The 288,358-nt window shown below is 47.1% G+C and overlaps 2 protein-coding genes and 1 long non-coding RNA gene across 5 annotated transcripts in view; 2 read left to right on the top strand and 1 right to left on the bottom strand.

Annotated features, from left to right (window-relative positions):
• The window catches only part of TMEM8B (transmembrane protein 8B), a 707,705-nt gene extending 707,048 nt beyond the window's left edge, over positions 1 to 657 (bottom strand). Inside the window, exon 1 of the mRNA XM_085640668.1 lies at positions 480 to 657. Coding sequence (XP_085496794.1) covers positions 480 to 558 — 79 coding nt within the window. The 5' untranslated portion in view covers positions 559 to 657. The remainder of the gene's footprint in view (positions 1 to 479) is intronic.
• The window catches only part of LOC146863683 (uncharacterized), a 140,182-nt gene extending 56,254 nt beyond the window's left edge, over positions 1 to 83,928 (top strand). Inside the window, exons 2-3 of the long non-coding RNA XR_014976556.1 lie at positions 82,211 to 82,302; positions 83,806 to 83,928. This is a non-coding gene — a long non-coding RNA (uncharacterized LOC146863683). The remainder of the gene's footprint in view (positions 1 to 82,210; positions 82,303 to 83,805) is intronic.
• A 44,860-nt stretch (positions 83,929 to 128,788) lies between these two features.
• LOC146863682 (avidin-like) lies at positions 128,789 to 252,611 on the top strand. 3 transcript variants are annotated; one of them, XM_085627816.1, is made up of 3 exons: positions 128,789 to 128,915; positions 178,512 to 178,632; positions 252,252 to 252,611. In XM_085627816.1, the coding sequence occupies exons 1-3, from the start codon at positions 128,813 to 128,815 to the stop codon at positions 252,283 to 252,285; spliced, it is 258 nt and encodes an 85-aa protein (XP_085483942.1). In that variant the 5' UTR covers positions 128,789 to 128,812; the 3' UTR covers positions 252,286 to 252,611. The 3 variants fall into 3 exon arrangements, with proteins under 3 accessions (XP_085483942.1, XP_085483940.1, XP_085483943.1); XM_085627814.1 differs by lacking the exon at positions 252,252 to 252,611 and adding an exon at positions 231,410 to 231,650; XM_085627817.1 differs by lacking the exon at positions 252,252 to 252,611 and adding an exon at positions 187,710 to 188,104.
• The last annotated feature ends 35,747 nt before the right edge of the window (positions 252,612 to 288,358 follow it).

The following is a 288,358-nucleotide window of genomic DNA, read 5'->3' as shown; positions in this document are numbered from 1 at the left end:
CTCTCTTCACTACCATGGACAGCGCTCTCTTCACTACCATGGACAGCGCTCGCTCACTACCTTGGACGGCGCGTTTTTCAACAGCAGGGCAGAGCTTCAACAGGCAGAGCTTCGCTTACCACAACCGATAGCGCTCCGTTTAAAACCTTTGTCAGCGCACTAGCCACACCACCACAGACAGCACTACATTCACTACCATAGACAGCGCTCGTTTCACTACCATGGACAGCGCTATATTCACACCATGAACATCATTCTCCAGCAGCACAGGCAGCGGTGTCTTCAGCACCACGGACAGCGCTCTCCAGCAGCACAGGCAGCGGTGTCTTCAGCACCATGGAAAACGCTCTCCAGCAGCACATATAGCGCTCTCTTCACACTGAGGCGCACCCCAGCCCCACGCACTCCACCCTGCCTGCCGCCCCCAGTCTCCTGGCTACAAGACTCCCACCCCACCCTGGTCTCCGTCACTCACTCACCAGCCAGGCAGAGGCCCCCCAGCAGCAGCAACAGCCGTCCGAGGCGGTGTGCGCAGCCCCGCTGGCACGGCCCCCACATCCTTCCCCACAGCCGGCCCGCAGCTCTGGCTCACTTGGGCTTCCGCATCCTCAGATATAGGAGCCGCAGCATCAGCAGCAGCATCCCGGCACCGCTGGGCGTGACGTCACGCGGCCTCCCCCTCCCTGCCAGCACCCAACCCCCCAACACACGGCCTGACGGGCCATTGGATGCAATGGGCGGCTGCCTGAGCCCCACCCTGCCAGCACCCAGCCCCCCAACACTCGGCCTGAAGGGCCATTGGCTGAAAGGGGGCCGGCTGCCTCAGCCAAGGACCAACGCCTGAGCCCCTGGCCGCCCCGCCCCGCCCCGCCCCTGCCCAGAGGGAGGCACTGACTGCTTCCGCCTCCTCCATGCTCGAGTAGTGTCCAGTAACAACACAGGGGGGGAGGAGGGCGGGAGTCAGTGCCGGGTCACTGGAGCAAGGCCCGGAGCATCCTTGGGAGGCGAGGACTGCTGGCATCTGCGGCCGGGCCAAGCACTTATCACACAGTCAAGAGACACCCACAGGGAGCGCAGACATGTCACACTCTCAAGAGACACCCATAGACAGCTCGAGTATCTGCCAGAGCGACTCAGCAGACATCCACAGACAGCGCAGGCATGTCACACAGATTCATCAGACATCCACAGTCTGCGCAAGCGTCTGCCAGACAGACTCGTCGGACATCCATAGACAGCTTAACCACCGGCCGCACACGCAAGAGACACCCACAGACAGCTAAGACATCTGGCAGATACTCAAGAGATACCGATAGACAGCTCAAGCACCAGCCTCACACCCAAGAGACACCAACAGGCAGATCAAACATCTGCCATACAGACTCATCAGACATCCATAGACAGCTCAAGCACCTGCCACACAGTCAAGAGACACCCAAAGGCAGCTCAAGCATCTGCCATACAGACTCATCAGACATCCATAGACAGCTCAAGCACCTGCCATACAGACTCATCAGACATCCATAGATAGCCTAACCACCGGCCGCACACGCAAGAGGCACCCACAGACAGCTAAGACATCAGTCAGATACTCAAGAGATACCCACAGACAGCTCAGACATCTGCCATACAGACTTATCAGACATCCATAGACAGCTCAAGCACCTGCCACACAGTCAAGAGACACCCACAGGCAGCTTAAGCATCTGCCACACAGACTCATCAGACACCCACAGGCAGCTTAAACATCTGCGATACATACTCATCAGACATCCATAGACAGCTCAAGCATCTGCCAGACAGTCAAGAGACATTCTCAGGCAGTGTAAATATGTCACACACTCAAAATACACCCGCAGACAGTGCAGACATGTCACACACTCAAGAGACACCAACAGACAGCCCAGACATCTGCCAGGCACCCCAGAGACACCCACAGACAGCTCAGACATCTGGCACAGACAGCACAGACATGTCACACACTCAATAGACACCCACAGAGAGCACAGGCATGTCACACTCTCAAGAGACACCCATAGACAGCACAGGCATGTCACACAGACACATCAGACACCCACAGACTGCTCAAGCATCTGCCAGACAGACTCATCAGACATCTATAGACAGCTCAAGCACCAACCACACACCCAAGAGACACCCACAGGCAGCTCAAACATCTGCCATACAGACTCATTAAACATCCATAGGCAGCTCAAACACCTGTCACACAGCCAAGAGACCCCCACAGACATCTGTCATACAGACTCATCAGACAGCCAAAGACAACTCAGACATCTGGCAGACAGACTCATCAGATGTCCATAGACAGCTCAAGCACCTGTCACACACTCAAGAGACACCCACAGACAGCGCAGACATGTCACACACTCAAGAGACACCCACAGACAGCCCAGACATCTGCCAGACAGACTCAGGAGCCACCCATAGACAGTTAAAGCAACCCATGAAGAAGGTCAAAGTAGGTCACGGTCTGGCCGAGCAAGGAACAGAGGACTAGCCACAGCAAGGGGAGTCAGGGCAGGCCTGGAGCAACCAGGGGACCCCAAGAAAATCAGTGTTGTCCCTCAAACGGATCCACAGGTCAAAGGCACAGGAGTCGTGAGGGGACCTCTAGCAGTTTCACAAAGTATCAGCTTGCAGGGCACAGAGTGTGAGGAGGCTGGTGTCCTTTGTAGGAAATGTGCACAGATGTTGAAGCTATCGATATTTCAATGCACAAAGTTGGGGAACACCAACAAGCATATGCACTTGCAAATGTACATGGTGCACAGGGATTCGGGTTATGCGGTCCCCAAGAGGGATACTGGCCTCAAAATCAGTGAGAGGGCAGCCCAACCTCAAGGAACATAGGAACCCACCTCCTGTGTTGCTGGAGCCCTCAAAGTCTGCAGGAGCTCAGGATCAGCAGACTGGTCAGTTGCATTATGGTGCCTGCAAATGCAGGGGAGTGACTCCGTCACCCCATGGGAGATACTTCAGTTGTCCTTGATGCCCCACAGGTCCTGCACAGAGCCTGTATGGTGCACAGGCACAGAAGATGCTTTGGACGGAGAGGCAGATGAAGTCGGGCTCAGTCGAAGTCCAGAGTGAACAGACGATCAAAGGTCAGTGGTTTCTTGATCAGACTCTTGTCCACATTGAATCTAGGGCCCTACAGCCAGATAAGCCCTTTTTTACCCACGGGAGAGGGTTGGACAAATTCACGGAACCCTCCCAGGGGAGGGTCTGGGCAGTGGGGAGGCTACACCCATGTCATTTGTGCAGTTTCGCGCCAGAGCAGGAGACATCGGCTCCCAGAACTGGTTTGAGCTAGACTATGCACAGGGACACCAAATGGGCCCTTCGTGCAGGCTTTCAGGTACTTTGGAAGTGCACCCACCCAGCCCCAATACACTAAATCCTGTCTGGGAGGTGATCACACCTCCCTGTGACAGGATGCCTATCGTCCTGCTTCCCCTGCTCGAGCTTGGCTCAGCAGCAGGAGGGCTGAAATGAGTCTCTGGTCGGCAGCAACCCTTTTGGGCTGCCCGGGACTAGAAGGCTGGTACTGGAAAGACCAATGACCCCACAAAACTCACTTCTGAAGGGTGAAATCATACCTCCCACACTGGTTACCGGTGTGGAGATATGATTCCGAGGTGTTTGATACCAAACACGATGGGGCATATTCTCAAGAACGTTTGATAACCATCGCAAAAGTTACTTAACGCAACCTACAACATCACAGTCTACCGCGGGAAATTTAAGCCGTGTTAACCAAGTATTCACAAAACGGCGGTACCATGCAATAGTCACCAGATAACACACCAAATGGGCATGTTAAAATCAATGCCACACCGCAAAAATACGAAACACGAATGCCTAAAAAGCTGCGTTGAGGCCAAGCACGATACAAAAAGCTGCGAAAACCAGCCACAGGCCTGCAAATCCCACGCATCTGGTGGGAAAATGCACTATAAAAGCAGATCAAGAAAAACACACCAGAAACAATCCAAAGTGCGCAGCACCATGGATGCACCCTGACCCAGCGCAGAGGCCAACGCAAACCCCACAAGCCCCACAGACCACCAGCAAGGTACAACGGGGTCGGGAATCCCAGGGAGAAGAGGGAGAGGAAGACGGGGTGTAGTCCACAGCAAAATCAGATCAGCGTCATGGAGATTGTGAGAAGTTGGCCTGGTATATGCCGTCCACTAGTTATAGTGGGCACCCTGTACCAGTCCAAACAACCCCTTATGGTGATAGGTTAAAGACAACCTTTATTGAAAGCTCTCCTAGTGGTAGCTATGGAGAGCAGCCTTCAGGCTGTCTTGAAGGAATTTAAAGCAGCTTGTTTTACCAGTCTATAATCTCCTGAGTGCCTAAATGAAAGATAACCACACCAGGTATGTATATAAAATATATGTATTTATTTCTAAACGCACCCTCCTAGACTCTTTATGAGACTAGAGGTCAAAACACATAAGCTACACTTCAAATATCACAGTAATAAGCACAAATACACGTCAGGCCCTTGGGGCGAGCCAAACCATATACTAAACTAGTGGTATAAGAACCACGACTTAACTAGACACAAGGCCTAGAGCCTGTAGAATCGCTGGGACCCCAAGGAACCACCCAAGGTAGTGACACACGGGACCCACGGGGGCAGTGTGCAGAGTGTAAACATAGCCTCGAGCTTCCATTAGCTTCTATGGGCGAAGCCGCGGTTAGATTTTTAAAGATTAGGGACACTTAGAATTGAGTCAGGACCGAACACTTTTGGACTTAGGAAGTTCTAGGGCTAACACCCACGGGAGCACCGGAGTACTCGAGTTACCTCACCCAGGGAAACCGGGTGCATAGGTGTCTTTTGGTGTCGGGTCGCATCATCAATTTCAATGGGAGCTGGCGAAGAAGGGCTGCTGCCGGGAAGATGCGAAGTATCTGAAGAGATCCAAGCCTGGATCGAAGATAAGAAGAACCTGAAAGCAGAGGGGACAGAGTCTGGGTCACTAGCCAGTGACCAGGAAGGCGATAGGCAGATGCCCACCGATGTCGGGTGATTTCAGGTGAAGAAGGTGAAGCTTGACTCTTCAGCCACGAGGACCAGGAGGCGTTGAGGATGACCAGGAGCTCCATTTAAGCTGTCCCACAAAGGATGTCGAGTACTGCAGCACCAGTGTCCAGATTGGACACAACAAGCCTTGGCAACAGCAACCGATGCAGATTCAAGAAAGATGCTGTGGTGCAGACCAGCAAGGTCTGTGGGACTCACACTTGGTAGGGAGTCAGGGCACGTCTGGATCAATCAGGGAAGCCCAAGGAAATTCAAAGTTACCCCCTCAAGGACCCACCAGTCAACAGACCAGGGATCGCGAAGGGACCTCATGACGAAACAAAAAATGGCAGTCCACCGGTCACTCGGAGTGACCAGGCTCACAATCTTTGGTGGATTCAGTGCTCGAAGTAGGGGCTACAAGTCAGCCCAAGCACAACTTCAGGAGACATCAAGAAGTTAATGCTGTGTGTCTCAGCTTTTCTGGGGACTCGAGACGGCCCGTGAGATGTCTGCAAATCCTCTTCCTGGGCTGCAGATACTTTGGAGTCCGGCGGGAGCTTCAGAAATACAGACTGGCAAATTGCTTCATTGGTGCCTAACAAGCAGGGGAGTCACTCCTTGACCCCAAGGGAGATATCTTCAGTCCTCTAGTCTTGAGTAGAGCATCGAAGTTCCAGGATTCAGCTTCAGAGTTTCATGCAGGGATATCTAAAGTTCTGGTTACAGAAGTTCCTTACTTATACCTAAGGAAGGGGTTGGACTAGCTCTGGGGACCCACCTATGGGAGGGTTCGGAAAGAGGGGTGGCTACACCCATTTCCTTTGTCCATTTTCGCGCCAGAGCAGAGGCTGGAAGCCCCTGAACTAGTTTGAGATGGACTATGCACAAGGACACCAAATGTGCCCCGAGTGCAGGACTTTTTTTTTTTAATTATTACATTTATTTTTCGTACTTTTGGGTCCTTCTTCGACCCCCTGACAAACACTAGGGGGTCTGCAACTCTCTTCGTTGCCCCCGTTTCACGTTCCCCACCTTTGTTTCTCAGTGCGAGAGACAGAAAATGGCGGCCGACACTTCATGATTTTGACCGATTCGAATGTTTACAGTCATGTAACCACCAATCAGAATTGAGCTCGCGCACGGCACCGCACGCGTACGGTAAGCGCACGGAGCGCGCTTACAGATATATATATTGATTTAAATGCTATTTTCTCAGGACCTACTGAACAGATTTACACCAAACCTACAAAAGGCACTTCCTTGACCTGAGGACTACCTCTCTGCCAAATTTCAAGTAATTCTGTTCAGCCATTCGGCTGTAGCTGTATCTAAAGGTCCTATGGAAAAATGCATGGGGAAAACACGTTTTGGGACCCCCCTTTTTTCTCAGCCCCCGCTTGACGAATCCCCCGAGACTTTCAGGGTAGGAGCGTAGCGTAGCGCCCCATTAGTTTTGAAAATTTCGCGAAGATTCGTCGACCGGCGCCAAAGTTATTCCAAATAGAATGTTGCGGATTTCCTATGGAAACAGGGTCCTAACTATAACTATCTACTGGCGACCGCCAGTAGATAATATATATATATAGATGATTATATCAATGATGGAATATTGTCTGTACAACAACATCTTTATGTTTAATAACTTACTGTACCAGCAAATTCAGGGTGTAGCGATGGGTTCCAGCTTCTCCCCCAGCTACGCATGTCTTCACATGGGTTGGTGGGAGGAGCTGGTACTCAAAACTGAACACAGGTACATTGTTGAAAGCCATATCATCAAATGGCTTCGCTATATTGATGATCTTTTTGTTATCTGGTGGGGTACCAAAGAACAAGCCTCCAATTTTGTGACTGCTATTAATCACAATCTTTTGAATTTAAAATTTACTGCCACAATCAGTGAAATTGAGGTTGACTTTCTAGACACTCAAATCTATATTCATGACAATGTATTAGAGACACGCCTTCACAGAAAAAAGACAGCTGGCAATTCCACCTTGCATGCCCAGAGCTCTCACCCTAAACACTTGATTAATAGCATACCTTACGGTGAGATGCTTCGTTTAAGACGCATATGTAGCAATGAGGTGGATTTACACAAAGCCCAATTGGAGAGCAAAAAGAGATTCCTCGCACGAGGATATGCCCCCAATATTGTCTCACAGGCGATTTCCAAATCCATGAGTTGCTCTCGGGACAGCCTCCTAAAAGACAAACAGACACCCCCAGCTTCCCTTTCCATGTCTGCCACCTGCCCTGTAGCCCCAGAATTTCGTTTGATTTTAGGTTACAGTCGCCAACACAAAGCCATTCAAAAGATAGTACAAAACAACTGGCCACTGGTACTCAACTATCCAGTAATAGGACCCTTGCTGCCGCAACGTGTGTCCATTACGTACAGCAAAGCACCATCCATGAGGGATAGCTTAGTCACCACCAACCCTGAAATTATTGAGAGTACTACATGGCTACAGACTCATAAGGGCTTTTTTAAATGTAAAACGTGCAAAGCATGTACTCATGGTAAAAACACCAAGACCTACACCACCCCATTTTGTGACAAAGAGTATAAAATACAAAAATTACTCACATGTAAAACCGAATATGCTATTTATGTTCTTACGTGCCCTTGTGACCTAAGATATATAGGAAGCACTAAACTTCAGGTTCACAAAAGAGTTTTACAACATCTAAGAGCAATAACTCATCAAGACAACACATATCCGGTAGCTCGGCATTTTAAAGAATTCCATCAATCAGATATTAAATACTTGAGCTATTATGTGATTGATAGTATACCCCCTAGCAGACGGGGTGGTGACAGGGACCAGAAATTGAGACAACTGGAGACTAGATATATTATTCAGCTTGACACCAAGTCACCAGGGGGTTTCAATGCCACGGAAGATCTTTACACATGTCTTTAACTATGATAAGGATATTTTATATAACTCAATTGGTGTATGATATTCTTTCTTAGTGCTTGACCTAATCATTTTCATGGTGCTTCGATTTAGATGCAGTTAATCAATGTATATTTGTATATTATTCAATTATGGTCAAATATCTGGTCCAGGAACTGTTTTAGGAGAGGTAGATCAGGGATGTAAAGATTTTATGTATTTATTTATTCATATTTATGACTATTTATTATTAAGATATATATATTTATTGTCAAATAGAAGATTGTTTACAATTGCTGTTTTGCACATATTTATACATATTTTATACATATTTTATCTTTTGCTAACCATTTGCACCTCCCATCGCCTTATCCTTCTAACTCTGTTTCTTCAAGAGACATCGTCTTTTGTTGACACCAGGCATTTTATTCACACCTTTTGATACTACAAATTTGCACACTTTTAATTGTCTCTCGAGGTCATCTGTGTTTGTTGCTGCTATAATTATGTCCTAGATCAATATACATGTTTGGAGGTGATTCTGTCCTGTCCTCCCGCATATTCCAAATCTCGTCATTCATGCCAACGGATTATCATTGATTTCCACTCTCTAGTCCGTTAATGCATCTTGGCATCCTCCCTTTCTGGCACTTTGCACTTTCGCACCTTACTCACTTTGCCAACTTATGTACGGGCTAACTCAGTTACTTTCACTTGGAGTTTAGCATAACTTACCTTAACTATTAGATTCGCACTTTTTTGCACATTGTGAGCAATTTCTTTTCATCAATTTTGTTATTTTTATTATTATTATTTTTGTCCCCCTCTATTGTTTTTGGCACTTTCCATTCCACACGTAAGCCCATCCACTTTCTAAAGCCCACGTCGTAATGCCTGCAAATTTCCAATTCCAACTAGGTATCCAATTGTTATACTGCCTTCTATACCTTTTGTAAATCACAGTATTTTATGTATATGCATTTGTATACTATCTATATTAGGCATTTTATTAGATTATGTGAGTAATTTCCCGCATTTAAATTTTCTTAAAGCCAGCTATACCTGTCTGGTTGCAGATAATACGTATTTTACAAGTATTCATGAGCAACAGAAGGTTTGACATCAAAATGTGTATTTTATTTACATATTAGCCGTAAGTTGGTTTTGAGGCTCGATTTTGGCAATTTCACTGTTTCTATTTCCATGGCTTTCAAATCATGTGATGTGGCTACGTAATTGTATTTGCACTTTAAATAACTTTCATGGATTGACTCCGACATGTCATGTGAACAAGGCTTTGACGAGCTGAAACGCGTCATGGCGAAGAAGGAGTAAACAAACTAATTGAGCACTTACTTTGGGTCTGTGTCCTGTTTTGTTCGGCGGAGTATTGTCACCGATTTGGAATTGAAGTAATATATATATATATATATATTATCTACTGGCGGTCGCCAGTAGATAGTTATAGTTAGGACCACGTTTCCATAGGAAAACCTCAACATTCTATTTTGAATAACTTTGGCGCCGGTCGACGAATCCTCGCGAATTTCTCAAAATAGGTGGGGCGCTACGCTCCGCTCCTACCCTGAAAGTCTCGGGGGGATTCGTCAAGCGGGGGCTGAGATAAAAGGGGGGTCCCAAAACGCGTTTTTCCCATGCATTTTTCCATAGGACCTTTAGAACGAGCTACAGCCCGAACGGCTGAACAGAATTACTCAAAATTTGTCAGAGAGGTAGTCCCTAGGTCAAGGAAGTGCCTTTTGTAGGTTTGGTGTAAATCTGTTCAGTAGATTCTGAGAAAATAGCCTTTAAATCAATATATATATCTGAGCCAGCTTACGGTACGCTTACCGTACGCTTACGGTAAGCGTACGGTGGCGTGCGCGAGCGCGATTCTGATTGGCTCTTAGATCTTAGTAAACATTAGAATCGGCCGAAACCAGGAAGCGGCGGCCGCCATTTTGTCTCTCGCACTGAGAGTGATTTTAAAAATATCAAGCCCAAAAACATGTAAAGGGGCTATTTTGACAACTCCCTCCCACATAGTCATGTTGAGGGAGTCCCCAAACATCCCCCAAGTGCAAAAACGGTTTTATTTTTTTTTCGGCAATTTCGCGGGGTACGCTTACCGTACGCTTACGGTAAGCGTACGGTAAAAAAATAAAAATAAAAAAAACACTATCCACACTTACCCCACCCCCTGTGCTTTTGGTGGCCGAAGGCCACCAAATGTACAGGGCTTATGTTAAGGGCAAAAAACACTATCCACACTTACCCCACCCCCTGTGCTTTTGGTGGCCGAAGGCCACCAAATGTACAGGGCTTATTATAAGGGAAAAAAACTTAGCATTTAAAAAACCGTACTAATTCACTGAAAAAACCATAGGTTTCACACACGTTATAGTTAGGAATTAGCATTTAAAAAACCTTGCAAATTCACTGAAAAAACCATAGGTTTCACACATGTTATAGTTAGCGGAAATTTTACTGATAAAAAACCTGTGAAATTGCCCCGTTATAGTTAGCGCAGGCAACTATAACTCACGCAACTGCAATCTTCTGCTGATGACATATGTGTCTTTATGAAAAAAAAATATTTGTAATATATGTATAGCTAAAAATGTATGGAAGAAGACATGGGCAAATAAGTGTCTAAATACAGTATTAGCATCAGCAGAGGATTGCGGTCGCGTGAGTTATAGTTGCCTGCGCTAACTATAACGGGGCAATTTCACAGGTTTTTTATCAGTACAATTTCCGCTAACTATAACATGTGTGAAACCTATGGTTTTTTCAGTGAATATATATATATATATATATATATATATATATATATACAGACACATATAAACCTATAAGTCACTCCTATGGCAGGCCTTGACAATCCTGAAGGCAGAGTGCTTGGTTTTGTGTGAGAGGGTGCCCAAGCATGAGCTGAGCCCCTCTGCAGCTTTCGGAAATCCTTACTTATAGCTGTTCTGTGATACAGCCATACCATATACTCTTAAGTGCATTATAACCTCGAGGTAAATGCTAACTTTGGAATGGCTGCATCAAATCATGTCGTGTTTGGTGTCAAACACATTGGAATACTACCCCCCCCCACCAATTCTGGTGGCGGGGGTTGCATTCCACCCGTCTAGAGGGAGAGACATGTTCACACTGGCGAACCCGGTAGGACTTTCCTGAGCCCTGGCATCACAAAATGGATGCCTCTGCCACAGACATGGGTCTGGCCTCCTGCTGCTGACCGAAACTCCTCAGGGGAGGCCTGGACAATAGGTTTCCTGTCGAGGAGAGGTGCCACCACCTCCCGAGACAGGCAGATGTGTATTGTGGCTGGGCGGGAGCACTGTCTGGTGCTTTGAAGTCCTGCACTGGGAGTTCACTTGGTGTCCCTGTGCATAGTCCAGTTCAAACCGGTCGCAGGGGCTACCTGCTCCTGCACTGGGCGAAACTGGACAAAGGAAATGGGTGTAACCACCCCTCTTTCCAAGCCCACCCATAGGTGGGGCCTTAGAGCTAGTCCACCCCCTAAACCCATGGCTATTGTGGGTGACGTGGAACCATGAACCCTGGACACCGTGATCTTTTGCAGCAACACTATCTTCCTGGACATCCTCGAAGTTGTACTTTGGGCTCCGAGTAGCCCCAGCCTTGAGTACCTCCTGTACTGAAGATAGGTGGCTTCCACTCCACGTGTGACCCGTGGACCAGCTTCAAGTGCAACCACTTGAGGCTCCTTTGCGATCACTAGCCCATTGGCTAGCAGGTCCCCTCGAAGGCAACTCCTTTTCTGCTTGGGCTTTCCTGGTTGCTCCAGACGGGCCCTGATTTACCCTTGCTGGGTGAGTCCCTCAGACCTTGCTGGTCTGCACCGCAGTCCTTTCTCTGAATTCCAGTGACTTGCCGTTGCCAAGGCTTGTTGGGTCTAATCTGGTCGCCGACACCGCAGCACTCGACAAACTCTGTGGGATAGCTCGAATCCGGCTTGTGGACTTTGTCGATGCCTCCTGGATCTCGTGGCTGAAGAGTCAAGACACCCATCAACTCACCTGAAGCACCCGACATCTGTGGGCATTGGTCCATCCTGCCCTCGGTCACTGGCAAGTGACCCAGACTCTGTCCCCTCTGCTTTCAGGTTCCTTCCATCCTAGATCCGGGTTTGGATCTCTTTGGACACTTCTCCTCTTCACGGCAGCAGCAGTTCTTTGCAGGTTTCTTTTGAAATCGATGACGCGACCAGACACCAAAAGACACCTATTCACCCGGCTTCCCTGTGTGAGGTAACTCGAGTAATCCAGTGCTCCCGTGGGAGCTGGCCCTAGAACTTCTTAAGACCAAAAGGGTTTGGTCCTGACTCGATTAGAAGTTTCCCTAATCTTTAAATTTCCAACCGCGACATTGCCCATAGGAGATAACGGAAACCCGCGGTTGCGTTCTCACACTGCATACAGTCCCCGTGGGTCCCCTGTGTAACTACCTTGGGTGGTTCCTTGGGGTCCCAGCTATTCTACTGGCTATAGGCCTAGTGTCTATTCCAGTCGTGGTTCTTATACCACTTTTTTGGTATATGGTTTGGTACGCCCCTAGGGCCCAAACGTGTATTTGTGCTATTACTGATGATTGCTATCTTGTAACTTAAGTACTTCGAACTCCAGTCTCATAAAGAGACTATAGGGGTGTGTGTTAACCTAAATACATATATTTTAAATATATACCTGGCGTGGTTGTCCTTTCATTTGATCATTCAATATATTATAGACTGGTAAAATAAGCTGCTCTACATTCCTTCAAGACTTAGCCTGAAGGCTGCTCTCCATAGCTACCACTAGGATAGCTTTCAATAAAGGTTGTCTTTAACCTATCACCATAAGGGGTTGTTTGGACTGATACAAGGTGCCCACTAGAACAAGTGGACAGCATATATCCGGCCACCTTCTCACAGGGAGGAACAATCTTATTCAAGTTTCTATGATCATAAGACCTCCCCCTATCACTAGGGGTGTTGCTGCCACCATGGGACTCTAGTCCCAACTTTTTCCTAGCTCTGTAGAGCTCTAGGGCCTCCTTATTTAGGGCTACCTGCCTTTTTCTGATTTCCAGCTGAGCTTCCTCATACTTAAGTATTATATGTACCTAGCGTACCTTTAGTGGTTTTCAGTTAGTCACTCAATTGAGATTATCTGGTAAAACAATAGCAAGCTGGAATCCCACACGCTGCACACCAATGTGAGAAGTTGGCCTGGTATATGCTGTCCACTAGTTATAGTGGGCACCCTGTATCAGTCCAAAGACCCCCTTATTGGTTATAGGTTAAAGACAACCTTTATTGAAAGCTATCCTAGTGGTAGCTATGGAGAGCAGTCTTCAGGCTAAGTCTTGAAGGAATATAATGCAGCTTGTTTGACCGAAATGAAAGATAACCACACCAGATATATATATATATATATATATATATATATATATATATATATATATATATATATATATATATATATATATATATATATATAAAATATATGTATTTATTTCTAAACACACCCTCCTAGACTCTTTTTGAGACTAGAGGTCAAAACATATAAGTTACACTTCAAATATCACGGTAATAAGCACAAATACACGTCAGGCCCTAAGGGTGAGCCAAACCATATACTAAAATAGTGGTATAAGAACCACGACTTAACTAGACACTAGGCCTAGAGCCTGTAGAATTGCTGGGACCCCAAGCAACCACCCAAGGTAGTGACACAGGGGATACACTGGGGCCGTGTGCAGTGTGTGAACACAGCCGCGAGCTCCCGTTAGCTTCTATGGGGAGAGTCACGGTTAGATTTTTAAAGATTAGGGACACTTAGAATTGAGTCAGGACCAAACCCTTTTGGACTTAGGAAGTTCTAGGGCTAACATCCACAGGAGCACTGGAGTACTCGTGTTACCTCACCCAGGGAAGCCGGGTGCATAGGTGTCTTTTGGTGTCGGGTTGCATCGTCGATTTCAATGGGAGCTGGCGAAGAAGTGCTGCTGCCGGGAAGACACGAAGTGTCCAAAGAGATCCAAGCCTGCATCGAAGATGAGAAGAACCTGAAAGCAGAGGGGACAGAGTCTGGGTCACTAGCCAGTGACCAGGAAGGCGATAGGCAGATGCCCACCGATGTCGGGTGATTTCAGGTGAAGAAGGTGAAGCTTGACTCTTCAGCCACGAGGACCAGGAGGTGTCAAGGACAACCAGGAGCTGGATTCGAGCTGTCCCACAAAGGATGTTGAGTGCTGCAGCATTGGTGCCCAAATTGGACACAACAAGCCTTGGCAACAGCAACCCACACAGAAACGGGAAAGATGCTTTGGTGCAGACCAGCAAAGTCTGTGGGACTCACCACTTGGTAGGGAGTCAGGGCACGTCTGGAGCAACCAGGGAAGCCCAAGGAAATTCAAAGTGACCCCCTCAGGGACCCACCAGTCAGCAGACCAGGGATCGCGAAGGGACCTTGAGATGAAACACAAAATGGCAGCCCACGGGTCATTCGGAGTGACCAGGCCAACAATCTTTGGTGGATTTAATGCCCGAGGTAGGGGCTACAGGTCAACCCAAGCACAACTTCAGGAGCCGTCGAGAAGTCAATGCACTTGCAGAAGTGCAAGGTGACCAGGAGTTCCGGTTCCTCACTAGTCACGAGGGCTGCAGGTCTCAGCTTTGCTGGGGACTTAGGTCAGCCTGTGAGATGTCTGGAAATCCTCTTCCTGGGCTGCAAATACTTCGAAGTCCGGTGGGAGCTTTGGAAATGCAGACCGGCAAATTGCTTCTTTGGTGCCTGCAAAGCAGGGGAGTCACTCCTTGACCCCATGGGTGATTTTTGCAGTCCTCTAGTCTTGAGTAGAGCGTCAAAGTTCCAGGATTCAGCTTCAGAGTTTCGTCCAGGGATATCTAAAGTTCTGGTTACAGAGGTTCCTTACTTATACCTAAGGAAGGGGTTGGACTAGCTCAGGGTATCCACCTATGGGAGGGTTTGGAAACAGGGGTGGCTACACCCATTTCCTTTGTCCAGTTTCACGCCAGAGGAGGGGCTGGAAGCCCCTGAACCGGTTTGAGCTGGACTATGCACAGGGACACAAAAGAACCCCCAGTGCAGGACTTCAAAGCACTCAGAGAGTGCTCCCACCCAGCCCCAACACACATAAGCCTGTCTGGGAGGTGGTTACACCTCCCTGTGATAGGAAACCTATTTTCCAGGCCTCCCATGCCGGAGTTTCAGTCAGCAGCAGGAGGCCAGACCCGTGTCTGTGGCTGCAGCATCCATTTTGTGATGTCAGGGCTCTATTAAGTTTCTACCGGGTATACCAGTGCTGTCATGTCTCTCCCTCTAGAAGGGTGGGATCATACTCCCACACCAGTTACTGGTGTGGGGGTATGATTCCAAGGTGTTTGACAACAAACACAACATGTTTCCATGCAGCCAGTCCAAAGTTAGCATTTACCGTTTGGTTATAATGCACTTAAGAGTATATGGTCAGGCTACACTACAAACAGCATCAGAGAAGGGTCTCCGAACGCTGCAGAGGGGCTCTGCTCATGCAGGGGCACCCTCTCACATAAGAACCAAGCACTCTGCCTTCAGGATTGATAAGGCCTGTCATAGGAGTGACTTATAGGTTTATATGTGTGTATATATATAGTGATACAGGTAACCTATATCACAGTAAGGGGTGCATGCGCCACCTTACCCAGGCTGCAGTAGCAGACGTGTGGTGTCATTTTGGGTTGCATAATACATGCTTCAGCCCCTGGTAGGCCTCTGGGGTACCTATGCCCTGTACCATATACTAGGGACTCACAAGGGTACCTCAGGGTCCAATCTGTGGTGTACCTAAAGTAAAGGGAATCAATTTAGAGAGGAAGCAGCGAGGATGGGGCCCTGAATAGCAGGATCCCAGCCAGACTAAAGTCGAAAAATAGTGAAACACCAGCAAAAAGTGGGGGTAAACATGTGAAGCAGATCCTACCCTCCAACAGAGGTGACAGAACACTACCATCAACTGACCCACAAGTAGACCACTTGGAATGCAGTCGGAGTGCTGAGGAGGCCAATCGACGAGGCCAAGAGGCGCTGGCATGATGTGACAACCTAAATCAGGCACAAACCCGCTGCAAACAGGAAGGCTGCAATGGCGACAGGAGGTGGCAGTCCTGTGCCACAGGAGGAGCTGGAGGAAAGCTGGGTCACAGTATTCAGTGTGGAGATGGTTCAAGGAGTAGGGAGCACGGACACAGCCCGAGAGGATCGGACACAACATCAACAGAGTGAGTAACGACCAGGGACTGGGGGAACGGGGAGAGATGGGAACAATTGCACACGTGCCCAATGAGGAGTAGCACACTGCACACCCACAATTACCTGGGATCATGTCCCTCATCCCCTTGGCACACTGCAGGACACACATATAGCAAGAACAGCACACCCACATTGACAACAACGTGGTACAATGCGCAAAACCGACACTGCAGAACAGAGGACACAACTGGCTCCGCACATGCACAGAAACATGCCTACTACATCTGACAGAGCAGGAAACTGTGCAATGGAAAAGTACGCTGTTAGAATCCGGGTTCTCTGGTTGGCACAGGTAGGTACTTGTGTCAAGCAGGGAACCTTTCCTCTAGTCAGGGTAAGGGGTTACACTCCAACAATAACCCCTGCTCACCCTCTAGGTAGCTTGGCGCGAGCAGACAAGGCCTATCTCAGAGCGTTTAGGTGAAGCATTTGTGAACACACACACAGTAACTCAGTGACAACCCCACAAATGGACTCCACACTGGGATATATAAAAAATAGTACTTTATATATATAGATTAGGTTTAGCACAAGATCAGATAACGTTTAAACGGCCCACAATACTTATTAGAAAAAGAGTTCTTAGGTATAACGTAGTTTTACAGTTCTGTGCGCTTCGTTCCTTTCCGTACGCTTCGTACGCGGTAAAAAACTGCTTGGGAACGGGTCTCACATGCACTGTAGGCGCTTCGGGACGAAGAAAACACCCTACGGGCGAACAGGCACAGTGCCTTTATCTTCTGGTGAGTTCGTCACGGATGCTGCGCTGACATCAAGCGTGATGTACGGTGCGTTGTCCTCCTGGTGCGGTGCGTACTAAGGTACGTTGGACCTTGGGTGTGTAGGGCTTCAGGGGACGGTGCGTAGGTACGGTGCTTTCAATGTTCGTCACGGCGTTCGCGCCGTACCATGAGATCGGCAATCTTGATTTGAAGTGCTGGACACAAGTGAACAGTACGCTCCGCTCAGGGGAGACGTACGCAACTATCGTACGCACCGCAGCCTTCCCAAAGCAGGGGAAAGGAGCGTACGCTGGGCAGTACGGTTCGTAGGGGATGGGAGCAAGTACGGATCGCAATCCTTCCATTACGGTGCGAGCTATGGCTCGTAGGGGCCTGTTAGTTGCATTGCTCAGGCTGGACGATACCTTCCTTTGCGGTGCGAGCTAAGGCTTGTAGAGGGGCCTTAGTCACTTTGTTCGGGCCGGACAGCTTGTTGAAGGCTTCCAGGGGAGGTACGCTTCGATCGTCGAGGCGTACACAGCAGTTCGCTTCAGGATTATGGGGAACACGGTTGGTTTTCCAGTGCGCTCTCACAGCGGTGAAGTCCACTGGTCCTGGGACTTTGTTCAGGGGGCAAGCTCACTCACAAGCCCTTGGAGATCTTCAGCACAAGTCAAATAAAAGTTTCTTTGGTCTTTTCTTCCTCTTCTTCAGCAGCAAGGCAACCACTGCAGGCCAATCCCCCAGGTCAGGGACAGTACTCCTCCATGCAGCTTTCCCGGTTCCTTTTCGTCGGACAGAGGTTTCTTCTTGGCAGGACAGGATCTAATTTCTTAGGAGCAGGGCTCCTACATTTATACACCATTTTTTTTGTTCTTGCAGGCCAGGGGGGCCCTTGCCTAGTTCGGTCCGGTTTCTGAGCACTTTGTTGACATGATGCAGGCTTCTTCTTTCAGAGTCATCAGACGCTCCACAGGGGGTGGAGCCAGCATTGTGGTGGCAGGGCACAGCCCTATTCAGAGTCCAGGTGTACTCCTCCACCCATCTATATGTCAATATCTCTATTCACCACCAGGCTACCTAGCCCTGCCCCTGTGGGATTCCCCAGCCCTGTCACTCACACAAGCCAGACAGCAGATACACATCAGCGCAGAGGCGGGCTGAAATGGTTAGGCAAGCAAAGGCCATCTTTTTAAAAGTGGTGTTTGCAAACACAGAATATTAAAATAAACCTTGCTAACAGATGTATTTTATTATTCTGAGTTTAGGCATACTAAACTCGATTTTCTACCATGTTCCCTGGGTCTGTTAGGATCATAGGATGTAACAATTCTAACAGCCCATTCTGGTCTATGCGAACAGGGTAGCCTTACAATAGTGAAAAACGAAAATGGCTATAATTCACTATTAGGACATGCCACACACATCAGGGCTTGTCCTACAATATGCTTACAATGCACCCTGCCCTTGGGCCTACCATAGGGGTGACTAACATGAAGTTAAGGGAAGGTTTAGGGACTGGCAAGTGGGTGCACTTGCCCAGTCAGCATGACAGTACCAGACGGCACGCAGGTTCTGCAGTGGCAGATCTTAGACACACTTTACCAGGCCGCTTCTGTGGGTCGCACAACCAGTGCTGCAAGCCTACCAGCGGCATTTGTAATTACAAGCCCTGGGCACTCCTGGTGCACTTTACTGGGGTCTGACAGTAAACCAAATAAGCCAATCATGGAATCCAACCAACGTATACATTTTAAATAGGGAGCACATGCACTGTGGCACTGGTTGGCAGTGGCACAGTGCTCTGAGCAGCTAACACCAGCAAAACACATGAGGCACAGCGACAAAAAGTGGAAGGGAGACTCACGCCAAGGTGCCAGGTCGGACACAGCCCGAGAGGATCGGACACAACATCAACAGAGTGAGTAACGACCAGGGACTGGGGGGACGGGGAGAGATGGGAACAATGGCACACATGCCCAACGAGGAGTAGCACACTGCACACCCACAATTACCCGGGATCATGTCCCTGATCCCCTTGGCACAATGCAGCACACACATATAGTAAGAACAGCACACCCACATTGACAACAACGTGGTACAATGCGCAAAACCGACACTGCAGAACAGAGGATACAACTGGCTCTGCACACGCACAGAAAAATGCCTATTACATCTGACAGAGCAGTAAACTGTGCAATGGAAAAGTACGCGTACAACCTCACATCCGTCATGTAGTCCAAATATACACTGTCCTGCAGCAGTACTCAGCACCTCCCAAACAGTCACAATGTACATTGTCAAACAGTCTGCATGTAAACCAGAACAATGCGCCAACATACATGTCATCACAATGTCAACATGTATCTCCCCTTCACATTGCAGAGGGGCATATGACACCTCCAGCAGAGCACCGAAGACCACACATCAGTGATGCCGGAGAGGACCACCACACCACGACACTGACACACTACAAGCCCATGGACATCCCACACAACTCACCACCAGGACCCGGGCAGCCAAGCTACTCAGAGGAGAACACAGAGCCTGCAACAGACCTCAAAGCAGGAAGCACCCGCAAGCACAGCTGGCTCACAACACTTCACCCACCCACCCATGGCACCCCAATGCCATGTGTCAGCACGCCTAAAGGAGGTGGCCGAACAGGTGTGGGTGGGGTGTGAATCCATGGAAGGTGAACTAGATCACATACGTTGGTGACTATTATCCTTCAGGGACCACCTACACCCCACAAAGGAGACCCACACTGCCATAGACACATGCAGATGCACATTCACAGTACAGAACCACGCCCAGGGTCACGCAAATAGCAGCCACACACCCATGTTGGCTCTGCGTACGACAGCCCAGGCCACTCCCCTTATGAATTGAGTGGGTGACGACAAAGCTACATGTCGAAGCTCTAACCCTCTGCTTGCGTTGATATTTCTGCATTTGCAATCCCCACACAATGCAATGTCATAGGGCCCAAGACCCTCATGCATACAACAAGACCACAGGGACACACACATATATCATGTTGAACTGGCTACGGGCATTTGCGCCCGGCCCCTTTATTGGCAGGGCCACATGTACTGTGATGCCTGTGCTGGATGTGTGTGGGGTAAGTGTAAGCCAGCACACACGGAATGCTTGGTGCTGGCAACCACTTGAACAGTGGACACCAGTGCAACAGAAACTGAAAACACCTGCAGAACAGAGTGAACTGCTGCGCAACATGGAGGGAGCCGGAGAAGGTCCAGTGGACACCCAACATGCAAACAGAAGTGCCCGTGAGTTGCAGTGCACTGTGGTTGGGACACTAGAGATGAGCGCGCTCATGTGAATAAAACATCTCGGTTTGTGTCCCTTCGCTATATTCCTGATGCAGATGCAGTGGGGAGTGTTAGACCTGCATCATCTTCCTCATCAACATCCCAGGTCTCCCACACTGCTTGAGATGACATTGTTGCGCAACCACTCCACAGCACAAAACTCAATCAGTAATGGACGATGGCTTGCGGTGCACTGAGTTAGTGGAACCTGGAGTGCTGAGCAGGGTTTCAAGCCAATGATGGCATCCACAACAGGTGTGAGCAACTCCGTAAGTCTGTCAGGACCACTGTTTCAACTCGGGTAGATGGCAGTTGGTGGTGGTCCTTGCGGTGGTGGCTTGTGTCTCCAGTGGTGATGCGAAGTCCAGGCCGGTCAGGACTCGATTTAATGTGTGGGCTGCAGTTGAGGCCGGAGGCTGCGGACAGCGCAGGGCCACAGACACATGGCATTGATGACCCCAAGGCCATCGCCTCAGAGGCCATCCAATATTTTGGAAGAATGTGTCCCGGACCTGACCAGAACAGAGTTAGTGGCCCCGGATGCATTGCGGCCAACACAAGCACCCAGCCATGGGACGGTGACTTGGGATGCCGTCAGATGGGCCATGCGACCTGAGCGGGTCCTCATCAATGTCCGAGGTATATGTTGCGGAGGGTTGCGGGGGACAGTGGAAGCTCTCCTCCAGGGCATGATACAGAGGGTGGAAGCTGCCCGGAAGCAGCAAATAGAGGAGTCGTTTTCACCACAAAGTCAGTATCACCGACATGATGGCGACGGCAACCTCAAGTCCATGGACTCAGTCGCCATCATAGTCCAACCAGAAAGTGCCCATTGGTCTCGGGGAACAGACTTAGTGGCACCGAGGCTGAAAGGGGTTGCAGTCTGCGATGAGGCCTGTACAATGACATCAAGTCAGCCATAAATAAATAAAGGCTGAATTCAAAATTCTGTGTGACCTACTCGACCGCAGTGGAGGCCAGAGGCAGTCAAATGTCAAATGTCAAATATTTTTGTAAAGCGCACAATTCACCAAAGGTCTCAGGGCGCTAGCAACCAAGACAAAGAAACCGGAAAGCGACTGAGAATGCTCATGTATCAACATTTATTGGGAGAAAAGCCAAGTCTTCAACTTTCTACGAAAGAGTAGATGGTCCGTTATAGAGAGCAGATCCAATGGAAGTTTATTCCAAAGCAAAGGAGCTAAGTATGAGAAAGATCGACCTCCATTAACGACTGTCCGAATGCAAGGTTGGACAAGAAAAAATCTGGAGGCAGTGGTCAGCAAGGGCCAGACGCGTTTCAGCAAGCCCCTCCTGGAACTCTAACACATGACGTTGAGATGACATTTGGGGGTGACTTGTGGTTGACGGAGGCAAAAGCACCAGAGCTGAGAGGGTGTTCAATCAGCGATGATGATGTGTCCTGCCTGGTACGTACTGCAGTGGATTGGCGTGAGGCCTGCTGCACCGCAGTGTAGGCCGATGGCGTAGTCATCAAGAGCCCACAGCCACTTGTCGTTGGGATGCTATGCACATGGTTGCTGCCACCTGTCCGAAGGGAGTACAGTGAAGTAGAATCTTCCTTATTGTGCGTACACGGACAATGCATGATCAATACTCTGTTCCAAATGTGTGACCTACTTGTACATGGTGTAGGCCGGTAGCAGTTTTCAGCAGGGGACAACAGACATGTGTTGTGAGCATGCCATGCACAGAGTTGGTGGCACCACGTAGAAGGGAGTACATTGATGTAAAATCTGCAATGAACATAGGTACTCTGCCATTGTGTAATCAAGACTCAGTTCCAAATGTGTGACCTACTTGACCGTAGTGTAGGCCGGAAGCAGCAGTAGAGTACGTCAACGAGAAAGGACTAAAGCGGGCCTGTGTGGTGGAGTCCGTGATGGTCTGAGGAGGCTGCCAAGGTCGTGGTCCTCAGGCTTGGAGCTTGCACTGGCACGTGGTGGGCCCTCCTTGACACACGCCGGTGTCGGCAGGTGATCAGTGTGGCTTGGCTGCACAGGGGAGGGCCTGACGGGTTCGTGGCCAGCGGGCCGGGGTATAGCAGGTGCATAGGATCACAGGCAAATCCGCTCACGAGGACGGCATCGGCCTTGTAGCGGGGTGGGATGCGCCGCCCTGGCAGAGACGTTGGGCATTCCGGAAGAGGACCACGCCCAGGGCTACCTGCTTTTTATTCACACCCCTACGTTGGCCTGGCGTAAGCCGGGCCATCCCACTCCGCACACGCTCACGGGGGGGGGGAAGTAACAGGTAACATTTCCGCGAACTCCCCCACTGGCTGGGGTGACGTGGTTGCGTCCACTGTCCACTACACTCCATATACCAGCGGTGTATGTCGCCATGGATATGGGTGTGTTCTGCATACTGCGGTCTGTCCAGCACATCTCAGCCACTCTTGGCATTGTGTGCTTTTCCAATCATGGTTCTCCTGCCTCCTTCACACATGCCTGGTTCCCACCTCTCCCCTCATTCCGCTATTGTGTGGCTGAGGTGTCATGCCGTTGAAGGCTCATGTTCACGGCTTGCCCAGGTTACCATAGTAAGTTGTTCTGTCTTGTCTGGTGGTTGGGTATATTGTTTTGCATGTTGTATTTGATTTTGTGACTTGTGAATTGCCAGAGCTGTGAGTTGCATGGTTGTGGAGTTGAGGTGTGTGGGGTGTTCATTTGGGTCTTGCCAAGGGGCTGTGCATTTCCCTTTGTGTCATCCTGGGAGCATGGGTTGAAGTTGGACTGTAAGAGGGTGATGGAATCATGCACACTGGCTGGGTTTTTGGCGACGACATTGGTGGAGATTCCACGGTGTCCGTATGTTGCCTGCACATTGATGTGAGACGTGTGCTTTCTGTTGCGGTGATTGTGTGCTGTGTCACCAGGGGGTACAGGTATGACATGTGTGCTGTGGATTCCCCCAACACACGTGTGTATCCAACTATGGCGTATGGTCCTTGCTTGGTCTCCAGCGGATCCTGCGCATTGTGTTGGACGTATAGGACTGGGGTACCAGACTGATGGTGATGTCCAGGACAGGTGTGAGGGACTTGGATGTGGCTGGCTGTAAAACTCCTCCGGCTCTGGCTGGTGTTGGTTGGGGGGTGCCAGAGGCCAACAGGTGCAGCACAGCCAGCAGCTTTGTGTGGGCTGGGATGTTGGTTGTCCGCTGTGTTGGTGCCATCAGCCTGTTGGGCACTGATGGTCAGGATGCATAGGATGGTTGTCCTTTTGGGCCTGTAGTGGGCAATGACATTGTCAGGTGTTGTGTCTGTGAGGCTGGTGCATTTCCTGGTGGTCCACTGTCTTTGTCTGCGCTGCCTCTCTTGTGGTCCGGGGGGGCTTTTGAGGATTGGGCTCCTGGGGGTGGTGGCTGTGGGTGTTGTGGCCCTCTTGGGTGTCCGACACGCATTTTCAGTGGCTCCATGGCATCTGTTGTTCTTCAGGTGTGGCTCTGGCATGGGCTAGCTTTTGTGGTGCAGGCTGTGGTCCGACTTTGCACCAGGTCTGAGCAGGTGTTCGTTTCCTGGTGCTAACGCGCCTTATTGCATGTTTTGTGTTCTTATTGCCGATGTGGCTGGTCGTTGTGAATGTTGTGGTGTGGTGTTGTTTCAGCTTTTTGCTTAGGAATGCCTACTCTGCATCTCAATAGCGATAGTTGCCGGGGTCATCTGTGGCGATGTTTTTTGAGGATGCTGTCGCAGGAAAACTGGTGTTAACTTGGCGATAGCTCCTTGAGAATATGGCCCAATATGTTTTGTTTTAGCTGTTTTCAAGATAGCATTTACCGTGATGTTATAATGCACCTCTACTTATATATCATCTGTGGCGATGTTTTTTGAGGATGATGTCGCAGGAAAACTGGTGTTATGGGCTGTTAACACCAGCCTGTGAATGGGGTGGTAAGTTTATCACAAATTTGGCTGCGTTAAGGTGCTGAGAACTCGGCGATAGCTCCCTGAGAATATAGCCCGATATGTTTTGTTTCAGCCGTTTTTGGTTTTTGAGATAGCATTTACCGCGAGGTTATAATGCACCTCTACCTATATGTCTGGCTGTGTCACAGACAACCCAGGAGAATGGTCTCCGAAGGCTGCAGAGTGGCTCTGCTCATGCAGGGGCATCCTCTCATGTAAAACCCATCACCCTGCCTTCAAGATTGTCAAGGTCTGCTATAGGGGTGACTTATAAGTTTTAAGTGTAGTGACCTATAGATATAGTAAACCTATATCTAATGTAAGTGGTGCAAGCACTAGCTTACACAGGCTGCAATGCTAGACCTGTAGTTCCATTTTGCATGTCCTCTCATGGGTGGCATAATACATGCTTCAGCCCATGGGAGGCCTCTGGAGTCCCTATGCCCTGGGTACATGTGTACCATATACTAGGGACTTATAAGGGTACCCCAGTATCCAATCTTGAGTGTACCTAAGTACATTTCATTACATTTTAGAGAGAAAGCAGATAGACGGGGGTCCTGATTAGCAAGATACCAGTCAGACTAGTCAAAAACAGTGCAACATCAAGCAAAAAGTGGGGGTAACCATAAGAAGCAGATCCTACTTTCCCACAATCTGTCACACAAACATCTATTTTTGACGCACAGAGACATCGAAGAAGAGCTCAAGCATCTCGCACACAGACTCAATTCAATTCAATAATCTTTATGAGATTTCTACTGAGGAAATCACAAAAGCAGATACAAAAAACAAATAATATTTACAAGACTAAGAAAATCATGCATTAACACAGATACGTATGCAGTTCTCTTTAAAAGGTTATAAATCTTCAGCTACAACTCAGAAATGATCTGTTTCTGCAGCACATAGACATCGATGAAGAGCTCAAGTATCTGTCACACAGACTCAACAGACATCCATAGACAGTTCAAGCATCTGTCACACAGACTCCCAAGACATCCATAGACAGTTCAAGCATCTGTTACACAGAATCAACAAACCTCCATAGACAGCTCAACCATCCGTCACACAGACTCATCAGACATCCAAAGACAGTTCAAGCATCTGTCACACAGACTCAACAGACACCCATAGACAACTCAAGAATCTCTCACACAGACTCACCAGACATCCATAGACAGTTCAAGCATCTGCCATACAGAATCAACAGACCTCCATAGACAGTTCAAGCATCTGTCACACAGACTCAACAGATGGCCATTGACAACTCAAGCCTCTCTCACGCAGACTCACCAGATATCCATAGATAGTTCAAGCATCTGTCACACAGACTCAACAGACCTCCATAGACAGCTCAAGCATCCGTCACACAGACTCACCAGACATTCATAGACAGTTCAAGCATATGTCACACAGACTCACCAAACATCCAGAGACAGCTGAAGCATGTGTCTCACAGACTCAAGAAACATCCATAGACAGCTCAAGCATCTCTCACACAGACTCACCAAACATCCATAGACAGTTCAAGCATATGTCACACAGACTCATCAGACATCCATTGACAGCTCAAGCATCTCTCACACAGACTCAACAGACATCCATAGATGGCTCAATCATCTGTCACACAGACTCAAGAGCCAGACATAGAAAGCTCAAGCATCTGTCAGACAGACTCAACAGACAGATCAATCATCGGTCAGACAGACTCAACAGACACCAATAGACAGCTCAAGCATCCATCACACAGACTCAAGAGCTATACATAGAAAGCTCAACCATCTGTCAGACAGATTCAACAGGTATCCATTGACAGCTCAAGCATCTGTCACACAGACACCCACAGACAGATCAATCATCGGTCAGACAGACTCAACAGAAACCCACAGACAGTTCAAGCATCTGTCACACAGACTCTACAGACACCCATAGACAGCTCAAGCAACTGTCACACAGACACCCAGAAACAGCTCAAGCATCTCTCAAATAGACTCACCAGACATCCATAGACAGTTCAAGCATATGTCACACAGACTCAACAGACATCCATCGACAGCTCAAGCATCCGTCACACAGACTCACCAGACATCCAGACACAGTTCAAACATCTGTTTCACACACTAAACAGACATACATAGAAAGCTGAAGCATCCATCACACAGACTTAACAAACTTCCATTGACAGCTCAAACATCTCTCACACAGAATCACCAGACATCCATAGATGGCTCAAGCGTCTGTCACATAGACTCAAGAGCTATACATCGAAAGTTGATGCATCTTTCACACAGACTCAACAGAAACCAATGAACAGCTCAATAATCTGTCACACAGACTCAAGAGCTATACATAGAAAGCTCAACCATCTGTCAGACAGACTCAACAGGCATCCATAGACAGCTCAAGCATCTGTCACACAGACACCCACAGACAGATCAATCATCTGTCAGACAGACTCAACAAAAACCGATAGACAGTTCAAGCATCTGTCCACAGACTCTACAAACACCCATAGACAGCTAAATCATCTGTCACACAGACTCACCAGACATCCATAGATAGTTCAAGCATATGTCACACAGACTCAACAGACATCCATAGAAAGCTCAAGAATCTGTCACACAGACTCACCAGACATCCATAGACAGTTCAAGCATATGTCACACAGACTCAACAGACATCCATAGAAAGCTCAAGCATCTGTCACACAGACTCACCAGACATCCATAGACAGTTCAAGCATATGTCACACAGACTCAACAGACATCCATAGAAAGCTCAAGCATCTGTCACACAGACTCACCAGACATCCATAGACAGTTCAAGCATATGTCACACAGACTCAACAGACATCCATAGAAAGCTCAAGCCTCCGTCACACAGACTCACCTGACATCCATAAACAGTTAAAGCATCTGTCACAGAGACTCAACAAATATCCATTGACAAAAACGCATCTTTCACACAGACACAATAGACATCCATAGACAACTCAAGCCTCTTTTAAACAGACTCAAGAACCATACATAGGAAGCTCAACCATCTGCCAGACAGACTCAACAGGCCTCCATAGACAGCTCAAACATCTGTCACACAGATTCAACAGATATCCATAGACAGCTCAAACATCTGTCACACAGACACCCACAGGCAGCTCAAGCATCTGTCATACAGACTCAACAGACAACAATAGACAGCTCAAGCATCCGTCACACAGACTAAAATGAAACAAATAGACAGCCAAGCATCTGTCACACAGACTCAACAGACACCTACCTTTGTAACACATCTGGGTCTTCATTACAAGTGAAACAGACATCCATACTTGCAACAAGGATGTCTATAACACAGACACAGCCGACAAATCCACATGCCACTGTCTCGGCTACAAAGACTCTGGGTACAATCGCATCTGCAACTCACGGTCAATAGACATCTTTCTGTTTATTGTGCACCAGACATATTTATTTACAACACAGCTTCAACAGATGTCTACATCTGTTACAAACACTTAGCAATCACCGTTATCTGAAAGAAAGTCTCAACAGACATTTATACCATGTAGGGTCACCTTCATGTATAACCGAGCCTCAGAAGATATTCATACCTACAGCACACACTCAATAGACAGCCATGTATGTGACAAATGTGCAAGACACATACATCAGGAATATACACAGACATCTTGGGAGTTTCTAGATTTTTATCCGAGGAAATAAGCAATATACTCACACAAAATTAGCAAACCAGTCACTTGTTATTCAAACCACAGTTCAATGAGAACCCTTGTTCATACCCTAAGTTAAAATGGCACACAGCCACAGGCTTTGCACTAGGAAAATTAGAGTTATGTATTTACACTGCATCAAAACAATATTATAGTCAAGAAACACAACAATAAAGTTCTCCAGCCAAGTTAGTCAAACAAATACTTAAAACAAGACAATATTTGGAAATTAGATAAAGGGATCAAGATATGTGACATTTAAAAAACACATGAGCAATAAATGCCCAAAGGAACAATCGGAATGTAAAAGGCATTGTTACTGTATGTGCATAAACAAACTTGGCCACTGGAGGCCACTCTTGCACCAAGGACAAAGAGCAGCTACACCACTGTTCTGCTTTACAGAGATCCTGAGGGCAGTGCATGGCCAGTAACCCTTTAGTCTCCTGCACTCATATGCCTCCAATTGTCCTACTGGACAATTCTATTACTCCCAAGTAGCGTCTTGGCCATGGTCTCCACAGTCATATATTGGATGCAGCTCAGCTACTCCATCTAGCCAGGCTTCGTGCATAGGTCTCAGTCCCACATGCATTGCTGATTCTTCTCCCAGTGTGCCATTTCTCTGCCCTCATGTCCCTGAGTCTACAAAAGCCCTTCCAGTCTGACCCTTGAGAAACTCTTCAAATGCTCCAGTACAAGGGGAAGCAGGGTCTGAGGTCCCAATCCTGCACCAGGCAGACAGCAAGCTTATGTCCTCTCGTTGCTGGTGTTGTCTGTTCCCTTCTTAATCCAGTCGTGGGTTGGAGAGCTGTCAGTGAGAGTGAGAAGTTTGTCTTATTGTGGTGACTAGATAGGCTTGGAAACTACTTCTGATCTGATCTCAGGAACATTGTCATGCCCAAGCCGGACTAGGTTTGAGCACTTACTGTTGTTTTAAGGTAAAAAATACCAGGAAATAGCATGTGGAGCTCAGAGTCATCGTCCAGAGAGATGCTTAATTTGAGCCGGTGGTTTCTGGTGCTCAGCCCTGGAACTTCAACTCAACATCGGTACCTATGACAGTCCACCATGTGGTGGCGCTGCTGCCTAAGTTTGGGATGAGAACAACACAGTGTTTAATATTTCATTATTAATTAAAATTTAGCAATACCTACCGCCCACACCATTCTTATAGTTTTTAGTTGCCCGGAATAGTCTAAATTATCACAGTTGTTGGAATGTGATGGTTAGCAGTTGTGCTGGTACCGCCTTTGGTGCTGCAGGCAGGGACAATGGGTGATGCAAGGTGCAGTCGCACCCTGAGAAGGCCCCTGGAACTTATTTTTTTTAACAAATTTCTCACTGAGCCAGCGGCTATTATTTTCAGATGAGGGAACTTTAAAATATCCCTTGTTGGTTCTGAGGCATTTGTCTCTCTGCTGCTGGCACATACATGTTAGATTGCTCCAAACCACTATGAAAGTACTTCCTCACACCGGTGCTCTGTTTACTCTTAATGTGTTACATGTCCAGCTGGGGCCTGGCCTGTGTCATGCCATCTGCTACTTCTGTCCATACCCAGCCCCCCACATTCAGAGGTAAGTGGAACCGATGACCTGTGATGAATTCCTCCCTACCTTCTGGTTAGCAGGCCAAGCCTATAGTTCACTCAAAAAGAAAGGTATTCCACTCTTCATCAAAGCACTCATTCCTGTCACTGTAGGAGGCTTAGTGTGACTAAAACTGAATTATTTACCTTCGAGACACCAGGCAGACATAACAAGTGTTAATAAACTAATATTTGCCTCCAATTTAGCAAACATCTATGTTTATCTCTGAATTAGATTTTTGCTAAATAGTCTAAGGCTGCTCAGATGGAGTTAGTGGATATCTCCTAAGGTGACTTGCGGAAATTATGTCTTTTATTCACAGGTAGACTTTTACCATAGAAAGGGCCATTTTAGCATAGACAGTGAAAAGACCTTGCATAGAAATAAGAATTCAAATTATAGTCATGTGTTGGACATGGCCTCCTTAGGGGAAATTTGCCCAAAACCTTTGTCTTTTTTTTTCTAAGGGCCTCATGTAGGTAAATAAATTTTACCGTTTCTTAAATACCGAGCCGTACCGAATCGGTAAATTAGAATCGGTAAGTTACATGTAGGTAAAAATTCGGTAACAGTTACCGATTCGGTAACATTCGGTAATCACGATTCGGAATTCACCGAATCGGTAAATACCGAGGTGGTATTTACCGAATCGTAAAATACCGAGGTGGTATTTACCGAATCGGAAAATACCGAGGTGGTATTTACCGAATCGGAAAATACCGAATCGGTATGTACGGATTCGGTAAATAAAATCACATGACTTGACGAAACAGCTAATCCCGTGCAACCACAGCCCACCCAACCAGGAAGTGGCCACACCCAGGCAGGTGTACATAATTAGCCGACCCTGGAGAGTCTTGGAGTGCAGAGGAGAGGCAGGGAGCAGGTGCCTGTGCGAGCGGGAAAACGAACATCATGTCCAGCCAGAGAACACAGAGAGACGGAGGGGAAAGGAGGAGGAAGCTGAAATTTAGCCCCAAGGAACTCCAGGTGCTGGTGGAGGAGGTGGTGAAGCAGCACCAGAAGCTGTTCGGAAGGCAATCCCTGCAAGTGCCTGAGGCGGAAAAGCGCAACATATGGCTGGCCATCCAGGCCCAGGTGAATGCAGTGGGAGTGACCCACAGGGACATAGAGGTCCTAAAGAAGCGCTGGTATGACCTGAGGATTGTAACCAAGAGGAAGATGGGCGACATCCAGAAGGAGGCCAGCCAGACTGGAGGTGGAACCAACAGGGCACCTGCCCTCACCGAACTGGAGGAGCTGGTGGGGGCCACAATCGAGCAAGAGAGCGTCGTGGGTCTTGGGGACGCCGACAGCTCTGCCAGAGCCGCCACACAACAAGGTAAGACGAAAGCACAGCAATGTAGCACCCCCTATCCCTATCCCACATCCCCCATTGTGAAACGAGAATCACACTGCAGTCCACACGTGTCAGTGCAGACAGGCAATGCATTCCGGGAGATGTAGTCAGGGAAACACTAACCATGATGTAAATGTTACAGGGCAACAAGGCATGTCACGCACTCGAGGCACAAGGAGACAGAGGACATTTTGGAATGTGAAATGATTTATTGTGACGCTTTCAATGCAGCCCTTCGGGGACACTGAGCCAATGTTGTATTTCTGTCCACAGATGTGACATCATGCAAGACAGGGCATGCTGCAGGAGAGACGGCACACCGGCCACAAATAACACCTCTAGCCAGCACAAGTACAGACCAGGGAGCAGGCCCACTGGCACCCGCACCACCAACACAGGCAGCCTCGCCGCAGCCAGAGCCAGCATCACCTCGCCCAGAGCCAGCATCACCTCACCAAGAGCCAGCATCGCCACTCATGTTTGAGTCACCGGCCACATCTCCGCTTGCAGGTGTGAGAATGATGAGGCGTCCAGCAGCCAGGCTACGAGCCTTAGACACCTCGTCAGACGACAGCATGGGCCCTGACGAACTCACCATGTCCCAGGAAGGGAGCCATGCCACTGTGCCCCACACCTCACAGGCAGCACAGACGGGAGCAAGAGGGCGCCGCAGGTCGCGTGTCCAGAGTCCACCAGCACCCATTGACGGCCATGGTGTCTTCTTGGGTCTCGAGGGCCAAATGTTGAAGCAACAGCGCCTGCAAACAAAGGCAGTCATGTCAGTCCAGAGGCACATGCGGGTGATGAAAACCACATTAGTCACCATGGACAATAACATCAGCGGCATGGCTGCGGGCATTCGGGACATGTCCCAGTCAATCCAGCAGTTGTGCAGCAAATTAGATGCTGACATCGAAGCACGGCGCCGGGAACGCCAGAGAAGGGACACTACCAACAGGGCACTCAACCGTCTGGCAACGGCGACTTCTCTACTGTGCCGGCGCTCTGTGACGATGCAGGAGGGCCTAACACAGTGCTGCAGCGACCTGTCTCGGGGGATGGTGCAGGTGACAAGTGCACTAGGGGTGCTATTGACTAGTCAGGCGTCGACAACTGCTGCAGGGGATGCTGCGGAGAGCATCGACACCAGCAGCAGGAGCAGCATCACACCCCCCGTCCCAGAAGCACGCAGGAGCAGCAGGCGGCTTGGGGTTGGCTCTCGTGAGGATGCACAGGCCGTGCCATCCACCACTGCAGCGCGTATGCGCAAACATTGATGTAGCCCTGCTTAGCCACTTCCCATTGGGTGACGTAACCCTGGACTTACTTCTTGTATAGATGGGATATTGCCAGATTGGCTTGTTCATGTGTTCATGGCGTGGTGCCACATTAAAACTACGTCATGACTTCTCACAACTGGCTGTGTCCCCTTACTTACTCAGAAATAGTTGCATGTGATCTCTGCCCGTCTCTCTCTCCCATCGATTGCAGTTGGCACTCTAGCTGCGTTGCCCTGTGGCTGTCCTGACTCATCCTCGTTGTCCTCAAAATATGTTAGTTCCACATCTGTCCCTTTTTTCGTGGCAAGGTTGTGCAGCATTGCACAAGTGGCAATAATCTTCCAGCAGGTGATGGGTTTGTACTGGCGTGCGCCTCCGCTCTTGTGGAGGCAGCGGAACCTGCTCTTCAGTAGTCCAAACGTGCGCTCCACCACATTGCGTGTTGTTTTGTGTGCCACGTTGTATCGTCTCTCACTCTGGGTTGCTGGGTGTAGGTAGGGAGTGAGGATGAATGACCGGCATGCATATGCACTGTCGCCTAGATGAGTACACGGGTGACATCAGTAACATGCCTCTATACACTATGATTTGCAGGTTGCAAGGGGCGTCACTGTTACTTACCTAGCAGGTATCCCTCTCCGAATTCTCCGGCACTCAGTCGTGTGTAGATCCCACTATTCTGGAAGATGTAAGAGTCGTGGGTGCTTCCAGGAAACTTTGCAACAATATCTGTGATGATGTTCCCTGCATCACAGATCACCTGCACATTGATGGAGTGGGTGGACTTCCTGTTCCTGTAGATGTGCTCTGTGTCAGCTGGTGGACAGATTGGGATGTGTGTACCATCAATACAGCCGATGACATGGGGGAACTGTGCCATGTGATAAAAGTCTGTTTTTGTTTTCTGCAGTGCAGCCTGTGTGTTGGGGAAGCTGATGTAGTGGTGCATTCTCTGCATCATGGCATCCAGGAACTTCCTGAAGAAACGTGACAGGCAACTCTGGGATACCCCACCCACCGCAGCTATCACCACCTGATAACTGCCGGATGCCAGCAGATGTAGGCTGCAGAGCACCTGCACATGTGGGGGTATGGCGTGCGCCCTTCTTATTGGCTGGTCTAGGAGTGGGTGAAGGTCCCTGATTAAGTCCATGATGGTTTCGGGGTGTAGCCTGTACCTCTCATGTATCTCTGCATCAGTCAGCTGGAATAGTGTGATGCGCTGTCTGTAGATGCGTTCCTCCCGTCGCCAAACCCTCAGTCCTGCTGCCTGTAGACGTAGGCGCCTTGCAATGACATACATAGCGGCCATGTTGTCCACGCTGTTGCATTTTGGGATTGCTAATATGCACTGTTGATGGTTACCACCTGCTTTCAATCCGTGTTAATTACCGACTCTTATTTACCGATTTTCTTGGATTTCTTAATTACCGAGTGCTCCTACATGTCATTTTAATTTTTAGCGCTTCATATTTACCACTTCATATTTACCGATTCGTTAAGTATGTATTCGGTAAATCTGATTCGGTATTTTAGAATTCGGTAAATATGATTCGGTATTTACCACCTCATATTTACCGAAAGGTGGTTTTTGGACTCCTACATCTCACTTGTCTGAATACCGGTCGGTAACGGCATATTTACCGAAAATCGGCCGTTACCGACCGGTATTTGGCTACCTACATGAGGCCCTAAGTCTTTTCTGACTTTCTCTGTATAATCTAAGAAAAATGGACACCGCCCCCCCTGTACGGCAGAGGGAAGGTGACTGCACCTGCCTGCATTGGGCTGGAGGTGAATATACAATGGGGTTTAGGTGATGTTCCACTGTGCAACCTGTAAACGGGTACACTACATACCTGGGGAAGGTACAGCATTGGCTAGTAGTGGGACATAGCACTGAGGTTGCCACCCACCAGGTAGCCATCAACCATATCTCAGGTCTGCCATGGCAGGCCTGTAGGACGCCATAGAGCTCCTGCCTAGGTTGGCATCACTTACACCTCAGCCAACCCTGAGTGGGTCATCCCATACCATGAGAGCAACCCCCCAGGGAAGCCCTGACAGGCATCAATGGGTGGTGGTGGGCTGAAGTCCAGGCGGGCACATATGGATGTTCCCTGCCCATGTAGCGAGGACCCCCCGCCCCCAAATGGGGCTTCCTCTGCCGTAAGAGAGCGTCTACCCAGGAATACTCTGGGGGTGTTGCCGATTCTCTGGAGTAGCCTCAGGGCCCTGCACACGTCCTCATCGTCAAGGCCATGTGGAAGTGTGTTCACCTCCCTACACAGATTAGGAAGAGGCACTGAGATGCTGTTCCGCAACATTGGCTAGTCTGCCAACACAAACCGGGGCATGCGCGCCCCTGCACCAAAGGTAAGCCAAGTGCCTGGTTTGTCCTTGTCGCACGAATGTGTGCGCACGCTTCCTATCTATGTTAGGAAGTGGCTCTGATTCCATGTTCTGAAACATGGGCCATCTGTCATTGCAAAACAGTGGTCTCTATCGTGAGTAAACTCAGGAGCAGCTTGCCATTATAGGCCACTGTGAGTCCCCACAGGCACACATGTTAGTTAAACCCATGTCCAGTCTGTTGTGCAGACTCAGGCGGGAGCACTTGCACCACTGGAGATGGGAACTATGTGTTCGTCCTGCCATTGGAGCTTGGTGCACGCAATGGTGCACGTGCGCCCAGGTAGGGAGGAATACCTATGTGTGTTTTCACTCCCTATGAGGCTTGCTCTTCCCATAGGTTAATATGGGGAATTGGATGGCATTACTTTGGACTGCAATAGTGGATTGTAGTGGGGCAGCCTCATGATGTTTCCTATCATTGGATTTGCAGCGACAACCCCTTGCCAGTGGTAAAGGTGGCTTTGTCATAATTGGCCTAGAAATGCCATTACCCGAAAGTGGGCATTTCTTTGTTCTAAAGCTCTTCATGTGCCTTGGTGCCTGGCTCCAGTACACACTGGAGTTGGGAAGCACATCTGGGCATCACCCAGCGACAGCTATAAAACACTGGGCATGCATTCTGGAACCAACAGACCTCTGCCATTTGTGGCCCTGGCTGGATAGATTGGAGGAAGAGGTTTTGACACTTGGCATCTGGGGCCAGATCATGGCCCCACTAAAGATTAAGATCTGCATTCCATGCCTCATGGCAGACAGGACTAACATTTAGGGGAGACATCTGTGGTTCAAAGGGAGATCCTTTGAATCACCCCCAACTTCAAAGGCACATTTCAGTATAACTACTGGTGCCCGGCTTCAGCACGTGATGAGATACACTTGTGGAGACGTGGGACCAGAGAACCTGGAACAATGTGGTGCACATTGCCAGAGGAATCTGCTGTGCACAAGGAGGATTACTGCCATTGAAAGGGGCTGCGCGCCTTTCTTGAATAGTGACCAGCCTGGGATGACTACCTGCCGCTGTGTTGCTACCAGAAGTGTGCTCTCAAAGGGGCTTGGTGAGCTTGCCCCATGTGCTTTTGGAGGTCTCTGGGACATCAAAGATCTCCAACACCATCTATCTGTGACGGGAAGCAGCATTCACAATGCTGCCATTACATCGCGATCCTTCACAACGCGGTCGTAAAGGACCACATTGTTAGAACACGATGCCTTTTCAACGCAAGTCATTAGATCAATTTGCTGTGGGGGCGCTCTAAGCTAAGGAATACTATAATTTACTATTCCAACACCTTCCCTACTGTTGCGCAGGCTGGACTTGGAATAGTAAATTATACTATCCAGCGTGTTCCCTACAGCAAGTCGATCTAATGACTTGCGCTGTAAAGGTAACGTGTTCTAACAATGCGGTCAATATAACGACCACGTTGTAAAGGAACGCGATGTAATAACATGCGCTATACCATGGTCTATTCATTTGTGACACCTGAAGTGCTGTGCCCTCTCAAGTGCCCACATCATCTACTGGATTCCAATTGGTAGTGCAGCATTGATGTGTAACTAAGAAGTGTGCCTGGAGACCGGATTGTCTTGTTAGGCTCCACAAAGCCTGGCATGCACCTAAGGTGAGTGAGCCCCGCATCGTGGGGACCTTGGCACACATAAGTGACTTGTTGGTGTTGGGCAGATGCACAGGTAGCCAGACCCAGTGTGTCCGACTTCATTAAGCGTGTTGCATCTCTCTTGTGCGACACACCAACTACATGCTTATTGCGTTCGGTGTTCGAATGACAAGTTGCGACCCTTGGATTTGGGGGCATAACTGTAGTAGTGCTTCATTCTACCTCGCGAGACATTGATAAACTTGCATCTGTGTGTGTGTCCAGAGTTGTCTGTTGTGACCAATACTGACTTGCACTGGACATTGTGACTCATTTCCAGGTAGGTACGGAATTTGAAATTCTTTGTTGTGTGTGACCAGAACAGTCTCGTGCGACCCATATCATCGCGCAACCAACATTGTGCCAGGACTGCCTGAGTGAGACTCCGATTGATGAGTACCTGACGGAGGGCCATTTCCTTCCAAGAGGCCCCTGCTTCATTCTCTATCCATCGACTTTCCCTTACTTGGCCGTCAGCAAGGTGGACCAACTACCCTCACCTCACCTGGCCTTCCACAATGACACTGTGTTGCTAGGTAATATTGCCTAGTTCAGGCCTGGGTGGTGAGAGTGACTGACTGGACTGGAGGAACACTTTCAAGAACGATCAGAAGCAGGTCAAGAGACTATGTGACACCCCTCTGCTTCGCAGAACTGGGTGGTGCTGGAAGGCCCTTGGGAAATCCTTTGGTGTGACCGTCTATTGCCCTTGGCCCATGTCTGCTCTACATCCTGTGGGTAAACTTCTTGAGTGGCTGTCAAACCCTGTTTGCCAATTGCCTCCTAACTGACCTTGCTGCCTAACCCCACCTGGCACTAGGCCATGTGCGGCCTAGTGCCGGGAGGGGCGTGGATGAGATGAGGTGTCTTCAATCCAGGGATGAAGGATAGTCGGGTGAGTTGGAGGCCAGAGGGAGGCTTGGGAGCCACGGGGTCTTCATTTGTAACCTATTGACCTGCTGGGTATCAGTTGCACCACATTAAGGGTACTGAGTACGTATGTGTGACTCAGGGTGCACCCTCTAACTGTGTGGTATTGAATTATAGGAATTGCTAGGGTGGGTCTGGGGTGGACAGCATTTTGCACCGCATAAGGGTGCTGGTGGGGTGTAGATTACAAATGACGGCATTGAGCAAAGATCGTAAATAACTAAAACCATCCTGGTATGAACAAGGGGGAATTTTCCTCAGGATGGGCCTAATAAAACGTACCCTTAAGTCTTTATATAAAGTGCAAAACAGCGAAAGGTGCATTGTGCTTTGTGCTGCTAAGTTATTACAAGGACAGGGAGTCAGTCTCTCACACCATCTCACCTGGATATGAAAAGCCACACGAAAGTGCAATGTGCAGAGACGGAACCTCGTCAGAAGGAAGCGGGAATGTGTATGGGTGCTAAAAGATAGATACAATTGTTGAAGATTTGGCAACCCATGGGATGGGGTCTCATCATCCAGGTTAGATGGAACCTCATTATAATAGGCATTTTTAATCATTGATTTGATATTAGATGATATGCCATCAGGATTTTCAATATAACTTCCTAGGCCAATCTTACCTAAAGCATTATTGACATAGCAAAGCCAGGGAATGGACAATACATTTTCTAAATTTAAACAATCCCTTATTATCGCTCTGGTAAATGATAATTCTTCCGATGACCACTCTTTCCCCCATAATATCAGGAGCGTAATTTTAACTCTATCTTCAACAAAATCCAATCCCAGCTCAGAATGACAAAATTTTGTAGGAGCGCTAATGGGAACCATCAGCAAAATTTGCAATTGACTGGTTTTTTGGCTTCCCCATATTCCTGTCCCATAAGTTTTAACTGATCGACATTTTGATTTATATAAAATTAGAATTTCTGCCACTGGCTTATGTCCCAATCTGCACGCAAAGCAAAACAAGCCCTCTATAATTCTTCTGGTCTGTTGAGCCCTCATCGCATTCGAGTTGTCCCAGTTTAATTTGTTATTAAAAACATTCCCTAAATATGTAAAAGAAGGGACCTTTTCAATGGTTCTCCCGTTTACCACAAACTTCGTAGTTTTTGTATTTTTCGGGCCACAGACCATAATAAAAGACTTATTAAAATTGACCTTAAGATTCAAATCCGTCATAACATCAGTAAAAGCGATCAGGGCTTTCTGAAGACTATTGTCCGTATAGGTCAGCAATACGGTGTCGTCCGCGTATGATAACAAGGGAACCGGGTTTCCTCCTACAGTCGGATAGTCCAAGTGCTGCTCTATTAGGAATTTCCCCACCCCATTTGTATATAAAAGGAATAAAAAGGGGGCCGAAATGCATCCCTGTCGTACGCCCTCTGTGGATACGATGGACCTCGATTTTTCTCCTCCTGGTCCATAGCGTATAGAAACAGAAGTAGATGAATGCATCCTACGTAAAAGGGTAATAAGTGCCTCCTCAAATCCCATGTTTTCCATGAGTAGCCACAGCTTCCCCCTATTAACTGTGTCAAATGCACTGGATAAGTCCATGAAGGCCAAGTGGATCGATCCTCTCTTGGCCTTCATGTACTTACCCATGACTAAGGACAAATTGAGGCATTGTTCGTTCGTACCCATCCCCTTTCGGATGCCGTATTGTGAATGGGATATCAGGCCAGACTCCTTAGCCCAGAGCTCAAAACGGGCAAGAATTACCCTCTTCAAGACTTTGCATGTTGCGTCAATTAGGCAAATAGGCCTGTAGCAAGTGGGATCATTCCTACTGCCCTTCTTATATATTGGGACCACCACGGCTTCTTTCCATGAGTCAGGGATGCGGCTCATTATTACTGATTTGAAAACGTTTGCCAGCAACGGTGCCCATATTAGGGGATTACCTTTGAACCTATCTAGAGGGACACCGTCTGGCCCTAGGGCTTTTGCAGAAATGCCCTTCAGCAGAGCAGTTTCAACCTCACCAACCGTAATGGACAAACTCAGTTGATTCGCAGCTGCGAAGTTAACAGCTATGTCTTCTTTTTGATCATGCAATGATACACCCTTGGGATTAAATATCTTTGAAAAATGAACTACCCATGCGTCTTCAGTTATTAACGATTCCATGTTCCTAACCTCATTTGTAAAAAGGGGGCGAGTTATGACTTCCCAGAAGCCTCTGGAACCCTTGTGGGCACCAGCTCGCTCCAGGTCATCCCAAGCAAAGCTTCTTAACTCTTCTTTTCTCTTCCCAATTACTAGTTTATAAGTTTGTCTTGCTTTCCTAATTAAATCGCCAGCACGGGGGACCATGTGAAGGGCTTTTTTTAGGTATTTTTGGGCCTTAGAGCACGCGGCATTAAACCATTTTACATCCTGTGGTTCTTTTCTCTTCATAGAACTAGTCAAATTACTAGCCACTTCTCTATAAATGTCTTCAAAGCTCTGTATGACCTCCTCCGAGCTGGAAACGTCGGAGAGACATGTTATAACCATATCAATATTAAATCGTACGATATTCTCTTCAAATTCAACAGGGTTTATTTTACTCCATTTTAATCTCACCCCCTGGTTAGTGCTATAATTTAAGGGGAGATCATCACAGGTATCTTTTAATACCTTTATTTGCAAACTGACGACAAGGGGGGTATGATCGCTAGTGGGGTTGGGTTCCTCTGCAAAATTATTCACCAGCTGGGAGAATTTCCTATAAATCAATATAAAGTCGATAGTACTTGCCCTACCCCCACCCTGGAATGTTGGGTACTGTTTCGGTGGAGTACAGACCAGAGTATTGACAAAATATAAGTCATTAGTTACGATGATATCATTTAAAGCTTCACCCTGCACAGTATGTTTAAAGTGTGGGAGTGGTTGGTTTTCAATATCTAGCACCCCACAAACCATATGCGAGCTACACTGACATAAGGTGCAATTGAAATCCCCCAACCAAATTATACCAACAGGAAAACATTTAACTAAGGCCTTGTTTATTTCCTCTTTTAAATTAATAATGACCCCACGGTCATTAAAATCAAAAATGTTGTAATACCAATTGATTAGTAAAATTGGGACATCAGTTAGGTTTGAGATCAAAATATTCTGAAACCAAGGGGAGTCCATAATACTCTCGATCTTTATCATTCCGTATTTTACAGAGATTAGAGTAGCTAGACCACCCTTTGCCCTCCCTGCAGCAGATGGAATTGCCTGGGCATTAGGTGAACTGAAACCAGCAATGACCACCTCATCCCTACTCCAAGTTTCTTGGAGGCAAATAATATCAAGCATCTTAACATATGATAGCCAAGCCTCATCTGAAGTTCTCGTTCTAATGCCCGCAATGTTCCATAAGGCCACTCTTAGGACGTGTACATTTTGGGTGGGTATATCTATTTCTCCCACACCAGAGTCAACATCAGGATATTTTAATAACAAAGTACTCGTTTCCCCATTGTGCTTCTCACAAACTTCAGGTAAGGGATGCTCAAAACTATCTACCTGATCAATTACATAGGAACAGTCCGCCAAGCCATTAAGGGGATCGGAAGCTATCCTAGGGTTACTATTTATAATTTCCAGTTTCTGCGGGCCACTAATGCTAAAGACCAGTCAGTCTATATCTCAAAGGTCGCTCAATGGCTCATATCTATTTGGGTGATACCATGGGGGGTGCATAGGATGTTGGTTAATTTGTCTTAGTCTCACCCTTTCTGTATCAGACCCCAGGTCTCTCAGTGGCTGATAAAAAAAACCAATGGCAAAATGGAGTCTCCCTTTCGGCACAGGGACCAGGTGTTAGATCTTTCTAATATGGATTTAACTAGTCCTGGGGATCTAAAGGATAAAACAACGCAGTCTCCTTGGAATTTCTTGGTGGATTCACCAACCCACCCAATCCGACGTACCATTTTAAAATCTGTGAACAGTGAGTCATCCATCCCCATCTTCTCCCTCAGGAAATAAAGTGATTTCTTCCTCAATGAAAACCAGTGCTCAAAAGCGCCTGGAACAATAGAGGAACATTAGCTAATATTACCGTATAGGGGGTGGCTTCAGGAGGCAAATGGAGATTTTTAGGTACACCCTCAAAAGATTTTTGCTTTTCTCCTATTAAGCTTGGGATATGATATTGTTCACTCCCTAACTGGTTTGCACTTTGGGCATTTACTACTCGAGCATTAGTGGGGGCTAAATGCCTTTCGTATGAAGCGTCCTCCACTGCTGTGACAGCCCCTCCCCCGTACATGACAGACTGTTCTGATTATTGACAGTATTAGCAGTTGTAATTTTGTGCGTATTTCTATTAATAACATTAATCTCCCCCCTATTACAAGTAGTCATGGTCATGTTACTGTTTGTCATAGTTCTTTCAAGGCCCAACAATCTAGTTTCAATAGCCGACAACTTTTGAATCAGCGGGTCCAGAAGTGCCGTTACCGTAGTTTCAAACTTTTTCCAGTAATCAATCTCTATGGAAGATGGCCCCCCTGGAACAGCCTCAGCGTTGGCTATATTTGACTCTTTGATAAGCTCCTTGTCCGTGGATTTATTCTTCCGAAGCTTAGTTGGCGGTAGATGTTGTTTACCCACAACTTGGCTGTGAGAAGTTGGCCTGATGTATGATGTCACTAGTTCTAGTGTACACCTTATATCAGTCCAAACAACCCTTATGGTGATTGGTTGTAAAGTCAACCTTTTAGACCAGCTATCCTAGTGGTAGCATGGACAAGAGCAGTCTTAGGCTAAACTCTGAATGGCATGTGAAGCCAGCTGTGATACCATCTATAATCCCTTGAATACCAAATGAAAGGACACCACAACAGATATATATATAAAATAAAGTGTATTTATTCTAGTCAAACCCTCAGCACTCTTTATGAGATTAGAGGTAAGTACAACACAGTCTTATTTAAGCATACATTAAGTCACACAGGTAAGTAATACAGTTAGGCCCTAGGGGCCACGCAAACCATATACTAAGTAAGTGGTATAAGGACCACTGTCACGGAAATAGGATAGGCCTAGGCCTAGGGAATCGCTGGGGCTACACTACACTAGCAACAGTTAGGAAGTGGGAGGCCCACGGGATTCAGGTGCAGAGTGGAAACACTCACGCGTAATGCGTAAAAGTCAATAGAATCACTAGCAGTTAGAAATAAGCAGTTTTAGGACCCTTCTGGTATATCTAGAAAGTCGAGACTCGGAAACTAGACCCTAGGATAGTCACTACCCTTGTGAGCACCGAAGTACCCAAGTTACCTAGCCCACGGACTGCGGGTGCATAGGTGTGAACTTGCATCGGGTTTCGTCGTGGACTTCTATGGATGCCTGAAGGAAAGTTGCTGACAGGCAGTCAGTGAAGAGTGTCCGGTGGATCCCAAGGCTGGGATCAAGAAGAGAGGAGACCTGCAAACAGAAGGGACAGAGTCAAGGTCACTAGCCAGTGACCACGTGGAACCAGGCGATGTCGTGAAGATTGCAGGTGAAGGTGAAGCTTGTCGTTGCAGTCACGAGGACCAGGGAACGTCGAGGACGACCAGGACCAGGAGGCGAAGTTGGACTAGGACTCACCAAGCCTTGGCAAGCGGAACCCACGAAGAACGGAGGACTTGTTTCTGGTGCAGACCAGGAAGGTCTGGGGTGCTTCCCTTTTGCAAGGAAGCGGGAGCCAGTCTGGAGGAGCCAAACCAGCAGTGAAGATTTCTGGATGCGTCGTCACAAAGGCCACTAGCCAACGGGCAAGCAACCGGACAGGCGCGGCAAGCAGGAAAATGCAGAAGGGCCCCACGCAGGACTCATGGAGTGTGGGGGGCTGATCTTCGGTGCAGATGGTGCTTGGGGTTGGGGCTTCTCAATCCTCGGTGCACAACTTTGAGGGTACCTCAGAAGCTGCGCTGGAAGATACTCGCCACTTTTCCCAGGTAGCCGGTCCCACGTCTCTCGTCGCCTCCACGGATCTCAGCTCGGCTGTGGATGTGGATCAGGGTCGGAGAAGTCTGGAAGTCAAGACTCTGGTCGGGCTCTGCAGTCGGTCCCTCGTAGAACTGGAGCAAAGCAAAGGGTAGTCTCTTGATGGTGCCTGTTTGCACAGGGTAGCCACTCCTTGGCCACAAGGGAGATTCTTCAGTCTTCTTCTTTCGTCGAATGTTGAAGGTCCAGAGTTTCTGTTCAAGTTGCAGGTTCAGGATAATCTAATCTCCTGGGGCCCAGCTACCACTCTTATACTAATCTGGGGGGCTGGGTTGCCTGCTAGGTCACGCCTTATGGGTGGGCCCTGGGAGGGGGGTGGTTACACCCCCTTCCCTTTGTCCAGTTTCGCGCCAGGACTGGGGCTGGAGAGCCCCAGCACCGGTTTGAACTGGACTATGCACGGGACACCTTGTGTGCCCCAGGCATGTCTCATTCTATTCATCCCTCCCTGCCCCAATACACTAAGGCCTGTCTGGGGTGGTGCTCGCACCTCCCAAGGCAGGAAACCTATTTTCCAAGCCTCCCTTGCCGGGATCACTCCCAGCAGCAGGAGGTCAGACTCGTGTCTGTGGCAGCAGCATCCATTTTGTGATGCTGGGGCTCTGGTTAACTTTAACCGGGTAAGTAGGTTACAACATGTCTTCTCCCTCTAGAAGGAAGGGATAATATCCTCATCCCCAGAAATGGGATGGGGGTATTATTCCAAAGTGTTAGACACCTCACACGACATGTTTTGATAAAGCCAAACCATAGTTACCATAACCGTTTAAGATTATAAGGCACTTTAAGAGTATATGGTAGGCTATATCATAGAACAGCTATAAGGACATGGTTCCGAAAGCTGCAGACAGGCTCAGCTCATGCTAGAGCCCCATCTCACATGTTACCAAGCACTCTGCCTCCAGGATTGTTAAGGCCTGCCATAGGAGTGGCTGATAGGTACATATGTGTCTATATGTAAGGTAGGTATAGGAATACTACACCTAAGCAAGGGGTGATTACACGAACTTGCCCCAGCTGAGTGATCAGCCAGTTGTGTCATAATGGAAGGCCAGGGGTGGCATAATACATGCTGCAGCCCCTGGTAGGCCTAGGGTACACCTATGCCCTGGGTACCTAAGGTACACTGTACAGGGGCCAATAAGGTGATCCTATCCAAATGGGTTTATGCACCTAAAGTACATAGTATCAATTTAGAGAGAGAACAGCAGGGCTGTGGGTCTGATTAGCAGGCCCACAGCCACATCTAAGTCGAAAACCAGTAAAGCAAAAGCAAAAAGTGGGGGTGAACATAGAAAGCAGACCCTACTCTCCTACATTGGCCTTTTCTCTTCTTTGAGGGTGGCGCAGAGCTATTCACATGGTTCGTTTTAGATTTGGCTTTTTGAGCCCGGGTAACCACATTAGGCTTGGTTGGAGAGCTAGAAATATCAACGTTCTTCCATGTTTTATGGGTTTCTATGATCTCAGTGTCTTGGTCTATTGAGACTAAACTATTGCTTTGGGTTACAGGTGCCTCCAGGGTTAAACATGAGATGGGGGCAATAAAAGCAGTAGAGGCGTGGCCCGTAGTGTCAGATCTATTATCAATATTTTTTGCAGGTTCAAGAGAAAGTCTCCGCTCAGTTAATTCAATTTGGTGCATCAATACCGCCTCAGCCCCTAATAAAAATGCGTCCAATGTCCCCGCAACCCCCGATCCATTCCCAGGCCTGAACCTACTCATAGCTTAATACCTTTCAGTAACCGGGAGTCCGCTGTCCACAGGCGAAGATATATGTTAGTGGTATGGCCCAGCCCAGCCTCGATCAGTCTCGGACGGGCTCAGACGGGCCCGCCCTTGGTCCAGGCTTCATCCAGGCGCTGGTGCGTGCGTCTCACGTTGCGGTAGTCGGTGTGCGCTTATCTGACGCTTCCTGGTGCTGATGGGTGACGTGACGGCTGTGCGCGGCTGAAGGCAGGTTGGTGGCTGTACTCCCCCTGGACCAGAACAAGCACAACTGGCGTAGGCAGGTATTGCCGCAAGAAACAGGAACCTGCGCTGCGGGAGTTGGTGTGCGCTTATCTGGCGCTTCCTGGCGCTGATAGGTGACTTGGCGGCCGTGTGCGGCCGGAGGCAGGCTGGTGGATGTAGTCCCCCCGGACCAGAACAAGCACAACTTGCGTAGGCAGGTATTGCCGCAAGAAACAGGAACCCACGCTGCGGGAGTCGGTGTGCACTTATCTGGTGCTTTCTGGCACTAATAGGTTATGACCTACCAGCAGGTAGGTCGCCCCCCAACCGCCACACGGTCCTCCTGTGACGCTGCCCCACTAGTGCTGTCGCCGCTGCATGCTGCCTGAGTAAGTCCTTCTGTGCCCCCTGCTCACAGTTGTCTGCCCTCGTTCTCTGTGCCCTTGTGCCCCCTCTCCCCCGTTTTTGCATTTCTGTGCCCCCTGCTCACAGTTGTCTGCCTTCGTTTTTCTGTGCCCTTGTGCCCCCTCTCCCCCGTTTTTGCATTTCTGTGCCCCCTGCTCACAGTTGTCTGCCTTTGTTCTCTGTGGCTTTGTGCCACCTCTCCCCTGTTTTTTAATTTCTGTGCCCCCTGCTCACAGTTGTCTGCCTTCGTTCTCTGTGCCCTTGTGCCCCCTCTCCCCCGTTTTTGCATTTCTGTGCCCCCTGCTCACAGTTGTCTGCCTTCGGTCTCTGTGCCCTTGTGCCCCCTCTCCCCCGTTTTTTCATTTCTGTGCCCCCTGCTCACAGTTGTCTGCCTTCGTTCTCTGTGCCCTTGTGCCCCCTCTCCCCCGTGTTTGCATTTCTGTGCCCCCTGTTTCCGCTTTGTCTTCCATTGGTGTGCCTCTCTGCCCCCCTTCCCCGTTTTCCCTCCGTGCCACCTTTCCCGCCGCTGCGTCCCTGCGGCCCGCCCCCCGCTGTCCCATTCGCCACCCCGCTCCCGCCTCCCAGCTGCTCCTCCCTCCCACAGCCCCTCATATGGAGGCCGCGCCCGTCCACGCCTGGACCACGCCCAGCGCCAGAACCCCTGGCCCTCGCCGCACCCAGAGTACCAGACTGAGATACAACACTGCCGCCCTCAACGCACTCAACACCGGACGACAACCCGCCTGCTACCAAGCCACCCCGAAGCAAACCCACGGACCCTTCACCTGCCAAGTCTGCAAATTCACCTGCCTTCGAACCTGCCCCCCGCCCACCAAACACAGCAGCAACAACAACCACCTCAAGTGCATCCTCCTCAACACCCGCTCCATCCACAAACACGCCGTCGAACTCTGGGACCTCCTCGACACAACAGCTCCAGACGTCGCCTTCCTCACGGAAACCTGGATGAACGCTTCCTCGGCCCCCGACATCGCCATAGCCATACCGGACGGATACAAAATCACCCGGAAGGACCGCGTCAACCAAACCGGAGGAGGAATCGCCATCATCTACAGGAACACCATCAACATCACTACCTACATCGAAGACACACTCTCCGCCGCCGAACACCTACACTTCCAGATTCACACCGACCCCAAGACCACCCTTAGAGGAACACTCATCTACAGAAACCCGGGCCCGCGCACACAATTCAATGAAACCATCGTCGACTTCATCAGCCCGCACGCCCTAGCCTCACCAGAATACATCCTCCTAGGGGACCTGAACTTCCACCTGGAGAAAAACAGCGACAACAACACCTTCACCCTGCTCGACAACCTCGCCAACTTCGGACTCAAACAACTGGTGAACACCCCCACCCACCTCGCCGGCCACACGCTCGACCCCATCTTCTCCGCCAGCAACCACGTCTCCTTCAGCCACTCCACCGTACTACACTGGACCGACCACAGATGCATCCACTTCACCTTCAATAAGAATACATCCCACCACCGCTCGCAACAGATCCCCCGCAGATGCTGGAGCAAAATCACCACAGACCAGCTCCTCTCATCGCTAAGCCAGAACCCGCCAGCCGACACAGCTGACACCAACGAAGCAGCCCACAACCTCGCACAGTGGATCACCAACTGCACAGACGACCTCGCCCCACTGAAGAACCCCCCAAGCAAGACCGGCTACAGGAAAACCTCATGGTTCACAGACGCCCTCAAAGATTCAAAGAAATCCTGCCGAACCCTCGAAAAAACCTGGTGCCACGAACGGACAACAGAAAACATGACAGCCCTCAAGAACGCCGCGCGCAAACACCACCAGCTGATCCGCACCACCAAAAGGTCATCTTTCAAAAAACGGCTAGACAGCAACACCCACAACAGCAAGGAACTTTTCAGCATCGTCAAAGAGCTCTCCAACCCCAGCGCCAGCAACAACGACATCATACCGACACAAGACCTCCTCAGCTCCCTCGCCACGTTCTTCCACCACAAGATCACAGATATACACGACAGCTTCGGACGCCAGACTCTGCCTCCAGTCACCGAACCAACGACCCCGACCACCACCCTCCGCGCCTGGACCCCCATCAGCACTGAAGACACCACTCACGTCATGAACACTATCCACTCCGGCTCCCCCTCGGATCCATGCCCCCATCAAATCTTCAACAAAGCCGACATCCTCATCGCACCCCACCTTCGGAACGTCATTAACAACTCCTTCACGTCAGCCACCTTCCCTGAGAGCTGGAAACACGCAGAAATCAACGCCCTTCTGAAGAAACCCACAGCGGACCCCAAAGACCTCAAAAACTTCCGCCCCATCTCTCTTCTTCCCTTCCCGGCGAAAGTCATCGAGAAGACCGTCAATAAAGAGCTGACTGCATTCCTCAAGACAAACAACCCGCTCGACCCGTCCCAGTCCGGATTTCGAGCCAACCACAGCACCAAGACGGCCCTCATCGCAGCCACCGACGACATCAGGACCATGATGGACAACGGAGAAACAACCGCTCTCATCCTCCTGGACCTCTCGGCAGCCTTTGATACTGTATGCCATCGCACCCGAATAACCCGCCTCTTCAACACTGGGATCCAAGGAAAGTCCCTGGACTGAATTACCTTGTTCCTCTCACACAGAACCCAGAGAGTCCGCCTCCCTCCCTTCCGCTCAGCTTCCACCGAGATCATCTGCGGCGTACCCCAAGGCTCCTCGCTCAGCCCAACCCTCTTCAATATCTACATGAGGCCCCTCGCCGCCATCGCACGCAAACACAACATCAATGTCATCTCCTATGCCGACGACACCCAGCTAATACTCTCTCTCACCAAAGACCCAGCCACCGCCAAAACCAACCTCCAAGAAGGAATGAAAGATGTAGCAGAATGGATGAAGCTCAGCCGCCTGAAGCTGAACTCAGACAAGACGGAGCTCCTCATCCTCGGACAATCCCCTTCCGCCTGGGACGACTCCTGGTGGCTCGCAGCGCTGGGCTCCGCGCCGACACCCTCGGACCACGCCCGCAACCTGGGATTCATCCTGGACTCCTCCCTCACGATGACCAAGCAAGTCAACGCCGTCTCGTCCTCTTGCTTCAACACCCTGCGCATGCTCCGAAAGATCGTCAGATGGATCACCACCGAAACCAGAAAGACCGTCACCCAGGCCCTCGTCACCAGCCGACTGGACTACGGAAACGCCCTATACGCTGGAACCACCGCCAAACTCCAGAAACGACTACAACGCATACAGAACACCTCCGCACGACTCATCCTCGACATCCCTCGCCACAACCACATATCCGCCCACCTGAGAAACCTGCACTGGCTCCCCGTCAGCAAGAGGATCACGTTCAGGCACCTCAGCCACGCACACAAGGCACTCCACAAGATGGGCCCCGAATACCTCAACAACCACCTCTCATTCTACACTCCCACCCGCCAGCTCCGCTCCGCCAGCCTCGCCCTCGCCACCGTCCCACGGATTCACAGAACCACCACCGGAGGAAGATCGTTTTCCTACCTGGCAGCCAAAACATGGAACACCCTCCCTGCACACCTGCGACTGACCGAGGACCATCTCACATTCAGGAAACACCTCAAGACCTGGCTATTCGAGCAGTAGCAGCACCCCCCCCCCCCCCACACAGCGCCTTGAGACGCTCACAGGTGAGTAGCGCGCTCTATAAATGGACTGATTAATTGATTGAGTGACGGCTGTGCGCGGCCGAAGGCAGGCTGGTGGCTGTAGTCCCCCTGGACGAGAACAAGCACAACTGGCGTAGGCAGGTATTGCCGCAAGAAACAGGACTAAGGACTAAGGGCCTGTCTTCTGAAGAGCTGAAGGACAAAAGGGAAGAACGGACACTGAAATTAAGCGTTGTCAGACAGGACAAGGCGCAGATCCTCACCCTTGCTAAATTCGTTAAGAACAAGTCCTTTCCAGATTGGAAGCCAAGCAAGCCCTGGCTGAAAGAAGCCAGCCATGGAAGAGAAAAAGATGGCCCATGAGCTAATACTCAAAGAATTGAACATTAGTACCTGACAAATAGGGTCCAATTGTGTCATAGGTTTCCTTTGGGGTCCACTTAGTTTGCTCGTATTTTAGTTTGCTTGAACATTTATGTTGCTTTGCTTGCACACATTTTGCTTGGTACATTTATTTTTGCACCGCAAAATTATTTTAGAAAAGCACTGCATGTGTTTTTCCTATTGCCTCAGACTGTCTGAACATCTTGTACAAGGTCAAACAACAGTGTTCCCGGTCATTTTGTGATTGGTTAGCAAACGTAGCTTAACACTTAGACACAAAAATACATTCATATCTGCTGTTTTTAAGAAGACACGTTGTAACATATACACATATAAACAGAGAGAAGACATTCTAGCAGAGCAAAGGTCCCTAAGATAGAGAGGTCCACTGCCTGAGATGTAGAACACCTACCTAAGCATGGCAGGTACGGGGTTTGCCACTACAGCCGGACATCTATAATATCACACTGTGCTTCCATAGTGGGCGCAGGCTGAGCTAGAGAAACATTTCACCATGGCAGGGCTTCTTATTGTTATAGTTTACCTGCAATGGTTCTCACTCTGGTGGGATGCATCTGTTTCCTATTTGCAGCGCAGGTCTTTCATAATAGAGCATGATAGGTTTCAATAAATATTGTAAATTGTTCTTGTGTCTTTTTTGTTTATTATGGACATGCATGAGTGAGAAAATGAAACGTCGCCAATCTCTTACCACTGCTCTCTGAGGGGACTTGAGTGTCGTGCTCTGGGGTGCTAACTCACCTGTTACTCTGGGATGATTAGGAGGGCAAGTAGAGCACTATGAGCTAGTCTGTAATGGATCAAACAGTTATGGATCTCGCACTCCATGACTAATCTCGAATTTGAATAAATGTTGTCCACTGGGAGTTCAATTTGATGGGAGTGCAGTGAGGTATCGTCCTCAGAACCCAGGACGTAACACTTGAAGTAAAACTGTTGCAATGGTGAAGCGTCAAAATGCAACATAAATCATCCCGATGCATTTTGGGAGCGTATTCAATGCCCTTCGTCAGGGGATGCATTCACTATTGAGGAACTGAAAGTTTCTACATGAATGATGTGGACAATTCATGAATTTAAGAAATAACCACATTGACCTATGAAGAATAAATAATTTCAATTGAAATATTATGGTTGAATTTTGATTACAATAACATAAAGTGAATCCGATTAGAAACAGGCAGTGCACTTGAAGGACGCTTCCCAGTGGGGCAGCGCAACAGTTTTACTTTTAGACTGGAATGGGGCAAATAGGTACTGATATCGTATGGTGACTCAGTCCCTAAACTGATGTTCTGTGGTCCCAGGCATAGTTCTGTGTACACAGAATCTCTGTAAAAGCTTCTTTGATAACGTCTTCAGAGTGGGGCTCTGTGGGAAGTGTGTTTTTTTTAATAATATAGCAATGAGGGAAAAACTCTCAAAACTGAGTATATTCACATGCCGTAGACATCCATGGATTCTTCCGCCTGCCCCTGGATGCACCAGACACAAAGGAAAAGAGAAAACACTTGCTGGGCTGCAAGTGTCAAACTGAAGTTTAAGTTTGTTAAATAACGCCTAAGGCCTTTTAGTGCATAAGAAAGCACAAAAGTGTGTGATAATCATGGAATTATTGCACACTATGCAACTCTGATAAATGAATGTGCGGAATACTACCATAAAGTCATTCTGTTGCTTATAATGGTAAATCATATAAACACACAGAGCAATAACGAGACAACAACAAGCAAATGTTCTTGATTGAAAATCCATTCTATTCAGATAAGGGGGTTTAATTAACTGACAAACTCTATCAGTAAAGTGAAACAATAAGGGGATGATACAGGAAGGTACTTACAAAAACTGACCGAGAGACATGGGGACATATTCTCAAGGACTTATTGCTGAGTTATAAGTACTTTATTGCAGCTAAAGTGGTGATAAATGTATCACCCTGTTCACAAGCAGATGCTAACAGCTGATATCACCAGTTTACTTGCGATAGCAGCCACAAAAAACAACGCCACAGATGACCCCGGCAACTAACGCTAATGATATGCAGAGCAGGTGTTCCCGTGCAAAAACCGGCGACAACATCACTCCGCAACTTTCTCAATGACCAGCCAGATTGTCGATAAGATCGGAAAACAGGCGAAAAGACGCGTTAACCGCAGGGATTTAACACCTGCTCTTACCTGGTGTAAAGTCGGACGACAACCTGCACCAGAAAAGGGACCCTTCCCCCAGACAAAGATATGTTACATCGTTACGAAATAATGAACAAAACAATTCACCTGATGCCGCACATGTACAACAATCAACATTCATATGTGGACAGGAAAAGTAGAATCATTCAATCACCTTTGAATTACCAAACAAATTATTTTATTCAAATTAAACTCAAAGCAATTATTTGGAACAGTCATGTCGGGTCCTCTCTGGACAATCTGTAAGTCACTGACTGCAAGACAAAATTCAAGATAAGAAGGTGTGTCATGCGCACATCAAACGACAGAGAGAAAGAGAGAGCAAGAGAGAGAGAGAGAGAAAGAGAGAGAGAGAGAGTAAAAGAGAAAGCGAGAAAGAGAGAGAAAGAGAGAGAGAGAGAGATAGAAGAGAGAGAGAGGAAGAGAGAGAGGGAGAGAGTGAAAGGAAAAGAGTGAGAGAGAAAGTGAGTGCTGACACGTGGAGCCAGGCCTCACTGCTCACTTGCTGCCACCAGTGGGTCTCCAACCACATGCCGGTATACACTGCAGTCCACCAGGTCACTTATCTGAATCAGAGTCCAAATTCATGAATGGCAGAGTAGAAATAATTGCACACGCCAACATCGCTTGCCCTTCCCTGCGCACACACGCTGCTGCACCCCAGCCCCTCCTGACACCCAGCGGTGATTGCCTGCCCCTGCGCACCCAAGCCTCACTGCTCACCTTCCGCCTCCGGCGTGTCTCCAAGAGGGCTCACCACGTGTCTGTGCATGCTCCAAGCCCAGGGTCCGCGACCTTGGCAGCCTCTAAATCATGCAGCCCTGCACCGCGGGCCACCAGGTCACACACTTGATTCTGGGTCTTGATTTCACAATGACAGAGATCATATCAGTGCACACGGCATCATCTCAGGCTGCACACAAGCTCAGCTCTTTAGGTGCCACTAACTCTGTGTCCCGCGAGGCAACGCCACGCGGCAGTAGGCGCGCGCTGCCTGCTAGCTCAGGCCTACTCTGTGCTCCAGCAGGGCTCAAACTAATCCTTACCAGTCCGGACCGCCAGGACGGCGCATCATCGCAGGCTGCACACTCACTCAGTACCTAAGGTGCCCCTACCTCAGGGCATTGAAAGTCAACGTCCCGTGGCGGTAGGTCTGTGCCGGCCGCAGTGTGTCCGGTGCCACCAAGCATGTGCAACGCATGTCATGGCCCCTCTATGATTGAGTATCGTGGTGCGGACGCCATCATGTGATGTTACCTCCAGCATTGGTGGATGTGAGGTGGTAGGGCCCGAGGCCCTCATGCACGAATCAGAACCATACGGATTCACCCAAGGAGAGAGTAGAAATGGCGCCGAGCACGTGCGCCAGGCCCTTTTTATTGGAAGGGTCACATGTCCTGTGATGACTGCGCTGGATGGGTGTGGTGTGGGTGTAAACCAGCCATGAGGGAGTGGTGGTGGCATGCTGACAACTAGATCTGTGATCATCAGATCACAACATGGAAGACCTGGGACATGTAGCTTTGTCGTCACCCCCTGTAAGCGTAAGTGGAGTGGGCTGGGCCGGCGTATGCCAGTCCAGTGTAGGGGTGTGATCAATGACCCCGGGGCTCTGGGCCTGGTTACGTTCTGGCCTGGACAAGAAAGTAACTAATGCGTGTGTCCCTGTTGTAGTGTCGGTGCCACCCGGTAATGTTGCACCCTGTGAATCAATTCCCATAACATGAGCAACATGGACATGAGGGGGAATCATTGACCCTACATTCATCCATACTTCCACACTCGAATGTTCATAGACATGCCACATATGCGTGAAAAGGAATGTTTAATGTACATTCAGTGGAGTGTTGTAGCTGGAGCAGTACAGGGCCATGCAATCCCCATTTTACATCATTGGCCCGTGGAAGAACAGCCAGAGTGCTTCAGGGAATGACAAGTGCATCGGAAGTGGAAAAGTTCAGTCCACAGTCTGATAGCTGTGTCATTGGCAACCAAACAGAATATGGCAGTCCTTGTCGGGTCCAAAGTGAGTGTCGCAGAGTGTATCGGGGGACAGTGGAAGGTGATGATGCAGAGGGCAGAACCAAGCTGAAACAGGCCATATGGCAGAGATGAATGCTACTGCGTCCTTCTGACCACTGAGGCACAATCATCCGCATCTTCGTCCTCTGCTGTTTCATGTGCCTCACATGTGGGTGGTCGTGTTCTGTCTCCAGCACTGTGTGCCAGTGACACTTCAGGGGCCGGAGGTGGGATGTCTGCCGCACTGTGTGGCACTGACACTTCAGGGGGCGGAGATGTGGATGGAGTGGTAGCAGCAGCATTCATCCGCACCATGCCTTGTGGCAGCAATGCCATGAGGAGGGTCTGCGGGGCATTGAGGAACCCAGATACCTCTTGCTGGTGTGCAGCCGTGGCAGCCGCTTTTTCCACCTGCACCCATTCCATGGTCTCCATGAGCCTCCACATGAGTCCCAACTCCGGCTGACATCGCTGGAGCCACTCTGCCTAGACAGTTGTTCTTGTCTCCGAGTCAGGACTCCAGCGATGTCAGTCATGGATCGATGGAGAGCATGGAGCGAACTGTGGGTGTCCGTTAGGGACTGTGAGAGGTCCCTGATGGGACTTAGACACCCATGTATGGCATCTAGTTTGGCTGCCATGAGGTCGAGCCCCACCCACAGCTGATCAGCCAGCTTCACCTGGCATCCCAACACACGGCGTTGGAAGGCCATGTGTTCTTCGTGGGGGTCCTGGGGGTAGCCGTGGTGGTGGGTGCTGCCTGCTGTGTGGTCTGTGCAGGGGGTGGGGGCTCCTTGATGCAGCTGGGCTGCCCTGCTCCTGGAGGTGTGTTGACGTAGCTGTCAATGAACTCTCGGAGGGCGTCGGAGTCGAAGGTGTGGTGGTCCTCTTCGTCATCAGTGAAGAGAGGTTCGGGCTGCTCTGCAGGAGGTGTTGGTTTTCCCTCTGCAATGTGAAGGGGAGAGGCAGTTTAACATTGTGTTCACATGTATGTTGGCGCATTGTACATGTTCACATACAGACTGCATGACATGGTACATTGTGACTGTTTGGGAGGAGCTGCCTATTTGATGCGGGACAGTGGACATTTGTACTACATCACAGAGGTGTGTTTGTACTTGGACATTATCAACTCACATTTCCCTGCTATGCCAAATGTGATTGGCCAGTTTCTACACACAAGCAGCACCAGTTGTGTCCTCTGTTCTGTTGTGAACGTGTTGCGGTTTGTACCACATTGTTGTCAATGTTGGTGTGCTCTGCATGTTATGTGTGTGTGCTGCATTTGGGGGGGTTAGCCCCTGCAGCTCTGATTTTGCTGCCCCTTATCCCTTTCATGTAGTGTGCCTTTGACTTCTGTGCTTGTACAGTGCTGAGATGATGCATACTTGGGTACATTGGTCTCTTGGTGGGAGTTGGGGGTCTGGGGCATGGTTTGTCCGCAGATGTGTTGTAGACATCAGGGGTTGTTTGTGCACGTGGATGTGTCAGGGTGTGACCTGCTCCTTTACGGATGTGGTCCACACTCAGCCACCTCAGTGTCGTGGCGTGCAGCATTTCATGGTATATTGACTGCAGCAATGCTATTCGTCATGCAGTCTCACTAGCATTGTCAGTGGTGCTCACAGACAAGCCTCTTTGCTGGGTTTAACACATGTGCATGGGTTGGTTGTGAAATTAGTGGTATGTGGGAAGGGCCCTGTTGGAGCCGGCCTCGTGGCGTGGTCCTGTTCCCCCTCGCTAAGCCGCACGAGGTCCCATGCACCTAGGGGCTCCTCCATTTTGGATTTCACGTGACTCTACGTAACCAGCTACATGACCCCGCTCCACCCGGCCTCGGTCCCAGCGAGGCCCGACATCGGGGCGCCAACCCCCGGCCAAGGGGATACCACGTGAACACCTCCCCACTCCCGGTGGAGGGCAGTATCGATGGGACCCCCAACCATCCTTCCACACCTAGGTGCGATCGCCCCACAGCTCTCTTGGGCCTGGCGCCTCTCCTGCTGGGCGTCTGGCCGCTCCCGACCCGGCCTCTCCGCCCCCCCCGGGCGCAAGGGTCCGGACATCAAAGGGCTCCAGACCTATATCTGGGGCGACCCGGCAACAAGACGGCAGTTGTATCCCGGAGTCAAGAGCCCTGCTGATCGGATCGCGGCTGACCCTACGGAGAAAGACTCATCCAGAAACCACACTCTGAGCCCTGCTGACGACGTCGCGGCTCCATCGTGCTTAAAAGACCTTCACGAACCTTTGGGGCCCTGCTGATGCTGTCGCGGCCCGACCTTGTTGAACTTACCATCAGAGCCCAGCTGACCTCGTCGCGGCTCGACCGAAGCAGACCTACCACCGGAGCCCTGCTGACTGTGTCGCGGCTCGACCCAAGCGGAACTACCACCCGAGCCCTGCAGACACCGTCGCGGCTCCCCACGTCCGAGCTGCTTTGAGACCAGCACGCAAGGTCTGGCGCAGAGCCTCCCCGTACCAGGCTGGTACTAAGACTGTCCCGCTACCCTACCCCCACAAAGACATTGAGACTCTTCTGGATCACTCGACCCCCCTGTAAATATATTGAATGTGCTACTATTGATAAAGTACCAAGATAAGCAACTGATACGGAGTCCTGTGTAGTGGTGTTACTGGGCCTAGTACGATCACAGGAGAAGGACCTCTCCTCTGAGGCTTCTCGGCGGCGCTCGGCTATAACTTTGCGGTAGGAAGGTGCCCCGGAGTAGTCCCCCCGACTCCCCGGTGGTCCTCCCTCCAACATTTGGTGGCCAGCGACGGGATCCGAGCCAGACGCAATCGTACAGGCAAGTAACTCACCCACTACCTAACCAGACGGAAAGAAGGGAACCATGAACGGCCAAGAAGCAACCGTGGCCGCAACCTTCCAGCCGGAAAGGCTGGAAGAATACACCCACAAAGAACTGAAACAATTCTGCAAGGACAAAGGGATCCCAACCACAGGATTGGGCACCAAGGAAGAAATGCAGAAAGCCCTGAAAACCTGGCCAGAATCCGAGACCACTCCACCCCGAGCCGAAGGGACCTCGGCCCGGGACGGAAACCTGCCACCGACCATAACCCCGACAGATGGGGGGCGAAGCATCCCGGAAGCCGGCCTATCCCACGAAGAAATGCAAGAACGGGAGAGGGTCCGGACACACGAAATGGACCTCGCCCGACTCCGGCTGGACGGTGAACTCCTGCTGGCGGAGAAGAAACTAGCCTTGGAGCAACTACGGCTGCAGGAGGAAATCGAAGAAAAGAAACGGCATCGAGAACTAGAAGAGAAACGGCTAACCCTCGAGCACGAGAGGGGCCTCAAGGAACTCGAACTGAAATCCAAAACGGGGGAGACCAGCACCCCCGGGGCCCGGGGCGCTCTGCCCCTGACCGAGCCAAAGGTTCATATCCCCAAGGATGTCGTCAAGGAATACTACAAAAACGACGACATCCAGCAGTGGTTCCGAGCCTACGAGGTAGCCATGACCTCCCATCGGGTACCCCGGAAGGATTGGGGTGCCGGCCTATGGGGGAGGTTCCTCAGCGAGGGCCGGGATACCCTGCTGCAACTCCCCGACGCGGTGATGACATCATACGACCACATGAAAGAAGCCCTACTCACACGCTACGGACTATCAGTCGAGATGTACCGGCAGCGCTTCCGGGACTGCAAGAAGCTCCCGGGTACCACATGGGTCGAATACGTGGACTTCTTCAGCCGGGCCTTTGAAGGGTGGATAAAAGGGAGCAAGGTCACCTCGTACAACGAACTGTTCGACCTCATTGTCTGGGAGCACCTCGCCAACAACTGCTTTGTGGAACTAAGGCAACACCTCCTGGACCGAGCCCCGGAAGCTCGCCGCCGAAGCCGACCGATGGGTCAACACCCGGGTCCCCCGGAACCCCGTGGGGGACTACCAACGGAGTACCACGGGACCTCCTCGCCAGCGGGGCGGAGGAGGGGGGTCCCACCGCAGTCGAGAATTCCCGGCCGGGCCGCCCAGAAGCCCGCCACGAGGCCAAGCCACCAACCACACGTCCCCGACCCTGGTCCGAAGGGGGACCCCCATCGCCAGGCCTGGACCCCGACCAACAGTGACCTGCTTCGGTTGCCAACAGACAGGCCACTATGCGAGCGACCCGGCCTGCCCCGTGAACCGACGGAACGGGACCGCTGGGCCCCCTCCCCGACAAATAGCCGCCGCAGCCCTGGGGGAAGGAGAGGAAGAGGAGGAAAACCGCGAGGACGGGTCCCCCGAGTGGGAACCAGCTGCCATGTCACTCGTATGCCTGGGCTCCCGAGAAATGGTGCCCCGAGCTGCCATCCCAAGCAACACCCAGAAATACCAGCAGTGGGTCACCATCAATGGACAACGGGCCGAAGCCCTCCGGGACACTGGGGCCAATGTGACCGCTGTCCGCTGCCACCTGGTGACCCCCGAACAAATCCTGCCGCATGTCCTATGCCCTGTCCGGACCGTGGACAACACCGAAAGCATGTGCCGGATGGCCAGGATCCCCTTCGAGTGGGGAGGAGTGTCAGGCACTCTAAAAGTAACTGTCCGCGACGACGCCCCAGTGGACTGCCTCCTGGGGAACGACCTAGAGAGCTCCCCCTGGGCCCAGGTGGAGCGCCGAGAGCATCTGGGGATGCTAGGGCTGCCCGAGTGGGCCTGCGCCACCACCCGGTCCATGACCGCCCAACCTGCCGCTGCCACGGCCCCCGACGAGCCTACGGCTCAAGAACTGCCACCCTCCTCCGGCACGGAAGAACCTGACGATGAGGCCAGGCCATCCGAACTTTCCCCCGACGAGTCCGCCTCCCTCAGCGAGATGCCCGAGCTGGCCCAGTGGCGCCACGACGGGGGCCCCACCCGCGAACAATTCCAGCAAGAGCAGAAGGCCTGCCCGTCCCTCGAGGGGGCCCGACAGCAAGCGGCCGCCCAGGCCTCGGGGGACCCCACGGGAACCCACTGGATCTATTGGGACAATGACTTATTGTATAGCGAGCAGAAAGTCGCCGAACTGGGAGCCGGCCGGGTGTTGGTGGTTCCCCTCCGATTCCGAGAGTTCCTCCTGAACCTGGCGCATGACGTGCCCCTCGCCGGACACCTCGGGTGAGACAAAACTTACAGCCGCCTAGTGACCCATTTCTATTGGCCTCGAATGCGGAGAGACGTGGACCACCACTGCCGGTCCTGCCAGACCTGCCAGGCTAGCGGGAAGACTGGGGGTCGAGTCAATGCCCCCCTCCAACCGTTTCCAGCTGTCCACACCCCGTTCGAACGAGTAGGGATCGACATCGTGGGGCCCCTCGACCCCCGAACCGCCCTGGGACACCGCTTCATCCTGGTACTGGTCGACCACGCCACCCGATACCCCGAGGCCATCCCACTCTGTACGGTGACAGCTCCAGTGGTGGGCCGGGCCCTGATGGGCATCTTCTCCAGGGTGGGGTTCCCCCGAGAAGTGGTGAGCGACAGGGGTACAAACTTTATTTCGAAGTACATGAGATCCCTCTGGCAACAATGTGGGGTCACCTACAAATTCACCACCCCTTACTACCCCCAGGGGAACGGACTGGTCGAGCGGTTCAACAGAACCCTGAAGGGGATGATCAAGGGCCTGGAAGAGCCCCTGAGGAGGAGATGGGACGTCCTGCTGCCCTGCCTCCTGTTCGCCTATCGAGAGGTACCACAGAAATCCCTGGGCTTCAGCCCCTTCGAACTGTTATATGGGCACCCCGTCCGAGGGCCCCTCAGCCTGGTCAAGGAGGGCTGGGAGGCGAACGTCCAAGATGCCCCCCCCGACGTCTACCGGTACCTCCTGACCCTGCGGAACCCGACTCGGAAGTTCCGGGCCCTGGCAGAAGCCAACCTCGAAGCCAGCCAAGAAGACATGAAACGCTGGTATGACGAAAATGCCTCGACCATCGAGTTCGAGCCGGGCCAGCAAGTCTGGGTCATGTCGCCCGTGGACCCCTGCGCCCTGCAGGACAAGTGGACCGGGCCCTTCAAGGAGGTTGAGAGGAAGAGCCCCGTCACCTACCTGGTCGACATGGAGTCCCCGAGGAACCCCCTCCGGGTCCTACACGCCAACCGGCTCAAGCCCCACTTTGCCCGAACCGAACTAAGCCTGCTGCTGGCTACCGACGATGGGGGCGAAAGCGACTCCGAGCCCCTACCAGACCTCCTGGGGTCCTCGGGCCAAGACGGCTCCGTGGAGGGCGTCCACCTCTCTGCCACCCTGACCCCAGAACAGCGCCATGACTGCCGGAAGCTGCTGCAACCCTTCGCTGCCCTCTTCTCTCTCATGCCCGGGGTGACCCCCTGGTGCGTCCACGACGTGGACACCGGGGACAGCCCCCCTGTGCGACACCGCGCCTACAGAGTACCCGACCGAGTCCGAGCCTGCATACAGACCGAGGTCTCCAAGATGCTCGCCCTCGGAGTCATCGAGCCATCCGACAGTCCGTGGGCCAGCCCTGTGGTCTTGGTGCCGAAGGCTGCCGCCCTCGGCACCCCCCCGGAACTCAGGGGGGCCTACTTGCTGTTTGTAGGTGTGCTGCAGTGTGCCAAGGGGATCAGAGACATGCTCCAGGGTCATTGAGGGTGTGCACTATGCTATACTTAATTGTGCATGTGTGCCATTGTGCCCATCTCCCCCGTCCCCCCAGTCCCTGGTCGTGACTGTGGCTGTTGTGTCCGGTCATGTTGAGCAGTGTCCGGTCCCACAACTCCTGCCACTATCTCCCCACTGATGACTGTGGACACCATTTCCTCCATCTCGTCCAGCTCTTCTTGTGGGGCTGGACTGCCACCTCCAGTCTGCATTGCTGCCTTGTGGTTGTTGGCGAGTTTCTACTTGGTTTTACCCTTCACATCATTCTAGCGCCTCGTGACCTCTTCTATTGTCCTTTTCAGCACTCCGACTGCATTCACCTTGTCCCCGATGGACTGCCTGTCGCTGGTTATCGCTGCTTTTTGTATCGCGATTGGCCACATCGCAACTTTTTTCACGTTCGTGTTTCAAGTTTTGTCAGCGGTGTATTAGTTTTAACGCAGTCATTTGACGCATTATCGTGAGACTATCGCATGGTGCCGCCAGGTTGAGAATACAACGTTAACACAGTGTTATTTTCCCACGATACACTGCGATATGCAAAGTTGCATTAAGCTAATTTTGTCATAATTAACACACGTTCTTGAGAATATCCCCCATGGTTTTTTATTGAGGTAGGCAAAATTGAGCATTATCCCTAGGTGCGGGAATTCATCAAAAATGGATTCTGTGATACCTATTATAATTCCTAAAACCATTGCTAATCTTACTTTCCTCTTTGACAATCTCCTTTCATGCTTGGTGATCCCACCACTCCTCAGTTTAGAGATGAACTTGATTTCAATTAAGGAAAAAAGGGGTTCTGCTATTCTTACGTTTGTAAATGTCATTGTGGCTCTTACTGGGAGGATTGCTAAACTTTTCACTGTGTTACTTCTGTGATGCATATTTGTAATGAGTTACTTGCTGGCTTCAGTACAAATAATGACCTTTTTTTAGGGATTACTAGTCCCAGAAACCATCCTTTCGGCCAGCTCTAGTCTCTGGATGCTCCGGATAGGGCTACGGTGATCTGTGTCCGTCTGCTCATCTTCCAGGTTTGGGAAGAAGGACCTCTCTTGCAGACTTTCAGTCTCGTTTCTGCACCTTGAACAGCTTCATCAGCTCCAAGAGATAGCGAGGTCCAAGCTCAGAGTCCCACACACACATCAGTAGCCCAGGATATTCCCAGGCTCACTGCTAACGCCTCTTGTCTCTTCTTTGGGGGCGGAGGTCATAGAAGTGAGTTTGGGGAGTGCAGTTAACTGAGAGTCCCAACCAGCGAGATCAAGAGAATGGGGCGTTGTTGAGCAGAGGATTAAAACTCGGAATTCATAAGGAAGGCTGAAGGCCTCGTGAACTCCTCACAAAGACGTCATACAGAACTCCTTCATCAAATAGTTAATCTTTAATGCTGATATGTAATGTACCAGTTTTTCATATTGTGGTCAATATAATCCCTATAATGCATCAAAGCGTATCCAACCATTCCCGTTCTATAATAATAATACATACATATTTGTAAAGCGCGAGCATATCACCCCTCAAGGGTTTCAAGGAGCTGGGGGCCGTCGTGGAGATTAAGCGAGCTATTGCCCAGAGTCACATGGTGCTGAGCTGAGCTGCGGCGTGCCGGGGACTGAACCGTGAGCTCCGCACTCCAGAGTCAGCCGTTCTCAGGAACGGTGCATAGATGATCAGTGCCACTGCCAAAACATATCACTAGCAGCGCCCCTCACACCCACACAAAACATCCCATTTGTTGCTACCAGTCTCATGAGATAGATGCCTTATCCCTTCTTATGAAAGCGCGTGTCCCATCAGCTCTACAAAAGGATGGCATTCCTCTGCTTTTCTCAGTTTATCCTAACTCCTTTTTCCCAGTTTATCAAATGTGCTAAATTGTTCCTTCTACTGATACAGAATAAGACAAGCGCACTGACAGAGCGCCCCCCGGAGGACCGATCCCAGCGGCCCAGTGTAATGCTCCACTGGAAAACCATCGGCCTCTCCACACTCGTACACACACCGAGCGGGAGCAGACGACATGTCTATGCGTCAGCTTTGCTCTCCCTCCCACGACAGCCATGAAACACTATTTCACCTCCTCCCGCCATGCACATGTCTCACCACCCCTAATGCGATACCAGATAGTGACACCACTTCAGCCCTTCATACTTTCCAATGACCTGCTGCAACAGAGTAGATTACACAGGTAGCACTTGACTGTCACACGTCTTTGCAACAACTCTGAAGCAACCAACATGACTTCAGTCCCAGCTCCAAAGGTTCACGCAAGCCTCCCCTCCAGCCGTGTCCTCTCCGATGCAATGAACAATAGATGACATCACTACCACAGGCTTCTTTATAAAGACTCGGGACACATTTACGAGGTCCTAGCAGCACTTTTACACCGCCGGAGCAGCACTTTTTTGACAGTCTGGAGGCGCAATGTGCCACAGCATATTTACAAGGCCACGCAAAGCCACTTTACGTGGCTTTTCATGGCCTTTCAAATATTGCCCCTTTCATCCAGAACACTGCGTGACAGGGGTGTTCCATGGGTGTTGCTGCGGGTGTTCCCATGTAGCATCCATGGAATCTGAAGCATTCCCAGATTTACGAAGAATCGCAGATTCCTAAGAGGAGTGGCACAAAGCAGATTAACTGGAAACAGCTGAATGACTCTTCCGTCCAACGAATCCCTGTCTCTTCGCCTGCGGTGTCCAGCTTCATCTGTATCAACAGATGACCCGCCCTGAAAAACAGAAGAGACAAACCATGAAGAAACGACCTTCCAACCTCAGACGTTTCCATTGACCAGCATCACAAGTATACAGCAGGCAATGGCCCCGCCTCCTCCCCACCTCGTTTCCAGTGTGCTCATCTGCTCATCTATCACTTCCTGCTGCCAATGACCAAACCGGAAGCTGCTCTCGATGGGTGGTGACGCTCATCGCCTCCTCTACCTTGGAGGACCTCCTTGCTTTCACCGCAGGATCTTAAGACTTTCTGAGCATCTGAAATGTGTTCGATCTGCTATGGACTACTGCTGAGGCCTAGGACTCTAGGGTCTAAGGCTAACATCAACCAGTGTGAGTCCCTATCATGGCCAAGGTTTTGCAGTAGAGTTATAACCCTTCAGAGGTGACTGCCATGAGGTTTGGTGATGTGGCCAGGGATACTGGGAGCACCGTTTTGAGGTGTGAAAGAATATCTACAAACAGAAACTGAGAGACATGTCAGCCATCATCTGAACTGTCCAGGCAAACCAATCATTCAGAAGCAAACTTCACCCACCCTCGAAGGGCGTTTGGGTGAGTGCCTCGAGCCCTCAAGGCATATGGTCTGAGGAGGCTTCACTCTGCCGAGCATCCCTTGGTTCTCTACCCCGCACTGGCCATGTTAGAAAGTTTGACGATGAGGGAGACATACTTGGAAGTGTATCTCCCCCCCTCACAACCAGTGAAAGCCAGAGTTCCTGCGCCTCATAGTTATTACGCGAATTTGCTCGAAAGATGGATTGAATTCAGGAAGAGACACTCTGAGTCAATGAGGAGGATGCAAACTCTTAAAAGCCTTCACCTCGATGGACCCTTGCCTGGTCTCCCTGCCTGGACTCCCTGCCTGGACTCCCAGCCTGGACTCCCTGCCTGTACTCCCAGCCTGGGCTCCCTGCCTGGGCTCCCTGTCTGGGCTCCCTGCCTGGGCTCCCTGCCTGGGCTCCCTGCCTGGGCTCCCTGCCTGGACTCCCTGCCTGCGCTCCCTGCCTGGACTCCCTGACTGGACTCCCAGCCTGGACTCCCTGCCTGGGCTCCCTGCCTGGACTCCCTGCCTGGGCTCCCTGCCTGGACCCCCTGCCTGGACCCCCTGCCTGGGCTCCCTGCCTGGGCTCCCTGCCTGGGCTCCCTGCCTGGACTCCCTGCCTGGGCTCCCTGCCTGGACTCCCTGCCTGGACTCCCAGCCTGGACTCCCTGCCTGGGCTCCCTGCCTGGACTCCCTGCCTGGGCTCCCTGCCTGGACTCCCTGCCTGGACTCCCAGCCTGGGCTCCCTGCCTGGATAGCTCTACAGCCGTGTGCTGCTCTGTTCTCCACTCTCTGAGGTGTTGTTCAGTCACCTGCAAGTTTTGCCTCTGCCTTGCACAACAATCAGGGAAGGTGTATTTGCCGCTGACCGCGGCCCCCGCAGGGGGCCACTCGGCGGTCGGCGCCTTAGTTGCCCCGGGGCCCCGGTCACCCCTCCCCACTCCCTCCCTTCGGGGGGGGCAGGGACACAGACTGGAGCCCCCCTCCGTGTCAGGGCCGGAAGTGACGCGCAATGCGCGTCACTCCCGGGCCCAGGTGTGAGGGGGAGGCTATTTAGCCTTCCCCCACCCTCACTGGCGACCTCTTTTGTCACCCACCTCGCCTTTTTCGGTCACAGTCTCTGGCTCCTTCGTTCGTCGTCCTCGCCGCTGCGATCCCGGCCCTACTACCACCATCTCGAACAACGGTGAGTCTTGCTCTAGCCTTCCCGCCCCGGCCCCGTCCCTGGGCAGTACCAGGTCGCCGGGGCCCTGTGGCCCGGATGGCCACGGGCGGGGAGGGCGCAAGTTGGGCCAAGAGGGCTCAGGGCCGCAGACACCAGCAAACATGAAACCTTCCCAGCTTCATGCGAAAGGGGCCCCGTGATAATGTGATGCAGTGTCGTAGAAACGATCGTTTGTGCTATAAAAATGTAGAATGAGCGGCGCTCCCTGGGGAAGGTTATTGCCCCCTTCCCAACGGCTACGAGGTCGGGAGGGGGGCGTGTGTAGTGGGCGCCCCCCCCCCCTTACGTTGTTGTGTGGGCCAAGGGGTAGCCGTGGCTACCTGATAGTTGGGGGCGGATCTAGGGTAATCCGTTCCGGCCCGCGGGATCGCGTCCGGATTGCAGGGGAGGAGAGTTGGCCTAACCGCTAGGGCGTTCGACCTCGAACCTGGGGAACTGGGTTCGAGTCTCGGCAATGACGTTGGAACAGCCTTTGATTCTGTGCAAATTACTTAATTTGCCCGGGCCTAACAAAAATGTATGTGCTGTCATTCTATTGTATTCCGAATGACGCGCCTAGTGCCTGCATGGGGTAGGAAAACAGGGCACTCAGGTAAAGCGCTCCAATACCTGTGGGCCGATGGCGCGCTACATACATATGGCAACAGGTAATCGTGCCTGCCCATATATGCGTGTCACGATGCCAGTGCAGGCATTGCTCGCGGGTTGTTGCTCCAAGAAACTCGAGCTCACAAGATTGCCTTGGGAGCGAAGCGCCCAGTGCCTACACGGGAGAGAAAATGCGGCACTCATGTGAAGGGCATCAATACCTTAACCTCAATCTCCAATAACTGCGGCCTTTTTTCCCGCTGCATAACGGATGCAGGCATGCCGATCTCAATCGGCTTGGTGCGTTTGAATCCTGGGCCCGCGTCCGCATTCTGTGATTAGGGGCGAATCCCGTGCCTAATATTGATTTAATGACGGTGCTGCGCGCTACAATGTCTTCGGGTCGCGCGGCTGCTCGATAACGAATAAAGGCTTAGAGAGCAAACCTTTAGAAAGGCCGTGGCTCATGTCCTCAATCAGGGGGGCGGGGTCTTCGAGTCTCGGGCCCGCGTCCGCATCGTGCCTTGCAGGAGAGCGATTGTGGTCTGACGGTTGGTTTTTCGACTTTGGGGCAGGAACCAAGGTTCGAGCCTAGTGGTCGACTCCACATCCTGTGCTTCTGGGTGAATGAATAAGGTAACCGATGCTCCTGTAAAGCACCGTCATACCTTCGCGCAGTACAAACCTGCATTAAATAAATATTTTGAGTTCCTGCCGATTTTGGTGCTGGTAACCAGGGTTCAATCATTCTCGGGTCGCGTCAACATCCTGTGTTCCGGCCAAATCATTTAAGTTCCCCATGCCTAAATGCGTAATGTAAATACGGTGCTCGTGTAAAGCGCTCCAATACATTTGGATCGAGTTCGCGCTATAAATAGGCAACAATCTTCACAACCTTTCAAAGAGGTGCAGCTCCCATCTTTTCGATCGGTCGTCGTCGGGTCTCCAGATTGCGGTGAGTCTTGCTGCACCCACTCCGCCCTGGCCCTGTCCCTGGGCAGTACCAGATCGACAGGGCCCTGTGGCGCGGTGGGCCACGGGCGGAGGGGGCGCAAGATTAGGGCGAGAGTGGCGACTTTAAAGGGCAGTGACGCGGTCCGCCGGCCGAATTTATCGGTGTACCGAGGGACATAGCCCCGATTGGTAGAGCTCCTGATGGGGCGCTGCCGACATTGGTAATAGGAAACGAGGTTCGAAGCATCGGCGTCGGCAAAACATCCCGTGATTCTGGGCAATTCACTTAATCTCCCCGTGCCCAACAAGAAACAAGCATTTACGCGCGTTTAAACTATTCACGGCCCCGATGTGTAACTTTAGACGGTGATTATGACATTCGAGCACCTGTGTGGCCCGGTGATCAAAGGCATATCATTTGGTTTGATTTACGCGCCTAGTGCCTGGTTGTGTAATGTAATTAGGGCACTCAGGTAAAGCGCTCAAATACCTTCGGGGCGATGGCGCGCTGCATAATATGCAACAGGTTGCTCCTGACACTCGCTCACGCAAGATGGTACTTGGGAGCGAAGCGCCCAGTGCTTAGATTTAGAAGTTTAAATACGGCACTCATGTGAAGCGCAGCACCACCTTCGGTCGAGCTCGCGCAATTATGTTGATCAATCGAGATCGGTGACGGGGCGGCCGGGGTCCAACAGGAATTGGGGGCTGCCTAGAGTGCATAATCACAGAGTTTTGGACTTGTCATGTAAGCGCTCCGATACACTTTTTGCTATGCAGCCGGCGCTCTTGCAAGCGCTTCAATGCGTTCGGGTGGAGCTCGCGTGATCTGGGGCATTCAAGCATGTTAATATTGTACTGCGAGACTTAAGTAAGGCGCCACAATACCTCGTGTCGATTTCGCGTTCGAACGCGATTGAGGTACTGAGTTACCAGTGCCCTGGGTAGGGTCAATACGATGCTCATGCGCGTGCAAAGTAAATTAATGGGGGTTCGACAGCAAAGAAGCCGCACACCCTGCGCCGTGGGAGCCGTTACGAGATTAGCGTCGGTTCACGGCCCTAATACACCAGCACTGCAAGGCTGGGAGCTGCCTGGGTCCCCGCTGATCACGGGCGGTGCAACACCTGTGGCGCTCCCTGGTTAAGGTTATCTCCCCCCCCTCCCGCTGCAGTTGGGGGTGGGGGGGCATGCAGTGGGCTGCGGCAGGCGCAATGGACCTGGCGCGGGGATCGTTTAGTATGGTACGAATCTTGTAAGCTCCCCGTGCTTGAATGTGTAATGTAATAAGGTTCTCAGGTAAAGCGCTCCAACACCTTCAGGTCGCGTTCGCGCCATATAATTATGCAACATGTATTGCTGGCTTCCTATAAGGCAGATAAATGATACAAGTGCATGCATTGTTCACATACGCGATTACGGGCATTAATAAACCCCCCGCACGTCAATGGATAATCTGGTGCGGTAATCGCATGATCTGGTTCGGGGAGATGGTAATATGGTATGAATGTCTTAAGCACCCCCTGCGTGTAGATGTAATGTAAATACGGTGCTCATGTAAAGTGCTCCATTGCCTTCCGGTCGAGTTCGCGCTATATAAATATTCATCATGTAATTGCAGGCTTCCTATACGGCAGATACATGATACCAGTACATGCACTGTCCACATCACGCGATTACGGGTATTACGATTCCCCCCCCCGCACCTCAAGGGTTAATCTGGTGCGGTGCTCGCGTGACCTGCCACGGGGATCGTGTTATGGGTACTTATCTCCTACGCTCCCCGTGCTGGTTTGTGTAATGTAGATACGGTGCTCATATAAAGCGCTCCAATACCTTTGGCGTCGAGTTCGCGCTATACAAATATGCAACATGTATGTGCTGGCTTCCTATAAGGCAGATACTTGATACAAGTGCAGGCATTGTTCACAAGATTTTGCTCCAATACCTTCCGGTCGAGTTCACGCTAGATAAATATGCAACATGCAGTGGCTGGCTTCCTATAATGCAGACACATGATTCAAGTGCATGTATTATTCACAAGAATTTGCTCGTGCCCACATTCGCGCGCATTAGGTGATTCCGGGCATTACGACGACTCCTGCACATGAAGGGTATTTGGTCGGTGCTTGTGTCTAGCGCTCTAATAATTTTGCGCGCATTACGGCTTGAGCTAATCACTAATCGACCGTGCCCTAATAGGTATGTAAATACGGGGCTCATGTACTGCACTCCCAACACCTTCGGGCGGGTCACGCTGTGACTCTGGACAGATAATTATTATCCACGTGCCTGATGATGTATGTATATTGGTGCTCATGAATGGCGCACCATTACCTTCGGATCGAGTTCGCGCTGTGGTTGTGACTCCGGGCAAATCACTGATCACCCCATGCCCAGATATGCATACGTGCTGCTGGGCCTGGTCCACCTGGACCGCCGAGGGTCGCGAATATGCACGTGTGCGGCCGGGCCTGGTCTACCTGGCCCCCCCCCCGAGGGTCGCGACTCATGATCACACTTCCGTGCCCGAATATGTATGTAGATACGGGGCGCATGGACTGCGCTCCATATACCGTCGGCCGAGTCGCGCTGTGACTGCGGGCAGGTCACTTAATCTCTCCGTGCCCGATTATGTATGTAAATACGGTGCTCATGAACTGCGCGCCTATACCTTCGGATCGAGTTCGCGCTGGGTTTGTGACGCTGGGTAAATCAATTAATATCGCCGTGCCCGAATATGTATGCGAGCTGCTGGACCTGGTAGGCCCGGGTTCCCGAGGGTCGCGGACCTGGCGGCTCATGATCTCACTCCCGTGCCCGAATATGTGTGTAAATATGTTACTCATGCATAGCGTTGCCATACCTTCGGGTCGAGTTCACGCGACATAAAGGTGCTAATTACAGCAAGGGTCGCGCACTCCGATCCTGACCACACGTGACCACGTGTCGCTCGTCTCCAACCTTTTGCTTACGGCCTCGCCCTCCCAGGTGCATCAGTCCTTGGGCTGGGCGGACCAGTGTGGGGATAGTCCTAACGTAGAACTGTCATTGCCATGTTAGTAACAGTTAAACACGGGTCGCTGCCGACAGTCTAAAAGAGGTATGCTTAAGCCCGCAACTCGGCCCCCGCCAACATGCTTATGTGGGCCGCCTTCAACGGTCACTGATATGGGGAACTCACACATATCTAACTGTAATCTAGACACCCGGGTGGGTGCCTAGTCGGGCAGGGCAACGCAACCGATATAGAATGGTAGTTATTATCTAATGCTAAAGGAAGTCTGGATTGAGCCACTAGATGGGTTAGATATGGGTGCAGCTCAGTGCCCCAATCGCATTGAATACGGGGACGCACTGACATAGCGGCAAAAGAATAAGTGGTCACCACATAGCGCATCACTAGGGCCTAAATCACGGCACAAGGTTACCGGGATTGTCCAAGTGGTTGCGGGTGCGCCGCTCGCGAGCGGATTGCAACCCGTGGTTACCTCTGTCTCAAATCGACCGATAGTTCATGGTTAAGCCGATTGGCCTGCAGAACACTGAGCTGGGCACCATAACCAAGAGTTAGGCCTGCAGGAGGAGTAGCTGAAGGAACCATATAGGAATAGGTCCAGATGTACTTGGGGGGCATTCCCCTGCAACCAAAGACAGATTTCGGGTTGCAGCACCGTGCCCTGGGAGCACACGCGTTGCCCTAACTCTGAGGCCCTCCCAGAAGGGAGCCGGGTAGCAAAACAAGTGAATAGGCTCCTTAGGTGGTCCTCTGGCCTTCAGCTGGGCGTAATCACCATCAATTGGAGATAGGCCCAGGTAAAATTGGGCTTTCCATAATGCTTGGAGGACCGTTGCGGTTGGTGGCACTCCCCACCGGAATCACTGGTCGCGTACTGCAGCTGCAGGAGACTGGGATCCTGGTTTACGGACACTTTTCCCGCGCTATGGGTGCTGCTGTCCCAATAACTGGGGTGTCAGCGGGGCAAACACAAGGGGACATTATGACAGCGCGCAATGCTTAAGCCAAACAGATTCCCGAAGCTGGTATGGCTAAGGGATCATCACTGAGGGATCCGTAGGGGCATAATTCCTATAAGGTATAAGGGATGGTGGGCAGGGGCAAGAGTCGCCCCTTGCCCATGGTCACGCGCTGGCAGTTAGGTGCACCCCCGTGCCCCAGGTTAACTATCTGAGGGGACTGTACAAATGTTAAGTAAAACCCTTCTCGTCATAATAGTCAAAGCGGGCAGGCCCAGGATTGTGAATAGGTGTAACCTTCCCGCTGGGGGGCGAATAGTTATTGCACATCTTCACAGGCCCCTTTATTTCAACAGACCCTATCCGATTAGGATAGCGTCTAGGGATTGGGGACATAGATGGGGCCATCTACAACTCCAGGAGCTACAGCTCACTTGTAAGTCTTGGGCCTGTGGATATAAGGGATCTCACAGGGTTTGAGTCCTGCTAGCGCTGTCACACTGTCTTGAGGTGGCAGAATTTCAAACTCTTCTTTCTGCTAGGATGGTTCCCTTCCAGCTAGTTGCAGGAAGCCCTAGATAGGAGAGGTTGCAGGTAAGACTATAGCAGGTGGTGGGGGGCCCTGGCTGCGACGGTGAGCCGCCTCCAGGGCTGTGGCGGAGTTACAGGGCGATCTGGAAGCAGGCCGGTACAAAGAGTACCTCTGCGCGGCACCACGTGGTGCCTGAGCCAAAACGAGGAGCCTCCAGAGAGGTCCCGGAAGCCGGTCGGCGCCCTGCTAGTCCTGCGGGCGGTTGTGGGCCTGAACAACCGGGGGCTTGCTATGCGACGCTCCGCCCCGAGAGGGGGGGGCGTGAGTAGATTTACCAACGGCACGTGATCGTAGAAAGAATCACTTGGGGGGCAGCACTTGCGGGCTTCGCTCCCGCGCTGCCCGGCTCATCAGGCGGGCAGGTGAAGTAGATGGTCGCCTGCCCTTGGATCGCCCGTAAGATAACCCACCCATTACATATACTGGAATTATGTAATAAACCTGCAGCATTTGTTACCCACTTACAACTGTTTCTTGTGTTTCATTGGGTAACCTAATTTGGGGAAGGGGGGAAAGCGGGGTGCCCCTGGGGGTACTATGCCGCTGACCGCGGCCCCCGCAGGGGGCCACTCGGTGGTCGGCGCCTTAGTGGCCCCGGGGCCCCGGTCACCCCTCCCCACTCCCTCCCTTCGGGAGGGGCAGGGACACAGACTGGAGCCCCCCTCTGTGTCAGGGCCGGAAGTGACGCGCAATGCGTGTCACTCCCGGGCCCAGGTGTGAGGGGGAGGCTATTTAGCCTTCCCCCACCCTCACTGGCGACCTCTTTTGTCGCCCACCTCGCCTTTTCCCTCCCTACCGCTTACCCGGCGTAGGCGTGGTTGGGGGGGGGGGTTTCTGAGCGTTGTAATGTTTTCCTTTTTCGTTGCAGGCGGAGACAGGGCGATCTGGAAGCAGGCCGGTACAAAGAGTACCTCTGAGCGGCACCACGTGGTGCCTGAGCCAAAACGAGGAGCCTCCAGAGAGGTCCCGGAAGCCGGTCGGCGCCCCGCTAGTCCTGCGGGCGGTTGTGGGCCTGAACAACCGGGGGCTTGCTATGCGACGCTCCGCCCCGAGAGGGGGGGCGTGAGTAGATTTACCAACGGCACGTGATCGTAGAAAGAATCACTTGGGGGGCAGCACTTGCGGGCTTCGCTCCCGCGCTGCCCGGCTCATCAGGCGGGCAGGTGAAGTAGATGGTCGCCTGCCCTTGGATCGCCCGTAAAATAACCCACCCATTACATATACTGGAATTATGTAATAAACCTGCAGCATTTGTTACCCACTTACAACTGTTTCTTGTGTTTCATTGGGTAACCTAATTTGGGGAAGGAGGGAAAGCGGGGTGCCCCTGGGGGTACTATGATTTCTCAAACTTTCATTCATTCTGCTCCTAATCAGGAAAGTAACCATAGAAATCGCTGCTTTCCCAGGCTCCGCGAGAGGCGATCCCTCGAACCTGCTCCTCAGCCAATGGCAGCGTCCTGGGCACTCCGCCTCACACGCTACAGGTCAGTACGAAACACGCGAAGGATTCTGGGTTATTCCGTGCAGTTAAGACCGTGTCAGCTGCGGGAGCTGTGCGGTGACTCACGCGTGTTCATTCCCAAACCTGTGGGTGGCCCTGCTGATGATGTGCGCAGTGACAAATGGACCCAAGAGGCTCCGAGCACTCGAATTCTCAGGGCTTCAGATTTTATGTTTCAGGAGTTTTCCCATTATTCGAAGTCTCTACTCATGGAACAATAAGGGCAGTTTTGCCGCACAAATTGTGCCATAGACACCCCGGGGAAAAGGATGCCGTATTACCATTTTACCGCACATTACAGCAAGTTGAATTTATGCTAAATGCAGCAATAGCAAACGTGGGAATAAAAACAAACAACAGTTTCAGTAATTCCCTCTACACTATCACAGCATCAATTCCCTGCCTGGTCACAATGAAAGTGAAAGTAGAGAAGGAATTGCCCGGGTTGGTCTTGGAAGTATTTAGAAAAGAAAGTCTCAAAGGGACAAACACGCCGTTTAATAGGCGCAAACAGCCGAAGCTGGTGGGAAATCCTGTGGTTCGTGACTGTAAAGATCCTCTCAGCACATTCTTAAAGACTGAGGCTGTTTCAAGGTCCCATTTTAAGGTTTCCCCTGCACAGGCTCACTAGCCAAGAAGCAGACGAGGCAAGGGGTGAAAGAGGAAAGCAGCAATGCGGCTGAGGGAGGTGGCAAAACTGGCATTAAAGCTGCGACTGGCAAGGAAAGGAGGCAAACCACAGAGAGAACGTGCCTTACAGCTGCGTCTGCGCGCGTTTCGTTGTGTTTTTTAATGCATAATAATAAGCGGGGGATACCTGTGAGGTGTTATGTCCTGAGAGATGGGGCACGAGGGCACTAGGACCTCGGAGGAGGTCAGAGTGCCGGACAGGTCACCGGACACCAGTTCCGGTCAGGGGGGAAACAGCACACACACACAGGAAGCAGGGGACGAGGCAGGACGTGCAGCATGCTGGCTGCACATCACATACAATAAAGAATCGACAACTTACTTGGTGTCGCTGTGATTACTGTGACCGACGCGACAACTGGCGACGAGGCGGGATCGAAATCCACGCGTCGCGGCGACTGTCGGAGCCCACCCGGTCGCGGAAAGAAGATCGGAGCCAGGAGCCCACCCTGGTCCGAAGTGCCCAGCAAGAAAACAACATCGTTGCGGGAGCCCACCCCGGCGCTGCTAAGAGAAGTAAGAGCAGCGCGAGACTGAAACTGATCAAGCAACTGAAGGAAAGATTAAAATCCCTCTCGCGCGTGAGTTTCAACGAACTCTCGCGAGAGGTGGCAGCCATTTTGAAGTCAGGCGAATTGAGCCAATCAGCGTCCAAGATAGACGGCGGCCATTTTGAAAGGTCAGGCAAAGTCCCGAACGGCGCGAAATCGCGCGAGAGTGCGGCGGCCATTTTGAAGTCAGGCAATTTGGGCCAATAGCAGCACAGGAAGGCCGGGAGGCCATTTTAAGGTCAGGCAAAAAGGAAAATTGACAAAAAAAAGGTCTAAATAAAAGAGAAACGACAAGAAAAAGGTGCCAAAGAAGGAAAATAGCACCAGAGGGACAAGAAGGAAGTAAAAAGGAACTAATAAATAAATTAGCAAAATAACAGAAAGGAAGGATATGGGTGACGAAGAGACAAGGAGCACACAAGCTGTGTTCCGCAGGCCACTGCCATTCAACATATCGGAACCGCAAGCAGGCATCAGATGGGAGAGATGGCTACGACAATTTGAACGATACATGCGCGCAACGGACGTCGTAGAGAGCAAACAACTAGATTTGCTGGTCAACCTTGCGGGAGACGAAATAGAAGACCTAATGATGACACTACCGAGTGAAAAAACGGCAGATTATAAAGGCGCGAAAGCGTGCCTCACGGAGAAATTCGACCCCCAACGCAACATTGATTTCGAAAGATACACGTTCCACACAGCATGCCAGCAACCAGAAGAGAGCATGGACGACTTCGCGACAAGGTTGCGGAAGTTGGTGACGTACTGCGAATTTGATAAGTTTGACAATGAAGAAGCAATACGAACGCGCCTCATCGTAGGGTGTTTGTCAGTAGAGTTCAGAGCACGCATCCTAAAGGAACCAACGACACTTGTAAAAATACTGACGATGGCCCGCACAGAAGCACGGGCCACGGACCATGCCAAACAGATACAAATTGGCAAAGAAAAAGGAACAGCGATGGCGCATCGGATGACGGAATATTTCAAAAGGAACGACAACAGGGAGCAACAACATCACTGGAAACAAGCGGTCACATGTTACAGATGCGGCCTTGACTTCCCACACGTTGGCACCTGCCCAGCAATGGGCCAGAAATGCAGAAAATGCAACGGGAACAACCACTTCGCAAGCACCTGCATGAGCCGGCAATTTAGGCATGAGAGGGGACGAACAGCTAGACCAAGGACAACAGGCACCAGGCATGCCAGACACATGGAGACAGAAGAGAGAGGATCGTCGGATGAGTCGGACGGACAGACGACGGCTGGGAGAGAAGCACGGCTATACCTCATGTCCGACACACCAAAGGAAGGAAGACAGCAGGAACACATCCAGCTGGTGGAGAAAGAGCAAATAAAAAAGACGGCCACAGTAGACATCGACGTCGGGCGCCACAGAACAAAATTTGTGCTAGACAGTGGTGCCACATGCAACATAATGTGCATGTCAGAATACATGAAGATGAGAACAAAGCCAAAGTTATCGCCATCAAAAGTAGATGTGTTCACGTGGGGTTCAAAGACACCCGTAGAAAACATGGGCAAGTTCACTGAAACATTAACATATCAGGACATGACATATCAAGAAGAAATACACGTCCTGAAAGGGGACATCCCTGCACCCTGCCTGCTGAGCAACGTCACGGCACAAGTCATGGGGCTGTTGGCTATGACATATCACATGACAGAAAAAGAGAACATACTGCAAGAATACCCAGAAATACTGCAAGGACTGGGGAAGCTAAAAGACAAACAGGTTACCCTACACATAAACGAAGCAGTGAGACCAGTGGCACAGCATCACAGGAGAGTGCCAATTCACCTACAACCGCAAGTGGAAGAAGAAATAAACAACTTACTGCAGCAAGACATAATTGAGCCTGCAGATGGGCCGACACCGTGGGTATCACCGATTGTGGCAGTCCCGAAGAAAAATACGTCCAAAATACGGATCTGTGTGGACATGAGAATACCGAACACTGCAATATCGAGGGAACGTCATCCAGGACTTCATCTGAACGACATGATCAGCCGGTTGACAGGGGCGTGCCGATTCTCAAAGCTAGATCTGTGCAAAGGGTATCACCAACTAGAGCTGGACCAACAATCAAGGTACATAACGACATTCTCCACCCACCTAGGACTATTCAGGTACAAACGGCTCAGTTTTGGTATCTCGTCAGCGGCCGAAATATTTCAGGAGACAATAAGACAGGTGATACGACCAGTACATAACAGTACATACAGCGACGACATCCTAGTGTTTGGGAAATCGGACGGAGAACATGATAGTGCCCTAAGGCAAGTGTGCAAACAACTAAAGCAGGCTGGATTAACACTGAATGGAGAAAAGTGCGAGCTAGGGAGGAGAGAGCTGATCTTCTTCGGACACATATTCTCGGAAAAAGGGATGAGGCCTGATCCCAGCAAAGTGGAGACGCTGAAGAATACAAAGCCACCGTCAGATGTGGCAGCAATAAGATCATTCCTAGGCCTGGCAAGCTACTGTGCCAGATACATACAAGACTTTGCCACGGTGAGCACGCCGCTGAGAGAACTAACGAAACAAGGCCAGAAATTTGTCTGGTCTCAACAATGCAATGAATCGTTCAAAGAGATCAGGAAGGCCGTGATGACTGTGGAGCACCTCGCATACTTCGACCCGCTGCTCTGCACCGAGCTGACGGTCGATGCCAGCCCAGTGGGTTTAGGTGCAATATTAGCACAACACCTGCCGGGAAAGGAGTCACCAAGGAAGATTGTCTCATACGCCAGCAAAAGCCTGACAGACATTGAGAAGGCGTACTCTCAGCCGGAAAAAGAAAGCTTGGCGGTGGTATGGGCATGCGAGCATTACCACATGTTTGTGTACGGGAAGCCGTTCACCATCATCACAGACCACCAAGCACTATGCCAAATACTGAGAGACTACAGAAACACGCCTCATGGGTCTACAGGGAAATGCCCGGCGGAGCTAGTACTAGGGAGGACAAGCAGAACGAGGCTGCCGCAGGTAGAAGGACTGACAGCACCAGGGCACGACAGCGTGGCAGCAAAAGATGAGGCGGCCAAGAAAAAAATGAAGGAATATGCTGACGGAAGGCGACATGCCATCAAATCACACCTCCATGAAGGAGATACTGTTGTGGTACGACAGAAGCAACAACGGAAGTCGGACAGTACAGTCGCCCAAGACCCGCTGACGATAACAAAGGTAAAAGGAACAATGGTAACAGCAGAGTCAGACAGCCGACGAATAACAAGGAACAGCTCCCATTTCAAAGGCCTAAAAGAAGAAAAGGACGAAGAGCAAGTGACAGGCATCGAAGAGACAACAAAAAGGGAGAGCCAAGAAGCAGGTACAGAAGAAGCCGCCAGGCCAAAGGAGGGCCAAGGACTTGTGACGAGGCCGAGGAGAGACATTGTGAGACCAAAGAGACTAATAGAAGAAATGTGAGCTGCCACCCGAGGCAGCATCTCGCGAATAACATCTATCGACATTTCACATTTGCAACAGACTATGCGAAAGAAAGCGTCCCATTTCTGATTACCAACGAATGCTACTGTTGTAACTCTTTGTGACAAAAGGGGGAGATGTAGTGTCCTGAGAGATGGGGCACGAGGGCACTAGGACCTCGGAGGAGGTCAGAGTGCCGGACAGGTCACCGGACACCAGTTCCGGTCAGGGGGGAAACAGCACACACACACAGGAAGCAGGGGACGAGGCAGGACGTGCAGCATGCTGGCTGCACATCACATACAATAAAGAATCGACAACTTACTTGGTGTCGCTGTGATTACTGTGACCGACGCGACGCGACATGAGGGATTTGAATTTCCCCTTTATTCATTTGGTTATATAAAGCAATGTGGAGGTTCGTCTACTTGTGTCAACACGGTCATGAAGGGTAAACATATTGTATGCAGCTCAAGCGCTAGGGGGCGCTCAAACATTGGATTCAAACAGGTCTCCGGGGTTTATCGGGATATTGACTACTTTTAATAGACATATTGAACCAGATTAGTGACTTCGCAGCTCTGTTATTCACATGGACCTGCCATTCCATTGTATTGTTCACTCGTGTCCACCTAGGGAGGGTGAAAGGCTGAGTGTACCCCCTTTAGTGCGAACCCTTTAACCTTGCATATCACGCCGAGGCGTCTGCGGATCACACATCTTGCACAGCAGCAGTTTTACAACCACAGCCCTCGAGGCGTTAGTAGTGGCCGATAGCGGAGACAGCCGCCCGCCCTCTGTGACAAAAGCACATTTGTGCGAGTTGCAGCGGTTCTGACACTTGTGGGACACGCGCCAGTCCTCAAACATACAGATGTTCATTCGACTGTGAGCTGTATAGCTGCTGAGCAGTGAGGGGGTCGCAAAGCATGCCCCCACACCTCCGAAAAAGGCGAAAGCATCTCCATGGTGAGCCACCGCTGGACTTCACACCAAAGAGGTCAGTGCAAAGCTGGGTATTATGAAAAGCTGGGCGGCAGAAATACTTTTAAAAACAATTTGTTTTTCATCACCAGCCCCACGCCCAACAACATGCTTCAAGGATGGAACAGATGCGATTTCGAGCCGCTGGCACAAGCGACCAAAAAAAGCGGAACGGTTTATTGCTGCAGCAGTTTGGACTGTTTATTGCAGTTCCCCGGAAATAATTATTTTCTGGTCCAAAGTTATGTCTGCACTGTCTGAAAAGACATTCTCGCAAAGTTTTGCAGAGGCCAGCGCCATAACGAACACCGGGGCTCTGTAAGGATACAGTTCTAGATGCCTAGAAGCGCTCCGAAGCAGAAGGGGCGCTTCCTTCACGGCAAACTTGCGCCAGAAAGGCGCCTAGTCACCTGGCCAAATGGGGGGGCAGGTGATGTTTGGAACCCCCCCCCAAGCTCAGCAACCGCCCGTCTCAACGAGATTCATGGGGGTGGATATAAGGCACCGCTCCCCTTACTACAGCTCATTACTACACTGTGGAGCTGGGGAGTGGCGCCGAAGGAGTTCCGCGACCCACTCACCCACACCTATGCACCAGCGTGTCGCAGTGCTGGTGGATACGAAAGGTGCATTGGTTGGTTATGGAGGCACACCCACGGGGCTGTGTGTAGAAGGTGGGCCGCTCACTTTGGGATGCATTACGGCAGGGTGAGTAGGCCTGACAAATGGGGGTAGCAAACGGAGACGGCGCTCGAAGCCCAGCCCCCACCAGATGACAGGGGACAAAAAGACTAGCAAGGTAGTGAGTTGGGGCCTAACTCCAGCGGGAGGCTACCCCCTTACACATGCAAAGGGGAGTGGCAACAAACAGAACAGTGTTTGGCCACAAAAGTGGCATGAAACGAGATACGCCTGCAAAACTTCAGAATAACGAACGGTCAGAGTGATTTACGATGCCATGATATGCAAATGATATGCAAATGAGCTGTGACAAACTAGTGATTTATGACCAACTGATGATTTATGACAAATGATTTATGACAAGAAGTGCAAATGACTTGCGACACCAATCCATGACTGTTCATGACACAAATGATTTGCAATGCACAAATGATTTATGACGCATGGTTATGATGAGCAGCACAAAATGATTTATGACGTATGATGGTTCAGGATAATGAATATGACCCTGGCCATAAACCGATGACCAGGCGATTGCAAAATGTGTATGCACATGAGGGTAATAAACTGCGGCCAGCAACGACCACAAAAACTCCGAGTGTTGGTTGCCTTTGGTAACAAATATGTGAGAAGGTTTGCGTGCCATCCTGGGTTGGGCACAGTGCGGGTGTTATGCAAACATCATCGGCATGCCCCCAGCCTCCCTTTCAACCGAGCACCCACAGCGTTGTGATCGATCAATGTCCATTGTAAGTTTTAATGTCAGTATTAATCACTAACCTAACCCGAAGGCGCCTGAGCAGAAACGCAATATTTAGGTCAACGTTAGAAGATTGAAATGTAACATTTTCATCTTCACCAGGGGTCTCATCTACACTGCCACAAGGTCTACGCTTTTGACTTTGAAACCTGGGGAGCTGAGCTCTAATCCCGGCTTCAGATCTGGGCGTAACTCCATGTGCTTCTTGGAAAATTGCTGAGCCCATAATTGCAAATTTATAAAATGTAGGGGCATATCAGCAAGGCGAGGCGATAATTTTATCGCCTAATTAGCAAGCTCACGCTAACGCATGAAAGCTTGCGTTAGCGTAGGAATTCCTAACGCGTAGCTTTGCATCTCTAATGAGATGCAAAGTGGGCGTTCCTGACCTGACAGGACAGGAGAAATGTCGCTAAGCGACATTTCTCCTATCATCAAGCCCCATGCTATGAAGCATAGCGGCAAGAGAAGTAGCGATAACCCCTGTTATCGCTACTTTCCTTACGCCTGCTTCAGGACTGACTAAGCCATGATATCTAACCCTGGGCGTAGTTCGCGTAGTCGCGCTTCGCGAAGCTTCGCGAAGATGTCATTGCACTACGCGACCTTCGCAAAGCTTCGCGAGCTTGCGTAGTTGCTTGTGGCAACCTGTTCGCGATGGCTTTTTCTTGTTCGCGAGCGCGGTAAGCATGTTCGGGGAACTGTTTGCATGCTCGGGGGATATATCTCGCGATCTTACCCATGCGGTCGCCAATGGGCGCGGCCATCTTGTTTTTCTATAGTCCCGCCCGCTCGCGATGCCTTATTTCCTGTTCCGGGTCGCGGATAGCGTGTTCGCGATGTGCATTGACGTGTTCGGGAGCGCATTTTACTTGTTCGCGATAAATAGTACATGTTCGCGAGAAATATCGCGCGAACTTACCCACGCGGTCGCGAATGGGCGCGGCCATCTTGTTTTTCACTCTATGCCATGTTTCTGGGCCTACTTTTGTATCCTCCCTTTATCATAGCAATCCTTTGTCTTTAAAGCCTTTTTCCTGACTTTTTTTAGTTATTATCTATCTCTCTGTTTGCCTCAGTTTATATTTTGCATTTTATTTCTACTTTTACTGTGTTTTTGTTACTTTTATAAAGTTCTTTCTATAGTCTTCCCCCTAACTTTTTTTCCCCTTCGGACTTTTCTTTTCCGCCTCCCACCCACCCCAGAACCATGGCCACGGGCACACCAAGTCCCAAGGGCAAGGGACCTGCAGGCGCAGAGAAGCGCCGCCTGCCTTGCGGCAGAATGCGTCCTGCAGGGGTGCAGGCCCGGCAACTGTTTGGGGAGGAGGAGGTGGCGGCTCTTGTTTTCTTCATCCAGCGCCTCCTCCCCTTGACCTTGGCAGCAGGCGGCAGGCCCGGCTCCGGGTACGCTACCCAGGAGCGGCACCGTCGGTGGGCGAAGGTGCGCCGGGCCGTGTTCCGGTGCACTGGGATCCGGCGCACCCACAACCAGCTAGCTCACCGGTGGTCCGACATCCTGGACCGGGAGCAGGACCTGTTGGACCTGCTAGGTGTCGAGGTCATCGGGCTTGGTGAGTAACTGATTGTGTATATTAAATTAGATGAACAACAAGATTACTGCTGCGTGCCAAGCGTTGCTGGTAAATTACGTTCCAAAAAGCAAAATGTTCTTTGATTTAAGGACCCAGGTGCACGGTGGTACTCTTACTTGTTTGCAACGTAGTTTGCGCTAGCTTGTGCTGATGCTGATTATGTAAGAGTTTACTTTACAGAACTGAAGTTAGGTAATGCGATTTGCTAGAGAGACTCTAGTCCTTCCATTGTCCTACTGTGAAATAGTGGTGGATGGATATTGGATACTAGGTTTAGTTTGTTAGTAGTAGTTACTAATTGTTTTATGCGGTCTGCGTGACGCATCCTCTGTCACTGAGTGCTGCTTACTCCAGTCCTCTGTCGAACCTTTTGTACTTTGTTTAGTGAGTGGTAGGCTTAGCATGGTCAGTCAGTAGCAGAACTAGATCAGAATTATGCAACCAACTCACAATTTGTTGTATGTATGCACTAATGTATGCAACTATGCATGTGTCCTCCATCTCATCTGTGCATTTGATGGCTGAAAAAAATTGAAGTGCAGACTTAGTGAACAATTGGCCCGTCTGGAATAGGTGGTGTAGGTCAGGTGGTACTTACTAGGCTTTGTTAGTATTTGGAATCAGAATGATCAAGGAACACCGGAGTGTTCATAAATAAGTAGACGATCCGTAAATGCACTAGGAAGCAGCCAGTAGTCGATCCCTCTGATTAGATAGGTCAATTTTATTGCACTTGTTGTTTCCTAAAATGTTCTTTGACTTATTGTTTTTCCAAATGATTTATTATTTTTCTCACAGCACTCCTTAATGTTGGTCTCTTTCTTTATTATATTTTACATGATCATCAGCACCACCCAGGGGCAAGAAGACGGGGTCGGAGTCGGCGGGGGAACCCCAGGACCTCTCCTCTACTGAGGCTCCTGCAGCTGGCCCCAGTAAGGTTAGATTGACATTTATATTTCCCTAAATGTTATGTTACTGCATCTTTTTTTTCCCAAACTCTAAATTATGGTTCCACTTTCTGAATCTCTTTTTTACAAAAGCTTACTTCTTTGACCTTGACTATCTGTTTACTAATTCTGTTTATCCCTGCCTCGAAGTTGCTTCTAACTCCCTCTGCTATGACTCTCTGTGCTACTAATACTACTACTACTATTACTATTATTACTCTCTGTGTAGCGAAGCTTGCACAGTTGCCCACTCTTTAATAGAAGGTTTTCTTTGCAACAATAAAACTCTGATTGACCAATAGCTCTAGCCACTGGGTCCTGTCCTTTGGGTTGTCCTCTTCAAGTCTTCTCAATGTTGAGGCTTTGACAATTACCACAAACAAAATGCCCAACCAGATATTTGACTAGTATTTTTGATCGGATAGTACATGATACTAATATTGTCTAGGATTCTGCAGAGCCACATACAGAACTATGCACAACAAAATAGGATGGTGCTGATGGGAGGTTGGATCTTACTGATCACACCTCAGTCCGAAGAACCCAGGATCCCCTAACCGACTAGCTATAGTGTCTCACATTAGGGTCCCACTCCCGACCCCCCCACGAAGACGATACACAATGTTGATGATGACTGAGACAGAGACAACCCAGAACATAATAACAAACACCATTTTGCTCACACACTTGTGTAAGTCCACTCCACCACACCAAATACCACAGAGTCTATGTGTAAGTTCAAAAGGTTTATTTGAAACAAGTATCAAACTCTGTACATCGTTAATATGAAATTTAATTTACGACAGCCATAGTCAATAAGCCAGCAAAAAGCCTAACATTAAAACAGTAAACATTTACAAGTGCATGATTGACAACAAGAACAAGAGCCAAGATCTTTTTAATTCTGGAAGATCCCTCACCGTAGAACGTAGAAATACTGGTTACATCATCTTGCATCCAATATGCTCTGTAAATCTCTGGTTTGTAGAAGGGAATCTTCCGCCTATGATATATGAGAAAAACACTGCGAGTTAGCCGTTAGATGGTATACTGGTGAATGCTAGCAGTTTGCAGTCATGCCAAAAAGTGTAACATGTATGTGTGATGGCTAAGCAATATAAACTAAACAAAGTCAATAAGTTGGTTTTTTTTCGACCTCTTCACTTGTACGCAACAGTCAAGCGGCCTTAAAGGCATCTACTGCACATGTCAATAAGCTGGCAGGTATAATATGCACCAAAAGAGTAGTAGTCGACATGATGAATCTAAAAGGGTTACTCATGGCTCAGGCTAACTTTCAAAAGAGTAGAGTAGGACTAGATGACCCTAGGAAGTGGAACCATATCCTACTAGTGTCTGTCTACTGACTGTACTTACTGTCTAGTACTGATGTATGTTGCATCGCATTAACTTTTTTTTCAATGTTCCAAGTGAACACTTAAAATAGGGGGAGGTTTACAGGCATCTAAAAAATTTGTGATGCTTTTTTCTAGGCACACTACCATCCACCAGTGCCGTCGGGGCCAGCGATGCAGCCATTCCGGAGGGGGCAGGCGAACTGGCGGCACCTGCAGGAGACACAGGGCCCAGGGGGGATCCAGCAGCAGTGGCCGGCGGCGGTAAGTTATATTCATTACTTCTTGACATTACAGCTAGATGGAACTGTGCTCACTATTTCACTGTACTGTGCGACTTATTATACAACGGTTGAAGAAGACACCCTTTACGTAGCATTACCAGCGTGAGTAGAGTAACCAATGGCCTCTTCTATTTGACTCCAAAATCAGCTGTGAATGTTTTATGGAGAAGACAAACTCAGATCAGATGACCTTCATGGATGTGTTGAACATAGAGGGAAAGCACTAAGGGTGGAAGGACGGGTGAGATAAACAGTATGACTGACCGGCAGAGAAGGATATGTTGTTGGAAGCATGTATAGGAGTCTGATAGTAATAAGATCAGATGCATGGGTTGTTGAAGGATGGGTGGAAGGTGAAAGAATGCCTGCCTGGGTGGGCGACACAGTATGGGTGGATAGTACTAGATAGCAAGAATCAGCGGTGTTTTTGGTTCAAACTCAAAGCCAAGGCAAGGAAGGAAGGAGCAGAAGCATGGGTGTTTGTTGGTGAAACCAACTAAGGTTTGTTAAGAGATATATACAAAAGGATAGACGTTTACTTTAATGGATGTATGCCTGGATGTACTATCACCAAGAGACAGTATAGGTGGAAAGTGTCACTGGAGATTCTTACTTTGAAGAAAATGTAAAAGAAACTGCGCGACAGTAGCAAAGCCTAGGGGAATCAAGGTAGTATTATGAGCAAACAGTACACTTGCAGTAGTTTGCAAGCACGTCATATATTATCAAGCGTAAACCCCTTCCTCCCACTCTGGGGACCACTCCCTACCTATTATTATTAATGTATTTTCGATTGGGGCAGCCAGCCTGCAAAGGGTGGCCTATCTGTTGTTTAATGTTTATGTATATTGGTTACACAATCAATGAAAGCAAAGTACCCTCTGCAGTAGCGGTTGGTGGTGGGATTGTTGGCGGGCGGTGACATGGGGAGGGGACGGGTGGGTGGCACTGGCGAGTAAACTGTGTATTACTGTTACGGCCAAATACAGGTAATCAACATAAAAATAAATAAAACTATTTTCAAGGTGCGCACTGCACTGCCGAATGCGATGCAGTGTGTGCTACTGTGTGCAGCAATGTTTTTTTTTTATGTATTCTTTAATTACCTGTGAATGTCCTTAATCCATCGTTTACTATCCCCACCCTGCACCTTCCCACGTCACCGACCGGCAGCACTCCCACCACCGACCGCTACCGACCTGATGTCGTATATCGTATTAGCACTAGCAGCATCTATAATATGAATATAAGCAATGATCGTTGGATCCGATAAATAATCAGCCTTTTTGTAGTACCCATGGCAGGGTGTAAGTGAAATTGTGCATGCCATTTGCCCTCATGTAGCAGAGTATGACCAGTGCCAACGGCCGTAAGGCGTCAGACAAAAAGATGAGCTTCCCCACCTGCAGACAGTAGTAGTAAATAAAACTAACGTGAGTCTGCATCATGTGGCTCATATCTGTTTCTCTTGGGTGCAAGCTTAGCTGATGGACCTGGCATGCCGCCTACAACAAGGTTATGTAATTGGGCTAAACTACAGATAAGAACAGCACGACTGGTGTACCGGAGTACATACATAGTACGATTATATTTATAAATAATGTCTGAAACGGTCACAAATGTTAGAGTCCAAGGAAGTAGGATTAGAGATACTTACCCCAGCACCAAATCCCAAATGTTATGAACTGTGCTTGCTAGTGATACTGTGACACTATGTGTTGAATGATTTTAGTGTTCCTGTTTTGCTAAGAGTATTGGCTCCAACATGTTCTTTTTCTTTCTTGATATAGATGATACTCCTTCCACTAAACCATCAAGGAAGGAGTTGGCCGCTAGGGCCCGGTGCCGGAAACTGGAGGCCATCTGCGAGCATTATCGCCGGCTGGTGGCTCAGGAGGAGGAGGAGGAGGAGGCGGCTGCAGCTGCAGCCTCCTCCAATGCCCCGGGCCCCAGTCAGGCCCGGCCTCCACTTTCACGGCGCCGTGGTCCGGCATTTGCCCGCCGCCGCGCCTCTATTTCCAGCACTGCTGTCCCCCACCCTGGATGTAACTGTAGGGCATTTCGCCGCCAGCTGCTCCGCCGGATGGCCCGCTTGGAGGAGAACATGGAGGAGCGGGTAAAGATCCTGGTGGACAAACATCTTAAGGCCCGCCGACAATAGAGGACCTCGTCGTTTGCCCCCTTTTTAATTCCTTTTGTTGGTGGGTGGGTTTGTGGGCGTTGGGGATTTCTACGGACATTGGGACTTTGGACTTTCGTTTTGTTTAGTTGGGGTTAGGGAGGGGGGTGGGTTAGGTCAGAGCGGGATAGTTTATTTTTGTTAGGGGACATTAAAAATATACTTACTATTTATTTATACGATGTTAATGTTTTTTGTGGTGGGTTACAGTTTTCCGAATTCAATGTAAGTTACATGGTTGTTTACTTTGTTTCCGTGCTGCTGCATGCCCACAGCCAGTGTTTGATTTAAAAAATCTGCCAATTTTGTAACACACAAACCGATAGATGCAGTACCCCTCACTGAGTTATTTTTAATTGTCATAATAGTACTGTCAGTCTCTCCTCCTAGTCCATACCTCCCACCAAACTTATCTTACCTGTGATTGATGATGAAGTTCGGCACACTGATGGCTGCATGGTTGGTTTCCCAAATTGACGGAGTAGATGCCATTATTGTGGTGGTAGTAGTAGACACTGGCAATAGCGTTTGAAAAAAGAAAGAGAAAGTCACTTGACTGAGACTCTGGGAGGAGGAGTGGAACAGAACACAAAGTAAACTACAGCATGGGTGGTCAAGCAGAAGAAGATCCTTGCCCTGCCTTAGTTGAAATTCAATTAGTGTTGCTTTCACCACATCTGCCCCAGCAAGCGTGTGATCAATTGGTGTACATAGTCATCACATCACACCTCAATATAAATCACACAGCCCGGGGGAAGAGGGTTAGGGATTGATGATTGGATGGGAAGTGGGGTTTTGGGAAAGGTTTGAGAAAGAAAAACAGACAATATGCATGGACACAACAAAAGTAAAACACAATCTTGTAAGACGACCATGATCCATTATCAAAGAAATCAAAGTATGAAGTGAGAGAAAGCAAATGCATGCATGCTGAGGAGGATAACTTGATGGTTAATGATAATGAGTTGTACTATAACTACTATGACCCAATGAGACAGTACAGTCAGGGACGAAATTGAAATTTGCCTTGCCTGTCTGACGCCCTCAGAGCTCAGACCGAACCCAATTACATGCTGTACCGGGCTTACTTTTATTTTTCAAGCTAGCTAAGGAAACTAAAAAAAGTTGGATCAATTAACAAACAAACCACAACACACAGTCGCAATGATTAAAGAGAAAAAAGCAAGCAAATAAATGTAAAGACGAATGATGATACTAAAGTTATTGTATTATCCTGGTCCAAATGTGGAGTTGCATCATTCTCGTCATTCTTCTTGGTCCTCCCTTCCATGGACACTCCGCACATCAATCTTGGGTATCACTGCCTGCCTGATGCGGATTGGTAAGGTACGTGTGAGTCGTTTCTCCCACTGTAGCACAGGGTAAAGGCCAGCCTGTAAGTCTAGATGGAAAAACAAACGGGGTATTGAAAAATTACAGCCTTTACAACAATAAACTCAATTACAGTGGAGTGCAAGACAACACTCTGGAGAGAACACTTTCAGACTGAGGCCGCTTGGATAGGCTACATAGTGTGTCTACTCTACAGCATTAAGGTACAACAACAACGGGACAGGATTCAGGAGCCAGCACAGCCACAGAACAGGAGAACCGCGGCACAGGCCAGGCACCCTACCCCTTACTTACAGTTTGACCGAGCCAGAAAAATGTCATATGCACTGCAGCAACCTAGAATTTTCCCAATGAAGTGACTAAATCAATGTGCCACTGTCCGTCATACCACTACACTCTACTCCAGTCCACACCACTACACGGACATCTAGCCTAGGTCTGCTGTGGTTCTTGTTCAAACTTTTTACCTTTTATGTCAGCCCATGAAACGCCTGACGCGGATTGGTAAGGTACGTGTGAGTCGTTTCTCCCACTGTAGCACAGGGTAAAGGCCGGCCTGTAAGTGTAGATGGAAAAACAAACGGGGTATTGAAAAATTACAGCATTTACAACAATAAACTCAATTACAGTGGAGTGCAAGACAACACTCTGGAGAGAACACTTTCAGACTGAGGCAGCTTGGATAGGCTACATAGTGTGTCTACTCTACAGCATTAAGGTACAACAACAACGGGACAGGATTCAGGAGCCAGCACAGCCACAGAACAGGAGAACCGCGGCACAGGCCAGGCACCCTACCCCTTACTTACATTTTGACCGAGCCAGAGAAATGTCATATGCACTGCAGCAACCTAGAATTTTTCCCAATGAAGTGACTAAATCAATGCGCCACTGTCCGTCATACCTCTACACTCTACTCCAGTCCACACCACTACACGGATATCAAGCCTAGGTCTGCTGTGGTTCTTGTTCAAACTTTTTACCTTTTATGTCAGCCCATGAAACGCCTGATGCGGATTGGTAAGGTACGTGTGAGTCGTTTCTCCCACTGTAGCACAGGGTAAAGGCCGGCCTGTAAGTGTAGATGGAAAAACAAACGGGGTATTGAAAAATTACAGCATTTACAACAATAAACTCAATTACAGTGGAGTGCAAGACAACACTCTGGAGAGAACACTTTCAGACTGAGGCAGCTTGGATAGGCTACATAGTGTGTCTACTCTACAGCATTAAGGTACAACAACAAAGGGACAGGATTCAGGAGCCAGCACAGCCACAGAACAGGAGAACCGCGGCACAGGCCAGGCACCCTACCCCTTACTTACATTTTGACCGAGCCAGAGAAATGTCATATGCACTGCAGCAACCTAGAATTTTCCCAATGAAGTGACTAAATCAATGCGCCACTGTCCGTCATACCACTACACTCTACTCCAGTCCACACCACTACACGGATATCTAGCCTAGGTCTGCTGTGGTTCTTGTTCAAACTTTTTACCTTTTAAGTCAGCCCATGAAACGCAGTTATTCCATCAATTTTCTCCAATCCAACTGACTGTGTGCAAAGATAGTATGCTCAGCATCCTCAATGATGGTGACCGTGTGGTACGTATTCTCCAACACCAACTCAGTCTGTAGTGACTGATTAAGTTTATAATATATTCCATATTACCAAATTGCAACGGATATTGGCCGGCACCTGCAGTGGTAAGAGTAGTACAATGTGGTCATTATTAAACAACAAGGAAACATTAACTGGCACCACACCTGAGTCACTTTTACTTTGTCGATAAACTAGTATAGTTCTACTTCATGGCATGCACAATTCTTCGTAGTCAGCCAGCATCCAATGCAATGCATGCCACCATCATTCACAATAATCACTCATTACCTGTCTTGGTGTTCGTTTTGGCTGTCTGATCTGATGCCTGCCTAGCCTTCTGCCAGTCAGTGATGAGTTTCTTTTGGATTGGAAACAAAATGGAATATAGGTGGAGTCACGTTTCACTTCTTATGGAGGGACTGTGAGAGGCAACCTGTATTGTACTATTCTCCATCTCCATCCAATGTCTGACTTGCTTGAAATGTACTTAGGGAGAGTAAGGAACATGGAGCAGGACCCTGAGGAGTGGAGTGGACAGTTATGCACAGACGTGCAACTCCAATAGGGAAATAAAAAGAGGAGACTGTTGATGGCTTTGTTGTGAATGTAGATTTTGAACCAGAAAAACAGATACACACAGTCACACACAAATAAAGGAAGGGAGAACAATTTGAAAGCCTAGTTGTCAGGGAAGAGGAGCTCGTCTTCAAACTCTGGTGGTTCGGACAGCAGTACGTCTAACAATCCACTACTTATGTCATCAAAGTCACTCTCCTCTTCCTCCTGTGATTCACGTATTTTGTACTCTGGTGGTATAAAGTGTTGATTCATTTTGATCATGGTTAACCTCTCAACACTTTTGGGCGAGAGACTGGTCCTTTTGACAGTAACAATGGCACCAGCAGCACTGAAAACACGCTCTGAAGAGACACTTGCAACAGGGCAAGCCACATACTTTATCGCCAGCCTGCTGAGCACTGGCCATTGGCTTCTTTTCTCATACCAATACACCAATGGGCTTTGCTCCATGTAGACCTCTGTTGTGTCATCTAGATAGGCCTGAACCATCCGCTCAATGTTCAGGGGTGCTCCGATTTCCTGGGCCTCTTTTGCCTTTGCATCAGTCATTGATGTGCAATACCCTTTCCATAGAAACCAATCACCTGCCGTTTTTGTAAATGTGCCTGATGATCCTGTTGGTGCTGATTGATGTTATTGCTGCTGGCAGTGTTGACTGCTGGGAGGCAAACGCACTGCTCTTGGCTTCTGAAGTAGAACTTCGTTCTGGGTGCCCTGCAGTACTTTTTCTGCCCTGGAGGGGCGGGCCTTTAATGAAGATCCTTTCGTTTTCAAACTCAGTGGCTTCCTCAGCTATCAAAGTTTTGTACTGGGCAACATTCACTTCTGAAAAAGGAATGACTTCATTACTGCGCAGCAATAATTTGTAACGTGGATCCAAAATTGAGGCAGTAATGTAATGTGGATCTGACAGAATGTTATTTTGAATCCTTGTATTGTGAGATAAGCGAGCGGATAAGGTGTCTGCCAAAGAATGTGCGTCTACTTTGTCATCCACACCTGCGTACATTTCTGCCACCTCCTTCAGCTCTTGCTCTAGCATGTACAACAATGGGATAGCTTGGCCCATAGTACAGTCCTCCCGGCTCACTTCACGGGTGAAGACCTCAAAAGGAAGTAGCATCTCTGTCAGGCTTTTGACAAGGTCCCATTGGGCCATCTCAACTCTCATGCCTTTCACTGTAGGATCCCCTGACCTTTTCATGACATAAGCATTAAGTGGTATGTACTGCTCAAACAGACCCTCAAGCATGTAATACGTTGAGTTCCAACGTGTTGGCACCTCTTGGATGAGTGCTTTGACTGGCATTTTATGCTCACGTTGAATCACCCTCAGCTCCTTCCGGGCTTTAAAAGAATGGTTGAAATGTGTGCATATTCTTCTGCAGGTGGTCAGTAAGCTGCTGACTTTGCTTTCATTTTTCAGAAAGTCTTGCACAACAATGTTAATGCAGTGTGCCAAACATGGCACCCTGAAATAGCCACCATCTTTCATGGCCCGAACTACATTACTGCCATTGTCCGTGGCAACAAAACGAATGGTAAGACCTTGTGGTCGCAGCCACTCAAACACCTTGTGTAGGAAGGTGGAATCTGACTATATGGTTGCCCCCACTTTTTTCCTGGTGTTTGAGTGGTTTTTGACTAGTCTGGCTGGGATCCTGCTATTCAGGACCCCAGCCTATCTGCTTACTCCCTAAAATGATTGATGTGCATACTAGATGCACTAGTGATTGGATACTGTGGTACCTTGTGGGCCCCTAGTATATGGTACCTTAGGTACCTAGGGCATTGGTACTTCACAGGCCTACCAGGGGCTGCAGCATGTATTATGCCACCCCTGGGAAGCATTCTCAATCTGACACCACAGGCCTGCTACTGCAGCCTGTGTGAGGTAGTGTTAGCACTCCTCACAGAGGTATAGGTTTCTATATCTCACCATACACACACATATGAACCTATCAGCCACCCCTCTGGTAGGCCCTATCAATCCCAAGGGCAGGGTGCACGGTTTACTATGTGAGGGGGTGCTTCTGCCTGAGCAGGACCCCCCTGCAGCTGGCAGAGTCTATTCTCTGCTGCTGTTTGTGGATGCGGTTAAACCATATACTCTTAAGTGCATTATAACCTCCCGGTTAATGCTAACTTTGGAATGACTGCATCAAAACATGTCGTGTTTGGTGTCAAACGTTTTGGAATCATACCCCCACACCAGTAACTGGTGTGGGAGTATGATCCCACCCTACTAGAGGGGACGACATGTACCCACTGTACCAAACGGTAGAAATCTTCTAGAGCCCTGGCATCACAAAATGGATGCCACCAGCACAGACACCGGGCTGCCCTCCTGCTGCTGACCGAAACTCGCAGTGGAGGGAGCTCAACAAAGGGTTTCCTGTCACAGGGAGGTGTCACAACCTTCCAGACAGGATTTAGTGTATTGGAGCTGGGTGGGTGCACTCTTAGAGTGCCTTTGAAGTCCTGCACTGAGGGAGCAGTAGGCTCCTCTGTGCATAGGCCAGCTCAAACCGGTTCAGGGGCCTCTGCCCCTGTCCTGGCGCGAAAACTGGACAAAGGGAAGTGGGTGTAACCACCCCTACCCTGGCCCTCCTAGAGGAGTGGCCATAGAGCTAGTCCCTCCCATCTTTACAGTATAAGATACCAAATATTGCCAATGCAATTCAGATTACCCCTGGACGACGCTCTACGAAGAAGAATCCGGTCCCTTCAACGTTCTACTACCTTTAGAAGACCGAAGGATCTCCCTTGGAGCCAAGGAGTGGCTCCCCTGCTTTGCAGGCACCTTAAGGACTGAACAACGGTTGCAAACTTTACCGCTCCCGCCGGAGCCCGAAGTCCCTGCGTCCCCTGAAGTCGATTTCCTGACCTCTCTACGGCCATTTTGAGTCCCCAGCGAAGCTGTGGCGTCTGGACCCCACGAGTGACGAGGAACGACAATACCAGGGAACCGTGCACTGATTTCGAGTGCAAGCCCTGAACGACGAACTACAAACCTGTGCTTTGGACCACTTAATGTCCAAGTCCCGAGCAGGTACTGAACCAAAGATCAGCGGCCTACCCCGTCCCGAGTGACCGTGGGCTGTTGCTGAAGTTTACCTGCAAAGGCGTCTTCGCGGTTGCTTGCCCGTTGGCTAGTAGCCCTCCTGAAGACATCCTCGACGATTCCAAGGGCTGGCCTGGTTGCTCTGGGCCTACCCTCACTTACCCTTGCTGGGTAAGTCCCTCGGACCTTGCTGGTCTGAGCTATCCACCATCTTCACTCTCCCCGAGACTTGCAGTTGCCAAGGTTTGTTGGCTCCAATCCGAGTGCCGACACCGCCAACAGCTGCAGACGTCGTGGGACCCTCCAACTCCAGCTGCTGGTCATCATCGATCCCTCCTGGACGGCGTGGGCGAAGAGACAAAACACCATCAGCGACGAAAGCGACGCGACAGTTGTGGTCATCTATCCTGAAGGCCACCGGTCACTGGCAAGTGACTCTGAACTCTGTCCCCTCAATTTCCAGGTCGCCTGCAACTCCAATCCATCGTTGGAACCGAACGGACACCTCTCTCGACGACACAAGCAGCAAGAACACCTCGATTCCCATTGAAAACAGCATCGCGACCCGACACCAAAGGACACCTGTGCACCCGGACTCCCTGGGTGAGGTAACTCTGGCATTACGGTGCCCAAGTGTGCATTGGCTATCGAAGTACTTACCCTGTAAGTTGTGTGCTTGTTGTCCACTCAGAAGTGCCCTAAAACTTTAAAATACAAACCGCGACATTTTTGCATTGAAGTCTATGAGAAACTCGCGTGCGTGTTTAGACACTGCACGCGTCCCCTGTGGGCTAGTTACTTACCTGAAAACACTACAGCAGTGAAGCCCCAGCGATTCCCAAGGCCCTAGGCCTCTTCATTTTGCTTGTCGAATTTGTTATACCATTTACTTAGTATATGGTCTGGTACGCCCCTAGGGCTACAGTGATTTATGTGCTTAATTTGTTGAGAAATGTTGATCTTTTAAATGCTTACCTGGGACTAATCTCATAAAGAGATTAGTAGAGTATATTTAGTAATAAATACATATATATTTCATATATATACCTGTGTGGTGTCTTTTCATTTGGTAATTCAAGAGATTATAAGGTAAAACAAGCTGCTTTACATTCCTCAGAGACTTAGCCTGAAGGCTGCTCTCCACAGCTACCACTAGGATAGCTTTCTTTTAAAAGGTTGTCTTTAAACCTATCTACCAAGAGTCGAATTGGACTGGTGCAAGGTGGCCACTAGAACTAGTGACCAGCATATGCCAGGCCAACTTCTCACATTGGTGGGCAGCGTGTGGGATTACAGCTTGCCATTGTTTTACCAGAAAATCTCAATTTGAATTACTAACTGAAAACCACTTAAGGTACTCAAGGTACATATAAAGTCAAGCTAGTATCAATAAGTTCTACTGAACTTAGAGCTGTGTGTAAAGGGATAAGCACACCCTTGCTGCAGCTCAAGCTAGGTTTAGTAGGCCACAACTAGTGTAGGTAGTACAACACTGCACAACACTAGTATGCCTCACCAGGATGGAGCCAGTGGGTCCATCCCAGCTCAGTACAAAGACCTGGCCTACACTGACCTGAAGGCCTTATGCTTTGAAAGAGGACTGAAGGTGGGCAGGAGTCCCTCATCACAGCACCTGATAGATCTGCTAGTAGCAGATGACCTGAGACAAGCTCTAGGAGCAAGTGGGTCTGGATCAGGGGGTGGGTCAAACATAGTCTCTGGGTCTGATGATGAAAATCAAGATGACCTGGAGTCTGTGATTGAAGGGCCAGACTTAGAAGAGTCTGAAAGGAACAGAGGAATTCTCCCTAAGAGAACTGACAGAGTGGGAGATAGGCCTAGGTCCCTCTCAAGGGAATCTGACCATTCATACCACTCTGGAAGAGAATCTGTCCCACAGAAGAACTCCAACTTTCCCAGGGAGACCTCTTCTGAGAGAAGGTACAAGTTGCTACAGTATGAGGAAGCTAGGCTTGCTCTCAGAGCCAAGCAACTGGCCTTAGATAGGGAAGCCTTCGAGCTCCAAAGAGCTTCAAAGAAGGAGGGGTTAGATACCCCTGGTGGCAGCAACAGTGTCCCTAGAAACAGAGATTATACTCCTGACCATAGGAACCTGTCCAAGGTTGTTCCTCCCTACCAGAGTGGGGATGATATCCACAAATGGATAACTGCTATGGAGAGGGCCTGTAAAGTTCAACAGGTCCCCCAGAAACAGTGGGCAGCAATCTTGTGGCTCTCCTTTTCAGATAAAGGTAGAGACAAGCTCCTCACTGTTAGAGAAGAGGATGCTAATGACTATGAATCCCTGAAGAGTGCTTTGATAGATGGGTTTGGCTTAACCACTGAACAGTACAGGTTGAAGTTCAGGGATACCCAGAAAGCACAGACTCAGGATTGGGTGGACTTTGTAGATTGTGCTACCAAGGCTCTGGAGGGTTGGATTGTTGGCAGTAGAGTCACTGACTTTAAGGGATTGTATAATTTGATTATGAGAGAGCAGATCCTTAATAATTGTCAAAACCAACTCTTACACCAGTACCTGGTGGACTCTGATCTGACCTCTCCCCAAGAATTGGGAAAGAAGGCAGACAAATGGGTCAGAACCAGGGTTAGGCCCAAGAACCAAGGTGGTGACCAGAAGAAAGATTCCACTAAGCCCAAAGAGAAAGGTGGGGATGATAAAACAGAAAAGTCCTCTGAAGGGCCCCAAAAACCCAGTTCTGGGGGTGGGTCCCAAAATCCTTCCTCTTCCAATAAGAAACCATATTGCCATGTGTGCAAGAAACCTGGACACTGGAAAACTGACTCCAGCTGTCCAAAGAATGGCAATAAAGAGAATGTTCCTCCCAAAGCAGCTCCAACACCTCCTGTTACTACCAGTAGTAATCCCCCAGGTGGTGGGAGTGCACCCACAAACTTAGTTGGGTTTTCTTGGGGAACACAGGTGGACTCTGGCCTAACCAGGTCCCCTACACAAGCAACTCTAGTCTGTGATGGTGGCATGGGGTTTGCCAACTTTACCATGAGTCCCAATATCTTGGGCAGGTACAGACAAGAGCCTATGATCAATGGTCAGAAAGCTGTGGCCTACAGGGACACAGGGGCTAGTGTCACCATGGTGACAAGGAGACTAGTGCCCCTAGAACAGCTTTTACCTGAGTTTAGCTACCAGGTGACCAATATTGATGGAATTAGGACCGACCATCCCATGGCAGTGGTAAATCTCAGCTGGGGAGGGGTCACTGGCCCCAAGAGAGTGGCAGTGTCCCCAACCTTGCCTGTAGATTGCTTACTGGGGAATGATCTAGAGATCTCAGCCTGGGCTGAGGTAGACCACAACGCCCATTTAAGAATGTTAGGCATCCCTGAGAGAGTGGATGAGACCCTGAGGGCCTCACCTCCACCCCAGGAGAAAGTAAGGGGAGTGAAGCCTGAAACTATGGATCACTCTACCCAGACAGAGAGCATAGGGGGAGAGGAACAGTCCTCCCCCCACCAGACCAAGGGTGAGGGTCAAGTTTCTAAGGGAACTGATCCTGCCCCCTGTGAAGTAACTGCCCCAGAAGTGGACAGGCCTGGCCTGGTCACCTCTCTGATGGCAGGGGATCCTTCCAAGGTGGTACCCAGTCTGGAGCAGGTATCCTGCCCCTCTCTACCCTGCCTCAGTCAGCCCAGGGCTGCAGAGGTCAGGGAGGTCAGTGGACCCTTAATGGGCCCCTGTCCAGAGGAACCCCCTCATCAGCAGATTAGGGACACCCAGCAGAGTAGTTCTAGCCAGGTGAAAATTCCTCTACAAACTGAGGGATCCCCCTTACCCCTAGGTATAGGCACCCCTCAAATGGATGTTGTTGAACACAGGGAAACCTGGGGCCTAGTTGCCCCAAACCTTCCAGTGCCCTCCACTATTCCAACCAAAGGGATCCAACCCCCAGCTGTAGGCAGCCAGAGGTTGACCCTTAGGGCCAGATATGACACAGTCATGGGCAGAAAGGCTTCCATAGTGGCCAGTGATCTGAGGAGGTTGAGACCAACCCAAATAGGGCCTCACTTCCAGACTCAGACACCCCACCAGCCCACCTCTGACCCAAAAACCAATACAGGTAATTTCCCTAGACTTTGGAGAAACTCTAGAACCCCTTGGGGTAGAATTTCCCAAGTGGACCATGAGACAGGGAGCAACCATGCTAGTGCAGGTTCTTCCTTATATGGCCACTCAGGAAATAAAGGCTTATCTGGACAAGGTTAGCCTTATCTCCTTTCGTTTGGGGGGGGGTTATGTAGGAAGGTGGAATCTGACTATATGGTTGCCCCCACTTTTTTCCTGGTGTTTGAGTGGTTTTTGACTAGTCTGGCTGGGATCCTGCTATTCAGGACCCCAGCCTATCTGCTTACTCCCTAAAATGATTGATGTGCATACTAGATGCACTAGTGATTGGATACTGTGGTACCTTGTGGGCCCCTAGTATATGGTACCTTAGGTACATAGGGCATTGGTACTTCACAGGCCTACCAGGGGCTGCAGCATGTATTATGCCACCCCTGGGAAGCATTCTCAATCTGACACCACAGGCCTGCTACTGCAGCCTGTGTGAGGTAGTGTTAGCACTCCTCACAGAGGTATAGGTTTCTATATCTCACCATACACACACATATGAACCTATCAGCCACCCCTCTGGTAGGCCCTATCAATCCCAAGGGCAGGGTGCACGGTTTACTATGTGAGGGGGTGCTTCTGCCTGAGCAGGACCCCCCTGCAGCTGGCAGAGTCTATTCTCTGCTGCTGTTTGTGGATGCGGTTAAACCATATACTCTTAAGTGCATTATAACCTCCCGGTTAATGCTAACTTTGGAATGACTGCATCAAAACATGTCGTGTTTGGTGTCAAACGTTTTGGAATCATACCCCCACACCAGTAACTGGTGTGGGAGTATGATCCCACCCTACTAGAGGGGACGACATGTACCCACTGTACCAAACGGTAGAAATCTTCTAGAGCCCTGGCATCACAAAATGGATGCCACCAGCACAGACACCGGGCTGCCCTCCTGCTGCTGACCGAAACTCGCAGTGGAGGGAGCTCAACAAAGGGTTTCCTGTCACAGGGAGGTGTCACAACCTTCCAGACAGGATTTAGTGTATTGGAGCTGGGTGGGTGCACTCTTAGAGTGCCTTTGAAGTCCTGCACTGGGGGAGCAGTAGGCTCCTCTGTGCATAGGCCAGCTCAAACCGGTTCAGGGGCCTCTGCCCCTGTCCTGGCGCGAAAACTGGACAAAGGGAAGTGGGTGTAACCACCCCTACCCTGGCCCTCCTAGAGGAGTGGCCATAGAGCTAGTCCCTCCCATCTTTACAGTATAAGATACCAAATATTGCCAATGCAATTCAGATTACCCCTGGACGACGCTCTACGAAGAAGAATCCGGTCCCTTCAACGTTCTACTACCTTTAGAAGACCGAAGGATCTCCCTTGGAGCCAAGGAGTGGCTCCCCTGCTTTGCAGGCACCTTAAGGACTGAACAACGGTTGCAAACTTTACCGCTCCCGCCGGAGCCCGAAGTCCCTGCGTCCCCTGAAGTCGATTTCCTGACCTCTCTACGGCCATTTTGAGTCCCCAGCGAAGCTGTGGCGTCTGGACCCCACGAGTGACGAGGAACGACAATACCAGGGAACCGTGCACTGATTTCGAGTGCAAGCCCTGAACGACGAACTACAAACCTGTGCTTTGGACCACTTAATGTCCAAGTCCCGAGCAGGTACTGAACCAAAGATCAGCGGCCTACCCCGTCCCGAGTGACCGTGGGCTGTTGCTGAAGTTTACCTGCAAAGGCGTCTTCGCGGTTGCTTGCCCGTTGGCTAGTAGCCCTCCTGAAGACATCCTCGACGATTCCAAGGGCTGGCCTGGTTGCTCTGGGCCTACCCTCACTTACCCTTGCTGGGTAAGTCCCTCGGACCTTGCTGGTCTGAGCTATCCACCATCTTCACTCTCCCCGAGACTTGCAGTTGCCAAGGTTTGTTGGCTCCAATCCGAGTGCCGACACCGCCAACAGCTGCAGACGTCGTGGGACCCTCCAACTCCAGCTGCTGGTCATCATCGATCCCTCCTGGACGGCGTGGGCGAAGAGACAAAACACCATCAGCGACGAAAGCGACGCGACAGTTGTGGTCATCTATCCTGAAGGCCACCGGTCACTGGCAAGTGACTCTGAACTCTGTCCCCTCAATTTCCAGGTCGCCTGCAACTCCAATCCATCGTTGGAACCGAACGGACACCTCTCTCGACGACACAAGCAGCAAGAACACCTCGATTCCCATTGAAAACAGCATCGCGACCCGACACCAAAGGACACCTGTGCACCCGGACTCCCTGGGTGAGGTAACTCTGGCATTACGGTGCCCAAGTGTGCATTGGCTATCGAAGTACTTACCCTGTAAGTTGTGTGCTTGTTGTCCACTCAGAAGTGCCCTAAAACTTTAAAATACAAACCGCGACATTTTTGCATTGAAGTCTATGAGAAACTCGCGTGCGTGTTTAGACACTGCACGCGTCCCCTGTGGGCTAGTTACTTACCTGAAAACACTACAGCAGTGAAGCCCCAGCGATTCCCAAGGCCCTAGGCCTCTTCATTTTGCTTGTCGAATTTGTTATACCATTTACTTAGTATATGGTCTGGTACGCCCCTAGGGCTACAGTGATTTATGTGCTTAATTTGTTGAGAAATGTTGATCTTTTAAATGCTTACCTGGGACTAATCTCATAAAGAGATTAGTAGAGTATATTTAGTAATAAATACATATATATTTCATATATATACCTGTGTGGTGTCTTTTCATTTGGTAATTCAAGAGATTATAAGGTAAAACAAGCTGCTTTACATTCCTCAGAGACTTAGCCTGAAGGCTGCTCTCCACAGCTACCACTAGGATAGCTTTCTTTTAAAAGGTTGTCTTTAAACCTATCTACCAAGAGTCGAATTGGACTGGTGCAAGGTGGCCACTAGAACTAGTGACCAGCATATGCCAGGCCAACTTCTCACATTGGTGGGCAGCGTGTGGGATTACAGCTTGCCATTGTTTTACCAGAAAATCTCAATTTGAATTACTAACTGAAAACCACTTAAGGTACTCAAGGTACATATAAAGTCAAGCTAGTATCAATAAGTTCTACTGAACTTAGAGCTGTGTGTAAAGGGATAAGCACACCCTTGCTGCAGCTCAAGCTAGGTTTAGTAGGCCACAACTAGTGTAGGTAGTACAACACTGCACAACACTAGTATGCCTCACCAGGATGGAGCCAGTGGGTCCATCCCAGCTCAGTACAAAGACCTGGCCTACACTGACCTGAAGGCCTTATGCTTTGAAAGAGGACTGAAGGTGGGCAGGAGTCCCTCATCACAGCACCTGATAGATCTGCTAGTAGCAGATGACCTGAGACAAGCTCTAGGAGCAAGTGGGTCTGGATCAGGGGGTGGGTCAAACATAGTCTCTGGGTCTGATGATGAAAATCAAGATGACCTGGAGTCTGTGATTGAAGGGCCAGACTTAGAAGAGTCTGAAAGGAACAGAGGAATTCTCCCTAAGAGAACTGACAGAGTGGGAGATAGGCCTAGGTCCCTCTCAAGGGAATCTGACCATTCATACCACTCTGGAAGAGAATCTGTCCCACAGAAGAACTCCAACTTTCCCAGGGAGACCTCTTCTGAGAGAAGGTACAAGTTGCTACAGTATGAGGAAGCTAGGCTTGCTCTCAGAGCCAAGCAACTGGCCTTAGATAGGGAAGCCTTCGAGCTCCAAAGAGCTTCAAAGAAGGAGGGGTTAGATACCCCTGGTGGCAGCAACAGTGTCCCTAGAAACAGAGATTATACTCCTGACCATAGGAACCTGTCCAAGGTTGTTCCTCCCTACCAGAGTGGGGATGATATCCACAAATGGATAACTGCTATGGAGAGGGCCTGTAAAGTTCAACAGGTCCCCCAGAAACAGTGGGCAGCAATCTTGTGGCTCTCCTTTTCAGATAAAGGTAGAGACAAGCTCCTCACTGTTAGAGAAGAGGATGCTAATGACTATGAATCCCTGAAGAGTGCTTTGATAGATGGGTTTGGCTTAACCACTGAACAGTACAGGTTGAAGTTCAGGGATACCCAGAAAGCACAGACTCAGGATTGGGTGGACTTTGTAGATTGTGCTACCAAGGCTCTGGAGGGTTGGATTGTTGGCAGTAGAGTCACTGACTTTAAGGGATTGTATAATTTGATTATGAGAGAGCAGATCCTTAATAATTGTCAAAACCAACTCTTACACCAGTACCTGGTGGACTCTGATCTGACCTCTCCCCAAGAATTGGGAAAGAAGGCAGACAAATGGGTCAGAACCAGGGTTAGGCCCAAGAACCAAGGTGGTGACCAGAAGAAAGATTCCACTAAGCCCAAAGAGAAAGGTGGGGATGATAAAACAGAAAAGTCCTCTGAAGGGCCCCAAAAACCCAGTTCTGGGGGTGGGTCCCAAAATCCTTCCTCTTCCAATAAGAAACCATATTGCCATGTGTGCAAGAAACCTGGACACTGGAAAACTGACTCCAGCTGTCCAAAGAATGGCAATAAAGAGAATGTTCCTCCCAAAGCAGCTCCAACACCTCCTGTTACTACCAGTAGTAATCCCCCAGGTGGTGGGAGTGCACCCACAAACTTAGTTGGGTTTTCTTGGGGAACACAGGTGGACTCTGGCCTAACCAGGTCCCCTACACAAGCAACTCTAGTCTGTGATGGTGGCATGGGGTTTGCCAACTTTACCATGAGTCCCAATATCTTGGGCAGGTACAGACAAGAGCCTATGATCAATGGTCAGAAAGCTGTGGCCTACAGGGACACAGGGGCTAGTGTCACCATGGTGACAAGGAGACTAGTGCCCCTAGAACAGCTTTTACCTGAGTTTAGCTACCAGGTGACCAATATTGATGGAATTAGGACCGACCATCCCATGGCAGTGGTAAATCTCAGCTGGGGAGGGGTCACTGGCCCCAAGAGAGTGGCAGTGTCCCCAACCTTGCCTGTAGATTGCTTACTGGGGAATGATCTAGAGATCTCAGCCTGGGCTGAGGTAGACCACAACGCCCATTTAAGAATGTTAGGCATCCCTGAGAGAGTGGATGAGACCCTGAGGGCCTCACCTCCACCCCAGGAGAAAGTAAGGGGAGTGAAGCCTGAAACTATGGATCACTCTACCCAGACAGAGAGCATAGGGGGAGAGGAACAGTCCTCCCCCCACCAGACCAAGGGTGAGGGTCAAGTTTCTAAGGGAACTGATCCTGCCCCCTGTGAAGTAACTGCCCCAGAAGTGGACAGGCCTGGCCTGGTCACCTCTCTGATGGCAGGGGATCCTTCCAAGGTGGTACCCAGTCTGGAGCAGGTATCCTGCCCCTCTCTACCCTGCCTCAGTCAGCCCAGGGCTGCAGAGGTCAGGGAGGTCAGTGGACCCTTAATGGGCCCCTGTCCAGAGGAACCCCCTCATCAGCAGATTAGGGACACCCAGCAGAGTAGTTCTAGCCAGGTGAAAATTCCTCTACAAACTGAGGGATCCCCCTTACCCCTAGGTATAGGCACCCCTCAAATGGATGTTGTTGAACACAGGGAAACCTGGGGCCTAGTTGCCCCAAACCTTCCAGTGCCCTCCACTATTCCAACCAAAGGGATCCAACCCCCAGCTGTAGGCAGCCAGAGGTTGACCCTTAGGGCCAGATATGACACAGTCATGGGCAGAAAGGCTTCCATAGTGGCCAGTGATCTGAGGAGGTTGAGACCAACCCAAATAGGGCCTCACTTCCAGACTCAGACACCCCACCAGCCCACCTCTGACCCAAAAACCAATACAGGTAATTTCCCTAGACTTTGGAGAAACTCTAGAACCCCTTGGGGTAGAATTTCCCAAGTGGACCATGAGACAGGGAGCAACCATGCTAGTGCAGGTTCTTCCTTATATGGCCACTCAGGAAATAAAGGCTTATCTGGACAAGGTTAGCCTTATCTCCTTTCGTTTGGGGGGGGGTTATGTAGGAAGGTGGAATCTGACTATATGGTTGCCCCCACTTTTTTCCTGGTGTTTGAGTGGTTTTTGACTAGTCTGGCTGGGATCCTGCTATTCAGGACCCCAGCCTATCTGCTTACTCCCTAAAATGATTGATGTGCATACTAGATGCACTAGTGATTGGATACTGTGGTACCTTGTGGGCCCCTAGTATATGGTACCTTAGGTACCTAGGGCATTGGTACTTCACAGGCCTACCAGGGGCTGCAGCATGTATTATGCCACCCCTGGGAAGCATTCTCAATCTGACACCACAGGCCTGCTACTGCAGCCTGTGTGAGGTAGTGTTAGCACTCCTCACAGAGGTATAGGTTTCTATATCTCACCATACACACACATATGAACCTATCAGCCACCCCTCTGGTAGGCCCTATCAATCCCAAGGGCAGGGTGCACGGTTTACTATGTGAGGGGGTGCTTCTGCCTGAGCAGGACCCCCCTGCAGCTGGCAGAGTCTATTCTCTGCTGCTGTTTGTGGATGCGGTTAAACCATATACTCTTAAGTGCATTATAACCTCCCGGTTAATGCTAACTTTGGAATGACTGCATCAAAACATGTCGTGTTTGGTGTCAAACGTTTTGGAATCATACCCCCACACCAGTAACTGGTGTGGGAGTATGATCCCACCCTACTAGAGGGGACGACATGTACCCAATGTACCAAACGGTAGAAATCTTCTAGAGCCCTGGCATCACAAAATGGATGCCACCAGCACAGACACCGGGCTGCCCTCCTGCTGCTGACCGAAACTCGCAGTGGAGGGAGCTCAACAAAGGGTTTCCTGTCACAGGGAGGTGTCACAACCTTCCAGACAGGATTTAGTGTATTGGAGCTGGGTGGGTGCACTCTTAGAGTGCCTTTGAAGTCCTGCACTGGGGGAGCAGTAGGCTCCTCTGTGCATAGGCCAGCTCAAACCGGTTCAGGGGCCTCTGCCCCTGTCCTGGCGCGAAAACTGGACAAAGGGAAGTGGGTGTAACCACCCCTACCCTGGCCCTCCTAGAGGAGTGGCCATAGAGCTCGTCCCTCCCATCTTTACAGTATAAGATACCAAATATTGCCAATGCAATTCAGATTACCCCTGGACGACGCTCTACGAAGAAGAATCCGGTCCCTTCAACGTTCTACTACCTTTAGAAGACCGAAGGATCTCCCTTGGAGCCAAGGAGTGGCTCCCCTGCTTTGCAGGCACCTTAAGGACTGAACAACGGTTGCAAACTTTACCGCTCCCGCCGGAGCCCGAAGTCCCTGCGTCCCCTGAAGTCGATTTCCTGACCTCTCTACGGCCATTTTGAGTCCCCAGCGAAGCTGTGGCGTCTGGACCCCACGAGTGACGAGGAACGACAATACCAGGGAACCGTGCACTGATTTCGAGTGCAAGCCCTGAACGACGAACTACAAACCTGTGCTTTGGACCACTTAATGTCCAAGTCCCGAGCAGGTACTGAACCAAAGATCAGCGGCCTACCCCGTCCCGAGTGACCGTGGGCTGTTGCTGAAGTTTACCTGCAAAGGCGTCTTCGCGGTTGCTTGCCCGTTGGCTAGTAGCCCTCCTGAAGACATCCTCGACGATTCCAAGGGCTGGCCTGGTTGCTCTGGGCCTACCCTCACTTACCCTTGCTGGGTAAGTCCCTCGGACCTTGCTGGTCTGAGCTATCCACCATCTTCACTCTCCCCGAGACTTGCAGTTGCCAAGGTTTGTTGGCTCCAATCCGAGTGCCGACACCGCCAACAGCTGCAGACGTCGTGGGACCCTCCAACTCCAGCTGCTGGTCATCATCGATCCCTCCTGGACGGCGTGGGCGAAGAGACAAAACACCATCAGCGACGAAAGCGACGCGACAGTTGTGGTCATCTATCCTGAAGGCCACCGGTCACTGGCAAGTGACTCTGAACTCTGTCCCCTCAATTTCCAGGTCGCCTGCAACTCCAATCCATCGTTGGAACCGAACGGACACCTCTCTCGACGACACAAGCAGCAAGAACACCTCGATTCCCATTGAAAACAGCATCGCGACCCGACACCAAAGGACACCTGTGCACCCGGACTCCCTGGGTGAGGTAACTCTGGCATTACGGTGCCCAAGTGTGCATTGGCTATCGAAGTACTTACCCTGTAAGTTGTGTGCTTGTTGTCCACTCAGAAGTGCCCTAAAACTTTAAAATACAAACCGCGACATTTTTGCATTGAAGTCTATGAGAAACTCGCGTGCGTGTTTAGACACTGCACGCGTCCCCTGTGGGCTAGTTACTTACCTGAAAACACTACAGCAGTGAAGCCCCAGCGATTCCCAAGGCCCTAGGCCTCTTCATTTTGCTTGTCGAATTTGTTATACCATTTACTTAGTATATGGTCTGGTACGCCCCTAGGGCTACAGTGATTTATGTGCTTAATTTGTTGAGAAATGTTGATCTTTTAAATGCTTACCTGGGACTAATCTCATAAAGAGATTAGTAGAGTATATTTAGTAATAAATACATATATATTTCATATATATACCTGTGTGGTGTCTTTTCATTTGGTAATTCAAGAGATTATAAGGTAAAACAAGCTGCTTTACATTCCTCAGAGACTTAGCCTGAAGGCTGCTCTCCACAGCTACCACTAGGATAGCTTTCTTTTAAAAGGTTGTCTTTAAACCTATCTACCAAGAGTCGAATTGGACTGGTGCAAGGTGGCCACTAGAACTAGTGACCAGCATATGCCAGGCCAACTTCTCACACCTTGCTGTTAAACTCATCCAAAATGTTAGCAGCAGTATGAGATTTCTCCATTGCAAACATGGCTACAGTTGCATGTTTGCGAGTGTCTTTAAAAATCTCAGCGGTGTCAACAACGGCGTCAGATATCTTATCTTTAACACCCGAAAAAGAGACCCAGTGTGCAGTGATGCACATGTAATCAGTGGCTTGGCAACTGGTCCACATGTCTGTTGTCAGGTGTATACTCTGAACAGCACTCTTTTTTAAGGCTTTTCCAAGCAATTCCAGCACGTCGTGATGTAGTGCTGGAACAGCAACTCTTGCAAAATAGTAGCGGCTGGGAACTTTCCATTTTGGGCAGATGGTGGTCACAAACTCAAGAAAACCCACCCCTTCAACAAAAGAAAAAGGGAGAAGGTCCAGTGCTAACATTTTTGCCAGCTTAGCATTGTACAAACGTGCTATTGGGTGATTGCGTTCGTACTGCCCCTCCGGCCTACTAAACATGCTAAGAATGGTAGGCTGCATGGTATTCCTTCCTGTGGTCGACGTCGCACTTTTTGGGCCAGCAGTACTCCTTGGTGTCTCAGGCTGGCTCTTACTCTTGTGCCAATGAGATGTGGCTGAGGATGTGGGCGTTACCACTGCAGTGCTGGGGACAGGGCTACTTTGTGTACCACTAGCACAGAGAATGTCTCCCTCTTCTTCCTGTTCCACCGTGAGCGGACTTTCTACTCGTTTAAGCCCAACAGCAATGGTTCCAGTTTTGATGAGCCTAAGGTGCTCCTCCCACTGGATTGCGTGGTGTTTTTTCAGATGGGTCATTTGGCCTCCGGTACCATAGTTTGTACCAAGTTTCCACGGCTAACACAGGAATGACAAACGGAGCATACAGCAATGTTCTCCTCCTTTCGGCTAACCGTAAAGAAGTCCCACACTGGGGAGCTTAACTTTTGTCTCCTGCTGGAGGTGCCACTCCCACTTCCAATGCCGGATGAACTGGAGGGTGTGTGTTGAATTTGACTCTGTGCAGGACCACTACCTACTTCTGCTGAGGTGGTGCTTGTTGTGCTGGATGTAGGACGCTGCCGGCCCTTTGCTAATGTAAATATGGAAGCTGGAGGTCGTGTTGGTGTTACCTGTGTTGGAGGTATGCATGCTACATCCCTCGCATCCATTTTGGATAATGTAAAAATGTTGCTCTCCATCTCCTCAGGCCCGGGAGTGATGTTTGTGATGACTGGCTCATCATCATCATCAACCTGCTCTTCTACATCAACATCCATAAGTGTAAGGCTTTCTGGAACCTTCCTTTTCCCATGCCTGCTCTTGTGATGTGTTTCCCTCTCAGACTCAGTTTGTGGCTTCCAAGTGACATCTAGATCATCAGACGGGGGGCTTGGTGAAGAACTTGATGTACTAACCCTCCTTTTCCTTGCTGGGGATTTAAAAGCCAATGCAACTTCTAAAGGAGTGGCTTCCTCTTCTTCCTCTGCATGAGGCTCAATTTCCTGAACTGCCCCTACTTCAGGAGGAACAGCTACTATTGCGGGCGGTGGCTGCGGCTGTTGACCACTTATCTGCTGTGTTGATGATGTTCCCTCCTGCGTTTATTGTGTACTACTTTGAGATAGCAATAAGTTTAGTTCAGGCTCAGCATCACTGCTTTCTACCATAAGGCTGGCTACCTCTTCCACACTCATCTGCTTGGGCATGGGTTGGTGGGTTGGGCCCACTGATGTGGAGGTGCTGCCCCCAGCTTGCCCCCCCCCGACACCGCTGCTGCAGGCCTCATTTTTGGTGAACCAAAAAAGGTTTTGGGAGGCACACCAGACTTAAGTGACACTTCCTTCTTCTTCTGTTCCTTCTTCTCCATGGCAACTTTCTTGGTACCGGAGGACCTGCTACCTGCTTTCTTTGGGGGCATCTTCAACAGATGTCAAAACAGCACTCAGTTGCACAAGTTGCAGAGATGCCTGGTCAGGTCACTGACACATCACGTTGTGTACACTACAGCAGCAGGACGTCGGTCTGGCACCACAACAGTGGATGATGATGACACACCTCTGTCTTTTGTGCACCTAAAAGCAAAAAAGCCAGAAGAACATCAGTCAAAAGATCCATAATATAATATATAACTTATTAGTGTCTCGTGGGTGGTCATCACAATTATTAAATTTCATGAAGTCAGTGAACAACATCAACAGTATAGCCAGCCATTAAGAGACTGACAAGGCCAGGGATCCTGTTGTATTTGTACTGTGTACACTTAGGAAGAAGAATAGCAAGGAACAAAAACCCGCCGTGATGATTGCTGAGTTGTACCCCTGGGCCTACTGTACGACTAGGCCACAAGTTTGGACGCCTATGGCAAAGTCACAATGCATGCCTTCCTAAAATGGCCGCCACACACATGCTCAGCCCACCCACCACAATAACAAACAAAAAGTGATTGCAAAGGACAGGAAGAGGAAGTTGTAGTGTCTGTGGAACTTAATCCCTCTCATAAAAATGTTTTCCAGACAAATAACAGCTTCTCCCTGCTCCAAACCTACAGCTCAATGACAGCCTGAGGAGTTTTTTGTGCAGAAATGCACAAAAAAGCGTTTTCGAGAAGGGTCTATGTTGCTCGCGAGATATTGTTTGCCAGATTGCAAAAGCTGCATGTTCGGGATCGCGAACTGTACAAAAAGGCTTTCTCGCGTGCGCGAACACGCATATTGCGAGCGCAAAAATGACGAAAACTGTAAGTCCGCGTTGTCGCGCTGTGCAGAGTTACCGAAAGTTCGCGAGCTGAATCCCTTGCCTTACATGCTGGCCAAAATAGCCCAATTTGTTTAGCACACACCCAAAAAATGCTATTGCACCCCAAACACACCTTTTGCAATAAAATCCAAAGCCATCCATGGAGTAAAGGAAAATCACCAGACAACACCAACTGTACATTTAAATCACGCACCACAGATTGGAGGCAGACTCCCTCTGGGCCTAGTGGAAGACTACTACGCCACAAGCTTGGAACCGGATGGCAAAAGCAAGCACACTGCTTGGATGGCTTCACAAAATGGCCGCCACACACCCACAACAACCACAAGAAATGGGAGACAGTCAATGGACGCCTATGGCAAAGGCACAATGCATGCCTTCCTAAAATGGCCGCCACACACATGCTCAGCCCACCCACCACAATAACAAACAAAAAGTGATTGCAAAGGACAGGAAGAGGAAGTTGTAGTGTCTGTGGAACTTAATCCCTCTCATAAAAATGTTTTCCAGACAAATAACAGCTTCTCCCTGCTCCAAACCTACAGCTCAATGACAGCCTGAGGAGTTTTTTGTGCAGAAATGCACAAAAAAGCGTTTTCGAGAAGGGTCTATGTTGCTCGCGAGATATTGTTTGCCAGATTGCAAAAGCTGCGTGTTCAGGATCGCGAACTGTACAAAAAGGCTTTCTCGCGTGCGCGAACACGCATATTGCGAGCGCAAAAATGACGAAAACTTTAAGTCCGCGTTGTCGCGCTGTGCAGAGGTACCGAAAGTTCGCGAGCTGAATCCCTTGCCTTACATGCTGGCCAAAATAGCCCAATTTGTTTAGCACACACCCAAAAAATGCTATTGCACCCCAAACACACCTTTTGCAATAAAATCCAAAGCCATCCATGGAGTAAAGGAAAATCACCAGACAACACCAACTGTACATTTAAATCACGCACCACAGATTGGAGGCTGACTACCTCTGGGCCTAGTGGAAGACTACTAGGCCACAAGCTTGGAACCGGATGGCAAAAGCAAGCACACTGATTGGATGGCTTCACAAAATGGCTGCCACACACCCACAACAACCACAAGAAATGGGAGACAGTCAATGGACGCCTATGGCAAAGGCACAATGCATGCCTTCCTAAAATGGCCACCACACACATGCTCAGCCCACCCACCACAATAACAAACAAAAAGTGATTGCAAAGGACAGGAAGAGGAACTTGTAGTGTCTGTGGAACTTAATCCCTCTCATAAAAATGTTTTCCAGACAAATAACAGCTTCTCCCTGCTCTAAACCTACAGCTCAATGACAGCCTGAGGAGTTTTTTGTGCAGAAATGCACAAAAAAGCGTTTTCGAGAAGGGTCTATGTTGCTCGCGAGATATTGTTTGCCAGATTGCAAAAGCTGCGTGTTCGGGATCGCGAACTGTACAAAAAGGCTTTCTCGCGTGCGCGAACACGCATATTGCGAGCGCAAAAATGACGAAAACTGTAAGTCCGCGTTGTCGCGCTGTGCAGAGTTACCGAAAGTTCGCGAGCTGAATCCCTTGCCTTACATGCTGGCCAAAATAGCCCAATTTGTTTAGCACACACCCAAAAAATGCTATTGCACCCCAAACACACCTTTTGCAATAAAATCCAAAGCCATCCATGGAGTAAAGGAAAATCACCAGACAACACCAACTGTACATTTAAATCACGCACCACAGATTGGAGGCTGACTACCTCTGGGCCTAGTGGAAGACTACTAGGCCACAAGCTTGGAACCGGATGGCAAAAGCAAGCACACTGATTGGATGGCTTCACAAAATGGCTGCCACACACCCACAACAACCACAAGAAATGGGAGACAGTCAATGGACGCCTATGGCAAAGGCACAATGCATGCCTTCCTAAAATGGCCACCACACACATGCTGAGCCCACCCACCACAATAACAAACAAAAAGTGATTGCAAAGGACAGGAAGAGGAAGTTGTAGTGTCTGTGGAACTTAATCCCTCTCATAAAAATGTTTTCCAGACAAATAACAGCTTCTCCCTGCTCTAAACCTACAGCTCAATGACAGCCTGAGGAGTTTTTTGTGCAGAAATGCACAAAAAAGCGTTTTCGAGAAGGGTCTATGTTGCTCGCGAGATATTGTTTGCCAGATTGCAAAAGCTGCGTGTTCAGGATCGCGAACTGTACAAAAAGGCTTTCTCTCGTGCGCGAACACGCATATTGCGAGCGCAAAAATGACGAAAACTGTAAGTCCGCGTTGTCGCGCTGTGCAGAGTTACCGAAAGTTCGCGAGCTGAATCCCTTGCCTTACATGCTGGCCAAAATAGCCCAATTTGTTTAGCACACACCCAAAAAATGCTATTGCACCCCAAACACACCTTTTGCAATAAAATCCAAAGCCATCCATGGAGTAAAGGAAAATCACCAGACAACACCAACTGTACATTTAAATCACGCACCACAGATTGGAGGCTGACTACCTCTGGGCCTAGTGGAAGACTACTAGGCCACAAGCACACACATCCAACAAAGGTAAATCACACACACACACCAACAGTGAAATACACCACAGCCACGTTTAGCATTTCAATCCTATGCCATCCATGCCCTACATGATGTGGAAATTCTACAGACACCACAAAACATGGACCCATGGGTACCCTACTGGCTGAAATTGCAGAGAAAAACAACTAGGCCCCTATTGAAAGTAGTACAGGCCACCCACCACAACAATAATTTTTAAAAACAATAAAAATCCCAGAAAAATGTAGGTACAAACAAGCCCCAATGAAACAAACACACCAATTCTCCAACTTACTTGTAGTAAATTAAATCTCAAATCAAAAATTCCTCAAATAAATCCAATCCAATGGTATGATGCAGCAGACAGACACCAAAAGTGATCCTTCCAGCTCCAAATCCAAATGAAAGTGAACAACACATGCACAAAGCACGTGGGAGGAGCCTGCTGGACAGGAACAGGAAGTTGTAGACTCAGGGGCACTTCCTTCCTCTTGAAAAAAAAGAGTTAAAAAAATTAAAGGACTCTTTCTTACACAAAAGACTACAGCAAGATCACAATCTGAGGAGTTTTCTGAGCAAAATGATCATTTTAGAGAAGGTTTTATGAAGCTCGCGAGATATTCTTTGCCAGATTGCAGTTTTTCCATGTTCGGGATCGCGATCTTACCAAAACAGCCGCCGGAAGTCAGCTCGCGCGCACCAATGACGTGTTCGGGGTCGCACACTCTCGCGGGCTTGGGCAGCCATAGTACAAATCTCGTGGCGCTCGCGAACAGACAGAAAAGCAAGTTGGCGATCGCAGAATCAAGGTAAGACATTACCGCGCGCGCGAGAATGAATATTGAGCGCGCGAGGAAGCAAATTTACTACGCTACGCGCTAGATTGCGTAGCAATCTGCAACTTCGCGCTCTACGCGAATCGCGAAGTTACCTAAACTTCGCAAGCTCCGCGAACGGAGCGTAGTTCATCGCCCAGGCTTAATGATATCCTATGGAAGGTGGATATCATGGCTAAGTTTGTGAGTCCCTATCAGCAAGCTAACGCCACACTACGTGAGATTATTGCTAGGTTTCCAGCGATAATCTCACGTTAGGCAGTTAGCGTGAGGATTTTTATCGCTTTTGAGATAAGCGTTGCTAATAGCACGCTATCTCAGCGATAAAAATCCACGCTAGCCGGCGATAATTATCCTAGCGCTAAGTGTGCTCAGCGATAATTATCGCCGGATGTTGCTGATATGCCCCGTAATTCTGTGACTCACATGTTTGAATTCGAACAGGATGCACTCAATCTTGACTCATTACCAACCGCGCATTAATGTAGGATACACTTTGCTGGAGGTTTTCTGTGATGAATGGCTGTTGTTCTTCCCAGCCACACCTGACACCTGGCAGGAATGAGCCACCACCTAGAGGTTGCCTGCAAGGGAGAGCAGCGCCGCTCGGTGGACACTCAGGGGCATATTGACAAGCCAGGTGATAAAATTATCGACGCTTTAGCGGCAGAAAACTGCCGCTAAAGCGGCGATAATGGGCTTGATAATATGCTCTATGAAATTCCAATTGAAACCCATGTTAAATGTAAAGGAGTCTAACATGGGCTTCAATTGGAATTCCATACAGCATATTATCAAGCCCATTATCACCGCTTTAGTGGCAGTTTTCTGCCGCTAAAGCGGCGATAATTTTATTGCCTGGCTTGATAATATGCCCCTCAGTGAGGAGAGGCGGCCTTGGCATGTAGTGCTGTCGCCACCCTTGGCAGAAAGCAAAGAGCCAGATGCTTCCTTCTCGGTCAATAAAGAGAGCAGTGAATAGAGCGCTCACAGCCATTGCCTTTCACTTCGAAGCACTGAAGAGCACAGCTGGCCTATCACCGGGCTCGACAGTGAGGCGCCTTGAGAATCACAGGCAAGTTGAGGTGAAATATTCACCGAAATAAAATGGAAATTCAGGATGAAAGAAAAAAGGCTGATTTTCTTTGTACGCACCTCTGACCAGGAAGAAATGCTGCAAAGCCCTGAAAGTGGCGATGAGGGTGGGCGTGAGGGCACAGGTAAAGCAGCGAAGAGGGAGGGAATTGGGGACAGCAAGCAACCCCGGGATATTAATAATAAAACCCCTCTCACTTTAAAGTCAGAGAAACAAAAGTAAACAGGCGCCCTCAGAAAACAGCATCTGACATTTGACCTCGGTCTTTGAATGCACAGTAAATGTGACGTGATAAGAAGAAGATTTACAGGCCTGCTCACAGAAATGGAGCTCTCGGACTAATACTGAGAGAGGCCACAGCAAACGGAGAACGGAGCGAGTGGAAACACGAGCGCTCATGTGAAGTGCTTTGAAAAATGAAATAATAGTTCCTAAAACAGATCCTAACATAGGAGCAGTGGATGGACAGCAGTACTTGGTCCTTGCTCTGAGGGAGGGCTAAACACAAGAAGAGGCAAGGCGCATGCATGCCATCAGAGGCGCAACTAGAGCTACATTTCGCGGGGGTGGGGGTTAAGAAAAAATTTCGGGAGGGGGCTGAATCTTTTAAGCCATAGGCAGAGTGGAGCTGCAGGGGCTCTTAGAAGGGGTGAAACAACAGCAAGGCCTCATTAACATGCAAATGGTCTTTTAAAGACGTGTGAAGTGCTCGGGTGCGGCTGTGTGTGCACCGGGAAGCTGTCTCATCCCGGGCTGCCACACACGACGGGGGGGCTGAAGCCCTGTGAGTCCAATGGGTGTTGCGCGCCTGCATGCCATGGACAAATAAGGAGAAAGAATATGAGAGCGACGATGGAGCCAGCAAATGCGAAGCCTATGGGAGGGTTGCAGCCCACATATTGAATGCAACACTTTCTTTGAGACAGGGCTCGCGCGGTCTAGCCGAGACCTAATGAGCTCAGGCAGCAATCAAGTGATCGTTTCCAGTGCTATTGTGGCTGCTACTCAGGGCGGTGAGTAAAGTGTTCCAGAAACCCTGGTGAACACCGAGGACAACTGTCTGTGAAAGAAGAACAGCACAAACATTTTCTCTTTCTCATCTGCTTGTACTCTTGGCAACGGTTGGATATTAAAGGAGTACACAGAATACCATCTGAGTGGATCCTTCATCCTTCTTCATTCCACTAATCCAGCCGCCACCACCTGCCCACCCATAATGTCTTCCTTTCCATCAGTATCCACTTCGAGCTGCTGGGTATGCTCTCTTCACAATCAGTGAGATGGAATCTGTGGGTAGATCACTTTTTAACTGACCTGCGTGACATAGAGGCTCCTGATTACTGCAGAAGGGACATGCTACTCCACCTAGCCTGTGGAGGAACCTACAAGATCTCTTGTGCAGTTGGAGAGGCGGGTCCACCTCACACGTACACCACCCTAGTCACTGCCCTCAATGCACATTTTGTACCGCTTGACCACACTGATTATGAATGATTTCTACAAAGGTGAGCAAAACAAAATTCAGATGAGTCTATTGATGAGTTCCATATTTAAGTAATAACCATCACACGTGCCCTGGGACATTAAGCTGATAAGATTTACAGGGATGCTCCTCCAAAAATTAAAGCGATACCAAAGGGGATGATGGACGGAGCGCTTGAGCAAATCAAACACTCACCCCCGGGTCAACTGATCTGGGTTTAATCCATCATTCTTTAGTTCACTCCACCGCCCCAGTTCAGACATGGCCATGTGCAAATCCGTCCGACCCTGTGCCTCATGGGAACAGTCCAGCCCAAACTGCCAAGCCATGTCTTCCCTGGACCGGAAACAAGCATCCTGGGACCGGTTTCGGGTTCATAACCCTCATTAGCCAAGCTATCTTGAATCCAGTGGCAAAGTGAGCAAGTGACCCACGTCTGGGCATACCCTGCCAACTTAGGGCGAACAAAGCGATACCAAAAGGGATGATGGACGGAGCGCTTGAGCAAATCAAACACTCACCCCAAGTCAACTGATCTGGGTTTAATCCATCATCATTCTTTAGCTCACTCCACCACCCCAGTTCAGACATGGCCATATGCAAATCAGTCTGACCCTGTGCCTCATTGGAACAGTCCAGCCCGAACTGCCAAGCCATGTCTTCCCTGGACCGGAAACAAGCATCCTGGGACCGGTTTCGGGTTTATAACCCTCATCAGCCATGCTATCTTGAATCCAGTGGCAAAGTGAGCAAGGGACCCACGTCTGGGCATACCCTGCCAACTTAGGGCGAACAAAGCGATACCAAAGGGGATGATGGACGGAGCGCTTGAGTAAATCAAACACTCACCCCCAGTCAACGGATCTGGGTTTAATCCATCATCATTCTTTAGCTCACTCTACCACCCCAGTTCAGACATGGCCATATGCTAATCAGTCTGACCCTGTGCCTCATGGGAACAGTTCAGCCCGAACTGCCAAGCCATGTCTTCCCTGGACCGGAAACAAGCATCCTGGGACCGGTTTCGGGTTCATAACCCTCAGCAGCCAGGCTATCTTGAATCCAGTGGCAAAGTGAGCAAGGGACCCACGTCTGGGCATACCCTGCCAACTTAGGGCGAACAAAGCGATACCAAAGGGGACGACGGACGGAGCGTTTGAGCAAATCAAACACTCACCCCAAGTCAACTGATCTGGGTTTAATCCATCATCATTTTTTAGCTCACTCCACCACCCCAGTTCAGACATGGCCATATGAAAATAAGTCTGACCTTGTGCCTCATGGGAACAGTCCAGCCCGAACTGCCAAGCCATGTCTTCCCTAGACCGGAAACAAGCATCGTGGGACTGGTTTCGGGTTCATAACCCTCATCAGCCAGGCTATCTTGAATCCAGTAGCAAAGTGAGCAAGGGACCCACGTCTGGGCATACCCTGTCAACTTAGGGCGAACAAAGCGGTACCAAAGGGGATGATGGACGAAGCATTTGAGCAAATCAAAGACTCACCCCCAGTCAACTGATCTGGGTTTAATCCATCATCATTCTTTAGCTCACTCCACCACCCCAGTTCAGACATGGCCATATTCAAATCAGTCTGACCCTGTGCCTCATGGGAACAGTCTAGCCCGAACTGCCAAGTCATGTCTTCTCTGGACCGGAAACAAGCATCCTGGGACCGGTTTCGGGTTCATAACCCTCATCAGCCAGGCTATCTTGAATCCAGTGGCAAAGTGAGCAAGGTACCCACGTCTGGGCATACCCTGCCAACTTAGGGTGAACAAAGCGATACCAAAGGGGATGATGGACAGAGCTCTTGAGCAAATCAAACACTCACCCCCAGTCAACGGATCTGGGTTTAATCCATCATCATTCTTTATCTCACTCCACCACCCCAGTTCAGACATGGCCATATGAAAATCAGTCTGACCCTGTGCCTCTTGGGAACAGTCCAGCCCGAACTGCCAAGCCATGTCTTCCCTGGACCGGAAACAAGCATCCTGGGACCGGTTTCGGGTTCATAACCCTCATCAGCCAGGCTATCTTGAATCCAGTGGCAAAGTGAGCAAGGAACCCACGTCTGGGCATACCCTGCCAACTTAGGGCGAAGTTCGGGCTGGACTGTTCCCATGAGGCACAGGGTCAAGACTGATTTGCATATGGCTGGGTTCAAACTTGAATGGCATGGTGAGCAAACAGACATGGCATGGTGAGCAAACAAACAATGGATTTAGGCCCAGATCTCTGTACTGTGGTGAATGTATGACATTGTTCTGCATTCTGTCCATCAACTGTTGTTTTTGTATTTGTCACCCCGAGTGGGACGGGTATGCTCAGACATGAGTCCCGTGCTCTCCATGCCACTGGAATCAAGCTATCCATGCTGAAGAGGGGTGAAACCCTGAAACTCGTCCTAGGATGGTTGGTTCCAGTCCAGGGAGGACCTGGCTTAGCAGTTCGGGCTGGACTGTTCCCATGAGGCACAGGGTCAAGATTGATTTGCATATGGCTGGGTTCAAACTGGAATGGCATGGTGAGCTAAAAAACAATGTATTGAGGCCCAGATCTCTGTACTGGGGTGAATGTATGACATTGTTATGCATTCTGTCCATCAACTGTTGTTTTTGCATTTGTCACCCTGAGTGGGACGGGTATGCTCAGACGTGAGTCCCGTGCTCTCCATGCCACTGGAATCAAGCTATCCTGGCTAAAGAGGAGTGAAACCCCGAAACCGGTCCTAGGATGCTTGGTTCCAGGGAGGACCTGGCTTGGCAGTTCGAGCTGGACTGTTCCCATGAGGCACAGGGTCAAGACTGATTTGCATATGGCTGGGTTCAAACTGGAATGGCATGGTAAGCAAAAAAACGATGGATTTAGGCCCAGCTCTCTGTACTGGGGTGAATGTATGACATTGTTCTGCATTCTGTCCATCAACTGTTGTTTTTGCATTTGTCACCCCGAGTGGGACGGGTATGCTCAGATGTGAGTCCCGTGCTCTCCATGCCACTGGAATCAAGCTATCCTGGCTGAAGAGGGGTGAAACCCCGAAACCGGTCCTAGGATGCTTGGTTCCAGTCCAGGGAGGACCTGGCTTAGCAGTTCGGGCTGGACTGTTCCCATGAGGCACAGGGTCAAGACTGATTTGCATATGGCTGGGTTCAAACTGGAATGGCATGGTGAGCTAAAAAAAACAATGGATTTAGGCCTAGATCTCTGTACTGGGGTGAATGTATGACATTGTTCTGCATTCTGTCCATCAACTGTTGTTTTTGCATTTGTCACCCCGAGTTGGACGGGTATGCTCAGACGTGAGTCCCGTGCTCTCCATGCCACTGGAATCAAGCTATCCTGGCTGAAGAGGAGTGAAACCCCGAAACCGGTCCTAGGATGCTTGTTTCCAGTCCAGGGAGGACCTGGCTTGGCAGTTCGGGCTGGACTGTTCCCATGAGGCACAGGGTCAAGACTGATTTGCATATGGCTGGGTTCAACTGGAATGGCATGGCGAGCAATAAAAAGATGGATTTAGGCCCAGATCTTTGTACTGGGGTGAATGTATGACATTGTTCTGCATTCTGTCCATCAACTGTTGTTTTTGCATTTGTCACCCCGAGTGGGACGGGTATGCTCATACGTGAGTCCCGTGCTCTCCATGCCACTGGAATCAAGCTATCCTGGCTGAAGAAGAGTGAAACCCCGAAACCGGTTCTAGGATGCTTGGTTCCAGTCCAGGGAGGACCTGACTTGGCAATTCGGGCTGGACTGTTCCCATGAGGCACAGGGTCAAGACTGATTTGCATATGGCTGGGTTCAAACTGGAATGGCATGGTAAGCAAAAAAACGATGGATTTAGGCCTAGATCTCTGTACTGGGGTGAATGTATGACATTGTTCTGCACTCTGTCCATCAACTGTTGTTTTTGCATTGGTCACCACGAGTGGGACGGGTATGCTCAGACGTGAGTCCCGTGCTCTCCATGCCACTGGAATCAAGCTATCCTGGCTGAAGAGGAGTGAAACCCCGAAACCGGTCCTAGGATGCTTGGTTCCAGTCCAGGGAGGACCTGGCTTGGCAGTTCGAGCTGGACTGTTCCCATGAGGCACAGGGTCAAGACTGATTTGCATATGGCTGGCTTCAAACTGAAATGGCATGGTGAGCAAAAAGCGATGGATTTAGGCCCAGATCACTGTACTGGGGTGAATGTATGACATTGTTCTGCATTCTGTCCATCAACTGTTGTTTTTGCATTTGTCACCCCGAGTGGGACGGGTATGCTCAGACGTGAGTCCCTTGCTCTCCATGCCACTGGAATCAAGCTATCCTGGCTGAAGAGGGGTGAAACCCCAAAACCGGTCCTAGGATGCTTGGTTCCAGTCCAGGGAGGAACTGGCTGGGCAGTTCGGGCTGGACTGTTCCCATGAGGCACAGGGTCAAGACTGATTTGCATATGTCTGGGTTCAAACTGGAATGGCATGGTGAGCAAAAAGCGATGGATTTAGGCCCAGATCACTGTACTGGGGTGAATGTATGACATTGTTCTGCATTCTGTCCATCAACTATTGTTTTTGCATCCTCCACAAATTAAGGCACTTAGCACTGAATTAACCCAGAACATCACCACAGAAGGTTCTGACACTTGGCAGACTGTAGAGCTCTCCAGCTCACAGAGGTCGTCTCATGAAAACTGCCAATCAGAGAGGAGCCCGTCAACATGTTGATCATAGGAGGCGATGGGCGGTCACCCCAAAAGGGCAATGTGGGGTTGCCTTTCCCCACTCAGATGACTGCTCAGTAATTGTAAAAAGTGTGGTGTGTGTGAAATAGTCAACCATTCCATTAGGATGTGCAGATCAACACAAACAGCCATGTAAAGTCAGAGTCAAGACAAGCGTCAATGGCGTAGACTTCACACCCAGCCACGCTTGTTGTGGCAAAATGGACGACAATGACCATACAGCCTATGCCATGGAACATCTGAAGGAAAATGGGAGTCCACCCCCAAGATGTCAATTTTAGTTTAAATAACAGAATAATCAGCACCTTGGTTGACACAGGGGCATCCAATCACGTCATGGCCAAAGTCCAGTTTTATTGCCTCCTTTTGCAGCCAATGCTCCAGTCAACCAAAGTACGAGCATTCACATGAGGTGACAAGACACCCCTATCTCTTTCTGGTGCTTTCCAAGTGTAACTACTGCACGAAGGTCAATCAGAAGTCACGAAAATATGTCACCCGTGAGGGAAAGGCCCTCTGTTAATCTGTTTCACATATGAACTCTTACAATTGATTCACTCTGCTCACAGTGTGCACACCAACAACCTTCAAACTCTGCTGGTGGAGTTTCCACACCTGGTTGAGCACATGGCTGCCTTAAAAATAATGTGGCGAAGCTACATATTGACCAGTCGCTCAAGCCAGTTGCCCTTCTCATCCAAGGGGTGACTTGTCATCTTCGACCCAAAGCAGTGGTAGAACATAGAAAATTACAGGAGCAGGACAGCAACAAAAGGATGAGATCTCCACCCCTTAGGTCTTACTCATTGTTGTAACTCGCAAGCCATGGCAACCTGAGAAGGTGCGTATCAGTGTTGACACAAGGCTTTTGACACTTAAAGAAATATAGAATATCCGAAAAATAATTACTAAGTTAAAAAAATGGAAAATAGTCCATTTTACCTAAGTATTCATCAAAGTTCAGGGTTCATAGAACATATGTTTTTAAATCCATTTGTAAAGTCCACCTGTATATTCATCCACGTGTGTTGACTTTAACGTGTTCTTTCTCTGTCATTTGTGAATTTAAATTTTTCCCTACTATTTTGCAAGGGTTGGTACTTCTTTAGTCTTCCAATTCTGTGCTAAAACAACCTTGCTATGAATGTCCCAAAACATATCAAATTGCCACCATTATCGAAAGAGAGAGTGGTCTCATGGGTGCAGCCTAGCAAGCCCACACACAGGTATGGAAAAATTCAGTCCACCAATTTCAGTTTTTTCTAAGAAGCTTGATAACCAGACAGTTTTCAAAAAAAGCCAAATACAAACTTGTGTCCACACCATAATTGAGAATTTGTATAAAAGCACAGGTTTAGAATACAGTTGTTAAATTGAGAAATGTTGCATCATTCTATGGTTTAAGTTCACAGGAAGTAAATGCCTTTTTTATTTAACTGTTTTTCTGTAATGTGATTCTGTATCCACCTCCACCTTGCCAGTATTTTATCATTTATCATTAATTTCTGAATGCATATCTAGTAATCCTTGGCTTAAACCCGCACAATATGATCTGTGCTGGCTTGCTTCTCAAAGGCCATCTCAAAGACTGCTCAAACTCCAACTAGTGATTAAAAAAGCAAGTATATAAAAAAAGGAGTCCCGATTCTTCTTTCAGCTGTGTAAAAACTTCAACCCTACAGACCCAAATAAGGGCCTGATTCTGATGTGGTTAAGAAGGCCTCCTAACAGCATTTGCTCCATCCAAATCGGATCGTGAACGTGTCGTTCCGATCGACTCAGAAAGGTTTCCGACTGACTGAGTACGATTCGAGTTAGGTGTTAGGAATATCCCAATCCGAACCCGACGGCATTTGGAATGACCGAGCTGTACAGAGCAAAATCGTATGTCTCTACGGGCCGCGTTTCTGGTCAGTTCAATGAATTCTTGTATTTACTTTATTAGCCGTACTTCATTTTTTAGCTCTTAAAATCAAAATTTGGATTTGGACAGCCTTTCCGAATCTTGCCAATCGACTCGAATTGGCAGTCGGAATCAGACTTTGGAGTCTGTAGTTGGCCCCCCTGCACCCACAGCTTTCCCAATAAGGCCTGTGGGGGTACCCATGAGTCCCTCCTTACCAGCCATGCACAGTGTGGCAGGCCCCAGGGAATGGGCACCACCGGATGCCCGATTTTTCCCAGACACCCCTTTCTTCAATGGGAGCCTATGCATTCGGTCGGAACAAAGGCTCCCATTGAAGTCAATGGAAGTCCAGCCAAATCGCATCTGGAAGCATCCGGATGCATCGTACTCTGTCGGATGGACTCTCCTTATCCGATTTGGTCGGAAACCATTCACAAACCCATTCGGTCGGGAAGCTTTCGAAATTGCATAAGAATCGGGCCCTAAGTGTATGACTTCCCTAATTGCTCTGTTTTAGCAATCAGCCAAAGTTGTAGAAAACTAGCTGATGGGTGGAGATTCCTGTAAAGACGACGAATTACCTCCAAGATGCTTTTCACACTAAGTGTTTATTGTGCAACACAGAGAGCCGTCCCAGCCAGCACAGTTACAGCACCGAGTCCAACTGCCCCCCGAGAGAACACTCCTAACAGAATAAACCTAGGCATTCTACGTGACATCATGGCATTCTCACATCATGCCAACATTACATCATCACACCTCCTCCCTTTTTAACAAAATAAACTATAACAACATAATAATACAATAAAATGTATAAAGAAGGAAATAAATAAAGAAGAACAAAAAAACATAAGCATTACACAATATAACTTATACATAATCTTGTAGTCTACTTGGTTTAACATGAAATCTGGTGCTCTTTCTAATACCACTGCCTTTTCTTAAAATGTCTCTTATTTTTTTCCTTTTTGTTAAAATAAGAAGGATCCTTAGCTACTTGAGAGGCATTCCACCAATTTCCGTTAGTTAACTTAACAGCATTTTTCCTAACCTCTACAACCTGCTGAGAATCAAGAAACTTTGAAAGGCCTTTTCTAACCGACACTGGATTTTTTACTCTAACCCAATCCCCAATGCAAATACTGTGGTTTCCACTAGCATGTTCAACTTTCTTACAAATTTCAGATGATTTTTTATTAGGAGAATCCCACATGCTCCTCAAATCATAATTACGATGAAAAGATTCCACCATCCAAAGAGGATAAACTTGCGAAGGAGCTTTTCTCCCTCTCATTAGTTCAAATGGAATAAAATTGGTGGCCACATGGGGTGACGTGCGATATGACCAAACAAGATCATTCACTGCTTTGAAAATGCAAGCCTTTGACCTAAAAGCTGCTTGGACACACTCTACAATAACCCTATTGAATCTCTCGGTTTTTCCATTGCTTTGTGGATGGTAAAGAGGAGTTCTAGTGTTTTTAATACCACAAGAGCGTAAAAAACAAACCATCTCTTTTGAGATAAACTGAACACCGTTATCTGTAAGAATTTCCCCCGGAAAACCTTCACTAAGGAAAATCTTCTTGAGACAGGTGATAACACTTTTTGAGTTAGGAACACTGATGGGTTCAACCTCAACCCATCTGGATAAATGATCAACAAGTACCAAAAAATATTTAGAATTTTCAGGGAGAACATGGAAAGGTCCAAGAAAATCCATGCCTATTTTCTTCCATGCTCTTCCGGGAGGAGATACATGAGAATCAACAGTGCCCTCTAAAACTAGAACTTTGTCACTGGTATTGCACCGTACACACTGTTTAACCAACTCATCAATTTGAGAGTCCATCCTTGGCCACCAAAAATCAGACCTCACTTTTCTTTTAGTAATAGTTGCTCCCAGATGACCCGCATGAGCAGCCAAAATAATTTTATCTCGGTAACACGAGGGAGGTACAAGCTTGTCACTTCTAACAACCTTTCCACCTTCAAGAGAAAGTTCCCTGTTGACTTTCCAGAACATTTGAAGATCTGGAGAAAGAAGTTTCTCTCTTGGCCAACCTCTCTTGATCAATGAAACAACCTCGCTGAGTACAACATCTTTATTAACTTCAGCGACTCAGTCTTCTTCTGCAAATGAGAGGATGTCCTGATTGATACATGCTACGAAACACTCCTCTACATCATTTTCCCATTCTTGCTCATCTGTATCATGAATAGGAAGCCTAGATAAACAATCCGCTCTGCTATTTCTCCCTCCAGGAATATACTCTACCTTAAATGTATATTCTAGCAATTTGGTCGACAACCTGGCCAATCTAGCAGTAGTGCGTTTGATGTTCTTCCCTGACAAGATGTCAACTAAAGGTCGATGATCAGTTCTAAGGACAAAAGATCTGCCCCACAAATACGACTTGAACTACTCAACACTCCAAGCACACGCTAATAGTTCCTTTTCGATGACCGAATACTTTCGTTCAACAGGACGAAGAGTCCTGCATGCAAACCCTACTGTGTACTCCTTCCCTTCAGCAGATTGCGAAAGCACAGCACCCAGACCATACTCGCACGCATCAACTGTGATGATAGTTTGCCTACCTTCCACAAAAGCTTGCAAGGCAGGTGCACTAACAATGTGACTCTTAATGAATTGAAAACCTTTTTCGCATTCTTCTGACCATACAAATATCGCTCCTTTTTTAAGTAGATTTCTAAAACACTCTGTAGTTTTAGCAAAATCTTTCATGAATTTTGCATAAAACTCACAGAGTCCAAGAAAAGACATAAGTTGTTACTTGTTTTGAGGAGCTGGGGCCTCTTTAATGATTTTGATTAGACCAGGTCTGGGTTTTATACCTTGTTCTGATATTACATGACATAGGTATTCAATCTCTTACACTTTAAAGGAACATTTACTTTTCTGTAAGGTCACCCCTCGACTTTCTAATACACTAAAAACTTGATCAAGAACCACATCATGTTCGGCTTCACTTTTAGTAAATACAAGAATGTCATCTTGGAATACTACAACATTGGAATTATGTTTAAACATCTCAGTCATTAGTCTCTGAAAGACCGCAGCCGCAGAGGCTAGCCCAAAAGGAAGACGACAAAACTGGAAAACACCATCAGGAGTGACAAAAGCAGTGAGGTGTCGAGACTGAGGATGAAGTTCGACTTGGTGATACGCAGCTTTGAGGTCCAATTTGGTAAACCATGAAGACGACCCAACTTTCGCAATCAGGTCCTCAATGCGTGGAAGGGGAAAACCGTCAACCCAGATGGCCTCATTAAGACTTCTCAAGTCGACACACATCCTCAAGTCCCCAGACCTTTTCTTCGCTAAAACAATAGGAGAAAGCCAAAGGGTGGACTCAACTTTTTCAATTATGCCTTGCTCACACACATTTTGCAGGTGTTTAGAAAGATCCTCTCTGATACTCAATGGAACATTTTGTAACCTGTGTTTGACAGGTGTAAAATTCTCTTTAAGCTTTATGAAGTGTTGAAAATTAGTAATTCTTCCAAGACTATTTTTAAAAACATTGCTGAACTTGTGTTCCCAATCATTGAGTGACTGTGTGCTAGAAAGCGAGTAGGTATGTTTAGTGGAATGAATATGACTCTGATCAAACTGCTTGTCAATAAAAACAGGGTTCTCCAAACCAGGCTTGATGGTTAATCCAAACTCTGCTTGATGGACGAGACCAAGAACATTGATCCCTCTCTTAGCAACATATACCTTCCCATTGATGGTTTCACCCAAAACCCCAATAGTGGCCCAGAAGTAACCTAACAACTCAATTCTACTACCCTCAAAAGCTACTGTGAGACAATAGACTTTTCTGATACCAGAACTTTTGATACTTTTCTTGCGCCACAATAGTGATACGAGCCCCTGTGTCTACTAGAAGCCGAATTTGACTCTTTTCAATCGTAACCAAAACTTCAGGATCAGGAATGTCTAGTTGCCTTTCTTCATTACGATTCTTAACCACTACAACATATTCTTGACTGATAACATCTTCATCATAAACATTTTCCTCTTCGTTTTATTTTATTTATTTTTTATTTATTTTATAGAACTTATAATGCGCAACAGCTACCCGCAGTGGGTTTCCTGGCACCAGGGATAGACTCAAGAAGAAAAGAAAACACAATACTATGTCAGGACCAGCTAAAACAGCAAATAAGGCTATGAAAAAAGCAGAGTCTTAAGTTTTTTCCGGAAACCAAACAAGTTGGCTTCCAGCTTAAGGGCAGTAGGCAGTGTGTTCCAAAATTTGGGGCCCAGATGGGAGAAGGACCGACCACCCATTTTTACAAGTTTAAATCTTGGGACAACAAAATCGCCATTTGCCGAGGATCGCAGCAAACGGCTAGGTTTGTAGGTTTGAACAAGACTCTTTAAATATTTTGGGGCCACGCCATGTTTGATCTTAAAAAGATAGCAAAGGGCCTTAAATTTTATGCGGCTTGGGATTCTCAACCAATGCAGATCGCGAAGAGCCTGTGCAGCCGAGGATCTCCGTGGTAGATTGCAGAGAAGTCATGCCGCCGAGTTTTGTACCACCTGAAGTTTATTCAAGGTAGAGGTGTCGGCACCAAGATAGAGAACATTACCGTAATCAAGGCGAGATATAACTAACGCCTGTACGACGGTTCTCTGAGTAGAGTGGTAAGCATCCACAAAATTTTCTGAAGCCATCTTAGGATGGCAAAACAAATAGAGGCAACCTTGGTAGCTTGCTGTCTCATGGATAACTCATCATCTATAAGAAAGCCAAGGTTACGAACTACAGAGACCGGTTGTGGTAGGGGTCCCATATCACTTGGCCAGTGCTGAGGGCCCCATAACTCTTTGTTCTTTCCCAAAATGACGACCTCCGTCTTGTCGCCATTCAACTTAAGTAGATGCATTTGCATCCACTCGGCAACACGCGATAATCCGTTCTTCAAGACAGATTCACAGTTGCCTTCACTGCTGGAAAGAGAAAAGACAATCTGGGTGTCATCGGCGTATGAAAAGATTGTCAGCCCAGCGTCCTCTACGATGGTGGCCAGGGGTCTAAAATAGATGTTGAATAGCAGAGGGCTAAGTATAGACCTCTGGGGAACGCCATGTGCCGATGAACAGATGGCCGAGGAGGCTTTCGCCGAAAAGACCTGAAAAGTGCGCTCACTCAAAAATGAGGCAATCCAGGCAAGTGCAGGGCCATCTACTCCTAGGGACCGGAGAGAGTTTAAAAGGATGGAATGGGACACGGTATCGAAGGCCGCACTCAAATCCAATAGGATGAGTGCAGATGTTTCCCCTCTATCAATACCGTGCCGCAACCTCTCCGTAACCCCATGGAGAGCGGTCTCAGTAGTATAGTGTGCTCGGAAGCCGGATTGAGAAGGATGCAGAAATTCCGAACTTTCCACTAGTTGGTTTAACTGAGAATTAACATGTCTTTCCAGCACCTTTGAAAAAAAAGGCAACAAGGATATGGGTCTAAAATTGGACAAGTTAGAAGTGTCCGCACCTGCCTTCTTTAGGAGGGGGACAACCATTGCGTGCTTCCATTCTGGTAACACATGATACTCGGTCAGGGAAGCATTAAGAAGTCTCATTAGAACCCGACGGGGTTCAAGATCCAATGACTTTAGAACTCTTACTGGTATTAGATCAAGGGGGGATCCGGATCTGACACTGTTCAAACAAGTGAGGAAGGAGATATCATCAAGCAGTTGCCAGTTGGTAACCTTCACCAAAGGGGAAGGTAATTCAGGCACAGCCAATTGCGCCAGGTGAGGATCCATTGCTGTCAAGGAAGAACTCATAGAGTCATATATGCGTTCAACTTTGGCAATAAAATACTCGGCAATGGCTTTACATTGATCTTCCTCCAAAGCTGGAGGGATCGGGACAGTGTCTGCTCCTGTTAGCTTTTTTACAACAGAAAAAAAAGTACGTGGGCAATTCTGTGCCTGCGTCACTGTACTCACAGTGTAAGTGGCCCTGGCTTTTTTACATTGGGAATGATACCCCTTCAGGGCTTCTTTGTATTCAGCCTTACAAGAAGCAGAGTAGGAATGCCTCCATTTCCTTCCAAGTGCCTTGCACTTGGCTCTTAAGATCTTCAAGTCTTCCGAGAACCAAGGTGCAGGGGGATGATGTAATCTAGTGCGCTTAGGTGTTAAAGGCAGTAAAGTAGTTATAGAACTAGTGAACCAGTGAGATATTGCCATATTAAGCTCTGAAAACAGAAGCATTGGTGTCGGGACAGGTATTGGAGAGGTACTGATTGAACTCTACAATATCAAGTTTTCCCCACTGATGAATCAGTTCATCCTTACCACAGCTACCCTTGGCTGGACTCTTAAAAAGGGACAGGGAAAAATGAACTGCGAAGTGGTCAGACCACTCCAACGGACGAGCACTTTGAGAACAATCAAAGTGTAGATTAGAATTACACATCTAACATTTCTTCTCCTGCTACTCATAAAGACTTTAGCAAAATGACCCATTTTTCCACACTGCCCACACTGTTGATTGATGGCTGGACAATTCTTAAAAGAAGAAACATGTAAAGAAGAACCACATTTATAGCAATATATCCTCGAACTATATTGCCTATCTTGCATGAAAGATCTTCCACCCCTAAACATGCCCGGTCTTCTAATATTGCCACAAAAAACATTACCCCTAAGAGCATTGTCATGCATGGGAATAGGAATAGGAGGTTTGATAGAACTAGCACCGGGATGCTTGGTGGAAACAGCACCTGAAATGGAAGAGTTAGCTAGAGCAGTTTCAAGCTGTTTTGCGTCATCCATTGAACTTTCAATACTCTTCGCAATATCTACTGCTTTGTCTAGAGTAGGATCTTTACATGTTAGTAGCCTTTCTTGTATCTTTTTACAATAACAACGTGCGACCAGTTGATCTCTCACTAGTTGCGAAGTAAAGTTCTCAAATTCACATTTAGAGGCCAAATCTTTTAGAGCTGTAATAAAAGTATCTATACTTTCTTCAGGGTTCTGTTTTCTTGTAAAAACTTATATCTATGCACTACAATATTCTTTGTCTTAGTGAAATATTTGTCCAATTGCGCTACTGCTGTTTGAAATTCGTCAGGGTCTTCACCTTCAGGTGGATCGTAGGGAGGTAGATGATCAAATACATTTTGTCCTTCAACCCCTAGATGGTAGTACATTAGGTTCTTTTTCCTTTCAGGCCTGTATCTCTGACCATCAATCGCACCTAGATATGCCTTGAACGATCTAAACCATAACTTCCATTCCAAAGGAGGATCTCCAGGTTCTTGTAGAAAAGGCGCTGGTGCAATAACACTTTGCATGCTGACATCTAAAAGCAAACCGTTGGACGAAAATGATTACAAAGAAGAAAGAAGAGCGAGAAAATTAGAAGCAGTAGAGAAAAGTAAAAAAAAAATGTCTGAAAATTCACCACCTCTGCAAGAAAGCAGAAAATGAGAAAGTTAAACTTTGTTGAACATAGAAGAAAAACAAAGCTAACATTTCCCAAAAATAGCAGTGAACACAGATGTTGAAGATAATTATGAACAAAAAAAAAATTGTTCAATATAGCCACTAGATGGCAGCGTTACTTTGCGTTGAAGTGATGGACTGAGCTTGAATAGTGACGAAATGTATTTCTAAAAATAAATGATCGTGAAAGAGGCACAATTTCAGGAAATCGTGTAGGAATCAAACAACGAAAAAAAAAACTGTGTGCACATCAGCAAGTATTGACAAACAAGAGCTCTTATGATCGTTTTTTTTTTTAAATAAAGTTTTGTTCCTTCTGCTGGACACTACGTCGTGTGTATATTCTTCATAGTGTGAAAATGACCGATCCAAAATGGTCTCCGTGAAGTGTGATCTTACACGATGACGCGCTGACGAAGCTTCACACACTGTTTGGCCCGTAGAACGCGCTGACTTCATTTGCTAAGCTTCGAATGAAATTCCTCTACGTCATCAAATGGAGGAGATGGCCGAAGAGTGAACACCTCTGGCTCCCAACAAAGACAGTTGCGAGGACGACAGGGGAAAGTAACGAAGGTAGGTAGGATAGTTCCTTTAACCACGTCTTTTTAAAACTCGTGTCGGATATCAGAATTTTAGCTTTTCTTAGCTATTTTCTTTAACGCAGTGATTCCAATTCACGTGAACTAAAAAGTCTCATAAACTTGGGATGGCGTAATCTTTTATGGGCACAGCTCTCTGTTCAATTTAAAAAAAAAAAATGTACTCACGGTTGAATAGCTAGAATGCTAGCGGGCAAGACTCGTTGAAATTAAACGTAGACAGGTGGCAAATACAACAGCACTGGCAAGTCAAAATCCCGTCCTCTGTCGCCTCTGTAAAGACGACAAATTACCTCCAAGATGCTTTTCACACTAAGTGTTTATTGTGCAACACAGAGAGCCGTCCCAGCCAGCACAGTTACAGCACCGAGTCCAACTGCCCCCCGAGATAACACTCCTAACAGAATAAACCTAGGCATTCTACGTGACATCATGGCATTCTCACATCATGCCAACATTATATCACCACAATTCCTTTACAACTGGAGTCATCCTCCTTCACCAATCGGGTTTGTGTTCTTGAGCCACTGATTATAGTTGTGACAAGGCACCAATATAATGTAGTGTTTAATTTGTTTCCAAAGATGATTTTTTTTTTTGTTGTACCCAAACAGCAATCCCTTGATGTCATTGCAACAAAATGAAGGTCCCAAACTGATGATTCGACTTGGGCATTACTACACATCATAAGATTTGTGGTATATTATATTAAAGAAATAATTCTCAAAATTAGGAAGAGTCCATCAACCTTCTAACTGAGCTACAGGTTTTAGTCTTACTACTCCTGAGCCTAAATTAACAAACATTTTGCTTTATTTTTAATAAGAGGCTACAATAATTCCATTTGTTCAATTGTCCTTTATTCTTGACATGATATTATAAATACCTAAGAGAAACTGGTGATTTCTACCTTGCAAAATATTTGGAAATTTTTCATCTGAAACATTAGCATATGTTACCTCAGATTTATTTTTCATTTATTTCATATCCGGAGATACTGGACAGTCATCTATAATATGAAATATTCTATCAATATTCTCCTTGCACAAATTAAAAATACCAGTATATCATTGGCATATAAATGTGTTTTGCAGGCTCCAGCTACATTAGGGACAAACTGAATTTAATCTAGAATCAAAGTAGCTACCGGCTCTAAACAGACGGCAAATATTAATGGTCAAAGGGGACAACTCTGCCTCTTCCCTCTCCCTTCTCCAACCGTCCCATCACATTCCCGTTAATTAAAATCTGTGGATTAGCCATGCTATACAATCACAAAATCAGTCTGGTGAACTGATCCAGTAGATGAATTCATCATCAAACCGCTTCCAAGTGGACCCTCTTCACCCGATCAAATGCCTTCTAGGCACTTGAAGAAAGCACCACCAGTGATGTGCCCATAATAATTGTAGGAGAGTAGGATCTGCTTCACATGTTTACCCCCCACTTTTTGCTGATGTTACACTGTTTTTCGACTTTAGTCTGGCTGGAACCCTGCTATTCAGGGCCCCAGCCTAGCTGCTTCCTCTCTAAAATGATTCCATGTACTTTAGGTACATTACAGATTGGATCTGAGGTGCCCTTATAAGTCCCTAGTATATGGTATACTATGTACCCAGGGCATAGGTACCCCAGAGGCCTACCAGGTGGGGATTCACAGTCTAACGAGGGAAAAGGCCACAAGAAACCATGGTACAAAATTTGTAAACAGAAAACTCACTGGACCAGTGATTGCACCAAGTCCAAAGAATCTACTCCAGCCACCATTGCCCCTAAGGCAACTGCTCCCCCTAGTACAGCTACAATTGGTGGTGGCAATCCTCATAATAAGGGTGTAGTAGGGTTGACCTTGGGTTCTGAGAAGGACTCTGGCCTAGTCAGAGTTTCAACTCAGGCTGTGTTAGTCTGTGATGGGGGCATGAATATGTTCCCATTTGTAAGTCCCAGTAATCTGGGCAAATACAGACAACAACCTTTAATAAATGGAGTAGAGGCTTTGGCATTCAGGGACACAGGAGCACGTGTCACAATGGTGACAAAAGATCTTGTGGGTCCTGGGCAGATTATAATTGGTGAAAAGTACCAAGTGATCAATGCTAACAATGTCAGAACAGACCATTCTCTGGCGGTTGTTAACTTCTCCTGGGGAGGGGTAACTGGCCTCAAGAAGGTTGTGGTAAGTGCAGACCTACCGGTACAGTGTTTGTTTGGCAATGATCTAGAAACTTCAGCCTGGGCTGAAGTGGAGCTCAGGACACATGCAGAAATGTTAGGGATCCCTGCTAATGTCTTTGCTGTGACTAGGTCACAGGCCAAAATGTCTAAAACTGAACAGGCCCTGGATTCTGGAATAATTGACCAGGTGCCTTCCAAGAGGAGGAGCAGTAGGGTTAAGGCAGTGTCTTCCCACCTGACTCAGAATGCTGATCAGTCTCCTCAGGGAGATGATCTTGAGCCTGAAGAAGGAACTGTCCCAGAGGAGCTTGAACCTGACCAGGTTGAGTTCTTGGGGACAAGGGGCCCTTCCAGGTCTAATCTGAGCCAGGAGCAGAAAACCTGTCCCTCTCTTAAACCCCTCAGAAAGCAAGCTGCTGATGAGGCTGCTGGGAATGATAGTGGCACCCATAAAGTTTATTGGGATGATGGACTCCTTTATTCAGAGTGTGGAGACCCCAAGCCTGGTGCATCCAGGAGGTTGGTTATACCTTTGAAGTTTAGGGGCTTCCTTTTGACACTAGCCCATGATTTTCCCCTAGCAGGACACCTGGGCAAGAACAAGACTTGGGGCAGAATTGTCCCTCACTTTCACTGGCTCCACACGTCTGAAGACACTAAGGAGGTTTGTCGCTCCTGTGTGACCTACCGAGCCAGTGGCAAGGCAGGTGGAACCACAAAGGCCCCCCTGATACCACTACCTGTGGTAGGGGTCCCCTTTGAGAGGGTTGGGATTGACATTGTTGGTCCCATGGATCCTCAAACAGCATCTGGGCACAGGCTTATACTGTTGGTGGTGTACCATGCCACCAGGTACCCAGAAGCAATTCCCCTAAGGAGCACTACAGCACCTGTGGTGGCAAGAGCTCTTGTGGGTGTATTCTCAAGAATAGGCTTTCCTAAGGAGGTAGTATCTGACAGGGATGCAAACTTCATGTCTAGTTACTTGACTGCTATGTGGAAGGAGTGTGGAGTGAACTACAAGTTCACCACACCCTATCACCCACAATGCAATGGTTTAGTTGAAAGGTTCAACAAAACCTTAAAGGGCATGATTAAAGGACTCCCAGAAAAGCTTAGGCGAAGATGGGACATACTCTTGCCCTGCCTTTTATTTGCATACAGGGAGGTGCCTCAAAAGGGGGGTGGGTAACGCCCTTTTGAACTTTTGTTTGGTCACCCTGTCAGGGGTCCATTGTGTCTGGTTAAGGAAGGATGGGAGTTACCTCTCAAGCCCCCCAAACAGGACATAGTGGACTATGTACTTGGTCTCCGCTCCAGGATGGCTGAGTATATGAAAAAAGGCAACCAATAACCTTGAGGCTAGCCAGGAATTACAAAAAGCCTGGTATGACCAAAAGTCTGTACTGGCTGTCTACCAGCCAGGACAGAAAGCGTGGGTGTGGGAGCCTGTGGCCCTAGCAGCCCTCCAGGACAAATGGAGTGGCCCCCATACAATTGTTGAACTGAAAGGGGTGATCACCTACTTGGTAGACCTTGGAACCCCTAGGAGTCCCCACAGAGTACTTCATGTCAACAGACTAATTTATTTATTTATTTATTTAATTTATAAAGCGCACAAATCAGCCCATAAGGGTATCTCAGCGCTAGGACCGCATAAGTGAACCAAGGAGACCTGATTAGAAGAGTGAAGTCTTCAACAATTTCCTAAAGGCCAGGTAGTCTGTGCATTGTCGCAGGCAAATGGGGAGATTGTTCCAAAGGCGTGGGCCAAGGTGATAGAAGGCCTTACCACCTTGACAAGACTTTTTAAAGTGTGGGACTAAAATCAGTGCTTTGTCTCCTGACCTGAGGGGTCTAAGGGGCACATAGTTAACAAATTTGGCATTGAGATAACTAGGGCCTAATCTATATAATGCTTTGTAGGCCATACAGCATACTTTGAAATTAATCCTTTTGCGTATGGGTAGCCAATGTAGTTTCTTCAGCAAAGGCAGTGAGGCTGTTCTTGGGGGGGCATCGGTCACCAAGCGAGCCGCGGTGTTTTGGACAACCTGTAATCTATTTATGTCTTTTTCGTTGACTGAGATCAACAGCACGTTACAATAGTCTAAACGGCTTAAAATTAATGCCTGAATCAGGGATTTACTCGAAGACAGTGGAAGGAAAGGGAAGACTCTTCTGAGCATGCTAAGAGTGTGGAAGCAGGCTCCGATGGTAGCCGAGACATGGTCTCTCAGGGTAAGTTTTTGGTCCAATCGGACCCCAAGGTTTTCACCACTATTTTAGGGCAAGGGGTGGGGCCTAGTTCCTCTGGCCACCACCTAGGCGACCACCTAACATTGGCATCACCAAATAGCATTATCTCGGACTTGGCGCCTCCCTCCAGACAATCGGAACAATCCGTGCTGGACCGGGGAGGATACCGGGTGAGTGTTTTGACAGTGCGTGGGTAGAACACAATGTGCAAAATACTATTTTAAAGTTGTTTTAAAACATCAGAGCCCTTTGCCAGGTGCTCTCTAAAAGCAGTGCAGAGTAAATAAACGTTTAAAAATAGTACTGCAAGTAATGTAGCAAGGAGCCCTTACCAGGCGCTCTGGTCAGTGCATTTAACGGTCACCTTAGTCAGCTTAAGCGTGTCCGCTGAGCGTCTGACTAAGCATGAGCTTTTATAGTTTAAGAGCTAGACTGCTAACCTTCCGATGAGGTAGAGAGGGAAGCGGTCAAATTTCACTTCCGGTTTGAGGCGCCTCCCTCCAGACAATCGGAACAATCCGTGCTGGACCGGGGAGGATACCGGGTGAGTGTTTTGACAGTGCGTGCGTAGAACACAATGTGCAAAATACAATTTTAAAGTTGTTTTAAAAGCATCAGAGCCCTTTGCCAGGTGCTCTCTAAAAGCAGTGCAGAGTAAATAAACGTTTAAAAATAGTACTGCAAGTAATGTAGCAAGGAGCCCTTTACCAGGCGCTCCGGTCAGTGCATTTAACGGTCACTTTAGTCAGCTTAAGCGTGTCCGCTGAGCGTCTGACTAAGCATGAGCTTTTATAGTTTAAGAGCTAGACTGCTAACCGTCCGACGAGGTAGAGAGGGAAGCGGTCAAATTTCACTTCCGGTTTGAGGCGCCTCCCTCCAGACAATCGGAACAATCCGTGCTGGACCGGGGAGGATACCGGGTGAGTGTTTTGACAGTGCGTGGGTAGAACACAATGTGCAAAATACAATTTTAAAGTTGTTTTAGAAACATCAGAGCCCTTTGCCAGGTGCTCTCTAAAAGCAGTGCAGAGTAAATAAACATTTAAAAATAGTACCATAAGTAATGTAGCAAGGAGCGCTTTACCAGGCGCTCCGGTCAGTGCATTAAACGGTCACTTTAGTCAGCTTGAGCGCGTCCGCTGTGCATCTGACTAAGCATGAGCTTTTATAGTTTAAGAGCTAGACTGCTAACCTTCCGACGAGGTAGAGAGGGAAGCAGTCAAATTTCACTTCCGGTCTGAGGCGCTTCCATCCAGACAATCGGAACAATCCGTGCTGGACCGAGGAGGATACCGGGTGAGTGTTTTGACAGTGCGTGGGTAGAACACAATGTGCAAAATACAATTTTAAAGTTGTTTTAAAAACATCAGAGCCCTTTCTCTAAAAGCAGTGCAGAGTAAATAAACATTTTTAAAAAGTACCGCAAGTAATGTAGCAAGGAGCCCTTTACCAGGCGCTCCGGTCAGTGCATTAAACGGTCACCTTAGTCAGCTTAAGACTAAAACCATATGTTGACAGGGCAGACATGGGCTTGCTCATGGTAACTGACGAGGGACAGGAGGAAGAGAGTGACCCACTCCCTGACCTGCTTTGTCAGAACCCTGATGATGGATCAGTTGATGGTGTAGCCTTGGCAGGCAGCCTCACTGCCCAGCAGCAAACTGACTTCAGAAAACTTCTCAGCCAGTTCAGACATATGTTTTCTCTGACTCCAAGTCAGACCACCAGGTGCACTCATGAAGTGGACACTGGAAACAGGCAACCTGACCATGTCAGGCACTGTATAAGGACAGAAGTCCAAACGATGTTGGATTTGGGAGTTATTAAACCCTCAGTTAGCCCTTGGGCTAGTCCAGTAGTCCTGGTACCTAAACCTCACACCACTGATGGCAAGAGAGAAATGAGGTTTTGTGTAGACTACAGGGGTCTCAATGCAGTCACTAGGACTGATGCCCATCCCATCCCAAGGGCAGATGAGCTAATAGATACTTTGGTTTCTAAGCACATTTGACTTGACAGCTGGCTACTGGCAGATCAGACTTGCTGATGATGCAAAGCCAAAGACAGCATTTTCTACCCCTAGTGGGCACTATCAATTTGTGGTAATGCCCTTTGGTTTGAAGAATGCACCTGCCACTTTCCAAAGGCTGGTGAATCAAGTCCTTATAGGCCTGGAAGACTATAGTGCAGAATATCTAGATGATATTGCTGTCTTTAGCTCCACCTGGGATGATCACCTGGTCCACCTGAGGAATGTTTTGGAGGCCCTGCAAAAAGCAGGCCTAACTATCAAGGCTACTAAGTGCCAGATAGGGCAGAGTCAGGTTGTGTACCTCGGCCACCTTGTAGGTGGAGGCCAGGTTCAACCATTGCAGACAAAATCCAGACCATAATGGACTGGATTGCTCCAACTACCCAGACTCAGGTGAGAGCCTTCTTAGGCCTGACTGGGTACTATAGAAGATTTGTCAAGGGGTATGGATCAATAGTGACACCCCTGACTGATTTAACCTCTAAGAAAATGCCCAAAAGGGTTCAGTGGACAGTTAGTTGTCAAAAGGCCTTTGCAGAATGGGAGCAGGCCATGTGCACTGCTCCCATTATGCAAAGTCCTGACTACTCCAAAAAGTTAATTGTCCAAACAGATGCATCCGAGTTGGGGGTAGGGGCTGTACTGTCACAGTTGAATGATGAAGGTCAGGATCAGCCAGTAGCTTTCATAAGCAGAAGGTTGACCCCCAGAGAGAAACGTTGGTCAGCCATTGAGGGGGAGGCCTTTGCTGTGGTTTGGGCTCTGAAGAAGTTGAGGCCATACTTATTTGGTACTCACTTCATTGTTCAGACAGACCATAAGCCCCAATTATGGCTAACAAAACAGATGAAGAGTGAAAATCCCAAATTGCTCAGGTGGTCCATTTCCCTACAGGGGATGGACTTTACAGTGGAACATAGAACTGGGAGTAACCATGTCAATGCAGATGGACTCTCCAGATATTTCCACTTATAACATGAAGACTCAACTGGTCAAGGTTAGTTTAATGTCCCTGCATTTGGGGGGGTGGGAGTTGTGTAGGAGAGTAGGATCTGCTTCATATGTGTATACCCCCTGTTTGCTGGTGTTTCACTGTTTTTAGACTTTAGTCTGGCTGGGACCCTGCTATTCAGGGCCCCAGCCTAGCTGCTTCCTCTCTAAAATGATTCCATGTACTTTAGGTACATTACAGATTGGATCTAAGGTGCCCTTATAAGTCCCTAGTATATGGTATACTATGTACCCAGGGCATAGGTACCCCAGAGGCCTACCAGGGGCTGAAGCATGTATTATGCCCCCCCTGTAAAGCCCCACCCAAAATGACACCACAGGTCTGCTACTGCAGCCTGAGTAAGGTGGTGCATGCACCCCTTACTGAGATATAGGTTCACTATATCTCACCATATACTGCACATACAAACCTATCAGTCACCCCTTTGGCAGGCCTTATCAATCCTGAAGGCAGGGTGCTTGGTTATATGTGAGGGGGTGCCCAGGCATGAGCTGAGCCCCTCTGCAGCCTTCGGAATCTCTTCTCCGGGGTTGTCAGTAGTGCAGCCTGACCATATAATCTTAAGTGCATTATAACCAAACGGTAAATGCTAACTTTGGACTGGCTGCACAGAAATATGTCGTGTTTGGTGTCAAACACCTTGGAATCATACCCCCACACCAGTAACTGGTGTGGGAATATGATCCTACCCTTCTAGAGGGAAATACATGACAGCACTGGTATAGCTGGTAGAAACTTAATAGAGCCCTGGCATTACAAAATGGATGCTGCAGCCACAGACATGGGTCTGACCTCCTGCTGCTGACTGAAACTCTGGCAGGGGAGGCCTGGGCAAAACATTTCCTGTCAGAGGGAGGTGTAACCACCTCCCAGACTTATGTGCATTGAGGCTGGGGTGGAGCTCTCTCTGAGTGCTTTGAAGTCCTGCACTGGGGGCACATTTGGTGTCCCTGTGCATAGTCCAGCTCAAACCGGTTCAGGGGCTTCCAGCCCCTGCTCTGGCATGAAACTGGACAAAGGAAAAGGGTGTAGCCACCACTCTTTCCAAACCCTCCCATTGGTGGGTCCCCAGAGTATGTCCAACCCCCTACCTTAGTATTAGTATGGGACCCCAGTCCTTAGGACTTTAGATTACCCTGGACGAAACTCTGAAGCTGAATCCTGGACCTTCGACGCACTGCTCAAGACCAGAGGACTGAAAGAATCTCCCTTGGGATCAAGGAGTGACTCCCCTGCTTGGCAGGCACCCACAAAGCAATTTAGCCGGTCTGCATCATTGAAGCTCGCGCCGAACTCCGAAGTATTTGCAGCCCAGGAAGAGGATTTCTAGACATCTCCGAGGCCGACCCGAGTCCCCAGCAAAGCTGAGACCCGCAGCCCTCGTGAGTAGCGTGGAACCGGAACTCCTGGTCACCATGCATTTCTGCAAGTGCATTGACTTCTCGACATCTCTTGAAGTTGTGCTTGGGCTGACTTGTAGCCCCCACCTCGAGCACTGAATCCACTGAAGGTTGTCGGCCTGGTCATTCCGAGTGTCCCGTGGGCCACCATTTTGTGTTTTATCTCGTGGTCCCTTCGCGATCCCTGGTCCGTTGACTGGTGGGTCCCTGAGGGGGTAACCTTTTACTTCCTTGGGCTTTTCCTGGTTGCTCTAGATGTTCCCCAACTCCCTACCAAGTGGTGAGTCCCACGGACCTTGCTGGTCTACACCGAAGCATCTTTCTTGTTTCTGCGTGGGTTGCTGTTGCCAAGGCTTGTTGTGTCTAATATGGGCACCGACACTGCAGCACTTGACATCCTTCGTGGGACAGCTTGAATCCAGCTCCTGGTTGTCCTCGACACCTCCTGGTCCTCGTGGCTGAAGAGTCAAGCTTCACCTCTTTCAACTGAAATCACCCGACATCGGTGGGCATCTGCTCATCGCCTTCCTGGTCACTGGCTAGTGACCCAGACTCTGTCCCCTCTGCTTTCAGGTTCTTTTCATCTTCGATCCAGGCTTCGATCTCTTTGGACACTTCACATCTTCATGGCAGCAGCTCTTCTTCGCCAGCTCCCACTGTAATCAATGACACTTCTCCTCTTCACGGCAGCAGCAGTTCTTTGCAGGCTTCCACTGGAATCGACGACGCGACCCGACACCAAAAGACACCTATGCACCCGGCTTCCCTGGGTGAGGTAACACGAGTAGTCCGGTGCTGTCGTGGGTGCTAACCCTAGAACTTCCTACGTCCAAAAGGGTTTGGTCCAGACTCATTTTTAAGTGTCCCTAATCTTTACAAATCTAACCGCGACTTTCCCCATAGAAGCTAACGGCAGCTCGCGGCTGTGTTCACACACTGCACACGGCCCCCGTGGGTCCCCTGTGTCACTACCTTGGGTAGCTCCTTGGGGTCCCAGTGATTCTACAGGCTCTAGGCCTTGTGTCTAGTTAAATCGTGGTTCCTATACCACTATTTTAGTATATGGTTTTATTCCCCCTTGGGCCTGAATGCTTTACATTCCTTCAAGACTTAGCCTGAAGGCTGCACTCCATAGCTACCACTAGGATAGCTTTCGATAAAGGTTGTCTTTAACCTATAACAAATAAGGGGTTGTTTGGACTGATACAAGGTGCCCACTATAACTAGTGGACAGCATATATCAGGCCAACTTCTCACAATAATAATCTGGGGGCCCTAGATAGTAGGGTTTTGCCCGCCAGCAATCTTCTCAATATAAAACCTACTAGTTCCTACCTAACCCAAAAGAATCACCACCATCCTCTCTGAGAGTAACTTCTAAACACGTATAATCCATGTTCAAAAGTCTCATAGGCCAGTAGCATCCAAATTATGTTTTGTGTGTGTGAGAAGGTGGCCTGATATATGCTGTCCACTAGTTCTAGTGGGCATCTTGTATCAGTCCAAACAACTCCTTATGGTGAATGGTTAAAGACAACCTTATATGAAAGCTATCCTAGTGGTAGCTATGGAGAGCAGCCTTCAGGCTAAGTCTTGAAGGAATGTAAAGCAGCTTGGTTTACCAGTCTATAATCTCTTGAATGATCAAATGAAAAGACAACCACACCATGTATATATTCAAAATATATGTGTTTAAGATAACACACACCCTTCTAGTCTCTTTATGAGACTGGAGTTCGAAGTACTAAAGTTACAAGTGATCAAGCATCAGTAAATGCAAAAATACACGTTTGGGCCCTAGGGGCGTACCAAACCACATACTAAAAAAGTGGTATAAGAGCCACGACTGTAATAGGCACTAGGCCTATTGCCTCTAGAATCGCTGGGACCCCAAGGAACCACCCAAGGTAGTGACACAGGGGACCCACGGGAACTGTATGCAGTGTGGAAACACAACCGCTGGTTCCTATTATCTTCTAGGGGGAATGTCACGGTTGGAATTTTAAAGATTAGGGACACTTCTAATCGAGTCAGGACCAAACCCTTTTGGACTTAGGCGGTTCTAGGGCTAGCATCCACGAGAGAGCTAATCTGGCTATCAGTCGTCCTCTAAGTCAATCAAGTCGTCATGCAGCACGCTATAGTCCCAAAGATTTGGCCGAGACCATTAGCGTGTACACATCAATCAATGCCCATCAATTCAAAGAGTCTTCAGTTCATCAGGAAATTGGGCAGCAATTCAGTCTGTCAAAGATTCAGGGAAACAGCTGTCCTGTAAGGTCACCGTCCTCTCCGTCAGCATAACGTCAGGAAAAATAAAGGTTCGCGCAACTCTCTATTCTACCATCATTTTATAATGAAATTAATGTCAAAATGTAATGAAAGTCAATTTTGGGCACTTCTGATTGGTCGGTTGGGGTCGTCCGGTGAGGTTTCTCAGAGTTCGTAAGGTTAGCTCATCGCACTTGCTAGTTTCGGATTTCATAACTGTCCTTTGTTTAAAGTTCTGGCAGTCATCCATCGCGACCTTGTATGGGTACAGAGAGTGTAGGTCATCTTGAGGCCACTGGTACAGGAGCCTGGGACATGCGCACTTGGTCTGAAACCTCGTGGAATGGTAGCTGTCGCGTCGTGTGTGTCGGTCGGCCATCTTGTCTTAGGTCCAATCGGTCTACTTAAGCGAAACAAACACAAAAAGTAATTAAAACATAGAAATAACAAATAAAATGTTTAACCCTCACTATGTGTATGTAATTATCTAGCATAATAGCGACATTTAAAGCGTTCATATTCACCCAATGATGTCATCTGGTGCAACATACAATAACGTCAAAAAAACAACATATATCACACAATATTCTATTTTTCTAGTATTAGTATGCGTACGTATATTAGTTTACAAATTATTTTAGCAATGCAAAATGCAAATCCCAAATCCCACGTGTAATTCATACATTAGTAAGGTTGATTAAGTATCACTCAAACACATTATTATTATTATTACAATTAATAGATTATTCTAATTAGTATGAACATGCAGAAATGGGGGGGTATACAGAAGTTTGTACTACCCGCTCCATCAACCTCACCCAGGGAAGTCGGATGCATAGGTGTCTTTTGGCGTCGGGTCGCGTCATCGATTCCAATGGAAGCCTGCAAAGAACTGCTGCTGCCGTGAAGAGGAGAAGTGTCCGGAGAGATCCAAGCCTGGATCTAGGATGTAAGGAACCTGAAAGCAGAGAGGACAGAGTCTGGGTCACAAGCCAGTGACCCAGGGCAGGGTGGACCAATGCCCACAGATGTCGGGTGCATCAGGTGAGTTGAGGGGTGTCTTGACTCTTCAGCCACGAGGTCCAGGAGGCGTTTACGAAGTCCATGAGCCGGATTCGAGCTGTCCCACGAAGTCTGTCAAATGCTGCGGTATCGGTGACCAGAAAGGACCCAACAAGCCTTGGCAAAGGCAAGTCACAGGAATGCAGAGAAAGGACTGCGGTGCAGACCAGCAAGGTCTGAGAGACTCAACCAGTGAGGATAAGTCAGGGTACATCTGGAGCAACCAGAAACACCCTGTGAGACCGGCCTCGTGGCGTGGGCCCTCCCGACCAGCAAGTTACCCTACAACCACGCCGAAGCTCGTGGACATGGCCTTCCGGCTCCCGTGGTCCAACATCCCGAGGGCCGACCAAATCCCCAACACGCATGCCCGGCCGAGGGAGAACGAAACCCCCCCCAAACCAGACCGAGAGGCGCCGACCCTGTCACACCTCTGGTCTCTCCCCCGAGGGAGGTTTCGATCGACCACCAGGCCCCCGGTGAGCGGGCGCCTCGCCTGCTGGGTGTCTGGAGTCCCTCCCAGACCCACTTGAACAGATCAAAGGGCCGAGCTACAGGAAACCCTGTCACACCGCCCCCCCCCGGGCACCAGACCCCTCTCCGCGAGGACTCCGGACTTCAAAGAGGAGGGGGAGTATAACAAGGGGTGCTGAAGGGACGGGAGCAGAGAAGACCTGGACTGACGAGAGCCTGCTGACCTGGTCGCGGCTCGATCGCTCACCGAACAGAAGAACGCTACCCGAACTCTGAACCACCTGAGCCCTGCGGACGCTGTCGCGGATCCCCGAACTCTGAACCATCTGAGCCCTGCTGACGCCGTCGCGGCTCCCCGAATTCTGAACCATCTGAGCCCTGCTGACGCTGTCGCGGCTCCCCGAACTCTGAACCATCTGAGCCCTGCTGACGCCGTCGCGGCTCCCCGAATTCTGAACCATCTGAGCCCTGCTGACGCCGTCGCGGCTCCCTGAACTACGACCCTCCGGTGCCTGCTGAGTGACTCGCGGCCCGCTCCTCCAAGAGAATCGGCAGAGATTGCCGAGAGAAGCAACATCCCCTCAGCTCGAGGATTGAGAGCTGTGCGCCGGATACCTCGCAGAGACACTGATTCAAAGACTGTCCCGCTACCCTTTCCCTCCTCACGAGATCGCTGCCGCTTATGGCATTAATTCTGCACCTGCCTGCCGGATCATAAAGATCCCTGACAACCACCGATAAAAGCATATTGTCATACAACGAATTACTGTGTGGTGTCCCTCTATCCGAAGAGAGAGTAAGCGCAGCGTGTGCGATCCTAGGTACGAGACCCTTCCAGGAAGGGCCTCCCTGCTCTTGCTCGGCCTAACTCTGGGTAAGGTGGGCCTCCGGGTGGTCGGGAACGCATTCCGCAGCCTCCCCGGGGAACGCCTTCCAACATTTGGTGGCAGGCGATGGGATCCGAGCCAACACCTAGAGATCGTGCAGTAGACGGCTTACGCACTACCGAGAAGAAATGGAAGGAGAAACTTCCCTAGGTGCCGCAGGCACCAACCCGAGCACGGCATTCCAAAAGGACCAGTTAGAATCTTATACGCACCGAGAACTGAAACAATTTTGCAAAGACTTTGGAATCGCTACCACCGGACTAAGCACGAAAGAGGACTTCCAGGGGGCATTAAAAACCTGGGTCGAGGCGGGAACTCCCCGGACACAAACAGAAGGAGAGCCTCCCAATGAACCACGAAGCACCCCGTGGAGGAACGGCGCCCCCGAGGGGGCCCTATCCCCAGAGGAACTAGCGGACCGAGAAAGAGGTCGCAACCACGAACTAGAACTAGCAAAATTAAAAATCAAAGGAGAGCTATAACTGGCTGAAAAAAAACTGGCGGTGGAACAGTTACGCTTACAAGGAGAACTAGAGGAAAAGAAACGACAGAGAGAACACGAAGAAAGAAAACTCCAACTAGAGCACGAACGTAGCCTAAAAGAAATCGAGCTCAAGGCTAAGAAGGCGGAGGCCCGACCCTCGGAAACCCAACCAGTCTCCTCCACCGTGGAACCAAAGGTCCACATCCCCAAAGATGTGGTGAAAGAATACTATAAGAACGACGACATTCAGCAATGGTTCAAGGCCTACGAAGTCGCCATGACCTCCCACCGAGTCCCGCAGAAAGACTGGGGAGCTGGGCTGTGGGGCCGGTTCCTGAGCGAGGGGAGAGATACCCTGCTGGACCTGCCCTCCACGGTGATGAACTCCTACAGTCACATGAAAGAGGCCCTGGTAGCCAGATATGGGCTCACCCCTGAAATGTACCGGCAACGGTTTAGAGACTGCAAAAAGATACCCTGTACCACCTGGGTGGAGTACGTGAACTTTTACAGCCGGGCCTTGGACGGATGGATCAAGGGCAGCAAGGTCTCCACCTTTGAGGAGCTGTTCGACCTAATCGCATGGGAACTCTTGTCCGCTAATTGCTTCGTAGAGCTGCGCCAGCACCTCCTGGACAGCAAACTCACAGACCCTCGAAAACTGGCCGTCGAAGCTGACCGGTGGGTGAACACCCGGGCCTCCCGGGGCCCCGTGGGAGACTATGGTCGCCACAGTCAGGGACCCCCCCGCCAGAGGGGCGGAGGGAATCAAGGCCGGCAAAGGGAGCTCCCGGGGGGATCCCCGCTCAGCCCTCCCAGAGGACAATCTCCGCCCTTTCCAGCTCCACCTCCGGCCAGCACCGGGCCACCAGGAAGGCCGGGGCCCCGAGTGAGGATCACCTGTTTCCGCTGCCAACAGACCGGACACTATGCCAGCGACCCTCAATGTCCCCTGTACCAGCGGACCGCCACAACAACCCCGCCGGCTCGACAGATGGCCTCCGTAGCCCTGGGGGAAGAGATGGAAGACTCCGAAGAATGGGAACCAGCCGCCATGGCCTTGGTCTCCCTAGGGGACCGGGAGATGGTTCCCGGAACGTCCCTGCCTGCCAACACGAAGAAGTACCGACAGCAGGTAACGGTCAACGTTCACCGCATCGAGGGCCTCCGGGACACGGGGGCGAGTGTCACGGCGGTTCATTGTCACCTGATCTCCGAAGATCAGATCCTGCCTGGCGCTTTTTGCCCCGTCATATCATCAGAAAATTCCGAGAGCCTCTGCCGGATGGCCCTAGTCCCCTTCGAATGGGGGGGAGTCACCGGCAAGTTAAAGGTGTCGGTCCGAACCTCCCAGCCCGTGGACTGCCTCCTGGGCAACGACCTTGAGAACTCCCCGTGGGGACAAGTGGAACGAAAAGCCCACCTCGAGATGATGGGCCTACCCGAGTGGGTATGCGCCACCACGCGCTCGATGACTCTCAGGGCGCCTTCCTCCGAGGGGGGAGAGGCCATGCCGCTAAGCACCGCCACCATCCCCGAGATCCAGAATACACCACCAGAGGCCAACGACCCCCTTCTGGACGAACCGACCGCTCCCGATGAAGGGTCAGTGCCTTCCGACCCCGAAACCCTGACCAAACTCGGGGACTTGCCAGAACTGGCCCAGTGGCCCTGCAAAGGGGGCCCCTCCCGTGAAGAATTCTGCCAAGAACAATCCACCTGCCCGTCCCTCATTGGACCCCGACAACAGGCCGAGGCCCAAGCAGCAGGCGACCGGACTGGCACCCACTGGGTATACTGGGAGAACGGCCTCCTGTACAGCGAACAGAAGTCGGCCGAGTTGGGATCGGCCCGAGTACTAGTGGTACCCCTACGCTTCCGAAGTCTCCTCCTGGGCCTGGCCCATGATGTACCCCTGGCCGGACACTTAGGCCAAGATAAGACCTACCAACGACTCGTCACCCACTTCTATTGGCCCAAGATGCGAGCAAATGTGGAGGCCCACTGCAAGTCCTGCCCCACGTGCCAGGGCAGCGGAAAGAGTGGGGGCAAGCGCAAGGCTCCGCTACAACCCTTCCCCGTCGTCAGTACCCCTTTTGAGCGGGTAGGAATCAACATTGTGGGACCGCTGGACCCCAAGACCGCCCAGGGCCACCGGTTCATCCTCGTCCTGGTGGATCATGCCACCCGTTACCCCGAAGCAATCCCTCTCCGCACCGTGACGGCCCCCGTGGTAGGCCGGGCCTTGATGGGGATCTTCTCCCGCATGGGGTTCCCCCGCGAAGTCGTGAGTGACCGGGGTACGAACTTTATCTCCCGATATATGAAGTCCCTCTGGCAGCAGTGCGGAGTATCGTACAAATTCACCACCCCGTACCACCCCCAAGGAAACGGCCTAGTCGAGTGCTTTAACAAAACACTGAAAGGAATGATCATGGGCCTCGAGGAACCCCTACGCCGGAGGTGGGACGTCCTCCTCCCATGCCTCCTGTTCGCCTACCGGGAGGTTCCCCAAAAATCCCTGGGATTCAGCCCATTCGAACTACTATATGGACACCCCGTCCGGGGACCCCTGAGCCTGGTCAAGGAGGGGTGGGAAACAACCCCCCGGGGGACCCCTCCGGATGTGTTCCGATACATCTTGGCGCTCCGCAACCAGACCCGGAAATTCAGAGAACTCGCAGAAGCGAACCTTGAGGCTAGTCAGGAAGAAATGAAGCGCTGGTATGACCAGAATGCTACGCTGGTCAGGTTTCAGCCGGGCCAACAAGTCTGGGTCATGGCCCCGGTGAGACCCTGCGCCCTCCAAGATAAATGGACTGGACCCTTCAAGGTGGTCGAGCGGAAGAGCCAGGTCACCTATCTCGTCGATGTGCAGTCCCCGCGGAACCCCCTCCGGGTTCTCCACGTGAACCGCCTCAAACCTCACTTTGTACGGACCGAATTGAGTTTACTCCTGGCCATCGACGATGGGGCCGAAGAAGACACCGAGCCCCTTCCAGACCCCCTGGGGGCGAAAGAGACCGATGGGTCCGTGGAGGGGGTGAGACTGTCAACCGCCCTAACAGCCCAACAGTCCGACGACTGCCGCCAGCTACTAAGGCAGTTCGCGGACCTCTTCTCCCTGACCCCTGGGGTCACCAACTGGTGTGTCCACGACGTGAACACCGGCGACAGCCCGCCAGTGAGACATCGGGCCTACCGGGTCCCTGATCGGGTCCGAACCTGCATCCAGACCGAGGTGGCGAAGATGCTAGACCTCGGGGTGATTGAACCCTCCGACAGCCCCTGGGCCAGCCCGGTAGTCCTGGTTCCGAAAGCGACTACCCCGGGTGTTGCCCCCGAGCTGAGGTTTTGCGTGGACTACCGAGGACTCAATGCGGTCACCCGAGCGGACGCTCACCCTATCCCCCGTGCCGACGAGCTCATTGACCGCCTTGGGGCCGCTCGCTACCTCAGCACCTTCGACCTGACTAGTGGATACTGGCAGATTACCCTCACCGAGGGAGCCAAGGAGCGCTCCGCCTTCTCCACCCCGGATGGGCACTACTGCTTTAGGGTGATGCCGTTTGGAATGAAGAATGCCCCGGCCACCTTCCAGCGGCTGGTGAACAGAGTCCTGTCCGGACTAGAGGGGTTCAGCGCAGCATACCTCGACGACATAGCGGTATTCAGCTCCCAATGGACCGAGCACCTCCAGCACCTCCGTCAAGTCCTGCTGGCTCTGCGCCGGGCCGGCCTCACCATCAAAGCCAGCAAATGTCAAATTGGGCACAGCTCCGTAACCTATCTGGGGCACCAGGTGGGAAGTGGGCATGTCGCCCCCCTCCAGCCGAAGATCGACGCCATCTTGTGCTGGGAACCCCCCGCAACCCAAACGGAAGTCCGGGCCTTCCTGGGCCTCACCGGCTACTACCGAAGGTTTATTAAGAACTATGGCAGCATCGCAGGCCCCCTCACAGAACTAACCTCCAAAAAACACCCCAAGAAAGTACACTGGACTCCCTCCTGCCAGAAGGCGTTCGACACCCTAAAGGCCGCCATGTGCGCGGCTCCGGTGCTCAAAGCACCCGACTACGCCCAGGAGTTTGTGGTCCAGATGGACGCCTCGGAACACGGCATCGGGGCAGTCCTCTCCCAGTTCGACGACAAAGGCATAGATCGGCCCATAGCCTTCATCAGCCGAAGGTTGCTGCCCCGGGAATAGCGGTGGACCACCATTGAGAGAGAGACCTTTGCAGTAGTCTGGGCCCTCAAAAAGCTACGGCCCTACCTGTTCGGAACACACTTCCGAGTACAAACGGATCAGCGCCCCTTGCGGTGGCTGATGCAGATGCGAGGAGAAAACCCCAAGTTGCTACGCTGGTCCATCTCCCTCCAAGGGATGGATTTCACGGTGGAACATCGCCCCGGGACGGACCATGCCAACGCGGACGGCCTGTCCCGATTCTTCCGCTTCAGCGAGGAGAACCCCCAAGTGGATGGGTAGTTCTCCCCGCCTTTCAGCTGGGGGGGGCACGTGTGAGACCGGCCTCGTTGCGTGGGCCCTCCCGACCAGCAAGTTACCCTACAACCACGCCGAACCTCGTGGACACGGCCTTCCGGCTCCCGTGGGCCAACATCCCGAGGGCCGACCAGATCCCCAACACGCATGCCCGGCCGAGGGAGAACGAAACCCCCCCCCCAAACCAGACCGAGACCGAGAGGCGCCGACCCTGTCACACCTCTGGTCTCTCCCCCGAGGGAGGTTTCGATCGACCACCAGGCCCCCGGTGAGCGGGCGCCTCGCCTGCTGGGTGTCTGGAGTCCCTCCCAGACCCACCTGAACAGATCAAAGGGCTGAGCGACAGGAAACCCCGTCACACCGCCCCCCCGGGCACCAGACCCCTCTCCGCGAGGACTCCGGACTTCAAAGAGGAGGGGGAGTATAACAAGGGGTGCTGAAGGGACGGGAGCAGAGAAGACCTGGACTGATGAGAGCCTGCTGACCTGGTCGCGGCTCGATCGCTCACCGAACAGAAGAACGCTACCCGAACTCTGAACCACCTGAGCCCTGCGGACGCTGTCGCGGCTCACTGAACTCTGAACCATCTGAGCCCTGCTGACGCTGTCGCGGCTCCCCGAACTCTGAACCATCTGAGCCCTGCTGACGCCGTCGCGGCTCCCCGAATTCTGAACCATCTGAGCCCTGCTGACGCTGTCGCGGCTCCCCGAACTCTGAACCATCTGAGCCCTGCTGACGCCGTCGCGGCTCTCCGAATTCTGAACCATCTGAGCCCTGCTGACGCCGTCGCGGCTCCCTGAACTACGACCCTCCGGTGCCTGCTGAGTGACTCGCGGCCCGCTCCTCCAAGAGAATTGGCAGAGATTGCTGAGAGAAGCAACATCCCCTCAGCTCGAGGATTGAGAGCTGTGCGCCGGATACCTCGCATAGACACTGATTCAAAGACTGTCCCGCTACCCTTTACCTCCACACGAGATCGCTGCCGCTTGTGGCATTAATTCTGCACCTGCCTGCCGGATCATAAAGATCCCTGACAACCACCGATAAAAGCATATTGTCTTACAACGAATTACTGTGTGGTGTCCCTCTATCCGAAGAGAGAGTAAGCGCAGCGTGTGCGATCCTAGGTACGAGACCCTTCCAGGAAGGGCCTCCCTGCTCTTGCTCGGCCTAACTCTGGGTAAGGTGGGCCTCCGGGTGGTCGGGAACACATTCCGCAGCCTCCCCGGGGAACGCCTTCCAACACACCCAATTAGAAAAGGAGTTGCCTTCGTGGGGACCTGCTAACCAACGGGCTAGTGATCGCAAAGGAGCCTCAAGCGGTCGCACTTGGAGCTGGCCCACAGGTCACTCGTGGAGTGGAGGCCATCAATCATCGGTGCAGGAGGTCCGCAAGGCTGGGGCTACTCAGAGCCCAAAGCACAACTTCAAGGATGACCAGGAAGATAGTGTTGCTGCAAAAGTTCATGTTGTCAAGGGGTCACGGTTCCACATCACCCACGATAGCCACAGGCCTCAGCTTTACTGTGGACTCAGGGTAGCCTCAGGGAAGTCTACAAATCCATCTCTGGGGATGCAGAGACTTCGGCGTCCGGTGGGAGCCTCAGAATTTCAGACCAGTCAGTTGCTTCTTTGGTGCCTGCCAAGCAGGGGAGTCACTCCTTGACCCCAAGGGAGATTTCTTCCGTCTTCTAGTCATGGTAGAAAGTCGGAGGTCCAGGATATATGTTGCAGAGGTTCGTCCAGGGTAATCTAAAGTCCTAGGGACTGGATTCCTATACTTATACTAAGTTTAGGGGATGGACTAACTCTAAGGCCCCACCTATGGGTGGGCCTGGGGTGGGGGTGGTTACACCCCTTCCTCTTTGTCCAGTTTCGTGCCAGAGCAGGGGCTGAATGCCCCTGCACCGGTTTGAACTGGGCTATGCACAGGGGCACCTTGTGTGCCCCAGGAAGTTTCTCAAAAGCATTCTCTGAATGCACCCACCCTGCCCCAATACACATCTGCCTGTCTGGGGAGGTGGTTACACCTTCCTGTGACAGGCAACCTATTGTCCAGGCCTCCCCTTCCGGAGTTTCCCTCAGCAGCAGGAGGCCAGACCCGTGTCTGTGGCAGTGGCATCCATTTTGTGATGCCAGGGCTTTGGAAAGTTTTAACCGGGTTTAGCCAGTGTGAACATGTCTCTCCCTCTAGGAGGGCGGAATGCTACCCCCGCCGCCAGGACTGGGGGCGGGGGGGTTAGTACACCAAAAACGACATGTTTTGATGCAGCCATTCCAAAGTTAGCATTTACCGTGAGGTTATAATGCACTTAAGAGTATATGGTATGGCTGTTTCACAGAACATGCAAAAAAGCAGGTGCGAATGCACCTGTATAGCGGCTGCACAGCTATAATAATGTTTGTGACGGTAACTTGATGTACATAAAATTGAGTGAAATTGTCATTATTTAAACAAACCACAAGAAATCAATGCAACTTCTCATAACAATGAATTGTGCTCATTTACTTAATGAGTTTTCAAACATCACAATTAGGAAGAAATTCAAAACAAAATTCTTGAGTAGAACCAAACATGATGAAAGAATCAAATTAAACAACTCAATTGTGTATCACAATGCTTTAAAAACATCAGCAATGAATTTGTAATGCTGAAAAAACGACGATAGTAGTTGATGATGCCCAATGCATTTCGGGATTCTCACAAAATCCCTTCTTCAGGGGCCTGTATTAAAAAGAGATGAAAATGAAAACCATATGCAACAAATTACTGTATACAATAAAGAAACTCAATATTCTTGCATTATTCATTGATACATCGTACATGACCAGAGTGGTGCTAGCACACCTGTACTTGTCCTTAACCATGCATGTATCATGTTCACTGTGAAAGATCAAAAGCAAACAAGCTGAATAAGTGTCTTAAAACATTGGTGTCATGTTCAAACGATAGGAATGGACCTGAAAGGAAGACCATAGACCACTGTGAGCCGCTCCCTGTTAGTGACAGTAAGTGTGCTAGATAAGAACTCAGAAAAAAGAAGAATAAGACAAAGTAATAATAAGCAAGTGGACCTTACGGGAAATCGCCGTAATAAGATGAATAGTTGATCAGTGTAGACGTTTGTTTCCTCCCAACTGGAAAAACAAAGCGACCAAACTTGAATGGAAACTGCCACCAAAAGACCTCGAAGTGGAATACCTCAGTGCTGACTCGTGTACTTACTATAAAGAACTGTGAACCATGCTCCACTTGAAGGTGTACGGCAGCTTCAACACCTATACTAAGATCAATGGAAATAAAACAAACTTGAACTCACTGATCCAACACTAATGTAAAACAAACTAATAACGTGGAATTTGAAAAAACTGAAGGTTCAAATACCCAAAGACCCGTAGCTCAAACACATTAACAGGGTCCAAAAGACGATACGTTACGCTGTAGAGATTGGTAACCAACGTGCACAAATACACTTGAAAGACAGTGATGTCTGCGCCAGATTGATTTATCACCAAGGTAAGGGGGATTTTCTTCCCATGATCAGAGCTTACTATCGAAGCTTGACAGCATACAACCACGCTAGTTCAGTGGGTGATTAGGGTTTTCGGTTGTTCTTTTCTTGGCCACAGGTCGTATCGCCGTCTTTCATTAATATATGCTGCAGCCCCTGGTAGGCCTCTGAGGTACCTATGCCCTAGGTACATAGTATACCATATACTAGGGGCTTATACGGCACTCCAGAATCCAATTAGATATGTACCTAATGTACATGGAAACCATTTTAGAGAGGAAGCAGCTAGGCTGTGGTCCTGATTAGCATTGCCACAGCCAGACTCAGGTCGATAAACAGTGAAACACCAGAAAAAAGTAGGGGTACCCATGTTAAGCAGATCCTACTCTCCTACAGTGTAAGTTTCCAAAATTAAAAAAATGTACCCTCTGTTTGCCTCTCAAAATATCATTATACAATTGTACCAGCCAAGAGACCGGTTCAGCTTGAAGTGTCTTATATATTTCCACTAAAAACAGGTCCTTTCCAGCAGCCTTAGCTGATGACAACAAGGCCATAATACCTGCATTCACTTCTTCTGTGATCGTTTTCAGAAGCGTATTATGCACATTCGAACTTACCTTTTTCACAGTTGCCACATCTAATAAGCTTTCAATCCTACGTCAGGGAAGAACATTCTCCCAGGGAATTTTTATAGAATTCCCAAAACACCTGACCCACATCAGACTGCCCTTTAGCTATTGGCCAAACCCGATCAATATGATTTGAGTTATATTTAAGCTTTCGTTTTCTAGGCAAATATCCTGCTAAATTCATTCTCAATTTGCTGTATTCAGTAATTCCATCTCTAATCCTTGTGAACTAGTTCTTGTCGTCTGTGAATTCAGTTTATACAAATTCTCTTTTGAATGGAGTTCCATAGTTTCCTGGTGACCCATGTGCAACTTTAGTTTGTTTCTAATACCATATATTTTTTTTAATTTCCTTTTACATACCATCCGTGATAATTCCCTGTATAAATGCATTAACATTGAATTTAATGACCATGCATCAAGCTCAACATATTCCCCAATTTAGGGGCATATTAGCAAGAACATGCGATATTTATCGCAAAACGCGCTTAGTGCGTTTATTTTTATCGCTGCCTATCGCTATATATTTTAGGGGAGAAAACGTGCTATTAGCAGCGTTTATCTCCACTGTGCTAAAATATCCAGCGATAGCGGCGAAATGCCTGAGTATCGCTGGAAATCCAGCAATATTCACGCATTAACGCCATGGTAGACTTAGCCTGAAGAGCCACCTCCCATTGAGGAATACAGGTAAGTCAGGTTTCCAGCAGGTGTTAAATACCAGCGATAATTGCGCCTAGCGCGATTTTTTGTATCGCTTCGCCTGCGTTGGTAATAGGCGATAACTGTGTTAGCGACTGCTTTCAGTCGCTAACAGTTTGGGTACGCCCACTTTGCATGTCATTAGCGATAAATATCGCTGACACGCAAAGTAAGCCCCAAACCGGTCGCTATCGCCTGAAAGCTGTCGCTAACTGCTGTTAGCGACAGCTTACTGATAGGGCGATAAAAGAATCGACGCGTTAGCGGCAAAAAGTGCCGCTAAAGCGGCAATGAAGCCCTTGCTAATATGCCCCTTTGTTTTTTAATGTCTACAACCAATTGAGATCTTTCAGATAGAAAACATCAATTACACACCATTCCTGCCCCTTTCAGATTTTCACACCCGATGTTAAATTTAAATCCAGAAGACTAGGGCAATGATAAAAAAAATGTATGTCAATATTTACATTTCTCCATATCTTACATCCAGTTTTATAAAAAAAAAAATATTTTATCTAGAGAATGCAAGACTGACTCTCATTTTAACACTTCTGAGACAAGGCCACATTAAAGATAATGCCTCTGTATAGTAAACCTCAATAACAAGTCAATGTATAATCTTTATTTTGTAATAAAATATGAGCTTAAACGTCATGCCACCATGATCCGAAGTAACCTTCCCAACTGTGATACTCCTGTGTTACTTCTTTATGCATGCAACTTCCTGAATGAAGGCAGAAGCATGAGAATAATATAAAAATAATATTACCATGAGAAAAAGAATAAAATGAAAAAAGAAGAATATCAAAATAGGAAGAATATCAAAATAAGAAGAATATGAAAAAATATTATGAAAATAAGAATAATATGATAAAATAATATTATGAAAATCAATAATGAAGTGCTTCTTGTTCCTAACTCCGTGCTTCTATCAGTTAAAGGTGGACCCGCCAGATGTGTCTCAATGCAGAAGAATCACAGCTGCACTGAGGACTCCAAATAATGACAAAAGAGTTTCTTCTGGAGCTATTTACATGAACTGATACAATACTTCTCGGGCCTTGTATGTTCCCATCGTCAGCTGTTAAAGCTCTTTCATTACTCTTTATATTTCTTTTTTTCTTCTCCTTCTCAACCTCTGTCCTCAACCTCCCTAGTCCATTCTCCAACCCCCTAATTTAACGCCCTCCCTTCTCCTTCAGAGCACTGAGGGCTTGCAGCCCTAGCTATCTCTGAGCCCTTCTTGAGATGGTCTTCTGTGGGAATTCCCTTTGTGTGGAACAAGGGTCTGTCTGTAAACCTGGTCAAAAGAACATATGACTCTTAGGTCTTATAGAGTTCCGGGAGAATCTGGAATGATTGTTTCTTTAGGTAGCCCACTCCTTGGTCTTGTTTTCCATTCCAAATTTGCTGAAGATTGAACCGTCTAGATCTGTTTTGAAGGTTTTCACCTTTTCGTTCTAACTTGGCACAAATGGGCTTTGTATTTTTTTTCTGTTACCACTCTTGCTTCTATTTCCTCAACCCTTTTACTACCGGTTTGGGCACCTTATGCCTCAGTGCTCTAATTTCAAGCCATGTGCTTCTTTCTATTGGGAACACTCCGGGCCTTGTGCTTGGGGAATAGTCAGTTGTTGAACACCCACACACTGCCTCATAGCATTAGTGCAAGCTCACACCTGCACACTGTTTACTCCCTCGATGCAAGGTCTGCCATAGCGCACACCTCCACACTGTTTACTGCCTTGATGCAAGGTCTGCCATGGTGCACACCTGCACACTGTTTACTGCCTCAATGCAAGGTCCACCATGGTGTACACCTGCACACTGTCTACTGCTTCGATGCAAGGTCGCTCCTGGTGCACCACTGCACACTGTCCACTGCCTTGATGCAAGGTCCCTCCTGGTGCACACCCGCACACTGTCTACTGCCTCGATGCACGGTCCACCATGGTGCACACCTGCACACTGTCTACTGCTTCGATGCAAGGTCCCTCCTGGTGCACCACTGCACACTGTCCACTGCCTCGATGCAAGGTCCCTCCTGGTGCACACCTGCACACTGTCTACTGCCTCGATGCAAGGTCCCTCCTGATGCACCACTGCACACTTTCCACTGCTGCGCTGCAAGGTCCCTCCTAGTGCACACCTGCACAATGGCTGCTTCCTCGGTGCAAGGCCCAATCTGGTGCACACCTGCACACTGTCTACTTCCTCAGTGCAAGATCCCTTCTGGTGCACACCTGCATACTGTCTACTGCCTCGGTGCAAGATCCCTTCTGGTGCACACCTGCACACTGTCTACTATCATCGGTGCAAGATCCCTTCTGGTTCACACCTGCACACTGTCTACTATCATCGGTGCAAGATCCATTCTGGTTCACACCTGCACACTGTCTACTATCATCGGTGCAAGATCCCTTCTGGTTCACACCTGCATACTGTCTACTGCCTCCCTGCAAGGTCCCGCCTGGTGCACACCTGCACACTGTCTACTGTTATCAGTGGAAGATCCCTTCTGGTGCACACCTTCACACTGTCTACTGCCTCGGTGCAAGGTGCCTCCTGGTGCACACTTCCACACTATCCTCTCTCTGCAAGGTCCCTCCTGGTGCACACCCACACACTGCCTACTAGCATCAGTGGAAGGTCCCTCCTGGTGCACACCGGCACATTGCCTACTAGCATCAGTAGAAGGTCCCTCCTGGTGCACACCCGCACACTGCCTACTAGCATCAGTGAAAGGTCCCTCTTGGTGCACTCCGGCACATTGCCTACTAGCACCAGTGAAAGGTCCCTCTTGGTGCACACTGGCACATTGCCTACTGGCATCAGTGAAAGGTCCCTCCTGGTGCACACTGGCCCACTGCCTACTAGCATCAGTAGAAGGTCGCTCCTGGTACACACCGGCACACTGCCTACTAACATCAGTAGAAGGTCGCTCCTGGTGCACACCCGCACACTGCCTACTAGCATCAGTGAAAGGTTCCTCTTGGTGCACACCGGCACATTGCCTACTAGCATCAGTGAACGGTCCCTTCTGGTGCACACTGGCCCACTGCCTACTAGCATCAGTAGAAGGTCGCTCCTGGTACACACCGGCACACTGCCTACTAGCATCAGTGAAAGGTCCGTCCTGGTGCACACTGGCACACTGCCTACTAGCATCAGTGGAAGATCCTCCTGGTGCACACCCGCACACTGCCTGCTAGCATCAGTACAAGGCCGCTCCTGGTACACACCGGCACACTGTCTACTAGCATCAGTGAAAGGTCCCTCCTGGTGCACACTGGCACACTGCCTACTAGCATCAGTGAAAGGTCCCTCCTGGTACACACCGGCACACTGCCTGCTGGCATCAGTGGAAGGTCCCTCCTGGTGCACACCGGCACCCTGCCTACTAGCATCAGTGGTAGGTCCCTCCTAGTTGACACCTGCACACTGTCTGCTCACATCAGTTCAAGGTCCCTCCTGGTGCACACCCGCACAGTGCCTACTAGCATCAGTGAAAGGTCCGTTTTGGTGCCCACCGGCACATTGCCTACTAGCATCAGTGAAAGGTCCCTCTTAGTGCACACCCACACACTGCCTACTAGCATTAATAGAAGATCCCTCCTGGTGCACACCCACACACTGCCTACTAGCGTCAGTGCAAGGTCGCTCCTGGTGCACACCTGCACACTGCCTACTAGCATAAGTGAAAGGACCCTCCTGGTGCACACCGGCACACTGCCTACTAGCATCAGTGAAAGGACCCTCCTGGTGCACACCGGCACACTGCCTACTAGCATCAGTGGAAGGTTCCTTCTGGTGCACACCAGCACACTGTCTACTAGCATCAGTGTAAGGTCCCTCCTGGTGCACACCCGCAGAGTGCCTATAAGCATCAGTGGAAGGTTCCTTCTGGTGCACACCCGCACAGTGCATATAAGCATCAGTGGAAGGTTCCTTCTGGTGCACACCAGCACACTGCCTATTAGCATCAGTGAAAGTACCCTCCTGGTGCACACCCGCACACTGTCTGCTCACATCAGTACAAGGTCCCTCCTAGTTCACACCTGCACACTGTCTGCTCACATCAGTACAACGTCCCTCCTAGTGCACACCTGCACTCTGTCTGCTCACATCAGTACAAGGTCCCTCCTAGTGCACACCTGCACACTGTCTGCTCACATCAGTACAAGGTCCCTCCTAGTTCACACCTGCACACTGTCTGCTCACATCAGTACAAGGTCCCTCCTAGTGCACACCTGCACACTGTCTGCTCACATCAGTACAAGGTCCCTCCTAGTGCACACCTGCACACTGTCTGCTCACATCAGTACAAGGTCCCTCCTAGTTCACACCCGCACACTGTCTGCTCACATCAGTGAAAGGTCCCTCCTAGTGCACACCCGCACACTGTCTGCTCACATCAGTACAAGGTCCCTCCTAGTGCACACCTGCACACTGTCTGCTCACATCAGTACAAGGTCCCTCCTAGTGCACACCTGCACACTGTCTGCTCACATCAGTACTAGGTCCCTCCTAGTTCACACCTGCACACTGTCTGCTCACATCAGTACAAGGTCCCTCCTAGTTCACACCCGCACACTGTCTGCTCACATCAGTACAAGGTCCCTCCTAGTGCACACCTGCACACTGTCTGCTCACATCAGTACAAGGTCCCTCCTAGTTCACACCTGCACACTGTCTGCTCACATCAGTACAAGGTCCCTCCTAGTGCACACCTGCACACTGTCTGCTCACATCAGTACAAGGTCCCTCCTAGTGCACACCTGCACACTGTCTGCTCACATCAGTACAAGGTCCCTCCTAGTGCACACCTGCACACTGTCTGCTCACATCAGTACAAGGTCCCTCCTAGTTCACACCTGCACACTGTCTGCTCACATCAGTGAAAGGTCCCTCCTAGTGCACACCCGCTCACTGTCTGCTCACATCAGTACAAGGTCCCTCCTAGTGCACTCCGTCACACTGTCTGCTCACATCAGTACAAGGTCCCTCCTAGTTCACACCCGCACACTGTCTGCTCACATCAGTACAAGGTCCCTCCTAGTGCACACCTGCACACTGTCTGCTCACATCAGTACAAGGTCCCTCCTAGTTCACACCCGCACACTGTCTGCTCACATCAGTACAAGGTCCCTCCTAGTGCACACCTGCACACTGTCTGCTCACATCAGTACAAGGTCCCTCCTAGTGCACACCTGCATACTGTCTGCTCACATCAGTAGAAGGTCCCTCCTAGTGCACACCTGCACACTGTCTGCTCACATCACGACAAGGTCCCTCCTAATGCACACCTGCACACTGTCTGCTCACATCAGTTCAAGGTCCCTCCTAGTTCACACCTGCACACTGTCTGCTCACATCAGTACAAGGTCCCTCCTAATGCACACCTGCACACTGTCTGCTCACATCAGTTCAAGGTCCCTCCTAGTTCACGCCTGCACACTGTCTGCTCACATCAGTACAAGGTCCCTCCTAGTGCACACCTGCACACTGTCTGCTCACATCAGTACAAGGCCCCTCCTAGTGCACACCTGCACACTGTCTGCTCACATCAGTACAAGGTCCCTCCTAGTGCACACCTGCACACTGTCTGCTCATATCAGTACAAGGCCCCTCCTAGTGCACACCTGCACACTGTCTGCTCACATCAGTGAAAGGTCCCTCCTGGTGCACACCCGCACACTGCCTACTCTCATCGATGCAAGGTCAGTCCTGACCCTGACACTGGTGAAAAGAGAAGTTACATTGATCCTAAACAGTGAACTTCATCTCCATGAAGCAGAGCTGGGAAGTGAGTAAAGTCTCAAGGCCTGGACCAGAGCACCATTCCTCCTTAGGTGGGTCTCCTAGTGAGCCATCAATCCCAGTATACCCCCAAACTCCCCCCCCCCCAAACTCCGCTGCAGGTAGATCACCAACTCTAAGCAAGTGGTGCGAGGAATCCAGGAGAGTCCCAGACACCCACCCTAGGTCACAAGGGACCGGTGCCAGTCTTTCACTGCTTCACTGTCGGTTAAAGGAAGGAAACTCCTCGGGGTCCAACCCCTCCTGCTTCAGTGTGCTTCAGTGTGTGTGTCCCCAGCTCCTTGTTTCAGTGAGGATTCCCCAGGTAGCCTTCCGACGAGAGATGCAAACTAGCCAGCCTTGCCTTCTCAGAGAATCCAGAACAAAGAATAGATTCCCATTCTGAGGAAGGAAACTGTTAGAGAACCTGTAGCAGTGCTTAATTTGAGCCGGTGGTTGCCTGTGGCGAGCCATCGACACTTATTTCCCCCATCAGATTTTTAACAAGCACAATGGAGGGGAAACCCCACAGATCAGAAAGATGGCAAATGTGAGACCGGCCGCCTCACGGCGTTGCCCTCCCCATCATCCAGCCAACCTGCAACCACCCTCAAGACACGACATCTCCGACTCCAGCCGCCCCAGCCACCCAGATCCGAGGGCCGGCCTGAGCCCTGACAGACTCGACACCCTACCACGCATGTCCGACCGAGGGAGCGGGAACCCTCGAGCCAGACCCAGAGGCGCCAGCCCAGTCACACCTTGGGTCGCCTTCCCCGGGAGGACTCGATCGGCCACCAGGCCCCTGGGGAGCAGGCGCCTCCCCTGCCGAGCGTCTGGGGTCCCTCCCAGACCCACCTGAAAAGACCGAAGAAGTGAGCGGCAGGAAATCCCGCCAAACCCCCTCCGTCACCCCAGTCCCCCCTCTGCGAGGACTCCGGACTTCAAAGAGCCAGCGGAGAATAACAAGGGGTGCCGGAGAAACGAATGCAGAGAAGACCTGGAACCATCCGAGCCTGCTGACGCTGTCGCGGCTCCTGAACGCTGAAGTCACCTGGGCCTGCTGAGTGACTCGCGGCCTCTCGCTATTGAACCATCTGAGCCCTGCTGACGAGGTCGCGGCTCCCGAACACTGAACCACCTAGGCCTGCTGAGTGACTCGCGGCCCACAGCTATTGAACCATCTGAGCCTTGCTGACGCTGTCGCGGCTCCTGAACGCTGAAGTCACCTGGGCCTGCTGAGTGACTCGTGGCCTCTCGCTATTGAACCATCTGAGCCCTGCTGACGAGGTCGCGGCTCCCGAACACTGAACCACCTAGGCCTGCTGAGTGACTCGCGGCCCCCAGCTATTGAACCATCTGAGCCTTGCTGACGGAATCGCGGCTCCCGAACTCTGACCACCTGTGCCTGCTGAGAGACTTGTGGCGCTCCCCTTGAGGACGACTCGGTAAGAGATCGCCCAGAGACACGACACCCTCCAGCTCGAGGATTGTGAGCTATCCGCAGGGTATTTCGCAGAGACACTATCTTGAAAGACTGTCCCGCTACCCCCATTCCCCACGACCGATTGTGGTACTTGGTGCCACTGCTGTACTGCTTGCATCTTGGATCATAAAGATCCCTTGAAATCATCGATAAAAGAACCTATCGTCCTACAAAGAATACGTGTGGTGTCACTCTGTTCGTAGTGTATCTCAGGGTGTGCGCGCCTGGTTCGGCCTACGTGGGAGAGGTGGGTCAAAGGGGTGGGCAAGACGGGCATCGAACCCCCCTCCGGCGAACGCCTTTCCAACATTTGGTGGCAGACGACGGGATCCGAGCCGACACCGAAAGAGAGCGTACATTGAACGACTGACGCACTACCAAACAGAGATGGAAGGAGAAACCTCCCTGGGTGCCGCAGGTACCGAAATAAGCTCACCGTTCCGAGAGGATCAATTGGACTATTACACACATAGAGAATTAAAACAGTTTTGTAAAGACCTTGGCATCGCTACCACCGGATTAAGCACAAAGGAAGACTTCCAGAAAGTACTGAAAACCTGGGTCGAGACGGGGGCGCCCCCGACCCAAACGGAAGGAGACTCTGCCCATGAACCACCAAGCATCCCGGCGAGAAACAACGGGCCAGAGGGGAACCTGACCCCCGAGGAGCTAGCGGACCGGGAGAGAAGCCGCAACCACAAACTTGAACTGGCAAAACTAAAAATCGAGGGAGAAATAAAACTGGCAGAGAAAAAGTTGGCCGTCGAGCAGTTACGGCTACAAGGGGAACTCGAAGAGAAGAGACGCCAAAGAGAGCACGACGAAAAGAAACTCCAGCTAGAACATGAACGCAGCCTGAAGGAGATCGAGTGGCGGGCTAAAAACGAAAAGTCACAGCCACCCGGGAATCCACCGTCCGCTCCCACCGGGGAAACCAAAGTCCACATCCCCAAGGATGTGGTAAAGGAGTATTACAAGAACGACGATATCCAGCAGTGGTTTAAGGCCTACGAAGTCGCCATGACCTCTCACCGAGTCCCGCAGAAGGATTGGGGGGCTGGCCTATGGGGCCGGTTCTTAAGCGAAGGAAGAGACACCCTGCTAGATCTGCCCTCCACGGTCATGAACTCCTACAGCCACATGAAGGAAGCCCTCGTGGGCCGGTATGGACTCACCCCCGAAATGTACCGACAACGGTTCCGAGATTGCAAGAAGAAACCGGGCACCACGTGGGTAGAATACGTGAACTTTTACAGCCGAGCCTTGGACGGGTGGATCAAGGGCAGCAAGGTCTCCACCTTCGAAGAACTGTTTGATCTGATTGCCTGGGAACATTTAGCGGCCAATTGCTTTGTAGAACTGCGCCAGCATCTCCTGGACAGTAAACTCACCGACCCTCGGAAGCTGGCCGCTGAGGCTGATCGTTGGGTGAATACCCGAGCCACCCGGGGCCCCGTGGGGGACTACGGCCGCCACAGTCAAGGCCCCCCCCGCCAGAGGGGCGGAGGGAACCACGGCCGACCACGAGACTTCCCCGGGGGGTCCTCAACCAGCCCCCCCAGCAGCCCACCAGCGGCGGGTTCGGCCCCGTCCCCAGCAAGCACCGGAGCCCCAGGACGGCTAGGTCCACGAGCTAGGATCACCTGCTTCCGCTGCCAACAGCCCGGACACTACGCCAATGACCCCCAGTGTCCCCAGTATCAGCGAACCACAACGACCAACCCCACGGCCCGGCAGATGGCCTCCGTGGCTCTGGGGGAAGAGATGGAGGACTCCGAAGAATGGGAACCGGCGGCCATGGCCCTGGTCTCCCTTGGTGATCGAGAAATGGTCCCCGGGACACCCTTGCCCGCCAACACAAAGAAATACCGACAGCAGGTGACCATCAACGGCCACCGAGTCGAGGGCCTCCGCGACACCGGGGCGAGTGTCACCGCGGTCCACCGCAGCCTAATTTCAGAAGACCAGATCCTAACCGGTGCCCTCTGTCCGGTCGTATCCTCCGACAATTCTGAGAGCCTCTGCCGGATGGCGCTGGTGCCCTTCGAGTGGGGAGGGGTCTCCGGAGAACTGAAGGTAGCGGTCCGGACATCACAGCCCGTAGACTGCCTCCTGGGCAACGACCTGGAGAGTTCCCCGTGGGGGCAAGTAGAACGAAGAGCCCATCTGGAGATGATGGGCCTACCAGAATGGGTCTGCGCCACCACGCGCTCCATGACCGCGCGATTGCCTCTCTCCGAGGGCGGTGAAGCCCTCCTACCGAAGACTATCCCTGAGAGCCGGGACACCCTACCAGAAGCGGACAACCCTCCTTCAGAGGGAGAAGAAGACACTAACCCGGGAGAAGGGCCGGAACCTTCCGCCCCGGAGGCCCTGACTGAGCTCGGAGAACTGCCCGAGATGGCCCAGTGGCGCTGTGAGGGGGGGCCCTCCCGTGAAGAGTTCTGCCAGGAACAGGCCACCTGCCCCTCCCTCGTGGGACTCAGACAACAAGCCGAAGCCCAGGCCGCCGGTGACCGAACCGGAACCCGTAGGGGCCGATTCACAGAACTAACTTAAGGCAAAATCCTAAACTTACTACTTTTGGTATTCACAGAAGTTAGGATTTTGTCTTAAGTTTGTCTTAAGACAAACTTAAGACAGACTTAAGACAGTCTTAAGACAGACTTAAGACAGACTTAAGACAGTCTTAAGACAGACTTAAGACAAACTTAAGACAAACTTAAGACAGACTTAAGACAGACTTAAGACAGACTTAAGACAAACTTAAGACAAAATCCTAACTTCTGTGAATACCAAAAGTAGTAAGTTTAGGATCTTGTCTTAAGTTAGTTCTGTGAATCGGGCCCATTGGATCTATTGGGACAATGGCCTCCTATACAGCGAGCAAAAGTCCGCCGAGCTAGGCGCAGCCCGGGTACTGGTGGTACCCCTGCGTTTCCGGAGCCTCCTCCTGGGCCTGGCCCACGATGTACCCTTGGCAGGACACTTAGGCCAAGACAAGACATATCAGCGATTGGTTACCCACTTCTATTGGCCCAAGATGCGAGCGAATGTAGAAGTACACTGCAAATCCTGCCTTACGTGCCAGGGCAGTGGGAAGAGTGGCGGAAAACGCAAAGCTCCCTTACAACCGTTCCCCGTTGTGAGTACCCCGTTCGAGCGGGTCGGCATCGTCATCGTGGGACCCCTGGATACGAAGACCGCCCAGGGCCACAGATTCAACCTTGTCCTGGTGGACCATGCCACCCGCTACCCCGAGGCCATCCCCCTCCGCACCGTGACGGCTCCCGTGGTGGGCCGGGCTCTCATGGGGATCTTCTCCCGTGTCGGATTTCCCCGCGCGGTTGTGAGTGATCGCGGCACTAACTTTATATCCCGCTACATGAAGTCCCTGTGGCAGCAGTGCGGAGTCACGTATAAGTTCACGACCCCCTACCACCCCCAGGGCAACGGCCTAGTGGAACGCTTCAACCGAACCCTGAAGGGAATGATCCTGGGCCTCGAAGAGCCCCTGCGCCGGAAATGGGACGTCCTCCTCCCTTGCCTCCTGTTCGCAAACCGAGAAGTTCCCCAAAAGTCTCTGGGGTTCAGCCCCTTCGAACTGCTATACGGACATCCCGTCCGAGGGCCCCTGAGCCTGGTCAAAGAGGGCTGGGAGACAAGCCCCCGGGGGACACGCCCTGATGTGTTCCGCTACATCCTGGCGCTCCGCAACCAGACGAGGAAGTTCAGAGAACTCGCAGAGGCTAACCTCGAGGCCAGCCAAGAAGAAATGAAGCGCTGGTATGACCAGAACACAACCCTGGTCGAGTTCCAGCCGGGCCAGCAGGTTTGGGTCATGGCCCCGGTGAAGCCCTGCGCCCTACAAGACAAATGGACTGGTCCCTTCAAGGTGATCGAGCGGAAGAGCCAGGTCACGTACCTGGTCGATGTACAGTCCCCACGGAACCCCCTCCGGGTCCTCCACGTGAACCGTCTCAAGCCCCACTTTGTGAGAACGGAATTAAGTTTGCTACTGGCCACCGATGATGGGGCGGAAGAAGACACCAAACCCCTGCCCGACCCCCTGTGCGCTAAAGACCTGGATGGTTCCGTGGAGGGAGTGAGACTTTCAACCACCCTCACTCCCCAACAGTCCGACGACTGCCGCCAGCTGCTCAGACAATTCGCAGACCTCTTCTCCCTCATTCCAAGGGTCACCGACTGGTGTGTCCACGACGTGAACACCGGCGACAGCCCGCCTGTGAGACACCGAGCCTACCGGGTGTCTGACCGGGTCCGCACCTGCATCAAGACCGAGGTACAGAAGATGCTCACCCTGGAAGTAATCGAACCCTCCGACAGCCCCTGGGCCAGCCCGGTGGTCCTGGTCCCGAAGGCGGCTTCCCCAGGGGTCGCCCCCGAACTAAGATTCTGTGTGGACTACCGGGGGCTCAATGCGGTCACCCGAGCAGACGCTCACCCTATTCCCCGCGCCGACGAGCTCATCGACCGCCTGGGGGCCGCCCGGTTCCTCAGCACTTTCGACCTGACCTGCGGATACTGGCAGATTGCTCTCACGGAGGGAGCGAAAGAACGCTCTGCCTTCTCCATGCCAGATGGCCACTACCGCTTCAGGGTCATGCCGTTCGGGATGAAGAACGCCCCAGCCACGTTCCAGCGGTTGGTGAACAAGGTCCTGGCCGGACTCGAGGAGTTCAGCGCAGCGTACCTTGACGACATCGCCGTATTCAGCTCTCAATGGCACGAGCATCTCCAGCACCTCCGACAAGTACTAATGGCCCTGCGCCAAGCCGGCCTAACAGTGAAAGCCAGCAAATGCCAGCTCGGGCAAGGCTCCGTGGTCTACCTGGGGCATCAGGTGGGCAGCGGCAAGGTCGCCCCCCTCCAAACGAAGATCGACGCCATCAAGTCCTGGGAGCCCCCCACCACGCAGACGGAGGTCCGGGCCTTCCTGGGCCTTACAGGGTACTACCGGAGGTTCATTAAAAACTATGGTAGTATCGCGGGGCCCCTCACGGAGTTGACCTCCAAAAAGCTCCCGAAGAAGGTGCAGTGGACCACCCCGTGCCAGCAGGCATTCGACAGCTTGAAAACCGCCATGTGCACCGCCCCCGTACTCAAGGCCCCCGACTACTCCCAAGAGGTTGTGGTCCAGACCGACGCATCCGAACACGGCATCAGGGCCGTCCTCTCGCAGTTCGACGACAAGGGCATTGATCAGCCCATAGCCTTCATCAGCCGAAGGCTGCTGCCGCGAGAGCAGCGTTGGAGTACTATCGAACGAGAGACCTTTGCCGTAGTCTGGGCCCTCAAGAAACTACGGCCCTACTTGTTCGGAACCCATTTCCGAGTACAGACGGACCACCGGCCCTTGCGGTGGCTAATGCAGATGAGGGGGGAGAACCCCAAGCTACTACGATGGTCCATCTCTCTCCAAGGGATGGATTTCACTGTCGAACATCGCCCCGGGACGGATCATGCCAACGCCGACGGCCTGTCCCGGTTCTTCCGCTTCGGCGAGGAGAACCCCCCAGTGGATGGGTAGTTCTCCACGCCTTTCAGCTGGGGGGGACGCGTGTGAGACCGGCCTCACGGCGTTGCCCTCCCCATCATCCAGCCAACCTGCAACCACCCTCAAGACACGACATCTCCGACTCCGGCCGCCCCAGCCACCCAGATCCGAGGGCCGGCCAGAGCCCTGACAGACTCGACACCCTACCACGCATGTCCGACTGAGGGAGCGGGAACCCTCGAGCCAGACCCAGAGGCGCCAGCCCAGTCACACCTTGGGTCGCCTTCCCCGGGAGGACTCGATCGGCCACCAGGCCCCTGGGGAGCAGGCGCCTCCCCTGCCGAGCGTCTGGGGTCCCTCCCAGACCCACCTGAAAAGACCGAAGAAGTGAGCGGCAGGAAATCCCGCCAAACCCCCTCCGTCACCCCAGTCCCCCCTCTGCGAGGACTCCGGACTTCAAAGAGCCAGCGGAGTATAACAAGGGGTGCCGGAGAAACGAATGCAGAGAAGACCTGGAACCATCCGAGCCTGCTGACGCTGTCGCGGCTCCTGAACGCTGAAGTCACCTGGGCCTGCTGAGTGACTCGCGGCCTCTCGCTATTGAACCATCTGAGCCCTGCTGACGAGGTCGCGGCTCCCGAACACTGAACCACCTAGGCCTGCTGAGTGACTCGCGGCCCCCAGCTATTGAACCATCTGAGCCTTGCTGACGCTGTCGCGGCTCCTGAACGCTGAAGTCACCTGGGCCTGCTGAGTGACTCGCGACCTCTCGCTATTGAACCATCTGAGCCCTGCTGACGAGGTCGCGGCTCCCGAACACTGAACCACCTAGGCCTGCTGAGTGACTCGCGGCCCCCAGCTATTGAACCATCTGAGCCTTGCTGACGGAATCGCGGCTCCCGAACTCCGACCACCTGTGCCTGCTGAGAGACTCGCGGCGCTCCCCTTGAGGACGACTCGGTAAGAGATCGCCCAGAGACACGACACCCTCCAGCTCGAGGATTGTGAGCTATCCGCAGGGTATTTCGCAGAGACACTATCTTGAAAGACTGTCCCGCTACCCCCATTCCCCACGACCGATTGTGGTACTTGGTGCCACTGCTGTACTGCTTGCATCTTGGATCATAAAGATCCCTTGAAATCATCGATAAAAGAACCTATCGTCCTACAAAGAATACGTGTGGTGTCACTCTGTTCGTAGTGTATCTCAGGGTGTGCGCGCCTGGTTCGGCCTACGTGGGAGAGGTGGGTCAAAGGGGTGGGCAAGACGGGCATCGAACCCCCCTCCGGCGAACGCCTTTCCAACAGCAAACCATCAAAAAGGTTGGAAGGAGCCCGGAATAGCGAGATGAAGGCAGGTAGTGTCTGGTTGAAAAATGAAAAGGCCTGAGTTTGTATTTACTACACCTGCGCGGCATCGGTATTCGGCGCACTGACATTTAACAGCATCGGCCGCGGGCATCTGGGCAGAGCCTCGGGCAACGGCGCACATTGTTTGACACATTTAACACTGCCCTGTGAGTCCCAAATATCAGCCGTCTGGAAGTGACTCCTTTGTGGCCCTTTGGAGATGGGACGCTATTGTCAGCTGAATTTTGGATAAACAAGAACACGGTGTTGGGGTCCTACATGCGCCAGGTATGGCAGGTGTGAGTCATTCTCATCCCAAGAGGGGTGTTACACCCCATTGGCCCACTGGCTTGACACATTCAGCCACGTCATAGCTATATCACCGTCACCCAGGCTGGTAGTCAGCCGGTTGAACCAATGAGAAGAGTGAATACAGCAGAGCTGCAGGCAGGCCGTGACCAATTACTGTCTCTGTGCCATGGGCAGCCCCTTCATCCACCGGTGCTGGGAGCCGGGCGCTTCAAGCGTTTCTTGCATTCCTTTCATGCCTTTCTCAGGTTCCTTGCCTTGTCTATGGCATCAGCAGGTCTCTCTCCCACCCTTTCCTTTGGGGCGTAGGTGCTTTCCTTGGCACGACACTGGTCACACACATACCTGGCATCAGGCGGGCAACTAGAGCCAAATTTCGGGGGGGGCTAAAAAAGATTTCGGAGGGGGGGGCTAAGTCTTCCAGCCATAGGCAGAGTGGCTGTAAGAAGAGGAGAAAACACAACAAAAGCCTAATTAACGAGTAAATGGTCTTTTAAAGACCTGTGAAGTACTCGGGCCGGCTGCAATTAGACGGACGCCAGCCCGCGAGGCTGTCTCAGCTGGGCTGATACACATGAGGGGGGGGGGGCTGAAGCCCGGTGAGCCCAATGGGTGTTGCGCGCCTGCCTGGCATACTGCTGCCACCTACTCTGAAACATAAGATCTCTTGACCTTTTCTTGATCCGCCTCTCCTCTGGGAATCGGACTGATTCATATGTGCATAAACAAATGTATCCTATTATTAGAACATTGGAATGTGGAGCGCTCCATTGAAGACAATGGAGTGCTCCGTGCTTCTACGGGCCGGTAAAGGCCCACAAAGAAACATTCCACTGCTTTTTTCACATTGGCCTCTCGGAGCCCGAGGGGATTTCAATCCCTCTAGTGGCACAATGTTCTAATAGCCTTATAGCCTTTCGTAGCTGGGCTATACCAGCTATTAGAACTTTGGAATGTTCGAAGCTCTATTGAAAACAATGGGGTGCTCCGGGCTTATAATGGCTGGTATAAACCCGGAGCTCCAACAGTCCAATGTTTCTAGGTTCTGTGGCTGTGAACAAAGGATTCAGGGAGCCTGAGTGGATTTCAAACCACTCACTCTCCCTGAAGCCTTTGTTTTATGTGTTAGAACATTCTATCTTCTAGTGGCAGAATGCTCTAATAGCCTTATAGCCCTTCGTAGCACAGGGCTATACCGGCTATTAAAGTCCCTCCCCCTTGTTAATTAAAGAAAGACCCTCGCCTTCGACTAGAGCCTTTAATGCTGGAGCGGGCCTTTAATAGCCGGTAGGGCAATATAACTATAATAATAAACTGTTAATCGACTGGGAAACCCCTAGGTTGCATCAGTCCTCCAGTTCGGGGAGGGGGGGTTGTGGTGGGGGAGAGGTAGGTAGCTTGTTTTCTATAGCATTAATAAAAACTGCATCTAACCAAAGGATGGGACTAGTGGCACCCCCTAGAAGGCATGATGGCACCCGGGCACTGTTCCAACACTCCACTCCTGCTCCTTCTTGGACTGGCTCTCACCACCTCTCTGTGCAGCAATGTAAGAGGGGTGTAACCTGTAAATCTCTCCAGGTCCTCAGTCCTCCTTGTGGGTCTGGCTCTCGCCACCTCTGTCTACAGCAAGATAAGGAGGTGTAACCTGTTAATCTCTCCAGGCTCCCACCCCTCCACGTGAGACTGGATCTCACATCCTCCGTGTGCGGCAAGGTAAGGAAGTGTAACCTGTAAATCTCTCCAGGTTCCTGGTCCTTCTAACTCTGGGTCAGATTTTTTGGCAAGGACATTGAATCACATAAATCACATTACATGAATTACAATTGGTGAAGCTTTTTGAGGTAAACTTGACATTATTGAATGCGAATTCAGTACCTTCAATAGTGAAAACGCAAACACTACAGCTCCCACACTTAGAGTGCCCTTGGACGGGGTTGAAACCCCATAGTTCAGTTAATTTGGCTGCTGGCTTGGAGGTAGGAAGTGCCGCTCTGACCAAATGGTCCTTTATGTTCCGACTTTTGCGGAAAGCAAACAATGGGCGATTCATGGTTAATGCGCCTGCATTTAGAATCGGCCAATGTTTGAGGACAGATTTCCGTATGGCATTAGAAACAGGTGAAAAGGTTGTCACACATACCATCCGATCTTGGTTGGTTTTGATTTTGGGAGAAAGGAGGACATCTCGAGGGCAATACCATGCTCTTTTAAGTGCATTACGTACCAGACGTCTGGGGTAGCCACAAGTTTTAAGTTTGGATGAAAGTACAGAGGCTTCACGAAAATTGTCTTCCTTATGAAAGCAATTCCTCCTGATGCATAGGAATTGGGAGTACGGGAGGGAGTCTCTTAGGGCCCGTGGATGGTTGCTATCATATTTAAGCAAAATGCTTCTTTCTGTTGGCTTCCTGTATAGACTAGTAATCAGTTCACCATTGAAAAGATGAATGGTGAGATCAAAAAATGGGATAGAAGACCTACTGTGTGTGAGAGTGAAGGTCAAACCCTGACAGTTGTTATTAAGCCAGTGTAGGAACTGATTGAGACTCTCTGCTGTGGAGTGCCAGAGTAAAAGAATATCATCTATGTACCGTTTCCATAAAGTGATGCCTGGCTGAAAGGGATTATGGCTGGTGAGAATTTTGGATGTTTCCAACTGGTCCATGAACAATATGGCTAGGTTTGGTGCGAAAACTGCGCCCATGGATGTGCCCTTTACCCGCTGATGGAATTCATTATCAAAGGTAAAAAAATTCCTTGTCAAGCATAGTTCTAAAAGTTGTAATATGAAGATAGTGGGTACACTGTGGGGACGTGGTCTCTGATCAAGGATATGCTCAATCACCAACAATGCTTCGACCTGCGGTATGTTTGTGTACAGGGATTCGACATCCAATGTGCATAGGATGTCTGAATCCGTGTTAAAAGGGTGATGCTCGACTACGTTGATCATAGCCATGCTATCTCTGATGTAGCATTCGGATTTGGGAACAAAATCCTTTATAAAGTAATCCACATACTGACCCAATGGTTCGAGAATGGAGCCACATCCAGATACGACGGGGCGCCCTGGAGGTGCTGAATCATTTTTGTGGATTTTAGGGAGAGTGTAAATCACTGGAGTTCGTGGTGATTTGATGTTGAGAAATAAAAACTCCTGACTAAGGAAGCCTTGTGTTTTACCCTCAGAAGTAATCTGTGAGATTAGTTGCTGGAGTTCTTTTGTAGGATTGGTGGGTAATCGGAAATAGTGATCTGTGTTGGACAGCGGCGCAAAATTTCCTGTTTGTATAGGTCCCTTTCTTGTAAATCTATGCCCCCACCTTTGTCGGCCGACTGTATTGCAATGGTTTCATTGTTCTTTAATGTGTCAATAGCCCTTTTCTCTTTTAGTGCGATGTTGTATGGAAGAAAACGTCTGGTATTCTCAAGTTTGGATAAATCTTTGGGTACCATTTTCTCAAAGGTGGCAATCTCACTAGGAATCATATTGCCTGTTGGAGAGAAGGTGGAAGGTGGGCGTAAAGGTGTGTTTGAACAAGCCATGGGTGTGGGGTTAAGTGAAAAATATGCATGTAACCGTATTCGTCGAAAGAACCTCAATAGTTCAGTTTGGAGGTCAAGGAAATTGGGCTTGATGGTAGAGACAAAGGAGAGTCCTTTGCTGAGTAAAGCTAATTCTGAATCAGCCAAGATGTGCTTTGAGAGGTTAAAGATAGGGATGGTTTGGTTCTCAGTAGTATTTGCTACCACTGGTAAAAAAAGTTGTCGTGTCTGGCGTTCTCCTTGGGGGTTGTACCATTGTTGGTGTCTGCTGCGACCCCGTTTGGGAGGTTCACTCTGGCCTCTGCCTAAAAAAGTCTGGTTGGGGGGCCAAGTGGAGGGTCCGGGGGTTTCCCCTTGATCTGAGCTGTCTGAGGAGTCGGCGGAAGTATCAGAGAAGCCAACCAGATTGTAGCACCTGTTGTGCCTACCCCAAGGTTTGGGGTTCTGAGGGTTAGAGTATGTGCGATTGGTATAAAAATGTTTCTGTAAATAAGGATATGTCCTTTCTACTACGTATGATCGTATGTCTTTCTTGACTTTAAGGGATTTTTTTATTTTGTTCCAGTCTATGGAATTCATCGGTTGTTTTTTGTACTTGATCAAGTAATTTCTTACAATCGGGGGCTGAACTAGTTTCCTTTATTTGTTTTTCTATGTTGTGTATTTCTTGTTCTAAAGTTTTCAATGTTTCAGTGGCTGTGTCGATTCCCAGTACCATCCAGTGTCTGGAACAGGTAGAGCCTATGTAACTAAAATTGTTTATGTATTTTGGGTTGTCAGTGAAAACTCCTGGTATATTACGAACCTGGAGACCAACTAGTATGACATTTGCTTTGAGATATTCAGTGAGCATGCGGATCATAAGTTGCAGTCTAATATATTTTTTCTTGCATTTTTCTAGTTGTTCTGTGAGTGAAATAGTGGCTCCACTACCTGTTTCTACAGAGTCTGTGAAGAGGGATGGGCCCTCAGGGATTTTCTTGATGTAGTCGTCAGTATATAATGGTGCGTGGTCTGACATAACACTATGCGGTGTAGTTGCACGCCCTAGAAGGCATGATGGCACCTGGCTACTGCTCTAACACTCCCCTCCTGCTCCTTTTGGGACAGGCTCTCACCACATCTGTGTGCAGCAATGTAAGGGGTGTGTAACCTGTAAATCTTTCCAGGCCTCCCAGTTCTCCTTGTGGTACTGGCTCTCACCACCTAGATATGCAGCAAGGTAAGGAGGTGTAACCTGTAAATCTCTTCATCCACCTGTGCTGGGAGCCGGGCGCTTCACGCGTTTCTCGCATTCCTTTCATGCCTTTCTCAGGTTCCTTGCCTTGAGTACGACATCATCAGGTCTCTTTCCCACCCTTAACTTTGGGGCGTAGGTGCTTTCCTTGGCACTGACACTGTTCACACACATACCTGGCATATTGCTGCCACCTTCTCTGAAACATAAGATTTCCTCACCTTTTCTTGACCCTCGCCTCTTCTGGGAACCTGGCTGATTCATATGTGGATAAACAAATATATCCTATTAACAAGGAAGTCCAATTCACCTGAAAAGTGCTACTTTGCATCATTCCTCCAGCTCAAGGGGAGTTTTTTGCAGTGGGGAGAGGCAGGTGGCTTGTCTTCTACAATATGAATAGAAACCGCATCTAACCAAAGGACAGGACTGGTGGCACTCCTTTGAAGGCATGATGGCACCTGGCTACTAATCTAAGACTCCCTTCCTGCTCCTTTTCGGACTTGCTCTCACCACCTCGGTCTGCAGCAAGGTAAGGGGGTGTAACCTGTAAATCTCTCCAGGCCCCCCAAGTCCTCCCTGTGAGACTGGCTTTCACCACCTCTGTGTGCAGCAAGGTATGGAGGTGTAAGCTAAAAATTTCCCTTTTACCTCCAGTCCTCCCTGTGGGACTGGCTCTCACCACCTCTGTCTGCGCCAAGGTAAGGAAGTGTAACCTGTAAATCTCTCCAGGACCCCAGTCCTTCTCCCTGTGGGACTGGCTCTCACCACCACCGCCTGCAGGAATGTGTCAAATCCTATTGCTGTTGTGTTCGAAAACCCACTGCAAACCTCATGGAACGCCCTCTTGATGTAGTGTAATGCAACGCCGCGACTTGTGCTGCGTTGCCTTGCACCATATCTAAGAGGCCATGAAAAGCCACGCAAAGTGTCTTGGCATGGCTTGGTACATATGGGTCTGCAGTCGGCATCGCTGCTGCTTCAAGCACTTCTGGTTCCGGGCAAATAGGAAGCCCCTTGGATATAAATATATTATACCCCTTTAAGATGGCCGCCAATTTAATCGGACCCATCACCAGATACGAGTAGGCTAGAGGTGGTATAAATCAGCGTTTATACCACTTGCGCTGACATTTGGACACTTATAGTACCGGCGAACTCTTATCATCTGGCATATATAAGAAAGGTATATTAAGTTCACCTCCAATATGTCCGCCACTTCGGTGTCCTCATAGTTACATCCCACTCTAAGATGGCTGACAAAGGATTCAGCTCCACCCCTGCACATAGGCGGGTTTCCTAATGTATCTAAATACTTCCGCCTTAGAGTCGGCGTTCACCGACCTCGCGCGGAGACTTGGATGCTTAATTCATCGGGTTACTGAATTCTCCTATCGTTATACTTGGAACAGTGAGTAGTTATTTACACGTATTGCTTCGTTTTATTTAACTTACGAAGTGAAGGCTTGGATTTAACTCTTAGCCTGGTTTCTGTTTAGGGAAGTGTTATTGGCACGTAAAGTACAGTTCAAGGCCACGCTGGATTCTTAAACAGCCCTGTGAGTAATTATTTAATTTTTGTATAATAAGAATACAACCGCCTTATGCATCCTCAATTATTGATTAGGTTTCACCACACTTGTCTTTAAACAGATTGGGCACACAGCGCTTATAAATTGGGAAGCCTTGGTTACACAGAGAACGCGGAGATATTAATTACTCCAAGTAAGTGTTATATATACATAATGTAAATAGTGAAAAGATCGCTCCAATATGACCAAATATCCTGATTGTTGATAGTCCCATGGGGGAAGTTGTTCTAATTTAGTTCGTGCCGTCTAAATGACACACCTCCCGGTCCTGAAAAATTTATATTTTTATAAGGATTTACTGGCGCAATTCCTTATACACTATCTTTATTTTTCACCTTTAGATTCGTCAGATAATTATCTATCATCCCTCAAATTTCAATTGGAAATAATTAGGTAAGCCAACGATTCAATGGAGTCCTATAATTCACTAAAATACTAGTGTTTTTTTGGGCACTTATACCTTGTTCATTTGTAGTCCCCAGATTATGTCCTGATGAGACCCCGTACCCAGAGAGGGTTGAAACGTCGTCGACCTCAACAAAGGGAGAGCAAAAAAGACTCGTTACACGCTAACTTGCTCCTCATTGTTTTTTTTTTAAAAGAAAGACCTTTTTATATCTATCTCACCTTATAGGCTATTTCTACTCACACTGGGTTCTAGCTTCACTTTCTTCACTTATTTCTTTGTGCCTAAAAACTGAAACATATATATATATTTTCATATTTCTGTGAATTATGCTATTAATTGTTACTAGTCTGAATAAATAAGTACTCCAAAGTAACAAGATACTTTTGTTTGGCTTATAGATTGAATCAGTTAGGAGTTTAACTTTTGCTCCAAAATTTAGAACATTTGTTTGTGAATAAGTTCCTTGTGGACTTTGTTCTGACTTCATAGTAATACCCAGTTCACAGGGACATATGGGTTGCTCTTGTTTGTTATGAATGTAGCCCTTTTATCTGCACAATAAAAATGAAAAAAAAATAAATAAAGGGCCGATCTGTCCCCGGGAGAGCGGGACGGGAATAGAAACTAGCAGAGAAAAAATGACCCCCTTTGAAGCAACCCTTGCCCATGGGGTCGATTCCATCTGTAAACAAAACTCATTCCTAGTGCCTAGTCGGGATGAAAGGCCAAAAGAACGGGCCGCTCTCTCCTCTGGGGGTTGGGGCAGTAGATACATACACATAATGTACTCCCCTTGGAAGCGATCCTTACCCAAGGGGTCGCTTTCATTACACAAAAACTAATCCCTGGTGCCTAGTGGGGGCATTCCTGCTGCACGATCGCAACCCCATGTGCGATCGTGCAGCAGGAATACCCTGCAAAGAGACATCAGGGGAGAGGAAAAACTCTTTCCTCTCCCCCAATGCCTCGATGCATGGAGAGCCCCTCCCCCAGAGCAGGAAACACCTACATGCTTCACCAGGTGCCTGGAAGCATTTGGCTTCCAGCACGTCCGGCTGCTCCTGATGACGTAGGTGAGCACAGGATGTGCTGACATCAAAGGATTAACGAGGGGGAGGGGGTTGGGGTGGCATCAGAAACTCTTCTGCTGCCATCCTGGTTTGGGGGGGTTAGATGGGTTACCCGTGGGAGGAGCGCCCATGCTTCCCTCATGAGTGGGTGGCATGATGGAACAGTTCCGTCATGAGCACACACCCACAGTGGCTCATGACGGAACCATTCCGTCATAAGCATAGAGCGGGTTAAGTGACAATTCAATGTTAACTAGTTATATGGACTGCTCTTCTTCGAGTCTGGGGATCACAGGATCATTTTCCATTGTGGTCTAGAGGCAGCAGTAGTGGCAGGACATATCCAGTCAGGTTTGTGGAAACAAATGCAGTGGAAAGGAGAAAAAAGGTAGCTTTTTACCTCATTTTCCACCCATTCCGCCAACTCAGGTGTGGAGGTATCCCACCACAGTTACCTTGGGGGGAAGGTACATCCTGATTAGCTCGGTGGGAAAACTAGCTGGGGTCCTGCTGCCAGCTTCTCTCTCCTATGGTGCCGTCGATGTGGATCTGAAGTTCTGGCGGAGTTGCTGGGATTCAGACAGTCTATAGTCTCTGGTCCCGTCAGGATCTAAATAGGGTGGATTAACCGTCTTCTCCTAGCCAAGGGGGAGGACTGAATCCCATCCACCATCGTATCAGGGAATTTGACCACCCGCCTTCAAGGCGGTGGTCCCACAATAGGTATTACAGGTGGTTGCAATGGCTACCTTTTACACTGCGGCAGGTGCTGCTAGCTGCAGCACCCACAGCAATGTAAAAAAGGGAGATGTTACATATCCCTGCACTACGTGGCAGGCACCATGCGGTGCCTGTCACATGGTGCAGTGATATATAGGGGGCCACCATACGTCTCCCCCAGGTCCCATGTCTGGGAGTTTCTTTTTTGTCTGCTGCCTTATATGTGTCTGCTTTCAGCGCTGGGACACCTCTTTGCTGGGGCAGCTGTGCGGATTATAAAACAGGATAACATAACATAACGGGGGAAGGGGAGCCCGCTATGGGTCCCCAAAGTCTCTTCCTGCCAGCCTGTTCATGACGGGTTAACCGCCATGAAAAGGCCCATTGGAAGGGACATTGCAATCCCGATGGCGGTGCGACCATTGTAGGGACTAGAATTCCCCCAGACGCACCGGGGGGCTCAAGGAGCCCATCGGATGTGTGGCGGTCTGACTTTCTGACCGCCATCTCCCCTGCCTGTCATTGTAATATGGTGGGCGGGAAAATATCTATTCGATGGCGGGGAGACCGCCACCAACAGCCAATTTTGGCCTGCAGTACTCCCACACTTTGGCCTAGGGTTCAGGGTGTACTCACCTCACCCCTTGAATGCCCTTTACTTTTTTTCTCAGGGCTCGGGGCAGAGTCCTTAAGTACTATAATGGCAGCTGCAAAATGTTCTCCAATGTTAGAGCCAGTCAATTAGTTCATTTTGTTAACGCAGGACCATTTATAGTTATCTCAAGTAACTATACACGTGCCGTAAATAAACTATAACTCATGCTTCGGCATGCACAGTGTTGATGTCAATGATGTCATTTCAGATGTTGCAGTGATGTTATCAATGATGTAATTGAACATTTGCACCTGTCATGAGTGATGTAATATGTGATGTATTTATCAGTGCATGGCAAGGGCCACTGGGTAGTTATAGTTAGGACAATGATTCAATGGGAAAACATTTTTTGGTTTGCCTATACCTTTGGTGGTGTTGACAAATCCTCACTAAACTTCTGATCATATGCACACAGTGGGACATATTTATGAGAGGGTTGCAGTGCAGTTGTGTCACTTTTAGTGACGCAACAGTGGCGTAAACATTTCAACCATATCTAAGAGGCCATGCAAAGTCACTTTTTGCGTGGCTTCGAATGGCCTCATAGATATGAAGTAAGCATGCAGCGCAAGTCTCTGCGTTGCTTAACTCTGTGCTAGGGAGACGTTTCATGGGCGCTGCAGGTGGTGTTCCCACACAACAAGGCCTGTAAACAAGGTGATTTGCCAAAACCTTTGCATTCCGCAGCACACATAGAAAGAAGAAAGAAAGGATCTCAGGACAATCAGTGCAAGGTGCCTGCGTTGGCGCTGGGCAGCCAAAATTACACCAGTGCAGTGGGAAAGGACAGGAATGCCCTGTATGGCATAGAACAGTGGATTCCTGCCCTTTCCCTTTGATGCAGGGCAGTGCAACAAGGTGACTTGCTGCTCTGCCCCGAGCCAAAAGATGTAAATCTTTTGAAAAGCTTTTGATGGGGCATGTTTACAGGAGGTCTCTAGCTCTGGAGAGTATGTCTATAGTAATGCTGTTGCCTCATATGGCATGTCCCCGCTATGCATGTTGGGTCAGAGAGCATGCCTCCCACATTTCGGCCCTCATTTATAGGGATTTGCCATTGGGCAGTGCAGCAAGTCACCTTGCTTCACTGTTCTACATCAAAGTGAAAGGGCAGGATTGCACCATAATTCTCCAATACGATGCATTTTTGTCCTTTTCAGTAACCCTGGGTGTAGTTCCCGAAGTAGCGCTACGCAGTGCGGACAAGCATCCGGGACTGTGTAATCATTGAAAATGGCATCTTGCACAGTGACAGCTGTAGTTTTCTGCCGCTCGAGTAGATTTTTACTTGAGCGGCAGCTTTCTCAATGCGGACTGGTGGTTTCTCATCACGAGCGGTCACGAGCATACGCGACCACTCGCAATGAGAAACCTGACCTCCCCGTGTTGAGATTCTCGCCGGGAGGTTTATTTTCCACGCTCGCGATCGGCAACTTGATGTTGCTGATCGCGAACGAGGAAAAAGTCTCGCCGGGATGTCATTTTGCTTGCTCGCGGTCACCAACTTGACGTTGAGGACCACGAGCAAGCAAAAAATGACCGCTGCACTGTGCTACGCTACGCGTGTTTGCACTGTGCTACGTGCAATTCGCGTAGTGGTGCAAACTTCGCAAACTACGCGAGCATAGCGTAGTGCTTTGCCCAGTCTTACTTTTCAGCAGCCTAGTGCCAACGCAGGCACCCTTGCACCTCGATGCAAGGGAACCGGTGTAGTCAGCAGGAAGGGGCACCATCCTGCACAGAAACAATCCATAGAGAATGTAGCTCACATAGAAAGAGGAAAGGAATTAGGAGAAATAAAGCTATTTCTCCATGTTACACCTGCCCTAGAGAGGTGTAAGATTTTGACACATTTCCAGGCTTACAAGTCCTTGTAAATCTGGGAATGCGTCAAAACCAATAAGAGTTGCCACCACAATGTCCATGGAGCACCTCCCTTTGTGCAGAGTAAGTTGGCGCAGGTTTTTGCGCTGCACTGCTTTGCGTTGCCTTACTCAAGATTTATTAGGCCATTCAAAGCCACACAATGTGGCTTCCTGTGGCTTCATAAAGCTGACTCAGAGCCTTACGTAAACATTTACCACTTTGCATGGTGCAAACGTGACGCAAGGCTCTCATAAATAAGCCCCTTAGTGTCTCCGTGAGCACGCCACAGCCTCACTCCCAGGGCAGGAAGGTACATCCACGGCATCATTATGCACAATATATCAACAGAAGACACAGGATATTAACTGGTATGAGTGTGTTCCTAAATTGTATCAACAATTCTGAGAGATGATGTCCACAGCATCTACCTGGTTTTACAAGATGCCCTGTGGATGCCCATGCTTCTAAAGGTATATACCCACAAAAAATAGCAGACTTTGCTGAGGCTCTCGTGCACAAATTCAGAGCCTCAAACCTTTAAATTAGAATTTACACCCTGTTTGCACTGATATTGAACACACTGTGTATTCTCTCTCTTCTTCAGAATCAATGACAGTCTTCACCGGGCAGTGCTTTGTGGATGACAATGGAAATGAGGTTTTGGAGACAACGTGGCTGCTTAGAAAGCATGCTGATGAGAGAAAAGACAACTGGAAAACGACTATGTAAGTTATGATGTTGGTGCCTTTTCAATAAGAGCATCAAGTGTGTTTTCATTATCAGACCATGGGACTGATTACGATATCATCAGGAAAGCATTCCCACCGAAACGGGTTAGGAATGCTTTCTGAGCGATTCGTATTCTGGGAGTCTTACCGATAGATTAAGATGTGTCCAGATGGTTATGGACTCAGTTTGGTTGGACTCTAATTGATTTCAATGGGAGTCTGTGTTCCGAATGAGAACACAGGTGCCCATTGAAAAAAGGGGTGGGTGGGGAAGACCTTGCAACCTGTGGCAGGCATCCGATGGTGCCTGCCACACTGTGCATGGTTGGGAAGGGGGGTTCCTTGGGTACCCCCATGGGCCCCATCCGAAGGCATACGGGTGAAGGGGAGTCTGCTGGTGGCCCCTAAATTCCCATTCCCACAGGCATTTTGTCACGGCCAAATAGCTTCGGAACGGCTGTCTGAATGATGAGTACAGGCCCCAGCTAGGCCCGCAAGTACAAAGGGTTCGCCCTTCTGTGTACAAAGTACTAGAGGGAAGTTGGCACGGAAACTGCAAATACAAAGACAAAGTTTATTAACCTTCAAAGGTGGTCCTACAACCTATACAACACTTTACAGTATTGCACAGAGTAGGAAAAAGAACTTGTGCACATGGTCCCCTTTTATACACAATAGGGGGGCTCGAAAGTAGGTGGATACAACATGAAGCAAGATATATGACCTTATATGGACATGTTCAGTGCATGATCAATACATGGGTGGAGTTAACAGTTCCTGAGACCCGCGAAAACACATTCAAGCAAAGCCTAATCAGTGACAGATGTGGTCAGTTCTGAACATGCACTAAACGCACAAAGGAGTTATTCATAGACTGTTTCTAGGCAGATCTCTGGAGTGACTAATGAAGAGGTAAGACTCTTCTCATGCAGAGCACGTGGTTTCATGGCCATACAAAATGGCGGATGGCTAAGCAAAATGGAGTCTGAACATTAGTCAATATAAAGCAGAAAACGTAATTTAGACATGAAGAGCACATGTCTTCAGTGAATGCTTAATCATATCGCTGTTTTATTTACAACAGACGACCCTTTCAGCATTTGCTGAAGACATTCGGCTTGCTAGGATAATCGAGATAATCATCATTTATATCGATTCTCATCATCTCAGTTATTTCTTTGTTTATGCTCTTTTGATAGGTGACATCGGCAACAGCTTTCTTATTGGGGATACAGAATGAAACACATAGGGAACACATCATAGGACCACATTAAATACACATACAACATGTGAACAAAATTGCTACAATAATACATAGACCAGTAAGAACTTTCCATCCCCATGTAGTAATTAAGGTCCAAAACCATCCAGAAAAGGTCCAAGTGCCATTTTCTGTATGAATGTCGGCAGCAATTGTATGCAATTTATTAATAGCTTTATAAACTGATGGTGTGTGATCCGGGATGAACACACAACAACTACTTCCTATAATTCTACATGCTCCACCTCTATCTGCTAACATAATGTCTAATACCATACGATTCTGTAATGCAACAATTCTGGTGATCTGCAATTCTTCCGTAATGTTCCCGACAGCAGCAGCAGTTTGATTCGTCACAGCCTCTACAACCCTAGTTAATCGTCGAACCTTCCTACTATTCAGGGCAGCTCCAACAAAGAAAACAGTCCTAGATTAAAATCAATATACTGTTGCAAACTGGTATCCGTCTGGTCAACGTCATCAACAGATAGTGTGCGTTTATACCTATTTACGGTTACATCGTTTAATAACTTCAAGTCTTTATGATAAGACGCAGGTGCTAAGAATACAGGGGGTAATAAAAATGCCACATAACATACCCCGGACCATCCGGCAGGCAAACGATAGTAACCTTTATTACCACACACAAAAAAGGTATTGTGGGAGGCCAGAAATGTACTGTTATTTAATCCGTCTATATTTAGTACAACAATACAATCACTGACACCAACAGGAATATGACCAACGCTTTGGATACACATGTCCGCTTGGGCTTGTGCCACTGAAATTACAAATTTCTCGTTTCCATTAGTGTCTCTAGTATTCGTAAAGATGTAGGGAATCGATTCATTGTCTGGTCGATATTCTTCCCATTCCCATATTGTTCCATTGGCTTGTGGGTAGCCTTCTTTATCCTGATGACACTCTTTGTTAAGTCTGAAGAGTAATCGTCCCACTGTAGGTTTTCGTGTGGCAAAAAGCAAAGTGTACCATGCTCTACAAGAGCCATTATGGGAGAAAGGGAGAGGTATAAATGGTGTTCCCCCTTTCTTCTGATGGGCTTGCATCATACCACATATCCAACAGTTTGTAGCATTTGTAACAACGTGGGTATGATGCAGCATCTGGATGAAAGTATTATTCAGATAGGACTGGCGATGCTTCAATTCTTGGTATGGAAGGGTGTAGAAGTAGTGCTCCTCAGGCACTGGAGTAGACACAACAAGCAACTCACGGGCAGGAATTACATCCTCAACAAACCACGTGGTTGTAGCAGCAATTGCTATAGCAACAACGAAACCTGTCGCACAAAATTTTTCTTCTTCTCCATTTTCAAACAAATATCAATATCTTCCTGAAATTAGAAAGGTTGTCAGAACTCTACCCCCTAGGCAGCGGTTGATTTCTTCACCATCGGGCCACGACGGGTGTCGCTACACTAGTGCAGGGCTGATCCCCCCCTTGCCTCATCGGCTCTCCATTTCACTAACCCAGTGGGCTGCTCTGACAACGTATTTTGATACTCAGAAATTCACTTCCTCGGTCTGAGGTGATATCTTCTTACTCCAGGGGTCGCTTGTTCCGGGAAGAGCTCCTCAGTGTCGTCCGGTTCCAAAGCACGGCCTTTCTTCGCAGTCAGGATTTCTCGATGGTCGGTCAATACAGCAGGCTCCACCAATCTGGGTGGCACTCCACGACAGTGTATAGAGTGGATCCAATTTTTGCGGTTGGAGACCCAGACAGCCGTTCTTGTGACAAGCAAGACCTGCTCGGGACCGCACCACCTCGGCTCTAGACTGCTCGCTCTCTCAAACGATTTCACCAAAACAAAATCTCCGGCCCGGAGATCGTGGCCTTCACCTGTGGACCAGGCAGGGAGCGCTTCTCGAACCTGTTGATGAATAGAGACCAACTTATCAGTTAACTGTGCCAGATAATCACTCATCATTACACAAGGTACATCATACACTGACTTTGGTTTCGGTGGGCCCCAAATGTTCATCGGACATCCAAACACGATCTCATATGGCGTGAGACCGGTTCGAGAATGCGGTACAGATCTGATTGACAATAATGCCAGAGGTAAAGCATCCGGCCAAGTCAGAGAAGTGGAAGCTTGTATTTCCGCTATCTTAAGCTTCAGAGTGCCGTTGTACTTCTCAACCAATCCAGCAGACTGAGGGTGAAACACTGCGTGGAATTTCTGTGTGATTCTCAATCCTTTCAGGACATACTTGATAACGTCTGCTATAAAATGAGGTCCGTTATCACTCCATAACAATCTACAAATCCCATATCGAGGGAAGAACTCCTTCAATAACACCTTGGCTGTAGTAATTGTAGTATTGTCTTTCATAGGGTATGCCTCAATCCATTTGCTGAAGGCACAAACCACTACTAGGGCATACTTCAGATTATTACAGCGTTCAAGCTGAATATAATCCATTTGCAAAACTTCAATAGGTGCAGTGGGTGTTGCAAATCCTCCTGCTGGAGTTCGTGTCCCTTTTCCTGGATTGTACTTTAGGCAAATCATGCAAGTCTGCACCACTCTCTTTGCCGTGCTAGCAATCTCTGGATGCTCCCAAACTCGTGTGAGCAATTTTACAATTGCGGAAGCTCCAACATGAGCTAGCCCATGTGCCATCTGAACCATAGGTTGTACAAAAGCTATGGGTAACTTCCATTTATCCATCTGCTTATTTCTCCAACAACCTTCATCGTCCAATTCTCCGTCATTAGACCATTGCTCCCGTTCTTTATCGGAAGCTGTCCTCTTTATCTCTAACACTTCTCTCCTAGCATCGTGCCATCTTTCAGCCTGCGACTTCACAACATACATTGCAGTGGAGTCAGGCTGCATCGCAGTATCTCGTGCTACTCGATCTGCCAGAGCATTCCCTTCTCCGATTTTATCTATCACTTTTTTATGTGCATTGCGTTTAACTTTGGCAATCTTCTTTGGATATGTTAATGCAGTCAAGAGGTTGTGAACTAACTCTCCGTTCATTATCTGTGCTCCATGTGATGTTAGAAACCCTCTCACCTTCCAGAGTAGGCCAAAATTGTGCGCTACCCCGAAGGCATAGCGGCTATCTGTATAGACATTCACACACAATCCTGCACTAAGCTCACATGCTCGTGTTAATGCTATCAGTTCCGCTTCTTGAGCTGATTTCTGTGGTATGCGTGCTGTCTCCACTACTGTTTGTAACGTGGTGATTGCATACGCCGCTGAAGTCGTGCCATCTGGTAGCTTCAGGCACGACCCATCCACCCACAGTTCTCCATCTACATCTGTAAAGGGCGTATCCTGGAGATCAATACGACCCTTTGTCTGTTCCTCAGTTACAAAGATGCAATCATGTGCTTCTTGTGCCTCAGGCTGAGTCTCCGGAAATGGCAACAATGTGGCTGGGTTTAGTGTTTCGCATCTCTTCAATTTGATATGAGGAGCCAACAACGTCAGCTCATATCCTGTTAGACGAGCACTAGTTAAGTGCTGCGTCTTTGTCTGATTCAACAGGGCATCAACAGCATGGGGGACCAGCACCAATAGCTTATGAGATAACACAATTCCTTCGCTTTGGCGTATTGACACAGCTGTCGCCGCAACCGAGCGAAAACAACCAGGCAACGCTCTGGCAACAGGATCAAGTACTGCCGAGAAATATGCACAAGGGCGCTGCTTGTCGCCGTGCATCTGCACTAAAACTGATAACGCACATCCATCTCTTTCATGTACATACAATGTAAACGGCTTCATATAATCAGGGGTGCCTAACACTGGTGCTGAACAAAGGGCTTGTCGTAATTGTTGAAAAGCATTTCCACACTCGTCTGACCAGGGAAGGGGAGTTGGAGTGTCTTTCGTCAAAAGTGCCAACAGCGGTTTAACTATGTGTGAAAAACCCAGTATCCATTGCCTACAAAAAGAAGTGAATCCCAAAAATGCACGCACGTCCTTCTGTGTGGAAGGTACTGGTGTGTCCAAAATTGCTTGAATGCGATCTAATGTGAGTGCACGCCCCTCCTTAGACAAAAGGTGACCTAGGTAGGTTACCTTTGGTCTACAGAATTGTAATTTTTTCTTTCATACTTTGTGATTGTGCGATGCCAAAAAGGAAAGTAAGGATAACGTGCACTTCTCACATTGCTCAGGAGTATCGGCCGCCAACAAGATGTCATCGACATATTGTATGAGGGTCACCCCTTCAGGTAAAACAAAGGAATCCAACTGTCATTTCAATGCTTGACTGTAAATGCTAGGACTTTCTGTGTAGCCTTGAGGAACTCTACAAAATCGATATGAACGATTATTCAAAGTGAAGCCGAAAAGGTATCGGCTATCAGGATGAATAGGAATCAAAAAGAAAGCATTTTTCAAGTTAACAGAGAACGTGGTCGCCGTTGGCGGGACCAGAGTAGGCAATGTCGTGATGTCAGAAACCACTGGGTATTGAGGGATCACTATCTTATTCACCTCCCTCAAATCAATAATAAACCGATAAATCCTAGTATCAGTGTCTTTCTTCAAAATCGGAAGGATAGGACTATTGCAGACATTGTATGGAACTTCCTCCACCACCCCCACCTTAATGAGATCCTGTACTATCTGCGTGAGTGCCTCCTCCCCCTCCTGTGAAATGCGATATTGAGGTAGGCGTGGTAACACAGCTCCCTCCTTCACCCTAATGTGTACCGGTGAGATAACCATCTGTCCCACATCAGTGTCCGAGGTGGCCCACAGAGTACGGGGTAGAGAAGCCAATGCGGTATCCTCTGCCACCACACACATCCTTCCTGTCATGGGATAGTTATCGTTTAAAATCACACGCACGCCTTCAGGGGAGCAACGGATTGTGGCTCTGAAATGTTTGAGCATATCCAGACCCACAATGTTATCAGGCGTGTTCGGGGAAAGCAAAAACGGACAGAGTGTAGAAAACTTATTAACATGAAAGGCAAGGGGTTGTGATAATGGGCTAAGTGAAGGTGTGCCATCGAACCCTATCGATGTAACCGTTAAGCTAGTCAGGGAAGCCCTCGGAACCAATTGTTTGGACAGAGCGCTACGAGTAGCTCCTGTATCAACCAAAAACTGATCAGTAGAACCCAAAACATGTGCTGTAACATAAGGACCCCTCTGATCTACTGGCACTTCAACTGATTCCTCCCCCCATCCTACGCAATCCTATGCATGCTGCGAATCGTGATACCCAGGGCGTTCATAATCGGACATTTGATACTGGTTTCGTCGATCAAACACATTAGACCCATCACGTGGCCGCATATTAGAATCAAATCGAGCACGATCATTTGAATGTCGTCTGGGGCCCGAAAAACCCCCTCTACCTCTCACCGGCCCCTGGCCACGCCCCTGGCACTGTGCGTGTAATACCGGACAATCCCTGGCCCAATGACCCAACTGTTTGCAATACGCACATTGATCCTTAGTTACATCTGGGCGACCAAAAGGGGGACCCAAAAATCCTCTTCCACCTCTCTCAGAACCCCGGTGAGGCAGACCATACACTTGCGCCAACATCACCTTTCTTTTTAAATCTTTCGACTTCTTCTCTTCGTTACCCTTCGCTTCTTGTTCCTGACGCTCGTAATACTGAGCCATCGTCAGGAGGGATGCCGGAGACGATGTTGTCCAAGAGCTTTCACTCGCTTTTAATCGAGCTGCTACTCCTGGCAATAAATTCGACACATATTTATCAACAAAAAGATGTCGACCCGTATCATCCGTAAGTGACTGACCGCTAAAATCATGAAATGTTTCCTCAAACCGCGTAAAGAAATCAGTAACTGATTCATCAACCTTCTGTTTGCATGAGGCTAGTATATTCCAGTCAATCTTTTTAGGGGGAATAATCGTTTTTAACTTAGTCAAAATAGCAGCTGGGAGATCTAAAATAACCTGGGGCGGCTTTTGCGCGGGTTTTCTCTCTCTATCCTCATCTTCAATGTCAGACCATTTTGCTTTAAAAACAGCTAGATCATCCACTTTCCGTACGGATCGCCACATATCCGGTGGTAAAATAAGCCCAAAGAACAAATCTATATCTGCTAAGGTCATAGTACAAGAATTTAAAGCCCCCTCAACTTCCTCATAAAAGGCGGCAGGATTCTTTCGGGGATCGGGTAGTGCATTCTTCAATGCCATAACATCAGCCCTATGCCAAGGAGGATAAACCCAATTGTACCACAAAATATCCTCTAGCATCAGGGGAAGACATATCCGAACTAGTTCCCGCTCCCTTAGGAGGAACGTACAGAGGCGCTGCCTCTCGCATCGGCTTAGCATGCACTAGTTCAATCTTATCTGAATGAATGATAGACGACTGCTTTCCGCCTGCATTTGGATTCGATTGCTCCTCCTCCTCTTTCTTTTGGCGCGCTTTTTCTTTGAGTTGAAAAATCTCGTCCCGTAACGCAAACAGCCGTCGAACCGCATCGGGTACCTTAGAGGGAGAAAGGACACCGTTACGTAATGCTTTAGAATCTAATACTATATCATCAGGCTCAAAAACATCAGAGTATTTCCGAAAAGCAGTAACCACTTCATCAGAAAAGGTTTCAGCAAAGTATAACTTTTCCCTATCCTGCCATCCTTCCAAAGACGACAATAATTCAGCGAGAGATAGTTTATTTTTAAGCGCACGAAAAGAAACTTTCCGAAGCTCACCCATGCGATCAGTTGATAACATGGACCGGGTGTCTACCTTCTCCTTGAGCAATCCAGAATCCTTGACTCCCGGAGCGGACGGGCCAACATAAGGTGGCGGAGAACGATCTAATAGAGAAAAATCATCTTCAAGATTAGTAAGGACAGGATAAAGAGGCTGCCGAACAGCATATTGACCCTATATTTGCAACCTGTGCTCTTTCTCCTGTTTTTCCGCCCGTTCTTTTTCCTCACGCTTTTTCGCTTCCTGTGCTTTCACATGTTCCTTTTTCCGTTGTTCTTTGTCACTCAGCGTTTTTTCACATTTCTCGCGCTCACGCACTTCTTTCACCCACAATCGTATACATTCAAACATGTCTTGTCTTGCACGCCGCTTACATATACACTGTTCCACATACTCAATCTTACGCATATCAAACGATCCATATAAAGGCCAGCGCAACTCAGGATCCTTCTTGGTATATTTCCTCCACAATGTGCTGTGCATTATAGGGGAAAGACCGTGCTTCACGTACATGTCCCTATTAGGAGTCCCCTCTGGGGGGGCTGGTTCAGATAATTATTTTTTCGATAGGCAATGCAACATTGAAATAGAAGATGCACCATGATTTTTAATGTACAGCGAAATCAGAGGCTCGACTAAAGGAAATAAAGAATAAGAATACACGAGGTAGGAAGTGAATTCTTACAAAAAGAGTTAGATATCGTTTCGGACTTGGGATGATAAAGTGTGTGTTATGTATGGATTTATTTGATGACTCAACAAGGGATGGTATGTGTGGTCATTTTGAATGATTGAAGCATACCCATTGTGGATTCACGATATTGGCATAAAAAATTGTTGACTAGGGTTTTGATAAAAATTGTTTTTATACCAGAAGGATATGAGAAAGGTCACTAAGCAGGCATTTCCATAACAATGTAGTGGAATGTCTGTCATCATAAAAAATTGTTGATCTGGGTTTTGAAATGTTATATACTAAAGATATATGAGGATGGATGCACAAAAAATTGTTGTTCTGGGTCTTGAAATTTTATGCATTAGAGATATATGAGGATGGTTGCTGGTTAGGCATTTCCATAACAATGTAGTATAATGTTTGTATTTACATTTTGTAGATTTTCAAATCACAAATAAGAACGAGAGGAGGAACATTACTGTCTTGAAAAAGAAGGTTTTATGCGCATTACACCTTCGAAACGCGTCGACGCTTTTTCCTATAGCCACAAATGTATTCCCTTCATATCACCATAGACGTACAATGAGAGGAACGCAGTAAGGTGTATATGTAAAGAAGTTGGGTCTAGAAATTGTGGCCTGGAATGACAAAGTCTAATTGTCTATTGTACACTCTCGTATAAGAATATACTGATTATAATGAACTCATGTTTTTAATTATGTTGACATAGATTATTGGGTATTTAGCTCCCAATATTTTTAGATTGACTTTCTCAGATCGATACATATTTTTTGTTTTTATAGTGTCTAATGTATTTCATGATATAACGTATGGAAAAATGTCTGGTTTTTAATAAACTTAATAGTGAATATAATTGCTATACACAAAAAAATTTTGTGCCAATATTGGGTGAAATTGAGGTGTGTGGTTGTGATTGTATGATAACGTACTCAAAAGTTTTATGAGGGAATGATGTGGATAGAATTCTTTCATAAATATCTAATTTTTCCCAGAGGACAATATTGCTCAAATTGTTCATTGTTTTGAACCCTAGTCCTTTGGGTCACCAAGGGGTCCCTCTCTTCTTTTATTCAGATTCCTCAAGACTTAACCGGTTTCCAAAACAGCAGCACCACTTACGGAGTGTGCTCAAAGCAGGCATGTTCAAGAATAGTGCAAAATATGCAATATTATCCAAAAAATGGCACTTAAACGTTGCGCCGTTCAAATTCAAACAACCCTGGAGAAATTTCTCCACATTACCTGCCTATATGTGTTGCAACGCATATATTTTCACATTACTTATTTCAAAATATGACCGGTCATCACAAATAAAATAAAATCCTTGCCAACCCAGGCTTCACAAAAGCTCGCAGCAAGTACCGTACAGCGGTTCTTACCAATCAAGAGCGTCCAGATTCCAACTGCCAAGTTCCAAATTCGCCCAAAACGGCCATTGCACGACAAAACCGACAGAAGATGTCTCAGTCGAGGACCGGCGCCACCCAGATGGTCAGCTCGGAAGGGAAGGAAGAAAGCCTCGGGATGCCAGGACTAAAGACACCGATGGCAGTGATCACGTCCCCGGCAAGGTTCCACTCCTTCGTCACGACCAGTCCTTCGAGCATCCGAGTCTCCGATGAGCCCCACGTGACGGGCGCCAATTGATGAGTACAGGCCCCAGCTAGGCCCGCAAGTACAAAGGGTTCGCCCTTCTGTGTACAAAGTACTAGAGGGAAGTTGGCACGGAAACTGCAAATACAAAGACAAAGTTTATTAACCTTCAAAGGTGGTCCTACAACCTATACAACACTTTACAGTATTGCACAGAGTAGGACAAAGAACTTGTGCACATGGTCCCCTTTTATACACAATAGGGGGGCTCAAAAGTAAGCGGATACAACATGAAGCAAGATTTATGGCCTTATATGGACATGTTCAGTGCATGATCAATACATGGGTGGAGTTAACAGTTCCTGACACCCGCGAAAACACATTCAAGCAAAGCCTAATCAGTGACAGATGTGGTCAGTTCTGAACATGCACTAAACGCACAAAGGAGTTATTCATAGACTGTTGCTAGGCAGATCTCGGGAGTGACTAATGAAGAGGTAAGACTCTTCTCGTGCAGAGCACGTGGTTTCATGGCAATACAAAATGGCGGATGGCTAAGCAAAATGGAGTCTGAACATTAGTCAATATAAAGCAGAAAACGTAATTCAGACATGAAGAGCACATGTCTTCAGTGAATGCTTAATCATATCGCTGTTTTATTTACAACATGAATAGGTCATCGTACTCACTTGTTTGGAAACCGTCTCCATTGGGCTGTACGATTCGGATCTAAATGACTCGGGCTGCCTGAATTCTGTTCGGAACTGATTCCGTCAGCCCGGACGGCTTCTTTGCATCTTAGTCGGTCACCCTTAAAGGTGACCAATTTGGTCACGAACATAGGCCTCGAATCGGATTCTAAGAATCAAAATTCTGTTCAGAGCCTTTCCTGACGAGATCGTAATCGGCCCCTTTGACTCAGATCAAGAGAGAGAAAGGTAGAGAAAGAAGAAGGAACAAAATGTTGGGAAAGCAATGGAAAAGGAAAAAAGCAGGAAGGACAAGTATTGGCAAAACCAATAGGCCAAGCCTTTTTCATAGCCACAGTGCTTCAAGTCATTACTACATGTCCCTCTTTAGGGAGAAACAGCTGCTTGCAGTCTTTAACAAGGCTGCAGTCCTTGAAGATTTGAAAAGATGTCCCTTATAAGGTGCTCCAATATGTTGCTAGATGTCCATTTCAAATAAGATGCAACTGCTTCAAATGTGTTTCCCAAAGATGAGAAGTGTCTCTCTCTATAAAAATATACATATGCACTTTTTCTACTCTAATGAGTTGTGCTCTTTTTAAATAGGATAAGTAAATATGCCAAAGCTAGTTTATTATGAGTCAATATTTCAACTTTCGATACATGTTGTATTGTGTTGACATCCTAGTATACATGGATACTAGCAATCATTGGTAAATTCAAGTGCCTTATGCTTTATTCTTAGTGAACTGGTTTTTGAGTAGCACTATACATGTGTTTCACTAAATTTCAGATGCTTATAATGAAGTCAGTTGATGATTAAGTGATGCTGAGCCATCGCCCTATGCTGTGTGTTGTGGTAGAAAGAAGCAAAAGGTCAGTGAGCTGAGCAAAGCAATAGATAGAACATTTTATGAAATCAATCGATCAGTCAGTGTTTGTAAAGCGTGACATATCACCTGAGAGGGTATCCAGGCGCTGGGCTGCTGGGCTTTAGTCAAAAAGCCACATCTTGAGTCTGTTCCTGAACTCCTTCAGTAAGAGTGAAGTCTGGTTGTGGAGAGGGAGGTCGTTCCAAGACTTGGCGTTGAGGTGGTAAAAGGATCAGTCTCCTCTGTGGTTATGGTGGATGTGCAGAGTCTAAGCGAGGGCAAGGGAGGCGAAGCAAATGTGTTGGAAAATGGGTTATTGGTAGGGATAAGTATTCACCTACCACCAGTAATAAATCCACTAAAATAGTATAGTGTCCAGTAATGGTCTGAATAAATTAGTCCCTTGCTCAACCCTTGGTAGCTGTAACCAAGCCGTTTGGCCTAACTTAGGAGACAGGTATTTAAACCATTTAAAACACCAATACATCAAATAAGTAAGACACAACACACAATGAAGATCCCACACCAATTTATAAAAATAGTAAATATTTTTATGGCAAAATAGACACCAAAACGACAATAATCCAATGTAGGGGACAGCTAGATAGTGCTTAAAACCTTAAAAAGCTCAAAAACCTATAATGCCACTCTGGGACATCTGGTCGTGCTTGACCCGGATTAAGTAAAAAATTCAGACCGACTGCAATGGAGCCCTAATTGGATACACTAAGCGGGAGGCCCCAGTCAAAATTCTACCTTCACACTTAGAAAAGTTTCTGGAGTTTTTCATCCGAGGGCACTTGTTACGCTTCACCAGGCCGGATTTGGAGAGTTTCCACAAGGCCCGGTCAAATCTTGGAAGTAGGAGCTCCAGAGATTTTCGGCGGAACGAACCTGCAGTCCAGGCTGGGTTGCAATTAAAGAAGGCCGGCTTGACTCTCCCTGTTGAGTGGGTCTCCTTATGGTGCTTTTTCCCAAAACGGCTCTAAAGTTCTCCAAGGTGCTGCCTGTGGTCTCCTTGTGGGTTCATATTGTCCAAAACACTAATCAACAGGTCTGGAATCTCCTGGATGGTCTCTGGAAGGTCTGTATCACAGTTCCCACAGTGCACCTGGCAAAATCCTTAAAAGTCTACTAAACACACTCCAGGCTGGGCAATCTTGGTGGAGATGATGCAGGTGGGCTCTGTTTACCAGTAGCTGCAGGGAGTCCACGCCTTAATCTTTCTTGAAGCAGGGCACAGTCCCCAGGGCTGTGATACCAAACTGTGCAGCCAAAGCAGTTATTGAGAGTGCAGGGCCTTTAGTTGCACTTTCAGATTCCAGCAGTCCTTGTAGTTTCAGGCAGCAGAACTCAGAGGCTATGCGCCTCTCACATATTTATTCAGTGATGTCATCAGTGATGTCACTGACCATGTCATGAGTGATGTAATCTGTGAGGTCATAAGCAGTGCATTGCAGGTCGTGAGTTATAGTTAGCTCACTAATTATAACGGATGAATTTCTCTGGTTTTGTACGAGTAACACCTGAGCCTAACTATAACGTACTTGTAAGCTTTGGTTTTTTCAGTGAATTTCAAAGTTTTTTTAAATGCTAATTTTGAACTATAAAGTCCCTGTAACCTTTGTTTTTTTTCAGTGAATTTCTATTTTTTTTTAACTAGAGTGGTGGAGAAAGGGGGTTGGGCCATTGAAACAAAGTCCCGGGCACACATTCAAAATTATAAGTACACAAATGTAATTATTTCTGTTGTAAAGTAAGCTGTGGTCGACATCAGTAGGTTCTTTATGTTGGTTTTTAATTCTTAGATACTCAAATGAAAAAACAACCAGCCCAAGGGGGTTGGGCCTCCAACCAGCTCTCAGGAATCCTGCTGTGTAGGACTTACAGAAGGTATCAAGAGGGCTTCTTGGCCCTCAAGGTCCCTCAAGAGTAAAGTGGACTTTCTCTCCCAACCAGCAGTGCACCCTGAGCTGCAATTGCAGAGTGGTGGAGAAAAGGGGCGTGGAGTCCGAAGACCCCTTAGCAATCCCGCTGTGTGGGACTTATTGGAGATAACAGGAGGAGTAGTTGGCTCCCAAGGACATCCTTGGGGGCCAACTACCCCTCCTGTTATCTCCAGTAAGTCCCAAACAGCAGGATTGCTGACACCTAGTAGGAGGCCATGCCCTCTTTCTCTACCACTCTGCAAACGCCCCTCCATGCGCACTACTTGTAGGGGAAGAAAATACAGGAACGGCATGTTAAAGCAAAGAACCCATAGGAAGGAGATAATACTGAGAAAACGTACTACAGATCCCAACATCCAACACTTGTTGTAGTCTCTTAAATCATGCATCCAAACAGAGACTCACAGACTCATGCACCCACTCAGTGACTCATGCACCCAGTCACAGGCCCATTCAGAGGCTCATGCACCCCTTCACAGTCCCACACTGACTTATGCACCAACTCACAAGTCTACTCAGAGATGTATGCCGCACTTACAAACCTTCAGGTCCCACTCACAGACCCACACAGACAGTGATGCAGCCACTCACAGTCACTTATATTCACATACAGTTAGTGACAGACTCACTCAGAAACTCATGCACCCTCTCAGAGACCCACTCAAGGACTCATGCACCCAGTCACAGACCCATTCAGAGAGTCATTCACCCATTCAGAGACCCACTGAGAGATTCATGTACTTCTTCACAGATCCTTACTGACTTACACATCTACTAACAAGCACACTCATTGACTCATGCCCCACTCACATACACTCATGCTGCACTTATAGACCCATTCAGACAGTCATTCAGTCACTGAAAGAGTCACTGAGAGATCCACTCAGCGACTCATGCACTCACCCAGAGACCCACTCAGAGACTCATCCGCCCACTCAGAGATTCATGGACACACTCAGAGGCCCATTCAAAAACTTGTACACCCACTCAATCACTGACACACGTGTGTACCCAGTCACAAATCTCACTCAGTCATACACATTGAGAGAGTTATAGATGTTGTTTTAGACTTATTTAGATAGTAATGTGTTTGATGGTTACTATCAATTTTGTAGTTATACATTTTAAATGTGCTGCTGGCTATTGAATGTCTCCTTTTGTGTTTTTGCAAGGTATTTGCGATCATCGAGACGTCACTGCAAATATGTACAAAAATTGAAAATCTATTGATAAAGAAAATGAACAATAATATGGGCACTAGGGGGCCCTAACAAGAGCCTTTGTGTTGATTGATTGAGTGTAAATGACAGCTACACATAAGTCCGGATGCAGAGTTTTAGTTTGCTTATAAACACTGGTTGTCTTCATCTGTAAAGTCATTCTATAGAGTCAATTCATGTCAAAACGCAGGTTGTTGTTGAAGATACAGCCCATATTATTGTCTCTGAGAAATGCAGAACCTGTTGTATTAACATGTTTCCTGGCTTCGTCAATTTGTCAACAGAATTGATTAGACCATTTCCATTTCTGCCCTTGGCATATGTTGGAGTAAATCAGGACAGTGTGAGGGAAAAGATTCATTAATTCTGCAAAGGTATCCTTGATCTTGAAGAGCATAAACGTCATTGTGAACACCCAAAATGGAATATAAAAGTAATTTTCGCTAAATTAAACACAGAAACATAAGTTTAAGCGTCATGTTAATAAGCACCTATTATCACACATACTATAACATTTCTGTATATATCTTTTTTACACTTTTTAAAAAAGACGTGGCCGTCGCGATTACCAAAGCAAAAAAATCGGAAAATAGAAGGCAAATGTAGTTTTAAATAAAACAAGTACAGAAACACACGTTTAAACATTATACTAATAAATCCCTATTGTCGAACATACTGTAGAATGTGTGTTCTATACTTTTTTAAAGGACACGTACATGTGATTACCGACATTATCACGACATTCGGCATCTCAGCGAATAAGCACCTATTGTCACACCTACTATAAAATTTCTGTATATATATTTTTTACACTTTTACACTTTTCTAAAAAGACGTGAGCGTTGCGATTACCAAAGCCAAAAAATCTGAAAAAAGAATGCAAAAGTAGTTTTATATAAACGAACTACAAAAATACAAGTTTAAACATTATACTAATAAAGCCCGACTGTCCAGCATACTGTAGAATGTATCTATATATGTGTTTTTCACTTTTAAAATATATGCAGTTGTCACGATTACCGATGTCAACGCGACATCCGGCGTCACTGCGAAAACAGAAAATACATTGCAAAAATGGTTTTCATATAAAATAAGTTCACAAACACAAGTTTAAACATTATACTAGCATACCCCTATAGTCGAACATCCTCTAAAATGTGTGTATATATGTGTCTTACACTGTATGAAAAAACACAATTTTCACAGCATCTCCTCAGAATTCACAAAGTTTTTTAAATCTGCTATTAGTGAACTAAAACATGTGAGACATATGAGAAAGACTCACACACATAAATGCATGAACAAGTAGACCATTGAACACTTCTAATGTATAATATAACATTTTTCAACAAAAAAAGCAAAGGTTACAAACATATCATAGTTACGGAATACAATGAAAAAAGCCTTCGAAATTCACTGAAAAAAACAACGTTTACGGGGACAATATAGTTAGGAAACAGAGTTAAAAACCCTTAGAAATTCATTGAAAAAAACAAAGGTTACAGGGACAGTATAGTTAGAAAATAACATTAAAAAAACCTTCGAAATTCACACACAAAAAAATGGTTACAGGGCCATTACAGTTAGGCTCAGATTCAACGTGTTCAAAACAAGAGAAATTCAGCAGTTATAGTTACCTCAGCTACCTATAACTTACACCCCTACAATGCACTGCTTATGACCTCACATATTACATCACTGATGACATCTCAAATGACATCACTGATGACATCTCAAATGACATCACTGATGACATAACTGAAGACATTATCCACAGAACCACTCACACACCCACTTACACCCCATACACTCACACAACAACTCACTGATCCATAGAGCCACTCACACAACAACTTACCATACATGTACTAATGCAACCAGTAACTTACATATACAGCTACTCATGCAACTACTCACTGACCAATACAGCCACTCACACAGTTTTACAAATGCTTACACACCCACTCATATAGCCACTCACACACTGAAGTAGTCACCCATACATCTATTTACACACCTACTCGCTCTTTCAGTGACTCCCACAGCCACTCACTCACCCATACAGTTACTCACACACCCACTCACTTACTAATACATATACTATCACATATACTCAATCAATCAATCAATCAATCATGGGTTTTATAGAGCGAGCTACTGACCTGTGAGGGTCTCAAGGCACTGGGGGGGCAGCAGCTCCGGATCAGTCGAAGAGCCAGGTTTTGAGGTCCTTCCTGAACGTGTGCAGCGTCGGGGAGCATCTGATGTTCACAGGGAGCTCGTTCTAGGTCTTGGCCGCAGTGTAGGAGAATGCTCTCCCGCCTGTTCTGTTTCTGCGGATGCAGGGAACCTCTGCTAGGGCGAGGTCGGCGGAGCGGAGGTTCCTCTTGGGTACGTGGAAGGATACTCTCTTGTTGATGTATTTTGGTCCGATGTTGTTGAGGGATATGTAGGCGTGGGTGGGGAGTTGGATGGTGATCCAGTGGAGGTCTCCTAAGTGTTGGATCATGTGTTTGTGACATGGTGTCCCGAGGACGAGTCTGGCTGTGGTATTCTGGATGATTTGGAGTTTGGAAAGAAGAGTTCTGTTGATTCCGGTGTATATTTTGTTGCCGTAGTCCAGTCTGCTGGTTATGAGCGCATGAGTGACGGTCCTTCTGCAGTCGGGGGGATCCATTTGAAGGTCTTGCGGAGTATGCGCAGGCAATTGAAACTAGTGGAAGCGACGGCATTGATCTGGCGGTTCATGGAGAGGGAGGAGTCGAGGATGATGCCGAGGTTTCGTGCGTGGTCTGTAGGGGTGGGTGGATTCCCACAGTCAGAGGGCCACCAGGTGTTGTCCCAGGTGGAGGTGCAGGCTCCGAGGATGGGACCTCGGTCTTCTCTGAGTTGAGATTCCGGCAGCTGTCTTTCATCCAGGCTGCCATGTTCTTCATTCCTTCCTGGAAGCAAAGTCTTGTGTCTTTGGGATTCTTCGTGAGTGAGAGGATGAGCTGGGTGTCGTTGGCGTAGGATACGATGCTGAGCCAATGCTGTCTCACAATGGCGGTGAGGGGGGGCATGTAGATGTTGAAGAGCATGGGGCTGAGCGATGAGCCTTGGGGTACTCCGCAGTTGATATCGGTGGGTTTGGAGAGGAACCTATACAGTTACTGACACAAGCAGATACTCGCCCAAACAACCTCGCTCACACTCACTTACTTAACCTCTACAGCCACTCACACACATTCACTCATCCACTAACTCATCTATACACCCACCTACACATCCATTCATGCACCCATACAGCCACTCATTTACCTTCTCACACACCCATACATACACTTATGTACCTGCTGAGTCACCAATACAACCACTGATTCACCCTCTCATTCATTATTACAGCCACTTACACACACCCACTCACTCACCCATACAAATACTCACACAGCCACTCACTTGAGCATACATCCACTGACGCACCCATTTGCTCGCCCATACCACAACTCACACACCCACTCACTTATGTATAGTCTCACACATACGCACTCACTCTTCTATACACCACTTACATGTCTACTCACTCACCCATACACATACTTCCACAGCCACTTACCTTAATATATATGTTTAACACACAGTAACTTTTACAAAACACGCCCAATCACTGGATGATATCATCAGTGATGTAATTTGAGACGTCATTAGTGATGTCACTGATCACGTTATGAGTGATGTAAGATGTGAGGTCCTAAGCAGTAAAGCATGAGTTTTAGTTACACACACACACACACACACACACACACACACACACACACACACACACACACACACACACACACGCACACCTGAAATCCCTTTATAAAAGCCTGTCTATAATTTCCTAATTGCAGGTGTCTTCTGACTTCTCTAATTGCCTGTAATAAATAAAGATCATAGTTGTTCAAGCTAGTAACGTATTACAGTAGAGTTCTGACATCACAATGCCTTCTGCCAAAGCCATGTTTTGGACAGAAAAGTCAGGTCACAGAGCATAATTAATCTGCAGTTTAAATAAACACACATGAAACATGGCTTTTCCATGGTTTTCTAGTTGAACAGTGATAAGCGGAAAGGATATATTTATGTTTTTCCACTCTTTAGGTAATTATAGGAAAGATAGAATCATCTACATGTTTCTATACATTCTGAGCAACTTTCTCTTGCAGGAAACAGATTCTAATAACTATTTGCAACAAATATTTACCCGCATTTTGTGTGTTAAACTTTACACTAGAGATTGTACTTTACTTCTTCATTGCAACTGAAGTACTGGGTATTTTAGTCCCAGCGGTGCAGGGGCACACACCCTATGACTTCTGGGTTCACCCTGTTCCGGACCTACAGAAACACAGAGTCTTCTGGGTGAAGTCAAAGAATCGTTTATTGGCTGCAGACCAATGACAGGTATCCTAGAAGTACAACAGCGTGTATGTTCTCAGGAGACTGCTGAAAATCATAGAAACGGACTTCACTTTAAATAGGCCTTTTCTGGCCTCAAGCATACATTCCTAGGTTTTATGATACGGTCATATACAAGTATATATTACAAAGAAAAGGCAGAGTCATAATGACCATCCCACATTCCAGTTCGGCCAGCCCACAATGATTTACACAGTAAGGTTCAGATCCAACATTTGATGTTGGCAGACCCCCCAATAAACATGAGCATCTCCTGTTTTGGGAAACAAGTCATAAAGCAGGAACAAGCAGGTGTGGAAGAGATTAGCCGGAGGTTTCGGTAGAATGAAAGGGTTTTATGATGGGTCAAGCCCTGATGCTAATCACAGGTGGACGGAGGAAGGGGAGCTCGTGAGACCGGTTTGACCCGGGGCAGCAGAGCCAGCTGCCCAGGTCACAGAGAAGTCACGGGAAAGCACATGTACTGTGAGGCCCGTGTTTGCTCCATTATAGCTTATGTGAGGGCAATGACAAGATGGCCACTGCTTCCAAAATGGAACCCACGTAGTGAAGCGGAATAACGTGTACACAGTGCATTTATAACTAGAACGGTATATAAAACACTCGTACACGCCGCATCTACCATTTGCGGTTCGCTAGTATCGAGATAGACAGGGGTAGGGCCCTGTCCCCTACGCGGTCCCAGAAATTAAAGTACGACAGACCCTCCTTTTGCCCTTACATAGCCAATCACTACACTCATCTCAATCCGAGTCTAGGTCAATGTTCGCAAAGTCATGGAGATGTTGCTGTAGCATCATCCTACTACTTAGCTCGTCCCTCGATACAGGTTTCCTTACACATAAGGTAGCACAGAGGCCACATATCGCAGGAGCGCACTGTATGCACAGACAGAACAGGAAAAGGATGGCTAAGATCATTCCAATGACCATCAGAACTTTCCAACCCCAGGCAGATATCAGTTCCCAGAACCACCCCATCAGTGACCAATCTCCTTTATCCACGTGTATGGCTTCAGATATTTTATGGAGCTTGGAGATGGCTTGGTACACTGTTGGAGCGTTGTCTGGTATGAAAATGCAGCAACTGGATTGAATAACCTTGCATACCCCTTGAGGCGATCCGATTGGAGCTCAGCTGTCAGATTACTAAGGGCACCAGCCGTTACATTTATAGTGGATTCAACCACACGTGTCAGTTGTCGCAGGTTCCTACTATTGACCATAGGTCCCCAAAACGGCAGGAAACCCAGGAAGAAGTCTCCCGCTTCCTGACCGGCAGTATCCTCCTTACTAATCACGCCTCTCACAACTCTGGTCTTGTGATAGTCGGAGGCAGCAGTAAATGTAGGCGGTAGCAAATTTGCAATATAACATGTGCCCGAGAAATCAGGGGGCAACCATGTATATGCTCGGTCATTACAGATGAAATATGTGCCCTTAGCAGCTAAAAACGCAGGGGAGAACTGTGACGGGAAAGTGTACGTTTCAGTACAGTCACTTCTTCCCAGTTGAGCTCTAGGATTCTGACCATTACCCTGTAAGCAGAACCGTCTCATGTGGGGTACGACCCAGATTGGAGACGAGATTTTTCGCTGTCTTTCACCCAGACTAATACTATACCCCGTCGCGTTCCATCCTACATAAGGTCTCAACTCTTCTTTGGGAATGGACGAGTATGCATCAATATCTCTACTCATATCGGCAACTCCTTTCATCAAAGCCTTATTATTGGTGATGGGTCTGATGGAACGCGGTTGGCGAGGGGAGTACGTATCTAGTGCATAGAGAAACATGGTCTGGAATGCCCATGACGATCCATTGTAACTATACGGCAGCACCAGGTAGGGAATACCCTTGTTAATGGTATGTGGCATTAACCCACACACCCAGCAATTGGTCGTATTCATTACTAGTTGGTGCTGGTGCAAGAGCTGGATAAACGAGTTATTTACGAACTCTGATCGTCTAGTCTGCTCGTGCTCAGGCAAAGGGTGAAAGGAGTGAGAGGAGGCAGTAGAAGGAGATATAGGCTGTTGAGTGGGTGCAATGGGCTTTTGAGCGGAGAAAAACACAGATCCCACAATAAACATTACTATACTACACAGTGTAAAAAGGCACAAAAAGACAAAACATTTACTTTTCATAATTTTACATATCCTTGCTTTAAAGTTCATTTCCTCAACGGGTCTCTCCATCATAAAAAACTCCATCCTCTACTCGGGCCGCTCGCGGCGGATGAGTTTCTTCTGCTGAGGAGTACACCTGTCAGTCCAGGGAAACGCCCTAGACCAACCAGAACCGTCGACCTAACGTCTTCGGCCTGTACCCCAAAGTCTTGGCACCGCGACCCTGCGGCAGAACCCGGATGGTGGTTCGAAAAACAAAAAATCAAGAAAGTCTTTCAGATGGGAGAGTAAAAAATGTCAAAAAGGGAATAATAAGGAAATCTTTATTTGTCCATGGGCCTAGGTCTCAAATTATAACGAAGACGACCAGGTGCTGTTTGGTCTCGGAACAAAAGTTCAGGCTGAGTGGTGTCCAGTCGAGTTGATGGTGGCACAGCTTCCTGCAGAATATTGTCACTCTCTTGGTCTGAAACTGTGCCTCTTATGCGTGCGTCACTGAATGGTACAAAACGAGGTACAGTGTCTGCTTCAGAGTCGGCGATACCCTCCTTGACCCACTGGTCATATGGCAGAGGCAAGGGTACTACTTTGCAGTGGGTGCCATGGATCCAATGCTTCTTCCCTTTTACTCGCACCGCTGATCTTGTCGACAGGAGAACAAGATGAGGGCCGATCCAGCGAGGCTCGTCGTTGCTCTTGCGCTGGAAATTTCGGACTAGCACCCACGTACCAGGGTTGATAGGGTGTCCAGGAGTTTCAGAGGCTGGAGGGAGAGTATCATGTACCTGTTGGTGCAAAACACGCAGTTTAACAGTCAAATCATACAGGTAATCGAGCAGTACTGGATGCTCTATCTCACTGAACTTCGCAGGCCTCGGTACACCCCATATGTTGGCCGGACGGCCAAAAACTACCTCGTATGGACTAAGTCCCACTCGTGAGTGTACGGTCATTCTAGTGGACAGGAGTGCTAGAGGCAGAGCGTCAGGCCATTTAAGACCGGTGCTCGCCTGGATTTTGGCCAGCTTGAGCTTTAAGGCTCCATTGTAGCGCTCTACTAATCCAGCTGATTGGGGGTGATTTGCAGCATGGAATTTCTGCTGGATGCCTAATCCTTCACACACATTCTTCATCACTTTACCCACGAACTCACTTCCGTTATCACACCACACCATTCTTGGCATTCCAAACCTAGGGAAGAACTCTTTCACAAGGGCTTTAGCTGTGGATAGGGCAGTATTATCCTTCAGAGGATAAGCCTCTATCCATTTCGAGAAAGCACAAACAACCACCAGTACATATTTCAGGTTGTTGCATCTCTCCATGTGAATAAAGTCCAGCTGCAAAACTTCGAATGGACATGATGGGGGTGCAAAGTGACCAGCTGGAGTTGGGGTTCCCCTACCAGGGTTGTACTTCAAGCATATCATGCAATTCTTGACCACATTCTCTGCACACTTGGGAATCCCAACATTCTGCCATACTGGAGCCAACAACTTGCAAATTCCTTTCGTACTGATGTCTGCCATTCCATGTGCCATAGTAACCACGGGAAGCACATATGCGTCAGGTAACAACCATCGCTTATGTTCTGTCAGGTCAATCCAGCAACCATTCTCATCCAACCTACCCATACTTTCTCTCCACTTGCTTAACTCTTCCTCTGTGGCTTCAGCTTGAAGCGACTTCACACTCTCTATTGTGTTTTCACACATCCCAACATCATTAACCCATCTTGCGGGGCCTGCAACATAATCCTAGTCTTCACATTCTGTGCCGTTTCTTTCGCGGTCTCATCAGCAAATACATTCCCACGACCAACATCATCTGTAACTTTCCTGTGCGCACTGCATTTCATGATCGCAACTTGCAACGGTAGGGTCAGTGACTCAAGGAGATCATTCACCAACTTGCCATTCTGAATTTTAGCTCCATGTGACGTCAGGAACCCACGCTCTTTCCACAGTCGCCCAAAATTATGAGCCACGCCAAAGGCGTACTGGCTGTCAGTATATATGTTCACTTTCATTCCTTCAGACAACACGCATGCTCTCGTGAGGGCGATTAATTCTGCTGCTTGGGCCGAATTATGTGGCACTCGTGCAGTTTCCACAACTGTGTGCAAAGTCGTGATAGCATATGCAGCAGTCGTATCGCCATTCGGAAGCTTGAAGCATGAACCATCCACCCATAAAGTACCATCACACTCAGTCAGGGGAGTATCTTTTAGATCTACTCTTCCTTTCGTCTCTTCTTCCGTTCTGAACAGACAGTCATGTTGCTCAATCTCATCTGAGTCTGCTGGAATCGGCAATAGCGTAGCTGGATTCAGCGTATTGCATCTCTTTATGTGTATGTGATTTGCTAATAGTGTAAGCTCATAGCCTGATAATCGCGCACTAGTCAAGTGTTGTGTCTTGGTCCTATTTAATAATGTGTCTACGGCATGTGGAACCATAACAATCAATGTGTTGTCCATTACCAAACCAGCAGATTGTCGGATAGACATAGCTGCAGCAGCTGTCGCTCTCAGACAGCTTGGCAATGCCCTCGCTACAGGGTCCAAGGTGGATGAAAAATATGCGCATGGGCGCGGTCTGTCGCCAAAAGGCTGTGTTAACACTGACAACGCACATCCATCTTTCTCGTGAACATACAATGTAAAAGGCTTACTGTAGTCGGGGGTACCCAACACAGGAGCTGAGCACAATGCATTGCGCAATTCCACAAAACTTTTCTGGCACTCTTCAGACCATGGGATAGGATTTGGTGTATCTTTGCATGTTAATGCTAACAAAGGTTTTGCCAACAAGGAAAAACTAGGGATCCAATGCCTACAGTATGAGGTAATTCCCAAGAAAGCACGCACTTCTCTCTGTGTTTTTGGCACACTCAACTGTGCAATAGCTTGAATTCTTTCTGGGGTCAGTTTCCTTCCCTCCTTCGATAAGAGATGACCTAAATAGGTCACTTCTTGTCGACAATATTGCAGCTTAGAGAGAGACACCTTGTGATGGAAAGCGGATAAATGGCGCAACAATGACAACGTAGCGTCTGTGCAGATTTGTTCAGTATCCGCGGCGATCAGTAAATCGTCCACGTACTGAATCAGGATAGCGCCACTAGGTAAAACAAGTGCATCAAGTTGTGCTTTCAAAGCTTGACTGTATATTGATGGACTCTCACAGTAGCCCTGGGGAGCGCGTTTGAAGCGTAAGCTTCGGCCTCCCAGACTAAAACCAAAAATGTCTCTGCTCTCTTCTGCAATTGGGATGCTAAAGAAAGCATTCTTCAAATCGATCACTGAAAACCATGCAGCAGAGGCTGGAATCATTGTTAACAAGGCAGTTATATCAGGGACAACTGGAAACTGTGGTACAACAATCTTATTGACCTCTCTAAGATCAATCACAAATCTGTAAACAGGTGGCTGTGAAGGGTCCGTTCGTTTTAAGACAGGTAAAATCGGACTATTGCAAACGTTGCCTCTTGTTTCTTCAATCACACCCTTATTAATCAAGTCTCCGACAATGTCTAACAATGCTTTCTGGCCCTCACTAGAGATTTTATACTGGGGAATACGTGGCAGTCTGACATTAGCCTTTAAAGTCACCACGTATGGCGGTATCTCCAAGAGGCCCACATCATTGGGACCAGTAGCCCAAAGGGCATCCGGAAGGGATGACAATTCAGGCGGCATTGTATTTTTAGACAAGTACATTGGGGAAATCACTTTCTTACCTAATGTAAGGTGTACTCCCGAAGGAGAACAATACAGGGTAGCGTGCAATCTTTTCAACAAATCTAATCCCAACAAATTCTCACCACAACCTGTTGTCAGAATCAGAGGTGCTTTTAGCTCGCAAGGCCCAACAGAAAGTGACATGGGACTAGAAATCGGGTTCCTAACAGGGGCGCCAGAAAAACCTACTGAAACATTTATGTCGCCAGACAAAGGTGCGCCAGGGAGTTTTGAATGCATGATTGAACTCTTTGCAGCACCAGTGTCTAGCAGAAAGGGCTCCGTTACATTTGCTGTAGTCACCTCAACGTACGGTCCACTCTGATCCACTGGCACTGAAACAACTCCCTCTCTCTGTCTACGGCTGTCCTAGTAATCATTATTTTCTGCATCGCCATCCTCTGCATAATAATCATTATTATAATACTGGGCCGTATTACTAGTCGCGTTAGCTTGCTGATCAAAGCTATTAATTGTATTTTGAGGCGGCAGAGGACGCGCGTTCTGGGGAACATTTCCACGCCCTCTACCTCTAGGAGCTTGCTGACCACCTCTACCTCTTGCGCTATACATATTACCGTTCCGCTGTAGTAATTTAGGGCAACTATATTTAAAATGACCTTCCTCTTTACAGTATGAACATTGGTTGGGACCTACAGGGACACGTGGTTGATAATACCCGTTCATTTGCTGATTGTTCTGAAACTGTTGGGGTTGGTGATAGACACCTTGGGGTTGCCTATAATTATTCTGACCTCCACGTGGTGGATAGGCCTGCTGTAAAAGGACCTTTGTCTTTAATTCCTTCGTTTTCTTTTCTGTCCTATCCTTCTCGTCTTTATCCCGATTTTCGTAATACTGTGCAGTAGCCAGTATCTGTGCTGAAGAAGAAACAGACCAAGAACTCTCCGAATCTTTCAACTTTTTACACAGATCAGGAAGTAAATTCTGCACAAACTTATCCACGAATAACCGTTGGCCACCCTCAGTACTCATATCCTGCCCCCTGTGGTCAATAAACGTTTCTTCAAACCTGGTAAAGAAATCTGACACTGTCTCATCCTTCTTCTGTTTGCATGCAGATAACTTGTCCCAGTTTACGCGCATCGCAGGCATTATTGTCTTCATATACGTGATAATTCTACCAGGTAGTTCAGCTACTAAAGGCTCCGGTTTCGCACCACCAGTTTGTCTAGCATCAGCAGCAACAATGTTAGCCCATGTGTCTCCCAGTTCTGCATTGTGATCTACATTACGTATTGACCCCCATAAAGGCTGTGGAACAACATTACCAAATAACATGTCTATGTCGGCCAGATTCATAACGCATGACCCTGCCGTCTGTGACAACTCTTTATAATAACCTGCTGGGTTTTTATGGGGATCGGGTAAGGACTGCTTAAGCGCTAACACCTCAGATCGCTTCCATGGAACATGCACCCAAACACGCTGGAAATGCGCTGCCACAGCGGGTACACCGGCAGCAGCTGCAACCGCTTCCTTCCATACCGGGGGAACTTCTCTCATGGGGTATTGTCGCGCTTTTACCTTTTTCCCCACAAGGACATCAGGTTCAAACAACGACTGTTGACAATCATCATTCCTGAAGGACAATACAACCGCAACTGCTTTATCTATTCCGCGGTCCACAATTATACCAGTTCCAAAATCAGACCTCACTCTACACAACTCCTGCGGGCTCGGATTTTTACCACTATCCTCCAATTCTTCACAGAGAATCTCACACATTTTCTCAAACACATATCTCTGTTTCGGGGCATCCCACTGATGGAAGACATTAACCACTGACTCCACATCATACAACGAAGGGAAAACAATCCATCTGCGCGCCATGCGATCTATTACCTTTTGCTCATCAGGGTTAGGCAACTGACTACGCAATTGCTTACGCTGTAAGCCAGGAGTCGCACCAGACGAATCAAAGAGAGGCGACATTAACGTAGTAACCACATTAGCTAAACGCTGTCGCGCCGAAGGAGAATTTGAAGCGAAAACAGGGGGAAAAACAGAGGGAAGAAAAGAGGATGTAGAAACAGGTACTGAAGTAGTGCAAGGAATAGTGTCAGAAGAGGCAGCTGCTGAAGTAGGCAAAGTCGCAGGGAGCGCGGGGGCAGTGGGGAACACAGCTGGCGGTTGTGGCAAGGCTTGCAGTATATTCACTGGAGGTGGCATATTTACAAGCTGGGGAGGCGCCGTGGCATTTTGAGCATACGGGGGTGGCGAACTCAACAAATGTGACATCAGGGGATCTTTCTCCTTTTCTTCGGACTCATTCTGCTTAGAGTGTGGTAAAGCTGGGTAACATTTGTCGATACCTAACTTGCGCTGCCTGTGCAATTGCTCACTCATTTGCTCCTCCTCATTATCTTTAAATTGTACAGCTGCTTGCATTACCGTCATACCCCTCTCTCTTTTATTTTTTTTCGCTAGCTTAATTTCCTTCTGTTTGGCTTCCTTTCGCCATAAGCGGAAAGAGTCAAACATCGCCGGCCGGGCTTTCTTCTTGAACAATTTAATTTCCAAATTATCTAAAATATCAGTATCGAAACTACCATTTTGGGGCCATTTTAAAACACCGTCTTTTCTAGTGTAGTGGATCCATACTTCGTTATATGCAAGGGGGCCTACGCCATGCTTCACATAGAGCTCATAAGTTGGAGTTCCAACCGGAGGAACCGGACATGATTCCTCCAGCTGGAAATCCTTTCCGCAACCCAAACAGAATAATCTACCAAATATTCCAGAACCAGGCATCTTCGCTCACTAGTCTAGATCCAAACGTCAAAGGATTATCGATTACGATAATCTCGTGAATACACGAGTCCTCTGGTTTTGGCGTTTGCAAACTCCAAATCACTAATTTCAAATGATCCCGAAGGATACCAAAACAAATGGGAGACGCTCCACTTATACTTAACTGAATATTGCTGATCAATGGCGTCACCAGAAGACTCTCTCGATTGTTTCGCTCTCTCAAACTCGTCAAGGGTCCAAAACAGGTCGATTAATCAGGGCAGCAGTCCTTCGTAGCCGTCGGGACGCGGAGAACCTCGCAGAAAAGACTTTCGGACCACGTCGACATGCAGGGGTCGATGAAGTGGCGGCCTTCCTCCGGAATTTCCACACGAAGCTCCTCACGAACCTCTGGCTTGGACTGGTACCGCTGAAATCGTCCCGAGTTGGGCGCCAAATTGAAGTACTGGGTATTTTAGTCCCAGCGGTGCAGGGGCACACACCCTATGACTTCTGGGTTCACCCTGTTCCGGACCTACAGAAACACAGAGGGCCCGATTCACAGAACTAACTTAAGACAAGATCCTAAACTTACTACTTTTGGTATTCACAGAAGTTAGGATTTTGTCTTAAGTTTGTCTTAAGTCTGTCTTAAGTCTGTCTTAAGTCTGTCTTAAGTTTGTCTTAAGTTTGTCTTAAGTCTGTCTTAAGACTGTCTTAAGACTGTCTTAAGTCTGTCTTAAGACTGTCTTAAGTCTGTCTTAAGTTTGTCTTAAGACAAACTTAAGACAAAATCCTAACTTCTGTGAATACCAAAAGTAGTAAGTTTAGGATTTTGCCTTAAGTTAGTTCTGTGAATCGGCCCCTACGTCTTCTGGGTGAAGTCAAAGAATCGTTTATTGGCTGCAGACCAATGACAGGTATCCTAGAAGTACAACAGCGTGTATGTTCTCAGGAGACTGCTGAAAATCATAGAAACGGACTTCACTTTAAATAGGCCTTTTCTGGCCTCAAGCATACATTCCTAGGTTTTATGATACGGTCATATACAAGTATATATTACAAAGAAAAGGCAGAGTCATAATGACCATCCCACATTCCAGTTCGGCCAGCCCACAATGATTTACACAGTAAGGTTCAGATCCCACATTTGATGTTGGCAGACCCCCCAATAAACATGAGCATCTCCTGTTTTGGGAAACAAGTCATAAAGCAGGAACAAGCAGGTGTGGAAGAGATTAGCCGGAGGTTTCGGTAGAATGAAAGGGTTTTATGATGGGTCAAGCCCTGATGCTAATCACAGGTGGACGGAGGAAGGGGAGCTCGTGAGACCGGTTTGACCCGGGGCAGCAGAGCCAGCTGCCCAGGTCACAGAGAAGTCACGGGAAAGCACATGTACTGTGAGGCCCGTGTTTGCTCCATTATAGCCTATGTGAGGGCAATGACAAGATGGCCACTGCTTCCAAAATGGAACCCGCGTAGTGAAGCGGAATAACGTGTACACAGTGCATTTATAACTAGAACGGTATATAAAACACTCGTACATGCCGCATCTACCATTTGCGGTTCGCTAGTATTGAGATAGACAGGGTTGGGCCCTGTCCCCTACGCGGTCCCAGAAATTAAAGTACGACACTACAAACATCCTATCTCTTTAATATGAAGTAGTAACACACCTAGAGACACACACTATTCTTTCAAGCAGCACAGCTTAGCTCTTAGAACAAAATAACAGGGCTCATGTTAAGTAAGGCTTTGGCTTTGTCAAATACAAATACCAAAAGTGATGGGTTTATTGGCTTTGTCATGGGGTCAGCACATCAGCATATACAGAGCACACCCATAAACCTTGTCAAATATTCACAAATAGCTATCAACTTAGGTATAATTTAAACGTTCACACATTTTAATGTTGAATAAAAGTTATTGCCATAAAATATTTTCAATAAATTGTTAAAAAACGATTAAAGTCTTTTTTAACAATATTGAGGCCGCAAGTTGCAGCCATAGAACCAACCACATGGGGAGCCCTGCACTGCCGCTGAAGAGCTTGATCTTTTACTGTTGCAAGAGGGCTGCGGCACTCCCTGCAGCCACACAGCATTAAAGAAAAGGTTGGTGGTGCTCCTGTCCCTTCTACTGGCAACATGAGGAAGAAATAATATAATTAAAAATAACCCTACTGCATTATGGGGTTCTTCCAGCTGAACAGTCAATGTGAAATAAGCGACTACTCTGATCATTTCACATTTGCTTTGGTTTTTCTTTCATATATATGGAGAGGGGTTACATTCAGTCCCCGTCCCCGAGCCTTTTATACGCTCCAGGGGCACCAACTCCTGTGACTGATGTTTATGCTTGGAGGGAGGAGGGTTTATGCCCCCCAAGCCTCTCAAAGGCCCTGGTGACGAACTCCTGTGGGGCCAGTTTCTTACTTTATGGAGAATCCATACCCTGGGGTTGATTTTCCTTTTTTGGGGAGTGGAGCATGTGGCACCCCCTTCCCGGTACTCTCAAGGGCCCTGGGGACCCCATAACCCTTGGCTGTTTTATTGTTTTTGGGGAGGGGGCATTTAGCCCCTCTACCCAAGCCTAATATGGAAGTCGGGACCCCATCCCCGGGGTCTATCCATTTTTGGAGGTAGGGTGTGTGAGCCTCCCCTCCCCTTAACGTCCACTGCGCCTAGCAACCCTATCCCCTGGGACCAATTGCAGCAGTGTCACAGGAACCCCAACCTCCGGGACCCTGCATTGCCTGCCTGTATGAGCGAGGGCAGAGGTCAAGTTACCTCCGGGGCAGTGCTCTTGCAGGCAGGGAATGCACGTTTGGTCCCTCCCGGCTGAATCAAAGACAAGCTGCTTCCACTGGGTGGGAACAAACCACTGCAACTGGCTCCTGATGCACTGCGAACTGTGCTCCCCCCTCTGCCCCATGCCCAGCACCGATAGAGCAAGAGTCAGGCATTGATGCGGAGCCAAACAGTGGCTTCTGAGGCATGACCCTGAACTGCATGTGGGTTGGACTGACTACGCCAGGGGTCAGGCGGCACTGGGGAAGGACCACTGGTAGAAGCTCCACTGTAGGCTCTAACAGTTCTGGGGGGATATAAGGCATATCATAAGGAGCTGCAATTAACATAAAAATCCTCAGCCTAGCCTCTTTGAATTTGCCAGCCTGCTGCTGAGTCGATGATGGTCCGGGGAACTGTATAATCACCGGTCTAAATTTAGCACCAGGTCCAAGTTGGACACAGAAGTCAGGGTCAGCAGTCATTAAGCTCACTGCAAAGCTCTTCCTTTATTGAGATCATCTAGACATCGAGCAGCATCACATTCACTTCTGCCTATAGTATGATTTTCCCGTTGACTTGTCTTACAACTTTGACTTTGAACTAGCTTATAAAAGATACCAGTATCTAATTTGGCCCGCTTCTTTTCCTCGAGCTTGACCTATTTCCCTGCAAGCCAGAGGGTGCATCAGAGAAGATTTGTTGCAACACTTGCAGTCATGCTTGGAACCAAGGCACTGTAAGCAGATGACAACATCTGCTTTCTAAACATCTGCTATCATCTTCAGACACAACATTCTTGCACACTGCCGAGTTAATATTTAGAGATTTGATGGAAAACTAAGGTTGGTAAGAGTCGGGCTCTGGATCTAGGTCTTTGGCCGTACAAACTAGGAAAAAGGTGGGGGACCTTTACATAGCTCTATGTTGTGTGGTAAATATTTAAATTACCTGTACTATTTTTATGCGGTAAAATTCAGGAAGAATAACTCAGTAAAAATAAGAGGCAGAATCCGTGGTATTTGAGGTTCTAAAAGGCTTTATTCCTTACAAAGGAATTATGGTTCGAACCAGGCAATCGAATTCCATCACCACGAAGGTTCAGGAAGGGATAGGCAATACATTATTGACAAGTAATCATATATATATGAAATACATTACAGTAAGACAGATGCAAGAGGCGTAACAGCTGATAAGAAAGATAAGAATACACATACGTAATGAAAAAGGCGTTACAATAGGCGTGCATAAAGGCGTATACTAGAAACGTCATTTAAGATGATGTCACAGGTGGGTGGATCCATAAGAGAATCCTGCAATGTCAGCAGAAATACATGGCAGAGATGCGCGCGCAGCCGCATGACGTGTGATTGACGTGTAACTAGAGGGTGAAGGGAACGTGACATTTAGCCCTAGGTGAGGAGACAGAAGTCTGGGGGGTCAGGTCAACCTAATCCCAAATCATATCTAATATCTTGTGTTTAAGGAACTGTATTATCTAAAAGGAAAGGTCTCTCGGACAGAATCTATTCTATACTGACTGTTAGTGCGTGTACAAGCGTCTATGTGTCTACATGAGATGCGAGGGGCATGGGCCTACCATGGAAACGGAGGCTATGAATTACTTGCATGGAGACAGTAAGGCCGGGCCCTTTGCCTTGTAGCTGGAAGGATGTTTACCTAAAACTACTGGACAGGAATGTATTGGATGAGGAGCGGAGCAGATAACTTGAAGGTGAAATACAGTTTTTGGCAGGCAACAGGCCGAGTCAGGCACCGTTAGCCGCACAGGGAGTAGGACAAAGTTCATGGATACAGATGCAGGCTCAGACTGGAGCTTTCAGAAGCAGAAGGCAGGAAAAGACTTGATGACAGAATTCAGGGCCTACTCGCCTGAACTGTAAAACGTGAAAAGTATACCATATAAAGTCGGTGGCCAATCATACTTAGGAACGGAATATCCGACCCATTCATGGCGGATCTGAAAGAGAACATGTTGACGTTGGACGCACATGTATTTGCGTCTTCATAGCTGGAACTGGAGGGAACATACATGTACTTGTAGCATGTACATGGAGCCGTTGGGGTCTAAGATAGGTGACATAACTGATCATAAAATTCATATTTCCTCATTCCCTCCTTGTCCCCTACGGACCCTTCATGAAATATCGATCTTCATTAATCCATCAATCTGTTCATATAACATCATCTGTTCTTCTTTCTTCTTACGAGGTCTTGAATGAAAACTTGAATGTGGAATACACGATGTGGCACACAGACCACAAATCGCTGGCCCACATTGTAGACACAAGCAACAACTGAATATTATGAGAAGGCCAATACCTAGGAAGGATAGGATCCTCCATCCCCAGGCTGACAACACGCTCCAGAACCAACCGGACCAAGTCCAGGTGCCTGGACTCTGGTGTATCTGGCTTACAATCTTATGAAGGCGGGTTATGGCTTTATAGACTGAAGGCGCGTTTTCTGGGATGAAAACACAGCAACTTGATCCGATGACCCTACAAGCTCCGCCCCTATCGGCCAGGATGACGTCAAGGACAAGACGATTTTGAAGAACAACAATCCGCATCGCAGACTGCTCCTCTGTTAAGTTACCTAGGGCGGAAGTAGTTTCATTCACTACTGCTTCGAGTGTTCTAGTTAATCTACGTATCAGTTTACTATTAGTGACAGTGCCTATATAGGGAAAGAAACCTTTATTGAAATCTGTGTATTGCTCCCATGCCGTTTCAGTGTAGTCGACAATCGGGAGATCTCTCTGCTGTCTATTGTGTACTAAATGGGTATTCCTATGGTAATCAGGAGGGGCTAGGAAAACAGGTGGCAGAAGGAATGCAATGTAACAGGTACCATCCCAATATAGAGGTAAACATATATATGCGGTCTGGCCACATATGAAGTAGGAATGACGAGAAGCTCTAAATGTAGACTTGCCTTGATCACTGAATTCGATCACAGTTGTACATTTACTATGACCCATGTGTACTGAACCATTCTTTCTTACACATAATTCACCTTTAACTGGAAATACTGACATAGCAGGCAAGACTGGTGCAGCTTCAGATTCAACATTCAGAATCATGAGGTTAAGTGTAAAGTTACCTAATCCATATACTTCATTTTCTAGATCAGTTCCTGTTCTTTTGGGAAGTCCCTCCTTGTTAGGGTAGCAGACTTTAAGTAAAACTAGGTTCAGGTTTCCCCATACCCAGTTGTCCTGGTAAACTACGGCATTGGATTACGCCAGTTCTCTCCTATTAGGAGCGAACCAAGCCGAGATTCTTCGTTTACAACGAGTCCAGAATGCGGCGGCTAGGGCGGTGGTTGGTCTGCCTCGAACCTGCCCTACCTCTAACACCCTGCGGTCCTTGCACTGGCTCCCGATATACAAGCGTATCCAATTTAAGGCTCTCTGCCTGGTTTTTAAAATTCTGAGAGAGTTGGCACCCGGAATACTCAATACACTGATCTCTCCCTATGTTCCTACCCGCTCACTACGATCCCTTGGACAGTCCTTGGTGGTCGTCCCCCGTTTCAGACTTAGTCGGATGGGGGGTCGCTCCTTCCGCGTGAAAGCCGCAACCCTCTGGAATGCGCTCCCCTTGGAAATCCGCCTTTCGAATGACCTAATGTCTTTCCGTAGGGCCCTGAAAACCTTCCTGTTTTAATTGTTTCTAGCTTTTATTGTTTGCTTTTTGTTACCGGACCTAGTGTTGTGTTGTGTTTACCTTTCCCTGCGCCAGGACGCTCCTTCGCTGGAGCAGCTGTGCGCATTAAAATGCAACTAACATAACATAACATAACATTGGAATCTAAAGTATTAATCAAACTAAACCATGCTCCACAGGAGCCATTGTGTGTGAACGGATACGGAAAGAGGGGCAGAACTCCCTTATATTTCTGATAGGGAGGGAGTCGGCCACATATCCAACAATTTGTAGCATTGCTGGTCTGATGAGAATGATGTAACATACTAATAAATGTGTTGTTGCGCAGCGCAAATCTGTAGGACAACTCATGCGGAGGTAATTCGCTAAAAGAATGTTCGGAAGTAGCATTGAAAGCACGCTTGAAAACAGGATAATATATGTGCAACAGTATACTTGCAGCAATAATCAGAAGACTTAGAAGAAACATAATCAATAATGTTACTATACAGTGACTACGAAGTGATTTACAGTATGCATCTTTCTTGAGCTGTTTCTGTCTGTTTCTCTCTCTATTTCGGTCTAGAGGATACATGTCAGAGACTAATTCAACCGATTCACCTTGGAGAGGACTTAAACAATCAAATTGTCTGACTTGCTAGACCTTAGTTTCAGTTTATAATTCTGTTGTTCAGTTTTTTCAACCAGGGGGAGTTTTGAATCAGTCTGTGAGGGAATGCAGGGCTGAGAGTTCAATGTAGAAAGTGGTCCATGAAATTTCTTGACATGGCTCGAGTGTAGCCAACCCTTGCGACCCTCAATCTTTACTGCTGTCCTTGTCGTGAGAAGAACGAGTTTTGGCGTCTGCCAACGAGGCTCCAGCGGGCTCCTCCTGTCGAAATTTCTTATGAAGACATGGTCGCCAGGAACCACTTCATGGGGCTTCACCTCAGTGTTGTCGGGAAAGGCTGCAGCTACCTGTGAACGGCAAGATTGTAGTGCAGACATCAAGGAAGCCAAGTAATCTGTCAGCATATTACAATCAACGTCAGTGATTTTACGAGGTATAGGCGTCCCCCACATATTTGGTGGCCTACCGAAGACCACCTCATACGGGGATAGCCCTGTTCGAGAATGTGCTACCATTCTCATATAAAAGAGCGCAACTGGTAAAGCTACTATCCAGTCGACACCTTTTTCTCTACAGATTTTAGAAAGTCTAATTTTCAGAGTCTGATTATGGCGTTCCACGAGACCTGCTGCCTCGGGATGTCGGACACAGTGGAATTTCCATTGATAGCCTAACAGGAGTGAAATGTGTTTCATTAGCTCGGATGAGAACGGCTGGCCGTTATCTGAGTATACGATACGGGGCAAACCATACCGTGGGAAGAATTCTCGAACTAACTGTTTGGCAGTAGTCGGGGCAGTGTAATCTGAGACGGGATATGCCTCTGTCCAACGGGAAAGAGCACATACAACTACGAGAACATATTTGAATCCTCAACATCGTTCCATCTGGATATAATCCATCTGGAGTGCTTCAAAAGGATGATCGGGAGGTTGAAATCCACCTTGCTCTACAGGAATGCTTTTACCGGGATTGAACTGACAACATATCATGCAGGTACGTACTTTCTGTTTGGCTGCTGCTCGCAAGTGTTTGTTGAACCAAATGTGTTGGATACTATCTAGCATAGCTTTCTCTCCTAGGTGTGCTGGGCTATGTATTGTGTTAATGATAACTGGAACCATGGAGTCGGGGAGAAACCATATAGATTTTCCCTTCGTCATCCATCCCTGTACTGTTTGGATCCCTCCTAATTCAGTCCATTTCTTAATTTCTTCTGGTGTAGCATGTGTCTGTATGTCAATTACATCAAGGGCGGGATCCTTAACTGTCATGCAGTGTGTGGATGTCTGTACTATTGTCTTTGTCATGTCAGTTGTGTGAGTCCGATTCTGAGCAGTCTGTTTAGCTGTTCGATCAGCTAGATCGTTACCCTGGGAAATAATGTCAGTCACTTTCGTGTGGGCCTTGCACTTCATAATCGATATTGCAGTAGGTAGATGAATTACATCTAATAAAGCTTGAATGAGGGGACCGTGTTGAATGTTGGCACCATGAGAAGTTAAATAACCTCTCTCTCGCCAAAGCACACCGAAGTCATGGACAACTCCGAATGCATAACGTGAATCTGTGTATATGTTAACTTTCTTATTTTTGGCTTGAATACAGGCTTGTGTCAGAGCGATGAGCTCTGCTGCTTGAGCTGACAGGGTATCAATACAATTAGTTTCAATTACTTCAGTGTCTGTTGTGACTGCATAAGCGGCCACTAACTCTCCTGTACTTGTTCTCATGCATGAACCATCTACATACAATGTCAGGTCTGGATCTGATAATGGAATATCTGTCAAGTCTTGTCTGGGTTTCGTCGTAATAGTAATGACTTCAATACAATCATGTGCTAATGGGTCTGTTCCACTTAATGGCAAAAGTGTGGCAGGATTTAGTGTACTACAACGTCTTATTTCTATGTGTGGCTGAAACAATGTTAGCTCGTAACCGTCAGTCTTGCTATAGTCAAGTGTTGTGTTTGTGTCCGGTTCAAGAGAACCTCTACTGCGTGTGGTACTTGTACTGTCAATTGATGTCCTAACACTATGGCATCGCTTTGTCTGATCGCTAAAGCTGTTGCTGCCACTGATTTCAGGCACGCAGGAAGAGCCTGAGCTACTGGATCTAACGTGCTAGAAAAGTAAGCACATGGTTTGTGTGATCCTGCTTGTTCCTGAGTGAGTACTGACAGGGCAGTACCTTCACGTTCTGTAACAAAAAGTGTAAAAGGTTTACTGTAACATGGTGTTGCTAAAACAGGTGCTTGGCATAAGGCTTTCTTTAAGTTTTCAAAAGCTTGTGTATGTTCTTGAGTCCAAGGGAGGACAGTCGATGTCGCTGCCTCCTGGGTTGTCAACTGAATGAGTGGTTTTGCTAGAAATGCATATTGGGGGATCCACTGCCTACAGTACGAAGTGAGGCCTATGAAGGCCCGTACCTCCTTTTGTGTCTTGGGTGGTGGCATGTTAACAATTAACTGGATGCGGTCAGGTGTAAGCTGTCTTCCCCCCTTGGACAGCAAGTGCCCAAGGTACACAACTTGCTGGACACAGAATTGAAGTTTTGAAGGGGACACCTTGTGCCCCTTATCGGCTAGGAAATGTAAAACCGTCAGTGATGCTTTTTCACATTCAGGTTCGCTTCGGGCGGTGATCAGCAGATCATCGACATACTGAAGCAGGGCAGTGTTAACTGGCATGTGGATACTGTCAAGTTGTTTTTTCAGTGCTTGGCTATAGATGCTGGGGCTTTCTGTGAATCCTTGAGGTGCGCGTGCAAATTTAAAACTTCGTCCATTTAAACAGAATCCGAACAAATATTGGCTTTCCGGATCGATTGGGACGCTAAAGAAGGCGTTCTTGAGGTCAATTACAGTGAATAACGTTGCTTCGGAATCAATGGCTGTTAGTAATGAAGAGATATCTGGGACCACGGGGTATTGTGGTACAATGCATTTATTCAATTAGCGCAGATCAATAACTAATCGATATACTGGGGGTGCTTTTGGATCAGTTCGTTTAAGAATCGGAATTATCGGAGAATTACATACATTGGAGTCGGTTTCCACAACCACTCCTTGTGCAATGAGCTCGTCAATGATTTGCAGCAAAGCCACTACAGCATCTGGAGGTAACTTGTATTGTCGCATTCGTGGTAATACCACTCCTGCTTTGAGTGTGACTCGATATGGTGTAATGTGCAAGCAACCAACATCAGTGGGGCCTTGTGCCCATAAATGTGCAGGTAGATTCTGTAACCGGTGATCCATGTCTCTTGACATGTAGTGACCTTTAAAGTCACGCAAAAATAGTCGTACTCCTTCCGGAGAACAACATATTACAGCTCCTAGAGCTTTCAGCGTTTTTATACCTAACAAGTTTTCTGGACATGATTTTGTAAGCAATAAATCTGTAGTTCGTGTCAATGGACCAACCGTAAGTGGAAGAGGTTGCGATTCTTCGTTAATAATGGGCTTTCCTGAAAAACCAAGGGAAATATTCTGTGAGCCTGAGAGGGGTGCCCCTGGGACTTCGTCATGACTTATAGTAGTTCTGCTTGCCCCTGTATCAAGTAAAAACTTTCTGTCTTTCCCTAATATTTCACTATGTACATAAGGACCTTCCTGATCTACAGGAACCTCAATAAGGGGTAAGCCAACTTCCTTCTCTAGGCTATTTCATGTGTATCGCTGATAATCGGGATAATTACTTTGTGCATACTGGTACATCTGTTGTGTAGTATTTTGTGTTGCAGCAATAGGCTGTGGCTGGGATACTGCTACGGTAAATACTGCTGTGGTAAATAAAATATTACGCTCTCAGACTTTTTCATATTATCAATAGGATCATGCATAAAGCAAGAGGCTGAGTCTGTGGTATCAGATTCATAAAGGGCTTTATTCCAATAACTCGAGTCAAAGGGAGAATATCACCATCACCAAAAAAGGATCTGGACGGGGCTGAAAAGTATTCTCAATATTCTCAAAACATTATTCACAGAGTACAGTATATATACATTTCTCAATTGTACGTAAGCAAAAGAGCAAGAGAGAATGAGATAAGAGCATGTGGGCGTGTAAGTAGGCGTGAAGGTGGGCGTCCATGTGGGCGTCCACTTGATGATAATGGGTAATTTGTCATGTGTGGGTGGATACCTGGAGATGATTTCGCAATGTCAGCAGAAGTACTTGGCAGAGATGCGCGCGCAGCAGCATGACGTGTAATTGACGTGCAACTAGGGGGTGAAGGGGACTTGACATTTAGCTCTACATGTGGAGACGAAAAGTCTGGGGGGTCAAGTCAACCTAAACCCAAATCATATCTAACATCCTATGTTTAAAGAACTATGTTATCCACAAGGAAGGACTCTCGGACAGAATCTATTCTATACTGACTGTGTGTGCGTGCACAAGCATCTAAGTGTCTCTATGAGGTGCAAGAGGCAGAAAACTTTCCATGGCAACTGGGCTATGAATTACTTGCATGAGGACAGAGAGGCCAGGCCCCTTTGCTCGGGAGCTAAAGGAAATGTTTACCTAAACTACTAGACAGGAATGCATCGGCTGAAGAGTAAAGTAGATAATTCGAAGGTGAAATACAGCTTCTTGGCAGGCAGGCGAAACTGGCCGAGGCAGGCACCGTTAGCTGCACAAGAAATAGGACAAAGTTCATGGATACAGATGCGAGCTCAAGCTGAAGCTTGTCAGAGACAGAGAGCAGGGAAAGGCTTTGAGGACAGAATCGGGCCTACTTCGCCTGAACTGTAAAAATGGAGTAACTGAGCCATATAAAGTCGGTGGCCTTTCATACTTAGGAATCGAATATCCAGCCCATTCATGGCGGATCTGACAGAGGACATGTTGATGGTGGACGCACATGTGTTTGCGTCTTCGAAACTGGAACTGGAGGGAACATACATGTGTTTGTAACATGCATATAGAACCGTTGGGGTCCAAGATAGGGGACATAACTGATCAGGAAAATCCACATTTCCACATTCCCTCCTTGTCCCCTACTTGCCCGTCAAGAAACATCAATCTTCATTAATCCATCGATTTGCTCATGGAGCATCATTTCTTCTTCTTTCTTCTTCCGGGATTTTGAACGAAAACCTTGATGTGGAATACACGATGTGGCACACAAACCACAAATCGCTGGTCCACATTGCAGGCATAAGCAGCAACTGAATAGTATAAGAAGGCCAATACCTAGGAAGGATAGAACTCTCCATCCCCAGGCTGATATCACACTCCAAAACCACCCGGACCAAGTCCAGATGCCTGGATTCTGGTGTATCTGGCTTACAATCTTATGAAGGCGAGTTATGGCTTTATATACAGATGGCGAATTTTCTGGTATGAAAAATGCAACAGCTTGATTTGATGACCCTACAAGCTCCGCCCCTATCAGCCAGGATAACGTCAAGGACAAGACTATTTTGAAGCACAACAATCCGCATAGCAGAATGCTCTTCTGTTAAATTGCCTAAGGCGGAAAAAGTTTCGTTCACTACTGCTTCAAGGGTTCTGGTTAATCTACGTATCAGCTTACTATTGGTAACTGTACCTATATAGGGAAAGAAACCTTTATTGAAATCCGTGTATTTTTCCCATGCTGCTTCAGTGTAATCGACAATTGGGAGATCTCTCTGCTGTCTATTGTGTACTAAATGAGTATTTCTATGATAATCAGGAGGAGCTAGGAAAACAGGTGGTAGGAGGAATGCTATGTAACAGGTACCATCCCAATCTAGAGGTAAGCGTATATATGCGGTCTGGCCACATATAAAGTAGGAATGACGAGAAGCTCTAAAGGTAGACTTGCCTTGATCACTGAATTTTATTACAGTGGTGCATTTACTATGGCCCATGTGTATGGAGCCATTCTTTCTTATACATAATTCCCCTTTTACTGGGAATACGGACATGGCGGGCAAGATTGGTGTAGCTTCACATTCAACGTTCAGGATCATGAGGTTAAGTGTAAAATTACCTAATCCATATACTTCATTTCTTAGATCAGTTCCTGTTCTTTTGGGAAGTCCCTCCTTGTTAGGGTAGCAGACTTTAAGCAAAACTAAGTTCAGGTTTCCCCATACCCAGTTGTCTTGATAAACTGCGGAATTCGAATCTAGGGAATTAATCAAACTAAACCATGCTCCACAGGAGCCATTGTGTGTGAATGGATAGAGAAAGAGGGGCAAAACTCCCTTATAGTTCTGATAGGGGGGGAGTCGGCCACAGACCCAGCAGTCTGTAGCATTGCTAGTCTGATATGAATGGTGCAGCATCTGAATAAAGGTATTGTTGCGTAAGGCAAGTCGATATGATAGCTCATAGGATGGCAGATCACTAAATGTGTGCTTTATGGTATCATTAGTGGAGGAGTATAAGAGTGAGGCAATAGGAGGAAAAATAGCATGTAGTATTAAGCTGATACATATTATCATGATGCACATCTTGCTTTTTCTTATCCATATTATTGTCCAAGATCTTATGCAAGCCAGAATACATGTTCAACCGCTTCACCACCTAGTGGACTTAATTGATCAAACGGGTTCTGACTTTTTTTTAGATCTAAGTTTAGCTTTGTGGAAACTGCTGGGGAGTCTCCTCTAGAAAATGGTGTTCAAAATCCAAAATCCAAGTTTAAAGTCTTTTTCCTTTGTAAAAGAGTGGTGAAGGTGCAATCATCCTTTCCGCCTTTTGACTTTAACGGCCGTCCCCGTGGTTCAGAGCACTGACTTTGGCGCCTTCCATCCAGGAGCGATGGAGTATTCTTTGATCTGGGTGTTGTCAGGGAAGGCGGCAGCAACCTGCGAACAACAAGAGAGTAGTGCAGACATCAAGGAAGCCAGGTAATCTGTCAGCATGTTACTGTCAACATAAGTAATCTTTTAGGCATTGTAGTGCCCCACATATTTGGTGGTCTACCAAAGACCACTTCATAGGGAGATAAGCCTGTTCTAGAATGAGCTACCATTCGTATGTAAAAGAGGGCAACCGGCAGGGCTACCATCCAATCTACACCTTTGTCTGCGCAAATTTTTAATGTCCGATTATGTCTTCCTACAAGGCCTGCTGCTTCAGGATGTCGCACACAATGGAATTTCCAGGTATACCCTAACAGAAGGGACACCTGCTTCATTAGTACCAGGACATATTTGTAACCTCTACATCTGTTTATTTGGATATAATCCATTTGGAGCACTTCAAAAGGGTGGTCAGGTGGATGGAATCCACCTTGTTCCATCGGAATGCCTTTACCTGCATTGAATTGGCAACAGATCATACATGTTCTGACCTTTTGTTTCGCTGCTGCACGCAGGTGCTTGTTGAACCATATATTCTGTAAGCTATCTATCATTGCTTTCTCTCCTAAGTGTGCAGGACTATGTGCGGTATTTATAATCACTTGTACCATCGGATCAGGAAGAAGCCATGTGGATTTGCCCTTATTCATCCAACCCTGATCAGTCAGCACCCCTCCTTGTTCCGACCATTTCTTTAATTCGTCCATAGTAGCATGTGTCTGAATGTCTTGTACATCCCTGGAAGGATCCCTAACTGTCATGGCTTTGGACAGTGATAGTATCTGTAACTTTGTCATGTCTAGTGGGGTCTGAGCTGTCTGTTTAGCAGTTCGGTCTGCCAGATCATTGCCTTGGGAAATGGGATCTGTGGCTCTAGTATGTGCTTTACATTTTAGGATAGCTATGGCTGTTAGTAAATGTATCGCTTCCAGAAGGGCTTGAATATGGGGGCCATGCTGTATCTTGGCCCCATGAGAGGTCAAGAAACCTCTTTCTCTCCACAGAATCGGTGTAAATGTTTACTCTCAGGTGCTTAGCTCTTATGCACGCTTGTGTCAGGGCGATGAGCTCTGCTGCTTGTGCTGACAATATGTCTATTCTTTTAGTCTCTATTATTACAGTATCAGTAGTCACTGCATATGCTGCCACTAATTCTCCCGCCCCTGTCCTCATGCATGAGCCGTCAACATATAGTGTTAGGTCGGGGTCTGGGAGTGCAACATCTGTCAAGTCTTGTCTGGGTTTAGTCACGGTATGTATTACTTCAACACAGTCGTGTGGTGAAACGCTTTCTGTACTGGAGGGCAAAAGGGTAGCGGGATTCAGTATGTTGCATCGTCTGATCTCTATGTGTGGTTGAAATAACGTCAGCTCATAATCTGTCAGTCTAGCTACAGTCAGGTGTTGTGTTTGTGTCCGGTTCAAGAGAACCTCTACTGCGTGTGGTACTTGTACTGTCAGGGGGTGGCCCAGCACTATCGAGTCACTTTGTCTTATGGCCAAGGCCGTTGCTGCAACTGATTTTTGGCACGCAGGCACAGCCTGTGCTACTGGGTCTAATGTACTAGAAAAATAAGCACAGGGCTCGTGTTTTCCTGCATGATCTTGTGTTAGGACAGATAGTGCTGTTCCATCCCGCTCTGTCACAGAAAGCATAAACGATTTGTTGTAATCAGGGTTTGCTAAAACTGGTGCTTGACATAAAGCTCTCTTTAATTCTTCAAATGCCACAGTGTGTTCTTGAGGACTTTAGTCTTTTTGTGTCTTGGGCTGTGAAAAACCAGAAATCAATTGAATACGTTCCGGTGCCCACAACTAATTCCCCTGAAAGATCACAATAAAACATGAGAAAAAGGCAAAACACCATACCTATTTCCTCGACTTAATTTCTAAGGGGGCTAATTTCTAAGGGGCTTAATTTCTTAAGGGGCTAGCGGGAAGCGAACCTCCTCAGGGGCCAGCAGAAAGCCAATATTCTCCTCCTTCCCCCCCTTTTTGACAGGAGGAAATCTGAAACAGATTTCACTGCTGTCAAACACTATCAAACCCTGTGTCTTGTCAACACTATTAATCCCTGTGTGTAGCTACTGGGCGTAAGCAAAATTATAGGAGATACACAGCGTATGTGAAACGGCGAGAAATCCCTCAAATTAATGTACAAACCTCATAGTGTTAGCTCATAAGCTGGCCAAATGACATCTCATATGCAAATGTCCCTATTACATGAACCTACACCAACCTGAAGTCAACATTAATGCTAGGAGGCCCTAATAGGAATGCTAAATTACCTAAATATTCGGAAAACCAAGTTTAAGAACAGTTGTTAATGTTGATAATTAATAATTTATCTGCTAAAGAAATCAGTCATTGTGCAATAATTTCCACCTATACAATAAATAGCCTAATTCAAAAACAAGTCAACTTTTGGGGCCACCACTCACAAGAATGAGCTTACTAAAGCAAACTTTAAAAAGGAAATCCTGTCAGATATTTTCTCATTACCCTAAATACCGGGCCTCATATGTCACTCTGTGGTGGCAGTCCTTATTTAAAACAGGCCTTTCAAGAGTTAAGATGCTAGTGCACAGATCATAATTGTTCCTTAATGTCCAATCTGGAAACATATGACCGAGGCTGCCTGTCTATAAGAGAAAGGCAGTCATGTGAAAAATATTTTTGTCTCGCATAGCCTTCTTCTTTTGTTTCATTCATCTCCAACACCAATTAGACATACACTGATAACGTGTTGTCTGCTATTTTGACAGCATGATAATGGTAATATCATGTCTGTGAAATTTAGTAATTGTGAACAAGTTCCAGCCAAGCGCTGTGCAAAGATCGCCGTCGTCACGACTATCTCTGTACTTGTACAGGAGAACTTTGTATTAAACGCTAAACAGACTGGTCAATACAACACAAAAACAAAACATATATAAAATACATATGCCAAGCCATCAGTATACCAAGCACAGAAAGCATAGACAATTACACTAACATATATAAATGAGCAGCGATGCGCAATTACAGTACCTACAGCTCAGATGCGAACATTCTGGCCTGCTTAATTTGTCAGGCTTATAATCAATAACTGATTTACCTGCCCTATACACCTCCATCTGACAGTGGGTCATCCCAATGATGACCGCGTCAAGTCTGACACACAGGATCAGCAACAATAATCAAAAAATGACGAACACACGAACCTGTCTCTTTTTTTTTTTTTTTTTTTTTTATAAAAATGAGCTATGCATCTTTGTACACAATGTACCCTCATGTCCTAGTCGAAGATGCATCCCACATCTTTCCTCACAGACCCGTAACCACTGGATCATTTATCCAATGCAACTGGTGGCAGCTTGTGGCCACAATTCAAAAATGTCTGAATTTGAAAATCGTTTTTATATAGGCACATAGCCCTTAAAATTCCAAGCAAGAGCAACATTTTACTTTCCGGCCAGAAGCAATATAACAATTGCTAAAAAATAAAACAAATCTTCACCATAGACATTTCCTCGGGACACTTGTTTTGCACAGAATAGAACAAGGGAATCTTTCTCGACTTACATTTCTCAGCCGCCCTGTCTTATCAGAGAAGCTAAAAATAGCCCCTCAGCGCGGCCTAAGCCTGGGCTGCCAGCCATCTTTTTTTTTGTTTTTCCTACTCCTGGCCCCAAGGCTCTCCAGCTGCAGGCATTACACAGATGCGATGTCAGAGAAGCTTTCTAAGCAGTGCCTCTGTTCTGCTCCTCTCACCGGCCCCCACCTATACTGGCTACAAGGTCAGAATCTGACTCCGATTTCTGTATCACATTCTGCTCTACACGGCCCCCACCTTCTCCTCACTCTGAAGCTGTCAAAGACAAAAAGACTACTCAATTCCATAAAAACTGCAATAATTCGCCGAATTGAAAAATTATTTTTATATACAATTTGCTCTCAGGGGGTCATAATCTTACCGTCTTGACCCAGCACATTGGCTCACTGGACCATCAAGAACACAAACCTGTATTCATGAACAATTTGCAAATTCGAAATACCCACAATTCTTTTTCCAAGCTAAACTTTTCACTAATTATTTTTCGTTAACACTTTGTACATTAGGGGTGTCATCAAATCACAGGAGTTGCTCCTTCTCTAGCTGCACCCCTCTGCACTCTAACTGGTCTTTCTACTGGGGCCACTCTTGCTAGGTCCTCTGAAAGGACGGGATAAATACCAGCAACGTCAGTATTTCTTTTTCTGTCAGCCTGCGCTCATTTTACCAGCTCTAATTCCTCCTGTAACATCTCATCCTTGGCTTTTCCAGACTCCAGTCCACTCCTCTCTGCTTCGTGAAACACTTACTCTGACCTTCTATGTGACTCCTTGCGCCAAAAACTCAATGGCATCCTTCCAAGCTGGTCTACATTTTCTCTTTCATAAGAGTGTTTCGTTGTCTGTCTACTTGTTCTGCTTTTACTCGGATACCTTCCTCAACTAATACGCTTTCTCGGGCTTTGTCTGAATCCTCCCTACTTTTCTCTTCTTTTCTGAGCGCTTTCTCTGTGCGTCTATGCAATTCTTTACGCCATAATTCAATGTCATATTTCTGTTACTGTCTAGCTTTTCTCTTCCACAACTCTTCTTCTACTTTCATAATGCACTCTGCATCCCAGGTCCCAGCTACGGGCCACCTCTGACTGTCTGGTAATTCTTTGGTGTAGTCCACCCATAAATCAAGAAATAATATGGCGTCTAAGCCATGTTTGTGATACATGAAGTGCCCCGGAGTGTCCCTAGGAGGAATAGGAACAGCTTCTTCGAGTACCCCTTTTCTAGTTGTGATCTGTCTTAATTTTGAAAAGAGCGGCATATTGACAACTGATCTGATCATTAATCCTGAACACACTTAATACAAAAAGCACAACAATGAACAATCATTCATACCACAATATGCAGGACATTTTAACACATTAAACATTAAACATTAAACATTTTAACCTTTAAAAATGACCAACAATGATGACAGTCTGCATAACTAATCACCAAGCAGAATTCTTGACAATAACTAGATACTTCGGAATACTTGATATACTGCTAAACAGTACATATACACTGCTAAACAGTGCAGACCGGATTTGTGTACCCAAATCCGTCTTGACCGGCACAACCTATGTGCGCGTCAGAACGCCTCCCCGGCGATGGTACTCACCGGGTAGCTCAAAACGAAAGGCCTCGGAGAATGGACTGGACTCGACGACTGCGGACATCGGACCCTCTGGACATCGGGACTTCGAAAACCTGGTGGGCCTCTGTATACCTCGGACACAGCTCTCTCGCAGGTGGGCTCTGGGTAGGACAATCTGCGTTCCTCACCGCCTCGTATGGATGTCTGGTCGCAGTCTGTCCCCTTCATTGGCCTGAGGGAGTTGGCGGGAAGACCCGCGACATGCGCGCTTGAAGTCCATCACGGCCATGGAAGGGGCAAAACTGGACCTTCATCTCCGGCGTGTGGGGAAAGAGACTAAACTATTCGGGCGCCATTATGTGGTAAATAAAATATTACGCTCTCAGACTTTTTCATATTATCAATAGGATCATGCATAAAGCAAGAGGCTGAGTCTGTGGTATCAGATTCATAAAGGGCTTTATTCCAATAACTCGAGTCAAAGGGAGAATATCACCATCACCAAAAAAGGATCTGGACGGGGCTGAAAAGTATTCTCAATATTCTCAAAACATTATTCACAGAGTACAGTATATATACATTTCTCAATTGTACGTAAGCAAAAGAGCAAGAGAGAATGAGATAAGAGCATGTGGGCGTGTAAGTAGGCGTGAAGGTGGGCGTCCATGTGGGCGTCCACTTGATGATTATGGGTAATTTGTCATGTGTGGGTGGATACCTGGAGATGATTTCGCAATGTCAGCAGAAGTACTTGGCAGAGATGCGCGCGCAGCAGCATGACGTGTAATTGACGTGCAACTAGGGGGTGAAGGGGACTTGACATTTAGCTCTACATGTGGAGACGAAAAGTCTGGGGGGTCAAGTCAACCTAAACCCAAATCATATCTAACATCCTATGTTTAAAGAACTATGTTATCCACAAGGAAGGACTCTCGGACAGAATCTATTCTATACTGACTGTGTGTGCGTGCACAAGCGTCTAAGTGTCTCTATGAGGTGCAAGAGGCAGAAAACTTTCCATGGCAACTGGGCTATGAATTACTTGCATGAGGACAGAGAGGCCAGGCCCCTTTGCTCGGGAGCTAAAGGAAATGTTTACCTAAACTACTAGACAGGAATGCATCGGCTGAAGAGTAAAGTAGATAATTCGAAGGTGAAATACAGCTTCTTGGCAGGCAGGCGAAACTGGCCGAGGCAGGCACCGTTAGCTGCACAAGAAATAGGACAAAGTTCATGGATACAGATGCGAGCTCAAGCTGAAGCTTGTCAGAGACAGAGAGCAGGGAAAGGCTTTGAGGACAGAATCGGGCCTACTTCGCCTGAACTGTAAAAATGGAGTAACTGAGCCATATAAAGTCGGTGGCCTTTCATACTTAGGAATCGAATATCCAGCCCATTCATGGCGGATCTGACAGAGGACATGTTGATGGTGGACGCACATGTGTTTGCGTCTTCGAAACTGGAACTGGAGGGAACATACATGTGTTTGTAACATGCATATAGAACCGTTGGGGTCCAAGATAGGGGACATAACTGATCAGGAAAATCCACATTTCCACATGTTGTGGAGCTGGCATAGGCTGTACATGCTGAGGTACTTGTTGTTGGATCTGATCCTGTCTAGGTGCACGTGGTCTCTCCTTAGTTTTACCCGTGGAGATATTGTGCTTCAGAACCGTACAATCGTTTATATAATGACCTGGCTGTTTACAATAGTTGCATGTCCCTTTTACAGGAACTGCTGAATTACTGGACTGTGTCGCACCCTTTTTATGACTGTCATCTGGAACTGTCTGGGCAACAAGCATTTTCATTTTCGTGTCTTTCATACGTCTTTGTTCATGTTCTTGTTCTGCTCTAATTCTATTCTGGTGATACTGTAACATTTGTAACATCTGTGAAGGGGTGTTACCTTGCCAAGTACTCTCGACTTTCAATACTCTGTTCTTAACTTGGGGCAGGGAATTTTCGACTAGTTTTGTCACAAACAGATGTGGATACGACTCGCTATTTGCTTTTAAACCACTATTAATACCAAAACATTTTTCAAATCGGGAATAGAAATCACTAGTGTCTTCATCGGGTTTTTGTTTACAGGCTGAAATTGCACCCCAGTCTTCCTTTTTCGTAGTTAATAAACGTGGCAATACTTGCACTAATAATCCTGGCAATGCTGTAATTTTGTCCCCAAGCCCTTTGCCTGCAGTTCGGGCCTTTTCTTCGTTTTCTAATGCTGTCCAATCAATCTTTTGGTCTCCCACCTCCCATTCCTTTTCTTTAAGTTTCTCGTAAATACCGGCAGGCAATAATACTTTTAATATTTTCATAATGTCAGGGTAGGTATAGTCACCCATGAGTAACATGTCCTTTATTTCACGGTGGAAACCTGCTGGATCTTTGTCATGGCTTGGTACTAATTTTTTCATTTCCAATAATTCTATTTTAGTTATGGGCGCGTACACAAACACGCGTGAAAAAGAATCGTCTGTATTTTTAATTGGGTGCACTTCACGTAAGGGATTCTGTCTGTCTATGTAATACGTTTTTCTTTCCATGTTGGGAACTGAAACATGTTCTGGGCATACGAAGACAATGTACTGGTGCCGATATTCTAGAATTTCTTTAATTAGATCAGTACCCGAACCTCTCCATTTATTCGTGAGTAATTCTATCAGTATATCAGGTAGGGGACCAGGATCGGAGTGTTGGCTTTTATACAATATAAGGAGGTGTTGTATCATGTATATACCAGCTAAACGCTGTTCGTCTGGGGTAAGATTCAAAAACGTGTGTGCTAGCGCATCATCACTGTATTTCTCAGAACTGTCAGCCCATTGTACTGCTGACCTGGCTAATTCTTGTTCATCCATAGAATTGAGCACATGGTACCCCCTTCGTTCTCGGAGAAATTTATCAGTAGCCTGGAATAAGTGTTCAGGGGACCTTGTATTTATCATAGATGCTTGAAAATTTCTGTTACATTCTGGACGTATCGGACGTATTGGATCATTAAAGTATCTGGTATTGTTAAAAGATCTTCCTTTACCTACATAAGCTATCGTTTCTATAGTTGGTGATTCTAATTGTCCTGTGGTCATTTCTGACTCTTCCTCCTCCTCTCCTTCTGATTCAGTTTTGTCTGCCCCTAATCTGGTTTCATGTATTCGTTCTACTTCTCTTCGGATCTTTCGGCACATAACTGCTATACTCTTCTGTTTATCATGTCTATTGTCTGCTATATTCTGACCCCATTTGGTAAGTACTTGCATTTCATCCTGATCTACCTCAGGCCTATCTCTGTTTCTAATCAAGCAGTTTATGAAGAAGCGTAACAAGAATCTCTGTATATCCACTTTCTGGTATTCCATGGCCTCGTCAATACTTTCAGGGCCTTGCCCTGTTTGGACAAAGCGATATATATTGTCTAGATGAGCAACCATTCCTGGTAGCATCGTTAAATAGTTCGAAGCTCGTCGTATACGTAATGATGATAGCAACATTCTGTCCTTTTTACCGGGCACTGGATCATATCTACAATCTGCAAGAGGTTCCTTAAATATATCGGAATTTGCTGTTTGGGGTGTACGTTGGTATGCTAAATCTCTAAAAGTCAATTTATTTCCTGGCGGTGGTGTGGAAAAACCTCCTGTCGCACCTCCTGTCGCACCTCCTGAGGTGCCAGGCGCAAAAGGATTTGTTGAATGTAGGGTAGAGGCGGTAGATGCCGGAAGGACTGTAGAAACCGGCGGAACTATTGGAATGTGAGGCGGTGTTTGTTGCTGTGGTAGTGGGGGCTGATGGTCTGGGTGTTGAGCGTTGTCAACCGGTGATGCGCGTTGATGCGCCACATTAACATATTCGGGGGCTGCATCGTCTAAATAGGAAGAAAGGAAAATATCTTTTGCGGTCTTGGGATGTATTTTAATCGGAAGTAATGGAGGTGGCAGATCTTTCGGTACCTCCTGGATGGCCTTAGGTAAACCCTCGGCCAGAAGAGGATACATACCATTCATAAGAGTGTTTCGTTGTCTGTCTACTTTTTCTGTTTTTACTCGGATACCTTCCTCAATTAATATATTTTCTCGGGCTTTATCTGAATTCTCTCTACTTTTCTCTTCTTTTCTGAACGCTTTCTCTGCGCGTCTGTGCGATTCTTTACGCCATAATTCAATGGCATCTTTCTGTGACTGTCTGGCTTTCTTTTTCCATAATTCTTCTTCTACTCTCATGATGCAATCAGCATCCCATGTCCCAGCTGCGGGCCATCTCTGACTTTCTGCTAAATCCTTGGTGTAGTCCACCCATAAATCAAGATATAATACGGCATCTAGGCCATGTTTATGGTACATAAAGTACCCTGGAGTGTCCCTAGGTGGAATGGGAACAGCTTCTTCGAGTATCCCTTTTCTAGTTTTTATCTGTCTTAATTTTGAAAAGAACGGCATCTTTAAACCTTGCTACTTTATTCTTACTCGAGCTTAGACACTTGAACTTGAAGACACTTAGGGCCTCATGTAGGTAAATAATTTTTACCGTTTCTTAAATACCGAGCCGTACCGAATCGGTAATTAAGAATCGGTAAGTTATATGTAGGTAAAAATTCGGTAACAGTTACCGAATCGGTAACATTCGGTAATCAAGAATCGGAAATCACCGAATTGGTAAATACCGAGGCGGTATTTACCGAATCGGTAAATTCCGAGGTGGTATTTACCAAATCGGTAAATACCGAGGTGGTATTTACCGAATCGGAAAATACCGAATCGGTATGGACGGAATCGGTAAATAAAATCACATGACTTCATGAAATAGCTAATCCTGTGCAACCACACCCCACCCAACCAGGAAATGGCCACACCCAGGCAGGTGTACATAATTAGCCGACCCTGGAGAGGCTTGGAGTGCAGAGGAGAGGCAGGGAGCCGGTGCCTGTGCGAGCGGGAAAACGAACATCATGTCCAGCCAGAGAACACAGAGAGACGGAGGGGAAAGGAGGAGGAAGCTGAAATTTAGCCCCAAGGAACTCCAGGTGCTGGTGGAGGAGGTGGTGAAGCAGCACCAGAAGCTGTTTGGAAGGCAATCCCTGCAAGTGCCTGAGGCTGAAAAGCGCAACATTTGGCTGGCCATCCAGGCGCAGGTCAATGCTGTGGGAGTGACCCACAGGGACATAGAGGTCCTAAAGAAGCGCTGGTATGACCTGAGGATTGTAACCAAGAGGAAGATGGGCGACATCCAGAAGGAGGCCAGCCAGACTGGAGGTGGAACCAACAGGGCACCTGCCCTCACCGAACTGGAGGAGCTGGTGGGGGCCTCAATCGAGCAAGAGAGCGTCGTGGGTCTTGGGGACGCCGACAGCTCTGCCAGAGCCGCCACACACCAAGGTAAGACGAAAGCACAGCAATGTAGCCCCCCCTACCCCTATCCCACATCCCCCATTGTGAAACGGGAATCACACTGCAGTCCACATGTGTCAGTGCAGACAGGCAATGCATTCTGGGAGATGTAGTCAGGGAAACACCAACCATGATGTAAATGGCACAGGGCAACAAGGCATGTCACGCACTTGAGGCACAAGGAGACAGAGGACATTTTGGAATGTGAAATGATTTATTGTGACGCTTGCAATGCAGCCCTTCGGGGACACTGAGCCAATGTTGTATTTCTGTCCACAGATGTGACATCATGCAGGACAGGGCATGCTGCAGGAGACGGGGCACACCGGCCACACAGATCACCTCTGGCCAGCACAAGTTCAGACCAGGGAGCAGGCCCACTGGCAGGCGCACCAACAACACAGGCAGCTTCGCCGCACCCAGAGCCAGCATCACCTCACCCAGAGCCAGCATCGCCACTCATGTTTGAGTCACCGGCCACATCTCCGCTTGCAGGTGTGAGAATGAGGAGGCGTCCAGCAGCCAGGCTACGAGCCTTAGACACCTCGTCTGACGACAGCATGGGCCCTGAGGAACTCACCAGGACCCAGGAAGGGAGCCATGCCACTGTGCCCCACACCTCACAGGCAGCACAGACGGGAGCAAGAGGGCGCCGCAGGTCGCGTGTCCAGAGTCCACCAGCACCCATTGACGGCCATGGTGTCTTCTTGGGGCTCGAGGGCCAAATGTTGAAACAACAGCGCCTGCAAACAAAGGCAGTCATGTCAGTCCAGAGGCACATGCGGTTCATGAAAACTACATTAGTCAACATGGACAATAACATCAGCGCTATGGCAGCGGGCATTCGGGACATGTCCCAGTCAATCCAGCAGTTGTGCAGCAAATTAGATGCTGACATCGAAGCACGGCGCCGGGAACGGCAGAGGAGGGACACTACCAACAGGGCACTCAACCGTCTGGCAACTGCCACTTCTCTACTCTGCCGGCGCTCTGTGTCGATGCAGGAGGGCCTGACACACTGCTGCAGCGACCTGTCTCGGGGGATGTTGCAGGTGACAAGTGCACTAGGGGTGCTATTAACTAGTCAGCCGTCGACAACTGCTGCAGGGGATGCTGCGGAGAGCATTGACACCAGCAGCAGGAGCAGCATCACACCCCCCATCCCAGAAGGACGCAGGAGCAGCAGGCGGCTTGGGGTTGGCTCTAGTGAGGATGCACAGGCCGTGCCATCCACCACTGCAGCGCGTATGCGCAAACATTGATGTAGCCCTGCTTAGCCACTTCCCAATGGGTGACGTAACCCTGGACTTACTCCTTGTATAGATGGTATATTGCCAGATTGGCTTGTTCATGTGTTCATGGCGTGGTGCCACATTAAAACTACGTCATGACTTACCACAACTGGCTGTGTCCCCTTACTTACTCAGAAATAGTTGCATGTGATCTCTGTCCGTCTCTCTCTCCCATCGATTGCAGTTGGCACTCTAGCTGCGTTGCCCTCTGGCTGGCCTGACTCATCCTCGTTGTCCTCAAAATATGTTACTTCCACATCTGTACCTTTTTTCGTGGCAAGGTTGTGCAGCATTGCACAAGTGGCAATGATCTTGCAGCAGTTGATGGGTGTGTACTGGCGTGCGCCTCCGCTCTTGTGGAGGCAGCGGAACCTGCTCTTCAGTAGTCCAAACGTGCGCTCCACCACATTGCGTGTTGTTTTGTGTGCCACGTTGTATCGTCTTTCACTCTGGGTTGATGGGTGTAGGTAGGGAGTGAGGATGAATGACCGGCATGCATATGCACTGTCACCTAGATGAGTAAAAGGGAAACATCAGTCACATGCCTCTATACACTATGATTTGCAGGTTGCAAGGGGCGTCACTGTTACTTACCTAGCAGGTATCCCTCTCCAAATTCTCCGGCACTCAGTCGTGTGTAGATCCCACTATTCTGAAAGATGTAAGAGTCGTGGGTGCTCCCAGGAAACTTTGCAACAATATCAGTGATGATGTTCCCTGCATCACAGATCACCTGCACATTGATGGAGTGGGTGGACTTTCTGTTCCTGTAGATGTGCTCTGTGTCAGCTGGTGGACAGATTGGGATGTGTGTGCCATCAATGCAGCCAATGACATGGGGGAACTGTGCCATGTGATAAAAGTCTGTTTTGGTTTTCTGCAGTGCAGCATGTGTGTTCGGGAAGCTGATGTAGTGGTGCATTCTCTGCATCATGGCATCCAGGAACTTCCTGAAGAAACGGGACAGGCAACTCTGTGATACACCACCCACCGCAGCTATCACCACCTGATAACTGCCGGATGCCAGTAGATGTAGGCTGCAGAGCACCTGCACATGTGGGGGTATGGCGTGCGCCCTTCTTATTGGCTGGTCCAGGAGTGGGTGCAGGTCCCTGATTAAGTCCATGATGGTTTCGGGGTGTAGCCTGTACCTCTCATGTATCTCTGCATCAGTCAGCTGGAAGAGTGTGATGCGCTGTCTGTAGATGCGTTCCTCCCGTCGCCAAATCCTCAGACCTGCTGCCTGTAGACGTAGGCGCCTTGCAATGACATACATAGCGGCCATGTTGTCCACGCTGTTGCATTTTGGGATTGCTTATGTGCACTGTTGATGGTTACCACCTGCTTTCAATCCGTGTTAATTACCGACTCTTATTTACCGATTTTCTTGGATTTCTTAATTACCGAGTGTTCCTACATGTCATTTTAATTTTTACCACTTCATATTTACCACTTCATATTTACCGATTCGTTAATTATGTATTCGGTAAATATGAATCGGTATTTTAGAATTCGGTATATATGATTCGGTATTTACCGCCTCATATTTACCGAAATGTGGTTTTTGGACTCCTACATCTCACTTGTCTGAATACCGGTCGGTAACGGCATATTTACCGAAAATCGGCCGTTACCGACCGGTATTTGGCTACCTACATGAGGCCCTAGGTACGATAAAGCACAATAATGAAAAATTGAACAATCATTCATACCACGACATTTTTAAAACATATTATAACATTTAACATTTAAAACGAACAACGATAATTAGAATAAAACTAGTTACGGACATAATACTAGATATACTGGATATACTGCTAAACAGTACAGATACACTGCTGAAACAGTGCAGACCGGATCTGTGTACCCAAACCCGTCTTGAACGGCACAAATTAATGTGCACGTCTAAATGCGTCCCCAGCAACGGTACTCACCGGGAAGCACGGAACGGAAGGCCTCGGAACTGAACTGGACTGGATCGGACTGGACTCGACTCGACACGGAACTTCGGAACCTGGTGGGCCTCTGTATACCTCGGATCTTGCTCTCTCAGCTAGGCTCTGGTCGGGATTCTTCGCACTTCTCACCGCCTCGTCTGGGTGTTGATCGCAGCCTCACTCACCCCCGCTTGGTCGGAGGGAGATACAGGAAATCCTGCGGGTACGCGTAGTTGTCCGTCCGGCTATGGCAGGAGACCGGGCCTGCAACGCACCTCCGGCGCGTGAGATGGGGAAGGTGTCCCTATTCGGGCGCCAATTTATGTGGTAAATATTTAAATTACCTGTACTATTTTTATGCGGTAAAATTCAGGAAGAATAACTCAGTAAAAATAAGAGGCAGAATCCGTGGTATTTGAGGTTCTAAAAGGCTTAATTCCTTACAAAGGAATTATGGTTCGAACCAGGCAATCGAATTCCATCACCACGAAGGTTCAGGAAGGGATAGGCAATACATTATTGACAAGTAATCATATATATATGAAATACATTACAGTAAGACAGATGCAAGAGGCGTAACAGCTGATAAGAAAGATAAGAATACACATACGTAATGAAAAAGGCGTTACAATAGGCGTGCATAAAGGCGTATACTAGAAACGTCATTTAAGATGATGTCACAGGTGGGTGGATCCATAAGAGAATCCTGCAATGTCAGCAGAAATTCATGGCAGAGATGCGCGCGCAGCCGCATGACGTGTGATTGACGTGTAACTAGAGGGTGAAGGGAACGTGACATTTAGCCCTACGTGAGGAGACAGAAGTCTGGGGGGTCAGGTCAACCTAATCCCAAATCATATCTAATATCTTGTGTTTAAGGAACTGTATTATCTAAAAGGAAAGGTCTCTCGGACAGAATCTATTCTATACTGACTGTGAGTGCGTGTACAAGCGTCTATGTGTCTACATGAGATGCGAGGGGCATGGGCCTACCATGGAAACGGAGGCTATGAATTACTTGCATGGAGACAGTAACGCCGGGCCCTTTGCCTTGTAGCTGGAAGGATGTTTACCTAAAACTACTGGACAGGAATGTATTGGATGAGGAGCGGAGCAGATAACTTGAAGGTGAAATACAGTTTTTGGCAGGCAACAGGCCGAGTCAGGCACCGTTAGCCGCGCAGGGAGTAGGACAAAGTTCATGGATACAGATGCAGGCTCAGACTGGAGCTTTCAGAAGCAGAAGGCAGGAAAAGACTTGATGACAGAATTCAGGGCCTACTCGCCTGAACTGTAAAACGTGAAAAGTATACCATATAAAGTCGGTGGCCAATCATACTTAGGAACGGAATATCCGACCCATTCATGGCGGATCTGAAAGAGAACATGTTGACGTTGGACGCACATGTATTTGCGTCTTCATAGCTGGAACTGGAGGGAACATACATGTACTTGTAGCATGTACATGGAGCCGTTGGGGTCTAAGATAGGGGACATAACTGATCATAAAATTCATATTTCCTCAGTTGTCAAGTCTAGAAGCTGAACAAAGTCAGGAGAGAGGTCTACGTGGAAACTTGTCAGCATGCAGCAGCTACTGCAAGAGAATGTAGATCAGCTTTCTGCAACCAGAAGCTCATGAACTACTGGCAGCTCTCCAGATACCTGTAAGTAGCTCTCCTGTGCTCCGTGTGCAGCTCATCCTACTAAATTAGAAGCCTTTACTTATCTGAATTTGTTTATAACTAAATTGAAAAGTGTGCATTTGAGACAGAAATGTGTGTATTAGAATTCATAATGGAATGTTTGGAAAAAATGTTTGAATTATCAAAATATTTTAAAAGCGAATATTTGAATGATAAATCATGTGGCGTTGGAGAAACTTATAACTAAGAGTGTTAGCGTGGCGCTATGAGAATTGCAGCTATGACCTGTTATGTATCACCTAGGTAAAGGCAATCCAAACTGACAGGGGTTTTTTTTTTACATTACTACTGGCAAGCCTGCCTGATGGACTGAGTTGATCATTGCTGGTCATCGTACATAGGGCGGCCACTCATGTAATCTTCTCTGATGTGGTCACTATTACAATACTAATAATGCTAGAAGCTCGGGATAGTTTTCATTGAACATAAGTAGCTCCACTGTCCCTTCACCTCTCTGAGTCCCAACATCCGAGGCATCACCAGACACCAACATTCTAATGAGTCAGAGCACAGGCACTGGCTGAGCAGGGGTAGTAAAGCACCTTACAATATGAATGCAGGATACTACAGACTCCTTCACTCCAAGGGAGATTCCTTCAAGTGTCTTTGATGCCCACAGGCTTGGAGAAGAACCTGGGTGGAGCACAGGCACTGACTGAGCAGGGGTAGTAAAGCACCTTACAATATAAATGCAGGATACTACACTCTTGTTATAGAAAGATTGTAGACCCTTGGATCCAGTCTGGGGTCTAGAGAGATTCATACTTTGAGAAATCAATTGTTTGAGGTATTCATCAGAAGTTACGTGGTGAAGCAGGTTGTAGTTTGAGAGCTGCCATTTCTCAGTCAATTTGTACAGAGAAGGAGATCTGGGTGTCATTCAGAGAACAGTAAAATCTGAGGGCTGCAAAATTATTGCTTTCCCCAGACAATTATGTGATAATCACTAGAAGAGGGGCTATGGCTCTGCCCACATGTTCAGAGCCAGGAGTACATGTTTTAACTGGGCACAAGTTTTGTGCTTTCAGAAAAATGGTGATCACCCTGCAGGCAACTGTTATTATTTTGTTCATGTATTTAGCTGTCTGAGCTTTCAGGGGCACACACGTTCTAATGGTATTAAAGTGTCTTTAACTAGTTATTTTATTAAGTGTTTTTTTCTGGCAGTAGCTAAGGCTGTCATTAACCTACATGCATTTTAGGTATGGCTTAACATTGCAGATGTTAGTAGCCCTGATGTGATCAACAAAATAGAGTCCTACTGGAGAGGGGCTTTGGCTCCACCCACATGTTGGCGCTCATGAGCACAGGATTTCATTGGGCTTAATTTGTGGGCTTCCACAAAAAAGACTGCTGGTATTGCACTTGCTGAATTGTGGCAAAGTTGATATTCGAAGCAGCAGATCTGCATTGGTTATGCTGGAAACCAATAATCATGGCCGTAGGCCTGAACGGTTTATTATCAAATGTTATGAAAGAGGCTTGTAGCTTAACGTATTCATTGTGAACAGCATATGTTAACGTTGATAGGCATTTAGGGGTGGATTTTTATTATTCTATTTGAAAGACTAAAAAAAGGTATTTTGTTGTTTGGAATCTCACAGGTGACCACAGTAGGCCAAAGCTCTGTCATTGCCCCCCCCCACACACACACTCTGACAAACCCCGCAGGGTTTCACTGTTATGATTCTCATTTGGACATCTTGTGGTGGGTTGTATATTGTTTTGCAAGCTGCATTTCTCCACATATTTGTAATGATATAATGGTGGTTGCCGGTTTATGTGCACTTGAATAAGATAAAGTGTAAGGCTAATGTTAAAGGCTTCATCAGTTAATCAGGAAAAGCACTGCCGATTTCATAGGTTTGATCTGTTTATTATGAGATGTTATGACAAAGCGATTAGGCCTGACCTACTTGTTGTGAAAAATATGTGTTAAAGACAATAGACTTTTAAGGATCGATTGTTATTACATTGCATTGTGCTAAAGCTCGTAGGCAAATGCAAAAAACACAATTGATGGACGGAATGCTGGACAATGCAAACATTCATCCCCAGTCACAAGGATCTGGGTTAAATCCATCATTCTTTTGCTCACCACACCACCCCAGTTTGGACCCAGCCATATGCAAATCAGTCTTGACCCTGTTCCTTGTGGGAACAGTCCAGCCCGAACTGCCAAGCCAGGCCCTCCCTGGAACGGAAACAAGCATCCTGGGACCGGTTTCAGGGCATCACCCTTCATCAGCCAGGATAGCTTGAACCCAGTGGTGTGGTGAGCACGGTACCCACGTCTGGGCATACTCTTCCCACTTAGGGCGACAAATGCAAAAGAAACAATTTATGGAAGGAATGCTGGACAATGCAAAAATGCACCCCCAGTCACAAGGATCTGGGTTAAAGTCATCATTCTATTGCTCACCACACCACCCTAATTTGGACCCAGCCATATGCAAATCAGTCTTGACCCTGTTCCTTGTGGGAACAGGCCAGCCCGAATTGCCTAGCCAGTCCCTCCCTGGAACGAAAAACAAGCATCCTGGGACCGGTCCTAGGATGCTTGTTTCCAGTCCAGGGAGGACCTGGCCTGGCAGTTCGGGCTACACTGTTCCAATTGGGCACAGGGTCAAGACTGATTTGCATATGGCTGGGTTCAAACTGAAATGGCATGGTGAGCAAAAGAACAATGGATTTAGGCCCAGATCTCTGTACTGGGGTGAATGTATGACATTGGTCTCCATTCTGTCCATCAATTGTTGTTTTTGCATTTGTCACCCCAAGTGGGACGGGTACGCCCAGACGTGGGTCCTGTGCTCTCCATGCCACTGAAGTCAAGCTATCCTGGCTGATGAGGGGTGAAACCCTGAAACCGGTCCTAGGATGCTTGTTTCCAGTCCAGGGAGGACCTGGCCTGGCAGTTCGGGCTGGACTGTTCCCATTGGGCACAGGGGCAAGACTGATTTGCATTTGGCTGGGTTCAAACTGGAATGGCGAGCAAAACAACGATGGATTAAGGCCCAGATCTCTCAACTGGGGTGAATGTATTACATTGTTCTGCATTCTGTCCATCAATTGTTGTTTTTGCAAAGTTTGTAGCCAGGCATTTTGTTATATGGAATTTCATAGATTACTGTAGTAGTCAAGGGGTTTGGTGTTGGTGATCCACCCGAACAAACTGTAGGGATAGAAGATATGCGCTACAATAACCCTTATTAGGCTCTCTTAGGAGAGATGTTTTTTACTTTCCAAATGCAGTTTTTACTTTTATTGCTGCATTCATGATTGTTTCATTGTGCAGAGCTTAGTCTCAGTTCAGAGGGTTTAAGTAGGTTATGGTGGTGAAAAGCCAACGATAAAGGTTATATGTGAAAATGTTTATTATGAAAAGTTGTTAGGCCTGACATATTGTTTGTAAAAATCATAAGTTAAAGTCAGTAGGCACTCAAGGGTAGATTGTTATTACTTTAAATTAAATCCTAAAGGTAGGTTTTCTGCTACATGTTTGCTTTGGTAGGCACAGGTTTTGGTGTTGGTTACCCCCTCTAACAAACCGTGAGTATACAGGATTTGACTGTGAGAATCCTCATGAAGCCCTTTTAGTCGAGATCCTATTTTACGTTGCCAGTTGTATTTTGGATGCATTTGCAATTTTACCTCAGATGGTTGCCTTGAGGAAAGGTGCATGCTCAGTACAGTAGGCCTGAGTTTGTTATAGTGACAAGCCAATGAAAACAGCTAGAGCATTGACTGGTGTGCAGGGGAAAAGTTATGCCTGATGCCATAGGTCTGGCCCGTAATGAAAAGTTAATATAAAGACAGTAGGCCTGGCTTATTTATTGTGAAAAGCATATTGTAAAGCCATAACCCTCTAACAGTGGATTGCTGTGAAGTTAGGCAACGCAAGGTCACATGTAATCTCAGACACTACCATCGTAGGCAAGGGCTATGGTGTTGGTCACCTCCTTTGACAAGCCCTGGCAAAGGAAATTCTCTTAGATGATTCTTGTTCGGTCCTACTGAGAGGGGCTGTATATTGTTTTGCTGTTAGACAACAACGGTGGTCTTCCCTCAAACCTTGTGCGAACGTGCCTCCATTTGGTGCTGACATTTGTTTTTGTTGCCCATAGGACTCTTTACCACTCATGCCAGTGCTAAAGTGCTTGTTCTCACTCCCTTAAACGTGGTTTAATTGGCTTATACCTTAGAGGAAGACTGCCTCAAGTCCTCAAATCTTTATCAGATTGAAAAGGCAAACTAGTCTGGATTTATGTCAGCAGCTGGAGCCTGATCTCCTGCCTTACAATAGCAATACAACAGCAATGACACCAATAGAGAAACTAGCGGCTGTACTTCATTCTGTGGCCACAGGATCTTTCCAATATACAGTGGCAATATCTGAAGGCATTTCACAACCAACTTTCACTGGTGTGCTACAAGAAGACCTTTCTTTAATAATGAGACACATCAACGGTTCGTCCAGTTCACACAACAACAGGATTTTTCCAATGTGAAGGGAGAATCTTATGCTTTGGATGGCATGCCACCTGCTGTTGGAGCAATAGATGACACTCATACTGCCTTTATGCCACCACATGTCAGGGAACAGATCTACCGCAATAGGAAGTACATACATTCCATCAATGTTCAAGCTATCTGCTTAGTTGATGTGTACCCATTTCCTAGGGTCAACACAGGGGGCCCGATTCACAGAACTAACTTAGGGCAAAATCCTAAACTTACTACTTTTGGTATTCACAGAAGTTAGGATTTTGTCTTAAGTTTGTCTTAAGACAAACTTAAGACAGACTTAAGACAGACTTAAGACAGACTTAAGACAAACTTAAGACAAACTTAAGACAGACTTAAGACAGACTTAAGACAGACTTAAGACAAACTTAATACAAACTTAAGACAAACTTAAGACAAACTTAAGACAGACTTAAGACAGACTTAAGACAGACTTAAGACAAACTTAAGACAAAATCCTAACTTCTGTGAATACCAAAAGTAGTAAGTTTAGGATTTTGTCTTAAGTTAGTTCTGTGAATCGGGCCCAGGATTCCTTTGTACTGCAGAACAGCACCCCACCCCTGAAAATGTCACAACTTGGACCTGAGAGGGCTTAGCTTGCTGGTAAGTACAGTATGGTCTGAGGATGATTAGCCTGATTCATAGTTTAGGATCGTACAATGGGATGAGCTTTATTTCTTCAAAGTATTTTTACTTTGAAATAGGAGACTCAGCGTATCCTAACAGACCAGGGTTGTTAGCACCACTGAGGAATCCAACAACACCATGGGAAGCCAGCTTCAATGAGGCCCATGGAAGAACACGGAGGCCAGTCGAGCAGGCTTTTGAGATCCTGAAGGCCAGATTTCGGTGTCTGGGCAAGACCGGTGGAGCTATCCTCTACTCACCTGATAAGGTGTGCCAAATCACGGTTGCCTGCTTCATTGTGCACAACAGAGGCCTGCGGGGGAAAATCTCTATCATCACAGAGGATGGAGAACATGCAGAGCCACAGGGTGAGGATGTTGAAATGGGAAATGAGGATGACAGTGATGAGGAGGAAGGAATTGACATAAGTCAAGATATTATTGACCGCTTTTTCACCTGAGTGTGTTTACCTTTACACATTGCAACATCAAAAGACAGAACAGCTTGTAACATAGTGAACATCTCAGTCTGTGATGTCTATGTAGTAGCAATGGTTAGTTCAGTAAGTCCTGGGCAAAGCTGTTTGTTGAGCAAAGTTTCCATATATTGATGTGTTTATTGACATTCATTTGCTAAGTATGTGCCCAAACTTATCATTGGAGTCAAATTTCTTCTGTAAAATCATTTACTTTCCCTTGTTACTCTGTTTTAGGATCCTTTACCATGTAATCTTTATTTGAACATTTCAAAGTTGTGACAATTGCAGTGAGATGTTGCTGTTGGAAAGTACAACAGGAACATGTTTTGATCCTGCAACAGACACATTCTTTGGTTGTACAGATCTTGTATAGAGACAACTGGCACAGTGATTGAATGGTAGTTCTTGTGATTGTATCAGACCTATTTTCCTGAATGTTGCCACCAAGGCCTTTTGTTCTGCTTAACTTGCTCTAATACATGCATGAGTCAAGCCATAGCATCCTCATCTTCTTTCACATTGGCAACATCTTCATTTTGTGTTTAGTGTTTGAAGCTGCTGATGTGCTTCATCCTGGTTGAAACATCAGTTTGTAGCACATAACTTAAAGGTGGGCGTGACATTCCACCAGATAATGCCACAGTGTACTGAAATGACTATGTGGCCTCAAATTCTGTTACTGCCATGATGAAGACTATAGGTGTTATTGATAAAGGATAGTGAGGGCAGGATGTCTGGCTCCAACTGATGTCATGAATCATCAATAGTTTGCCTATTTAATTTGTTTTAATTAATTGTTTGCTTCTGCCAGATGTTACGTCATTTTCCATGATTGTGGGAGGCTATTGATCTGCAGATGATTTTAATGATCTATGATGTGTATTTTAAAAACACAAAGTAGTTGCTCTCTATCAGTTGGATAACAAGCACTCTGTAGGAAATAGATTAAACATCATTCCAATCTTGAGGAGAGAAAATTGATAAGATATTGTGTCCAGCTTCTTTATAGATATTGATTGTATTTATAGGATTAAATAATTGTGTTGAAGAAGGTGATGAAAATGTGTGTTGGCACCGAAACGCCGCGTCGACAGTCTTTTGGTATAGATAACTGGAAGGAATCTGTTGAAGAATAACAGATTTTTTCTTTTTCCAGTTTTTAATATGTGAATCGTTTTTATTGACTGTTATTGTATTCAATTATGCTTTGAAAGGTAGCATAAGCTATGTATTAGGGGAACTTTTGATATTTATTTTAAGAACAAAATTGAAATTATTGATATAAGCACTTTATGTAATATGTCCCTGATATTGAATGTGATTGAGATATATATCTATATTCTTTTGCTACCCATTCTTAAATGTGTTGAAAATAGAAGATTCACAAATATATTTATACACATACAAAACATTTTGGGGTGATCAATGGCTTCCCAGGGTTTTGAATGATTAAGTTTTCAAATTTATGTTCACTTGTTTTTAATTCTATTTATGATTGTTACCATTTTATATCTATTGAGATAACTGGTTTTTCAGTTTTAAAATGTTACAATCATAGGGGCTCTCTATTACTAGGTGGGTCCCGATTATTACTGTTTTTTCATAATTCTTTTGTTTGTATCTCGAATGTGTCTTCAGCTACAAATGAAGCAACCTAAAAAAAAGAAAATATGGTTAATGGCATGACTAGGCCTTTGTGTGATTTGTAATACTTTACACATGCAGGTAAATCACTCAGATGCAATCTTCAGTTACAATGATGGAGAGAAGTCCTGAAATGTAAAATGTAAATTTAGAAGTGTACATTACATGTACCAGACAAGCATCTCAACACAGTAGAGAGGAGGTTTGAGAGCTGAACTATGGTACAACCTATTAGAACTGATGGCATTGGACTTCATATGAACACTGCAAAGTACATTTGGTATCAATATTACTTATAATCACCATGCCACAGAACATGATTGTAAACCTTGGAATAGACAAACTATGATTTCTGCAAACAATTATCTCAATTCCATTGAGTGACAAGAGACTGACAACATACTAGATCAACGCAGCAGGTAAAACTTTCCTACATAGCATGACATTGTGAAAGACAAATACATGACACTTTGACATTTGTGCATGTATGGATGAAAATGGAGGTTGAGCAGCATCATATTGCACTATTGTTTTCCAGAGACAAAGACAGGGCATCATGGTAGTTGAAGTCGTTTGATAGCACCATTGACCATACATGTTGTAAAATGGGTTACACATACCTATTCAAATGACTTCAGGGAAAAGGAACACATGTTTGCAATGTGTCCATACATATGTGTACGATGTGACTAGGTAAAGATGCCACTAACAAGCACTATTCCCTAATGTGCAAATAGATGGAGTTTGTAACCTGTTTTCCGGGGTACAACAACATACAGTGTGATAAATCAAGGGACTAGGCTAATGCAAGGGATGCCTTTAATCAAGTGGGGGGAGAAATAAGGGATTGTAATCCATTCAGCTTCTTTGCGGTAATACTAAATACTAATAGGGAATGGATCAATTGACCTGAGTAACCAGGGTATGGAACGTGTTGGTTGTCTTACTTAAAAAACCCTCATTCACGTGCACAAGCCGTGCGGCGTTAAATATTGGTTCTCCGCCAGGTTAAAAACATCACAACATCATCATTGGGCTTCTGTTTCGTATGCTATCCTCCACCCGGAGGAGAATCACTGGTTATTACAGTAGTGATCAAGGAGAGGGGAGTGTCAAGTGCTCTAGTGAAGTAAAATAAAATGAGAAAGATTTAAGAACCTCGTATGTCCTGGACTATATTTTAATGAGTCTGGAATCAAGGTGAATAAAAACAGTATTGTGCGTGGAAAGGGTTATCAGTCTAACGCACTAGAAATGTCCAAAAATAGGTCGACATGTTTCAGCCCTATGGAATCGCCCTGTCGGGTCTGTGGGGCTTTCTTCAGGACCTCAGAAAAGTGGTGGTGGCTGTGTGTAATGACAGCAGCCTTAGAGAACCATACTATAGTTCACTTGTTTCGAAGAAGGTCATTTAGTACCTTAAAGACCGTGATTACGGGCTTCAACCGGGTGCCAGCGGGCATATTAACCTGCTGCTTCTATCATGCAGAGTGACTTGTGCTCGCCCTTCCTACGGCGCTCCGGGATGCTCATGGAGAACACACAATCTGACAAGGCACATTGAGCATTGTTAAAAAGAGAGATACAACTTTGATGCTAGTTACTTGGAAGGAACAAGATATTTTGTAGGTAAACATTTCTATTTTTATGTTTTGATAAGGGTATTCACAAGAAAAATGTACAATTAAACTAAAGGGCAGAAACTCCATTTGCGATTATTCAGACATTGCTAAGTTCATCTTACCAGTCTCCACTCCACCAGGATTCCAGTAAAGCCTTCAGGATGTAGAATTTGCAAGACCTTCTCCTCCAGGGAACTAGTTGTAATGGGAAGCTGGGAGAACCACCAGCAGTCCTCTGGGCCTCCAGGCGACACTTGAAGGCCAGTGAATGCACTCTACTCTGCAGGTCATTCAACCTCTTCCTAATTTCCGCCTGTGTCCGCAGGTTGCTCGCTACAGCATTCACTCGGTCAGCTACCCTGGCCCACATTTCCTTTTTCTGGGATATGGTTGTATTTTGTAGATGGGCTCCAAACAATTGTGCCTGTACTCTAATTATTTCATCCACCAGGACAGACAATTCTCTGTCTGTGTAACGTGGATTCCACCAACCTGCCATAGTGCTATTCAAAAACTAAAACTAGTGCCCCAACAGTTTGTGGAAAAACAATTAAGCTAAAGTATTAACGTTAAACTAAAGGAAAATAGTCAACAGAGAATAAGACAGGGATAAACCTGTGTCCCTTTTTTGCAAAAGGAGCAGCAAACTGCTGTTCTGCAGTAAAATGGCAAAGGATCATGGTCTGAAATGGAGTGTGTCAGCTGCGGGTACACGCTTGCGCAACAGAGTACACTTCGTAGATGGAGGCAGAGGTAGACGGTCATAGATGTAAATACGGAGGTCAGAACCCCTTCAGCTTGATGGAGTACTTGGGGTAGCCACAGAGGCGGGACGGTGGTTTGCCTGTCAAGGTCTAAATCAGGCCCAAAGACATGTAAGAGTATGTAAATCATGACCTATGTAGTACTAATACCTGTATTCATACATCCTTTTGTGAATCCACCTCACACTGTTCATAAACAGACACAAACTGAATCAACACATTGAATTTACCATGGGTTCTAGTAAATGTCAGGATTACGTCCTTAAGCATCATCAAAATACATACCAAACACTAGATAAACTCAAGCAATTGTAAATTAGTAATTGATTGGTTCAATAGATAAAACAGTAATATTTTCTTTCAAAGTGTCTGTGAGACAATGTGTATAACATTATTGTGATAAATACACTACTTCTAATCAGCTTTGCAGCCACAGACCTCTTTAATGTTGATTGGATATGATATGGGGGAATGTTTATCTGTCTTCAAGTACAAGTCAAATATTCTGTTGATCAAACCATGGGAATAGATCCTTTGCACTATGGTAATACTTAGGTGACTCTATAACTAGGGATCTTGTATGATTTTGAAATTGTATTTTGTACATATTTGTAATTTTACTACAGTATACCTGAAGGTTGCCTCGGGTGAAGGCTTAAGAACTGATACAGAAAATCTGAGATGCTTATGGTGACAAGCCAACGATACAAGTTATAGGCTTAATTCTTTATAATGAAAATGTATGATAAAGGAAGTAGGCCTGACATATTGATTGTGAAACTCGTATCTTAAAAGGCACTTAAGGGTAGATTGTTGTAACTCTCTATGAAAGCCTATAGATGGGTAATTTGTTGTGTGAAATTTTACGGATTACCATACCAGGAAGTGCTTTGGTGCTATTGTACCCCTCTGATACACCATGGGTAGAGAAGGCCTGTACTGTCAGAAGCCTTACCAAGCTCTCTAAGTAGAGACAGTATTTTGCTTTGCCAACTTTAATTTTGTATCACTTGTTATTTTATGACTTTATGCCTGATGGTTGCCTGGTGGAAAAGCTTATGCTCGATTTAAGAAATCCTCAGTTGGTCATGGTGATGAGCCATTGCTAACAGCTAAAGTCTGATTGGTACACTAAGAAAAGAACTTTCAGTTGCCATAGGTCTGATATGAATATTCTGAAAAGTTATGATACACACATTAGACTTGTCATATCGATTGTAAAAAGCATATGTTAATATCAGAAGGAATTTAAGGGTGTACTGTCATTTCACTCTTTTAAAGCTTACAGATCGGTAAATCATGATACAAAATGACAAAGATTACTTTTGTAGGAATGATGTTGGTGTTGGCTACTGCCTAATAAACTTTAGGGGGAGAAGGTTGTCTCTATAATAATTCCTGCCAGCATCTCAGCTGTCTGCCAAGATCTTATAATGAAAAACAATCATTAAATCATACATGCATTCATATTTTTAAATACATATCCAGACTGAAGAGGGCATTTTGATCATCTCTGTCCTGCCATTGGTCTATCTGAGGGCCATTTACACTTTCCTTCCATCCATGGCAGCACACTGCAAGCTTGATGGTTCAGCACACACCAGTCATTGGCTCGCTTGCCCTGTCATTGACAGAGTTTGTTGATCACATCTGTATATCCACCTGAAAATGAGTATGCATCAGTGTCTGGGCTGGTTGGCCAGTCATTTACTTTTCAGTTTTCTCCTTTTATAGTTCTCCTTTCATTTCTTTGCTTCTCCTCTTTTTATTTCAATATTTCTCAAGAGGATACTGCAGCTTTGCAGGCAATGCAAACAGGTCACTTGCTTGCCACTCAAGGGCCTCATGTAGGTAGCCAAATACCGGTCGGTAACGGCCGATTTTCGGTAAATATGCCATTACCGACCGGTATTTAGACAAGTGAGATGTAGGAGTCCAAAAACAACTTTTCGGTAAATATGAGGCGGTAAATACCGAATCATAATTACCGAATCCTAAAATACCGATTCATATTTACCGAATACATAGTTAACGAATCGGTAAATATGAAGTGGTAAATATGAAGTGGTAAAACTGAAAATGACATGTAGGAACAATCGGTAATTAAGAAATCCATGAAAATCGGTAATTAAGAGTCGGTAATTAACACGGATTGAAAGCAGGTGGTAACCATCAACAGTGCATATAAGCAATCCCAAAATGCAACAGCGTGGACAACATGGCCCCTCTGTATGTCATTGCAAGGCGCCTACGTCTACAGGCAGCAGGTCTGAGGATTTGGAGACGGGAGGAACAAATCTACAGACAGCGCATCACACTCTTCCAGCTGACTGATGCAGAGATACATGAAAGGTACAGGCTACACCCCCAAACCATCATGGACCTGATAAGGGACCTGCACCCACTCCTGGACCAGCCAACAAGAAGGGCGCATGCCATACCACCACATGTGCAGGTGCTCTGCAGCCTACATCTACTGGCATCCGGCAGTTACCAGGGGGTGATAGCTGCGGTGGGTGGTGTATCCCAGAGTTGCCTGTCACGTTTCTTCAGGAAGTTCCTGGATGCCATGATGCAGAGAATGCACCACTACATCAGCTTCCCAAACACACAGGCTGCACTGCAGAAAACCAAAACAGACTTTTATCACATGGCACAGTTCCCCCATGTCATTGGCTGTATTGATGGCACACACATCCCAATCTGCCCACCAGCTGACACTGAGCACATCTACAGGAACAGAAAGTCCACCCACTCCATCAATGTGCAGGTGATCTGTGATGCAGGGAACATCATCACTGATATTGTAGCGAAGTTTCCTGGGAGCACCCACGACTCTTACATCTTCCAGAACAGTGGGATCTACACACGACTGAGTGCCGGAGAATTTGGAGAGGGATACCTGCTAGGTAAGTAACAGTGACGCCCCTTGAAACCTGCAAATCATAGTGTATTGAGGCATGTGACTGATGGTTCCCTTTTACTCACCTAGGCGACAGTGCATATGCCTACCGGTCATTCATCCTCACTCCCTACCTACACCCATCAACCCAGAGTGAGAGACGATACAACGTGGCACATAAAACAACACGCAATGTGGTGGAGCACACGTTTGGACTACTGAAGAGCAGGTTCCGCTGCCTCCACAAGAGCGGAGGCGCCCGCCAGTACACACCCATCAACTGCTGCAAGATCATTGCCACTTGTGCAATGCTGCACAACCTTGCCACGAAGAAAGGTACAGAAGTGGAACTAACATATTTTGAGGACAACGAGGATGAGTCAGGCCAGCCAGAGGGCAACGCAGCTAGAGTGCCAACTGCAATAGATGGGAGAGAGAGACGGGCAGAGATCACATGCAACTATTTCTGAGTAAGTAAGGGGACACAGCCAGTTGTGGTAAGCCATGACGTAGTTTTAATGCGGCACCACGCCATGAACACAAGAACAAGCCAATCTGGCAACATAGCATATATACAAGGAGTAAGTCCAGGGTTACGTCACCCATTGGGAAGTGGCTAAGCAGGGCTGCATCAATGTTTGCGCATACGCGCTGCAGTGTTGGATGGCACGGCTTGTGCATCCTCACTACAGCCAACCCCAAGCCGCCTGCTGCTCCTGCGTCCTTCTGGAACAGGGGGTGTGATGCTGCTCCTGCTGCTGGTGTCGATGCTCTCCGCAGCATCCCCTGCAGCAGTTGTCGACGCCTGACTAGTTAATAGCACCCCTAGTGCACTTGTCACCTGCACCATCCCCCGAGACAGGTCGCTGCAGCAGTGTGTCAGGCCCTCCTGCATCGACACAGAGCGCCGGCAGAGTAGAGAAGTGGCAGTTGCCAGACGGTTGAGTGCCCTGGTGGTAGTGTCCCTCCTCTGCCGTTCCCGGCGCCGTGCATCTATGTCAGCATCTAATTTGCTGCACAACTGCTGGATTGACTGGGACATGTCCCGAATGCCCGCTGCCATAGCGCTGATGTTATTGTCCATGTTGACTAATGTAGTTTTCATGAACCGCATGTGCCTCTGGACTGACATGACTGCCTTTGTTTGCAGGCGCTGTTGTTTTAACATTTGGCCCTCGAGCCCCGAGAAGACACCATGGCTGTCAATGGTTGCTGCTGGACTCTGGACACGCGACCTGCGGCGCCCTCTTGCTCCCGTCTGTGCTGCCTGTGAGGTGTAGGGCACAGTGGCATGGCTCCCATCCTGGGGCCTGGTGGGTTCTTCAGGGCCCATGCTGTCGTCAGACGAGGTGTCTAAGGCTCGTAGCCTGGCTGCTGGACGCCTCCTCATTCTCACACCTGCAAGCGGAGATGTGGCCGGTGACTCAAACATGAGTGGCGATGCTGGCTCTGGGTGAGGTGATGCTGGCTCTGGGTGAGGTGATGCAGGCTCTGGGTGAGGTGATGCAGGCTCTGGGTGAGGCGAGGCTGCCTGTGTTGGTGGTGCGGCTGCCTGTGGCCCTGCTCCCTGGGCTGAACTTGTGCTGGCCAGAGGTGATCTTTGTGGCCGGTGTGCCCTCTCTCCTGCAGCATGCCCTGTCCTGCGTGATGTCACATCTGTGGACAGAAATGCAACATCGGCTCAGTGTCCCCGAAGGGCTGCATTGCAAGCATCACAATAAATCATTTCACATTCCAAAATGTCCTCTGCCTCCTTGTGCCTCATGTGTGTGACATGCCTGGTTGCCCTGTGCCATTTACTTCATGGTTGGTGTTTCCCTGACTACATCTCCCAGAATGCATTGCCTGTCTGCACTAACACATGTGGACTGGAGTGGGATTGTCGTTTCACAATGGGGAATGTGGGATAGGGGTAGGGGGGGCTACATTGCTGTGCTTTCGTTTTACCTTGTTGTGTGGCGGCTCTGGCAGAGCTGTCGGCATCCCCAAGACCCACGACGCTCTCTTGCTCGATTGTGGCCCCCACCAGCTCCTCCAGTTCGGTGAGGGCAGGTGCCCTGTTGGTTCCACCTCCAGTCTGGCTGGCCTCCTTCTGGATGTCGCCCATCTTCCTCTTGGTTACAATCCTCAGGTCATACCAGCGCTTTTTGAGGACCTCTATGTCCCTGTGGGTCACTCCCACAGCATTGACCTGCGCCTGGATGGCCAGCCAAATGTTGCGCTTTTCAGCCTCAGGCACTTGCAGGGATTGCCTCCCAAACAGCTTCCGGTGCTGCTTCACCACCTCCTCCACCAGCACCTTGAGTTCCTTGGGGCTGAATTTCAGCTTCCTCCTCCTTTCCCCTCCATCTCTCTGTATCCTCTGGCTGGACATGATGTTATTTTTTCCGCTCGCACAGGCACCGGCTCCCTGCCTCTCCTCTGCACTCCAAGCCTCTCCAGGGTCTGCTAATTATGTACACCTGCCTGGGTGTGGCCACTTCCTGGTTGAGTGGGGTGTGGTTGCACAGGATTAGCTATTTCATGAAGTCATGTGATTTTATTTACCGATTCCGTAAATACCGATTCGGTATTTACCGATTCGGTAAATACCACCTCGGTATTTACCGATTCGGTGATTTCCGATTCTTGATTACCGAATGTTACCGATTCGGTAATTGTTACTGACTTTTTACCTACATGTAACTTACCGATTCTTAAATACCGATTCGGTACGGCTCGGTATTTAAGAAACGGTAATATTTATTTACCTACATGAGGCCCTTAATCTGCAGTGTGCCCCATCCCATGTGGCCACTTCCTCTAAACCGGAAGAGGATTATGAAATGCTATTTTCTGTAGTGTATAATTTGTTTACCATTCCAAGATGCCCTACCCATTGTTTCTAAATGTGACGGCCATGTTTGAACTTTAAAACAACAGTTGCCTTTACAAACCTTTGGAAGATGGACTTGCACTGCAGTGTTAAGTGTTGTCTTTACAAACCTATGCATGTCGTGTTTAGAAGGCAATATGTTTTGTTTTCTACTATTATCTTTTTTATTCATCAAGCATATGTTCTTGAATATTTTTGGTTATTTTATTTTTATTGTGTGAGTGGTTGAGTGGAAGGATGAATCAGTGGATTGATGAATGAATGCACATGTACAAAGATGAGTGAGCGATGTGTGCATGATTGCGTGCCTTCACCCATCAGTGATACAAAAGGCACTTCTGTTTATAAGCCACACATATTAGCATTTCAGTTGTTGTTTAATAGGTTGTTGCAGGGGTCAATAGGCCAGACTTGAAAGAGGGAGGGATACATCCTTGTGACACAATCAAATGATGTTCTGATTGAAATCAAGACTGGAGTTTTGCGAATGGGATGAAAGGGAAGGCAGTCAATAATTCTCATCAAAGTCTGTCTTCATCTGTGAGAGTTTTCAAAGAAGATGAACCTTGGCTGAGTTACAACTATAAGGTTTGTTCATTGTTTAATGTTTGAGAATATAGACTTGGTTACAGGAGGAGATAATTAGATTTTGAAAGTGGTGGATTGAACTTTGTTCAAAATGCTGAACATGTTAAGTGTGTCTTTGCTGAATCCTAACGTGTATGGTTTATTTATACCGTGCAGGGTTGGGTTGAATGTTTTTACTCGAGACGTCTGAGAGGATCCTTGAGGCTGCATCAAGGGTAAGACACCAGAGATGGATTAGCATCTGCAGAAGTCTCTCCTGTTCTATTCACATCAACTCTGCATAGTTTCACTCAAATCAGCCCCTATTGCAGACTTATGGCCCACAGACCTGCAGAGAGTCACTACTGCCACTCACTACTCCTGGGCTTTGCTGAGGTTTACAAACTCCTTCGGATTCTGCTCGCCTAGCTTCCCATTCCACAAGCTTCTAGAAGCTTATTAGGAGGTCTGAAGGCATTTTACTCAATCATTAAGCTTTGTATCATATTCCAGTACACAGAAGTCAATAAAAAACTAACCCTGAATTCTTGCTTATGAGTGTTTTTTTCTTCAGGGTGCACAACTTTAGAAGTAAGTTAAGTTTCTATAACCAATACATGTCTGAGTGAAGCCGACATCATGGATGAAAGACCATGTTAAAAACTTTAGAGTGCATTGCTACTCAAAGAGACAGAGTGGACCACAAGAGTTAACTAAAGTGTACACAAGTAAGAGACCACCTTGATCTTTCATTTCTTAAGGTGGTTTCAGTGATAGATCTGGACATGGAAAACCCTAAGATATAACTGGTGGTTTTAGAAAGGTTGGCAGTGTAACAGCCCTGTGAATCTCAAAAGGTGTAAAACCTAGAATACACCGTGTAGGACAGCAGGTTAAAGAGAAGTCGGAATCCAACAATTCATCCTTGCGTGTAGAGGGAGCACAAGGAATAACACTGCCACCGATGGACTTTGAACACATTTCCCTACCTTAAGGTTATATGCATGAGGATACGGTGTCTCTCTATCAAATGCAATCCCATGAAGAGATGTAGTTCGGTGCCAAAGGAGTCACCTGAAACGAAAGGCAGGAGCTGGAATTATACTCTATTGTCAAATGAAGCAACCACCAGCAATATGGGGTTTTAAGATAACCCATCGGCCCTTGCTCTGAGTGTGGTGTCAAGCAGGGCACTTTTACACATTTAGTAGGTCAGAGAAGGAGGCCTCTTATGAGATGATGCAACATTAGCAAGTGTGGATGGCCCACTATGGGGTGTAGAATGGAAGTCCTCCTGATTCCCTGCCTCAGGGGGCATTTGTGTAGGGGGGACGGTGCCACCCATGAGGGCCATATCCCTGGTGGTATCCCTTAAGCACCCTATAAGTGTGCTGTGTGTACTTAACTCATCAACTGAAGATTTTCCCCTCTAAACACAAGTCATGAAAATATTATGATTTATTAAGCTGCAACTCTGCTAAATTAAATTTCTACTTATTTCTACAGAGAAATCTTGATCTATCTTTTAGTCATATCTTGCGTTATTGCAAACCTTGGTAGATTCCACCAAATGATTGGCTTTCCTTTTGGGCTCTTTCTCTTTGTTTACATCTGTGACACTCACTAGACTGGATCCTATCTCCAGCGAAGCCTTTAAAACCCTGTATAGGGCTATTAAATCAGGATCTTCACTGGACCCCATGCCCCCAAAGCAGTGGCTCATATGGGAAGAAGAGTTGGCAGGCCCCCTTCGACAACTCTGCAATCACTTTCTTGAAACCCAGAAGGTACCCGACTGATGGAAGAAAGCCATAGTCAAGCCACTGTTAAAAAAAGCTCTTTCTGATCCCATTGATCTGGCTAATTTTAGACCTATCTCCCTTCTTCCTTTCCCTATAAAAATCCTGGAAAGTTATATAAATTCACTATTGTCACAACACCTAGAGGAATCTACATGGCTTGAGGAAGCGCAATTTGGATTCCGTCCTGGTCATGGAACCGAGACCGCCCTTATCGGCGCTACCGATGAACTACGGAGGACTACTGACAATGGACTATCGGTCGTCCTCCTAGATTTATTGGCTGCGTTTGACATGGTGAATCATCACACTCTCATGTCCAGGCTTTCGGCAGTGGGAGTGGGGGGACCAATGTTAAATTGGTTAAAGTCATACCTGTCCAACTGCTATCAAGCCGTATCTCTTGCCCCGTTTCTCTTCAAATTCAGAAAAACAACACATGGTGTCCCCCATGGCTCTTCCCTTAGCCCTATCCTGTTTAATGTCTACATTAAACCTCTGATCTCAGTCAGAAAAACCTACAATATTAATCTAATCAACTACGCAGATGACACCCAATTGATTCTGTCATTGAACAATAACCGGGAGGAGACTATTGGAAACTTCCAAGCATGCATTCTTGACATCCTTCATTGGATGAACTCTAACACATTGAAAATGAATGGAAATAAAAATGAACTCCTTTGCTGCTCCTCCAACAAAATCCCGGAGTCCTTACCAGTGAACTTCTGGCTGCTACCCCTGGAAAAGCCCTTGGGCCATCCTATGGCGGTGCGAAACCTGGGTGTGACCATCGAGCAAGGATTATCTCTGGAAAATCAAGTGAATGGACTTACCGGGACTTGCTTTGCTCTGATCCGGTCTCTTAGAAAGCTATACCCTCTGCTCGATCACTGATCTCTAGAGGGGTAATACTAAGTAGGCTGGACTACTGCAACACGCTGTTGCTAGGAGCCCCTAGTTGCCTACTAAAAAAGTTAGAACGTATTCAGACCATCACCGCTAAACTGACATTCAACAGACCCCAATATTTATCTGCCACAGATGCCTTGAGGGAGCTTCATTGGCTACCTGTCAAGCAGAGAATAGTCTTTAAATTCCTCTGTATTGTTCACAAGGCACTACAAAACAAAGGGCCAATAGCTCTCCAAAACAAACAAAAAAAGTGCACCCCTGACAGAAACCTCTGCTCTACTACTAGTAACTATGTCCAGGAGCTCAGGTACAAAAAAGTCAGAGAAGGAGGACGTACCTGTATGGTTAACGCAGCCTGGTCATGGAATAAACTTCCAGCCTCCCCACGGTCTCAATTTGATTTCCAAAGATTCAGGAAGGCGCTGAAGACCTGCTTATTTCCCAACTAGTGGCCGCTTTACAGCTTGTCATCTGCTGCATCTTACATAATGGTTCAGCACCAGGATACCATTTTTGGTCACAGTGCGCTCTATAAATAACCCCTTACATTACATTACATGTTGCATGAAAGCTGAAATGGATCAATCCAAAGTTATAGTTTTTCAAGAGTCCAATGACTTCTGCCGAGGAGTACCCTGCTCAGTGTTTGCCCCTTAAATGCATCGGAAATGCAGTACGTTCTGTATTGGGGTCAGTAAATCTAACTCTTTTTGCCTCTAAAGGAGAATATTGGTATGCAGCCTGAGGGATTCCTGGAGCCCAAAAATATAATAATGCAACTCCCATGTTCAATCTCTTTTTATTGGCTCCTACTTGGCTCCCACAGTCAATTCAAGCTGGGGACCATTTCTTTGCTTATGGGTTGTCATGATTGATGCAGCCTCACAGTCCCTGTGTGGATTCCAAAGTTATGATATATGGGTTAGATGTCCTGCAGGCAGTAATGTGTCACTTGCTTATTGGTAATCTTCATTAGCCCAAATCTTCCTTCCTGCTCCCATTACTTAGTCTAATCAGTTGTAGGTGACCCTTCAGCCCCCAGCACTCACTCTCCAGGCCTCTTTCGTATCTCTGGGAAATCCACCCCCCCCAGTCCCATAACACATCTTTCAAACGCATCCCCTTCCGGTTTTGACAAGAAAAGGGGGAGGGACCCAGGGACAAGGGTTTACTCTTGGTCCAATGTGCCAAGAAATCCTATGTAATGTTGTTTTTGGCTTATGTGAAGCACTCTTATGTCCTCACAGATGGTTCACCCTGTGTGAAACAGAGAAAAATTAAAGGTGTATTCTACCCTCTCTTGCCCAGGGTTCTGTTCCTCCACAAAGTAACAGATAAGCATTAACCTGTGATGTCAAACAGAGAAACTAGCAAGTGGCTGAATTACACAGTGTGAAACAGGAACATCTGGCATCAATCTCTGCTTCCTGCTTCTTCGGCGATTGGGCTCCTCTTCTGATCTCACTCACTGCTCAGTCTACAATTACCTCCAGCTTACTTTGAAAATGAGAGATTCTTAACATCTCAATCAATTAGGATTTATGAAGTGTGACTAATCACCAATAAGGTATCCAGGTGTTTTTAGGTCTTAGTGGCTCATTCGAACAGCCAGGTCTAGAGGGCCTTAAGGAATTCTGGATAAGAGGTGATGGTCCGGAGTTGCATGAGGAGGCTATTCCAGATCTTTGCTGTGATGTGGGAGCAGGAGTGTCCTCCACTTCTGCTTTGGTAGATGCGGGGCGTATGGGCAAATGAAGGGGCGACGGAGAGTAGTCTTCTGAATGGTTGGTGGAAGTTCAGGCGGTGGTAATGTAGACAGGTCCTTGGTAGTACAGAGCCTTGTGTGTGTGGGTCAGCAGCTTGAATTGGCATCTCTTCTATCCTGGGGGCCAGTGCAGTTGCCTGAGGTGTGGTGAGATGTGGGTTCATCGGGGAAGGTCAAGGATGATTCTGTCTGCAACATTCTGTATGGTTTGAAGTCTTTGTAGGAGGTGTGTGGTGATTCCTATGTAGAGGGCGTTGCTGTAGTCTGTAATACCCAGTGTTGTGGGGTGAGGAACGCTCCTCAAGTGTTCCATCACTTAGTCCAGCTCCAAATTAATACTTCTAGGTTTGCTGCGTGGATTTCCTGGATGGCTTCTTCACTCATCTGAAACTCCACACATCCATGTCACATGCAGTTTGCTTTGTGTGATTGAACGCCTACAGCTCATCCGAGGTACAAGGGCATTGGGACGGAAGATGAAATGCCATCTTACAACAGGGGTGTGGCCTAGAGACTCCTATTCATTTCCTGCTCTTGTGAATTGAGAGCAGAGTGGACGTCCATTCACTCCAATTGCAACAACACAATCAAATAACTAATGCCTCCCCCGCCATTAAAAAACTGAATACAGGGGGCGTGGCCAAGATGGCGGCGAGGTGAGACGCATCTCTCTGTCTCTCCCTCGCGCACCCGAGAATAGCGCCGGTGCGGGACCGATTTCCCTTCCCGTTTCTGGCACACAGCACCGCCGGCGGTGCCCGAGAGCGGGGCGCACCTGTGGAGACCCAGCCGGTGTCCTTGTGAGCGGTGGGGCTCGCTCGCCAGCGGAAGACGTCGAGGCCGCGTGCGGCCTAGCAGCGAGCGATACGGCCCCGGCCTCAGGTGCGGAGGGCCCAGCGTGGGGGACGGCGCCCAAGGCAGTGCGGTAGCGGCCGGGGGCTACAAGCCAGCGGACGCAGCACTGAGTCGGTTGCTGCGGCAGCGCAGACCCGTGGGTCGAGGAGGTGACCGGCGCCCAGGAGGGCCCGCGGCCTAGCGAGACGCGGCGCGGGCTCGGCCTGACGCGGAGCCTTCGGTGGCCTACAAGGGGCTTGACGGACTGGGGCTCCCTGCCCGTATTGGACAGCGCGGTAAGATCGGGACCCGGCGCTGCAGCGTACATAGAGGACGGCGGTGCCGTCAGGAGGCCTCCGGGTCCCCAAAGGTGAGAAGGGAGGACCCACGACCCCGGGAGTGCGGAGCACAGCGAGGAGCCCAGCGGGCGGGGATCGGTGCGGACTGGCCCTTCTGAAGCGGTGGCGGGGGTGGAGGAGGTGAGGGCTGCAGACAACCGCCCCACGATCGGTGGGAGAGAGCCCTGAGACGCGAAGAGCGGTCACGGACGCTGCCCACCCCCCGTCGGAAGCGGCGTAGGGAAGAGGCGAGGTCACCCGCGGAGGCGCGGAGGGCGAGCCTCGGAGTCCTGCCCGGCCCGCGAGGGGCGAGTTTCCTGCGGCCCCCTCTGGAGGGCCTCGGCTGAGGCGGGCCTACCAGCACGATGGCGACACAGAGGGGTAAGGGCAAGGATAAGGCCCGGGGCAAGTCGCTGCAGGAGCTGTTTGCCAAGTCCCAGGGGGGGGGCGCTGACGGTGGCCCCGGATACACGGTCGTCCACGGCTGAGGCGACGCCGTCGAAGGGGTCCGGAGATGACGGAGCGGAACCGATCACCAAGGCCCTTCTGCTGTCGCTATTCGCGGAACAAAAGGAGGAACTTAAAAGCATGCGGCAGGAGCTGGCGGCGGAGCTACGGGAGGTCCGGAGAGACCTGGATGGCCTGGGGGAGAGGGTGCAGGCGGTGGAGGACAGGGCGGACACACAGGACACGGAACTCTCCCTAGTCCACCAGGACCTTCTCCGGCTACATGACCAGCAAATGGACATTCAAACCCACCTGGAGGACCTGGAGAATCGGTCAAGGAGGCATAACATCCGCATCCGGGGGGTGAAACGGGACGCTGAGGCGGGAGACATCTTCGCATTCGTCCGCGAGCTCTTCAATCAGATCCTGGGTAAGCCGGCGGATACGGCGCACACTCTGGACAGGGCCCATCGGGTGGGTCCTCCACGTCCGGACAATGCCCTCCCTGCCGACATCCTGGTTTGTGTCCAGGACTACACCACTAAGGAGGAGATCCTCCGTGCGGCCCGAACACAACATCCTATCGCCTTTCGGGGTCAGCACCCGGTGCTATATCAGGACCTGTCCGCCCTGACACTGCAGAAGCGTAGAACCTTCCGCCCGGTCACAGAGGCCCTCCGCCAACGGGACATTAAATACTCTTGGGGCCACCCATTTCGTCTTATTTTCCGTCATGAGGATCGGCTGTACCAGTTTCGATCTCTGGCGGAGGCGTGCCAGCTGCTGGACATTGATTGCCTGAAGGAGGAGGGGGACGGCCAGGCACCGAGCTCTCAGAGAACCGGCGGCCCCGGCGTGGGCTGGAGCCTATTGAAGCAGCGACGCAGGGGCTCTAGACGACGGAGGCCGCCCCCCGAGGAGATCGCCCAAGGCCGTCAGGATGCCATATCTTCAGTGGCTGAAACGCTGGCACCGAGGGGCGAGGTCCCCTGAGGGTAACTAATAGGGGTCTGTTGCGAGGTTGGGTCCCTTTTCTCCGATGGCCTGTACCTTCGCTCTCGTTGGGACTTGGCTGGCGGACATGAGGGCGGCCGGGCGGGGGTGGGGGGACACTTTGGTACGCCACGTTCCCCTTTGACTCTGGACTTCCTGATCTTCCTTGGAAGATGGACTTTTGGTACGCTTCGTGGTTTTGGGGTTGGGGAAGGGGGCTGTATGGGGTTAGTTGGGGTTCTCTGTTTCTTTATTTACTTTCTTTCCTTTTCTTCTCTTTCCTGTGTCGGGTCGGGGGGGCGGTGGTTGGATGCCAGGGACGCATTTGGGAGGGCACGGGGATGCGCATAGCAAGTGGGGGCTCGCTGATTGCTAGGAATGCCTCCAGTGTCACTTAAGGTCCTTACGCTCAATGTCCGGGGCCTGAATAACCCAATTAAGCGCCGTTCCATCATTTCCCTTCTTGCACAGTCAGGGGCGGAGATATGCCTCCTCCAGGAAACACATTTACTCATGCGAGACACACACAGGATGCAATCCAGGTCATTCCCTGTGCAGTTTTCCTCCTGTGACTCCTCGAAGCGGGCGGGGGTGGCGATCCTTCTCGCACCAAGATTTAGGGGGCTCCCAGTGTGTAGGGTGGCGGAGATTAAGGGCAGGCTGCTGGTCTATCAATTCCACATGGGAGACTACATATTCACAGCGGGTACGATTTATGCGCCCAACGATGGACCGGAGCGGTTCCTCCAGACAGCACTGACGAACTTGTCGGCCTCCTCGGACCGGAGGTTGTTGCTTGGGGGCGACCTCAACCTGGTCTTCGACAACATGATGGACCGGTCGGCCCATCGCATGGGGCAGGTGGGGGCCTTGTCTCAGGCGGGGCACTCAGCGCTGCAGGAACAAGACATGGTGGACCTCTGGCGGCTACACAACCCCACGGCCCGGGAATACACACATACGTCGGGTGCGCACGGTACATATGCATGCTTGGATTATTTTCTGGCCACCCGCGCGCTCGTTCGGGAGGCCTCAGGGGTGGAGATATTGGCGGCGTCCCTCTCCGACCATGCGGCGGTGGTTATGACGCTGACGCTCCCGCCTGTTGGCAGGAGGATGCGCCAGTGGCGGTTTCGAGATTCACTCCTGCTTCGCCCCGCGGTGGTCACACAGCTACAGGGGGTCATTGAGGAATACCTTCGGCTCAACGACAATGGGGCCACAACCCTCGCCACGTGCTGCTGGCCCTGAAGGCGGTGGTCCGGGGTGCAATTATAGCCCTCTCTGCGGCGGAAAACAAAGAACGACAGGAGAAGCGTGCGGAGCTTTCGCGGAAAGTCAGGGAATTGGAACGGATGCATAGCCGGACGGGTGCTCCGAGAGTCTGGCGGCTGTTAAAAGCGCAGAGAGCGCAGCTAGAAGCGCTAGATCGCGACAAGGCGGAATACGCAGCACTGCGCCTCCGGCACAGCTATTATGTGGGAGGTGATAAATGTGGTGGCCTTCTGGCCCGCTGCCTGCGGGAGCGTCGACAGCGAGAGGGCGTCAAGGAGATAGAGGACTCCCATGGGGCCCTGCATACAGACGATGGGGAGATTGCCGCGACGTTTCGGGATTTTTACGCCCGGCTCTATGACGCGCAGCCCCTCGACGGTGGCGGGATGGATGCGTATCTGGAACATGCACGGGTGGAAGGCCTGCCGTCACTCCAGGCCGAGCTGCTGGAATCGCCGATCCGGCCGGAGGAGGTGATTTCAGCCATCGCGAGGCTCAAGGTGGGCAAATCCCCAGGCCCGGATGGCTTCTCGGCCATGTTTTATAAACAATTCAGCTCACTGGTCACTCCACTCCTCACGCGCCTTTTCAACTCGTTTGACACGCTCGGGGAGTTGCCCCCATCCCTACTGGATGCGGCGATCGTGGTGATCCCCAAGCCTGGGAAGGACAGTAAGCAGTGCAGCTCCTACCGGCCTATTTCCCTCCTCAACGTGGATTTCAAGCTGTACACGGGGATCTTGGCGGCTCGCATTGCGCCCCACTTGCCGAACCTCATAGACCCGGATCAGGCGGGCTTTATCCCAGGCCGCCAAACGAGCGACCACACGAAACGGGTCCTGCATCTTATAGAGAAGGCCTCCCGCTTCCCGGCCGACTATGCCCTGCTGGCGGTAGAGGCCGAGAAGGCATTCGACCGGGTGTACTGGCCCTATCTCGAGGCGGTCTTGTGCCTGTTCGGCTTCCGGTACAAAATGAGGGCGCGGATACTCAACTGCTATCGCGACCCCCACGCATCGGTCCGAGTTAACGGCCATACGTCATCGCCCTTTCGGATTTCCCGTGGCACGAGGCAGGGCTGTCCCCTTTCTCCGTTGCTCTTCACCATGTACATGGAGCCCCTGGCGCAGCACATACGCCAAAACGGCCAAATTGCTGGGGTCCGGTTCGGGGGGGACACTCACAAGATCTGCCTCTATGCAGATGATGTCCTACTGACCTTCAGGGAGCCCTTGACGTCTCTGGGAGCGATCTTGCAGGAGCTGTCGGTGTTCGGGGATGTATCAGGCTTTAAAGTTAACATCGCTAAGTCAGTGGCGCTCTCCCTCTCTCTCGCGCCGGGCACGATGGCGGAACTCCGCACGAAATATCCGGTCCCCTGGGCGTCGGGCCCTGTCCCCTACCTCGGGGTGCTGCTAGCGCCCACGATCCCGAGCATTAGGACCCTGAACTACGACCATCTTTCCTCCGCCGTTAAAGCCGATCTCCATCGCTGGCGCCGCCTGCCGATCTCGTGGCTGGGGCGGATCGCGGCCATTAAAATGACGATACTGCCTAAAATCCTGTACTTGTTCCACACGCTCCCCATATATCCACCGAAAGGGTGGATCAAGCGGGTCCAATCGGATCTGGCGCACTTCATCTGGCAGAGCAGGAAGCCGCGACTCAAACGCCAGATTAGCGCGCTCCCGCCGGAGCACGGGGGTGTTGGCGTCCCGGATCTCCTGCTCTACTTCCAGGCCGCTCAGCTACGGTACCTGGCGGAATGGATGAAGCCCATGTCCGAGAAGCATTGGCTGTTCCAGGACCGGGCGGTGGCTGGGAGGGCCCTGGCCGCGGTCCCGTTTCTTCGGCGGAACCAACGGCCACCCAATCTGTATGCCTCGTGGGTAACCCAGGCAACGGTGCGGATCTGGGACCAGACTGGTGAGAGTCAGGACCTGACATCCTTCCCCTCGCCTCTCACCGCTTTGTTTGGTAATTCCGACTTCCCGCCGGGGCTTCCAGAATCTGCGTTCCCGGGTTGGCGCTACTCCGGCTGCAGAGCGCTGGGGGTCCTTTACGACGCCCAGGGGTTTATCCCCCTAGCACAGTTGGCAGCCGAATACGGCATTCCGGCCACGGACCGGATCGGGTACCTGCAGGTTAAACACTGGGCCACTCGGCCGCGGGAGAAACTTGCAGCGCAGCGTCGGCTCACCCCGTTCGAGCGTTGGCTGATCACTCGCCAGACTGACAAGAAACTGACATCGGATCTATACAAAATGCTCCTGTCGACACACCACCACTCATATCATGCGGGGAGGGCACGCTGGGAGAGGGATTTGGGAAGGGACCTGCTGGCGAAGGAATGGGAAGGCTGTTGCTATAGGGCTCGCCACACAGCCACACACACAGGGCTCACCGAGACATTCACTAAACTGGTGACATACTGGTACTACACACCGGAGCGTCTACATCGCATGGATAACTCACATAGCGGGGTCTGCTGGAGAGGGTGCGGTCAGCAGGGCACTCTCGCACACATTCTTTGGGATTGCCCCTTGTTAGCGCCCTACTGGTGTCAAATTCTGGATGAGGTGGACAAATACTTTGACACGGAGCTGCCCAGATTCCCTGCATACATCATCCTGGGGGTCCCCAACGCCCTTACTTACCCTCTAAAATCCCGCCGGGGGAAACAGATAGCCTTGGCGCTGGGGGCGGCCACGCAGTGCCTCCTGGCATGTTGGAGGACGCCCCGCGTACCCACGCATCTAGAATGGCTGCATCGCCTCTGGCACATCTTGGGGATGGAACGCATTTCTTTGACACTGGCGGGGAAGGGTGACGCTTTCGCGGAACTGTGGCAGCCGTTCCGGTCCTTGCTGGCGCAGGACTTCAGGGAGCTGACGTGCCCCCGATACCTACGCCTCCTGCGGCTTAGCGATGACCTGGAAGAGGGGGAAGCCACATAGCCGCCCTGTTTGGCCATTGGGTTCGGGGCAGAGCGGTGCATACGCCTTCTTGGTCCCTTCGTTCCCGGGGCAGGGTCTTTACTCCTTCATTTCTTCCTCTTTCTTATCTTTCTTTGTCTCTCTTGATGGTGGGTTGGGGGGGGACTGGGGGGTGCCGGTGGGGGGGGAGTAGCGGGGGGGGGATAGGTTAGGGGGGGGCGTAACTGATAGCGATTGTAAGGGCCTGAAAGTGTTTCTTCAGTTTCCCATCCACCTGTGGTGGGGGGAGACCTCAGCTGCGCCTGCTCCTGCCTGGGCCGGGAAAGTGTGTTGGCTTGTCGCTATTGGTTCTTTGTTGAAAACCTTTAATAAAAGATTTAAACCTAAAAAACTGAATACAACGACCTACGTGAACAAGGCAATAAAACAAAGTGATTTTAGTGTTATTGGGCCTATACACAAACTGTATTTTGCAGCACATAAAGAAGTACTATAGTAGTACTTCTCAAGCACTACAAAATGTTATGATAAACCTATGTGCAAAGACTTCCATCTCTCATAACCTTCCTATGTGGAGATCTGCACCACCAGGACGCAGAAACCAGCACGCAAAGGCATACATTGTTGTAGTAACAAGGGGACGGGTCAGGGACAGGGACTAGGACATACCAATAAATGTAATGGTATTAAGAAGGAGTGGGGAGTGGTTTAAGAAGGTCCAAGGAGGGGTGTAGGGAGTAAAAAACAAAAATAAAAACCTTTCTACAAAAGAGTAGGGGGCTGGTTTAGATTGCGGAGCACTGTATTTTCTCCCTCAGGGTGACTGAGTAAACTACTCCATCGCCATAAAGCAGTAACTGTACTCTGGATTTAGAGATGCTTTCCAGCCCAGCAGACATCTCTTACATTGGCAGGAGCAGCCATCTTGGCAGTTCCTGTCAATGCACTGAAGTGTGCTTTGCGGCTCTATTGGCATAACAATGCTGTATGGGGCACTTTCAATATCTGTTATTCATTTTCAAAAACAAAATCCCAAAGCAGGATTTTATTTTTGGAAATAAAAAAAACAATGACCCTCTCAATGTGAGAGTTATCTCCCCTGGTGTTGAGGGTGTTAAAATGATTTTTGTTCCACCTAACACTACGCTTTGGATAGCAGTGTGTGAAAGTAAAAACTGTCCATTTGTCTGCCCACTCTAAATAGTGCATGCAGACAAATGGGAAAACCTCCAATGGCTCTTACTCAATCAATCAAATAAACTTTATTCGGTTTTACATCAGAAAACCATAAAAGTTACACAAATACAGGTGCATAAAAACAATGATACATTAAAACATGATTAAAAAGTCAAACCCTCTACACAGTTTATAAAAAAAAAAACAATACCCAGCCACCCAAAATTGTTCAAAGACTTAAAGTGCAATGTGCCCGAGAAGCATAACTTCCTGTTATATTTACTTATTGGAATAAGATAGACCTACTAAAATACTAGATCATACCTAGAACAACCATTATCTACACATCCATACAAGCCCTAGATTTCACAGAAGCTTTTAAAAACTAATGCAGTCCTCTTTCAGCAATTGAAGATACATAAGGGCAGGATGGGCCTGTCTAAAATTCATTCTTTTTAAAAAGGGAACCAGAAAATACCTTCGAGGGGTTTCATACAACTTACATAAAAACATAAAATGCAGCAGATTCTGCCCATCGCAGCCACAGGGAGCTAGCGCTTGGCCTCTACTGTATCCCTTAAGCCTTGCTCACAAGAGGTGAAAAAGGTTCACCCGAAACCTAGTTAATAAAAACCTCTTGTGTGTTGTTAGAAGCCCCATAAGATAAGGTTCCGTTGTCGGGGTTGTTTTCAGCATTACAAACATAAAAACACTTGGTTTCAGCATCTCCTGCGCCTCCCTGTCCAATTTCCTTGAGGTTAAGAAGGCCACCCTGATTATTTCCACGTCCTTCTTAACAATGGATTCAGGCTTATAAAATAAATTAGCGCGCCCTACCCCTTCCAGGCTGCTTTGAATGTATTTAAGCCAAGGAATTCGAGATGCATTATCGAGAGACATACATTCTCGTAAAATTAAATGATTAAGAGTTAAATCTTTGTTCAGACAGCACCTCAACCAAAACACCAGGGGGCGCAGGACAAGGGCATCGCTTAAATAGGGGACCCCCAGTTCCTCATGGATGGCTAGATTAGAGGTTCCGCGATGAACCCACATTAGGCGCTACAGAAAGTCACCTGAAGGGAATCCACAGCAATATGTCCCCAGATTTCGCTACCATAGCAAGCTATGGCCATACTTTTGGCTTGATAGACTTTCAACATAGCTCCTGTTGGTTTCTTCCCAATTTTAGTGGCAAAATTAAAAATTGCCGCATTCACCCGGGCCAGGTCCCCCTTTTTCCTCAGAATTAAAGGACCCCATTTTAATTGGTCATCAAAAAGAACCCCTAAGTAGGAAAATACATTGGTACGGGGGATCTTAGCAGGGCCAACACTAAATTGAAAAATATTTTGGGGTTTTTGCCCCACTTGCATTATGTAAGATTTTGAATGATTTATTGCCAAGTCCTGGTCAGTCATAAATCTAGAGAATGCTGTTAAAAGAGATTGCAAACCTATTGCGGTCCTAGATATAAGGACGGCATCGTCCCCATATAGCAGGATGTGAATGCCACGCTGCCCTACAGATGGGTAATCAACCCCGGTGACTCTTGGTGCAGTATCCAAATCATTAATGTACAAATAAACAAAGAAGGAGCCAGGAGACATCCTTGCCGTACTCCACTCTTTATTTCAAGGTCCCTAGTGACCCGCAGGTCCTGAGAAAACCTGACATTAGCCTTGGTTGATTTATGCAGGTCCTCTAGGAAATTAACAATGCTGTTATCCAGCCCCATTGCCCTCATGGACTGCCACAATTTAACCCTTTTGATGCAATCAAATGCGGAGGACAAGTCCATGAAGGCATGGTAGATGGTACCGGGGCGGGCAACAGTATATTTGCTCAGTAACATTGATAGATTAAGACACTGAGCGATGGTAGAACGTCACAACCAGAATCCAAACTGGACATCCGACAGGATCTTGTGCTTCTCCACCCAAGTGGATAATCTCTTCAAGAGAATACGTCCTATAACCTTGACCACTGAGTCAATGAGGGGGATTGGCGTGTAACATTGTGTACTATTCCTGTCACCCTTCTTAAAAACAGGAACTATGGTGGAGGAGGCCCAAGACTGAGGACAGGCATTCTTGGCCGCTACGTTAAACACATCCTCCAGTACCGGAGCCCAGAACGGAGGGTTGGACTTAAACAGGTCCGGAGGAATGCCATCTAGGCTTTATTAGTGGATAGCCCTGCAATACCAGCCATAACCTCACCCCTTTTCAAAAATTATTACAGGAACATTTGTATCCTGCCCTTCTTGGCAAATATGCTTCGTAGTAGGGCTATCGAACATAGATTTAAAATGGAGCACCCATTCCTCCTCAGTGAAATGTGAATTTAAAGCCCCCCCACTTCCTGACCAAAAGGGGGGGCGATTCACAACGTTCCAGAACCTAGAACTGTTCCTGAGAGTGCTTGAGTAAATCAACTCCCTCCACGCCTCCTCCTTCAGGGCACCCTTCCTTCTGGCCAGGGCTGACTTATATTCTTTACGGCAAACACGTACCTCTGTTTGTATTCTTGGTTTGGCTGACAGAGCTTCCCTCAGCTTTTTTGCTACCTTAGAGCAATGAGAGTCAAACCATCCGGGGCCGAGCATAGCCGTTCTGCCAGCCGGGACACTTAAGATTTCACCAACTTTACGCGCTATTGATTCATATGCGCCAATAATCTCGTTAGGAGAAGATGCTGCAGCAGTGCATAATGCTAACTCGGGGGCACAAGATACGTTTACTTCACTGTAAAATGTATCTGGGGAAATCTGAGACCATTTAAGCCATCGCTTGCCATCAGTCGGTCTCAGTGAATCCCTGATTGATACATCGCCGATTCGTGCTGATAATGGACCCAACATGTGAACACATAATGGGTTATGGTCACTATATTCACTCTCCATAATATTAAAACCATGGAATAAAGATTGTAGGGATGAAGAAATTAAAATAAAATCTATGAACAATCCCCTACCACACTCTTTAAAAATTGGCAGAGAAAATATAGTGTGCAGGCAGTTAAGGACATCAAGGCCAACATGTCCAGTTCATTTATCAAATTATTCAGCAGTGCCCCCTGGGCATGGTGTTCAAAATGAAACCCCTTCATGCGGGGCATCCCAACTCAGAAATACAAGATAGCATTGGGTTTCCAAAAGGATGTATGTTAAAATAGCCAGAAACCATGAGATTATGTAGAATAGAACCAAAAGACTGTCTAATAAATGCGCCCAGAGTGGTAATATTACAAGTACCATAAGGGTAGGCCACAAAATTGTAAAAATGAATAAGGCCCCATCTATTGTTCCCCTCTTTGGCTGTCAATGCCAGTATTCCTGGATTTGTGGTTGACATAACCTGGATCTGGCGATTGACAGCCACGGATATGTATACGGCTAGGCCACCCTTGGGTCTTCCACTCGCAGAAGGAGTAGCTGGGACAAAAAAAGCCTTATAGCCTTCCAAAAATAAATCACAATCCACCGACCATGTTTCTTGAAAGCTAATTACAGGGAATTGTTTCACAAATTGCACCCACAATGGGTCTTGGAGCTTATTTGACAGCCCTGCGATGTTCCATGATAAGAAATTGTTGGATACCCCACCTAAGCACCTCTCATCTACCTCTGTACTGGTTTATAAAAAAAAGCCCAATGGAAAAACCCTAATGACAGTTCCAGAAAAAGGAGCAAGGTAGATGTCCCTGGATAAAACCCTGCCCGCAGTGTGAGGGTTATCAAAGTTTACAATGGCACAGTCACCAATGCCCACGCTACGCGAGCTCCCAATCTAACTCACCCTACGGGCCATGAGAATATTTTTAGCCACACGGGCACCCAGAGTGGTGTTATGTGTGAACCAATGAGTTTGTTTATTTATCAGGTGCCCATAGCCCTCGCTAACCCCTTGGGGGAGGGAACGGACACTCCCCAGAATCACTACGTATGGGGTGGATTCCGGTGGCAGATCAATAACTGGGAGACTCGTTGGCTGTCACTCCCTTCTCTCAGGCCTCCTGACCCTTAGAGGCACAGAAGACCCTGCTCTTGGGAGGGACTGACCAGTGCAACCTGGAATCTCAGCACTACTGGGCATACGTACGGACGGGGGCTGGGGGGGGTCGGCGCGTACGTACGGGGGATGGGGGGGTCGGCGCGTACGGACGGGGGCTGGGGGGGTCGGCGCGTACGTATGGGGGATGGGGGGGTCGGCGCGTACGTACGGGGGCTGGGGGGGGTCGGCGCGTACGTACGGGGGATGGGGGGGGGTCGGCGCGTACATCCGGGGGCTGGAATGGGGTCGGCGCGTACGTACGGGGGCTGGGGGGGGGTCAGCGCGTACGTACGGGGGCTGGGGGGGGGGTCGGCGCATACTCACGGGGGCTGGGGGGGGGGGCGGTGCGTACCGGGCCACCTACTCTGGTCGATTCGCGCCGTACTTCGCTTTTCCGGCACTTTTTGGGTGCCGTGAAAATATTGCCGTCCTGACTGCTGTCGGTTCGAATCGTAATTCCTGGGTCGTGAAACGCTGCCTGAAAGCGTCCCGACGTCACGTCGCAGCATTCCCGGATCACATTCGTATGTATATTTTTGTCGGTCGGTGTTTTTTACGATTCGTACGGAAATGGTGTTTCCGTGCGAATCGTAATTCCATGTTTGTAAAGTTTTACGACCGGGTACGAGTTGGACGGGGAAAACGCTCCGACCGACGGTTCGTACCCGGTTTTTACCGGATCGTAATCGGCACCTATTTGTCGCTGGATCCAAAACAACTGAGGTGAGCAGTCTATATATCGACTTTTTAATATCGAGGGACATAAATATCGAGTCAAAAAAATCGAATGTACAAAATATCGAAATAGCTAATATCAATGTGAAAAATATCGTTTTTTTTTTTTACTTATATGTCGATGTAAGTAATATCATTAGTAATAATATCGACATGTGAAAATATCGTCATTGTGTGTTTAGTAAATATTTTGAAGTTGTTTGTATAAATAGTTAAAATGTATATATTATGAGAAATATTTATATTGTTTTAGGGGCGGGATGTTGGGTTATAGGGGATAAGGGTGGGGAGTGTTTTAAAAAAGTTAATTTATTTTTTTAATATATTGTAAAATTTAATTAGTAAATTTTATTTAAAATGTGAAATGTATATTTAATTTTAGGAGCGGGATATTGGTTTATAGGGGATAAGGGTGGGAAGTGTATTAAAAATGTTTATATATTGTTTAATTTAAAAAAAAAAAAATTTAGAAATTGTAAATTAAATGTAGAATTTTAAAAATAATTTTAGGAGCGGGATGTTGGTTTATAGGGGATAAGGGTGGGAAGTGTTTTAAAAATGTTTATATATTTGTAAATTTTTAAAAATACATTTTTAGAAATTGTAAATTAAATTTAGAATTAAAAAAAAAAAATTAGGAGCGGTATGTTGGTTTATAGGGGATAAGGGTGGGAAGTGTATTAAAAATGTTTATATATTGCTTGAATTTTTTTTAAATTTATTTAGAAATTGTAAATTAAATTTAGAATTTTAAAAATAACTTTAGGAGCGGGATGTTGGTTTATAGGGGACAAGGGTGGGAAGTGTTTTAAAAATGTTTATATATTTGTAAATTTTTTAAAAATAAATTTTTAGAAATTGTAAATTACATTTAGAATTTAAAAAAAAAAATTAGGAGCGGGATGTTGGTTTATAGGGGATAAGGGTGGGAAGTGTATTAAAAATGTTTATATATTGTTTGAATTTTTTTTAAATTTATTTAGAAATTGTAAATAAAATTTAGAATTTTAGAAATAATTTTAGGAGCGGGATGTTGGTTTATAGGGGATAAGGGTGGGAAGTGTTTTAAAAATGTTTATATATTGTTTAAAAATTTTAAACATTTATTTAGAAATTGTAAATTAAATTTAGAATTTTAGAAAATTTATAAGGAGCGGGATGTTGGTTTATAGGGGATAAGGGTGGGAAGTTTTTTAGAAATGTTTATATATTTGTTAATTTTTATTAAAAATATTTATAAATTGTAAATAAAATTTCGAATTTTACAAATATATTTCGGAGCGGGATGTTGGTTGTTAGGGGATAAGGGTGGGAAGTGTTTTAAAAATGTTTATATATTTGTTAATTTAAAAAAAAAAAAAATTGAAATTGTAAAATAAATTAAGATTTTTACTAATAATTTTAGGAGTGGGATGTTGGTTAATAGGGGATAAGGGTGGGAAGTGTTTTAAAAATGTTTATATATTTGTTAATTTAAAAAAAAAAAAATTATAAATTGTAACTTTAATTTAGAATGTTACAAATAATTTTAGGAGCGGAATGTTGGGTTATAGGGGATAAGGGTGGGAAGTTAATTTAAAATGTTTATATATTTTTTAATAAAAAAAAAAAAAAATTAGAAAATTTAAATATATTTTGGAATTTAACAAATCCCATAATTAAATATAGATTTCAGTCAGAATATTAAATTAATTAGGTTCACTGTCCAGCACTTATCTTAATGAAATACAGACTGGAGTAGGAATAGTAAATTAATTAAGTTCATTGTCCAGCACTTACTGTAATTTAATATAGTTTGGAGTGAGAATAGTAAATTAATTTAGTTCAGTGTCCAGCACTTATGTTAATTAAATATAGACTGGAGTGGGAATAGTAAATTAATTCAGTTCAGTGTCCAGCACATACTCTAATTAAATATAGGTTGGAGTGAGAATAGTAAATTTATTAAGTTTAGTGTCCAGCACTTATCTTAATTTAATATAGACTGGAGTGGGAATAGTAAATTATTTTAGTTCAGTGTCCAGCACCTACCCTAATTTAATATAGGTTGGAGTGAGAATAGTAAATTAATTAAGTTCAGTGTCCAGCACTTATCTTAGTTAAATATAGACTGGAGTGGGAATAGTAAATTAATTAAATTCATTGTCCAGCACCTACTGTAATTTAATATAGTTTGGAGCGAGAATAGTAAATTAATTCAGTTCAGTGTCCAGCACATACTATAATTAAATATAGGTTGGAGTGAGAATAGGAAATTAATTAAGTTCAGTGTCCAGCACTTATTTTAATTTTATATAGACTGGAGTGGGAATAGTAAATTAATTTAGTTCAGTGTCCAGCATCTACCCTAATTTAATATAGGTTTGAGTGAGAATAGTAAATTAATTAAGTTCAGTGTCCAGCACTTATCTTAATTAAATATAGAGTGGAGTGGGAATAGTAAATTAATTAACTTCATTGCCCAGCACCTACTGTAATTTAATATAGTTTGGAGAGAGAATAGTAAATTAATTAAGTTCAGTGTCCAGCACTTATCTTAATTATATATAGATTGGAGTGGGAATAGTAAATTATTTTAGTTCAGTGTCCAGCACCTACCCTAATTTAATATAGGTTGGAGTGAGAAGAGTCAATTAATTAAGTTCAGTGTCCAGCACTTATCTTAATTAAATATAGACTGGAGTGGGAATAGTAAATTAATTAAGTTCATTGTCCAGCACCTACTGTAATTTAATATAGTTTTGGCGCGAGAATAGTAAATTAATTAAGTTCAGTGTCCAGCACTTATCTTAATTAAATATAGATTGGAGTGGGAATAGTAAATTAATTCAGTTCAGTGTCCAGCACATACTATAATTAAATATAGGTTGGAGTGAGAATAGGAAATTAATTAAGTTCAGTGTCCAGCACTTATTTAAATTGTATATAGACTGGAGTGGGAATAGTAAATTAATTTAGTTCAGTGTCCAGCATCTACCCTAATTTAATATAGGTTGGAGTGAGAATAGTAAATTAATTAAGTTCAGTGTCCAGCACTTATCTTAATTAAATATAGAGTGGAGTGGGAATAGTAAATTAATTAAGTTCATTGTCCAGCACCTACTGTAATTTAATATAGTTTGGAGTGAGAATAGTAAATTAATTAAGTTCAGTGTCCAGCACTTATCTTAATTAAATATAGATTGGAGTGGGAATAGTAAATTAATTCAGTTCAGTGTCCAGCACATACTCTAATTAAATATAGGTTGGAGTGAGAATAGGAAATTAATTAAGTTCAGTGTCCAGCACTTATTTTAATTTAATAAAGACTGGAGTGGGAATAGTAAATTAATTTAGTTCAGTGTCCAGCACCTACCCTAATTTAATATAGGTTGGAGTGAGAATAGTAAATTAATTAAGTTCAGTGTCCAGCATTTATCTTAATTAAATGTAGACTGGAGTGGGAATAGTAAATTAATTCAGTTCAGTGTCCAGCACATACTCTAATTAAATATAGGTTGGAGTGAGAATAGTAAATTTATTAAGTTTAGTGTCCAGCACTTATCTTAATTTAATATAGACTGGAGTGGGAATAGTAAATTATTTTAGTTCAGTGTCCAGCACCTACCCTAATTTAATATAGGTTGGAGTCAGAATATTAAATTAATTAAGTTCACTGTCCAGCACTTATCTTAATGAAATACAGACTGGAGTAGGAATAGTAAATTAATTAAGTTCATTGTCCAGCACTTACTGTAATTTAATATAGTTTGGAGTGAGAATAGTAAATTAATTTAGATCAGTGTCCAGCACTTATCTTAATTATATATAGATTGGAGTGGGAATAGTAAATAAATTAAGTTCACTGTCCAGCATCTACTCTAATGTAATATAGGTTGGAGTGAGAATAGTAAATTAATTAAGTTCAGTGTCCAGCATTTATCTTAATTAAATATAGACTGGAGTGGGAATAGTAAATTAATTCAGTTCAGTGTCCAGCACATACTCTAATTAAATATAGGTTGGAGTGAGAATAGTAAATTTATTAAGTTTAGTGTCCAGCACTTATCTTAATTTAATATAGACTGGAGTGGGAATAGTAAATTATTTTAGTTCAGTGTCCAGCACCTACCCTAATTTAATATAGGTTGGAGTGAGAATAGTAAATTAATTAAGTTCAGTGTCCAGCACTTATCTTAGTTAAATATAGACTGGAGTGGGAATAGTAAATTAATTAAGTTCATTGTCCAGCACCTACTGTAATTTAATATAGTTTGGAGCGAGAATAGTAAATTAATTAAGTTCAGTGTCCAGCACTTATCTTAATTAAATATAGATTGGAGTGGGAATAGTAAATTAATTCAGTTCAGTGTCCAGCACATACTATAATTAAATATAGGTTGGAGTGAGAATAGGAAATTAATTAAGTTCAGTGTCCAGCACTTATTTTAATTTTATATAGACTGGAGTGGGAATAGTAAATTAATTTAGCTCAGTGTCCAGCATCTACCCTAATTTAATATAGGTTGGAGTGAGAATAGTAAATTAATTAAGTTCAGTGTCCAGCACTTATCTTAATTAAATATAGAGTGGAGTGGGAATAGTAAATGAATTAACTTCATTGTCCAGCACCTACTGTAATTTAATATAGTTTGGAGTGAGAATAGTAAATTAATTAAGTTCAGTGTCCAGCACTTATCTTAATTAAATAAAGATTGGAGTGGGAATAGTAAATTAATTCAGTTCAGTGTCCAGCACATACTCTAATTAAATATAGGTTGGAGTGAGAATAGTAAATTAATTAAGTTCAGTGTCCAGCACTTATTTTAATTTAATATAGACTGAAGTGGGAATAGTAAATTAATTTAGTTCAGTGTCCAGCACCTACCCTAATTTAATATAGGTTGGAGTGAGAATAGTAAATTAATTAAGCTCAGTGTCCAGCACTTATCTTAATTAAATATAGAGTGGAGTGGGAATAGTAAATTAATTAAGTTCATTGTCCAGCACCTACTGTAATTTAATATAGTTTGGAGTGAGAATAGTAAATTAATTAAGTTCAGTGTCCAGCACTTATCTTAATTATATATAGATTGGAGTGGGAATAGTAAATTATTTTAGTTCAGTGTCCAGCACCTACCCTAATTTAATATAGGTTGGAGTGAGAATAGTCAATTAATTAAGTTCAGTGTCCAGCACTTATCTTAATTAAATATAGACTGGAGTGGGAATAGTAAATTAATTAAGTTCATTGTCCAGCACCTACTGTAATTTAATATAGTTTGGAGCGAGAATAGTAAATTAATTAAGTTCAGTGTCCAGCACTTATCTTAATTAAATATAGATTGGAGTGGGAATAGTAAATTAATTCAGTTCAGTGTCCAGCACATACTATAATTAAATATAGGTTGGAGTGAGAATAGGAAATTAATTAAGTTCAGTGTCCAGCACCTATTTAAATTTTATATAGACTGGAGTGGGAATAGTAAATTAATTTAGTTCAGTGTCCCGCATCTACCCTAATTTAATATAGGTTGGAGTGAGAATAGTAAATTAATTAAGTTCAGTGTCCAGCACTTATCTTAATTAAATATAGAGTGGAGTGGGAATAGTAAATTAATTAAGTTCATTGTCCAGCACCTACTGTAATTTAATATAGTTTGGAGTGAGAATAGCAAATTAATTAAGTTCAGTGTCCAGCACTTATCTTAATTACATATAGATTGGAGTGGGAATAGTAAATTAATTCCGTTCAGTGTCCAGCACATACTCTAATTAAATATAGGTTGGAGTGAGAATAGTAAATTAATTAAGTTCAGTGTCCAGCACTTATTTTAATTTAATATAGAATGGAGTGGGAATAGTAAATTAATTTAGTTCAGTGTCCAGCACCTACCCTAATTTAATATAGGTTGGAGTGAGAATAGTAAATTAATTAAGTTCAGTGTCCAGCACTTATCTTAATTAAATATAGAGTGGAGTGGGAATAGTAAATTAATTAGGTTCATTGTCCAGCACCTACTGTAATTTAATATAGTTTGGAGTGAGAATATTAAATGAATTAAGTTCACTGTCCAGCACTTATCTTAATGAAATACAGACTGGAGTAGGAATAATAAATTAATTAAGTTCATTGTCCAGCACATACTGTAATTTAATATAGTTTGGAGTGAGAATAGTAAATTAATTTAGTTCAGTGTCCAGCACTTATCTTAATTATATATAGATTGGAGTGAGAATAGTAAATAAATTAAGTTCACTGTCCAGCATCTACTCTAATGCAATATAGGTTGGAGTGAGAATAGTAAATTAATTAACTTCAGTGTCCAGCATTTATCTTAATTAAATATAGACTAGAGTGGGAATAGTAAATTAATTCAGTTCAGTGTCCAGCACATACTCTAATTAAATATAGGTTGGAGTGAGAATAGTAAATTTATTAAGTTCAGTGTCCAGCACTTATTTTAATTTTATATAGACTGGAGTGGGAATAGTAAATTAATTTAGTTCAGTGTCCAGCATCTACCCTAATTTAATATAGGTTGGAGTGAGAATAGTAAATTAATTAAGATCAGTGTCCAGCACTTATCTTAATTAAATATAGAGTGGAGTGGGAATAGTAAATTAATTAACTTCATTGTCCAGCACCTACTGTAATTTAATATAGTTTGGAGTGAGAATAGTAAATTAATTAAGTTCAGTGTCCAGCACTTATCTTAATTAAATATAGACTAGAGTGGAAATAGTAAATTAATTCAGTTCAGTGTCCAGCACATACTCTAATTAAATATAGGTTGGAGTGAGAATAGTAAATTTATTAAGTTCAGTGTCCAGCACTTATTTTAATTTTATATAGACTGGAGTGGGAATAGTAAATTAATTTAGTTCAGTGTCCAGCATCTACCCTAATTTAATATAGGTTGGAGTGAGAATAGTAAATTAATTAAGATCAGTGTCCAGCACTTATCTCAATTAAATATAGAGTGGAGTGGGAATAGTAAATTAATTAACTTCATTGTCCAGCACCTACTGTAATTTAATATAGTTTGGAGTGAGAATAGTAAATTAATTAAGTTCAGTGTCCAGCACTTATCTTAATTAAATATAGATTGGAGTGGGAATAGTAAATTAATTCAGTTCAGTGTCCAGCACATACTCTAATTAAATATAGGTTGGAGTGAGAATAGTAAATTAATTAAGTTCAGTGTCCAGCACTTATTTTAATTTAATATAGACTGGAGTGGGAATAGTAAATTAATTTAGTTCAGTGTCCAGCACCTACCCTAATTTAATATAGGTTGGAGTGAGAATAGTAAATTAATTAAGCTCAGTGTCCAGCACTTATCTTAATTAAATATAGAGTGGAGTGGGAATAGTAAATTAATTAAGTTCATTGTCCAGCACCTACTGTAATTTAATATAGTTTGGAGTGACAATAGTAAATTAATTAAGTTCAGTGTCCAGCACTTATCTTAATTAAATATAGATTGGAGTGGGAATAGTAAATTAATTCAGTTCAGTGTCCAGCACATACTATAATTAAATATAGGTTGGAGTGAGAATAGGAAATTAATTAAGTTCAGTGTCCAGCACTTATTTTAATTTTATATAGACTGGAGTGGGAATAGTAAATTAATTTAGTTCAGTGTCCAGCATCTACCCTAATTTAATATAGGTTGGAGTGAGAATAGTAAATTAATTAAGTTCAGTGTCCAGCACTTACCTTAATTAAATATAGAGTGGAGTGGGAATAGTAAATTAATTAACTTCATTGTCCAGCACCTACTGTAATTTAATATAGTTTGGAGTGAGAATAGTAAATTAATTAAGTTCAGTGTCCAGCACTTATCTTAATTAAATATAGATTGGAGTGGGAATAGTAAATTAATTCAGTTCAGTGTCCAGCACATACTATAATTAAATAACGGTTGGAGTGAGAATAGGAAATTAATTAAGTTCAGTGTCCAGCACTTATTAAAATTTTATATAGACTGGAGTGGGAATAGTAAATTAATTTAGTTCAGTGTCCAGCACATACTATAATTAAATATAGGTTGGAGTGAGAATAGGAAATTAATTAAGTTCAGTGTCCAGCACTTATTTAAATTTTATATAGACTGGAGTGGGAATAGTAAATTAATTTAGTTCAGTGTCCAGCATCTACCCTAATTTAATATAGGTTGGAGTGAGAATAGTAAATTAATTAAGTTCAGTGTCCAGCACTTATCTTAATTAAATATAGACTGGAGTGGGAATAGTAAATTAATTAAGTTCATTGTCCAGCACCTACTGTAATTTAATATAGTTTGGAGCGAGAATAGTAAATTAATTAAGTTCAGTGTCCAGCACTTATCTTAATTAAATATATTTTGGAGTGGGAATAGTAAATTAATTCAGTTCAGTGTCCAGCACATACTATTATTAAATATAGGTTGGAGTGAGAATAGGAAATTAATTAAGTTCAGTGTCCAGCACCTAATTACATTTTATATAGACTGGAGTGGGAATAGTAAATTAATTTAGTTCAGTGTCCAGCATCTACCCTAATTTAATATAGGTTGGAGTGAGAATAGTAAATTAATTAAGTTCAGTGTCCAGCACTTATCTTAATTAAATATAGAGTGGAGTGGGAATAGTAAATTAATTAAGTTCATTGTCCAGCACCTACTGTAATTTAATATAGTTTGGAGTGAGAATAGCAAATTAATTAAGTTCAGTGTCCACCACTTATCTTAATTAAATATAGATTGGAGGTGGAATAGTAAATTAATTCAGTTCAGTGTCCAGCACATACTCTAATTAAATATAGGTTGGAGTGAGAATAGTAAATTAATTAAGTTCAGTGTCCAGCACTTATTTTAATTTAATATAAACTGGAGTGGGAATAGTAAATTAATTTAGTTCAGTGTCCAGCACCTACCCTAATTTAATATAGGTTGGAGTGAGAATAGTAAATTAATTAAGTTCAGTGTCCAGCACTTATCTTAATTAAATATAGACTGGAGTGGGAATAGTAAATTAACTAAGTTCATTGTCCAGCACCTACTGTAATTTAATATAGTTTGGAGCGAGAATAGTACATTAATTAAGTTCAGTGTCCAGCACTTATCTTAATTAAATATAGAGTGGAGTGGGAATAGTAAATTAATTAAGTTCATTGTCCAGCACCTACTGTAATTTAATATAGTTTGGAGTGAGAATAGTAAATTAATTAAGTTCAGTGTCCAGCACTTATCTTAATTAAATATAGATTGGAGTGGGAATAGTAAATTAATTCAGTTCAGTGTCCAGCACATACTCTAATTAAATATAGGTTGGAGTGAGAATAGTAAATTAATTAAGTTCAGTGTCCAGCACTTATTTTAATGTAATATGGACTGGAGTGGGAATAGTAAATTAATTTAGTTCAGTGTCCAGCACCTACCCTAATTTAACATAGGTTGGAGTGAAAATAGTAAATTAATTAAGTTCAGTGTCCAGCACTTATCTTAATTAAATATAGAGTGGAGTGGGAATAGTAAATTAATTAAGTTCATTGTCCAGCACCTACTGTAATTTAATATAGTTTGGAGTGAGAATAGTAAATTAATTAAGTTCGGTGTCCAGCACTCATCTTAATTACATATAGATTGGAGTGGGAATAGTAAATTAATTCCGTTCAGTGTCCAGCACATACTCTAAATAAATATAGGTTGGAGTGAGAATAGTAAATTAATTAAGTTCAGTGTCCAGCACTTATTTTAATTTAATATAGAATGGAGTGGGAATAGTAAATTAATTTAGTTCAGTGTCCAGCACCTACCCTAATTTAATATAGGTTGGAGTGAGAATAGTAAATTAATTAAGTACAGTGTCCAGCACTTATCTTAATTAAATATAGAGTGGAGTGGGAATAGTAAATTAATTAAGTTCATTGTCCAGCACCTACTGTAATTTAATATAGTTTGGAGTGAGAATAGTAAATTAATTAAGTTCAGTGTCCAGCACTTATCTTAATTAAATATAGATTGGAGTGAGAATAGTAAATTAATTAAGTTCAGTGTCCAGCACATACCCTAATTAAATATAGGTTGGAGTGAGAATAGTAAATTAATTAAGTTCAGTGTCCAGCACTTATTTTAATTTAATATAGACTGGAGTGGGAATAGTAAATTTATTTAGTTCAGTGTCCAGCACCTACCCTATTTTAATATAGGTTGGAGTGAGAATAGTAAATTAATTAAGTTCAGTGTCCAGCAGTTTTCTTAATTAAATATAGAATGGGGTGGTAATAGTAAATTAATTTAGTTCAGTGTCCAGCACCTACCCTAATTTAATATAGGTTGGAGTGAGAATAGTAAATTAATTAAGTTCAGTGTCCAGCACTTATCTTAATTAAATATAGAGTGGAGTGGGAATAGTAAATTAATTAAGTTCATTGTCCAGCACCTACTGTAATTTAATATAGTTTGGAGTGAGAATAGTAAATTAATTAAGTTCAGTGTCCAGCACTTATCTTAATTAAATATAGATTGGAGTGGGAATAGTAAATTAATTAAGTTCAGTGTCCAGCACATACTCTAATTAAATATAGGTTGGAGTGAGATTAGTAAATTAATTAAGTTCAGTGTCCAGCACATACTCTAATTAAATATAGGTTGGAGTGAGAATAGTAAATTAATTAAGTTCAGTGTCCAGCACTTATTTTAATTTAATATAGACTGGAGTGGGAATAGTAAATTAATTTAGTTCAGTGTGCAGCACCTACCCTAATTTAATATAGGTTGGAGTGAGAATAGTAAATTAATTAAGTTCAGTGTCCAGCAGTTTTCTTAATTAAATATAGAGTAGAGTGGGAATAGTAAATTAATTAAGTTCAGTATCCAGCACCTACTCTAATTTAATATAGGTTGGAGTGAGAATAGTAAATTAATTATGTTCAGTGTCCAGTACTTATCTTAATTAAATATAGACTAGAGTGGGAATAGTAAATTAATTTAGTTCAGTGTCCAGCATCTACCCTAATTTAATATAGGTTGGAGTGAGAATAGTAAATTAATTAAGTTCAGTGTCCAGCACTTATCTTAATTAAATATAGAGTGGAGTGGGAATAGTAAATGAATTAACTTCATTGTCCAGCACCTACTGTAATTTAATATAGTTTGGAGTGAGAATAGTAAATTAATTAAGTTCAGTGTCCAGCACTTATCTTAATTAAATAAAGATTGGAGTGGGAATAGTAAATTAATTCAGTTCAGTGTCCAGCACATACTCTAATTAAATATAGGTTGGAGTGGGAATAGTAAATTAATTAAGTTCAGTGTCCAGCACATACCCTAATTAAATATAGGTTGGAGTGAGAATAGTAAATTAATTAAGTTCAGTGTCCAGCACTTATTTTAATTTAATATAGACTGGAGTGGGAATAGTAAATTTATTTAGTTCAGTGTCCAGCACCTACCCTATTTTAATATAGGTTGGAGTGAGAATAGTAAATTAATTAAGTTCAGTGTCCAGCAGTTTTCTTAATTAAATATAGAATGGGGTGGTAATAGTAAATTAATTTAGTTCAGTGTCCAGCACCTACCCTAATTTAATATAGGTTGGAGTGAGAATAGTAAATTAATTAAGTTCAGTGTCCAGCACTTATCTTAATTAAATATAGAGTGGAGTGGGAATAGTAAATTAATTAAGTTCATTGTCCAGCACCTACTGTAATTTAATATAGTTTGGAGTGAGAATAGTAAATTAATTAAGTTCAGTGTCCAGCACTTATCTTAATTAATTATAGATTGGAGTGGGAATAGTAAATTAATTAAGTTCAGTGTCCAGCACATACTCTAATTAAATATAGGTTGGAGTGAGATTAGTAAATTAATTAAGTTCAGTGTCCAGCACATACTCTAATTAAATATAGGTTGGAGTGAGAATAGTAAATTAATTAAGTTCAGTGTCCAGCACTTATTTTAATTTAATATAGACTGGAGTGGGAATAGTAAATTAATTTAGTTCAGTGTGCAGCACCTACCCTAATTTAATATAGGTTGGAGTGAGAATAGTAAATTAATTAAGTTCAGTGTCCAGCAGTTTTCTTAATTAAATATAGAGTAGAGTGGGAATAGTAAATTAATTAAGTTCAGTATCCAGCACCTACTCTAATTTAATATAGGTTGGAGTGAGAATAGTAAATTAATTATGTTCAGTGTCCAGTACTTATCTTAATTAAATATAGACTAGAGTGGGAATAGTAAATTAATTTAGTTCAGTGTCCAGCATCTACCCTAATTTAATATAGGTTGGAGTGAGAATAGTAAATTAATTAAGTTCAGTGTCCAGCACTTATCTTAATTAAATATAGAGTGGAGTGGGAATAGTAAATGAATTAACTTCATTGTCCAGCACCTACTGTAATTTAATATAGTTTGGAGTGAGAATAGTAAATTAATTAAGTTCAGTGTCCAGCACTTATCTTAATTAAATAAAGATTGGAGTGGGAATAGTAAATTAATTCAGTTCAGTGTCCAGCACATACTCTAATTAAATATAGGTTGGAGTGGGAATAGTAAATTAATTAAGTTCAGTGTCCAGCACTTATTTTAATTTAATATAGACTGGAGTGGGAATAGTAAATTAATTTAGTTCAGTGTCCAGCACCTACCCTAATTTAATATAGGTTGGAGTGAGAATAGTAAATTAATTGAGCTCAGTGTCCAGCACTTATCTTAATTAAATATAGAGTGGAGTGGGAATAGTAAATTAATTAAGTTCATTGTCCAGCACCTACTGTAATTTAATATAGTTTGGAGTGAGAATAGTAAATTAATTAAGTTCAGTGTCCAGCACTTATCTTAATTATATATAGATTGGAGTGGGAATAGTAAATTATTTTAGTTCAGTGTCCAGCACCTACCCTAATTTAATATAGGTTGGAGTGAGAATAGTCAATTAATTAAGTTCAGTGTCCAGCACTTATCTTAATTAAATATAGACTGGAGTGGGAATAGTAAATTAATTAAGTTCATTGTCCAGCACCTACTGTAATTTAATATAGTTTGGAGCGAGAATAGTAAATTAATTAAGTTCAGTGTCCAGCACTTATCTTAATTAAATATAGATTGGAGGTGGAATAGTAAATTAATTCAGTTCAGTGTCCAGCACATACTCTAATTAAATATAGGTTGGAGTGAGAATAGTAAATTAATTAATTTCAGTGTCCAGCACTTATTTTAATTTAATATAGACTGGAGTGGGAATAGTAAATTAATTTAGTTCAGTGTCCAGCACCTACCCTAATTTAATATAGGTTGGAGTGAGAATAGTAAATTAATTAAGTTCATTGTCCAGCACCTACTGTAATTTAATATAGTTTGGAGTGAGAATAGTAAATTAATTAAGTTCAGTGTCCAGCACTTATCTTAATTACATATAGATTGGAGTGGGAATAGTAAATTAATTCCGTTCAGTGTCCAGCACATACTCTAATTAAATATAGGTTGGAGTGAGAATAGTAAATTAATTAAGTTCAGTGTCCAGCACTTATTTTAATTTAATATAGAATGGAGTGGGAATAGTAAATTAATTTAGTTCAGTGTCCAGCACCTACCCTAATTTAATATAGGTTGGAGTGAGAATAGTAAATTAATTAAGTTCAGTGTCCAGCACTTATCTTAATTAAATATAGAGTGGAGTGGGAATAGTAAATTAATTAGGTTCATTGTCCAGCACCTACTGTAATTTAATATAGTTTGGAGTGAGAATATTAAATGAATTAAGTTCACTGTCCAGCACTTATCTTAATGAAATACAGACTGGAGTAGGAATAGTAAATTAATTAAGTTCATTGTCCAGCACATACTGTAATTTAATATAGTTTGGAGTGAGAATAGTAAATTAATTTAGTTCAGTGTCCAGCACTTATCTTAATTATATATAGATTGGAGTGAGAATAGTAAATAAATTAAGTTCACTGTCCAGCATCTACTCTAATGCAATATAGGTTGGAGTGAGAATAGTAAATTAATTAACTTCAGTGTCCAGCATTTATCTTAATTAAATATAGACTAGAGTGGGAATAGTAAATTAATTTAGTTCAGTGTCCAGCATCTACCCTAATTTAATATAGGTTGGAGTGAGAATAGTAAATTAATTAAGATCAGTGTCCAGCACTTATCTTAATTAAATATAGAGTGGAGTGGGAATAGTAAATTAATTAACTTCATTGTCCAGCACCTACTGTAATTTAATATAGTTTGGAGTGAGAATAGTAAATTAATTAAGTTCAGTGTCCAGCACTTATCTTAATTAAATATAGACTAGAGTGGGAATAGTAAATTAATTCAGTTCAGTGTCCAGCACATACTCTAATTAAATATAGGTTGGAGTGAGAATAGTAAATTTATTAAGTTCAGTGTCCAGCACTTATTTTAATTTTATATAGACTGGAGTGGGAATAGTAAATTAATTTAGTTCAGTGTCCAGCATCTACCCTAATTTAATATAGGTTGGAGTGAGAATAGTAAATTAATTAAGATCAGTGTCCAGCACTTATCTTAATTAAATATAGAGTGGAGTGGGAATAGTAAATTAATTAACTTCATTGTCCAGCACCTACTGTAATTTAATATAGTTTGGAGTGAGAATAGTAAATTAATTAAGTTCAGTGTCCAGCACTTATCTTAATTAAATATAGATTGGAGTGGGAATAGTAAATTAATTCAGTTCAGTGTCCAGCACATACTCTAATTAAATATAGGTTGGAGTGAGAATAGTAAATTAATTAAGTTCAGTGTCCAGCACTTATTTTAATTTAATATAGACTGGAGTGGGAATAGTAAATTAATTTAGTTCAGTGTCCAGCACCTACCCTAATTTAATATAGGTTGGAGTGAGAATAGTAAATTAATTAAGCTCAGTGTCCAGCACTTATCTTAATTAAATATAGAGTGGAGTGGGAATAGTAAATTAATTAAGTTCATTGTCCAGCACCTACTGTAATTTAATATAGTTTGGAGTGACAATAGTAAATTAATTAAGTTCAGTGTCCAGCACTTATCTTAATTAAATATAGATTGGAGTGGGAATAGTAAATTAATTCAGTTCAGTGTCCAGCACATACTATAATTAAATATAGGTTGGAGTGAGAATAGGAAATTAATTAAGTTCAGTGTCCAGCACTTATTTTAATTTTATATAGACTGGAGTGGGAATAGTAAATTAATTTAGTTCAGTGTCCAGCATCTACCCTAATTTAATATAGGTTGGAGTGAGAATAGTAAATTAATTAAGTTCAGTGTCCAGCACTTACCTTAATTAAATATAGAGTGGAGTGGGAATAGTAAATTAATTAACTTCATTGTCCAGCACCTACTGTAATTTAATATAGTTTGGAGTGAGAATAGTAAATTAATTAAGTTCAGTGTCCAGCACTTATCTTAATTAAATAAAGATTGGAGTGGGAATAGTAAATTAATTCAGTTCAGTGTCCAGCACATACTCTAATTAAATATAGGTTGGAGTGAGAATAGTAAATTAATTAAGTTCAGTGTCCAGCACTTATTTTAATTTAATATAGACTGGAGTGGGAATAGTAAATTAATTTAGTTCAGTGTCCAGCACCTACCCTAATTTAATATAGGTTGGAGTGAGAATAGTAAATTAATTAAGCTCAGTGTCCAGCACTTATCTTAATTAAATATAGAGTGGAGTGGGAATAGTAAATTAATTAAGTTCATTGTCCAGCACCTACTGTAATTTAATATAGTTTGGAGTGAGAATAATAAATTAATTAAGTTCAGTGTCCAGCACTTATCTTAATTATATATAGATTGGAGTGGGAATAGTAAATTATTTTAGTTCAGTGTCCAGCACCTACCCTAATTTAATATAGGTTGGAGTGAGAATAGTCAATTAATTAAGTTCAGTGTCCAGCACTTATCTTAATTAAATATAGACTGGAGTGGGAATAGTAAATTAATTAAGTTCATTGTCCAGCACCTACTGTAATTTAATATAGTTTGGAGCGAGAATAGTAAATTAATTAAGTTCAGTGTCCAGCACTTATCTTAATTAAATATAGATTGGAGTGGGAATAGTAAATTAATTCAGTTCAGTGTCCAGCACATACTATAATTAAATATAGGTTGGAGTGAGAATAGGAAATTAATTAAGTTCAGTGTCCAGCACCTATTTAAATTTTATATAGACTGGAGTGGGAATAGTAAATTAATTTAGTTCAGTGTCCAGCATCTACCCTAATTTAATATAGGTTGGAGTGAGAATAGTAAATTAATTAAGTTCAGTGTCCAGCACTTATCTTAATTAAATTTAGAGTGGAGTGGGAATAGTAAATTAATTAAGTTCATTGTCCAGCACCTACTGTAATTTAATATAGTTTGGAGTGAGAATAGCAAATTAATTAAGTTCAGTGTCCAGCACTTATCTTAATTACATATAGATTGGAGTGGGAATAGTAAATTAATTCCGTTCAGTGTCCAGCACATACTCTAATTAAATATAGGTTGGAGTGAGAATAGTAAATTAATTAAGTTCAGTGTCCAGCACTTATTTTAATTTAATATAGAATGGAGTGGGAATAGTAAATTAATTTAGTTCAGTGTCCAGCACCTACCCTAATTTAATATAGGTTGGAGTGAGAATAGTAAATTAATTAAGTTCAGTGTCCAGCACTTATCTTAATTAAATATAGAGTGGAGTGGGAATAGTAAATTAATTAGGTTCATTGTCCAGCACCTACTGTAATTTAATATAGTTTGGAGTGAGAATATTAAATGAATTAAGTTCACTGTCCAGCACTTATCTTAATGAAATACAGACTGGAGTAGGAATAGTAAATTAATTAAGTTCATTGTCCAGCACATACTGTAATTTAATATAGTTTGGAGTGAGAATAGTAAATTAATTTAGTTCAGTGTCCAGCACTTATCTTAATTATATATAGATTGGAGTGAGAATAGTAAATAAATTAAGATCACTGTCCAGCATCTACTCTAATGCAATATAGGTTGGAGTGAGAATAGTAAATTAATTAACTTCAGTGTCCAGCATTTATCTTAATTAAATATAGACTAGAGTGGGAATAGTAAATTAATTCAGTTCAGTGTCCAGCACATACTCTAATTAAATATAGGTTGGAGTGAGAATAGTAAATTTATTAAGTTCAGTGTCCAGCACTTATTTTAATTTTATATAGACTGGAGTGGGAATAGTAAATTAATTTAGTTCAGTGTCCAGCATCTACCCTAATTTAATATAGGTTGGAGTGAGAATAGTAAATTAATTAAGATCAGTGTCCAGCACTTATATTAATTAAATATAGAGTGGAGTGGGAATAGTAAATTAATTAACTTCATTGTCCAGCACCTACTGTAATTTAATATAGTTTGGAGTGAGAATAGTAAATTAATTAAGTTCAGTGTCCAGCACTTATCTTAATTAAATATAGACTAGAGTGGGAATAGTAAATTAATTCAGTTCAGTGTCCAGCACATACTCTAATTAAATATAGGTTGGAGTGAGAATAGTAAATTTATTAAGTTCAGTGTCCAGCACTTATTTTAATTTTATATAGACTGGAGTGGGAATAGTAAATTAATTTAGTTCAGTGTCCAGCATCTACCCTAATTTAATATAGGTTGGAGTGAGAATAGTAAATTAATTAAGATCAGTGTCCAGCACTTATCTTAATTAAATATAGAGTGGAGTGGGAATAGTAAATTAATTAACTTCATTGTCCAGCACCTACTGTAATTTAATATAGTTTGGAGTGAGAATAGTAAATTAATTAAGTTCAGTGTCCAGCACTTATCTTAATTAAATATAGATTGGAGTGGGAATAGTAAATTAATTCAGTTCAGTGTCCAGCACATACTCTAATTAAATATAGGTTGGAGTGAGAATAGTAAATTAATTAAGTTCAGTGTCCAGCACTTATTTTAATTTAATATAGACTGGAGTGGGAATAGTAAATTAATTTAGTTCAGTGTCCAGCACCTACCCTAATTTAATATAGGTTGGAGTGAGAATAGTAAATTAATTAAGCTCAGTGTCCAGCACTTATCTTAATTAAATATAGAGTGGAGTGGGAATAGTAAATTAATTAAGTTCATTGTCCAGCACCTACTGTAATTTAATATAGTTTGGAGTGACAATAGTAAATTAATTAAGTTCAGTGTCCAGCACTTATCTTAATTAAATATAGATTGGAGTGGGAATAGTAAATTAATTCAGTTCAGTGTCCAGCACATACTATATTTAAATATAGGTTGGAGTGAGAATAGGAAATTAATTAAGTTCAGTGTCCAGCACTTATTTTAATTTTATATAGACTGGAGTGGGAATAGTAAATTAATTTAGTTCAGTGTCCAGCATCTACCCTAATTTAATATAGGTTGGAGTGAGAATAGTAAATTAATTAAGTTCAGTGTCCAGCACTTACCTTAATTAAATATAGAGTGGAGTGGGAATAGTAAATTAATTAACTTCATTGTCCAGCACCTACTGTAATTTAATATAGTTTGGAGTGAGAATAGTAAATTAATTAAGTTCAGTGTCCAGCACTTATCTTAATTAAATATAGATTGGAGTGGGAATAGTAAATTAATTCAGTTCAGTGTCCAGCACATACTATAATTAAATAACGGTTGGAGTGAGAATAGGAAATTAATTAAGTTCAGTGTCTAGCACTTATTAAAATTTTATATAGACTGGAGTGGGAATAGTAAATTAATTTAGTTCAGTGTCCAGCACATACTATAATTAAATATAGGTTGGAGTGAGAATAGGAAATTAATTAAGTTCAGTGTCCAGCACTTATTTAAATTTTATATAGACTGGAGTGGGAATAGTAAATTAATTTAGTTCAGTGTCCAGCATCTACCCTAATTTAATATAGGTTGGAGTGAGAATAGTAAATTAATTAAGTTCAGTGTCCAGCACTTATCTTAATTAAATATAGACTGGAGTGGGAATAGTAAATTAATTAAGTTCATTGTCCAGCACCTACTGTAATTTAATATAGTTTGGAGCGAGAATAGTAAATT

This window comes from Triturus cristatus, chromosome 2_1 (assembly GCF_964204655.1).
Source record: "Triturus cristatus chromosome 2_1, aTriCri1.1, whole genome shotgun sequence".
NCBI lineage: Eukaryota > Metazoa > Chordata > Amphibia > Caudata > Salamandridae > Triturus > Triturus cristatus.
This window is presented reverse-complemented; position numbering and strand designations above follow the sequence as displayed.

Excerpts from the sequence above, each read along its gene's own strand:
- LOC146863682 (XM_085627814.1), top strand. The coding sequence starts at position 128,813 with ATGAAATTCCTCTACGTCATCAAATGGAGGAGATGGCCGAAGAGTGAA. Across the intron at positions 128,916-178,511 it reads GACAGGGGAAAGTAACGAAG|AATCAATGACAGTCTTCACC; the intron begins GTAGGTAGGATA and ends TCTCTTCTTCAG. Across the intron at positions 178,633-231,409 it reads GACAACTGGAAAACGACTAT|ATGTGACATCATGCAGGACA; the intron begins GTAAGTTATGAT and ends TTCTGTCCACAG.